This window comes from Scomber japonicus, chromosome 22 (genome assembly GCF_027409825.1).
Source record: "Scomber japonicus isolate fScoJap1 chromosome 22, fScoJap1.pri, whole genome shotgun sequence".
NCBI classification, from domain to species: Eukaryota; Metazoa; Chordata; class Actinopteri; order Scombriformes; family Scombridae; genus Scomber; species Scomber japonicus.
Genome location: NC_070599.1, coordinates 14,148,936 through 14,432,306, shown reverse-complemented (window position 1 = coordinate 14,432,306; position 283,371 = coordinate 14,148,936). Strand labels below are relative to the sequence as shown.

General features: G+C 40.4%; 21 protein-coding genes and 1 long non-coding RNA gene across 28 annotated transcripts in view; 10 read left to right on the top strand and 12 right to left on the bottom strand.

Moving 5' to 3' along the window:
• Positions 1 to 6,866, bottom strand: part of arhgef15b (Rho guanine nucleotide exchange factor 15b) — an 11,535-nt gene extending 4,669 nt beyond the window's left edge. Inside the window, exons 1-9 of the mRNA XM_053343906.1 lie at positions 6,410 to 6,866; positions 3,988 to 4,229; positions 3,207 to 3,945; positions 3,033 to 3,087; positions 2,726 to 2,793; positions 2,313 to 2,599; positions 1,318 to 1,478; positions 900 to 1,052; positions 427 to 556 (exon numbers count right to left, since the gene is read on the bottom strand). Of these exons, the coding sequence (XP_053199881.1) occupies positions 427 to 556; positions 900 to 1,052; positions 1,318 to 1,478; positions 2,313 to 2,599; positions 2,726 to 2,793; positions 3,033 to 3,087; positions 3,207 to 3,945; positions 3,988 to 4,229; positions 6,410 to 6,842 (2,268 nt within the window). The 5' untranslated portion in view covers positions 6,843 to 6,866. The remainder of the gene's footprint in view (positions 1 to 426; positions 557 to 899; positions 1,053 to 1,317; positions 1,479 to 2,312; positions 2,600 to 2,725; positions 2,794 to 3,032; positions 3,088 to 3,206; positions 3,946 to 3,987; positions 4,230 to 6,409) is intronic.
• Positions 6,867 to 14,824: 7,958 nt separating this feature from the next.
• hdlbpb (high density lipoprotein binding protein b) lies at positions 14,825 to 32,035 on the top strand. The gene is made up of 28 exons (XM_053343901.1): positions 14,825 to 14,863; positions 17,923 to 18,002; positions 19,095 to 19,196; positions 19,667 to 19,818; positions 20,065 to 20,280; positions 21,683 to 21,889; positions 21,978 to 22,193; positions 24,128 to 24,334; positions 24,439 to 24,546; positions 24,844 to 24,948; positions 25,141 to 25,219; positions 25,648 to 25,787; positions 25,877 to 25,981; positions 26,102 to 26,215; positions 26,304 to 26,390; positions 26,566 to 26,697; positions 26,986 to 27,204; positions 27,377 to 27,598; positions 27,681 to 27,899; positions 28,016 to 28,157; positions 28,417 to 28,544; positions 28,666 to 28,770; positions 29,317 to 29,451; positions 29,794 to 29,937; positions 30,105 to 30,284; positions 30,367 to 30,483; positions 31,228 to 31,389; positions 31,505 to 32,035. The coding sequence occupies exons 3-28, from the start codon at positions 19,121 to 19,123 to the stop codon at positions 31,595 to 31,597; spliced, it is 3,810 nt and encodes a 1,269-aa protein (XP_053199876.1). The 5' UTR covers positions 14,825 to 14,863; positions 17,923 to 18,002; positions 19,095 to 19,120; the 3' UTR covers positions 31,598 to 32,035.
• Positions 32,036 to 34,894: 2,859 nt separating this feature from the next.
• On the bottom strand, positions 34,895 to 55,342 carry neurl4 (neuralized E3 ubiquitin protein ligase 4). Its single transcript, XM_053343900.1, has 29 exons — positions 55,166 to 55,342; positions 49,414 to 49,933; positions 49,258 to 49,323; positions 48,685 to 49,166; positions 47,366 to 47,477; positions 47,173 to 47,261; positions 46,990 to 47,062; positions 46,483 to 46,756; positions 45,461 to 45,642; positions 45,207 to 45,292; positions 44,953 to 45,115; positions 44,640 to 44,850; positions 44,120 to 44,196; positions 43,894 to 43,972; positions 43,388 to 43,557; positions 43,160 to 43,288; positions 41,751 to 41,896; positions 41,404 to 41,622; positions 40,684 to 40,782; positions 40,413 to 40,565; positions 40,113 to 40,280; positions 39,764 to 39,922; positions 39,457 to 39,636; positions 39,092 to 39,185; positions 38,877 to 38,984; positions 38,643 to 38,787; positions 38,425 to 38,537; positions 37,891 to 38,050; positions 34,895 to 37,217 (listed from the first exon to the last, which is right to left on the bottom strand). The coding sequence occupies exons 1-29, from the start codon at positions 55,328 to 55,330 to the stop codon at positions 37,013 to 37,015; spliced, it is 4,827 nt and encodes a 1,608-aa protein (XP_053199875.1). The 5' UTR covers positions 55,331 to 55,342; the 3' UTR covers positions 34,895 to 37,012.
• Positions 55,343 to 57,393: 2,051 nt separating this feature from the next.
• shbg (sex hormone-binding globulin) lies at positions 57,394 to 62,266 on the bottom strand. Its single transcript, XM_053343014.1, has 8 exons — positions 62,009 to 62,266; positions 61,056 to 61,153; positions 60,454 to 60,643; positions 60,020 to 60,181; positions 58,744 to 58,900; positions 58,412 to 58,548; positions 58,008 to 58,209; positions 57,394 to 57,839 (listed from the first exon to the last, which is right to left on the bottom strand). Exons 1-8 carry the CDS (start codon positions 62,108 to 62,110, stop codon positions 57,706 to 57,708), a joined length of 1,182 nt encoding a protein of 393 aa, XP_053198989.1. The 5' UTR covers positions 62,111 to 62,266; the 3' UTR covers positions 57,394 to 57,705.
• Positions 62,267 to 62,446: 180 nt separating this feature from the next.
• Positions 62,447 to 80,614, top strand: LOC128383755 (uncharacterized). The gene is made up of 3 exons (XR_008323963.1): positions 62,447 to 62,598; positions 62,795 to 62,846; positions 80,584 to 80,614. It is a non-coding gene; the product is annotated as an uncharacterized LOC128383755 (long non-coding RNA).
• zbtb4 (zinc finger and BTB domain containing 4) lies at positions 63,875 to 78,858 on the bottom strand. Its single transcript, XM_053343344.1, has 2 exons — positions 78,746 to 78,858; positions 63,875 to 72,612 (listed from the first exon to the last, which is right to left on the bottom strand). Exon 2 carries the CDS (start codon positions 72,594 to 72,596, stop codon positions 67,065 to 67,067), a length of 5,532 nt encoding a protein of 1,843 aa, XP_053199319.1. The 5' UTR covers positions 72,597 to 72,612; positions 78,746 to 78,858; the 3' UTR covers positions 63,875 to 67,064.
• Positions 80,615 to 92,184: 11,570 nt separating the features above from the next.
• polr2a (RNA polymerase II subunit A) lies at positions 92,185 to 105,254 on the top strand. Its single transcript, XM_053342978.1, has 28 exons — positions 92,185 to 92,502; positions 93,289 to 93,421; positions 93,528 to 93,664; positions 93,788 to 93,961; positions 94,114 to 94,395; positions 94,499 to 94,660; positions 94,807 to 95,027; positions 95,141 to 95,273; positions 95,388 to 95,512; positions 95,667 to 95,877; positions 95,966 to 96,175; positions 96,263 to 96,431; positions 96,536 to 96,630; positions 96,760 to 96,963; positions 97,068 to 97,474; positions 97,693 to 97,864; positions 97,974 to 98,079; positions 98,531 to 98,736; positions 98,833 to 99,096; positions 99,186 to 99,393; positions 99,481 to 99,581; positions 99,671 to 99,775; positions 99,871 to 100,053; positions 100,162 to 100,365; positions 100,480 to 100,666; positions 100,775 to 100,888; positions 100,987 to 101,136; positions 101,400 to 105,254. The coding sequence occupies exons 1-28, from the start codon at positions 92,416 to 92,418 to the stop codon at positions 102,548 to 102,550; spliced, it is 5,901 nt and encodes a 1,966-aa protein (XP_053198953.1). The 5' UTR covers positions 92,185 to 92,415; the 3' UTR covers positions 102,551 to 105,254.
• Positions 105,255 to 109,307: 4,053 nt separating this feature from the next.
• Positions 109,308 to 121,251, top strand: capgb (capping protein (actin filament), gelsolin-like b). The gene is made up of 9 exons (XM_053343306.1): positions 109,308 to 109,400; positions 114,950 to 115,143; positions 116,972 to 117,126; positions 117,439 to 117,597; positions 117,779 to 117,928; positions 118,755 to 118,841; positions 118,930 to 119,062; positions 120,523 to 120,614; positions 120,852 to 121,251. Exons 2-9 carry the CDS (start codon positions 114,951 to 114,953, stop codon positions 120,915 to 120,917), a joined length of 1,035 nt encoding a protein of 344 aa, XP_053199281.1. The 5' UTR covers positions 109,308 to 109,400; position 114,950; the 3' UTR covers positions 120,918 to 121,251.
• Positions 121,252 to 122,090: 839 nt separating this feature from the next.
• Positions 122,091 to 126,860, top strand: si:dkey-219e21.2 (E3 ubiquitin-protein ligase TRIM39). Its single transcript, XM_053343087.1, has 10 exons — positions 122,091 to 122,104; positions 122,282 to 122,355; positions 122,777 to 122,910; positions 123,042 to 123,153; positions 124,363 to 124,490; positions 124,576 to 124,701; positions 124,826 to 124,960; positions 125,805 to 125,877; positions 126,195 to 126,221; positions 126,328 to 126,860. Exons 1-10 carry the CDS (start codon positions 122,091 to 122,093, stop codon positions 126,858 to 126,860), a joined length of 1,356 nt encoding a protein of 451 aa, XP_053199062.1.
• On the bottom strand, positions 123,037 to 131,904 carry LOC128383874 (CD209 antigen-like protein C). The gene is made up of 7 exons (XM_053343465.1): positions 131,827 to 131,904; positions 130,725 to 130,835; positions 129,658 to 129,786; positions 129,346 to 129,506; positions 128,419 to 128,543; positions 127,265 to 127,426; positions 123,037 to 123,112 (listed from the first exon to the last, which is right to left on the bottom strand). Exons 1-6 carry the CDS (start codon positions 131,879 to 131,881, stop codon positions 127,309 to 127,311), a joined length of 699 nt encoding a protein of 232 aa, XP_053199440.1. The 5' UTR covers positions 131,882 to 131,904; the 3' UTR covers positions 123,037 to 123,112; positions 127,265 to 127,308.
• Positions 131,905 to 141,123: 9,219 nt separating this feature from the next.
• On the bottom strand, positions 141,124 to 147,685 carry tp53 (tumor protein p53). Its single transcript, XM_053343464.1, has 11 exons — positions 147,572 to 147,685; positions 146,167 to 146,320; positions 146,008 to 146,074; positions 145,712 to 145,897; positions 144,399 to 144,573; positions 144,181 to 144,293; positions 143,669 to 143,778; positions 143,369 to 143,493; positions 143,185 to 143,282; positions 143,026 to 143,096; positions 141,124 to 142,075 (listed from the first exon to the last, which is right to left on the bottom strand). The coding sequence occupies exons 2-11, from the start codon at positions 146,256 to 146,258 to the stop codon at positions 141,979 to 141,981; spliced, it is 1,134 nt and encodes a 377-aa protein (XP_053199439.1). The 5' UTR covers positions 146,259 to 146,320; positions 147,572 to 147,685; the 3' UTR covers positions 141,124 to 141,978.
• A 5,825-nt stretch (positions 147,686 to 153,510) lies between these two features.
• On the top strand, positions 153,511 to 164,546 carry LOC128383862 (solute carrier family 2, facilitated glucose transporter member 4-like). The gene is made up of 11 exons (XM_053343450.1): positions 153,511 to 153,605; positions 155,923 to 156,018; positions 158,145 to 158,305; positions 160,253 to 160,377; positions 160,495 to 160,610; positions 160,969 to 161,131; positions 162,151 to 162,338; positions 162,488 to 162,592; positions 163,053 to 163,154; positions 163,254 to 163,457; positions 164,068 to 164,546. The coding sequence occupies exons 1-11, from the start codon at positions 153,573 to 153,575 to the stop codon at positions 164,290 to 164,292; spliced, it is 1,518 nt and encodes a 505-aa protein (XP_053199425.1). The 5' UTR covers positions 153,511 to 153,572; the 3' UTR covers positions 164,293 to 164,546.
• Positions 164,547 to 165,695: 1,149 nt separating this feature from the next.
• On the bottom strand, positions 165,696 to 170,052 carry LOC128383864 (Y-box-binding protein 2-A-like). 2 transcript variants are annotated; one of them, XM_053343453.1, is made up of 10 exons: positions 169,881 to 170,052; positions 168,865 to 168,928; positions 168,707 to 168,740; positions 168,542 to 168,631; positions 168,193 to 168,435; positions 167,867 to 167,955; positions 167,575 to 167,776; positions 166,951 to 167,082; positions 166,771 to 166,850; positions 165,696 to 166,324 (listed from the first exon to the last, which is right to left on the bottom strand). In XM_053343453.1, exons 1-9 carry the CDS (start codon positions 169,957 to 169,959, stop codon positions 166,809 to 166,811), a joined length of 975 nt encoding a protein of 324 aa, XP_053199428.1. In that variant the 5' UTR covers positions 169,960 to 170,052; the 3' UTR covers positions 165,696 to 166,324; positions 166,771 to 166,808. The 2 variants fall into 2 exon arrangements, with proteins under 2 accessions (XP_053199428.1, XP_053199429.1); XM_053343454.1 differs by having other exon boundaries at positions 166,771 to 166,847.
• A 5,252-nt stretch (positions 170,053 to 175,304) lies between these two features.
• Positions 175,305 to 181,583, top strand: LOC128383871 (eukaryotic translation initiation factor 5A-1). Of its 2 annotated transcripts, none has more exons than XM_053343462.1 (6): positions 175,305 to 175,720; positions 177,579 to 177,747; positions 177,918 to 178,022; positions 179,656 to 179,787; positions 180,086 to 180,157; positions 181,210 to 181,583. In XM_053343462.1, the coding sequence occupies exons 2-5, from the start codon at positions 177,580 to 177,582 to the stop codon at positions 180,146 to 180,148; spliced, it is 468 nt and encodes a 155-aa protein (XP_053199437.1). In that variant the 5' UTR covers positions 175,305 to 175,720; position 177,579; the 3' UTR covers positions 180,149 to 180,157; positions 181,210 to 181,583. The 2 variants fall into 2 exon arrangements, with proteins under 2 accessions (XP_053199437.1, XP_053199436.1); XM_053343461.1 differs by having other exon boundaries at positions 175,309 to 175,720; positions 177,576 to 177,747.
• Positions 181,584 to 182,256: 673 nt separating this feature from the next.
• Positions 182,257 to 186,989, bottom strand: gps2 (G protein pathway suppressor 2). 2 transcript variants are annotated; one of them, XM_053343451.1, is made up of 11 exons: positions 186,848 to 186,989; positions 186,342 to 186,459; positions 185,016 to 185,125; positions 184,804 to 184,919; positions 184,626 to 184,705; positions 184,423 to 184,502; positions 184,126 to 184,297; positions 183,814 to 183,897; positions 183,647 to 183,723; positions 183,414 to 183,509; positions 182,257 to 183,083 (listed from the first exon to the last, which is right to left on the bottom strand). In XM_053343451.1, exons 2-11 carry the CDS (start codon positions 186,433 to 186,435, stop codon positions 182,991 to 182,993), a joined length of 1,002 nt encoding a protein of 333 aa, XP_053199426.1. In that variant the 5' UTR covers positions 186,436 to 186,459; positions 186,848 to 186,989; the 3' UTR covers positions 182,257 to 182,990. The 2 variants fall into 2 exon arrangements, with proteins under 2 accessions (XP_053199426.1, XP_053199427.1); XM_053343452.1 differs by having other exon boundaries at positions 184,807 to 184,919.
• Positions 186,990 to 188,040: 1,051 nt separating this feature from the next.
• gabarapa (GABA(A) receptor-associated protein a) lies at positions 188,041 to 191,114 on the bottom strand. Its single transcript, XM_053343463.1, has 4 exons — positions 190,867 to 191,114; positions 189,382 to 189,460; positions 189,168 to 189,286; positions 188,041 to 189,042 (listed from the first exon to the last, which is right to left on the bottom strand). Exons 1-4 carry the CDS (start codon positions 190,954 to 190,956, stop codon positions 188,962 to 188,964), a joined length of 369 nt encoding a protein of 122 aa, XP_053199438.1. The 5' UTR covers positions 190,957 to 191,114; the 3' UTR covers positions 188,041 to 188,961.
• Positions 191,115 to 194,579: 3,465 nt separating this feature from the next.
• LOC128383869 (CTD nuclear envelope phosphatase 1A) lies at positions 194,580 to 205,650 on the bottom strand. The gene is made up of 8 exons (XM_053343460.1): positions 204,963 to 205,650; positions 201,931 to 201,997; positions 200,063 to 200,181; positions 199,893 to 199,964; positions 199,199 to 199,315; positions 198,921 to 199,032; positions 197,595 to 197,679; positions 194,580 to 195,931 (listed from the first exon to the last, which is right to left on the bottom strand). Exons 1-8 carry the CDS (start codon positions 205,065 to 205,067, stop codon positions 195,871 to 195,873), a joined length of 738 nt encoding a protein of 245 aa, XP_053199435.1. The 5' UTR covers positions 205,068 to 205,650; the 3' UTR covers positions 194,580 to 195,870.
• Positions 205,651 to 206,611: 961 nt separating this feature from the next.
• Positions 206,612 to 209,210, bottom strand: elp5 (elongator acetyltransferase complex subunit 5). Its single transcript, XM_053343459.1, has 8 exons — positions 208,943 to 209,210; positions 208,700 to 208,760; positions 208,525 to 208,605; positions 207,927 to 208,138; positions 207,522 to 207,697; positions 207,341 to 207,436; positions 207,131 to 207,231; positions 206,612 to 207,035 (listed from the first exon to the last, which is right to left on the bottom strand). Exons 1-8 carry the CDS (start codon positions 208,995 to 208,997, stop codon positions 206,927 to 206,929), a joined length of 891 nt encoding a protein of 296 aa, XP_053199434.1. The 5' UTR covers positions 208,998 to 209,210; the 3' UTR covers positions 206,612 to 206,926.
• A 220-nt stretch (positions 209,211 to 209,430) lies between these two features.
• phf23b (PHD finger protein 23b) lies at positions 209,431 to 213,606 on the top strand. Its single transcript, XM_053343455.1, has 5 exons — positions 209,431 to 209,951; positions 211,050 to 211,081; positions 211,196 to 211,288; positions 211,384 to 211,999; positions 212,168 to 213,606. The coding sequence occupies exons 1-5, from the start codon at positions 209,924 to 209,926 to the stop codon at positions 212,359 to 212,361; spliced, it is 963 nt and encodes a 320-aa protein (XP_053199430.1). The 5' UTR covers positions 209,431 to 209,923; the 3' UTR covers positions 212,362 to 213,606.
• A 7,394-nt stretch (positions 213,607 to 221,000) lies between these two features.
• On the top strand, positions 221,001 to 230,832 carry LOC128383867 (phospholipid scramblase 2-like). Of its 3 annotated transcripts, XM_053343458.1 has the most exons (10): positions 221,001 to 221,046; positions 222,336 to 222,352; positions 222,633 to 222,826; positions 223,441 to 223,537; positions 225,757 to 226,034; positions 226,903 to 226,945; positions 227,145 to 227,365; positions 228,925 to 229,086; positions 229,953 to 230,111; positions 230,219 to 230,832. In XM_053343458.1, exons 4-10 carry the CDS (start codon positions 223,525 to 223,527, stop codon positions 230,276 to 230,278), a joined length of 936 nt encoding a protein of 311 aa, XP_053199433.1. In that variant the 5' UTR covers positions 221,001 to 221,046; positions 222,336 to 222,352; positions 222,633 to 222,826; positions 223,441 to 223,524; the 3' UTR covers positions 230,279 to 230,832. The 3 variants fall into 3 exon arrangements, with proteins under 3 accessions (XP_053199433.1, XP_053199432.1, XP_053199431.1); XM_053343457.1 differs by lacking the exon at positions 221,001 to 221,046 and having other exon boundaries at positions 222,155 to 222,352; XM_053343456.1 differs by lacking the exon at positions 221,001 to 221,046 and having other exon boundaries at positions 222,155 to 222,826.
• A 2,015-nt stretch (positions 230,833 to 232,847) lies between these two features.
• Positions 232,848 to 243,237, bottom strand: tnk1 (tyrosine kinase, non-receptor, 1). Of its 2 annotated transcripts, none has more exons than XM_053343504.1 (14): positions 242,985 to 243,237; positions 240,232 to 240,413; positions 239,757 to 239,827; positions 239,453 to 239,644; positions 238,897 to 239,049; positions 238,508 to 238,785; positions 238,286 to 238,412; positions 237,964 to 238,110; positions 237,760 to 237,854; positions 236,456 to 236,710; positions 235,529 to 235,593; positions 234,466 to 234,977; positions 234,266 to 234,361; positions 232,848 to 233,271 (listed from the first exon to the last, which is right to left on the bottom strand). In XM_053343504.1, exons 2-14 carry the CDS (start codon positions 240,392 to 240,394, stop codon positions 233,098 to 233,100), a joined length of 2,328 nt encoding a protein of 775 aa, XP_053199479.1. In that variant the 5' UTR covers positions 240,395 to 240,413; positions 242,985 to 243,237; the 3' UTR covers positions 232,848 to 233,097. The 2 variants fall into 2 exon arrangements, with proteins under 2 accessions (XP_053199479.1, XP_053199478.1); XM_053343503.1 differs by having other exon boundaries at positions 240,232 to 240,409.
• A 3,503-nt stretch (positions 243,238 to 246,740) lies between these two features.
• On the top strand, positions 246,741 to 260,563 carry trmt44 (tRNA methyltransferase 44 homolog). Its single transcript, XM_053343505.1, has 11 exons — positions 246,741 to 247,311; positions 247,388 to 247,505; positions 248,712 to 248,931; positions 249,013 to 249,081; positions 249,417 to 249,524; positions 250,420 to 250,491; positions 251,608 to 251,714; positions 252,209 to 252,392; positions 253,709 to 254,054; positions 259,175 to 259,291; positions 260,318 to 260,563. Exons 1-11 carry the CDS (start codon positions 246,966 to 246,968, stop codon positions 260,548 to 260,550), a joined length of 1,920 nt encoding a protein of 639 aa, XP_053199480.1. The 5' UTR covers positions 246,741 to 246,965; the 3' UTR covers positions 260,551 to 260,563.
• The last annotated feature ends 22,808 nt before the right edge of the window (positions 260,564 to 283,371 follow it).

The window sequence follows — 283,371 nt, the reverse complement described above, 5'->3', positions numbered from 1 at the left end:
GCGTGATGAGCTCAGAGTATTGCCTTTCAGTAGCTGCTCGCATGACAACAAATAGGTTTGTCAGTTACTCTGAGTGTACGCTGGAATTTTGTTTAGACACTCGAGAAAAATATTTAAAGGTTGCAGAGGCTAACTGCATTGTGGTCATGCTCCAGTAACACTGCTGTGACTGTGACCTCTGCTCACAGGAGAGGAAAAACCAACAACAGGCACAGTTCTAGTCAAATGAAAGATAACACCTACACACTGACCACAACCACACATTCATATAAATACACAATAGTCAGATCAAAAATGTTTAAAACATTGTCTGTAACTTGTTTGTAGTCAGTATGCAGGTGTTATTTTTTTCTGAAGCCATTAAACATTGTATTTATTCTTTATTTTTATGGATTATTTCACTACTACTCCCATGATGCCGCTCACCTCGATGAGCATTTTAATGCGTGTAATTCGCTGGAAGGGCAGCAGCAAGAAGGACATGAAGGGCAGCCGTTGGCACTGAGGAGACTCTTGGAGACGAGTGATGACCGTCGCAAACTGCACGTTGTTCTTCCTGCAGACACATGCACATATAAACACACAGTAAATTATACACATATGTATAATTCAATAGCTGTGATGTTCCTGTGGTGGTGGAAGAGCAACAAAAGAGGGGACGTTTTGCTGCTGTATTTCAAAAGATGAGGATGAGGACAACATGTATGTGAGTGAAAGGTTTTTCCAAACTCTCAAGTTGTGACTCAATGCTGGAAAATCTTTTAATCTGAAACTGGGGGAAAAATTTGCACTTTCTAGAAAACACAGTTGAGGTCCAGGCAGCCTGCTTTGCTTACAGTCAAATCTCACCAACTTCCTGAACTAAAATATAATTAAAAAAACTGACTAGTGTTGCTTACATGAGCGTGGTGTAGATTTTCTCCTGATAGATCTGGTTGCGGACGTAGTCGATGTAGGCAGGGAAGTTGTGCTGGGCGTGGTAATGGATAATGTCGCAGATGTCTGAGAAGAGATGTTTCACAAATATGCGGTCCTCCAGATCCTTTAAGAACCTGCAGGGTCAGACAGCAAAGGTTTCATTATAAAAAAAAACCTGTGTAAAACTGAATGTTAACTTTGTGTCGACCTGTTTTGAGCACATTAATTGACCGTCTCATGGCCTCAATTCAGGAAAAGACTCATTAAATGTGTGTTGCTCCATTTATCTCTTATCTTTGTCTTTAACCAAGTGACCTCCTGGCACTTAACACCATAAACCGTCTTCCTATTTCCCTTTTACTTCATCTCCCTTCGTCCTTCCTTCCTGCCATTTCTCACCTCTCGCTGACCTCGCGGACCCTCAGGATGTTGGAGAAGAGGGTCTTCTTGTCCATAATGACCAGCGTCTCATCCAGGTCCCGGTTCTCCAGGAAATGCTCGGTCAGAACGCGCAGGGATCGAAGGTAAGAGGCCTCCGATGTCAGAACCTCGAACATACTCTGTAAGACAAAATTCAGCCTTGAAATGAAACTGTCACGAGTCACAATATGCGTTGATATCCTGTATTTTACATTTTTCCACCTGCTGGATGAAATGCTTTTATATAGGGAGACCCTTGTCCCAAGTTTTTTAGGATTGGTATGAAGTTTTTTTTTTTTTAGTTCAGGTGATTAACAATAAGGATAATTGTTATATTTACAGAATCACTTTTAAACTATTGTGCTGCACTTGGTTTAGATGTTATTTAACACCTTTGTAATGATGTTTTGTTAGAAAATGCAATCCATGTAATGTTGTCATTCATATTACACATAGCAATCCCTTTTTAATGATGTCTTACTGATACAATTATTTAAAATCTTTAAACATACATCACCTCTTTCATTCTTAATTAAACATCAGATAACAACTTGGTTTACAACCCTTTTCAAAGTGATGTGTTTTTTTTTATCTTGGTCTGACATTGGCTGCATGCACCAGCTACGATTCACTCCAAACAATGTGCTGATGCTGGAAATGGAAACTAGAATGCATCACGTCCTGTATTAAAAGGATTTTTGTCTTTGGAAAGTTCTGCCTGATGTTGGAAAGTTAGAACTGTGACTGTAAAAGCTTTCACGAGGCGAGGATCGGATGAATCAATATAATTATACAGCACTGAGTGATACATTGATGCAGGATGGACTTTCATTCACATAAAAACATCACATTATTACTTTAAGGTGTTATTAAAAATGTGATAGAGCCTATCCCATTTCTCTTCTCCTCGCCTCATTGATTTCTCTAGATGGGATCTCTCCTCCCTACTTTAGCCTTCCACATTAACCCCTCACCTCCTGGTACTTGCACTCTTCAGGAGTGAGCTCCTCCAGCACGCCACTCTCCCGTACGGCTGGGAGGTCCTGCCACAAGGTGCTCTGGCCTGGTGTGGGCACCGGGCTGCTTCTGGGTGCTCCGTTACCAGTCGCAGTTCCAGTTCCGGTTGCAGTCCCAGTCCCGGGCTTGCGGGCGGTCCAGTCCATGGCATAGTCTGCGCTAGTCTTACTGATATTACGACAAACCGTCTGACGTCGGATCTCCTTGGTGATGACAGTGGCTCGGTATGTCTGGTACAGAGGCTCTGAGGGGAAACACGTCACAAGTAAGAATAATAAGAAGGTGTGTATGAAGATATAGAATAAACTATTTTTATCACTGTGATACTTTCAGTGGTCTGAGAGATCTTTTTCTGTTTTCTGTGTCATACCATCCTGCAGCCGCGACTTCCAGCTGAATGGAGTCTCCCCCCTGAAGGAGCCGCTCCTGACTGGAGGTCTGAAACAAGAAGAGGCGAGAGGGAACAAAAGGGTCAAGTAACCTGATGTGGAACAAAGCTGTTCAACAAGAGTCTGAGTTTCACGGTTAATGTTAGCTCCAATTTTATATTTCTAATATTGTCAACAAAAAACAGAACCACCCAAGAACATTTCTTAGAATTGAAGATGTAAATCACAAAGGAAACACGAGGAAATTTAATGCACTATTTTCAAATAGGTCAGAAAGAAATAACTTACATTTCTTCTTCTGTGTCCTCGTTCTCGCCTTCATTCCCTCCATTCTCCTCTCCTTCTAAAAAGACAAATAAATAGTGTCATAGTCATCACATTCAATTATGCCAAAAATGAACAGTCTGTGAATCATTCATAGGTCATTTCAGGTGTTGATAACGGTGTTTGTTCAGTCCAAACCTTTTTTCTGTGTGAGGGACTGCAGTGAGGCACTGCTGAGCCTCCTGGGATCTGTTTTTGGCGGTGGAGGTGGCGCTCTTTGAGGCTGGAGGGAGCTGGTTGGGGGTGGAGTGACGGCTCGTTGGGGGCTCAGGCCACCGGTGGAGGAGCTGCTGGGAGAGGAAGGCCTCAACATGCGCCACTCCTCCCGCGAGGGCTGCGGGAGAGGAATGCCGCCCCGGTGCACCGCCGTGAGGACGCGGTTATCCTGAGACACCGGCATGCGGGGCGGGATGGCAGGTGGCATGTTGTCTGGGCTCGATACTGAACCTGCGTCCACCTCAAACTCTGACGTTGGGTCTGAAGAGCTGCTGGACAGCTTAGACCGGCGGGCCGGTTTGCGCACCTTGATCAGAGGAATATCGAGCTCCTTACACACAGACGAGCTCTTTTTGGGAGTATGGTCAATCACTGGAAGTGTGGCCTCGTAAATGTTTTCTTCTTCATCGATGGGTTTGTGGTGGAACTGAGTCTGTTTGGGGGGAACGGGCGGAGACTGAGAGCGAGTGACAGCGAGGGAGGTGAGGATGGCGTGAGGACCAGGGTCCGACCGCCTCCTGTTACCCTCGCTGATTAAAACCCCCAGAGAGTGGTGGAACTTTGCTTTATCTAGTTTTGACAACACACCCTCATCAACCGCCAAAGTCCTGTCCACCTCCTCTTCAGCCTCGCTGTCCCCTTCCCCTCCCCTCTCCACCTCCTTGTCCTCCCCCTCCCAGCTCTCCCCTTCCCCATCAGTCACATCCTCCTCCTCCTCCTGCATCTCCTCCTCCACTTCCTCCTCCTCCTCCACTTCCTCCTCCTCCTCTTCACTATCTTCCACGTCGACAGGCACCCATATCAGTTTCATGCCCGGCCGCTGGAAGTGGCACACGCAACTGCAGCTCGGCTCGCAGCAGGGACTGAGTGGTGTGCCTGGTCTGTGCTCCACCTCTGCTTCCCCTCCTCCGTTCAGCTGAACCTCCACCTCTTTTCCATCAGGCGCTGCATCAAAAAGAAACAACGCAGATTAACTGATTTGTACTGTTCACACAAAGGGAAGAAAGTATATCACAGCAAACCTCTTTGACATTTTTTTAAGTTTTTCCAAATGCCGATACAGAAAAAAAGAAAAGCTTAAATGCTCATTTTTCCTCTACGTCATTACGTCACTGTTTCCTGTCTTTCCTGCATGTGCATCCCCAGATAGGACAGCTCACTTTCATTAAAAGCTTTCCCACCCCTCCCCACCCCCGCCCCAATCTGCTCTCCTCATAACAGCTCCACATGGCAGACACTGGACGAGTTGAGTCAGCGGTTCATTACCATGCAAAATACAGCGCGTCTGCAGTGTGAGAGTGGTGTCTTCAAATATTCATGGAAAGTTTGGAGCGCCGTGAGGGAAAATAAAAATCCAATATTGACAAAAGGAAGTAGAGAATAAAGATGAAGGTATAAATGATAAAATACTTTCTGCATCGGCTGATACAGGCGCTGATTTTTAAAACCTTAGAGTGAGTAAAAATGCAAACCCGATTAAGCTTTAGACATGATTTTTATTAAAAGGCCTTGATTATTTTATTATGTTGCTTATTTAATACTCAAGTTTAGTATCTTTTTGTATTCACTGTTAGTCAGATAATAAATGCAATTTGTAGTCACTTTAATCTCTGGGTCGGTTTTTTTTGGGGGGGGGGGGTATTTATCACAACTTTATGACATTTTATAGTTTAAATAACTCCTTAACAGATAATGAGAAATTAAAAATATTCATCGGTTGCTGCCTTTAACTGTACTTCCTTTTATAAGGCTGATATTGATCGATACGGATAGTGTGCTGATGTATTGATGTCCTGAATTAAATTCTTCCTTTTGCTGACGAGGAACCAAAATAAGGAAGTGATAATAAAGAATGAGTAACTTCGGGAGGAACAAAACAATTTCCTATTTGAGCCGAACAATGGAGGGTCCCTCTGTTGAGTTCTACTTTTTGTCGAGTCAGGCCGAAATCTGATCATCATGACACAGCAGAGGACGCCTGATGTCAATAATCCAGATGTTCGTTGTGCTTTAAGTTACAGCTGCAGAGCAAAAAACAACTGGAAGATACAGTGAGATGATATCAGATGATGCATTTATCTTTTCTTATTGGGAATAATCAGAGTGAGCGTCACTTCCTGTTGTCATATTTCTGTCTGCAGCATGCACACACACGTATTTTCTCTCTTGTGTGCCCACACAGGCCATCGACCGACTGACAGAACCTGTTTATACCAGCGGCACCACCACACCTGTCTGTGCTGTGTGACTTACATTTTACTTTCAAACCAATCTGTGCTCTCTTTCTCTATGTGAAAGTCTGTACGTGTGTTCACTAACAAATGTCCACTAATATAATCAGTACTCGACTCTAATCATAAACTACAGTCATTAGAGCGTTACTGTATTTACACTGTAGGTTTGGTGTGTGTTTTTGTTCTAGTCTAATCTCGATTTTGTTGGCTAAAAGCTGCAATAAGTCACATTGAATGTTGTCTCTTCTCTGAATGACGGCCAACAGGAAAACTTTTGAACTTCATTTTTAAGAAGTCACGTGACACAGCTCCCTAATGTTTGCCAAATCGAGCTGGTAGAACAACTAGAAAATAGAAATATCTGATGTTTTTGTAGCACTTGCCAAGCTTTTACTTGTCTCTTTCAGTCTTGTTTTATTGTTCTTATCTTCTTCTAAAGCACTTTGAATTTCCTCGTGTATGTAATAAGCATGAATAAACTTGGTGTGCCTTTAACTTTATTATTATTATAAGAAGTTTAGTTTGCAGGAAAACAGATCAAGCTGAAGATAAAGACCTTTCAGAAATATCCAGTGTTTTTGTAGGACTTACTTCTCTTTATTCAGTGATCCTCTTATAATTAAAATACTGTAAATGCTTCTTTACTTTTCAAATTCAATTTAACTATAGTTTTAATTTACTCGTCTTTTTCAGTCTTGTTTTTACTGTTCTTATCTTCCTCTAAAGCACTTTGAATTTAAGCTGCATAAATAAACATGTCTTGTCTTTAGTTGTATTATTAATAGAAGACGTGTAGTTTGCAGTAAAGCAGATTAAACTGAAGATAAAGATACTTCTACCTTTCAGAATGAAAGTGAAAGTTTAAGACCCACATCCTGAGACCCGCAGTACCTGATCGACGTCCTTCCACGCTGATGCTATCCCCCTCTTCTCCCCCCACGCTCTCTTTCTTCTTCTGCGGGTTGCGGCTCCTCTTCGCTGGCAACGGAGGCGCCTGCTCTCTGCTCAACTGAAGTGGTAGACTGGCGCGGCTCGGCTTGGGCTTTATAGTCGGGGCTCTTTTGAACGGCTTGCTTGGCTTGAATTTGGTGCTACCGTTGGCAGGGAGTTCATTCGCTTCATTTAATGCGACCTCCTTTTTGCTGAACTTGTTCACAATCCTCTTCACCTTCCCAGCAGCGAGGCTCTCTTCTCCATTTTCATCCCCGAGAGGAGGGGAGCTGCTTTGTGTTGAAGGTTTTGGAGGGATCTCAGGTCTCGTTTTGGCCTCAGGTTTGGGGGGTAACGGCGCAGTTGGCGGTAGAGATGCTTCATGGACAGACATGGTCGCTGGATGGGGGGTTGGGGGGGGGGGATTGCTGTCTTATGATGTGTTTCACTCCCAAACCTGACCAATCAGAGGCCAGGCTACGAGGACAAAGGTAAATGAGAGCATGCCATCCTCACCTGATGAGAAGAGAGGAAAGAATATGAATTATAAAAGGTCACTAAAGGTCATCGATTTCTAATTAAGATAGACTTTTTTCAAGGTCTAATTCTTAAAAATTACTCAAATTTTTGCTTTTATTGTGAAATTCTGGACACCTCTGGCCTCTTCAAAAGACATTAAAATCACTATTTAGCTGAGCCGCTCATGACTCATATCAACCTTAAAGTCATAACCTGTACATTTTTATCACGAGCAAACATGCGATCACACACCTCTGGCTTTATTCAGTGACCTTTGCTGCATGTCAATCTCTTTCTTTCGTTTCCCTCCTGTCAGATCTCTACTTTCCATTATCTAATAAAAGTGTACAATTATAAAACAATATAGCTATTTGGCACTGTCTGCAGCTGTCGTTCATAACAAGGCAATAAAACACCACATAATCATGCCTTGTTTCCTTTGCACTATAATCCTTAAAATAAGACTTTGAGCTCTGTGCTACAATACAACCCTTGCAGAAGAAAAATGAACTTTGTACTGTCTGTTAGGAGTTTGCTAACTGACTTATGGCAAATAAAACACACAGCGGCTAAAAAAACAAGATATTATAAAGCTAGCACAGTAGCTGAAATGCACAAATCACATTAACTGCACTTCATGGTTACACGGTGAAGGGAAAAACCAGAGATTCTGCTCCCTTTAAATTGTGAGAGAGCATTGATTATTCTGTGCTAATGTTCACTGAACTCTTTACTCTTTATTATTATTTATTGATGACTTTAATGGCTGCTAACATCTGCAGTATCAAAGGGATCTGACATGAGGTTTCCATTTCAACGAGGATATTAAACAACAATCTACATATTATTAAATGATCATTTCAATTTTGTATCTGATGTTCTTGATGATGATCTTCTTGTAATTTCTTTTTAAAAACACAATGGATATAATGGATACATAATATCTGCTCAGCCTGCTTTCACATTGGTTAGTATTATATGAGTCATGACACAGAAACCTAATTAATAGTTAACCACAGTTTCAATACACACAAGCTTTTAAAATAGCTCCACCTTAGCCTCAAGCCTTCTTTTTGTCACCTTTCAGCTCGACTACCTGAAAAAGTTTTAAAAATGAAACTGTTTTACTTTATTGTTCACATCAGCACTGATTCGGCCTTTTCAAATTCAAACATTAAACACGTTTCAAAGTTCTGTAGTTATTCAAATGAAGTCCATTTAAAGTGCAGTTTTGTCTTGTGAGCATCTATAAAAAGCACCGATGATGATAAATGAAATCCAGCCTCCGTCCAGGGAAACCAAAACGGCCACGCTGCACATTCTTCTCACCATGTGTTTTCTTTTTTTTTTTTTTTAGATGAGAGAGCAACAGCTGATGCAATACTAAACCAAACAAGGGTTAGTCATCCTCTGACTCAAGCAGAAAATAGAGGAGATGACATTCGATTACACATTTCACTGAAGTGGTGCAACAAATGTCTCTATATATATAATCATTTAGTTTATATATGATCACTGTAGATTAGCCAGAAAATGTGTTTTTTAAAAAAAAATAGCTTTTCATAATAAATGTCCAAATATGATTTATTGCTTAATCCATTTTTAATCTATTAAATTGAGAATTTGCTGCTATTTCAGACATTTTATGGACTAAACCGGTCATTACCAACCTGGAAGTCATCATGTGATCCTTTTCATCTTTTGTTAATTGTGGATTAATTGATAATTTACCAATTTCAAACTGTTTTTAAAACCCATCTCTTCTCCTCGGCCTTTGACTCCCAGTAAGACGTTGACTTTATTTATTTGATTTCATTGTTTTTATTGTGTGGCTATTATTTTTATTCATGTTTTATGTCTTTTAATTTATTTTATTTGTATTTTAAATATAATTATATGCTTCATGTGAGCTGTTATGTCTTTTATTTATTCTTGTACATTCTGTACAGCACTTTGGTCCACTGTGGTTGTTTTAAAGTGCTTAACAAATAAAGTTGGATTGGACTGGAAGAACAGTATCTGTATCCTTCTGTATATGACAGTGAAAAAATGTAAAAATTAATCAATTAATTGAAGAAATGTATTTAAAAGATTAAAGATAATGAAATAATTATTAGTGATCACTTTCGATATGAAGCATGTTTTTTTCTGTATTGTGTTTGAGTGTTGGACACACATGAAGTGATCTGTGAGGAATTAAATGTTGTGACCGCAGCAGGTAACCTTTATTTATTTTTATTGTTTTAGCGTCTGCAGCGGCAGGTAGACAAAGACATCAAAGGTAGAAACCCACAACAATGTGTTGTTGAGTTTTTTTCCACACAGCTGCTCTCAAAAGTCAATAATGCAACCAGTTTGTTATTCAGTGAGTGAACCAGCAAGTCAGACCAGTTTGAACACAGGCTGCACAGCCAGCTCACAAGGAGGACCCATTTCTTACATTTGAGAGCTGTAAAAACACCCTATACTCTTCTACTATTCTTTAAGCCAGACTTTTCCTAATGTGACCCACAGTTTACAAAAAATAGAAATAAAATGCATCTTTTTAAAAATCAGCATTAAAACATGTTGTATTCTTCATATTCAATAAAACCCTTCTCCTGGGATAAAATAGTGACTGTGAATGTCTTTTTTTCTCTCTCACAGCTTCATTAAGGATTAATCAAACACTTAATAATGACTGATGTTGAGTTTATGAATGTGAATTAGTATAGAGTGTAATTATGAGTCAGAATATGAACAGTAAAGGTTAAGTAGTTATTAAGATGTTTTTAGCAAATTAACAACTATGTATGAACCTAAATATAATGAGTGCAGTGTTTCCCATTAATTATATAGACTGTGGCGGCCCGTGAGAGTCTAATTTGTGCCGCCACAGTTTCACAGTGAGCTGAACACGTCTGTACACTCTGCAAAATGTTACGTTGTTTTAGGGCTGAGCGATAGAGATAAATCAAGGTATTTTCAAACGAGATGTACGAGGAGAAGATCATAATAGTGTAATTACATAATCACTTCTGCTTTCTTTGTTTCACAACTGAAATATGGACACACATGGACAATTTCTTTCCTGTGTTTTGTGGGTGTGACCTTTTTGCCAAAATTTCTACAGCACTAAAAACAATTCTAGACATTTTACTTAAAAATGTACAAGATGCATGCACCCGGATCCCCCCCTAAAGGGTCAGACTGAGACCCTACCAAAATAGTCTCTCAAAATTCTGTGGGAAACACTGGAGTGTACTAAGTGAAATGTTAACAACTCAACCCCCCGTCCCTTCCTTCCCATTTTGCTACAAATTTGCACCACAATTGCCAAAAAAACTTTCCTATCTAGAGAATGGAGACATTTTTCTGACTTGTTTTATAACCACAGACATCAGAAACCAAAGACGTCACCGTAGAAATGTTTGTGGGGGTGTAATGTTGGGTCTTTCCAGGTTTCAGTTTTGGCCCTCTGGTTATTATCATTGTACACAGAAGTGACATCCAAACCGCTAATACGAGGGTGTGTTCGCTCACAAAGCTCTCATCTAGACAGCGGGGGATAAAACATTGTGAGAGTGTGTGTGTGTGTGTGTAAATGCACTTATAGATCCAATGAGACGGACTACACTCTCACTTTCTTTCACCATTCACCTCTTTTGTCTCCCTTTTGCTGTATTGACCTGGTTAGTTCAATAGCTACGTCTTCCAGTGTCTGCCGAACCCCCGAACACATGCACAGGCTGGGTCAGTGGGCCACTCATTCATCCCAGTAATGGTATTTGTCCTGGTGGAACCAATCTATGTCAGATATGGTGTTATCCCTCACATCAGACCAGCTTGAGAACAATCCTTAAGTGCTTAAAGAAGACCCCCATTAACACAATGCTCCCCAGTGTGTGTGTGTGTGTGTGTGTGTACAGTACGCCATCTGCTCTGCTCTGGACTGGAGCAGACTAATGGGGGCTATAGTGTGTATAAAAATGAGTAGGGGGGACTTTAAGAGTGGGCTAGCATCACACAGTATAATACATGTGATGAGTGTGTGAGCTCCACGCTGGCCAGGAAGAGAAGACGGAAAAGGTGTGTCGGTGAGGAAAACACACACACACACACACACAAACACACACACAGAAAAAAGGGGTGGGAATGCAGGAATGCTAAGGATATATGGTTGGTTTGTTAAAGGGGATGTTTATGTAAATATGTGTAGCAATGTGTGTCATGCTTTGGTTGTGATAATGAAATATCACAACTTGAGCTGCCATTAAACCTACTATATATATATCTATTATAATACATTAAATGTTAGTAGCTGTTGTGTAAAGCCCATTCATGAAATGCCTCTAATGTGTGTCACCATTTCAAGTAATAGACAGTCCAGGTACTGATAAATGGTGTTTAGGTGTATATATATATAATAATGTCCAACTATTCTACCACATATCAACACCACTGGGGTTGAAGTATTTGCTTTTACATTAAGAGCAGAGTCACTGTAATCTAATACAACCATGTAAAAGTATTAAAGCGATTTCACAATATCGAGAACAGGTGCTTCCAGTCTTGACGGTCCACTTCAACCCAAAACCGCTGCCACAAAACTACAAATACTGAATAAATCTGTAAGGAATTATAAAATATAGTAAAGGAAACTCACCATAAATTATTCCGACATGTCTTGAGTCATTGGGCTCTCTGGTGTTGGCAGTCCAACATAGTTAGCTTTGAAAAGAGAAAGCCTTTTACTGTAGGTTAAAATAGGTCCCGCAGCTATATGTTGAGTCAGTGCACTAAAAACTTCACTCGTCCAACAGGCAACTGAGAAAAAACGAGGTTAAAACTACAGAGTACACGTAAAAAACGACTCAAGTCTCGTACTGTTTATCATAAGTAGCTGGTTGTCTTCGCCCCCATCCTCGCTCTGTTGTTGTCTCTTCTTTGTTACCGGCGGCTTCTGTGAGAGGAGAGGACGGGAGGCAGAAGAGCCCCGACCGTCCGACAAGTTACCATGGAAACACGGCCACAGGTTCCGGTAAGGGCTTTCAAAAATAAAACCCGAGTGGCGCGAATGACTAAATGAATGAATGAATGGCTAAATGAGTGAGTGAGTGAGCGAGCGACTGTATGAGTGAATGTGGGAAATACAGCTAAAAACGAACAAACTAAAGGCTATATACAGTCACTGCAAAACAATAAGAAACAAAACAGATAAAAGACAGTGTAGAACAGACAAAATAGAGTAAGGTGAGGTAGTGCAGTTCATGTTAAGTGGGGGCTGCAAGTCTGAATAGGTGAGTTTTTAGCCTGTGCAATTTAATTCAGTCCAATACAACAGCTCTGATATAAATTCTACATTTATGACATTTATATGTTTTCAGTTTTTGTTAGCATTGTTAAAAAGGTGATAATTCTACTTTATGTTTATTATTGAGGTCACACTAGGTGATGGTGACGTACTGGGGTGCATTATATTTAATGGTGTTCCTAATATTTTGCCCGTCTCATGTATTTTAAGTTGGTACAATTAAGTAACTAATCACCAAACATGCCATGTGGGAGGTATAAAAATGCTGAGCAGGCCCATTTGTTTCTGATTTTGTATCAAGTTGGCAAGAGGAAAAGATCTTAGCAACTTTGAAGGAGTCACAAAGACTGTTCAACTGGATGGTGTTTCATTAGGAGCAGTGACTAAAGTGACATCTGCATTTAGACCTAAGGAAAGACATAAGATCAGAAAGTGTAGTCTCTGGTGTTGCTCGTGCATTAGGATTAGGAAACACTGAAATGCAACTCCTCCTCAGGTGACTGAGAAGGTCAATGCAGGACATGATCAGGCTGTCAGCAAGAACAGTCTGGTCACATATAGGCCTACATATTGAGTGATATTAAAGTAGGTTGGAGTGCATAAACCACTCATTACAAAAATGAATCCTTCAACATCAATAACTGGGCAAATACATGTGTGGCGTGCATGCCTGAATACTTGACCCCTACAGTAGGGGTAATTTTGCTGGCATGGTTTGGACCCACTTGTCCCCTTAGAGGGAAGGGTCACAACAAATAGAGCTTCAATCAGAGTACAGAGACTTAATGCTAAGGAGCAAGCTGATCTTGCAGCATGTGGTGGCCAAACATCTTACTAAGACACTTCATGTTGGTTTGTATACAGTCTGTCTGTATATCTCTGCAATTATTTCAGTAATACTCTAATACATGCTATGATCTTGACTCATTTTTAATGTCATGTTACACATCATGTCTGTTTTAACTTGTCTATTTTACTCTTGTAAAATATTGTATCTGTAACCTATTTTACATTTCAACCAAAAATCTTACTTTGACGATTTTGCTTTGTACGTTAGGCCAAGGACTCTTATTTTGAAGGCCAAAATGTCGCAATTCCGTCACTTCCGGTGAGGGTAATCTGCACTTGACGCATGTTTCTAATAAATTGACGCCACAGAAACCTGTAAATAATCTATGTATTTTGAGTATTTATTTATGTACTGTTATATAAAATACTATACCAATTTACTTTAAAGTGTATAAATTTAAAACGCGCCCAGTCTGAATTGTTGCACTTAGGACAGAGTCTCACTATTTCTACTGAAGCAGTTAAATGATCACATTCAGTACATGAATCCACCTGAGTGTTTGAGGATTACTACATGCCACAACAGGTGCACAGAGGGAGGTGATTGGCTCTGCATGTGTCCCTCCCCTCACCTCTGTATTTTACCTTCATGTCCGACTACCTCCACCTTGTGCCCTCATGTGGAACAAACATCATGTGTCCATTAAATTGTAGAAACTATATTATTATTCACTTATAAGTGAATAATAATATAGTAAGTTTAGTTAAGTAAGTTTCAATTGCCATACGAATGGTGGAAAACGATATATAGGAATGTAAATGGTGGTATAAAACTCAATTATCACTAGAAAATGAAAAGTTAAACATCATAAACATAGAAAAACGGACTATTTTCAAATTTATACCTTTACTATTTCACAATTATGACAGGATCTCACAAAATGGACTAACAATCTCATAATTGTAATTTACTATCATCATTTTTAATTACCATTTCATGACTCTGAGCTAATAATTCAAAATTCAACCCATCTATTTCATAATGTTGGTGTACTTTAATAATTTTGAGTTATAAAATCAAAATTATAACATATCACTATATAATTTTAAGCAACAAAATTTTGACATACTATTATACAATTTTGACCCATCATGAGTAATTATAACTTTATTAGTAAATATAACTATTAAGCATAACTGTTTTAAAATCTATTTTTTAGCTACTTTTGCTATGTACTGTTTTTGTTATGTATATTCTTATATTCCATCTTCTATACAAACATAATTTATACAATAAAGTTATTATTATTATTGTTGTGATTATTATATTACTATTGTTATATTATTATATTACTATTGTTATATTATATGTTATATTATATTTTTATCTTAAAATAAGCTTTTATAATATCTAGGCTGTTAAGTGTGATGTGTGCAGATGACTGTGGAGCATAAAACAGGCCCTTATGAATGAGAAGTAGACCCGGTCAGTTTGGTGTGAGACTTTACAGGAGCTGACCCTTTGACATATTTAGTCACCTACCGATTATGATTCAAGGACACCGCATGTGAAACTATAACAGCAGAATTTAATCTCAAAGCGAGGAGAGAGGTATCAACATGACGCAGATCTATTTAACTTGGATGCTCCTGCTGCGCAAAGATACTGCGGCAATCGGCGTTTATGCTCAGTGAGTCTCAGCGCATTCACGTATCGCTCCGCCGGCAGAGGAAATGCTCCTAGACCAATCACATCTGTGTTTACACCATCACCTGTCAAACACACACCCTCTGCTACACTTTCTCTCTATAAGGTAGGATTTCTGGATTTATTTGAATCTTATTTTTTTTATTTAAATGTGAAGACGGCGGGTGAAAGTCAGAGTCCTTGTACGGTAGCGATAAAAAGCCGGTGCGCCTCTGTACCGGGAGGCAGCCGGTGGGTTAGCAAGGTTAGCGTCCCACAGCTAGCGCGCTGGAGCTGGTTATCTGTCCGCCTGGCTTGTTTTTTTTAGCCGATTATCAGAAAGTCCTTGCGCCTAATCATCCCCGGCTGAGGTCGGTGCACGACGCTAGCAGAGGTTACCTAGCCGTGTAGCCGTATCGGTAACACGGCCGCTTAGAGAGCCACAGTCGCTTGCAGGTTAGCATCTTTAACTGCGTTGCTAAATGAGCCAAGTGCTCTTTGTGTCTTTCCTCCTTGCTTTCCTTCTCGCTTTCCAACCCTATCTGTCCATGTGCTTGTCTAACATTAAGTTAGCTGGTGATGCTCCACAATAGGACAAAAATAATAATAACGGCATTTATTTATTTAACCCCTTAACCAGCGACCAGATTAAAGCTCCATGTTATAACATGTGTATATAAAATACTATAAAATAATAACTTCTATCTGATCTGATTCTATCCGTTATTTCTACAGAAGAAAGTTAAATCATCTTGCTAAACTCCTCAAAATTACATCCACTGTATCAGATTACTATACACAGCCTTAGTTTCTTCACTTTGCAATAATAATACCTTTTCTAAGCAGCTTCAAATAAGTATAAAGACAAGGCAGCCCACTCTACAGTCCCTCTTATTATCCCTTTGGTACACAGATAAGAGGCCTTGCAAGAGAGGTACAAGAACATTAGATGATTCTTTATATACACTCATTGGACTCTTTATTAGTTACACCTGTGCAATCTAATGCAATCCAATACAACACATCTGCTATAAATTCTACATTTATAAAGTTTATATATTTTCAGTTTTTGTAAATATTGTCAGAAAAGTGCTAATTTTTCTTTAAGTTTATTATTGAGGTCATAGTGGATGAAGGTACATTGGTGCATTATACTGAATGGTGTTCCTAATATTTTGTCCACTTTCACATGCACGAGGGGGGCAAAATATTAGGAACACCGGTCAATATAATACACCCCAGTGCACCACCACCGCTTAGTACCACCTCAGTAATAAACATAAAGCAGAATTATCACCTTTTTGTCAATGTTAACAAAAACTGAAACTATATAAACATCATAAAAGTAGAATTTAAAGCAGAGTTGTTGTATTGGATTGAATTAAATTGCACAGGTGTACCTAATGAAGTTATTGGTGACTGTATATATGACCCCTCTACCCCTTTATTTTACATTTTCCACATCCTGAATATGTTTGAAAAACTCTATTATGCAAATATGTTTAATTAAATAAAGTTTACTTGCAGGACACAAGCTGTCTACTAAGTTACTTTGAAGTCAGTTTTCAGTGTGAATGTACACAGGAGGCTTCAAGTTTCCATATCAGACTTGTGTAAGTCGGGCTGTCACAATGAAGGAATTTCCTCTATTGTGACTTGGTGGCAGTGGCTCAATAGTGTGGCATGCAGCTTTAGTTTTTTTGTGAAAAGCAAGTTTGGCTGGATATGCCTTTTAGATTGAATGATTGCTGCTTTAAGTCACAGGTTAAATGGCAGCCTGCTTGGCAGCACGGTGACTTGGGAGAGTTTAAACATAATGGAGAGAAAATATTCATTCAGACGCTATTTTTAAGCATCAGCACCGACCCCAGGTCAGCTCACTCCGAGCCCGGCACCGATATGAGGGCTTAGCTCTAGGTGTGGACCGGGGGAACAACCAAACATTCAATACATTGCACAGTTGTGCCTGTTGCTTGTCATCCATAGTAGTATTACAATATCGCAGTTATTGCATCAGCACTATGTGTAAGCTGAATTTGGACCACGATTAGTTCCACACTGGTTGTGATGTCACAAATCTTGCTCGTACGTACGCCCCTTAAAATTATTTTCATGACCACAGAGGAACTTCTCACTTTGAACAGATCAATGTAAAAACAACTACTAAGTGTCAAACTCTGCACATGTGACATCCTGCACAGTGAAGCTCAATCTGTCTACTGAAGGAACAAGAAGACAAACACATTTTTGACTGGAGAAAGACTTTAACTACAACAGTACAGATTAAAATACTTTATTTAAACTAAAAGCCCTGCATTTAAAATGGTACCTAAGTATGATCAGAAAAATGTACTTCAAAGTATTCAAACTAGAAGGAGAACCCAATCAGTGTTACATTATATTATAATTTCAGTCTGATGTATTAATGTGTAATTGGTTGAGTTGAAGCAAATGTGAGCTTCTTAACTGGTGTGCTACTGTAATCTTTAAAAGTATATTTGCCTCTGAAATGTAGTGAATTTAAAGTTTAACACGCAGTAGCACAAAACGGTAAAACATGTGCTTATATTTAGTATTTAAAGTAGATTTGAAGTAAATGTACGTTCACCATTACCTCATTTGTTTCCTCTTAAGTATCTTTCAAGGTTGTTTAAATAATATACAGTACATTCTGGATGTCTTGTGCATCATTTAAGACATTTCCTGAAACATCAGCCTGGCATGTTCAGTATCCGTGTTTGGATGTTTGCTTGAATTTAAAACAAAGCGAACAATCTTTAGCTGTACAACAAACCGACTAACTGCTCGAGGTTTGTAATTTTCCCCTCCGTGATCTCAGTAGAAGACATCAGGGGCTGAACTGGCACTTTAGGGAGAGAGAGAAAAAAAGGCAGGTGCGTTATGTCTTATGATCACCATGTACAAGTTATCATCGCTCACAGTTTATCCTGCGCTGTTGAATATGTGTGATCGTGAAGGAGGGACGATGTGCAGAGGAGATGTGGAGAGGGGAGGGGGGGGGGGGGGGAAGAGAAGAGAGTGAATCAGATCCAGGCAGTATAAGGTGCAGTGCAGCTCGGGTGTTTACAGTATTAACCCGGCCTCTGTGCTGTGCAGCTTTCTGTTTGATTGACAGTGTTCACTTTCAGTCTGTTTGGTTTTTAATTGATCCTTCTTTTAATCCAGGAGCTGAAAAACACACTCACACTGAAGCGCTTACGGTAGCCGCTAACTGGACGGACTCTCTGGCAATTGACCTTTTGCAGGTAAGCCTGTTCTCACTTTACACAACGTTGTTAGACTAATCTACTTCTGCTCGACCTGATCCTACACAGCTTAAACTCAGCATCAATGCATACTTCTATATTTCCCACATGGCTCACGTCTTATTCATTGAGATGCATCTTGTGCCTTTCTTTTTTTCTTGACTTTTAAAGAAGGAGGGGGGGGGGGGGGTTAGGCAGTGTTTTCACATTCACATGCAGATTTCACATTGCACTTATGATGTGTGTGAATACGCACTGAGAGCAGGGAAGTGATCCCACTGGAACATTTCACAGATATTAGATAATAACAGAAAGTCACTGTTGTGCTCAGCCAGAAGCACAGTCGCACAGTGAGGGGATGTACTCGCGAGCCTGTTTTTCCCCCCAGAGTGAAAAAGAAAGCCATCTTGACTGTCAAAAGATCGACCGAAGTAAAAGATGTAATAGACTAAAACTTGCTTTATTTTATTAATAGGTCATTTGAGGACACATTTTTATAAGCCTCTTGAACATTCTTACAGTTTAATTGCAGCCAAAAAACTATAATATCTTCCTTAAACCCCAAGACTGTCTTCATGTTGACAAAGTTGAAGTAACACACAGAGTCAGAGGACAAGTACAAGGATTTGTAGGTTTTGTTTTTCCTTTGGATTTCCATTTTAAACACGCTCAGGGGAGTCCCGCCGTTACAATGTAAGCAAGGAATGTCAGCTGCGGTTGTTTTTAGTCCAGCGCTGCTCCGTCTAGTGTATGACTTGCGATAACCCTGTCCCTGAGGCTTCCTGGCACCTTGTGTTTGTCTGAGACTTGTGAAGTGTTAATTGGAACAGCTCAGGTGTAGCGCAGCGGCGTCGGTGCATTGTAGCAATGCCACAGAGGCAAAGCCTGGTCCTTCCGGGAAAGAAGGTCCTGGAGAGTATACAACGGTGCAGTCGAGGGAGTGAAGTGGAACAATGGTAGAGACACACAGGTTTATCACCAAGTTGTATGTGTTGTATTTTAAGCAGGTACAAAAGCTCATTTCTTCCTCTAATGTTCCATTTATTGCTCATTTATTCACACACCATCCTTCCCCATCTCCCCTTGTCTTAGCGGAATAGCGGAATAAGTCTTGAACTATGAGCTCAGTGGCAGTGTTGACACCGGAGAGCTTTGCAGAGCATCGCAGTGGCCTCAAGGACCAGGAGATTACAGGTAATGGCTGTTTTTAACCTGCTACTCCAAGCAAATACTATGCATATTAACCAAAGAGATCAGGTGAAGAACTTTCCCTGTGTGCCTTTTTGTTCAGTACAGTTATGATTTCTAAGTTATTTCCTTCAATTCAATAAATTTATTGTCAGTGCACAATGAACAACGAAATTAAGTGTCTCCATTGGTGCACAGAGTAACATAAAACTACATACAAATGGACACATTACAGTCTGAATGATGAATAAAACAATAAACAGAGATATAAAATTAGAATTAGTACATGCACTCAGCACACAGTTATATTCCACATGTACAGGTCAGGGTTGTACTTGCATTAGTCTGATATTCAGCAGTTTAGTTCCTTGATGGTACTCTGATAAAATCTTGCTAGTAATCTTAATATTGTTACTGGCTGCTCTATACTTCATATTTACCTCTGGTCGTCTCTCTCGTCTCTCTCTCCTGTGCAGGCTGTGTCCCGGAGGATGAGGCCTACATCCCCACCTACCTGGAGGCCTTCCCTCCGCTGCCGGAGAAGGGGGCACCAGGGGAGAAGGCCGGGGAGCCGGCTCCAGCATGGGGGAGCAGGATCAGGCCCATCAAAGCTTCTGTCATCACCCAGGTACATCAGCCATGGACTACACACACATTGACATTGACAACAACTAGGATGGTTAAAAATGTAAACACACGTATACTGTTCAGACTCTTGAGACGAAGTGTCGGGGACTGTAACTGAATTTTGCCGCAAGCTATTTTTGCTGCAGCAGTAGCGGTCAATAACATGCACCTGTTCTGGGAAGATAAGCAAAGGAGACACAATGGCCGAAATTTGAACCCCCCCCCCTCTAACCTCTTCTGTCTCCAGGTGTTCCACGTGCCCCTGGAGGAGCGTCGCTACAAGGATAACAGCCAGTTCGGGGAGGGCGAGGAGGCCAAGGTGTGCTTGGACATCATGCAGCGGACCGGAGCCCACATTGAGCTGTCTCTAGCCAAAGACCAGGGCCTGTCCATCATGGTCACCGGCAAACTGGACTCTGTCATGAAGGCTCGCAAGGAAATCGTAGCTCGACTGCAGACACAGGTACGTTCACCGCGGCTGTTGGTGCTTATAGTTAATTTAACGTTGAAACTGTGGAGATGAGGGATAACGAACGCCCAGCAGGGGTGTTTTCTTGACTAAAGCTAAAGAAAGGTTAAACAGGCAAAATTAAGTGTAGTACATCTCATTATACTCTTAAATCTAGAAGATAAAAACAGAACCTTGAAGCAGTCAGACGTGAGTGATCGTCAGCAAGAGCAAAATGACGAGTTTTGCCCTTTTTGTTTCTTTATCGAACACAATGTATGAGGTTATATTGCTTCAAGTGCAGCATGTGCTGATGTTGAATAATTTATATTTTGAAGGGTTATGAATTCTTTGTATTTTGTAACCTCACCAGATATATATATATGTTTTTAAATGTGTCCAAAATTGAAGCAGCAGAGGGTAAGACATGCTGAATTTTAATCCATGGTATGGATTAAGCTCCAAAAACACTGGATAGTACCCATAGCACAACTCAGTATGGTCTTTAAGCAGACCCCTGCTGCCCCCTATTTTGGCACCTTTTTCAAACCTCAGATCTTCCGTTTGTAATGCAGGCTCTCTGTTAAAACCCCAAGCAGAAATAACCCTCATGACATCATCAGGGTTAATGTTTCTATTTTTAGAGCTCCTTCTAGAGCCACATTACTCATCTTTTCACAGGCTTTGAAAGTTTGTGCCCCTTTAAATGACTGAAATGAACTTAACAGAACTTAAGATTTTTAACTTGAATGGGAGTGACATTAAAAACATCACTGACCCAAAGTTTTTTTTCTTACTAGGTAGTAGTAAAGAACATCACTTCAGCTTTTTAGACAAACTATTTTTATTGTGACAGTCTGTCACTTTTTCTCTGTGTTTGCTGTTTTTCCATCCCAGGGCAAAATTAAATTACAGTGGTTAAAAGTTAGGAGATACACAAATATTGTTAGATAGAAAAATCTTATCTGTGCAGGCAGACCGCTTTTGGATAAAAAAAGTTAAGTTGGAAAGTGACCGTCAGCTCCCAAGGGTTTTTTTTTCTGGGCCTCAGCAGCAAACATGCTGATTTCCACTGCAATTGGTGCATAAAGGTCCACCTGTTTAGCTGAGCTGCAGTTATTGATACAACAGTGCAGCGAAACTCTTTGTCCTCCTCACAAGGTCGAACACCTTTGTTTTGTTTTGTGTTTGTTTTCTTACTGAGTAGGAATAGAAGTAAAACCTCACATATTTCTTTGTTACTCTTGAGTTCAATCCAATTATTGTCCTCAGCAAACTAGAAATGTGAGAAACTAGATAACTAATAAGAGTAGAAACTGAAGCTTCACCACCAATCACTTACTGCTAGTTTTCAGTTTGTAACAATGCTAATTTAACTCTTTATAAACGTCCAAAACATCCTCCTGCCCCCACCCAGGCTTCTGCTACAGTCGCCATCCCCAAGGAGCACCATCGCTTTGTCATCGGTAAGAACGGTGAGAAGATGCAGGAGCTGGAGCTGAAGACCGCCACCAAGATCGCTATTCCACGTCCTGACGACCCCAGCGCCAACATCCGCATCACCGGCACCAAGGAGGGTATTGAGAAGGCTCGCCATGAAATCCTGCTGATCTCTGCTGAACAGGTCAGCTGCAGGGGGTGTTAAATATTTGGTGTAAAACCGCTATTTACACATCCTATTGTTTAATTAACTTCCTTCTCACATTTACCAGGACAAGCGTGCGGTGGAGCGTCTGTCCCTGGAGAAGGTCTTCCACCCCTTCATCGCCGGCGCCCACAACCGGCTGGTGCAGGAGCTGAGCCAGGAGACGGGCGCCCGCATCAGCATCCCTCCACCCAGCCTGCCCAAGGATGAGATCGTCATCACTGGGGAGAAAGAGGCTGTGGCCCTGGCGCTCAACCGTATCCGAGCCATCTACGACGACAAGGTGAGTTCACTCAAGAACAATTTCTATATTCTCAATTAGAGAAAAAACAAAGGCAGGACGAGATCATATAACCCCGTTATGAAAACCCCATAAAGTGTAGAAATCATTTATAATATTAAATTGACACATTTTACAGTGATTAATGGTTCGGCCTCTGCTTTAGAAACAGAGCTTTTATCTTCACATGCACAACAGGAGTCTTAAATCCAGATACAGCTTATTTCTGTGACCTGAGTCAAAAAACGAAGAACAGAGAATGATCAAACGTTTGCAGTCAGGGCCCCGAAGCTTTGCTGCAGCTTATCTGATGACTTCTGTTTGGTATAATTATCAGGGTTTCTCTCTCATCCACTCGGGTTAATGATCCATTTGCTGTCATGTATTATTTCAGTTGTTTTGCATTAATCACAATCCTTTCCTATTGATTTGTTTAAATGGGGACATTTTTATGATATATTGATTTTTAAAAAAATACTGTTAATGGATATCAGTGTTAAACATTGACAAACTTCTAAAAATTGAGGTGAAAATCTGTAAAAGTGGTACCTGCAAGTCAAAATTGAGGGCGTCAACCTGCTGTGAACACTACTTCCTCCTCTTGATGATGTCCAACTGTTTGCACTTGCCCACAAACAGCCATCATTAGTATTTGGTGCAAAGGTTTTTCAACGCCATTTTCACCTTGTCCATTCACATGTTTGAGTACGGAACGAGAAAAAGTTTATGAAGCTGTTATAATGAATGAAGCTTCTGGGAGTTAACCAATCAGAACAGAGAGGCAGGGCTTAAAGAGACAGATTTCAGACTGAGGCTGAACCAGTATATATATATAAGAGCCAGTATAGATAATAAGGAGTTTTGAACTGTAAGTCATTCAAATATATTCCAGTTGAGCCGCAGAATAGAAAAATAGAAAAAAAAGTGCATGATTTATCCCCTTTAACAAGTCCTGAAAATGTGTTTGATCACTATTATTACAGTAATGATGCTGATTATAACAATACATTTTTGCCCATTTCATCAAAAATTCAAAGCAAAAAAAAAAAAGAGTATGAAAAGCAGGGCAAGAACCACATAGACAGAGGCTGATTTGTTTGTTAAGATCCCTACCCACCATTCTTCTTTTTGTTTACTCAGGACTTGTGTCTCTTATCCCGTAATTTACTATAGCAGTTTGTCTGTGCCAGATTTGGATTGCATTTTAGACATTGAGGAAACGTGGGGCGCCCACAACGTCTCCAGCTGCAGATATTGAATTTGTGGTTCTCTGGTTTTTACCACAATCTCTCTTTGATCACTCGTTTACTCTACTTTCAGGATTCAAAGCTTCGTCTTTGATAAAATATGTTTAAAGTTACTGTTTTACACATAAATAATATGTGATGACATATTTTTGGGAGGAGAAGCCTTTATATTCACTATATTCTTAAACACACACCAATGTCTTCTCACACAAGTGTACAACAAACTATAAAAGATGGATGGATGTAACCTGGAGAGGAAGTGTGTGTGTTTCTTTTTGTGTGTACCAGATGATAGCTGGTGATAGGCAAGCCGGAGATAATGTGGAGAGAAAATTGGATTTCACCAGAGAACAACAGGATGAGAATGCTAATGTCATTTAGTGCATATGCATGAGAGGCAAAAACAAATGTATTATTTTCCTCTCTATTCTTTTTCTTCTCAGTCTCTTTTCTTCTCTCTCACTGCTCGCCTCTTTCCAATTATTTCCTCTTGTCTTTCTGTCACTCAGTCCTCCGTTTCCGTTCTATTCATGCCAACTGTTCTATCCATCCCGTTTTCTGTCTGTCATCCCTCTTTCTGTCTCCTTTCGTGTTCCTGCCCATCCCTCACTACGCTTCCTCCCTCTTAACCGCGGACATCCTTTCCGTGCCGCTCATCACTTCTAATCTTTTTTTTTTTCTACCCCGCAGAAGAGGAAGACCACCACCATTTCTGTGGAGGTGAAGAAGTCGCAGCACAAGTACATCATAGGCCCAAAGGGAAACACCCTGCAGGAGATCCTGGAGACCACAGGGGTGTCCGTAGAGATGCCTCCTTTGGACTCGGGCTCAGAGACCATCATCCTCAGAGGGGAGCCTGACAAGCTGGGACCGGCGCTTACGCAGGTCTACGCTAAGGTGAGGAAGAGGAAGAGGAGGAGGAGGAAGAGAATAATGTCATAATGTCAAACAATTGCCCTAATGTTTTCAAACCACAATTAAAACATTTTGTCGCTGCGCAGGCTAAGAGTGTGATGGTGGTGGAGGTGACAGCGCCGGCCTGGCTGCATCGCTTCATCATCGGCAAGAAAGGACAGAACATCGGGCGGATCACACAGCAGCTGCCACGAGTAAGAGGAGGGGATGATGAGAGGGATGGAGGAATACCAGCACTGATGGGCTGAGTTAGAAACCAGATATACACAAATCCCACATTCTTGCTCCTGCAATATGACAGGAAATACTTTGAGCATGCAGTATAAAGAATATATTACAGTAGTGTGTTGGATCTTGTGTCTTGTATAATAGGACCATGAATACACATGTAAGAGGACTTACATATGCTCACAACAAGGTGGGACAGGAGAGGTGGGTCTTTGATTGGTTCTGATTCATTTGTGTGTGTGTTTGTGCGTGTTTGTGTGTAGGTTCACATAGAGTTTACAGACGGCGAGGAGCGCATCAGTCTTGAAGGGCCGACAGAGGAGGTGGAGCAGGCTCAGGCGCAGATACAAGAGATCATCAAGGACCTGGTCAGTACACACACACACACACACACACACACACACACACACAGCTGCTCTTACATCTGACACAGTAAAGATTTGACCGGATTCAAGTGTTGTAATATGCAGGATTGTTTTTTTCCCTCTAGGCTCCATGTTTAAAATCACACTGACAAACATATCAGTCTAACGTCTCTCTCTGTCCCTCTGTGTGTCCAGCTGGTGAGGATGGATTACACTGAAGTCATCATAGACCAACGTTTCCACAGACACCTCATCGGAAAGAACGGAGCCAACAGTGAGTACACTTCAGTTTTGCTGATCTCAACAGAAAAAAAAAAACTCTGCTGTGGTTTAACATCTGAATGCAGTTACAAGTGCTTTAGAGGAAATCATCTACTGAACACATTGTTGTAGATCAGACAGAACAGATTGTGGTAGAGTGGCAGACAATCACTTCAGAGATGCTGCATCAAATTCTGTGCTCCAAAAATGCTTAAAGCAGTTAAACTTGTAAGTGTAGAAAAATTCAAAGAAATTGATTCGATCCAGAGGCAAATTTCTTTATTTTGATACTATTTATTTTCAGCTGTCTGAATGCAGCCAGTGTGCTCCACGAAAGTAAAACCTACTTAACTTTTTAGAGCCGACAGATGGTTAATATTTGATTCTCAAAAACAGCAACATATCTTTGAAAATGTGACCCTCCATTCACCCTCCGAACAGTCAATCGGATCAAGGAGCAGTACAAAGTATCGGTAAGAATCCCCCAGGACTCGGAGCGAAGTGGCCTCGTCCGGATCGAGGGGGACCCAAAGGGCGTCCAGCTGGCTCGCAGAGAGCTCATCGAGATGGTTCAGAGAATGGTGAGAATCAGGTCAAAATGTAGCCAAAAAAAAAGAGCTCTGTACACAGTAGCAGGAAGGCTAATAAAAATAAATTCACTCACTTCCAGGAAAACGAGCGCACCAAAGACCTGATTGTAGAGCAGAAGTTCCACCGGACAATCATCGGCCAGAAGGGAGAAAAGATCAAAGAAGTTCGAGACAAGTTCCCCGAGGTGAATACATGTTTTCGCTGATGCTTACTGTAACATATCACACCTCTTCATTATTGTAAAATAATTACTTATGGTTCAGTTCTAATCTAATATGACGAGTATTATCTAATCAACCTCCAGGTTATTATCAATTTCCCCGACCCGGCGCAGAAGAGTGACATCGTCCAGCTGAGAGGGCCGAAGAACGAGGTGGAGAAATGTGCCAAGTTCCTCCAGAAAATCATTGCCGACCTGGTATGATCCACCGCAGAGTTTCATCATCTCCCTTACACAGTATTACTGTCCACTTCACAGCGTCCCTTTCCCTCTGTTTTTCCTGCAGATTGAGAATAGCTTCTCAATTTCCGTTCCCATCTTCAAGCAGTTTCACAAAAACATCATTGGTAAGGGCGGCGCCAACATCAAAAAGGTGAGACCTTAAAGACTTCTTTGAAAATGTGACACTTGTTGTGACTAGCTTTCTTAAGCTTATAACTTAATATCAAATCCTCAACGTTACTGTGGCAGCTCTAAGATATTGTCTCCAGAACAAATGTGACTATATGTCAAAGATGGATAATAAGAGATTTTGTTCGTGCTGCCAGATCCGTGAAGAGACCAACACTAAGATAGACCTGCCAACAGAGAACAGTAACTCCGAAATGATCGTCATCACAGGCAAGAAGAGCAACTGTGAGGCAGCCAGAGATCGAATCCTCGCCATCCAGAGAGAACTGGTGAGAAATCTGGGTTAGGGTTAGGAAGATAAAAAAATGAACTATTTTTTTCACTTCACCTTATTTGCCCCCCTGAAAATTGAATTATTCAACAAGATGTGATCGAAAAATATTGAGACATTTAGCAATAAAATACAACTTGATATTTTTATGCTTAATTTACTTGCTTAATTTAAAGCCTAAAACCTAATCGGTGGAACTAATTTCCCTAAATGTCAGATTTTGTTTGTGATTAACCTTCTTGGTTTGATTTTGATATAACCAATAATTATAAACTCATCCCTACAGGCCAACATTAAGGAGACGGAGGTCACTATACCAGCCAAGCTGCACAACTCTCTGATCGGCTCCAAGGGCTGCCTGGTGCGCTCCGTCATGGAAGACTGTGGCGGCGTCCACATCCATTTCCCTTCCGAGGGCTCCGGCTCAGACAAGGTTACCATCAGAGGGCCCGCCGGCGAGGTGGAGAAGGCCAAAAAACAGCTGCTGCAGCTGGCTGAAGAAAAGGTTGGTGGGAGGGGAGAGAAAAAGGTTTGAAGATTGGCAACTATGGATGGATTTAATAGTGAATTAAGACAAAGATGAGAATAAGGAAGTTACTTGGAAGAAAAAAGGGAAGCCAAGAGCAATTACTTACACCCCTTTCCTGTCCTACTTCCTCCTCCTTGTCCTTTTATAGCAAGTCAACAATTTCACAGCTGAGCTGCAGGCCAAGCCAGAGTACCATAAATTCCTGATAGGTCGTGGTGGGGCCAATATTCGCCGTGTACGGGACAAGACGGGGGCCCGCATCATCTTCCCGTCACCGGATGACACAGAGCAAGAACTGATCACCATCGTAGGGAAAGAAGAAGCTGTTCGTCTGGCCCAGAAGGAGCTGGAGAGCCTGGTCAAAAACTTGGTAATAAAGTGGTAACATTCTTATATTCTTTCTCAGTTCAAATGTTCCCTTCTTACTACTTTTCTGTCGTTTCCCTCTCCAGGACGACGTGGTGGAGGACAGCATGGTAGTGGACGTCCGCCACCACCGCCACTTCGTGTGCCGGAGAGGTCAGGTGCTCCGCGAGCTGGCTGAGGAGTACGGTGGTGTGGCGGTGAGCTTCCCTCGTACGGGAGCCAACAGTCAGCGGGTCACACTGAAGGGAGCCAAAGACTGCGTGGACGCCGCAAAGAAACGCATCCAGGAGATCATCGAAGACCTGGTAAAAAACATATAATGTCATAATAACATGTGTCATAAGAAAATGTGTTTTTGTTTGGACACTTAGTGTTGTGTTGTTGAGTGTGTTACCCAGCTGCCTCCTCTTCTCTTGTACAGGAGTCCCAGGTGAGCGTGGAGGTAGTGATCCCTCAGCGTCACCACCGTGCCATCATGGGGCCTAAAGGTTGCCGCATCCAGTACATCACCAGGGAGCACGAAGTCCAAATCAAGTTTCCTGAGAGAGACGACAGCTCCGCAGGTCAGAAACACAACACACAAGAGAAATGTGGTTGCATCTATTTACGACAAGAAGAACACAAAACAAATTCTTCTAAAAGTAGCGTTAAGTAGAAATTAGCACTCAGGTTTATCTTTTCTATCAGCTTGTTTAGCAGCTTTATGTCAACTGCTAACAGGTTAATATTTTGGGTACAAATTGCATCCAAAATGATGTTTTTGTGTAGAAAAGACACAAGAGAAAGTAGATGTTTTAATACATTTTTGTGGTATTATTACAGGCCAGGAAGCTTCACCACATGAGAATGGAGAAGTTAGTCCAGAGGCAGAGTTCGTCCCCCGCAAGTGTGACACCATCGTCATCTCTGGGCGAGCAGAGAAGTGTGAACCGGCTAAAGCTGCGCTGCTGGTAAGCGCCATTCAACTTCTGTGTATTCTTTATTTAGAACATTTAATTTTGAATACACTTTTTTTCTGTCTCCTGTCATCTGTGTCACATTTCATCGTGTCACCACCTCCTCCTCCTCTAGGCACTGGTGCCCATAACTGAGGATGTGGAGGTGTCTTATGAGCTACATCGCTACATCATTGGTCAGAAGGGCAGTGGAATCAGGAAGATGATGGAGGAGTATGAGGTTAGTTATGCTTCTCTCTCCTATTCTTCCTCTCTCTCCTAGCTACCCAGGCAGAGGCAGATGGCCGCCCACTTTGACCCTGGTCCAGTCTGAGGTTTCTTCCTGTTAAAAGGTTTTATCTTGCCACTGTCGCCAAGTGCACTCATGTGGGAATGTTGGGTCTCTTTAAAATTCAAACCTGAAGAGTACAGTTTAACCTGCTCTATGTGTAAAGTGCCTTGAGATGACATTGTTGTGATTTGGGGCTATACAAATAAAGATTGATTGATTGATTAGCTGATGCTTTGTGGCTCTCTGGTGCCATCTGCTGGCTAAAGAATAGAATAGAATAGTCTTTATTGTCATTGTCAGGACAATGAAATGTTGTTGGAGCAGTCCTCCAGCTGCCTTGTACATATAAATAAATATAAAATATGAAAGAAAACAATTTAACAATATATGCAAAAATTGTTTTCTTTTATATTTATATTTATTTTTCATAGTTTTGAGTGAAAAGATATACTCAAAATGGCAACGTTTGATTGTTTCACGGTTTTGCACATGCAGGTGAACATCTGGGTGCCACAGCCAGAGAAACAGCTGGATGTGATCAAGGTGACGGGCCTGGTTGCCAACGTAGAGCGAGCCAAGCAGGGTCTCCTGGAGAGGGTCAAAGAACTGCAAGCCGAACAGGAGGACAGGGTACAAACATGCATGTTTAGTTATCAAACTGAATTTCTTGTCTTCTTATCATTACAACTGTTTTGTTGGACATTAACCTCCTCTTGCTTCTTAGTAGTTGCTACGTGGCTTTCTAAATATAGACATGAAGCTTTTTCTGTTGTTGTGCTTGTTGTTTGTCGCTGTGCAGATCTAAACTAAAGATCTGAACAACCAGCTACAAAGTTCACAGCTACACTGACACTTCCTCTTTCTCGTGTAACACCTAAAAATCGTGAATATACAGATCATATGCAAAGTGATATTTGATAGTGTGAAGATATTTGAGATGATGCCGAACCTTGCTGCTCCGTCTCCTCTCAGGCCCTGCGGAGCTTCAAGGTAACCATGTCCGTAGATCCAAAGTTTCATCCCAAGATCATCGGCCGCAAGGGAGCTGTCATCTCTCAGATCAGGAAAGACCACGACGTCAGCATCCAGTTCCCCGACAAAGGAGACGAGCAGCAGGTGTGTGGGTTGACTTTTAAATTGTAAGCAGCTGGTGTGGCTTCAAACTGCTGGGATCTATTTTATCTTCAGTAACGGATTTCATCATGAGAATTTGATATAAAATCCTCTGATTGTTTCCTGCTTTCTAACCTTAACCCTAACCCATCCTCACCCCTTCTTCCCAGGATCTGATCGTGATCTCGGGGTACGAGCGTAACGTGGAGGAGGCGCGTCAGGCCATCCAACAGCTGGTGGCCGAGTTGCAGGAGATGGTAAGCCAGGACGTTCACCTGGACCCGAGGACCCACGCCCGCATCATCGGCGCCCGTGGCAAAGCCATCCGCAAGCTGATGGAGGAGTTCAAGGTTAGATGCGACACCAGTGAAGACGAGGAATTTGTTTTCACCTGTTTCCACTCTTATTTTAACCTGTGTACGTCTTGTTCAGGTGGATATCCGGTTCCCTCAGCCGGGCTCCGATGAGCCTGACAAAGTGACGGTGATGGGCCTTCCTGAAACCGTAGACAACGCCATCGACCACCTGCTCAACCTGGAGGAAGAATATGTGAGTTCACAGTGACGTAGATCTGTTCACGGTGCATTCACAGGCAAACCATGAGTGCAGTAACACAAAATCCTCAGCGTTTATCAATTGCTTTGACAGAGTCAATTACACATTACATTCTAATTTACATGTTCATGTTTTTTTCATTCCCCTGTGCAAAATTAAACGGAAATGTTCAGATCCTGGCCAAAAAAAATAAATCTGACAATTATACAATTAACACATAAAATTGGAAATATGGATAAAACACTTATTTCCTGGTTACTTGGGAAGATATATTCTTGATTGTATTTCTATAACATTTATATCTAGGCTTTTGCTATATATCAGTCAGGAGGGCCTTATTAAAGGGTAGGTAGTTGAAGAGATCTCCTCCCTCCTCTGGTGTTATTCGTTCTGAAACCTCCGGCTCTGCTCGCGGCACTCAGCAGCCGTCTGTCCCTCGGGTCCTTCCGGTGCATTTATAAACATCTCACACACTCAGACTCGGCACTGTGACAAAGCCAGAAAAAGGATGCAGGTTAAGTCTTCCTTTTTAAAAGAAAAATTGGTGCAGTTTCTAGAATTAAGAGTCACAAACCCCTCACTTAAGTCAAAAAGCTACATTCATTATAACTCAGTTCAAAATGAAAACGGACTCATTAACGATCACAGTTAACACTCGTGTTGGTAACAGCAGAGCAAAAGGAAGCGTGAAATAAAAACCTGTTTCAAGATCAGTTTTCTTCTCTCCACCTCTCCCAGATGCTCAGTGTGACAGAGACCGAGACCCTGGCGGCATACATGAAGCCTCCGTCACGTTATGGAGGAGGGGGAGGAGGAGCAGGAGGATTGGATGATGGTAGCGGGGGTCCAGCTAAGGGCTTCGTGGTGCGGGACGCCCCCTGGAACGCATCAGGGAACAAGGTGGGACAGACAACTCTCAGAAAGGCACACATGATATTTTTATTTATTCGGTATTCATCATTTAACTCTTTCCTTTCTGTGTCATTATCAACCTCTTTGCGTCTGCTCGTTCCAGGCTCCTGACATGAGCAGTGCGGAGGATTTCCCCACATTCGGGACAGGCGTGGCCCCGAAGCAAACATCCGCCTGGGGCCCCAAGAAGTTCTGAAGCCGCTCACCTGGACGAAATTTAGAAAAAAAACTTAAAAAAAAATAAAAACTTGTGTAAAGTAGATGATGAGAGACAAAACAGATCTCTAATCAAATTGCTGCTCACCCTCCCCTCCCCATTTAGTGACTTCCCTTTGACTCTCTTTTTTCTGTGAACTCCTTCTTAGCGTCCTCCCACAACCAGCCACAACGAATTTTCGGGAGAACTATTCCTTCTTTTTTTCCTCGTCCGTCTCCTCCCTTCTACACGTGAGAGAAAAGGTTAACAAACAAACAAACAAAAAAAGAACATTGAGTGCTCTCTCGTCGTAGTATCGCTGTCCCGCTCGGCCTCTCGATTACACCACCCCTGCCGGTCTCGCTGAAACATTTCAAAAACTGCCCCCTCCTCCAACATCCCCCCCTTTTTTTTTTCCTCCTCTGACTGCCAAACCCCCCCCCCCCACAACCTCCTCCTCCTCCCCCTCACAAAATCAAACGAGCACCCCACTGCAGTACATTAGAAATGTTTCAACTCTTCAGAGTCTGCTGAGTCAGGGGAAGAGAAGTCAGAGAGTGGAAGCCAGTGGAAAAAATCTTAGGACAACTGAAGTAAGACGCTTTCAGGGAGGTGGGGGTCGTGTATCCAAGTCAAAATCTTGGATTTTTAAACTTTAAAAAAAAAAAAAAGTGGGGTGGGGTGGGAGGGGAGGGGATCTGTGTTTTACTGTGTAAGAAGAGTTTGTAAACTATGACATCTTTTAAGGTTCTTTTCCTGTGGTTTTTACAAAGAAGTTACTTGTTGGCTCACCTTTCACGCTAATGTCACTAATGTGGTGCAGCAGGTGAGGAAATGGGCTGCGTGAATGTTTCTGTGTGTGTGTGAGTGTGTGTGTGTGTGCGCGTGCGTGGATTCAGGAAAAGTTTTGTAAATCCCGATTTTATTTATTTCAGAGCTGGGAGCTGCTGTAGTCAACTTTCTGGTTTGTTTGTCGTTTGTTTCTTTTTAAAATGATGAATTTAAAAAGAAATGGAAGTCCTGCACTGATTTTTTTGTTTGTTTGTTACGAAGGTCGTTTTTTTTTGTGTGTGTCACAATTGTTTTATTTATTCAAAGAAAGGAGCCATTTTATTTGAACTACTGTGATCATGCGTTTTTTTTTTATAAAAGCACTCACTGTAGCTTGATGCTTACAACCTTATGTCTGGGAGTGAATGTTGTACGTCAGGGTTCGGGAACATGTTACCAGTAGTTATGTGTAAGTGTACAAAGAATTTTTCGCTATTTTTTTAAAATTGTGTGGGATTTTTTGTTGTTGTCGTTGGTTTCTGGCACATTTGGAAGACTGTATGTATGTATGTATGTATGTATGTGTGTGTGTGGGTGGAAGTTAAGATGTATATTTGAATGAAGCTGAACCAAACTTTTACATCCATTGTCTTTTGTCTGTTTGTCTCTCTTCTCAGAGCTGTTTCCAGAGCTAGCTCTTCTGGAGGGTTTTTAACCTTGCAGCTCCTTTATGAACACTGGATCATTTCTGTCAATATACACACAACGCTGTTTAAAATCTGACCTCCACTCCCAAAAAAAAAAAATCAAACTCACACAAACAGCTGCACTTATTTGTTTTTTTTTTCTTTTGCAAGTGTTTCACATGTTTTTTTAGTAGTAAAAACCTTTGTCTCCCCCTTTTGTTTTTCCAGTTCTGAGACTTAAAATGACACAAGTCCTGTTTGCTAAACCGTACTCTTGGCCCAGATTTCGATCAGTTTAGTCAAAGCTTCCTCACGCCTGTCTTGTATCTTAAAAAACACAGTACATTTTGGGAAATATAGATATTTCTTAACAGATTTAGATGAGAAAATTGACTTAGCATAATGCAGGGGAAAAGGCTAGCCTGGTTATCTCTCAAAGACTTTCTAAATGACTAATGAACATGCTGTACCATATTTATACAAAAGAAAGGAAGTAGAGGAAACATAAAAAATACAATTTAAAGTTTTACAGCACAAACCCGATGTACTCCATTCTAGCTTGGCGCTGTGTGTTGCTAGGCAACCAGAGGAGATGCTATGTAGAAAACATTGGGCCGATGGATAAACTGTTGTTAGTGGAGAAATAGTACCATTAATAGTTAATAACTCTAATAGTTAATAACTCCAACTAAATAACACCAAACTGTTGTTCTGACATTTGTTTGTGTATGGTTTAAATTATCAAGATAATTCTGTGGTTATTTTTCCCACTTTAGACAACCAGGCTAGCTAGTCCCTGCTGTGACCTCAGCACTCTTTATTTACTCCGGCGTTCAGTTACATAGTGTTCCTTACTCAAAGGAATGTCAAAATTTACACACATAAAAAGTATATGTAAGTTGTATCTTCAAGGCAATTTTGAGATTGAACATTTTTTCTGTGCATAATGTACAATACTTGTTCGGAGCAAAACAAACATTTCCGATATACTTAGCTAGCCACTCAGAGGAAGAGTAGGGCGCCTGGCAACAACTCATGTTTCTAACAGACTGATGGCATCTGTTGTTGTGCTGAGGCCATTATTAATGATACCTGTCTTCTCATCTATCTCTAAGCAAGAAATTACAAAAAGGAATATTTCCCAAAATGTCAAACTATTTTTCAAAATGAAGCTAAAGGGCCACGAATAGCTCAGGACCAGAGTAAACAGCTATTAAGTCAGTGGACATTAGAACAAAAATAGAAAGTCAATAAAAAAAAAAAAAACTCAGGGTCCAATTTAAAATTTCAAGCTGGTGCAGAAATGAGTCTTTACAGCTGATTAGTGAACAAAAAACCGACTATGCAACCCAACAGGATCATACAGCAGATGTATGTCAGTGCTACCTTACTGTACTTCACTACAATTATGGCATCGTTATTTGTTTGTGGGACAGCATACCCAGTCATTTGTCTATTTTTTAGTTATGGAAATCTTGGCTGAGTTGAGTCACTGCATTTTTGAAGTTACTTCATGTTTGTTGTTTGATCTTAAAATGGCAGGACAGAGCTGCCCCAGAAGCAGCCGCTATTTCTGTAAAAGCTATGAAAATACCCACTATTGGCCTTAATGAGTAATAAGTCTACAGCATTTTGAAAAAGGTGTGATTGAGTAAGTATGCAACACTGCAATAACATGTCAGTGACCGGACTTTTTTTTCCTATTCTAAATAAAATTTGACAAAAAAAAGGAACCAGAAGTACCACTAGGTTTTGTCTTTTCTTCATGGCATTTTATTGTTGTTTGCCCCCCCATCCCCACCCCCAAACCCCCAAACCCAAACCCAAAAAACACAGTTTAACCATCCTTCTGTGCATACTGTCTCTCAGTTTATTTTTATTTTTTATAAATCAGGAAGATATGATTTGTTATGTAACAGCCTGTACAATGCAACATACAGAAAACAAAAAAAAAAAGAGAAAACAATACAAATTAAATTGTACAAAGCAGCACTGGGCCGTAAATAACCCATATAATAATATTTTTCACATTTTTGATTGGAAGTTTTTCCTTTGCCAAACCCCGCAGATCTTTCTTCAGTCAGATCACAGCTGCTCGTAGAAGGTGACTGAGCTTTTTTTTTTTTTTTCTTTTTAAAAATTGTAATCTTGAGTTTGACTCATCAAAACTGTGCCTTGAAAAAAAAAATGTTGGGGTTTCATGATTTTTAGCAGGTTTATCAAATTGGCAACAGGATTGAGAACGATCACCAAAAAAAATAAAAAATAAAACTTTGGAAAGCTGTTCACATACAATCAATCATTATGGTGGATGTTTTTGGATGAAATAAAACCCTTGTATAAACTTCTTTTTTTTTTTTTTGACAAATGAAAATCAATAATGTTTAAATTAGAAAACTGCAGAGCCCTAATTAATAACATTCACATGTAAACACCAGCGTGGTGACGCAGATGACTCCTCAGTGTTGGCTCTGGAGGCCCTGCCAGGTAAACACAGTCAGACGTGACAAATGGATGGATCGGAGAGCGGAGGTGTGTGCAAGTGTAAACGATGTGGGGGGAAAGCGAGACAGCGGGAGTGATGTGGAAAACCACTTGAAACTTTTGGCTTCAGTCCATGTAAAACACTTCAAAGTAAAACGTCAGACATTTTGGAGATATACGCTTAATCCTTTTACTGGCGGAGAGTTACGTTAAGTGTGTGAAAACGACGATTCATCGTTTTTCTGAGGTTATGTGCCGGACTAGCTTATGTCTTGGCTGCAACTTCATATTTAGGTTACCAAAGAGCTGTGTTAATCTTATTATCTCCCAGCAAAAAAAAAAGCGAACAAGCTTATCCCCAAAAATGTCAAAGTACTCTTCTAAATCTTTGTGCTCGAACCAGCAACAGTTGGTGTATCACAACGCGCCGAGTCTAGAAGTAACTATACATATTTTTAAATATCTCGTTTCGGTTGTAACGCACACAAGCTGTCGGCTGGATCATCGTTTGTCTTTCAGTATCTTAATTTTTAGCTTTCCAAAAAGGTGCAGGAGGTTTTGTTGTAAGTCCCATTTTCTCACGACACTTTTAAACTTTCTGTGAATGTTTCTCGTTGATAAGAGGAGTCAGAAATGAGCCGGGCCGAAACAGACACCACAAACAGGACTGATAAAGAAGCCAGACTGATAACGTGGAGACGCTGAGAGGACAGCAACATACAATGGTACACGTGTAAACATTTCTCTTCCTCCAGTTTTAAAATGTCCCCCTCCCCCCTCCCCCTTTAAAGAAGTCACAATCACAAGACACTCTTGGATTCATTTGAAGATTCAAGTGTCTTTTCTGTCTTTTGTATTTTCGTGAAAACATTGTCACCCGATTTCTCTTTTTTTTTTCTTTTTTTTTTGACCCCACAGTTCAGTCTTTTTTAAATGACAGTTCATTAACGTGCAGATTGGCAGGGGACAGCTCCTCCCAAAATAAAAAGCTGAGGTGCTTAGTGTTAAAACAAGTGCCAAAAGATTCAGAAAAAAAAAAGCGGTTTGTGAGTGTGGAAGAAAATGAGATGTTGGGAAGAAGGAAAAAAAAAAAGAAAAAAAAAAAGGGTGGCAAAAAATTGAATTGCAGCAAATGAACAAACGTGTCGTGTCGATGAGAAGTTAGTTTAAAAATCGCCCACGAGTGTCCGAAACATAAAGTGCAGGCAGTGTCTGTTCTTCTTTGAAACCGCCGTAGCCCCCGCCCATTAAAAGAGTCCAAGAGCACACAACCAAAACCAACAAAATAAAGAAAATCTGAAATGCTGAATTGTCAACAATCCACAGTAGGAACAGCTGGATTCCAGAGGAGTCTCTTGCTCAAGGCAGGGGTTGGATTTGGTTGTCAGTTTAGTAAAAGTACGAGGAGTGCCACAGGGTGCGCGTACCCGGGACCCTCCTCGCTTCCACCCGAATGCCTCTTTTGTCGCTCCTTTCACTCGACCCGGATGAGCAGTCCGTAGAGGAGCGTGCCGCCCTGCTCCTTCGTGATCCACTCGATCTCTGAGTTGCTGAAGCGCGGGTCGAGGGGCTCACTGTTGCCAAGCGTCTGCGGTCCCACTTTGTAGGAGCCTGGACGCACGCACACCTGGAATCCCACCTGGGCCTGGTGGCATCGGTGAGAGCGGGGGTCCTGAAATCTGCATGAAGACCGGGAGACTTATCAGTAAGTGCTGTCAATTATGAGGCATCCATCTATAAACTACTAATATGATTTGGAAAATTTTTGGCAGCGATATTAAAAATAACTTATTTTAATAATTAGTCTTTTTTTTTTTAAATGACCAATTATTTGTCTATTAAATGGCAAAAAATGGTGAAAAACATCTTAAAATTTAAATGATCCAAATTGTTATTAATTATTTCTGTCAGGTGTCTTTTCAATTAACATTTTTTTTTTTTTGTATTTGTTTACATAACTTCTTGTCCAGCATTCAAAACTGCTTTTATTGTCTTTTCTCCACAGGTAGGTGAGGCATTACTTAGTAATAGGGCTGGGAAATATATCAATATTTTATCAATGTTGTGATTTGAGACTAGATCTCATCTTAGATTTTGGATTGATCAAAATGACAAGAAAACAGAAGCAGAAACTCTAACACATTGTTGATTTTCATTGCAGCTTCTCAGCTCAGAAGGAACCTGTGTGTTTAATAAATGAGCCCTTGACCTCCAGGGTCAAGGTGTGTTTTTAAAAAAAAAATTAGTTTCCATCAGCCGCCTCTTTTTCACAACTTTTTACACCCTAATTAATCCCTTTCATATGCAAATGTTCCTCATGCCTCAGTGACTTTGTGAGTCAGCTGGACTTACTGCACTTTGGGGGCAAAGATCTCCAAGCCGGAGTAGCGCATGGTGGGGGAGAGCCGCACTCTGGGAACCTCCCTGCCGGGGGCGCTGTTCTCCTCTGGCTCACTGTAACCGTTAGGCCCCTCTGCCTTCACCGGAGACACGGAGAAGATAGACGACGTCCCTGCAAAGACAAATTGTAAAGATAATTACAGTTTCATGTATTTAACAGATGCTCTTATCTTACAGCAGAATGAGCTTCAGTGTGTTCAAGAGTCTCACACTGTAGCCTCCTGCTAGTTTAAAGCATAACTTCTGTTTTTTTGTTTGTTTTAATTAGGATAGAAATATTGCTCAGATCTGTCTTAAACTACGTCAAATTTTAGGTTTCAAAACAGCTTCAGGATGTCGAAGGTTTCTGAGAGACAAAATTAAAAACATCCCTGCACCTCAGCGGTTGACAGTCTGCACAGTTTTGCTGTTACATCATCAGCCGTCTCATGTTTCCAGAGAGACACAGTGAACATGTTTATAAAAAGGAATGGGTAATCTTCCTACCAGGCAGCAGCTGGCTGTGATCCAGGGCACGTCGCAGGGCTCCTACACTAGTGCCGTGGTACGCAATGTGCCACTTCTTCAGTGCATTAGAAACCTCACAGTGGGACTTGATCCTGCACAGACATGCACACATAAACGCGTGTAAATGAACGTAGGCTGTTCGGATGTTGATCACAGATTAAAAAAAAAGAGATGGAGAAATTATGTCCTCCTCTCACCTGAGGGCGAAGCGGCACCATCCGAAGGGCAGGGCGTAGTCACGAGGCGGCTCTCCTCTCTTGTAATAAGCCTCGTCACCCCGCAGTTTGTGGCAGGACTCGCAGTAACACAGGTTGTACTTCGCGTCTTCATTGAAGTAACCATCTGAGGGACAACGACGGAGATCAGTGTTTGCTGCATGATTTTTAAATCAGAGCGAGATATAGTGTCTGACAGGCTGGAGTCTAACTCACCAGGTAACGTGAGCAGGTCCTTGAAACGTGAGCACAGTGCCTGGTACTCGCAGGTCTTGTTGGGGTTGACCTCTGGAGGCGGCGTCCAGCACACACTCTCTTTGATTCCTGCAAGTTAAAAGAGCAACGACGTCAGACCAAATTTTTAAAAAACTAGCACAGACTATAAATAAAAAGATGAAAATAAACACAAAGATAAACAGTCAGCTTCTTACCATCAACCATGTCTGCCTTTTCCATGTCGCCCTGACAGCGGGTCTCACCACTCTCTCCACCCACAGCTGGTACATTATTGGTTACTATAGTAACCTGCCATGATGACACAACATTTATTAGTGTATCATCCTGGGTTTTAGATTTGGTTTAATTAGTTTAGGCTTAAAGGTCATTTCTATTTAATGATTATTTTAAGGTAAAAAATTTCAGTTGAAACAAAACAAGCAATAGTACCTCCACAGTACTAATTAAGAATTGAATTACAAAGAATAATAAGAGTTTAACATCTGTATTCTTAAATTTTGCGTGTTGATATGAAAATGCTGCTTCGACAATAATCTTGTGTTGGAGTGTGTGTGCTGACCTGTTCACACTGGCCGTAGAGGTCAATGAAGGGGTAACAGGGTGAAGGGATGTCCTGCGCCGCCACCCCCTGGTCCATTCCGTTGACGTAGAGATGGAGACAACTGTTGGCGTCCACCAGCAGACCCAATACCGTCCCCTCGGGACAAGTGTCCAGGTTAGGACCATAGTTCTCACATATCTGAGGAGGAAAGGAAAGGAGAAAGAAAACAGTTGATTGAACAGGAATTAAAAAAAAGAGCCAAGAAGTGGATTTAGGTGGAACAACTAAAAATGATTGAAAGGAGAACAAAAAAAGAGTTACATACCTTTAAGGAGTTGTGGAAGACGGAGTCCCTCTGCAGCAGCCAGGCGGAGCGTTTCAGACAGCACGCTGTGGAGGGGAAGTTGAGGCGGTCGGGGGAATGACCGATCACCCCTAACGAGAGTGACGACGTCCAAGACGGGTTCAGACGGTCGATCTGAAACTGGTGACCAAAGACAGGTTGTTAAAATATCCTAAAGTTGTTTTATTTTCTTGGTTAAAAGTTAATTTACATTAAGAAGATGAAAAGAAAACAAACTTCTACATACTTTATTATTATTTTAATTTTAAAAAATGCAGTCAAAATGCAGCTAACGTAGCCAGCTGTAGTACCAAACCATGCAGTGAATTACCTGGAACAGCTGCTGGCGAGCGAGCGGCAGGGCGGTGACCAGCAGACCCTGGTTGTAGCTCGACACTCTGGCTGCTGTCAGGTTCTGGTTGGACAGCTGGATGTTCTTGCCGTGGTTTTCCAGGAATGCCATAACGGTTGGCACCAGCGCACACGGCTCGCTCTCCACCTGGAAGCAGCAAGAGGCGACATGAATGTGAAGAGTTTCTCGGAAAAATTCAAAGAAAAAAAACTCCCTGTTGATTAAAAGATTCTTTAGATTTAAGAGAGAAAGGCTTTTTAAAACATCCTTTGCTCCTACCTCTCTGACAGGAGTGCTGTCCTCCTCTCCTTCGCTGCAGCTGTCTGAGGAGAGAGAGGGCGCCTTGACGCTCTCCATGTCCTCCATCAGGGAGGAGCTGACGATGGACACCGCTGTTATCCGCCCGTACAGGTCCAAAACTGCATACACATTCTGTAAGGAGGAGCGAGAGAGAGAGAGGTGTTAATTATAAGTATGAAGGTATGTTTTTGTGTATTATGTGTGTGTGTGTGTGTGTGTGTGAGACAGTCAGACAGGTAGGAGTGTGTACCTTAGCGACTGCAGTAGCAGCAGGTCCCATATCTTCTCCATCAATGAAAATATGCATGGTGTCGTCGCTGAGCCTCTTCACACCTACACGGTTCCCAACCTAATAAATAAGCACAGTCTTAACATTTGTGTGGTGTTCAGAGATTAGAAAGAGCAAATATCCATGTTGACGATTTGTCACATTATTTAAAATTCAAAAACATTTCTGCCTTAAAAGGAGAACACAACACTTATTTAATACTCAGACTGTAAAAAAGGTGAGTACTACAACTCTGTGTATTGATTTTCTGCTATATCATTTTCTGCCTATAATTATACTTGTATGCTGTGTAATCAACTACAATAAACTATATAAAAGAAGTGGCGTTGTTCAGTTGATTGAGAATCTTTCATGTGTATCGCATAAAATTAATGACATTTAAAGTTGTTCATTTAAATGTGTAATCTATTTCATTTTGGCAAAAAGGAAGATTGAGTTCACAGATACTGACATTAAAATGTTTACTATGCAGGGTTTTCCTTAAAAATACAAAGTATAGACTCGTACAAAATAGAAGTGTGTGTATTCATCTACAGAGACTCACACCTGTGTTTAAACCACTCTATAACATCTTTAATTAAGTATCCATGAAAAGCTGCCGGAATTCGGGTGATGTGTTTTTTTTTTGTCTCTTTCAAAGCTCGGTCTGCAGCTCTGAGAGCAGGGAATGCAGCAGCTCACCGTCAGCCGGTCCAGTGAGCAGCCGTAGTTCTGGCGCTGCAGCACACCGTTGCGACGGACCTCAGAGCCGCAGAGCAGCCAGGTGACCTTGGTGCGAAGCTGCGGGAGGGAGGGGGAGAGGCCTGACAGTGGGCAGGACGGCAGCTCAGGAGGTGCAAGTGTGGTTAGACCGATATGCAGCGAACCGCACCACTGCTCATCCACTTCATCAATCCTCACCTGCAGGGAGGCACATGGAGGAAAAATAATCAGTGGAGAGAAACAAGAAAATACTAGTGGGTAGAAGCATAAACAAAAAAAAAAAGAGTTAAAGAGTTTATTGAGCCAAAAAAACAGTCATCTCTCACCTCAAACATCTCGTCCACTTTCAGCTCTTTAGCACTGAACATGATGCCGTGAGCATAACCTCCAACTCTGACAGCCTGGCAGCCCTCACCCAGCAGCACCACGTTCTTACCATGTTTACTGTGGAGTCGATGGGCAACCCCTGCTACTGCACACATGAAGAAAAAGAAGACATATAGAGAGGAGAATTTAAAGGCATTCTATTTGTGACATTCTATGTTTTTTACTTGCTTTCTTCTCCTCTTTACCTTTAAGACACATTTATACTGATCAACTTGTATACATTTTCTATGTCAGAAACTACATTAAAAGGTAGGCTCAGTCATTCTGGAGTAAGAATGTTGATATTTCAACTAAACACCCAAAAAAATACACTCCTCCCTTCATGTTCCTTATGAAGCTCTGTCTCGCAAATTCATGGCCAATTGCTGTCAAAACATTTCCAAGACAACGACCAAACAAGAAACACAGCAGAATTCAGAGTGATGTGTCAGCTGTATGGAGGACTGTAACTGCCAAAATAAAAAATGACTAAAGACATTAACGATAAACTACTTTGTATAAATGATCGTATTAATTTACTCATTCTGAGTCATTCAGACGCTCTCATAGTCAATCTATGTACTCAGATGTTGTTCAGCTGATAGGAAAAAAGTTGAGCCCATGACACACTTTGAATGACAGTCCCCTCATTTGCATAACAAAGCAGAAGTGTATAGCAAGAAATGGAAAAAGGAATAAATAAGTTTGAGGAAACAATAATATATTACAATATAATTTTATGTCACATTTTATCAGCTCCACAGGAAGAGATCAACAGTGTTTGTATATACTGATTCATTAATGCGGTTAATACGTTCATAACACATTAACAGTGTGATATTTGTGTCATTTAAACGACTGCCTGTTATAATTATGCTTCGATTAGTGTGAAAGAAACAGACTCGGAGCATAAAAATCACGGGCGGTCTTAGTGAGATTGTCTCTGATTTAGTGTGGATTGATAAAATTAATAAAAACTATCAGTGTGAATTGGCCTCTCTCCTTCTCTCCTTCACCAGCCCTGTGCTCGAGCATGAATGCTCCCTGCTGCTGATTGGCTGGAGTAGTGTTGTGTGTCTCACTCTGAGCCTCTGTGTTTACATGTACATTTATAGAGCTGGCGCTGTGTATGAACACCTGATTATTTTACAGCGCACACAGAATAGACAGCTGTCAGGACGGGAGGAAATTTTCAATGAATTTGACAAAAAATATCTTGAACAGTCTTTCTCCAGAATTACAGACTCTACCTTTAAGTTATTTTAAAGACTTTTCATGCAATCTTTAAACTTCTGGATGTGAAAATGATTTGACTGTAAGGTTTTCTGCGCTTTCTAGAGCTGACCTGTGTATGGACCATGATGTGTACCTGGTGAGTGGATGGGGAAGCTCTTCTCTGTGATATTGCTGGTACACAGGCTGTTGTCCAGCGGGCCTGAGGAGCTGGTGATGGACACCTGAACGCACTGACCATACAGATCTATCACAGCAAACACTTCTGACAGAGACACAAAAGACAAATTAACTCAAAATAGTCGTATTTCAACAGCTGTGTGGTTACAGTCAAACCTTCTGACTAGAAGTTACTTTACAATACCTGGTGGCAGACCGGAACAGGCGACACCTTGATCCACGCCATTGATGTAATAGTGGAGGTCGCCACTAGCTGAGCGCATCATGCCAATTCGTGAGCCCGTGGTCAGAGAGTCCAGGTCACAGCCGTAGTTATTGCGCATTGTGTTGCCATCCTGCATGATGGCTGTCCCACTGAGAAAAAAAAAAAGACTATTAAAAAAAAAAGATTTGAACTCTTCTCAAAAAAGGTGCAATCTTTGATCCTGCCCCTCCAAAATCAATTAACAGATACAGGGACAAAACAATTATCTACACTTAAAGATTTTGTCTGTAACAGATTTAGAGTTTTTAATACCTCCCTTAATTGGTTCCAGATTAGGAAAGAGGTGATTAAACGATCAAATATTGAAATAGTTGTAGACTCTAACATCAAAGTAACATCACGTGTAAGTCACAGAAGTGAGAGCTAGGTGGGAGATTTAAAAAATAAAACTATACAAACAGCTTTGTCTTCAAATAGTTCACTACCTGAGCATCCAAGTATCGTAGTCAATATCAGTCATCGTGTTGGGAAACTCGAGCTCCTCTGGCCTGATGGCCGTCACTCCTGAACACAAAGAGAGGGGATGAGTACATCAGTAGTGATAACACATACAATACAAATAGATAAATGTTGGGTAACAAAGCGTGTTAACAAAACCTCATCATCTGGATAATGTTTTTATTCCAAGTGGACACAATAGAGACGTCTCACCTGCTTCTATTGAACCCGACCAGCGGTCCACCATCTTCTGAATAATGATTTCAAACAGCTCTCCATCTCGAAGGCACCTGCAACAAGGAGGTTACAGTTCAATATCCATGTCTAACTAAGCATGACCTTCCTGTATCTGATGACCACAATACTGATAAAAATAAAAATATGTCCTATTTGTATCCTCATTACTCACTCTAAACATGTCTCAAGTCACTTTGGATGACTAAAATCTTGAAACACTTTGCATTCTGCTGGATTTTTGTTAAGTTGTCCCACAAATGAGATCAGATTAAATCAGAAAACTGAATCTGGACTCGCTGTCATCTTCAGGTTTCCGTTGTTGATCAAAGTCATTTCAAAACCTGAACACTGATCTTGACTTTGATGGATGACATTCTACACGTTGTTAAATGTGTTGCTTTCAGTGTGCTGTCTATCGTCAACAAGCTTTACTAGCAACACAACTCATGACAAGTGTGCCCCAACAGATATACTGTCTCCATCTCATTTAATTCACCTGTTGGAAATGACAATAGCGTCGTTGAACTCGCTTCGACAGTTCTGACGCAGAGCGGTGCGCCCCCCGTTGGTAATGACAGCATTGGTGCCGTGAAGCTGGTGAAAACGCAGGTCGGTGGTCGTGCTGATGCCGGCTATGGAGCAGGGGCTGCCGGGAGACATGGCTGTGGGGCCCTCTGAGCTGTCCTCTGGGAGAGGGGGGAGGTCAACTAAGTGGAGGAGAGGCAGAAGAGGGGAAATACTTAGTGTCACATCTTTTACTCTAAAGTAAAAACTAAAAATAGAACCTTTATTTTGCCTCTCTCTCTCACCCATGTCATCCATGATGGTGGCCTGAGCAGCCTGACCATAGAGGTCGACCACGGCGTAGACGCTGGGGGGGACGTTCCAGGCCGCTGGGCCCTGAGCCACACCGTTTACAAAGAAGTGGAGACTGCCATCTTCTTTCCGCACTACTCCCACTGTGTCACCTGCCTGCAGGACGGAAAGAGACCATCGAAGGTAAGAGTATGATGGGTAGAAGCCACAAAGCTATAACAGAGCAATAAAAACTCATTTCACTCACTTTGAGTCGGTCCAAGTTGTGTCCGTACTCATCCAGTATCGTTGTTCCATTGTGCATCACACCGTTCCCCGTCATCATCCACGTCCCTGTCAAACATAACACAGAAAACATTACTTTTCTTTTTCTTGGTTGTGAGGGATATCACAACTGAAGTAAAGCTTAGTAGGTCTGACTGTACCTACATTTACCATCATTTTTTTCACCACAATTATAGTTGAAGTTTTATTGAAGTTTATGAAGTTCTTTTTTTTTACCTGAGCGCAAGTTAGTCATGGTGGAGGGCAGCTGTAGGTAGGCGGGGTTGTGCGTCGTGACACCGATTTCGATGGAACCTGCCCATTTGTCCACCATCTTGTCAATACGAACCTGGAAAACCTCGTTGGAGCGCAGTGGCCTGCTGCTCAGGACCACACCGTGGTTGAAGTCATCGGTCGCACTGTGGGAGCAACGTTGAGTACATCAGTGTGGTGTGAATAAAATGCTGCCTCATCACTAGGCTTTACACGATCAGGATTTTTGGGGCCGATCACCGATCAGTGAGTTTAAATAAACCAATCACCGATCCGATCACGTCTTCTTTGTCCACGCTCTGTTTCTTAAACTCGGCATGCTCCTCCTCATGTTCCCTATCCAGGTACATTTGTGGTGTTGAAACATTTTGCAGATGCTTCCCCACGACGCACTTTAGTGTTGCACAGATTGCAAATAGCTTGTGTTTTATCTGTCTGCCCACAACACCGACAGCTAATGATTCAAGATTCAAAACTAAATGTCGGATTCAAACAAACATGTCGGTGGTGTGGAACTTCTTCGGAGTAAATGAGACAGATAAAACACAAGCCATCTGCAAAAAGTTTCAACATGACGTCATTGATAGGATCGGCGAATTAAGACATTACAGCCGATCTCACAAATTGCATGAAATGCAAAATATCAGCCGATCCGATATAGCCGATCAGATCGGTGTAAAGCCTTTTCATCACTGTTATTTTTTAAAGCTGAGTATTAATTTTCATTGCAACAAATAGTGTTTATTAGCTATGCCAGAGGGTAACTGTTTTCAAATTACATACCTTTTGTTTTTATTTTATATTTAATAAAACTTAAGTTGAATATAATTACTTTGGTGATCCCCTGACTTTTCATCCAGTGTCAACATCAGGTCAAACAGTCCAATACTTTTGCCCCTGGCTGAGTACCAGCAGAAGGAGCACATTTAATGAATTCAGGGCAAAGACTAGCACAATGTCACCCAGCACAGAGCATCTGGACTCACTGTGGCCGCAGCGCCGTCCTGCCGTCACTGATTATGGCGGCCTTCTGGCCACAATTGTGGTGGAAGAGCAGTCTATCAGGCCCCTCTGAGTCTGGGGTGAGGGAGAGAGACGGCCTGGGCCGACCAACGTCAGGCGACAGAGCCCTCATGATGGCGTTGTTGCGTCTGAGGCGGTCACTGTGGTTGTGGTTGTGGACTATAGTGACTTTGACGGCCATACCATAGAGGTCGACCACACCGTAGACAACGGCAGGGGTCTGGGCTGCTGCAACACCTGGAGAAGACACAAAGAGGTTAACAGCTGGAAACAGAAATACTTGAATCACACATCCTCTATAGTCTTAATTACCAGACTTCCTGTGTCCTTTTATGTGTTTCAAAGTATTGATGATATGTATGAAATAGTATAAAAACAAATATGTGCAAAGAATTATGATATTAAGAGCAAAGGAGGTTACTAGCAGTTACTACATCCTCCCACTGATGTCGGCCTTCGATGTGTCTCACCTTGGTCGATGCCATTGATGTAGAAATGCAGAGCTCCGCTGGCTTTGCGCATCAACCCTATGTGATCTCCTTCCTATTAAAAAAAAAAAAAAAGGATGATTGTAGATGATGGAGAACATGATGACACATTTACGGGCACAGTAGGTGACAGAATGATTCATGTTTATGAGTGTAGTCATGGACCTGGAGTTCATCAAGGCTAAATTCGCAGTATTCCCTTCGGGTTCCTTTCCCATTGGTTAATATCCCACAGCCACTCATCATGATTGTACCTAATAAAACAAAACATATTAATTTCACTATGAGCACATTTTCTTTTGTTTAATACAGTTTTTAAGCATATATGTATGTGTGTGTGTGTGTGTGTGTGTGTTACCTGAGCGCAGATTAGTCATAGTTGCAGGATAGTCCAGGTTGTTGGGGTTATGTGTGGTCACACCGATCTCTATGGAGCCTGACCACTTGTCCACCAGCTTATCAATACGGATCTAAAAACACAGAAGAAGCTAATTTAAATCATGTTTTTCTATTTTTTTACCTTCAATTCAATTCTTGTAAATAAGTGTGCACATTTGAAGCTTTGTTGGATATAACAGCTGGGCAACAAGATAGCAATATAATACTATCTAGTTATTTTTTGGTATTTTATTATGATCCTAAAGCTTAAATATCATCTTTTACATGCTGTAATACAGTTAATACAGACATACAGTACAAGTCAAAAGTTTAGACACGCCTTCTCATTTGCTTTAATGAGAAAGTGTATCCAAACTTTTGACTGGTACTGTATTTGATTTCATAAAACATTTTAACTCTCAAAGCCTTTACCTACTTGGCCATGTGGACATTACTAATCATTTTTCTCATTTATTTAAAAGTTGATTAATCAATTAGATGGTTCACAGAAAAGGATTCGACAACAATTATATAAACTTATTATTCAGTAAGTAATTTATCATTGGGAAAAAAAGCTAAAAATGTGAGAATTTGCATGCACAACATAAAAAAATCTTTTGGCAGTGCCAGGGATCCATTAAAGATATGTTGTTATTGAAATGAAGGTATCATAGTTAGTTGGAAATGTTGTCATATTTACTTCTGTCGAGTAGGCTGAACCATCAACGACAGTGCAGATGAGTAGGCCTGTCACAATAATTACGTTATCGACTTATCGTACAATAACATAATTATCAACATCATCGTGTCTATATATGGATTTATCGTATGATACACAGACTTGACCTTGATCTTTTTCTTTTACCTCAATATTGCCACACTTCACATTAGCAGCTAAGAGGCTATTCATGTCACATTGGCTAAGTGAGTAGTTGCCTCTATTTCTCACTATGCACGTCCTGAGTGGAGACTATGGAATATGGAATTAAAGGTAAATAATTCAGTGCTGACCTATAACGGCAGTCTGTGTTTTTACAGAGGCATAGTGCCCTCTCTCCAATCCCACCCCCTGCCCTCTCTTTGTATTACTGTGGTATTATATTATCATTATATCAGTGGCATAAAATGATCTTCAAATGACAATAATATCGTTTATCGCGATTATTTCTGAGACAATATAGCCTCCAACAAAAGTAGTTATCTTGACAGACCTACAGATTAGTCATCACATGTCGTCAGCTGTCACATTATTTACATGCGAGCAAACGTCCCAGGCTTGATTTGTGTATTTTTAATCACCTCGAACATCTCGTTGTGTCGGAGTGGCCGGTTGGTCATCACCACGCCGTTGTTGAACTCGTCCAGCGGTCTCCTCCGCTCCGCCGTCTTGTTATTGTTGCTCAGTTTGATCAGCGTGCCGCACTTCTCATGGAACAGCAGCGCGTCGTTGGTGGTCATGCCCCCTGTCACCACGCTAAGCCCCCCGCCTCCGTTACCAGCGGGACTGTTGTTAGTATTCCCGCTTTCTCCACCACCGCTACTAGCTCCTCCTCCACCTCCTCCTCCTGTCGTCCCTGTCCCGCTGTCGGTGCTGATTGTGCCTCCTCCACTGCTGCTGCTCCCTCTGTCATTTCTAGAAGAGGAGTCATTTCCTGCACTTCCTCCTCCTCCTCCTGTACCTCCTCCACCTCCACCATCCTCCCCTCCGCCCTCGTCCTCTGAGCGGTAAAAAGATACTATTGCGTTGTTGAACACGTCAAAGAGCTGGTGCTCCGTTAGAACTGAGGAGAGACAGGAAGAGGAGAAGGTTTATCAATACTGGTCATGTTGCACAAAGTCCATCATCTTACAGGCTGAGGTGGATTCTCTTACCCGCGTCAGGCTCCAGGTTGTTGGGGAACTTGTCTGGTCTGCTGTGACTGCAGCTGAGCTCAGGCACTGATGGAGAGACGAGTGAAAACAGATGAAAACAGCTTCCGAAACCAAAAATATAGACAGAAACACAGAACTTATAAAAATGTTCCCTACCTTCATCTCCATTCATCATTCCATTCATTGCTGCCACATTCATCAGTGCCGTGATCCCTGCGTCCTCCCGAACCCCACACACCACCACCTCTTCTTCCTCTTCCTCTTCCTCCTCTTCCTCTTCATCTACCTCCTCATCCTGCTCTATTGTCTCTTTCTCTGCGGAGGCCGGTGGCGGCTCGCAGCTCACCACCGTCACCTGAGTGCACTTGCCATACAGGTCCACCACCGCCCAGAGCTTGGGTGGAAGGCCGCTGGCGGCTGCGCCGCAGTCCTGGCCGTTAACCCAGAGGTGGAGCTCCCCGCGGGAGCTGCGCTGAATGCCTACGCGGTCGCCCTCGGCTAGCTGGTCGAGGTCGCGGCCGTACTCCTCCAGGACCGAGCGACCGTCACGTAGCACCGAGCAGCCCGACACAATCCAGGAGCCGCCCTTGAGGCCTGTGGCACTGCTGGGGAAGTCCAGCGCTGCGGGGTCCAGTGCCGTCACGCCAATCTCGATGGAGCCGCTCCACGAGTTCACCTGAGAGGAAACAGGGGATAAAGTCATGTGAAATATACATAATCAATAGTTTAAGCATGTATACTTTGAGTAAAAATTCAGCACTGAGTCTGAAATGACACATCATGGATTTCACAAGTTATCAGAATCTGAATTTATGTCCTGCATTTGTCAATTAAAAGAGTTTTTTTTAGGACCACTTAAAATTCAGAGACTCTAACAACAACTCCCAAGAGAGGAATAGTAACAAACAGTTGTTAGCAGCTGTTCCTCTGATCAAAAAGAGTCTGTGTGAGAGCATCTAAAAACTGTGACGTGGGCGCTTCTGTTCTCTAGACGAAGCGCTGTGCTAAAACCGGCCCGTAGATTTCGATGGAAAACAAAGCTGTGCCTTGTTGTGTGATCCATCATGTTATTTTTAGTCTTTCTGTCAGTGAAGAACGCAGCTCAGGGAGCACGTCTTTGACAATAAAAGCAGGACAGAGTGAACACACACAGGAGCAGGAAAGAAATAAAGAAAGAGTTGACAGTAGCTGCGTCTCGAGCAGCATGAAAGAAGATTATGAAGTTAATATCATGAAGAAGAACAGAAACAAAGAAACACATAAAGAAAAAGTAGTTGTGTGCAAATCCTGTTCCATATTTAGGTCAGGTACAGGATAACAGATTAATTTAAGAACAAATGCAAATGATTATATATTACATATTATTGCTACACTTTATATTATATATTTTGATCAGGTTGCCATGACATCAGCAGGATATTATCCCATTTTTGTCTTTTAGCTGCCTGTGTGTCACCCAGCTGTGATGATTAAAGCCTCCGTCACACAACTGTCCTGCTGCAAAACCTCCAACTTTTTCATGACATTGGAGGCAGATCACATAACGAGCAGCCCCGACTTCTCCATTTCCTCCCAGAAACACTAAACTCAACACACGCTCACACTAATGTGATACTTTATTGATCCCTGGCGGTACATTGTTTTCTCTCTCTCTCTCTCATCCGAGTTTCACCTCCCCGTGTGGATGACAAACTGCAGCGTCAGCCACAGAGCAGAGTCGCCGCAGCTGGGGAGGACTACTCGTCATCTTTCTCAGGGACGCTTCAGCCGTGCGGACGGTCGCCGACGCGGGCCTTGCACCCCAGCAGTAGTCGTCGTCCCCATGCTGGGGAATGATCTCCCGGCTCGCCGCGCTCCGCTTGCCGCCCCCGGAGAACGCCATCCAGCAGAAAGCAATGCAGTTCATCCCTCGAGGAGGAGGTGGAGGAGAAAAGTGACGTGGCTAAAAAGCTATCCCAAAGCTTTTGAGCTCAATCTTCCATCTCTCTCCCTTTTTCTTTTTTCTACCGCTCTCCATGGGACTTCAGCTCAAGTTGGCACACGTCCACACAGATGAAGTGACCTTGAGCATAACATTCAAGCCCTACCAACTCCTGGGATGTGTTGTTTTTGTCTGCAGCTCCTCTCCGTGCTGACAGGGAAAGAAAATCCTCTCAGATCCTAATAATTATTATTTTAAAACAAATTGTCCCGTTAGCCTCCTCTCCTCCTCTCTCCTCTCTGCTACTCTGGTGTCCTCCTCAGCTCTGAGGCAGGTGCTATGTAAGGCAGTGTGCTACGGCAGCCGGAGTATCTGGGTTAACAGATTTAGTAGTAACTCAGCCTGACCGGGTCGCTGCGTGGAAGAGACAGACATCTCCTTCTCTCCCTCGCTCCTTCTCTTATGTAACAGCCGCTTGTGGGTGTCTCACTCGCTCTCTCTCTCTCTTCAGAAGACCAAAAAACTGCAGGATACAATCACACAACTGGACATCTTTTAAAAGCAACGAAAAATGAACTACATGTTGTTTAAACTATTAAAAAAAGGAGGGTCTAAAGTGCACAAATCATAACACACAAAGACTTGGGGGGGGGGTTTAGTATCATGTTATCATAAATTCACCGGTTCAATCCTAGTTGGTATCTTCCTGTCTGCCCCAGCTGGTGTCTGCTATCTTATTAAAAAGGGAAACTGAGCTTTGTTTGTCTGACTCGCCAGGAGAGGACGGAGCAACAAACTCTCCAATAATAAGCAAAACATAAATATTTTAAAAAACAGAAGGAAAAAAACACACTAAGTTTGAGCTGCACTTTTCATTCGCAGGGAATCTCAAAGTGCTAAAAAACCCCACATACAACATAAAGAAAAAACAAGAGTTCAAATGAATATTTTAAAACAATTTAAGTGCGTGCCTTTGACAGAACTGCTACATAATTAACTATAAATACTCATATATTCAGTTCATTTAAATAAGATATTAGTGTAAAAAGGCTCATACAGATATCTACTAATACAGATATTAATGAGCTACACATGTCAATCATAATGTTTTTTACTAGGGCTGGGCGATAAGGGCAGAATCAAATATCACAATATTTTTGATCAAACACATCGATATCGATATTTTGACAATATATTCATGCAATGAGATTTTTGATAAATAATCATCAGTAATTTGGATATAATGACAAAGTGGATAAAGGCAGAAAATTACATTTTGACTCTAATTAAGCCTAAGTGAGGAAAAAGAACAACACTTATTCCATATCACGATATTATGATAGTCAAAATCAAAGATGATATCTATAAAATATCACAATATCAATATATATTACCCAGCCCTAGTATTTACTTTAGTTTATTTATGTTGATAATTTGACTGCAGTGTTTGATTATTATTGAGAAATATTGAAAAAATGAAACAATCAAAACTAATAATGTAACAAAATTGATGTTTTGGTTCAAGGCTGTGTGACTAATATTATCCAAATGTAGCCTGCAGTGCATCTCCAGCTTAAAGTTAAATCATTGTTCTGACTAATGTAGACAATATGTGACGAATAGAACTGCAGTGATTATAGTTGTGTGATCAATTAGGCAGATTTTGATGGTTGAGTAATCTTTTCAAGTCATTTTGTAGTGAAAAAAAAGATCTGGTTCCAAGTGCTTAAATGTCAATATTTTCTGGTTTCTTCAGGCTTTTGTGAATGAACTGAATATCTTTGAGTTGTGGACTGTTGGTTGGGACTAAGACAAACAAACATTTTCGATATTTTAAACCATTTTCTAGACCAAACAACAAATTCAGATTATAATTGATAATGAAAATGATGCATGTTCTCTTCAGACCTTTAAGTCAAGCTAACTTTTAAATAACAAACCCTAAACCTCTGACAGTGTCTTTCTCTAGTTAAACTGGTTTCCAATAAATCAGTTTGTTCTCTCGCTCCCATTATCCACTTCCACTCGGTAGCTTATAGGATGCTAGTATAGACAGGATGGGCAGTCATGCCAATCTGGGTGCTCTGTGATGGAAAAGTATTGATTTTCAGACAGGCGATGCATGTCACGACGGAGCGTGGAGTCTGTTTATGAAGAGCCCTTATCTGGCTGAGAGTGCCGTAAGAGACAGATAATCATTTACATACAGAAGGTGCATTTAAAGCACATGTTGTTTTAAGCTTTACTGGCACACACAGCAGATTATCTGAATAACCTGGCTCTGCGTCTTGGCCTGGACACACTGTCATTTAGAGGGTGTGTGTGTATGTGTGTGTATGTGTGTGTGTGTGTGTGTGGCCCAGTTGGCGTTGGCACAGGCTCCAGAGCTGCCATGTTGACGAACCCGGTCGGGCGGCAGACTGCAGAGGCCATTACAACAGACAAGCTCTCCAAACGCTGATAACAGCCACTGAGCAAACACCGTGCACGATATTGATATGATACTTAGAGGCAAGTGTCACATGACCACAAACTGACACAGAAAAACAAAAGGGAGAAATTTACATGAAAATAACAAATTCTCAAACCTCCAACATTTTAAGATTTAAAGCTACAAGATCCTGAAGGACAGCAACAGTCTAATAACAGAAGTAGTAGTATTAAGAGATTGTATAGTTTGAAAAAAGTAAAAAAAAAAAAAAAAGTGATGCAAAAAAACAGTATATAAAAACTGGTGAGGAAGGCTAGCTGGATGATCTGAAGGTGGTTGCAGAGGGGAGGATGAGGAGGAAACTGGAGCTGGTCTACCCTGGACAACCCCTCCCAACCCCTCTATGATGACCTAACGAAGACGAGGAGCACATTCAAGCCACAGACTCATCCTTCCTCAGCACACCAAGAAGCGCTCTGACCAGTCCTTTGTGTTCTGGTAGCCATCAGGCTCCACAACAGAGGCTTTGACCCCCCATATGAGACCTTTAAGACCTGCACTGTGACTTTTAATTGCTGAATCCCGCATGGACTCATTCACTCATATTTGTATATGTACATTTATATACACTTGTAGACTGAGACTATGCATTAACAGACTGTACATATGTTAATTTGAGCAGAAATCCAGGGCAGCACAGATGTATATTTTATGTATACTTTCATTTATATTCTTATTTTCACTATCTTGGCTCAGTTTCTGTACTCTTACCTACACTCCTCCTGTGTTTCTTCCCCTGGATTTCCCTCCGGGGATCACTAAAGGTTAATCTTTTATCCCTGCAATGAGTGACTTCATATTAGCATAGTGTAAACCAGTAATAACTGAGTTATTCTTCATATTCACCCTCATGTATTACAATAGCAGGGCAGTGTAATATAATTTAGGGTTGGATCTAAGATTTATGTGGATGGTTAAATGGATCAGTCTTTATCGCAAAGACAGATATCGTGAATGACACTCATGAAAGAAAGCACTGTGTGGCTTTAAATGCTTGCACAGAGCTTTTGAGTGTTTAATGTGTGTCAGTGTGATGTTTGATAGCCCAGTCTGCTGAGTGCACTGCAGTATTATTAACCAGCCCTGACAGACGGCCACAAAGCGTCACACACTCCTTTAAAACTACACAAAACAGCCCGTATGTATAAACTCAGTGTAACATCTTCTGTAACCGTGCATAAAAACACAAACGGCTGCAGCACCAGAGAAGCTAACCCAGCTAGCTAGCAGAGGCTAACCGGCGGTACCAAGGCAACACGGGCGGGTTGCCGTCACTGGTCGTTAAACACCGGAGCAGCCCCCGTTATTTACCCGTCTCTCTGATAAATATATGACCGTGTGTCTGTGCAGGTCTCTCTGGAAACACTATGGTGACTGTCAAGTCGTGAGAGCCGCCCTGAGAGGCAGAGAGCAGCTCCCTGACTGCGGGCAGAGAGGAGACCCCCGGCCCGTCCCTCCGGTCCCGCTGCTCTCACCCCGGGCCCGCTGCTGTTTACCTTCTTGTCGATACGGACGGTGAAGACATCCCGGTCCCTCAGCGGCTCCTTGCTAAGCACCAGGCCATGGTTGAACTCCTGGACTGGCTGGTTGCGCCGGGCGGTTCGGTTGGAGTTGGACAGGCCGATCAGCTTTCCGCTCCGCGGATGCAGCTCCGCCGCCATCTTCAGTGGGCGGCCAGTTCTTCACGACACTCGGAACTTTGCGACAGTAACGTCATGGCAACCTGTAGTTTTCTGTCACCGAGCAAGTAATCATAATCTTTTTTGTTTGTTTGTTTTTGTCACTGTTTCTTTATTCTCTTGTGTTGTTTTACTTTATTTTATGGTTAAAGCATTTTTAAAAAAATGGGTTGAACTAGAAAAGTTCCTTTCTTCATTTTACACCCTTTCAAACATTTAGTGGTTATTATTTTGTTATTCATCTAAAAAAAATGGTTTCTGTCATTTCTATGTTGTTATATTTCACTCTATATATATTATTGTGTGATTTTAACATGTTTTATTAAATAAACAAATGAAATAAACAAATAATAATCAAGTGTATCGACACAATTGAACAAATCAGCGCCACTGTTGTTTTCATGGTGTTTTTGATGAAAAGGAAAATAAACATACGCTACTTATTAGAATAGATCTTATTTTCTTTTTTGTGTGTGCTAATTTCACATTCATAGAACAATTAGTCTAAGGCCCCTCCTGCTTGCGTGTAAAGATCCCCTCCGGACATGTTTTAACTTCATGACATGCTTTTTTTTGGTATGCATTTATAATTTCTCCTAGGTATTTGGGATGAGTAGAACCTGGTCAGCACAAAAACTGTACTGCCTTTGAGCAAGTAGTTTTTGGAGAGAGAAAAAAGTCCTCATATGGCGAGAATGAGTTTATTTTACTGTATAATACAATACATTCACCATAAAATGAATTTCATTACATTTATATCTTCCCTTTGCACAAACGATAATAAAGCCCCAATGTCCTCAAACTAGCACTTCCTGATAAGCAGTGTAGCAGCTTGTTACTATTGCTTGAATTACTCAAATGTTTATAGCATATCAAACTACAAATGTTACTGAACATAAATAAACAAGTTTCAAAACCATAACATTTGATTAGGTTTTGTACCTTGTCCACTTCTGTCTGATGCTGTTGATTGACTCAGCCAAGATGCCTGCCATCTCCTTTTTTACACTAATAATGCATTGTGGTTTTGTGACCACTGGGTGGCACAAAAAGTGTGCACGAACGAGGTCAATGGGTCAAAGTTAAGCAGAATGAAGTATAAAGCCCAGAAAAGTATATAAATAATCTACTTTAAATAATAATTTGTTTCTATTATGTTTTTTCCACAAACAAGTTCAGTTATCTTTGTTAAAATCCTTAAAGTTACACTCTTCTCTCTCATTGAAAATTCCAGTCTATGAATATGCAAAAATGTTCATTTCATGGATACCTTTAACAGGATTGGCTTTTCAGACTATTTGTGGAAAACATAGTTTAATTTGTGCTGCTCCCTTTGAACTTTTATGTTCTTCTGTGTGTTATTGATTGGTTGTTCATATTGTGTCTGTGCTCCCTGGTTTGAAGTTGTTTTGTAATATGTGATATGTTTAATACATTTTTTGAGAAAAAACAAAAAAATGGTTATGGTTGTATAATAAGATGTTATCATACATCCATGCCCTACACTTGTATTTTTAACACAGAAAATGAGTCAATACAAGAATAAATTTAAGCTGTACAATTGTTAAATGTCTTTCCATCCACAAGGTTGTATCTAAAACCATGCATAATCTTACTAATTTTTGAAACAAAAAAAAAAATCACAAAAAACAGTAAAATGTAGTGATGTTCGGCCATCTATTCTTTTCTATCCTTTCTCAGCTCAGGGAATGACACATGTAGGCTACATGCAATTGATTTTGACTTAATGAATATTAAATGAAGAGAAAAAAGTAGATCAGATTTTCCTGCAATGTGGCGGTTTTGCTTGCTCCTGCTCATGTTTTATTGATTTGATGGCATCATACGCATATGACTCTAACATTACCTTCAAAAATCCACTAGATGGAGCAAAAACCATGTCTTAAATCTCTCTCTTTCAGTCTATGCCCTGTCTGGTGTTTATCATTAGTGTTCAGACAGGTTATTTGAATCTCGTCAAAAAGCTATTACCCTTTATATTGCATTAAACACAGCAATAAAATTCATAATGACGGAAAGACATATTAAAGGCAATCCTATTCTATTCATAAAACATATTGTTGCACGCACCAAAGTCAGAAAATCACTCAGCTATTCTGTTGTATAGTGGGAGAGACATTTATTAAACATTAATATTTTATTGTAAATTCTTCACATTTTAGAGGGTAACTGATACAAATACCACATTAGCAACATAATGTGTTTTAGAAGCCTGCACAATTCAGTCTCTATTCTTTACATACTTTGCATTTTTATGTCATTTTGACCTAGAAGCAAAATAATAAATGTACCGACTGCCAAATAGTTCACATATAGTATATGCAGACTTCACTCGTTTATGCTGGACAGCTGTGAGAGGAGATTGACATGCGTTTGAGAGCTAAATCCAGGTCCAAATCCTTCCGTTGGACCTGGATCTTCTCCAGACAGCCTGTCAAGAACTGGGAGCCGATGTTGTCCTCGCCTTCACCTGCAAAATGAACCAGAGGAAGAAGAAAACACAAGTGACCTCAACTGGTGATGTGTCCTTGTTCTATGTGACTGTAATGTTGGAACTTAAACTTAAAGATGTCCCACAATTTTTCAAGACTGTATAAATCATTTTTAAGCACTGTAGATCACTGCTGTTTAATCTCACCTAGGAGACCACCAAAGGCAATATGACCCTCTCTCCATGTGGCCAAATAACCAGGGTGGCTCTCTTGATTGACAGGCATTATCTGAGTGGTCTTTGATTCATCTTGAATCAAGTGTATAAAATCTTTCTGCCAGCTTAGCACCAGTCTCTTGAAAGTGTTTGTGATACTGACTTCACCATCTCTGTAGTTGAATGTAACCTCCTGAAAATTCAAGAAAGAAACAGAAGAGACCTGAATCTGTTGATAAAGTTTGATAAATGTGTGTATTTATGATGGGCATAACATGAAGCAAATGTTCATGTTAGCCATGTAGTGCACTCTTGCGGTGCCATAAGCAGTTTTAAACAGATGCTAAGTATTATTTTCAAATTCAGTTTGACTCATATCTGATTTATGTGCATACCTTTGTGTTATTATTGGCCACTAAAGTGAACAGCAACCCTTGCCCAGGAGCCCTGATGCTCAAAATGGTCCCATCCAGCTGACTGAAATCTCCCCACAATTCAATATACATCCCATTCAATTCCTCCATGGGGAAAACTGCAAAGGGATAAAAGCATAATTAATTAACAAGTTAACATGTTAACAATCAAGTAAAAAGCACTCTTACTACTCCTACTCCACGTACTTGTCCATGAGCGTATAGGGGCATAATATTATTATCCAAGATGTATTAAATAACGGCATGTCTGCCCTTACCCATCACTCGTATAATCAGGTGCTCCATATTCCTACCTGAGGTGTTGAAAATGGCCAATCCAGTGCCAGGGAAGAAGCTGCCAGGTTGGATGTTTTGAAAGCAGGGCCAGAATTCGTCCACGTCTGCCTCCCAGGGGAGGCTGACGTTCAGCCAGCTGCCTCCCCGTACACAGCCGTCCATGTGTGGCACAAACTGCAGCGAAGAAGGGAACAATGCATTTAGTGGAGTGAACTGCAAACAGGAAGAGCTCGCACCTGTGATTGGTTCAGAAATGTTCGAGATGTTGTTTATGCTTCTGTGAACTTGTGCAAAATGGTATTTACTTTGGCACCAAGTTGTAGGCAACATGATACCATCTGAAAATGAGTGCAATAAACAAGGAAAACATGACAGAAACATGTACATATACATGAAAAGACAGACAAAGAGATTTTTTTAAAAACATATATACATATTGTTACAGTTCCATTATCATCTGCTTAAAGGGAAAATGCACCCACAAGCTCCTTCAACATACCAGAACACCTGACTGGTAGAAAACTAACAAACTAGTAATCTTTGGGACCATTTTATGGTTTTATGTCTAACTTATTAACAAGAATAATGACCAAATACAAGCAGATATGTTTTATACCAGTCCCTCAAGATGAATAACCTGCTTTTCAGACTCATAATTCAGAGTTGATATTTAATAATCATGCAGGGAAAAGTCCAAAACAGAAGACGCAAAGATACTGACCTCTCCACTGACAGTACAGCCTCGATTAACCATAATGCAATGCACCAGATTCGTGCTGATGTAATTTTAGCCTTTCATCAAAATGAACATTACCATTACTGCTGCTCTCTCCACCTCTCTACTTGTACTGGCCAACAAGCTCATGTTTGTGGTGGTTTCAGTCATTCTGGGAAATGTAGGAAATAATTGTTTAAAAGGGCTCTCCAGCAATTTAGCAGTGCGCCTCCATAAAGCGAGGCACTCAAAAGAGATTAGACAGCAGAAACAAAATATCCTGACTGTAAGTCTTTAGTATGAGTCATTTTCCAAAACCACTACATTTCCCATAATGCACCAGGATCATTTACTAGATCCTCGATGCTCACCTTCCAAACCCCCAATTTGAAATGACATCGCCAGGCTTAAAAATGTAAAACGCTCCCTCCAGAGCGGCAGAGATGATGACTCAATGGCTAAACTGAACTTCACATTTTGGTGGAGTGCCCCTTTAAATCTGAGGCAACCGTAGAGGAAGCAGGCTGATGAAATGTGGAGCCAATCATCACAAGATGCATTGAACACACAAGCTGTACCTGAACAACCATCTTCTCCTTGTCGATCAGGAGCCCGCCGAGGGCCAGTCGGAGTTCACCTGCAATGACCTCCTCCATGTCTTTGGACATCAGGCTCACCACTAGCCCATTGGAGCCGTCCACCTCTAAAATTACAAAATTCCCATCGTTGCTCACCTCCAGCTTGGTGGCATCAGAAGCACAAGAAACACAAGATGAATTCAGACCTAATGTTCCTGCTTTGTGATACAATTTAATCAATTTGCAATATTATGAAGTACATTTAGTGTATTTAATGTAAGAAAATGATCCATCCACAACTGTAAGGCTACTTGTTTCCAGTACAAAAAAATCTTGTTTCAACACCCTATTCCAATGATGTAGTCTATTTCAAGATGTTGTCACCTGATTTACTTTAAATATGTGACAGGGGATCAACTGCACTGGAAACTCACTGTGTGCCATTTCCCGTCATTGAGCTTGGGGCCACCTGCTGCACTGACAAGCATGTCTTGTCTGCTGATCTGCATCTGAGGTCTTCCGTCTTTTAGTGACAAAACAAACCAGTCCTTCCCTTTTTTGGTGTCCCCATAGAACACTACACCTTCTGGGTCATACGTCCGCAGCTGAAATGACGACTTAATGCTGCAAATAGAATAGTTCTGAATTAAAATGGGAAAGAAGACAATTAATTTTGTTCACTTTTTCTAGGGTTTCTTTTTAAATACTAATGCAAGCCAACAGTGTATCAAGCCTAGGTTAACTGACAGTGAAGGGAAGGGTAGTGATTGTTCTCCGGGCCTGCAGTTGGAGAAAACCCATCAAATTGAGCCTTAATATTTATGTTATTAAAAATTAAAAGTCCTAATTATGTCCCTCACTAAGAGTTACCAGCTTCCTCATATTCTCCTGTAGTGTACCTGTACTGAAAGTTTTTGTGTCTTGTTTAAGGTTTCATCCAGGAGCCTATTTTGCCTCTATGACGGGAGATTTTCAGTGACCATTTGATCTGAAACCTTCACAACGCAGTGGTTTTGCTACTGCTGACTGAGCCTACCTCCTGACCTCAGTGAGGTTAACTGTTATGTCGATCAGCGGCCTCCAGATGTCTCTGTCCTGTCCGAGGTTGAAGATGGCCCCGCCTGATATTTCTTTCTGGGAGACATAGGGTTCATCATTATTTCAGCGGTTAATTTGGCACTTGTCACATCCATCAAACTCTTCTTTTTTGTTTGTTTTTAGTGGTATTTTTCTTATAAAATATCTTGATTGATGAAAGACTCAAATCCCATTAAACTCTGTGATAAATATTGTTAAATTGCTAATTAATTATACCATTGATAGTGTGGTTTACTTACATTCTTAAGATTGAATTAAGACCTAAATCAATTACACATCATTAAAAAAGAGAGTCATGCTGCATCCAGCTACAGTATATCCATTAATATTGACTGAATAATGTCAATATCAAACCTAATACAAACATCAATCTTGATAGGAAAAAAATATTAAGTGAAGTGAAAACAGATGTTGACACTGACTTCCACAAAAAGACAAATTCCCAAGTCAAAATATTTATTTATTTATTAGGGAATGCTGGGATATCCCTTTTTAACCGGCACCTGAATTGCATACAGTATGAGTTGATCCAGTCATATTTATATATAAAACACAGAATAAACATTACACTTTTTAAAGTACTGCAGAAGCTCCGAGTCAGATATTTCCTACTACTTATGAACTGTGTGACCTTTTCCTAATTTTACCATATCACATAGTCACAGGAACCATTTATACTTGTAACTCAATTAAAGCTACAAAATGTCCAGAGATAATTTATAAGCCATGTTTATCTTAGAGTTTCCACTCTTTTTAGGTCTTTTTTAAAATTTGGCTCATAGTTTCTCTTTCTGCTATCAGATAGAGCTTAATAAGAGCATTTTAAGACACTTTTGTCCCCTATTCACTCCAGGCATTATGATCCTTAAGTTACATGCCATGTGAACATACCTTATCCCGTCTGTTCTCCTGCCCCTCGGCTCCCCACCCCAGCAGAATGAGGCTCGAAGTGAGCAGCAGTCCACCTGACATTGCTTTCCAAAACATGGCCATCCTTCAAGTGCATTCACCCACTCAGGCCTCCCAGTGTGAAGTCTCCTGAGCCCTTGGGTGGTCTGCTGACTCCAAGCTACCCTGAGGTGTTGGGACAAGGAGTGGAGAAGCTCTTTAGACAGTAGGTGAAGAAACTATGTGTGCTGGCACACTGTCCTGGGTTCCACACAGGGCAAATATGCCCTGGTCAGCGCAGGTTATCGATCACCAGGAGAGAGCACTTGATGGCTGGGTGTTTGTGACTAACAGTATGTTTGCGAAAATGTAGGTGGATGAAAAAACACAAGAGTGGGCAGCAGCTAAACAGCATGGGGGAAGAGTGAAGGGCAGAAAAAAGTTGTCGCTGTTGTTGTTGAGCGACTGTCATAATAGTAATAATAATTTGGATTTTAACACAGAAATGGAAAGAAGTGTACATTTCCATTTTCAATCTGTCAATCCCTTGAGTTTGGGGTGATTCATGTAGCATGGACACAGCTGCAGGCTGGGTGAGTGACCTTAGCCAGACCACTGGTGTGTGTTTACCTATTACACAGGAACCTTGATTCACCACTGCTGACCATGACTCAGTGTGTGTTTGTGTGTTGGAGTGTAGAGTGAAAGGGAGAGAGATGAGAAGGCAACTGTGGTTCAAGTAACAAAACTCTTCTTTTCTTTTCTGCTGGCTGCATTCCTGTGTTACAGCCTCCTTCCTGGAAGGCTGTGATAACTGGGAAGTACTGGGAAAAGCATGCACGTAGGCACGCACGCACGCAGACACACCACACGCACGCACACACACACACACACACACACACACACACAGTATAAGTATTATTCATCTGGTGAGGGTTTAGAAGTTAATCTATAAATGTCAAATTACATTAAAACATAAAACCATAATGACTCTCCTCATGTGTACACTCACAGTTTGATGTACGTCTATTTACTGTCATTGAGTATATGCATTTGCAGCAGTCATATCAATATGTCACATTTTCAACACTGTCATTGTTAATGTTAATCCTGAGACCCCCCCACCCCCCACCCCTCACCCCCATTACAATAAGTCAAAATGTCTGCTGTAAAAAAGACTTATTAACTGATTTGGTGCTTTGTTATCCTGGAAAACTATCAATTATTTGCAGGAGAGCACAGTGACTTTAAGTCACAACCATCCCCAAGGCCATGAATGCACATTTTTTAAAATTAGCGCTTACTTTTTTTTTGTAAATCTAATAAATTTCTAAGATCTTGTCGCTCATATCCATAAATTCATCTGTGACATCATAAGTTGAGAGTAAAAATATGAGCAAGTCACCAAACTGACTTTTCCTGTTTAAGCCACCGGGTGTCACTAGTGGGAAAGTGCTTATTAAAGCTTCTGGTTCACATGTCAACAACAAACTTTAAGTACTTTCATTGTGTTTTTATGGTTTGATTGAGAAAAAGCATGTGTGTGCTGTGGATAAAAGTACTTCACAAAGAAACACAATGGAGCTAAAACATCAAAGATACCTAAAAACTTTTAGAAGGGGACACAGAGAAGATTTTGAAAGAATGCACAATATAAGTCAATTGCATCAGTATCATACACAATGAAAAAAAGTCCAAAGGATCTAAGAAATGTGTCCGCTTTTACTGATTCACATAATGTTAGATGCACATGAAACACAACCAATGTGACATCAGGCATCCGCCAACTTTAACCACATGGTTCATATTAAGATCTCTGGATCGAAGATTAATAGGGACATCATTAAAAAAAAAAACATGAGACCAGACTAGAGCTTATTTCATTGGGTCATCAGGTTAATACTTTATTTTGTTTGATTGCAGCAAAGAGAAAGAAAGGGAGACAGAAACAAGGGGAGAGAGAGACAGAGAGAGAGAGAGCGAGAGGGAGGGAGAGAGAGAGAACAAGAAGAATGTTGGAAAAGGAGACTACAGACTTTGGGAGAGCTGTGGCTACAAGCCTTTGTATCAAATCTAAAGACAAAGTCATCAGGCAACATTAAAACATCTTTTAAAAATAACATTAACATATTTTGTGGGCTCTATATGGCACAGTATTATCCTAGACATGTACACGATACCAAAACAGTTTAGCCACACCTCTACATCTATGAACAGCTTCATAGCAAACAAAGCCATGAGATCTATCTCCAAATCATATTGTCATTTCTCAAGAAAACGTTTGTTTACTAATCAAATTTCTTATGCCATAACAAGGCACCTTAACAGTTGAAATCTGGCAGATCCACATCTTACTATAGATAATTGTTTTAAATATCAAAGCAGAGGCACATTCATTTAAACTAAAACATACAGTAAATAGTTGTATATTACCACCAGATTCCAGTCCAGTCACTACAATACGTCGATTTGCATGCTTTTGGTCTGTATGATAACCGTGATGGCAAACTATGGCATAAGAAATGGTCCAAAAACACAAACATGTCCATCTACAGGAATGGCTTGACATAGTGTATTGGAGACAGCAAGGCTTTTTTACACTGAAACTAACCCACAGAAAAGTGTCAAAGAACAAAAATAATAACAGGTGGCCCGTATACTGCCAAGGGATATGCTGCTTAGGCAGATTTATTTTGGTTTTCTTATTCACACAGTCACTCGCTCTCATACACACAGCACGTACGCACACACGCCAAAGGCTTGTAACCACACCCAAGGGGATGCCTGTGCACCCCTGCAGTCAGTCACGCTGTGTTTTTACACTTCTGCTCGGACCAAAAGGCGCCTCAGTACCATCACAAAAACACACACACATACGCACACACACAGACACACACATGTGCACACAGACTGACACATATGTACTTCATTCGTAGGAGATGCAGTGCGCGAGTGTATGCTTGAGGGAGGGAGGGAGAACTGAGCAGCTCCCAAGTAGTGACTGTGAGGCTTAAAATGTGGCGGCAAGTTCTGTGGATTTTTTCCAAACTGTGGTCTATGATTAATAAAAAAAATATTAACAGAGATATGGAAGATTAAGAGGCCAGAAAATATAGAAGGAAACAGAAACAAAAGCTGTGCGCACAATGCCAGATTTGCTGAGGATATAAACGGTTAGGAAGCAAGTGTTGCTCATGCTTTGTGGATACAGAACCCAAGTTTACTGACATGTTCCTAGGACTACTGTATATATGCATACCAGACGTTATACGGTTCTTTAACAGGTTATTTGTGTCAAAACAGAAACAAAAAGGAACTGAAACCAACTCTACCATTAATGCAGCTGTACTTCATTAACCTCATGACTAAATTTACATTCATGTTTTTAAGTTTACTCCCCCTTTTTTCACTGAAGCCACTTCCATCTGGTAAGAGGGCTAAACAACATAAACAACAACATAGTTGAACAAAACAAACATATAGAGATAACACATAACAACAAAGCCCGAGGAGGGCATCCGGGGATTTCTGGCCACCTCTCTGGCTGCTAAACACAGCCTTTTTCTACCTCTTTGCAAATGACACAGGGAAGGAATGGAAATAGTTCGGGCCATTTCCAATCTTCTCTCAGCTGTTGAGAGGGATGTTTTTGTCCCCAAAGTCCTTTCTGTAGAGGGTTCTGACTCAGAGACCTACAGTTTTGTGCCCATATATTTCTTTCCCTATCCAGAATTAACTCAATTCCCTGAATCCATTTTTATTTTTCCTTCCTTGCTGTCACTTTCTTCTTCCTGGCTTAGGAAACTGAAGCCTTTTCCTCCTCTAATCAAAGAGGAAAAAGCTACTTAAAATGAAGGCTGACTGGTTTTTATTCTTTTTCCTTTCTCATGTGAAGGAAATGAGATGAAGAACGGAAGTGCAATGGTCTACCAGCCTGCAATCCTTACCCAGTGGCCAGCTACATATCCAAAGCAGCTACAAGTGTCCCCTTTAAGTGACCACTACTTCTCTATTTTGTGCACATAAGGTATAAACTATAGTGAATGCTATACAGATCCTACAGTGTCATCTGGCCACAAAGTCGCCAGGTTAGTCGAGACATTAGAAGCTCAGATGATCTGTCATTGTCATAGACTTGTGTCTAGCTATAGCTTTGACTTCTTAATGATTTGGATATGAGGAATCGCTTCTAAATGCACTTCTACACACTGACCTACAGTAGGTATTCCAACTAGAGCAGGAATGCTGTGTGCGTCTCACACGGAATGATCTTAGCCATTCATGCACATACCTCACCATTCAAAGCACACACACACACTCACATATACACACACAGTATAACACACATACACACACACACACACACACTCACTTTCACCCATATGCAGTAACACCTGCATATGCCCACCTCTGCATGCACAAATCCTTACATACTGTGCATATACATGCTCATATATAACCTTCATGGACAGCTTGACAACAGGATATGCCTGTATTCTCATTCGCTCATACAAACACACACACACAGGTTTTGAGTTGCTTAATGCTCCACCTCCAACTGTGTCGAGTAAGGACTCTCATCCCTTATCCTTGCCCACACAAACCTTCCCAGAAGAGCGTTTATCCTCATTATGGGGCGACTATAAAGGGAAGCAGACTGAACTAATTTTTCACACAACACACACCCTGTTAGCAGTTCTTATTCTTATATTATAGATAATATAATGGGTCAGAGAGGACGATTAATCAAGCTCTAGATCTACGACACACTACAGCAAAACAGGAGACATGGAGAAAGGTGAGCGGAGAGTAAAGAGAGGGGAGTAATGATACGTCACTATAATATCAGCCTTTCCTCCCCGTTTCTTTGCTCCTTCTCCTCCCTTCACACCCTCTCCTGATTAAATGCCTAGCTCTGATCTCTACTGAATAAAAGAGAGGCAGGGGTACTGTGCAAGTGTACTCAGTGACCCAGTGATCACACACCCCTCCCGCTCCCATCCTAAACAGGCCAGGCCGTCCCCTTTAAAATATATATTCCTTGTAGTGCTTCTGGGTCCTATGGTTTGCCGCTGCTGCTGTCTCGCTTCTTGCCGCTGCTGCTGCTGCTGCTGTAGAGGCTGGGATTGGCCACGAGGGGATGAGGCGCTGCGCCCATGTAGGGCCCAGCAGCGGCTGCGTAGTTGAAGATGGCGGGGAGGAAGGGCAAAGGCTCCACTTTGTCCCCTCCAGGTGCCATCATATTCAGAGCCACAGGAAGAGCCGCCAGGTTATAGGGGTAGGCCAAAAGCTGGGGTCCATAGAGCAGCTGGTAAGGGTCTGGATAGAATGGCAGCTTGGCCAAGTCCCCGCCATTAGGGACCATCACCTTTCCCAGCGGGCTGAAGGGATGAGCTCCAGCAGGATAGGAGGACATGAGCAGGTTTTCCTCCTGCTTCTTACCAGAGTGATAACTGTCCGGCACAAGAAGGGGTAGGGGATAGTCCTGGGCAGGGAAACCCACTGGTGTGGCCTCCCCCTGCTGAGGATCTCTGGAAGAAACAATGTCCTGGTGCTCTGGCTCAGGTGGTTGTGGGGCTCGGGGGAGAAGCAGAGCGTGGGCAGAGGGGCGGTCACCGACACCAGCTGCTCCAGTGGGCAGTGTGAGTCTGTCAAGTCCTTGTGAACTGGAGTGAACCTGGCGGTTGGCTTGAGCTAAGAGTCCAATAGTTGTGGGGGACCGGCAGGGGGACTTAGGAGTGTGCCTGTGTGAGGAAGGACCATTCATAGTGGTTTGAGTGGGGATATGCTGGGGGGACGGCACAGGGCTCAAGGGCTCCTCTTTGGGGACCAACAGAGCAATCTGGTCCTCAGGGGCATGTGCAACTCTACTCATTTGTTGAGCCCTCTCAATCTCTTTTTCTCTCTCTTTTGCCATTTCTTTGTCCCTCTCCCTTTCTCTCTGTCTCTCGAGCTCCCTCTCCTTCTCTCTTTGCCTCTCTATCTCCCTCTCTCTCGCCAGTATAGAGGACATGGTCAGGTCTTGTGCTTCGTTGGGAGAGGGGCTCCTGGACAGGGATGGAACTCTGAGATCTTGGACCAGAGGTGGTTCCTCATAACCTGCATGTAGAAATACACCACTCCCACCCTGCCTCTCCCTGTCCATAATGACCCCATCCCGTTTCATGAATCCCCCCTCAGAGCTGGGAACTGTTGTCATGGAAACAGGAGGAGCAGAAGTGGTTATTCTGGTCTGTGATGTCATGGGCATATTTGGAGAGGTGTTGGTGGATGCCAGTATGTGCACAGGGCTGGGTATTCTGTGGATCTGGCTGTCTAAGTTCTTTTTGCTGGGGGTGCGGTAGTCCAGACATTCAGGTCCATTCATGACTAACACACTCTGGAGAGTAGAGGGTGCGGCAGGCGTGAATTCGGGTTTAGTGGGTGTAAGGTTAACTGGGGTTTCTGATGGAGGGTCTGCAATTTTTTGGCTCGGCTCTCTCTCAGGAGCTGGATGTGTGAGCTCTGTCAGTTCAGGTTTGTCACTGGATTCTGACATCTGATGTTCATCTGTCGGTTCACTGAGATGGTCCTCATGCTGCTGTGATGCCAAACAGTCGCTGGGCGGGTCTGGTGTTGAATAACTAATAACCGAAACAGACAGAGCACTGGGAACCTGTCCATTTTCAGTCTGTAGGTCTCTGCTAACAGTCTTAACAACTGTCTCTGCTGTTTTTTGCTCTGAGTCTTTATCTTCTTTTTCTCTCTCTGGGGAACTGCTTAACTCATGGCGTCGGATATGGCGGGTTAGTGCTGAAGACGTCTTGCACACCTTATGACACTGTGGACAGGTGTGCCGTGATAATGCTCTCCTGCTCAGGCGACTTGGACTAGAATTTCTCCCTAGTAGGCCCACTTTTTCTTCATCATACTTTGCTATCTCTGGCACAGATTTGACCCCGACCCCTTCCACTTGTTCACCATGGGCCACTTTAGGGGGCACAGAGGGTGCCTCAGTAGGCTTGGGATGCTGGGCTCTCTGGTGATCTTCCAATTTATCCCTTGAAGGGAAAGTGGCTCGGCAGAAGAGGCATACAAACTCCAGCAGATGGCTTAGCTCGTGTTTGTCTCGCTTCCTGGGGCTTGAGAACCAGCGGCCACATGTACCACACTCTGCTGCATTCCCATTAGTCCACGGCCGCCTCTTTATTCCCGTAGGAGCCACTGAGGTAGACAGAGGAGGCTTTGGAGAGTGCAGAGGAGGGGTGGAAACCTCATGACAGGCCTCCTTAACATGTTTTTCTGCTTCTTTGTTTTTGTCCTTTAAAGGGGCACAGAGATATTTTTTCTTTTTCCCCTCCCCCTTTTCAGTGTTGGCTTTAGACAGTCGTCCAGCCTCCTCAATCTTCCCATCTTCTTCCTCATCTTGTGATTTCTCTGTCTCTTTATTCACACGGTTTTTAAGCCTCTCTGCTCTCCTCTTCAGTCGGATGGAGCGCTTGTACTTCAGTTTTCTCTGCCAGCTCTTGACCCTCTGCAGATGTGCTTGGGCCTTTCTCTTAGGCTTGTACGAATAGTAAGGCCGCCATAAATTGTCCTCTGTGTCATGGTCACTTTCTTGTTCACGCACCTGTCGTCGGAAGTAGTACTCCCTCACTTCATCAGGAGATTTGGAGCTCTTTTTCCCAACCTCGTCCTCCTCCTCCTCCTCCTCTTCTTCCTCCTCCTCCTCCTCATCCTCCTCCTCCTCACAATCTACTTCTTTGTCATCAGTCTCTGCTTCCATGCTGGCTCTGTGGTGAACGCGGTGTTTATGGTGATGGTGGTGGGAGTGAGAGTGGCGGAGTTCCTTGGCTTCCCGCACAGACGATGCTTCGCTTCTCTTGTTTTTTGGGGGGGAAAGGCCTTTGTCTCTCCTAAGGTCTGTCTCGGAGATGCTACGTTTTACTATGGCTTCCTCACCAATACGTACAGTAATCTGGCACAGTGGCCCTGCCTCTTTGACCTGTGACCCTACAGATGTTGAGAGCTGCTTTGAGTTGGAGATGTCACTCTTGCCATGGGACCTGCGTGATTTGTGAAATGATCTGCTTGTCTCTGCATCTTGTCTACCTCTTGAGCCCTCCTCTGTTGTATCTGAACTGTCTCTGGATCTCTTTTTGTGGTTGTCTGAACTGTCTCTTTGTTTTTTGATTGACCTGGGAATGCCCTTATGTGAAGTCTGACTGCTGCTGGTTTCAGAGGACAAGCTGTTCATTGGGCTTTTCTCACTTCCGGAGGAGACCTGGTTGCTATGCACAATGACGGAGGATGACACTGCTGTTCCATGAACTATGACAGAGGGTTTTGTATGGCCATATGTTATCACAGACGGCATGCTTGTGTCTGTGCCACTCCCAGTCTTGGGAGTTTTGGTTTTGCTGCTACTAGACATTTTGAAGCTGCCACTGCTTCTACCCTGCTCTAACTCATTGGCCTCACTTTCATGTTTTCGAACTTGGGGCACGTCTGTTTGGGGGAGGGGTAGTGGGGAATGGTCCCTGTGCTCAGAAGCCCCAGAAACAGGGAAGCCATCAGGGAAGGCATCTGGGTCAGGCTTTACACTCTGAGGGTGGGACCCACTGATGAGGCTTTGTAGGTCTTCAGGTCCCAGACCACAGCCCAGGCCAGGCAGTGAAACGGAAGGTGTTTCATTCGGCGGCATAAGCAGGCAATTATGCAAACTGTCACTGTATGTCTTGTAGGGTCTCTTCTGGGAGCGCATGGGGAGAAGACGGTAAAGCTTGAGGGCATTAGCCTTCTGCTTATAACCCCCATTAGCTGTCTTTTCACTGGAGATGAGGCTGGGGTTAATGCCGTGAATGGCCTTCTGGTGTGTTTTGAGATTGTAGTAGGTAGCGAAGGCATCCCAGCAGAAGATACACTGGTAGCGCCGTTCTCCCGTGTGCCACACCTCGTGCTTTGTGCGGTACTCAGCCAGGGCAAAGACCTTGTCGCAAAAATGGCATGGATATTTGCGGCGCCACGAGTGCACATTTGAGTGACGCTTGAGGCTGGATAGGGTCATGTAGGAACGCTCACACACAGAGCAGAAGTAAATGACATTGCCATCTACCACCTTCACAAAATGGTTCTCATCACTTGCCAGTAGCTCTGTGGCTGCTGCATCATCACCTTGGATACGTGCCAGTAGGCTCCGTGCTTTCTTCCCTGGCCGCGCCTTACTGATGTCTGTTTCTCCCACAATCATCCCCCCCTCCACTCTCACCTCACCCTCCTCCAGCGGCTCCTCCTTTGGCTGCACACTGAGAGAAGGAGGGCTGTTGGAGGGCAGGCCTGGCACCCTGCAGGAGGCCTCGTGGGATTGCAGTCTCTTGCTGTGGATGAAGACTTTGCCACAGAAACGGCAGCTGAGGGCGCGGCTGCCACGATGCAGCCGCATGTGGACCGTTAGCGAGGAGGCTGAGCTGAAGAGTCGATGGCACACCCCGCAAATCAGCTCGGGCTTTAGGCTGTCAGTAGGGGAGTAAGAGGACGAATGAGGGGGGGCAGTGAGACCCTCAGATGGGGGAGGAGGAGGTGGTGGTAGCGGGGGAGGGAGGTGGAGGGTGGGTGGGTGGAGACTTGGTCCATGTGGGCTTCCCACCTTCCCAGCTGGTCTTCCTGTTATTTTCTCTCTCCTCTCTGCATCCCCGCCTCTCTGATAGGCCGATGTGCCCAGACTGAAGAGGATCTGGGCAGTTTGAGAGGGCGAGGCTGTACCGTTGGTCACCCTGTGCCTTTCTTCCCATCCATCACCACCATAACAGCCCCCTAAAGACCCACTGGAGGATCTTGGGGGCGACTTGTGAAACTGAGTCTCTGGATTGAGTTTGGAGCACTTGAGAGGAGGCGGGGATTTAATATCCTTCCTGATAAGTGCATGAACAGTCATGGGAGATGAGGAGGAGGAGGGTGAAGAGGACGGAGAGCTGTCGTGCCTCTGGGCCTTAAAAGGTCTGTGCTTTACGTCCATGGTAGCATCCAGTTTCCACAGTGACCCCTCATCTGAGCTCTTAGAGGATGGTCGTCGCCGGTGGGGGGAAGGGGAGGACGAAGAGGAGCTACGACAGTGGTTTGGAGATGTCAGAGAGGCTGGCAGGGGTCCAGCACTAAGTGGGAAGCTTAGGGTGATTTTTGCATTTTTAGGTCCATCAGCCATGTCCTCCAGCCTGTCCTCCATTATGGCCTCTCCCCGGCCTCCATGCCTTTTACCCTTCATCTCAAGCTGCTCAGCTTCCCCTTCCTCCTCCTCTTCCTCAGGCTGAGAGGCCACTCCAAGACAGCGGACTGGTTTACGTAGCCCTTTGATCTTGTTTGAGCTGCAGAAATTGACAGGAGTTTGTAATGGTGAGAAGGCCCTGAATGGCTGAAGAGTGTCTCGAGCCACTAATGACAGCAGCGGGGAAGACAAAGTTGACAACTGCTGACTCTGGTGGCACGTGGTGTCCTTAGTTGCAGTATGTGTGAGGTTGCAGAGTGTAGTTATCCCAGCAGCCAGGTGTTGTTCACTCAGACGTGGCTGAATAAGGCCCGCATGGAGGGGGTCCCACACCTTCTCACCGGACACCATGACCAGCCCCCGAAATCTGAAAGAGAAATCAGAAAGGACGAATCAGCATTATGAATAACAAAAGATAAAAGTACGACACGCACATTTACATCAACACAAAAGTAAAAAATTAACATTACACTCAGAGCTTTTGCAGTAGCAGTCCATGACGCTCATGGAACACTTTAGAGAAACTGAGGAGAAAACTAAATGCCCCAGCAATGCTGAACTCTAACAGCTCAGCCAGGAATGGTGAGTGAACGGAGGGAGAGGGTAGGGGGAAGGAATGAATCTGCGGCAGTGCTGGTTTAGATTTCAGCGTGCCACAGCCAAGCCTTCAGAAAGGCATTCCAGAGATCCATCTCTCTCTCGGCTGTGACACAACGTTCCCTATGCCTAATTGGAAGGCGTTCAGATTTAATCAAGATTTCCTCAGAATAGTGTGTTGACTTAGATCCATGGCCCTAATGCACGTAAAAATAGTCCCACTCTCTTGCTATTTGAGCAAGAGCCTTGTTAGCCATTCCTGGCAGTGGCTAGTGTTTGCTGGGCATGACTCTAACCATTTATTTGTGAAGGCAAAGGCAGGAGGCAAGGAAAGAGGGGAAGAGGAGAAGGGAGGGAGATTGCATGCATGTGCACAGAGAAGGGGTGTTTTTCCGCCCTCTGCATCCGGTACAATCTCAGCTAAGCTGTAGGAGATGAGCGACAGGCTATTCTCATTTCCATTCTAATTCAACTGCCATGGTAGCGGATGCAGTCGTCCTGCAATTTCTCCGTACATATTACAGCTGCAGTATCACATGCGATAGGCAATTTTCTGTTATTACTTATTTAAAATGGGGCTATTTATTTGGGTCTGCAGATTGGTGGGGAGAATGGAGACAGTATAAGGCCATAATGATGTGACGAGAAGAAAAATCCTCAGTCATGCTTTTCTGCCTGCGTTTTCAAGCAGCAAGGCAGCCAGGAAGGCAGGCCGCTGTAAAATTCCACAGGCAGCCCTGAACAGGCAGAAACTAGGTCAGCACTGTTATTGCAGAGGGAAGAGGAGGGAGAGAGAGAAAGAGAGAGAGAGAGAGAGGGTGAGGATGAGGGAGGCTGAAAGGGTGATAGAATAAGGGAGAGAGAGAAAGAGAGTGAGGGTTAGTGAGAGAGCAAGAGACAGAAAAGAGAGAGGAAGAGGAGGGAGGGGGGAGGAGGGGGGGATTTGAAACAGGAACAGTCAGACACACTGCACCGTCAGACAGACAGGAGCCCAGGCAAACACTAACACACATAAGAACAACCAGCACACATGCAAACACACAACCACGGACGTACACTCAGACAAACAAACATGCATGTGTACACAGTACTGTACATACACGCATACATGCCCGCAGGCAAGAAACACAGGCATAAACAAAGTAGTTCGACATGGATGGGCCCACCTGCAAATGACATCAAAACCAACATATAAAAAGCTGAGATTGAGGGTACAGGTGAAATTAAGTGTAGTGAAAAGAAAGAAAAAGGAGGCCAGAAGTGTCTGTTGATGACGTACTTAGTGCAGGCAGTGACACATACTGTTGGGTGCACTGGGACAACCAGTTCATGACAACCTGTGGCTAAAAACAAAGATGCAGAATCCTGTCTCGCCAGGCTTGCAATATTTTGCCGCTCTGTATTGAAAGAGGCCTTCATTGTCACTCACATTTGCTGAGCGATAGATGTTGTGCAGGAAATCCCTTATGGCAAGCGCCAGCCTGCTACAAGTGGGCGGACACACTGAGAGACAGTGCTAAGGCTAAAAATTTCACCATCTCATCTGATGCTTGCGCCGCGGACAGGAAAATGCGTATGACACCCCCTCGCTATTTTTCTTTATCTCCCTGTGACGCACACAGCTGCTGCAAAAGCAGAGACTGCACGACACGCTGGCTGACTGTGACAGGCAGCTTTAAACACGCTTTTAATGCGCTGGATTTAATCATATACAAACAGAAGTGTGCGCACTAACACATAGGACATGCAGAAATAAAAACACTTGTACCTCTTTCTTATTTGCTTAGATGTGTGGATGCACACATACGTCCTTTCCTATAACTCATAGACAAATAAATGTGACCATGAATGTGGCAAGGACCCTAAAGCAAAATCTAAATAAACAACAACCCTGTTCCCACACCTCTCTGCAACAGGATGTTCTGCGCAAACAAACATGTTGGTTGGCCTAAGAAGTGTTCATCTACTTACGCTTGTGGCACTAGAAAACCGCACAGCGTGAACAGGTGCTCAGCTGGTGCAGGACAAATTACTAACTAGACTCAAGTAAACACAAAACATACTATACCAAACGCATTGGCTTTCATATAACGACTCCTCAGTGACAAGCAAGGGGAACAGAGGCATACTTTTAGCCATGCACTGATTCAATTTGTATTCCATATCGAATGACAAATGTGAGACAAAAGTAAACACTGTCTGCTTTTGATTCTGGGAATTTTGCTCTTTTGAAAGTTAAATCTTTAGAAATTGTACTAACTTGCATATTAGTTTCCCTTTCTCTGCACGGTTTCCCTTTTGAAACTAATCAACAGTGGATAATCTTCAGATTTGATCATCTTAACATAGTGACTGCTTGAATTTTTGGGATCCGTTCAAAACAGCAGAAGTTTTACTATTTAACTTTGAGACACTTTTTCCATTTCCATCTGAAAAACAGGGATGACTTTTACGGCCTTAGAAACCATTAGTTCGTAATCCACTGAATTTAAATGGACAATCAGCCACTAGGAGCATCACTGCTAATGTGGCCTTGCATAACATAAGGCAGGACGGCAGAGGAGTTTGGCTGATATGCCAGCTCAAGGCCATGAACCAGCCGTTGAGCAATCTGTTTATTCCACATTGAAACTGGTACTTGTGCTGGCAAACAAATAACCATTAAGATTAAACAGCAAAGCTTTTCCCCCCCCCCAATCTTCCATATCAAAGAAAAACCCTGAAAAATCTATCCCTAAATTTGTCGATATGATGCAGTTGTTTTAAAAACAAATGCATGCAACCAACTCTTTATTTGGCTCTGAAGTAAACAATTTGCTCCTATCCTAATTGAGGATTAAAGTTCTGATCATGGCAAATTACATTTTTAATACTCTTTTAGTGCCACTTAATTTGCTTTCACATTTTGATATGATTGTAAACAGCTGACATTTGTACTGATGCTTGAGTCCAGCTAAGTTAATTCTGCTTTGCCTGTACTCTTGGCATCAATGGATAAATCCAGTTGATTACAACTTGCGTCTAATTTTCATAATTTTGTCCCTCGTTTCTATCAGTTATAATATAATTGTCCTCACTAAAGTAATTGCTGACATCTGGGAACACGGGGATGTCGCCACAGAAAAAATCAGATGGAAGCAAAAAAAAGCACGAGTGGTCAGACGGCAGGTTGTAAACGAGCAACAGTTTAGCTACATTATCTAAATCACTTGATTTTGGCAGCAAACACAACAGCGAGCACACCTGAAATGTGCAGGATTGCAGGAGTTGCACAGGAAACCAGGGTGTGTGTGTGTGTTTGCCCACAGCTACGAGAAGCAGTGCAAATCAAAAACTGAGCCAGGAAGTTGTTCTGTACACTGTGGGGATAGGACAGGTTGGGTAATTATTTTATTGTTGGCCTTTGTTTTTTTTCTCTTCTAAATAAGTTTGACCCGTCTGACCACCTGACTGCTTGGGTTTCCTCTTATTGCACTTATTTTTAGTGATGTCATCGTGTTTCCAGATCTCAGTAATTTACATGGTGAGTGCAAAATTATTAGAACAGCGGAATGATGGCCAAAAAAATATGAAATTAAAGTTGTGATGAATCAGAATTAACTGTTGACTGTATGTTTTACAGTGATATGCCATCACTGTGTGCGAGGGGTTATGGAGAGTGCCTGTGGGGCGGAATGTGGGGGGCCTCGGTGTTCCAGCCGGTGAGCCAGCGGCGAGGAGCATGTGGGAAGAGGAAGGTGTCGGTTGAGCTTTCTCCCCAGCGAGGGGCAGCCAGAGGGGCCCAACTATCAGAGCAGCAGTTGGTCTGTGAGGAGGAGGGTGTGTGTGTGTGTGTGTGTGTGTGTGGGTAGGTGGGTGGGTGGGATGGGGGGCATCGTTAGCAAGAACCGCTACTGAACTCTCCACAACCCCCCGGCCAAGAGAGCGTGTAGGAGCCAGCCAGATGGGATAGAGGGAAGGAGGGAGGAGGTGAGGGGAAGGGAGGTTGGTATGGGTCGGGGAGTGGTTGAGCGGAGGTGGTAGCGGTGGCTGTGGTGGTGTGTGCGGGGGAGGTAGGGGTAACTTCAAACACATCTCTCCCATGTTCACATTTCATGGTTTCCTTGTCTTTCAGATCCCCCTCAGCGTGACTGACTGCATGCCCCTCGTCCCCTGCCCCCCCCCTCCCTCCCCACGTGTAAACTGTCGTATCGTGGTGTTTTCGCATGCCGCTCCACGCACCAGCGAACCTGCCCATGTCTAAAACGCCATACTCTCCACGGTCTGTTAGCTCTCAGCCCAGCACGTAATTCCCATAATTCTGCTCGCTGCAACAGAATCACGGGAGGCATTAGGAAACAGTAAGGCCAAAAAAAGTAACCCAAGAGAGCAGTAACACTACACCAGTGACCTTTTTGAGGTAATTTCCCCCAAAATCATTTTCAATTTCACGCGCAACCCTTATTGAAGTTGGTGTGAAAGCCCCATTGGAGTTCTCAGCCTGAAACAACTGAGAAACATTTGAGTATTAGCACAGAGCCAGAGTGGTACGCTACAGCGGTCACCACATACTGCAAGGTGACAAAATGAAGCGCTGCACCAGTTTCCTGAACACACAGCAACATCCTTTGAGTTCGAGGCTTATAGAGAAACTGCTGAATGTAAACAAGGCCGAGAGCCAAGATGACTTGGTGAGAGTTGCACGATAGCAGAAAAAAAAAGGCCCAAACGCAAACATAAGCGGACGTGATTTATCTTATGTGTGGCCTAAACGCAGAGGAGCAACTATAAGAGCTTCAAGAGACCGGGTCTGCTATGACAACATCATCTGTGTGACACCACGGAGCAACAAGAAAGTACACTTCCTACTGTCTGACCTATGACCCCTACCCCCGTGGCACTGTGGATCATATTTTCCATACATTGAGCACAGGGGCTTGGCTTGGCATCCATGGAAACCAGGAATGTGGAGTAGTTGGCAGCAGATGCTCTGCTGTTTTGGAAAAAAAAAAAAAAAAGTACAGCTTAGGGCAGCAACAACAGGGTTGGTGACATCAATGTGCCCTCTGCAGCTCTATGAGAGGCAACCTCCAGCAAAACAACAGGCTGGTAAAATGGAGGACAAACTGGGCGGCCCAAAACCGAAATAAGAGACAGAACCGGTCGGTGGAACTAGAGGTGTTTTCCATCACCTACATTCAAGTTTCCCCCCCCCCTCCCCTTCAAAATCACTTCTTCTAATGTTGTTAATAAGTTGATGGACAGGGGTCGTGGACTGGCCCACCATGTTAAGACCCCAACAACAAAGCACACATCATGTTTAACGCCTGTTCTGACGTGTGCTGGCCACCCCTCCACCTCCTCCTCAACCCCCCCCCCCCCCCCCCCAAACCCCCCGCCGTCCCCTTCTCCGCGTCTGCGATGAATCACAGACACCACGAGAGGCTTTGATAAATTAAAAGTTTCATCACAATCTCAAAACGAGTCATCGCTCTTGAAAAAGAACTGCGTGGTGCGCCAGCGACAGAGGGGAGGATGAGGGAGACGAGGCCTGTTATTGGCACACGCACACACACACACACGCACACACACACATATACACACACACACACACACACGCACACAGACAGACCCAGCTCAGGCACACACACACACATACACACACACACATAAATATGCTTCCACAAACACACACCAGACTGCATAAACACACTAACACGCACGCACACACACTAACACTCACGCCCCAAACACACGCACGGTTAAAATAAAAACCTTTTCCTCCTCTTCAAGCGCGGAGCAACCACCGCTACAGCAGCGGAGTGAAGCAGAAAAACAAGCAGGAAAACAACAAAATTTCAGTCTCTCTTCCCCTCTTATTCTCTGTCTGTCTCTCAGGAAGGCAAGCATACAAGAGAACGTACCTCGGAAAACCTCCTGCTGCATCTCTGCTGCGATGTGTTCTCTCCCCTCACACTCCCTCTCTCCCTCTCTCTCTCTCTCTCTCTCTCTCTCTCCCTCTCCCCCTTGGTCTGTGTATGCGCACGTCTGAGTGTGTGTGTGTGAGAGGCAGAGCAAGAGAGAGAGAGAGGCAGAGAGAGAGAGAGAGGCAGGGAGAGGCGGCGCACACACATACACACACACACACATACAGGCAGCAGTGTGTGAAGACAGAGGGCAGGAGCGATTCTCACACTCGAACTTGCTCGCTCTCCCCCTTTTTCTTGCTCTCTCTCTCTCTCTCTCACTCCAGTTTTTGCCTCTGACACACGATTCTTAGTGTTTTTGCTCTTTTTTTTTCCAGCAAGTGAATCTCCCCCCCCCCCTCCTCACCACCTCCCCACCACCACCTCTGCACCCCCCTCAGCCAACTCTCCCCCCCCCCCCCCCCCCACCCCCCACCCCACTGAATCCAATCTTCTTTTTATTTGGAAGTGTTGTTCCCTCTCTCCTCTCTCCCTCTCTCTCTCTCTCTACACACACACACACACACATACACACATACGCACGCACACACACACACACACACTACTTTATATACACAAAGCCCAGTGATAGGGAGAGGGAGGGAGAGGCAGAGGGAGACAGAGTGGGAGAGCAAGCAAGCAAGAGGACGCCATTTAAGCAGTTTGTTACGAGCACTGCAAGTCCCCAAAATGGCTGAAAACAAACAGGAACCACGCCAACTCAAAAAACCTGGGCACAAGGACGGACGGACAGGCAGACAGTGAGGGGAGCGAGAGGAGCGTGAGCGAGGAGAGACAGCGGGAAAGTGAGACAGAGTGAGAGGACAAAACTGGCGGCATAGTCAAATGGCGGATGGGAGCACTCAGTGAAACAAGTGAAGTTGAGGGAAAAATGGAGGCATTAAAGGGGTACTCCGGCGGCTGAGTGCTGTACTTTGATAAAGTCGGAGTAGCAGAGGCGAGAGACGGGTGGAAAAAAAGAATGGTGCAAATCGATACAGCGCAGGCAGAGATATCCAGACTAGGCCGTGTTCAGGCCCACTTTTTCAACTTGAATGAGGCCGGTTTGCAGACACAGTTGGATGCCAATGTCCAGTCTACTTGGGAAAAAAAAAAAGTTAAACCCCGGCTTTACTTTTGCAAATGCAGGGTCTTCTGGCAAGGCAATGCATTAGCCGATCGCATAAGTTCAAAAGCACTCTCCTGATATATGAGTTGAAAATGTGAGCGCTGGTTTTCTACCGTTTAGTCGACGCAATGAAATATAAGTAAAATCCTGCCTTACAGTACTATAACTTTGCAGTGGTTTGGCATCTGTTAACCTTCACTTAGCCCTGGAAGGTTATCACGATAACAATCATCTTATCCTCCATTGCGACGCTCGGTGGATAAACAGTAGAATTGCCCCCCCCCACGCCCCCTTTTGTATTACATAGTAATCAAACTGAAACGCTCGCTTGCTCGTATTTGATCTTGTATTGGCTTACATAGCGCTTTGCCACATGGCGTCTGCAAAACATGACACCGGAAAAGGTTGGGCCAGGTTCAACTTTTTATGTCAAACATAAACAACTTCTTTTATTTTTTTTCCTCTTTCTTCCCTAAAGCACTCTGCATTGGCCTGGTGCGGTTGCCGCTCACATTGAAATGAATGAGTAGTTTTCATGCGGAGCTGTTGTCGTCCTGAGCGTTGTCTTTGTTTCTTCGCTTTGCAACGTGATATCTGCAAGTAAAATCTGATCCAGGTTCAATTTTTATGCCAAACAACCCTGTGTTTTTCTTCTTTTTTTTTCCAGGCGAGAGAGGGAGTTGGCTGAAGCACTCTGCGTTGGCACGGACATGTTCACTAAAATGCCATCATGCAACGCTGGTGTCTGTCTGAACATGGCCTTTTCTCCTCAGACCTCTGACAGCTTCCTCTGAAGCAACAGAAGACATTCTTCATCTGTTTTCACAGTCTCCCTATGGAAGAGTAAACTGATCTTTATGTGTAAAATCAGTGGAGTGGCCCTTTAAAAAGGGAAAAAAAAAGGGGGGGAAAGGTGGACAGACGGCGACAGAAACTAGGGCAGGGACACTCTTTGATTGTTCATGCCCTCGACTAAAAGGGTTCAAGTGCTATCAGCGACAATGCCAGCCATGTCAATTAACTGCTTTTAGGTCGCTGGGCGTATCTTGTGTCTGACACTGCGGCCAAACTAAAACTACTAGTGACAATATTCCTGCTTTGTTTTGCAGCACGGCTAAAGCACCCCCCAACCCCCCCCCCCACCCCACACACACACCACCTCCTCCTTTTCCCACTCACCAAAACAACACAATGTCACCACGCTACCATCACGGCCTTCAGCTGGATATCACTTCTGATTCACGTAAAATGTCTCAACAACACAAACTCTCTAAAGCTCTTTCAGCAACGTACGTCATGGTCAGTGGAATTTCCCTATACCTCTGTTCTCCGTCCATCGACCGTGAGCCACTCAGCGGCCTTACATCAGGAGGTATTCTCTCAGCTGGAACAAGATGGATAAGAAATGAGAGGTGGGGTGGAAGAATGTCCTGGTACTGTTATTCTACAACACCATCATACTTCCCACTGTCCTTTTGAGTGGAGCTGCTACCCCCCCCCTTCGCCCCCACTCCCCTCGTATCCACCAACTGAACCTTGACGCCAGCAACCCGCCCTCCTCCTACTCTTCCCCTGCCCTTTCCCTCTCTCCCTCTCTTTCATCACTCTCTCTCACCCTCATTGTACGCTGCCACACTTGTCTCCATGGGAACAGCTCTGGGATTGGGTGTTGTTCCTGTGACCTCTCTGGCTCTTGGAGTTGGATGAACTTTTTTTCTCTCTCTCTCTCTCTCTCTCTCTCTCTTCCCTCTCCCCCTGCGTCCTCTCTCATGCACTCCTGCACGTTTTCAAAGCATGCTGGTGTGTGTGGACGGGACACATGACGACAGCAGTGAGCAGGCTTGAGGACAGGAAAGTTAAACTGAAACTAGAAGAAAATTATATGTGTGTGAAAAGACGGCGCAAAACTAACAGAGGCTGAGTGTGTGGAGCAGGTTGCCCGTTGGCAAAGACAATAGTGTGTGTGCGTGTGTGTGTGTGTGTGTTCTGGGAGTGTGGCCGCTCAATCCTCACATGTGTGTTAGCATTGTCCCGTTGGCCGCAGCCAGTCACCAACTCTGTATTCAGAGGCACCGCCGTTGTCCAGCCATCCCTATTCATGGATGTTTGGCTAAACGTGATCATAGCTTTTCACGCTGTGCTACCAAGCGACACACACGTCTGAATACACAAAGATTGAGGAACTAAGGAAGCCATCTTGGTGGAAAATTCAAACCATTAGCTCACCAATATTAAACTATTGTCCAAAGAAAGAAAGAAAAAAGTCCATGATTCAGTCTAAGAGGCTTCTTTATAAGGTGTTAAAAAGTTTTTGGAATAAATAAATTTCTTTGGAAAACTGTATTATATGTTATAAATTGTGGACGAAAGATTTTTTTTTAGTTTGGCAACACAATTGACAGTTTAGAGGACAATAAATAACAGTCTCAACAGCTTTTCAAATCAGGATCATTTGTAAATGTATAACATTCGTGCTTTTAAAGGTGACATGTGGAGTTTTTTGACCACCTGGGGCACTGTAGAGTTCATGTTTTCTTATTGTATATTTTTAGTGCTCTACTAGCATGTGCATGAGATTACATATGAATGCACACAGGAGGCGATGGGATACACATTCCTGTCTTCTGCAGAGGACAATAACAGTTGACGGCAGTAATGTGGTGTTGCAATGCGCCAATAAAAGAGGTTTCAAAACACAAAACCAAATGTTTTGAGAGAGTTAATGCATTCATCATGGCCTTAAGGAGACACACAATGGATTTTAGTGAGAAGCTTTAAATATAAAACGCAAAAAAACTTGTTTGCAAACAGCGCAAAAACTTCACAGGGTACCTTTAATCAGTTCACAATTTAGATTTGAATGCTCCCACTTTCACCTACTAAATGTGCTTTGTGGTTCAAGTGAAAAACTGAATGAGTCAGTCATTTTATATCTGATAAAGGGAAAGTTCACCATCCTTGTCAGTTCCCAGAATAAAGTGTCACGCCTGCTTTGAGCTGTTTTAGCAGCTGTTTCAACATGGGAAAAGCATTTCCTTCAGCTCACGTCTTTCAGTTTTTCCAATTGACAGATCCTTCATCATCTTCTTCATCAAAAAATACAATATTTCTGCAATAGTCTGCATAATGTCCTTTTCTTTTTAAAATGCAGGCTGCATTGTTACGAATTCTGATACGTGTGTGTGTGTGTATATATCCTGAGGTATGCTCCAGTGTCGGTAAACATCCTCAATGATCTCAAAGAAGGGATGACTAACCTGCTCTCCAGCTGACTTGGACTGAGATCAAAGTGTGAAGTCAAACGGCTTTCGAGGGGTTCAAATGTCAGTGGTTTCTTAAAGAGGAAGCAGTGGGTTCACAAGGACGACGCAGCAATTCCTGTTCCTGCGACATGTTTGCAGAAATATTTGGACGGGGAGGCAGGAGGAAATGACAGCACATGCGTTTTCTGCAAGCACACATACAGATAAGCATGACAAATGTTTACATTTGTAGTCGCGCAGACATACACACACACACACACATGAGCTGGGTTTTTAAGCCCTCAGCACCGTCTCACAGACACAGGGGCGGTACAGTGAGTAATTGGATGAAACCTCTCCAGAAATACTGAAAGATGAGCGTGCTGGAGCATGTCCTTAGCTAACACTTCTCCACTGTTTATAAAAACAAATGTCAGGCAGCGGCCCAACAATATGGAACAGAAAATCAGCTCCCTATGAAGGACTTGTGCTGCAAAAGCGATGTTTCAAGCAAATCTCACTTTCTCAGACTTCTCAGGAAACTAAGTATATAATGAGACACAAATGTTGTAAATTGATACCACTCAAAATGTAGGCTATATACACACATCTGTGCCCATTCACAAAAAAGTCTAATGTCAATCATTTCTCTCATTTGTCTTGATATTTAACAGCTTCTTAAAGGTGGAGGTGTTCCATTTTCACAACCTCGGTGAAAACTAAATGTTTAATCTATATCTGTCTTGTCTAAACTGTTAACCAGGTCATCACAATACAAACGCAGTCCAGGACTCTCACAAGGTTTCCTGCTGCAGCTGTTGAGTAATGTCAAATTCTTATTACAACCACCACTAGAAATGTTTTTAATCTTTCACATCCGTGTGTCTTCCAGGACTCCCACTATGAACAGCAATAATCAATTTTCATCTACTCCAGATGAGTCATGAAGTGAATTTATTAGCTAAACTGCAGCCTTTAAAGATCGGATGACATGCTTTTCTGAGTTGTTATCTTCTGTCCTGCCGCGTATCGCTGTATTTATCCACAGACTTTTCTTATATGTGAGATATAAGTCAAAAGCGCATTTTCATATATTTTCTAATAAAATATCCAACCTTAAACCTTCAAAAATCTTTTCCTGATGCATCATATAGTATTAGAAAAACCCCCATCCAATAAAATGTGTCAATAAAAATTTAAATAGAGTGGAACCGCAACATCCTTTCTCATGTGGACACAAGACAGATCACAAGGTCAAAAACTGCAGAAGAGTTTAAACTTTCATTCCAGAGGTCAGCACAACAATGCTTTACTGTCATGAAAGATTTAAATGTAGATGAGATTATGGTTACTTTGAGCTAAATAACAAAGCAAAATGTTTTTAACCCCCCCCCCCCTCAGTGTTATGATTTGAACTCCTGCCAAACTTTTGTTGGTGTCAAAAATATATTTGTGACCTCAAGAAAACAAGTGCCCTTTGTCACGATTTCCTGTAATCACATGAAAATGGGACAGAAAAAATCTTAACACATGCAGTCTTTGACCCCTTTGTGTAAAACACTGCAGCTTAACAAGAAGCCGCTGAGAAAAAATGTTCAGGTGTTCTCACCTTTTTAAAGTTTCAGTGGAACCTGTTCGACGCTGCACCTTCCCCTGGCCTGCAAGACAACACCAAAGGACTACACAACACAGATGCACGCGCACATACACACACACAAACACACACGCACACACACTATCCTGAACAGATGTCCACAACCTGCATGCTGCAAACTTCAGGGTATGTCTCAAACACAAGATGATAGCACAAGAAGGCCCAAATAGTATTATGTTGACTATTTTAGACTAGACAATTTTACAGTAGTGCTAGACTTGTTTAATATAAACTCAATGGGCGGATCCATTAGAGTATCAAATGACAGAAGTGGAGTTTCATTATGCAAAGTCTTACAGGACTGTCTGAAGCGAGACACATCGAGCTATAACAAGCATGTTAGTGTGAGCTGTGAAACGCTGCTGTGTCACACAAACTGCCCCGAGGCACGCTTTAGAGATAAAACGCTAAAAAAAAGGAATTAGGAGGGCACACAAGAGAGTAACAGTTGGCATGAAATATTCAATCAGTTTGATACGCAATAAACCACTGGCAAAAGATAGTTGTGTAACAGGAGAAGAGAGGAGGGGTGGGGGTGGTGGTGTCGGGGGGGAGGTGAAGCAAAGGAGAGGAGGAAGAGAGGGTTCGGAGAGTTGGACGTTGCCAAAGGAGACTGGAAAGGATAGGTGGAAAATCATCCGGGAGGGGTGCCTGATACGGTGTGGATGGGGGGGACGGAAGGCTGGTTTTTCCACTGCCAGGGAGAGAGAACGGCTAAATCAAATTAATTAGCTCCTTCATCTCCAGGCAGCTACTCAGGCATGCTGTACTGGCGAAAAGAGACAGTCGGGGAAGGGTGGGAGGGGAATGGGTTTTGGGGAGGGGGGGGTACTGTAGACATAAGAGAATGGGGGAAAGCGAGATAGGACATGGTGGAGGGGGTGAAAAGCATGCTGTGTATGTGCGCCATTCAGGAGGACAGGCAGCGGAGGGGAGGGGTGCATAATTCTCTGATAAGCGTGAGGCTTGTTTTGCTGGAGCTGCTGCTCGGCCGTGAGGAGGAGGAGGAGGAGGAGGAGGAGGAGGAGGAAGTGGCTGCATGTTGGCTGACGCTGTGTGCTGCTGCGCTTCGGGGCGATGGTACTTCCTGTTTCTAGACAGCCTGTATTTTGAGGGCACTGTAAACAACCCTGCTTTTCCTGCACGTCTCTTTAAATAGCACGCAGACACTTCAATCAGAGCCTCCCGGAAAGACAAGGGAACTGAGGCAAGTTTTTTTTTTCCAAAAAGAAAGCACACACACACACACAAAATCATAAAAGGGGTTTTGAGCGAGGGCAGCATGAGGTAAACTTACCCTGTGATCAAAAAAATAAAAGAATAAATCTCTAATAATTGCACTGACATCAAAGGAGAGCAGAAAGGAAAGTGGTGAAAAGGGAACAAGGGGGAGAAAAAAAAGAAAGAAAATGAGGCAGATGGTCAGAGGCAATGGCATAATGCCAGGGGAAAACACAACAGCAGCACAGCACAGAAACTAAACACACACAAAAAAAAAAGTGAGAAAAGAGGAAAAGAGGCAGGGCGAGCGGTAGGGCCGAAGTAGAGCCACTGCAGGCAGCGTATAGCCGTCTCTGTGGCTTAGTGTGCCAGAGAGGGGGATGAAGGGAGCAGAGCAGGGGAGGGAGGAAGAGACAGCTAAAGAGAGAGAGAGGGAGAGAGAGAGAGAGAGAGAGAGAGGGCCTGGTGGTGGAAATACGAAGAAGAAAGCTCAAGTGTTATAAGAGGGAAGTTCAGACAATCAGGGAGACGGCTCTGTGAGGGAAGACAAGCAACCATGTGAATACAAAAAGAGGTAGGCAGAGTTCATTCACGGTGAACAAAATAAACTGAACAATGAGCGAGAGGAGACTGATAGTTGAGGAAGGGGGTGGGGGGGGGGGGGGTAGGTTGTACGGCAAAAGGAGAGCATGAACGACAGCGCCAGAGGTCAAAACCTCGGGAGAAGAGCAGCGGACAGCTCGGTGCCGCGGCGTTGCCCGGACCAGACTTGGCTGCACTGCGAGAACCCCAGATTAGCACTAAGCCGATTGCAACGCGAGGTGGGATCAAGAGCAATTAATTTAGCACCCAGATAGTTCCAGGAAGAGGCTGAAAGAACCTTTAACAAAACGTAGATCTCTTTCAAAAAAAAAAAAAAAAAAACTCCAGTAGTATCCTCTGAGTGTAATACTCCAGCTGACACAACATTCCTACTTATGTCTACTATTTTCTGCAAATGAGCCGGCCTGGAAAAAATTCAGTGTAAAACACAATAGATGAGAATTTTTGGAAGGTCTGAAAGGGTGTGTGGATGATAAAAGGAAGGATAAAAGAAAGATGAAGACGCTTGGCAGGGGCTGACATTAGCCAAAACAAACACCCAAAGAACAGGACATTCTCTTGTGGACAGAAATGGGCTGGCCTGTTCCAATGGGCTCTCGGAGAGCATGCCTCCGACCCTGCGTCACCCATTTTTATTACAAAACAACATCCTGATGCATAACTTAAGGGGAAACACAGCTTAAAACGATTTTTTTTCTCTCTCCTTCTTTATGTAATAATTAACCATTCACTCCTATTTTGGCATAAGAGCTTCAAATCCGCCATGACTTAGAAACATGTACTTCAAAAGTTTCTTGTGATTTTTTTTGGGATGCAGAACTTCAAACTGTTACTGTACACACAGATTGTTGTTTTTTTTACAGCAGTAAGTGATTTGAATCTGATTCACAAACTTTTATAAGACCCACAAAATCTCCATTTTATGGTCAGCAGGTTTGTTTTATTCAAATAACCGCATCACAGCCCTCGGGACATGTTTCGTCTTTGGCTTTTTTTTTTTTTTTTTTTAAGAAAGCTCTCCATTCTTACAAACAGTGACTTAATTGTTTGAGTTAAAGCTGGCGTATTCTAGTTTTTTGGCGTATTGATTCAGGTGCAAAGACTCACTGACTGAATAAAGACGATGCAGATTTTTTTCTTCAACAATTACACTCCTGTTATAGTTTCATGTTATTTAATTTCATTTTAATCACATTGAAGAAATAGTCTGCTCCATCTGCCCCGGCTGTCTCTCCCTCCCACCTTGATTTTCTACTTCATTGTGTTACGGTACCCCCCCCCTCTCCTCTTCTCCCCTCCACTCCACTCCACTCACTCCTAATTCCCCCAACAACCCCTGAAAACATACTGACATCATCAGGCAAGAGCTCCCCCTAGATACACGAATCCTCACCCCTTCTAGGAATTAATGCCTCTAGTCGACAAATGCAAACTGCTAGACTGCCAAAGGCCGAGTGAAACATTTTAGTCCTAATAAGTGAATATGAACCGCCACAGTAGAAATGATATGACTAATAAGTATTTATTCTCAGTTTAAACTTGTACTTTTTTTTTTTTTTACACATACTAAATCACTGTGATGCTTGCAGGCTGGCTGGTCCCATCATGTCGTAAATATCCAACTGTCAAACCACCATTGTGTTAACAAGGTTCCTCCAAGGTTCATGAATTTGGATTCAACTATTTTAAGTGCTAATGAGAATGGAAAGAATGACCTAAAGAGCTGAAAATGTAAGCAAATTAAATTCATCAGAAGGTAAGAAAATACAAGTCAATTGTACAAAATGACACTTCTGAAGCTGCTTGAATAAATTAAATTATTAAACTGTATTAAACCTTGAAATTAAGAGGTCATACTGTAACACTTATTGTAATACTGTGGTCATATTCTATAGTAAATATACAATAGTGGAAGAAGGAATCAGTAAAAGTAGCAAAACCAAAATGTAAAAAGACTGTATGTTACAAGTAAAAGTCCTGCATTCACAATTTTACACGAGTTCAAGTGTCATAAAGTGGCAAAATATACTTCTAAATATTTGTTATACATCATGGATCTTAGTGTTATGGTATTATTATTAATATATTAACCCTTAAACAGACAGGAGCGGAAAATGAGATGTGAATATTATTCCTTTTTACTTTGACATTACCTCATTAGTTATCTCATTTGCACCCAAGTAAACATTTCCACAAATAATTGTACAAATATTTTGTATATTTTAAATGTTATGAGTTGTATCTCAACCAGTATATGTTGTCCCCATTAAGGTATAAAAACATTATATATATATATACGTATCTCCTGGTGCACACTGCCTGTTTAAGGGTAAGCATATTACAGTTGTAGCTGGTCAAGGAGAAAACTTAATTAATTTAATGTAGAGTATGTTCATCTGTTACAAGTTATATTTTAAATGTTCAAAATAATGAGTGTTAATTGCAGGTGTTGTAGTGTTTCTGCCATCACATCAATAGTTGTGGCAATGCCTGGACAGTGCTGTAACAATCACATTTAACAATCATTACAGCCATTTAGTTGAATTACTACCAGTCAACATACCTGACACCATCAGGCCTCAATGCACTGAGCTCCTCGGAGCAGTAGAGGGAGCGCGTTTGCCATCCCGGTGGAATCTGCTTCCGCATTGAAAATGTGGTTGTGCAATGTCTTTGCAATGCTGATCATTCTCAATATGAGCCAGAGGAGGGAGCCAACCGGTCTATAATGAATCCTTTGTATAGTCATGGTATTACATGGCACATGGTGAACAAAGTGATTTACTGTCTCATTCTTCTACGAGTTTAAAAACCTGGCATGCATGTAGCTTTTCCCCCTCAAACTTCAGAACATAGTTTTGCCTCCGTAAGGATACTGCGGATGTGGCATCTATCCTGGCTTCTGAGCTTGACTGATGCTTTCCTCTGCTGGACCTGGCAACAAGAAACGTTGGCAAAGAAGCATGTTCATGCTGGTAAAAGGCACAAAAACTCATCAGCTGTGCATATGAACTGTCTTAACATGATTGATATGTGTTGGCATTAAATTAATCATGGGTAAAAATGAAACATGGTTTAAATTCCAGTAAAGAAAACAACCCCACAGTACATCATATTCAGTCCAGTGTCTTTATTTAATTTAAAAAGGCAGTAAAAAAAATATAACAAAGTGACAATTGTTGTTATTGAGTCATTACATGGCATAAACACAACAGATTGACATTATGCAATCACAGCAATTATAGCACAGAGGTAGAGGTGGGTGAACCACTACAACATTTACTTCCACTTTCTTTTTTTTTTTTTACAGCACAGAAACAAAACATTAAAAAAAGGGGGTCATGAGCACCCTGTACAAATGCCACAGCACTGCTTGAATGAGACAATGGGAATGTTTACCTCTCAAAAGGATCCTACATTGCCAAAAGTGAACTATTTAGCTAATGTTACACTTTAACCATCAACAAACCTTACTTTGGGTACAACTAACAGGAGCTAACCGGATAAACCTATTGTGTAACAAAAGCTAATGACATCCCCCTAGTCTCTGAAAACAAGATTAATACTAACATCACCTCAACTTCAACTAAACAAATAAGAAAATCAAGACGTGTGGCATAAAACCGCTTATATGATCATAATCACTAGAGATCCACCTGTTTGTGTGATATAACAGAATAAATAGCGAGTGTATCCCATCAAAAAAGACACTAATATGCACGTAGTTAGATAGCAAAATGGCTTCAACTCTCGACAGCGACGAGGAGTCAAGACGACTAAAACACAGGCCAGCAAACTTCCCAGCAGCGTCCGTACTTTATATCCTAACACCCTCAAAATGTAACACATTAAAAAATAAATAGTTTTAAGATATCATAATGCCAGTATGAGTCAGTATTTCTAAATCACCGGCTCGACATTAATGGAAATGCGTAGCTAGTTGGCTGGTTAAGTTATCCACCAAGAATATAGCAGCCTCCATCTTTCTTCACAACAAGAAGCAGCAAAGACCGCCATGTTGAGCGCTAACACCGTCCAACTACGCTGCTTATTACAGTCTTTATTATAGTCACCAGTGTGAGATTATAACACTGTAAAGCCTTAACATTGATATTAGTCTATTCGCAACATTAGGAGAGTTAAAAAGATAATAATTACCTTCTTTGGCAGCTAAGTTGGACGTTTTGTCCTCCCGAGGCTAAATCACTATGCTGCTAGCCTTAGCATTAAACAGGCAATAACACTTTAACTCATTAAATATTGCTCTAAAGGCTACAATTATTATACGTAACAATTATATAGCTATGTGTTATAATAATAGGTAATAATACATGGTCGTTTTGGTCCTATCTTGTGCTAAAGTCAACCAAAATCACTTAGCTTTACTGCTAAGAAAGCGAAATGTTAATGATAGTATTAATAATGTAGCTAGCCGGCGTGTTTTACTTGTTAATATTTACATTTTTTGAGTGATTCAAGTAAAAAGCTGATGGTATAAATAGCGGATTAATGCTAAGTTAACGTTAAACCGCCAAAAACGAGTCATTTCGGGCTGCTTTCGAAACGTGGCCTACGATATAAAATTAAATTTTCGCTTAAATATTAAACACATAACAAAGATCAAGCAATACAATCCGATAGAAAATTACACACAGGACATGCAGATGTAAAAAATATCAAAATCAGATGAAAAATAACCATTAAAAAAACACCCTAGGCTTTCCCCGGACTTTCCTATACAGCGTGCGGAGACTCCAGTCCACAGGTCCGGCCACCACTCGCAGGCTAGTCCGAGGCTTGCGTCAAAGTCCCGTGGATCCAAAAAAATCAGCGGACGGGGACCCCGAAAGTCGACGTCTAACTATTAGAACTCGGAAAATAATCCTTTATAAAATGTTTCGATGTGGAAAAACTCGTGTATTTCGACAGTTTTCATCTGTTTCATCGAGGATCTGAACAGGCCTCAAGCCCTGAGCCTCTTTTCTTAGAGCCCAGGTTGATCCACAGCGAGACGAACGGGAGGACAGAGATTTTTTTTATTTTTGCTCTGAGGGAAGAAACTCACATCGGCCACCATCGGCAAATGTCGGGAAAAAGGGCGGGTTTTGTTGAAATTATTCTAATAAGGTGTATATCTTCGTAACCATTGGTCAACGTCGTTATACTACTTAATATTAATGATGAAGCGGACCAATCGAGAGCAGCCTGATTGGATATTTAAACATTACATGCAAAATATACGTGGCAACGCCCACTCTGTTTTAATAAAGCCAATAGGAACGAGTTCTGATTAAATCAGCGCCCGCCTTTACTTTTGATTCGTCTAAAAGATAAACGTGCTCTCTCATTGGCTGTACGTGAGACATAATTATTTATTCATAAGAGCGCCTTGAATGGCCAATGAGCGTTTTACTACAGAGATCCATGTCCCACCTTCCGCACAGTCAGTCCCTGCCTTTTTGTGTTAGCGACCCCGTAGCAGGCACTCAGTCTATATAAGCAAGCGTTGGCTGGTTACACGCTCAGAAGCGCTCAGAGCGCTCCGGAGTGTAGATCAGGAAAAGGGAAGGGAACAGTTGGTGGCCAGCTTATTTAGGACCAAAACATAAATAAACTGGTTTTAAAGGCAACCGACATCAGAGGTCCCCTGGGATATCGCCTTCGGAGACTTTCCGGTCACCGTTGGCGGCCTGACCAGAGTCGTGGTGACTATTTTAAAGGCTGTTCCTGCTCACAAAGCGGCGTGCCGAGGAAGGACGCGTCTCTTTGAATAGACAGGATGCACGGACCGCCCTCCGGCGACAGCGCATGCCCATTGCGCACGATCAAGAGAGTTCAGTTCGGCATCATCAGCCCAGATGAGCTTGTAGGTTTTCTTTTGGGGGGGAAATGGGGATTTTTAAAAAATTAATTCACACATACACAACTCTTATAGCTTTTCGACTAATCTTGTAGTTTTACATATGTGGCAAAGACACGGTTCTGTTTACAAAGACAAATGCTCGCTGTTAGCCTAGCCTAGCCTAGCCTAGCTATGTCAGGCTGGTGGCGCTTGAGCTAACTAGCATGTTACAGGAAGTTTGAAAAACTTAAAGCACAACATTATCAACAGGCTATCACATGAATTAAACCCCCTTTTTATTGATGCAATGTACCTTGTAAGGCCATCAGTAAGTAGACATCTTGGTTAAGTTACTTTATGGCTAATCGTTACAGACACAGCTTGTTTGATTTTTACCACTATTGTAAGCTTTGGTGTGTTTTCTGATACAATAAATGAAATAAAAGGTAATTTCAATAAAGTCAGAAATGCATGTTTTCTTTACCCCGGGATTGATAATGTAATTACTGACGCTAGAGCCTAAACATTTCTGGTCAGACGTTAAATTAGATCCATAGCAGCATACTGTTACTTTTGGACACTTTAATTGTCTACATTTATTTAAAATTCCGTTTTCATATTTTCTAGCCTTGATTTATGGTTTTTGCAAATTTAGATGAAGTCACTTATGTGGATGATGGATGTAGTTATGGAAATGCAGCACTGACATTTCAAACCATTTATGGAAATTTATGCTCTAGCACTGATAGTAGATGATCACATGCTGGTTATTGTAGCATCAACTTACATATATTATTGTTGTTTCCTTAGAAACGGATGTCAGTTACTGAAGGGGGGATCAAATACCCCGAAACAACAGAGGGTGGGCGTCCTAAACTTGGTGGCCTTATGGACCCAAGACAAGGGGTCATAGAACGAAGTGGAAGATGTCAGACATGTGCAGGTATGATGTTATGTCAACATTTCATATTATGAAAAATATTATTGATTAGTTGACTGCTATCTCATGTCATAACTTAATATTATTTATATGGCTGTTCTTCCCTTAGGCAACATGACAGAGTGTCCAGGGCACTTTGGGCACATAGAACTGGCAAAGCCAGTTTTCCATGTCGGCTTTGTAACAAAGATAATGAAGGTTCTACGATGTGTGTGCTTCTTTTGCTCCAAGCTATTAGTGGATTCGGTAAGTATATTCAGCACACTACTTTTACACAAAAATTACATGAGGATGTAACAGTGTGATATATCAACCGAGGCACTTTTGTGATTTTGGTGCTTAATTTGCTTCTGTTACGCTTACCTCCAGAATAATCCAAAGATCAAAGACATCCTGATAAAATCTAAAGGGCAGCCAAGGAAACGTTTGACACACGTGTACGAGCTGTGCAAAGGAAAAAATATCTGTGAAGGGGGAGAGGAGATGGACAACAAATTCGGCATGGAACAGCAGGAGACCGAGGAGGACATTACCAAGGAGAAGGTATTTGGAGAAGTTTTGTTCAAATTATTGAGTATTTCACCTTTCAACATTCATCACTGCTCAGTTCTCATTCAACACCAAGTGTGAGATAACTCTTCTGTTTTACACTTTTCACACTGTTCCTTTCGTGTTCTACTTTGTCACTTGTGCAGGGCCATGGTGGTTGTGGGCGCTACCAGCCACGTATCAGACGCTCTGGCCTGGAGCTGTATGCCGAGTGGAAGCACGTCAATGAGGATTCTCAGGAGAAGAAAATCCTGCTGAGCCCTGAACGTGTGCATGAGATCTTCAAGCGCATCTCAGATGAAGAGGACGTCATCTTGGGCATGGACCCCAAGTTCGCCCGACCAGAATGGATGATCGTAACAGTGTTGCCTGTGCCTCCGCTGGCTGTCAGGCCTGCTGTAGTCATGCAGGGCTCTGCTCGCAACCAGGTAAGACGATATGACCCCAGACTGAATATTTAGTTGCGTTCAAACTGTTTAAAAATGAGATCTGTACTTGATGACAAATTCATATTTTTTTTTGTTTTAAAAGGATGACTTGACACACAAACTGGCTGACATTGTCAAGATCAACAACCAACTGAGAAGAAACGAGCAGAGTGGTGCAGCAGCTCACGTCATAGCAGAGGATGTTAAACTGCTTCAGTTTCATGTTGCCACCATGGTGGACAATGAATTGCCAGGCCTGCCAAGGGTGTGTTTATGATTATATTATAATCATAACTATACTTATGTATGATTGATAAGAAAATGTATTTGTAACACTCATATATACATTCATATCAATTATGTCATTATGTTTCATTTTACTTAAATTGTGGTAATGTTTCCTTTTTCCAGGCAATGCAAAAGTCTGGCCGCCCTCTCAAATCCATAAAACAGCGTCTAAAGGGGAAGGAAGGCCGAGTCAGAGGTAACTTGATGGGAAAGCGTGTGGACTTCTCTGCCCGAACTGTCATCACCCCAGACCCCAACCTACAAATCGACCAAGTCGGCGTACCACGATCCATCGCAGCCAATATGACCTTCCCAGAAATCGTCACACCCTTTAACATTGACAGGTACAACAAGAGAAATTATACGATTTAAACTTTATGTGAAGTGTAAAAAGCTGTATACTAAAACCTTTTGCATCAAATTTGACGTCACCTTATTTTTTCTCATGATTTATTAGATTGCAAGAGCTCGTACGAAGAGGCAACAGCCAGTACCCTGGAGCCAAATACATCATTCGTGACAACGGAGACAGAATTGATCTGCGATTTCACCCCAAACCAAGTGACCTTCATTTGCAGATTGGCTACAAGGCAAGATATTAAAAAAAAAACAACACAAGTAGCTATAGAACAATATGCTTTGAACATATCATGATTATAATGTTGTTTTAGTCATGACTAAAACTAATGGTTTTGTTCTTTTAGGTGGAAAGGCATATGTGTGATGGGGACATCGTCATCTTCAACCGACAGCCCACACTACATAAAATGTCCATGATGGGGCACAGAGTTCGAATTCTGCCCTGGTCTACATTTCGACTCAACCTCAGGTATCAAATAGAGACCCGACCATGCTTGCTTGTATACATGTGTTTCCTGTAACTAATATCATAGTTATGTTTCTGACTGAGATTCTTGTCAGTGTCAAATGAAACAGATTGTAATAGTGTAGCAGCTCTAACATTTCATCTTATCTCCCTACAGTGTCACCACCCCATACAATGCTGACTTTGACGGGGATGAGATGAACCTCCACCTGCCTCAGTCCCTTGAGACGAGGGCAGAGATTCAGGAGTTAGCCATGGTGCCGCGTATGATTGTCACACCCCAGTCCAACAGGCCCGTTATGGGTATTGTGCAGGACACCCTCACAGCTGTGCGTAAATTCACCAAAAGAGACGTCTTCTTAGAGAGGGTAAGATGTTTTAAATACTAAACATATAAATGTAGAGCGTTATTTTTGGTTATTCTGTGCTAAACTTTCATCACATTCTCCACCACAGGGTGAAGTGATGAACCTCCTCATGTTCCTCTCCACCTGGGATGGGAAAATGCCGCAGCCGGCCATCCTGAAACCCCGTCCCCTGTGGACAGGCAAGCAGATCTTCAGCCTCATCATTCCTGGACACATCAACGTCATCAGAACGCACAGCACCCACCCTGACGATGAAGACAGCGGCCCTTACAAACACATCTCACCCGGAGACACAAAGGTACTAAGCCTAGTGTAATTCTTTTTAGAATAAAAAATGAAACTTGAATACATTGCAGGTGATCTTACATTCAACTCTTTCACACAGGTCATAGTGGAAAACGGTGAGTTGATCATGGGCATCTTGTGTAAGAAGTCTCTGGGAACCTCAGCTGGCTCTCTTGTCCACATTTCCTACCTGGAGATGGGTCATGACATCACCAGGCTCTTCTACTCCAACATTCAGACTGTGGTCAACAACTGGCTGCTCATTGAGGGTAAGAAATGTTATATATTCTGGTAGTATTGAATGACAGACATCAGGAAACAGAATTTCATTTATAACATTGTTTAATATTTACTATTTTTATATTTTCTTTAGGTCATTCCATTGGTATTGGTGACTCCATTGCTGATGCAAAGACTTACCTTGACATCCAGAACACCATCAAGAAAGCCAAACAGGATGTGATAGAAGTAAGTATAAAAAAGTCGCAAACATCTCACAAGCTCTCAGGCTAACAGGCTATTTCCAAGTTTGACTCATTTTTCATTGGAAGTATAACATAGAAAATGTTTAAATCTCCTTTACCCTCTTTTCACCAGGTTATCGAGAAAGCCCACAACAACGAGCTGGAGCCAACCCCTGGTAACACCCTGAGGCAGACCTTTGAGAACCAGGTGAATCGTATCCTGAACGATGCCCGTGACAAAACGGGATCCTCTGCCCAGAAGTCTCTGTCAGAGTACAACAACTTCAAGTCCATGGTGGTGGCCGGTTCTAAGGGCTCAAAGATTAACATCTCACAGGTACCAAGGGTCCACCTAGCTATCATTACATCACAGTAGATGAATGAAGAATGGTTATCTTGACCCTGACATCCGTTTACCTCCGATCTCCACCCCTCGTTCAGGTTATTGCCGTGGTGGGGCAGCAGAACGTGGAGGGTAAACGAATCCCCTTTGGCTTCAAACACCGCACACTGCCTCACTTCATCAAGGATGATTACGGCCCTGAGAGCAGAGGCTTTGTAGAGAACTCCTACCTGGCCGGTCTGACACCAACAGAGTTCTTCTTCCACGCCATGGGAGGAAGAGAGGGTCTTATCGACACAGCTGTCAAGACTGCCGAGACGGGTTACATCCAGCGTCGTCTGATCAAGTCTATGGAGTCTGTGATGGTGAAGTATGACGGCACGGTGCGTAACTCCATCAACCAGGTGGTCCAGCTGCGCTACGGGGAGGACGGCCTGGCAGGAGAGAACGTCGAGTTCCAAAACCTGGCGACAGTCAAACCCTCACACAAGGCTTTTGAAAAGAAGTAAGAGACACACCCGCATTTTTATTTACTTAAAGTGTTTTAATGACCACGATTAGTTGTAGTAGTAGTTTATTGAGATAATTTGCATTGATGTCCTGCAGATTTGTGATCATTGCAGCAGAATTCAAGCACCAAACATTGTGGTTAAACAACTGTCATTCATTAATTTACTAGAATCAGTGACTTAAATGTCTCATCCTCTCCAATAACCTATCCAGGTTCAAGTTCGACTGCACCAATGAGCGAGCGTTGAGGCGAACACTGCAGGAAGACGTGGTAAAAGACGTGCTGACCAACGCCCACGTGCAGGGTTCTTTGGAGAAGGAGTTTGAGAAGATGAGAGAGGACAGAGAGATCCTCCGAGCCATCTTCCCCACCGGGGACAGTAAGGTGTGTGTGGTCACATCTGCAAGACACATTCAAAAAAGTGTCTTCGTCTGCCTCTCACAATCCTTAATTACTCATGTATTACAATCATCATCATCCTCCTCGCTTGCAGGTGGTGCTGCCGTGCAACTTGGCCAGAATGATCTGGAACGCTCAGAAGATCTTCCGCATCAACACTCGCACCCCGACAGACCTCAATCCTCTAAGGGTGGTTGAAGGTAAGCTAAGAAATAAACACACCTCAGTGCTGTGAACTTGGCTTGTACAGCGAAGTTTGCCGCTCAACGAGTTTCCTCCAGTCATATTCTTAGTCAAAGGATTTCGTAGAAGCATGCGGACAAAGTGTACTGTAGAATTATAGCCAAGAGGTCACGACCTGGCCTCTGCGCTCTCTAAAGCTCTCTAAAGCCGCCTGACGAAGGTGAATCCACACCTGTTATATAACAAGTAGAACAGTCAAAGTCCCAGTGAAAATCTTTTTTAGAGAGCAGAAATGATCACATTATGCAGTGTAATGAGTACAGCAATTATAAAGTGTCATCTGGACTGACATTAAGAGACTTAATTTTCATAAAACAACATTAAATTCTATTTTATTTAGACGCAATATATTCTGTACATTCATGAAACCTCATTAATCTCTGATCAATTCTCGGTGTGTCTCCTCAGGTGTTCACGAGCTGAGTAAGAAGCTGGTGATCGTGAACGGTGACGATCCCCTGAGCAGGCAGGCCCAGCAGAACGCCACTTTGCTCTTCAACATCCACCTCCGCTCCACGCTCTGCTCCAAACGCATGACGGAGGAGTTCCGCCTTTCCACAGAGGCTTTCGACTGGCTGCTGGGAGAGATTGAGACCAAGTTCAACCAGTCCATTGTAAGTTGTCAAATCTCAACTTGACATTAAATGTCCAGGATAAGATCTGTGGGGGGGTTTTTTCTGTTAATTTCACACTTCCTGCTCTTTTCTCAGGCCCACCCAGGTGAAATGGTTGGCGCTTTGGCTGCTCAGTCACTGGGAGAGCCCGCCACCCAGATGACCCTGAACACTTTCCACTACGCTGGTGTGTCAGCCAAGAACGTAACACTCGGTGTGCCCCGTCTCAAAGAGTTGATCAACATCTCCAAGAGGCCCAAGACCCCCTCGCTGACTGTTTTCCTGCTGGGTCAGGCGGCACGTGACGCTGAGAGGGCCAAGGACATCCTCTGTCGACTGGAGCACACCACACTGCGAAAGGTGTCAAAATCGATACAATACCTCACAGAAACAACAGAATTGTATCCGACTTTGAGACAAGTGACTAAAAACAAACCTTTTTCTCTCAGGTGACGGCCAACACCGCCATCTACTACGACCCCAACCCCCAGAACACAGTGGTGGCCGAGGATCAGGAGTGGGTTAACGTCTACTATGAGATGCCAGATTTCGACGTGACTCGCATTTCCCCGTGGCTGCTGCGTATCGAGCTCGATCGCAAACACATGACTGATCGCAAGCTGACTATGGAGCAGATTGCGGAGAAGATCAACGCAGGTCGGCCGAGCACACATATTCTCTATTAGTGCTTTTGACAGACACAATGCGCTTTTTCTTAATGTCTACTATTGTTCTCTCTACAAGGTTTTGGAGATGACTTGAACTGTATCTTCAATGACGACAACGCTGAGAAGCTTGTTCTGCGAATCAGAATCATGAACAGCGATGAGAACAAGTTCCAAGAGGTGAATAGTAATGTTACGATCAATACCATAAATTACTTTAGTCAATTTTCACATTAATAATTGAATAACTGTGGATTTTTCTTGGCTAGGATGAGGAAGTGGTGGATAAAATGGACGATGATGTTTTCCTGAGGTGCATTGAGTCGAACATGCTGACAGACATGACCCTGCAAGGCATAGAGCAGATCAGCAAGGTACATTTTCCCCCTACAGGACCATTATTGATCTCATACCATCTCAATCGTCAGGAACAAATAGAGAACTTAAAGGTCAATCTCCTCTCCTCCAGGTGTACATGCACTTGCCCCAGACGGACAATAAGAAGAAGATCATCATCACAGAGGACGGTGAGTTCAAGGCCCTGCAAGAGTGGATCCTTGAGACAGACGGAGTGAGCCTCATGAGGGTCCTCAGCGAGAAGGACGTTGACCCCGTCAGGACCACTTCCAACGACATCGTGGAGATCTTCACGGTATGAACTAATTCAGATGGCTTGTGATGAATCGGATATAAAATTATTTATTTTTAATAGCATGAATGAGGGTATTTCTTCTCACCTCTTACTTCTCACCTCCTCTAGGTGCTGGGAATTGAGGCTGTGCGAAAGGCTCTGGAGAGGGAGTTGTACCACGTCATCTCCTTTGACGGTTCCTACGTCAACTACCGTCACTTGGCTTTGCTCTGCGACACCATGACTTGCCGCGGTCACTTGATGGCCATCACGCGTCACGGCATCAACCGTCAAGATACCGGACCGCTCATGAAGTGTTCCTTTGAGGAGACGGTGAGAAGATAATCACTTAACAGAATACTTGTAGTCAAAACTTTTATATACCCCCTTTAAGGCCATAGTTATGTTTTTGCACAATAATGGACGTTTTCCCATTTCCTTCTCCAGGTGGATGTGTTGATGGAGGCCTCATCGCACGGTGAAAGTGACCCCATGAAGGGTGTGTCTGAGAACATCATGCTCGGCCAGCTCGCCCCAGCTGGAACAGGTTGCTTTGACCTTCTGCTGGATGCGGAGAAGTGCAAATACGGCATGGAGATCCCGACGAACATACCTGGAATCAGCGTGGCTGGACGTAAGTGGAGAAATATTTTAGTGATTTGTTTATATTAGGTATAATGTGTCGTCATGCAAATTCAGTAAGAGATATGATGTTTAAAATCTCTCTCTGTCCTTTTTCCAGCCACTGGAATGTTCTTTGGCACTGTACCAAGTCCCATGAGCGGTATGTCCCCTGCCATGACCCCCTGGAACACAGGAGCGACCCCGGCCTACGGCGCATGGTCCCCCAGTGTCGGTGAGTTGTACGCTAAGATTGCGCAAGTCTTCTCCTTTTTTGCTATTATTTAATTTTATTCGCTGACTTTTTGCCCTTTCTTTCTTTTCGTCCTCTAGGAAGCGGCATGACCCCTGGAGCAGCGGGTTTCTCCCCGAGTGCTGCTTCAGACGCGAGTGGCTTCTCTCCGGGCTACTCCCCTGCCTGGTCTCCTACTCCTGGGTCTCCAGGATCTCCGGGACCGGCAAGCCCCTACATCCCATCTCCAGGTTAGACGCTGCCGAAATCTATCTTTTAGGTTACAACTGAGTAGCAAAAATCCTTATAATTATTATAATGTGGACTTTATTTATTTGCATGTTGAAATCAAACTAAGTACAAAAATAACTTTATAATAACTTTAAATAACATTAAAATGCTCAAAAGTGATATTTAATAGATTTTTACAGTATGTCTTTATGCCAATGAAAATAAAGTTGAATTGTTACATAATTTCTTCATTATCGATGAATTTGTCTGTTCTCCTCTTCAGGTGGAGCCATGTCACCCAACTACTCGCCCACCTCTCCCGCCTACGAGCCTCGCTCCCCCGGTGGCTACACCCCTCAGAGCCCCGGCTACTCCCCAACATCTCCCTCCTACTCCCCCACTTCCCCCTCCTACTCCCCCACCAGCCCCAACTACAGCCCGACGTCTCCCTCTTACTCTCCCACCTCTCCCAGCTACTCCCCAACCTCCCCCTCCTACTCCCCGACGTCTCCGTCTTACTCCCCGACGTCTCCATCCTACTCCCCCACCTCCCCATCGTACTCCCCCACCTCCCCTTCCTATTCCCCCACCTCGCCGAGCTACAGCCCCACATCGCCCAGCTACAGCCCGACTTCACCCAGCTACTCGCCCACTTCTCCTTCTTACTCCCCAACCTCCCCCTCTTACTCTCCAACGTCTCCATCCTACTCCCCCACCTCCCCCTCCTATTCCCCCACCTCTCCTTCTTACTCGCCGACAAGCCCGAGCTACAGCCCGACATCGCCGAACTACACCCCCACCTCGCCCAGTTACTCCCCCACCTCCCCTTCCTACTCTCCCACATCGCCCTCTTACTCCCCAACCTCCCCCAACTACACCCCGACCAGCCCCAACTACTCCCCCACCTCTCCATCATACTCCCCAACCTCGCCATCCTACTCGCCCTCCAGCCCGCGTTACACCCCGCAGTCGCCCACCTACACACCCAGCTCCCCTTCGTACAGCCCCAGCTCCCCCTCCTACTCCCCCACCTCACCCAAATACACCCCGACTTCACCCTCGTACAGCCCAAGCTCCCCAGAGTACACCCCCACCTCTCCCAAATACTCACCCACCTCGCCAAAGTACTCCCCGACATCGCCGAAGTACTCTCCCACCTCCCCCACCTACTCCCCAACCACCCCCAAATACAGCCCCACCTCTCCTACCTACTCCCCCACCTCCCCCACCTACACCCCAACCAGCCCCAAATACTCCCCCACCTCCCCCACTTACTCCCCGACCTCACCCAAGTACTCACCCACATCCCCTACATACTCGCCAACTAGTCCTAAAGGTTCCACGTACAGCCCCACCTCCCCCGGGTACAGCCCCACCTCGCCCACCTACAGCCCGACCATCAGTCCCGACGACAGCGACGAGGAGAACAACTGATGAGCTACGGAGGAGAAGAAGGGGAGGAAGCTGAGGGAGGCGCCCGCAGAAACCCCGTCACCTCACAGGGGCCGACTGAAGGACAGCTGGAGGTGGCGGAGCTTTGCCGCAGGGGTCCCATTTGTGATCATTTTCCTTGTTTCTTTGGGGAAATCTCCACTTTGGGACTTCTGTAACCACCCTCCACCTCCCAGTCTTGACCATCTGAGGGAGTTGCCCCCCTTTGACCCTGAGAAATAGTTAAAACTATTATGTGAAAGACTTGAACTGCTTTGCCTGAAGGAGGAAAAAAAAAAAAGGCTGCCTTTTGAAATAGTTTTTTAATTTCCACACGGGGTGTTGAAGTAAAACTGAAAAATCCCAAGAGGGAATGAAAAGGAGAGGAAGATGTGGTGAACACATAAGGGGAGGGGGGAGGGTGTGGGGGGGTTCCCTTTTTAACTTTATAGTTTACTGCATCCAGTCTCTCTCTTGTTCTCAATCTAAACGTTGGGTGTATAGCTGTTTTTGGAAAGCGTACATATTGCCAAAAGCCTTTTTTTTGAGAAGTGGATTGTAAATCACTAAAGCATAAACTGTAAAGAAAACGGAGGCGTTAAAAGGTTTAGACTTTGTTTACTGCATATTTCACCAAGGTGTATCTTGTTAGCCCCTCTCGCTGCTTTTGTAAAAGTACAGTTGCTGATTCTTTCTTTTTTTTTTTTTTTTTGTCGTGGATGAGGCAAGCGTTTGTCCTATTTAAAAAGATTGGCTCGGACTATGCGGACGAAGAAAAAGCTGGATGACGAGCAGAAATACTCACACACGATAGAAAAGAGAGAGAAACTGGCTTGCAGGGAAGACAAATTTCACTCCGAACATCATTTAACTACATAAGTGTTACATACCCATCGCCCCCCGCCCCCCCCTCCCCTCTTCCTCCTTCACACCCCAAAGACAAACCTGAAAGATGTCATGAAAAACACCCACCAGCACCCTCTTGTCCTCTTTACCATTTTGGAGACTTGTGCATCAAAAGCAAAAAAAAAAAAAGAAAGAAAAAAAAAACACTTTTCCAGATAATAATCTTCCCTTAACACTGGGAATTTAAAGATTTATATTATAAAAAAAAACAAAAAACAAAACTGTCAGAATGGTTATTCTGTCTTTAATTTTGATTCTAGGAGGAAATGGGGCACACGTGGACGAGGGATACTAGTTTGGCGTTGCTGCTTTTGTCATTGTTTGCATGAGTAGCACATGTTAATACATTTTAATCAAGCTTTAGGTTGACATTTTTTTTTCCCCAATCCCTCCCACTTCTCGTTAATATTCGTCCCATTTCTGATAGCTGACATGTATGCAGGTTTTTACTTTATTTGGACTATTCGATTTATTTAAGAAAACTACTATTCTGTGTGAATATGAATAGAGAAAAAAAATTAAGATTCTTTTTTTTTTTTTTTTTGCTTTTCTCTTGTTTTGCTTTTGGTGACTTTGTAAACCTGTTTGCAGGACGCTCATGTTCAGATACTGTGGATGGAAGGGGTGGAGGATGAAGTCTGTCTGAGTTGAGTTGCCGTGGCGACGCCTCGTTGCTCTTTTTTTACTAACATTTGTAGAAAATGTTGCACGCTGTCACCAGGGTTGTGGCGTCGCTTCAGTTCAAGGGCAAAAAAAAAAAAAAAAAATTGAATTGCTCAGTTTTAAGGCTTTCACTTTTTCGGGACACCAGAGGGCAACATTTGTCCTCCTGTGAACCTTTTTCATTTTATTTTAAACAGAGATTGTCCAAAGAAACAGCACTTTTGGCCTCTGAATTAAAAACAAAAAGACAATAATAATAATAATAATAGTTTTACCCACTACATTAGTGTGAACTTTGCGTTGAGTATGGGTGCTTTCTCACATGACTCTACCTAGTGGGACTGTTTGAGGGAACCGTCTGTCCGCCTGATGACAATGGAAAAAAAAAAATGTTTTATCCCCTTCACCTCCTCATTCCATTTGATCAGTTTTTTGAAATTCGTGGACTAGCTGGGTCTCCTTCCTCTTCCCCTCTTCATCCACAAGTGATCCTCATTTCTAAAATCAGTGTTTCTTTTTTTTTTCTTTTCTACCAGTGTATGTACCTGTGACTATGGGAATCATGGGGAGGGGGGGAGGGAAGGCGTGTTGGATCTGACTGGGAGTCCTGAGGAGGTTAAAAAAAAAATGCCACCAGGAATCTTTTTGGTTTATGTTCTGAAAATGTTCAAATGATTCGTCAGATTTTTGTGGAACAAATGTTGCTTCCAAAATGATCTTGAATTGAAAGGACTGCCATCTGCTGGCCTTTTGAGATGAAGCAGGTTTGGTAATTGCACTTAGTAAATATTGTGGTGGACTGAAGCCCCCCCCCCTCTCCCCCCCAAGACATTGTGATATTTTGTCCACTTTGGTTGCATCCCAATCCTGTTGTCTTAACTGTGTGCTGTCCAGTCAATTCAGGACATCAGGACTCCCAGGTGGTATGAATGTCTTGAGTGTGTGTACGCGTGTGCAGTCAGTGTGCGTCCGAGGGCGAGACAGGGTTTTCAAACTGAGGAAAGACTTCACGTGTCTGGGCAAAGGAAGGTTTAACTTAAAATTGCCACTGTATAGAAATCAATTCATTATCTCATTCTCTGTATCTTTGTTCTGTTTGTTTTTTGACTTGGAAAAAATGAATAAAAGTTTTACTACATGTTGGTCTTGTTTGTTTTTTGTCACAGATGTAAGGATGTGTTCTTGTCAGTTTTGGCCTTTGTGCAACAAAATTATTTTTATTAAAAAATTAAATTTTTACACTAATCCCAAACTTCCTGTCATGTTTAAGATATTACAATTACTTGCAGTTCCACCATTTTGTCTCATGATTTCAGATAAGTGTTTGAGGTCAAACTCTCCGATACGTCACAAAAAAGTAAATATCAAAGGCACTATACTATACTATGAAAAATGAATCCTAATTTATGAAGCAGAATTATATTTTTTTTCTTTCCTATACAGTCTATTATCTCGAGATCCCTCTGCAGTGGTAGAAGTATTCAGATCCTTCACAATAAAAGTACCAATACAGCAATTCAAGAATATTTCATTACAAGTAAAAGTCCTTCATGAAAAATCCTACTTAGGTAAAAGTACTTACTGGTAAATACATAAGTGTTTGATGTAGTTAAAGTATTACAGTAAAAGTAGTGGTTTGGTCCCTCTGACTCATTATTATACAGTATATGACATCAGGTGGAGCTAGTTTACACTACTTTATATACAGTTAGCTAGTTTAGTCCAGTGGTTCCCAAACTAGGGGTGGGACCCTTCCAAAGGGTCACCAGAAAAATTTGAGGGGTCATGAGATGAATAATGTGAGAGAAAAAAAGAAGAAAGCACAAAGTTCTTTTCACTTTTTCTCTAATCTTTGGAAATATTGGATCATTTGAACCTTTAGTGAAATGAAACCATGTGAGAAGTTTAGAGGGAAAAATCACTATTTGGAGGAGCTGTTAACAAAACATAGACATCTGACATGTGAACCAGACTACACACTGCTTTTTGAAAGATGTCAAAAGACAAAAAGGTTGGAAATGTGTTGTATTTTAAAAGTTTGTTATATTATCCATTGTGTCAAATCTTTACCTACAAAGTAAGTAAAGCTGTCATAAATGTAGTGAAGTGGAAGTGTAAAGTAGTATCCAATAGAACTACTCAAGTTAAGTACACATACTTCAAAATTGTACTTAAGTAAATATACCTGGTAACTTTTCACCATCGTCCTCTAAGATTTATCTTGTAACCTAAATAAACTGGTTCCACCTTAACCCGCTACAGTAATACAATGCTGTTTATGTATTGGTAGTATCAGTCACAAGCTGATGAACTACTTTTATACTTTTAATTAAATACAGGCTTTTACTTGTAGGTAAGTATTTTTTTACATTGTGGTATTAATACTCACCTTTAGGTAAAAGATCTGAGTACTCTGAAGAACACGTGTGTAGACCACAGTTTGAGAGCTACAGGTGAACACACTTCTTCCTCTTGGGGGCGCTCTCACCTAAAGCTGAACTGTCCATCAAGCATAAACCGGAACATGAAGTCTCACTTAACTTGGTTGGGAACAGATAAGTTTTCATATTGAGAGGTGAGTGTAACTGTGAATCACCTGTTTTGAGAATTAACTGAATTTAAAGGTCAAACTTGAAGGTGTTTTATTTTTTATTTTTAAAATTTTTTTTAATTGTCTGTATGTATTTTGTACTTTGTACTCCACTACACTTAAGAGAAAAATAGGCACTTTCTTACTCAACTAGGCACTTTTTAAATCACAGTTATAGCAACTTTTCATATTTATGTTTTATAATTAAAACATATGTGTTTATATGCAATTTAGCCAACCAATAATATAAATTGTTGAAGTAGCTCTACCATGACAACTTTAAAATCACATAATTTAATCAGCTTTAGTATTACCATAATATAATATACAGCCTACAAAAGTCTAAATGGTGCCATTTTGTATAAAGTAAATTTACTTTTGATAGTATGCTGCTAAATGCACCTCTACTTAATTTTGAATCTCAATACTTTTTCCATCACTGTTCACTTAAGCTTATCCTTTTAATATAATATTTGTTTATACCAGTCTGGTTACTTACAATGAACCCTGAAAAGTTGTGGTTCTTGTGCTGTATAATGAGGAATCTGAAACATGGGGCAGGTTGTGCAAAGACAATGTGGAAAAACATACTAATTCTGCATATATTTGAAATATAGGTGGCCCGAAATGTTTTTTTTTGTTGTTGTTTTTTTAATATTCAAGGAGAGGTGTTTAATTGTTCATCACTCTTCTCCAGCAGGTAGTGAATCATCTTTACATTGTGTTACGAACCGGCTGAAAGTCCATAATACAAATGGGAATCACACATGACAGCACATATCTAAAATTATATTTATTACAAACTTAAGTTAAATAACAATGTTAATCAGTTATATCAGTCATGAATGAAATGTGTGGTGCGATATGTGCCAACAAAACCAAAACCAAAAGTCTAACCCATCTGGTTGGTGGAGGCCTGGAAGGAAGAGAAGAGAACAAGTAATTAAAAAGCAGCCAGCTAAATAGGCTGAAGCCTAAACTACACGGGTGTAGGTAGTTTCCCTGACGTCCTCTACTCCCACCCACTGGCTCCTGAGCCAAGAAGCCCAAGGAAAAAGGGAGAGAGGGACATCACAATTGTCCTGTGTGTCTGTTTCTTCACAAGAGGCCTTTCAGAGCCTCTTCAGAGCTAGAAAAGGTAAAGCTGCTGTTCCATCAAATAACACATCTACAAGTTTCTTCTTGTTGCATCCTTTCATTTCATGTAATAAGAAGATCGAGTATATAGTGAAAAAACAAATATGACATGTTTTTTAAGACTGCACTGCTCCTTTAAATCGAAAATATTCCAGATGTGTTGTTTGTCTTTGATGCACATTTCCCTAATATTCAGGCTGATATATTCAGTATCTTTAAAAAGTTTTGGGTTTCCATCAGAATTATAAACACAGATTTGTAAGGTTGATAAATATTTATATTCACAACATGATGACTCAATGACTGACTCACTGCCACTTCAGTGAGGTGGAGAGTGAACTCTCTGTCTGCCATAACAACAACACAGAATACACTCAAAACACTCTATACACTATAACTACAGATATTTAACTTAAATGATTTACTTCTCATGTATTCATTTTTTCATTTTAAAGATTGTTCTTGTTTTAAGGACTTTGTAAATTTAAGTTGCATTCATGTCATTTTAAACATTTTAAATACTCAAAAACAGAAACCTACACAAAACCGTTGCACCCAATAATCCCCAAATCAATAAGATTTGATGATATGATATGATTACTACTCAATGTATTATTTAGAATGCAATCAAACTGCATGACTTTACCCATTTTAAAGGTAAGAATGACTGTTTTAAGGCATAAAAATCACATTTCACCACCTTTAGACTAATTAATTCATGTAAACTGGGTAAAAGTTCACTCCTGGTCCTTCCACACCCTTATAAAGGTCTTTCCCATTTTGTAAGTGGACTTACAATATACAATAAACTTGTATAAATGCTGAATCACAGGTTTCACTATAGCTTCACGTTCACAGGAAGAAAGGTGCAGGAGGGCAGCACGTCATACATTGATGGTACGGGCGTGTTTGTCTGGGAGAGTCCATGTATGACTAAAAAGTGTGTTTGGGTTAGTAACCGTGGCGATATCTGCGGACTGTGGAGACCTCATAGTTCAGTTATTATTGAGAGGGTGGTTGTTAAAAGGAGAAGTAATATATTTAAATGGCACAATAGCGGTTTATGTGTTGGCTTATATGATGGTAGAGATATTAGCTTGGAACTTAAAGCAGAAATATGCAAGTTAGAAAACTCAAAGAAGAAACAATCTGATTCTTTAAGACACCATTTTTATATTTCTGGCCAAAAACAATCTGATGAAAGTTTAAATATTAACAAATTAAGTTTAAAGATGAGCTGTTGTATCAGTTTCATGTGATGGACTTTGATTTTTGTAAAGCAATCATTCAAATCACATGCGTTCAACTTCATCACTCAATTCTTGGTTGACTCATGTTTCTGTACTTTAGCTTCTGTTGTAGTTGAGTCAGAGGGCTGGGCTAAGTCTGCCTCAGACAGAGACAGGAAATGTGTTGTGTGTGTGTGTGTAAGAGAGTGAGAGAGCGAAAGAGAGAGAGAGACAGAAAAAAATTGTATGTTTAGGAGTGTTTCTCTCTCCACTTCTCTCTCCACTCTGCTCCAACGTGTCGTCTCCCAGTGCTACTCTACTCTCCAAGGTAAGCCTTAACAACTTGAATGATCTCCTTTTTTTTGAGTTTTCCTTCTTATGCTCCTTTGTCAGACTATTACCCAGAATACTTTCCTCCGTTTTTCCTCCCCTTACACTATTTTCCCAGTTGCCTCATCACATTCCTTCTCCTGAAATCAGCTGAGCAAGACAATGAGTTCACTCTCTCTCTTCAATCTTTGCTCTCTGTTTCTCTGCTCCACGTTTCTCTTATCAGTAGGGAAAAACCCAACCTTTAATTTCCTCTCCTACTCTTTTCCTTGTCTCACCTCCTACACCTCACCCTGGTCTTATTTGCTGCTGTTTCACAACTTCCTTTAAAGTAAGGGTGGGGTATTGAAACAGTGCCAACATCAGAGCGGCCTCAGAAGAATATTGGCTTTTATTGTTTGAAACACATTTTTGAGTGTGATTTAACATTTACTGACATCATGCACTGAACTTCCATTTTTCACTCATCTTTGTTCTCTGGTCCTCTCAGTTTCTTCCTGTTGGCATCAGGCTGTCGTGATTCCATTGTCCTAATCTCATAACCATACAGTGCAGGCAGCCATACAAAAACACACACACACACAAAAACACACACACACTTTATACACTCACTCTCAATTGGAAAGATTGCTCTCAAATCTCTCTGCGCCTGCTGCTTTGTCCATCCGGATATTGTCTCATCTCATATTTCTGTCTGCTTAACAGCGCATAAATGACTGATTGAGTCAGTGAACCCTGCAGCCTATCTGTGACCCCTGTCTCCATCTAAAGCCTGCTGTCCAAACTCTGTCTCCATCTAACCAGGCACTGATTTCCGCTTCAGTAGCCAAGGCCAAAAGGACAACTTTTCTAACCTCTCAGGCTGTCTTGTTTTCTTTTTAGGTGACATTATCAAGACTCTCATTTGACTTTATTCATCACTTCTGTTCTTTGTTAACCCAGCTAAAGTCACTAGATTGTATTGTAGAAATGAATTAAATTAACTGCAATTTAACATTAAGTGATAAATCTAAAGTATTTTCAGCACACATGAATGCTTATAAGTGAAGTTTGCTTCAATATGGCAAACCAGTATTTATGAGACTGATGTAATAATAATATTAACTTTATTTGTATAGCACCTTTCATAGAAGAAATGCAGCTAAAAAGTGCTTTACAAAAGAAATTACATGCACCAAAGATAGAAAATAAAACTCACTTGATAATATGAATATAAATAAGATAAAATAAAGTGAGTGTGCAATACATAGTGTGTGCTTCAGTGGTGGTAGTTGGAGATTTAGTGAGTGAAGACTCCTCGAAAACTCTTCAACGCCTCAATGAACCGAAATAAACCTCATTCAGCTGAACCCAGAAAATCTTTATCACAGTTTTCAGTACTATCCGTGTCTGGTGTTGGTGAAGCCGCCGTGGAAATAAGCACCACAGTCATGCTGTGGGTGTTAACAAAAGTACATCTACACAGTCTTTTTGCTGAAACCTGCCAACCACAGACTTCAGTGGTGGGGTTGGGGAAGGGGGGGGGGGGGGTGTATTTCACCAGAAAGTATTTCACCCTCATGCCTCGGTCTCTGTAGCTATAAGTAAACAGAACCTCCATTTCTCAACTGTAAAATCAATAACCAGGCATATACATATTTATGCATTTCAGCATTGTTGATGTAAAGTTGCTGTGATTCATTACATGACTCAGTCTCACCAGAAACCCAAAATATGGAACTAACTAATATGGACCATAAAACCTCCAGACAGTCTGTCGAGGCGAAGCAAACAAAATAATTCATGAAACTAACATAAATGGCAAAAGATTAGATGCAGCAACAATTTAACCTAATTTACAATTACATCATTTACATAATTTACACACCTGTACCATGAGTCATGGCCCAAATACTGTCCCTACTCAGAGTCTATATTGAAGTCACATATGTCTCCATATTGTGTCAAGAGGGCGTTTTGTGCATATTTCTAGGTCTGTTTTTTCCTGTAACATCTTTGCATCATTTACAGCTAAAGCCCCTCCTTATTGATCTTATACTGGCTCTTTATGCAATCCCTCGGTTAAGTTCAGCCTCTGTCTAAAACAGGCCGTTTTAGTTCCTGTCTCTTTAAGGCCGCCCCTCAGCAAGCTACATACGCAAACTCTAATAGTAGGGTTTTCTTATTCTTTACTCAAAATATAAACTTCTCAAATACATCCATACATGTTTCAACTTGAATCTGATCTGTAATATGCAAGAGTACTTTGTGAATAACCTTGACAACAAAGGCTACGGGATGGACAGTCATCTGTGGGCATAGTGGGATTTTATAATCTGACGTCAGTTTGAGGAGCAGAGCATTCAGAGCAGGTTGAAGCTGTGTTTTTCTACTTATAGTGAGCATAATAGTTGACTGCATCACAGTCGATGTGGTTGAAATGTAATCCTCAGAGCCTGGCTAAACTGGTGATGTCAGAGAAAACAAAGTTGTTATGATCTCAAACTTCCAAGGATGTAAGCTTGAAGAGAAATCATGAAGGGCCTTACACCTCTGTATGTTGCCCTTTGTGTAGCAGGAAATACCGTCAAGAGTGGCAAGGGTAAAGGAGAGGAAGGAAGAAGGGGAAAGATGAAGAAGCTATAGAAGCTTGCTTTTCCAGTAATTATCCACTCAGTTTTTTTATCTTTAACCAGGAACCAGGAATCTGACTCTACTCCCACCCCCCCTACACACACATACACACACAGTGCCCTATCCACAGGCCCCAGGTAGGCTTTCATCACACCGGCTCCAGTTACCTCTCACATATAAGCTAACCAGGCCAGGTGAGCGCAAACACTCCTCCTCGCCAGTCTTCTTGATCCCTTACAACCACACACGCACAAACAAAGGTTCACACACACACTTCAGTGGACACGCAGAATGGAGCCGGAGTCAGACAGCATGCCGGCGGTACCAGGGGAGATCATACAGTTAAGTGGACCGGGGCTTTTTCTCTGCCTCCTTACTTACTCTTGGAACGGCCGTCCAAGCATTGTAACCCTAACCTGGGGCAGCTGCATGTGCTGCCTCGAGCCCTTTCTCCCCTTCCTTGTGCCCTCACCTCCTCTCCTCCTCTACTCTTACTATTTCATGCGCTCAAATATTCACTCCTCTGCGCAGTCACCCTCTCTATATGACATGTTTTGGTCAGTAAACACCACTTGTTTATTGATCTCAGGGTAAAGTACTGGTTGATGTTAGATATGAGGGGAGGGAGTCGTAAAGATATCTCTAAACTGAAAGCTTGAAAAACGGAAAGGGGCGGAGATGGTGTTGACATCCTGTTTGGTAGACCACACGCTTCCAATTTGCAATAATAGTTTCAGATGGAGGGAGTGTTTCTGTGGCCTATTTGTAACACACAGTATAGGACAGTTACCAGCAGTCTCTGACATGTTGGATCCTCCGTTGAATCACAATAATCACTATAATTATGTTAATCGTTTGTTTTCCAGTCATCCTTTATCAGTGGTAGTCACTGCTTGGCGCCTGCAGGAGTTAAAATGGAACATAAACTGCTGACTTATCACTTTCTCACGATGTGTTAACGCTCCACCCGTATGTTTATTTCAAGACTATGATACTTATATGTATATATTACCCTGCCTGAGTTTATATCCTCATACAGATCAAAGCTTTTCTTATCGAATCTCAGCAGATATTATATGATGTAGCTACAACAAGGGTTATGATAGGGAGTTAAATGTTTTAATTATCTAGTAAAACCATGTAAGCTAAACTTGGTTTTCAGAGCAGACATTATTAGGAGAATTTTGAGTGAGAAACGTCTAAACACAGAGTTAAAAATATGATTTTTTACTTTTACATTTTTATGTACCACATGTGTTACTAATCATCATTAAGAATGGCTCAGTTTTAATTAATTGTCCCAGTAAGTCTTGAAAGTGTGACAATAAGTCCACCTGCAAAGCTGATGCAGCAAAATGGCATTCAGCCTTCATTTAATCTGATCATCTACAGCTGTGCTTTTCCTGTTGCAACATGTCGAAAGAGGCCCGCGTCAAATATTCTAGTATGAAACTTTACTGGAGAAGAAGTTACAGTCAATGTTTTAGTAGTAGCACAACAAAACTAACCAAGATCTCGAAACTTAGTAGCTTTGACCACATTTCATGCTCGCTCAGTTTGCTCAGGTCACTCAAGTCCCATGATAAATACTGAGATGTGTCTGGATGGTTTTTTTTTAGTATTCAGCAACAATTCTGATAGTTGATTAGCTGTTTATTTATCACTTTTGCTCATTGTATTTGTTTTATATCAGTGTAAAGTTTTATAATTTGGGGGTTTTGAACATAAGATATGGTACAAATCATTTGTAGCTGATAGCTCATAGTTTATTAGTTTATTAGGCGCAGCTAGCTAAACTTAATGCAGTCTAATACAACAGCCCTGCAGTAAACCCAACCTTCATGATCATAATCTAGATTGTAGAGAGATGTTTATTTAACTTTGTGGTTATTGTGCAGGATGTAGTTGCTGTTGATTTGTTTCGTGTCATACTGGAAAGTGTTTCTGTTTTTCGGTATCAGATTCAGTAGACTTTGGGGGTTGGGTTATGAAGTTTGTTCTTGTAGGTAGCTTGTCTTGTTTTATTGTATTTTTTTGACCATCTTCTCATTCCCTGTTTCCAGTTATTTGAGCCAAAAGTGCAATTATAGATCTCAAAAGTGTGATTTTGTAAGAAATGCAGATATTTCTCTCAATTCTAACACCTTAGGCTTCTCACGCCAAAGACAACAGAAAGAGAGATGTGTGGTTGGGTGACTCACTTTGTACATTAACGTACAAACCGCTGGGTTTTTAAAAATATCTTCTTCCTGTGTGATTGTGTGAGAGATGTACAAAAGAGAGGGTGTACACTAGTCACTCAACCGAGTCCATACCTGACCCGTCCTCGGCTGTGACATGATCCAGCCTGCATATAGCCACACCTTGTTTTGTGCAATGACACTAATGTTGTGTTGCTGAGCCCACTCGGTGTTGTGTTGCATTAAAGTAATGTAACAGAGCTTTAAGCGGCAAAGCAAGCCCTCATTTTGTGTCAAGTCTTGTGTAATAGCGCTCATCACATTGACCACATACTACTCTCTGTCTTTCTTAAAGCGATACTGGTCTTTGCACCTAAACCAATTTTTTCCGACCTCAGTAGCTCATCTGCTGATCATGATCATCACGTTGGACACTTCCTTCATTGGTCACAACTGTGTGGGTTTAACTTCTGCTTTTAATGCATCTTGCTCCAAAGCAAAAAGTAGGCATCATTCCCCAAATGGAAACAGTGAGGCAATGCTTAATATTCACACATCCTGTTTCAATCAACTTCTTCCTCTTTTCTAATTTGTGTAACCCACCAGACCGATAAACAAGCCATCATGTTCGGCAGGTTACGTGTGTCAAACAGTCTGTGGTGACCGTTGGAATCCACCCCACCCCTCCCCGCACGTAACATTTGTCACATTTCCATTTGTCTCATTGGTCTTTCTCTCTCTTCTCTTCATGCAGCATGCTCCCCTTCAAAGCAGCACCAGGTCAGTTCAAAGTAGAGGTCCGGGATCCGGGCCTATGGGTGTGGAGGGTGGAGAAGATGAAGGCTGTGCAGCTGGATTCCTCTGAGGTGGGAGCCTTTTTTAACGGGGACTCCTACCTGGTGCTGGAGAACCGCGGTGACCAAGGAGCCGACCTCCACATGTGGATAGGTGAGAGAGCACTGAGCAGAGGCACATCTGGATGATGATGAACTAAAGGAGAAATTATCCTACCCAGCGTGATTCATCTTTTTAGTTCAAACTGAGCCTGAATAAGACAGCAATCACAAAAAGATTATTATATTGCAACTATGCAGTGTGACTCAAGAAAAAAACTCTTTTTGCACTCAACAAGCCTTCAGTCTGCTTGAGTAGGTGGCACAGTTACAATGATGACGTTTCATCGCAGGCTTTTTTGAGTTTGTTGATTTTCACTGAAGAGAATCAGTAAAAATGAGAATAGATAATCCAAATAATGCAAATATATCAGAAGATATAATTGGAGATAGTCTGATTAACTGAAAAGAAATAATCAGATTCACTAAGACAAAAGTAAGGAAATCATCAGAATAGAGATGATCTGAGAATCAGAATTATAGATGAGAGATAATCTGAATCAGAGTCAAACAGGTGATTGGAATAACTGAATTGAGCAAAGGAGAGGTTTCCAAATAATTGAGAAGAGACTTCATTCCCCAAAGAAAGATTGAAATTTACATCAATCCCGACTCACAGGAGCTAATAAACTAATTAAATGGCTCAAGAACAACACACAGATGGACATACATGTGCACCAAAACATGCAATGTACATGAATCAGCATATGTGACATATTCTGTATTATATTCTTTGAATTTTGAGTCTTTGACAAGAGATGAGTGACAACTTTACTGCTCATTGGAGTAGGATGTCAGTCCAAGACCTTTATACTGAACCATATATTTATGATTTTACCTCGAGGGAAAGATAAGACACTATTATACTTCCTCTAACAAACAAGCTAATCAATGTCCACTGCTTACTACACACCTAATCCAGGCCCTGTGCTGCGGTTGAAAAGCTAATAACCCTGCCGCTAATGGTGATGACACACGAGACACAGCGCTGACCTGCTGCATCATTGTGCGAGCGGAGAGAGAGAGGTTGGATGAAGAGGAACGATGAGAGAGAGAGACAGAGAGAGAGAAAGAGGGGAACGAGCTCCCGAGGGAAACAGGGATGGTTTTTGAGCAGGGTCTATTAAAAATGCAGGAAGACTGTTACAGTACTCAAATGTGGCTGTTGTTTCCAGCATGTATCCGGTGCTTAGGTAACACTAAGCTGATTGTCACAGCTCGGAGAGCACTCTCTTTGCTCAAGCATGCATCCCTCCCTCTCCCACTTGTTTACAACTCGTGACCCCCGTGTTGTTTCTGCATATCTGCAAGACTACACGACACGCATGTCTTTGTCTCTGTGACTCATCACCTCCATCAGCAGCTTTTTGTCGCCTCCTTTTGACATTTTTAACTTCCTCATTCTGACTCTGTGTGGGCTTAAAAGTTGAGCATATAAATGTGTTCTTGATCTTGGAAGCACAAGTTTGACAAAACAAACATAATGCAAGGGCCACTCACTTGCTTCTTTCCAGAGTTTTTAAGCGTAACATACTTAAGCATGTTTGTTGCATTGAATACAAAAAGCACATTTAGGGTTTATAAAAAAATCAAATCAGTAGGTTAGGCATGATGAAATTTATTAAAAACCCACAGGGGTTTGGTCTTTGTAAGTCATGACTGGGTATCAAAGAAAGAGAAAATACCTTGGTTTGAACAGCATGGGAAACTTACAAAGGATTTGCTGAAAAGACAGAAATACAAAAGAACAAATCAGACAAAATGGATAAAAAGTCCAAATGATACCCTTAAGTAAAAATGTTATAAAATCATTTCTTCACTCTGATGTAATTTTGCATTTTGAAGTTATTTCAAAAGGTTTCTTGTTCCTCTCTATGCTGCAGGTGAGAAGTCATCTCGGGATGAGCAGGTGGCGTGCGCCATGCTGGCCACCCAGCTGGACAACTTTCTGGGTGGTGACCCCGTTCAGCACAGGCAGGTTCAGGGCTACGAGTCCCCTGAGTTCATGGCGCTCTTCCCCAGAGGAGTCAGCTACAAGGTAAGGACCAGGATAGACCTGATTGTAGAGACTACTTAAACCAGTGAGATGTTCAGATGCCTGAAAAGTAGAAACACCATGCCAAACCCTAATTTATGTGACTGCAAAGTTTTACAGTTCATCTGTTTAGATAAATCCCTGAAATCATTTTACAGCAACCAGGATTTTATGGTATCTGTGCCAAAGGGTATTCATGTTACAGGAAACCAGATAAAGCTGTAACCTCAGTGACGTTTCCCAGCAATTCAACTGATATGAAGCATTTTTTTAAAACCCAGTGCTTTTAAATGAATAGCTCTTTTACCTCCATAGGACGGTGGTGTGGAGTCAGGCTTCAGGAGACCTCAGGGTTCTGGGACGGTGCAACGGTTGTACCAGATCAAAGGGAAGCGCAACATCCGTGCCAAGGAAGTAGAGCTTTCCTGGAGCAGCTTTAACAAGGGAGACTGCTTCATCCTTGACTTAGGAGAGGTGAGGATAAACATGCTGCAGGATATTTAGTGCAGCTAAAAGTTATGTGATCTGTTTACAACAAAATAAAAAGTTTGTCGTGAAACTGAAGCACATTTAAAACTGCAAACTGCACAAAATAAAGTGTAGGCCTACATTTCTCATTGTTGTGCTGACCCGCTGCTGCCTCTCTACTCTCCAGGTCATCGTGTCATGGATCGGGTCACAGGCCAACATCTTTGAGAAGCAGAAAGTGCGTGAGATCGCCTCACTGATCCGCGACACGGACCGACATGGAAAAGCCCGAATTGTAGACGCCAATGAGGGGGAGGAGCCGGAAGAGATGCTCAAGGTAAATTCACACTTTTAAGGGTATAATATGCAGTAGGGCTGGGCCAAAAAATCATTATTTATATTCAATTTTTTTTTTCTTCTAAAGACCAGCTAAATGTAGCAGTTTAGTTTATTGTAAGATGTTGGCGGATGAGAATGTTTTTTGTGACGGCAGGTGCACAGTTTTAAAAATAAATCTCACAAACTGATGAGATGTGTGTATTGTTTTTTGTAAATATGACTTATGATGTATTATCAAGTAAGGAAAGAAAATCACAATAATTGAAATATCAAATCGCAATACTTGGTAAAATCGAATCGCAATAGTTGTTTAATCAGAATCACAATTTAAATCGAATTGGGACCCAAAAATTGTTAGAGAATCGAATTGGCTCAAAAGCAAATCGGCCCAGCCCTAATATGCAGGATATTCCTAAAAACAAAAACAAAACAATGTATAGACTTATACAAAAAGAATCCCTCTTACTCATAACTTAAAGTCTGTGGTGGTGCATGTAGCCTATCTACAGAGATCTGCAATTCCAATAACAGTAGCCTATGTAAGATGTCAGGTCAGGATTCATAGTGTAGAGGTTATAGCACTGTCACCATCTCTCTCCTCTGCTCCACTCTGCTCTCTGTCTTTGTGACAAGGATGTATAAAGAGCAGCAGGTCTGTGTGTCTGCTTGACCGAGAGCAGAGCAGGGCGGAGCTACACACACGCAGAGCAGAGAGGCCACATAATTTGTATTTAGCCTACTGAACTTTCTAGAGCATCGGATATTGCCAAAAAATGAACACTTTTTTTGTAGTCTTGAAGATTTCGTGCTTTGTTGATGAGCAGGTCTTGGGGCAGATGCCAGCGCTGGCAGAAAGCACGCCAGAGGAGGACACCAAAGCAGACGTCTCCAACTCTGCCTCCCTCTACAAGGTAATTTCAGCAATTTATCATATAATCAGTTGGGGTTTTTTTATAAAGTGAAATCCAAAATAAAAGCCTGTGTGACTTTACTCCACAGGTGTCTGATGCGACAGGTTCCATGACGATGACCAAAGTTTCGGAGAAGAGCCCGTTTGCCAAGGAGCTGCTGGTCCGCGACGACTGCTTCATTCTGGACAACGGCGCCAACGGAAAGATCTTCGTCTGGAAAGGTGAAATAATACTTGACCCCGAACCGACAGACTTCTGCTACCTGAAATGCATACCCAGGCGAAAGTGATAGTTGTTAGATGCCGGTGATATTCAGTATCTAATTGGATGCAATTTTAATGAGCGTTGTGAAAAATATTGATTGACAGTATCACAGGGGGGACAGGGGTACGTTTGAGGACACCGTTGGACAGGTGGAGTTTAAAGTGTCCACAAATGTTTTACTATTCATTGTGCAGTATGTGCAATATGTTTAGCTATGTGTAGGCTATATATTTAGTCATTTTCAAAATTCAAATGTACAGTCGTCACATATTACTTGACATTAACTGCTGTTTCTGAAAACTAAGACACATTAACTGACCTGAAAGACAGAAATGTTGATAAGGTAGCAAAAGTACCCCAGAGACCCTCTAAACCCAAAGAAGGGTAGAGACGTCCTGATCATGTTCTGGTGCTCCTGATCAATGGGGGTCTTTTAAATATTGAGTGTTGATGCAAAGTCTGATTAGATGTTTACGTTTATTATGTTTTTGCTTATTTCTCCCCCCCCACATAATACAGCTGTGCAGCACATATAATATTTTGTATAGTGTCCTGTAGTTATTTTCTAACTTTTTCTGTCATTAGATGCTGGTTTCTCAAAGAGCCTCCTGAGCGAATGCATAGATATTTTTAACAGCATATACATACAGTACAGTGTTGGATGTATGACATTCAGTTTGAGATTATGGACACAAAAGGCAGAAGAGTACTGGACTAAAAGGTTTTCATACCTGACTGATTTAGTCATCATGACAACTGCAAAACAGCAAAGTGAAACTGTGCCAATCTGTGAAGTGAATCATCCAATTTAACTGAGTGATGTCATGTTTATTGTACATTAAAATGGATGAAATGATCATTGAAAAAAGTCACCATGGAAACAGCCGTGCCTCCCTGCCCATAAATATTAAACATAACATAAACAGATATTATTTTTTATCAACCAATAGTAAATGAATGTGGGTGAAGAATGAAAGGACAATAGCAAACGACTGTCAGAGTTTTTAGATGCAAAAGGCATAAATCTGTAATTATATAATGATTATAAAGTTGTGATGTCGGTATAAATCTTGCAGCCCTGTATCACATCATCAGATATGTGTTTGGTTATTCTTCCTTCATGGCTTATTTATCTTTATATGCTCTCTAACTTCATCTCTTTGGTAATGTGCAATCGTAATATATTTTGGGAAATCAGAGTTAGACCCCCTCTCTTCCTCTGCAGCTCAAAAAAAAAAAAAGTTCATGTTCACTTTTCAACCAAGAGCAGCACTTTACAGCTGTGGTTCACCTGTAAAGTGTTGCTGAAAAGGACACAAAACATCTACTTGTGAAGGGAGGGAGACAGTCTCTGATATCTCCATCTTCATATAAGAGTGTGCATCTAGAACTAACACTGTTCATCGTTCTCTGTCAGGTAATGGAGCAAATGCAGAGGAGAAGCGGGTGGCCCTACAGATGGCGGATAACTTCATTGAGCAAATGAAATACCCCAAGATGAAAACACAGGTATTAACTCTTTCTAAAAATAAGCTTAAACTATGACATTTTCTTCTCATCCTCAGAAAGGAAACGCTGATTCTACACTTACTGTTTATAGCTGTTAAAGTACATAAACCCCAACAGCTTGTCATGATGTTAGATGATCATTTACTGGTCTGGATTGTCATCTTGTGAGCATTTACTGCATCCCTTTTGAATACAGTACACTTTAAATGTTAACGTGAGCTCTGAATTGTGCCTCAGGTGGAGATACTGCCGCAGGGGAAAGAAACCATCATCTTCAAGCAGTTTTTCAAGAACTGGAACTAAAACATTTCATGGAAACATTTGACACTTGAGAAGGGAAAACCTTCAACAGTCGGCTGTATATCTGAAAACAGACAGTATCTGATACAAATACATGACATTTTTTTATATGCATTTCCTGATATGTACATATTTGTAAGGTACCGTGCGGTCAGAGCACACTGCAGCATGTTTTAGTAGACTCAGATGTTATGCCACTTTTATAAATGATGAGAGTATAAATACATAAAGAGATTTTAAAAAAGAACCTGAAGTCAGTGATTTTTTTTTTTTTTTTTACATTTGTTCTAGTGTCACTGATTTGCCTGCATTTGAAAAATAAATCTGAATCTGACTTGTACAAGGAAGTGATTTGTGTTTACCTTCATAGGCACGTGTGACAGCTAAAGGGGGATTTTTGAGTGTGTGCAATAAGGATGTTCTTTATATTATGTACTTATTATTTATTAAACCAGGATGGTCTTGTTAAGTCTGAAGTCCATTTTTGGCCAAAATATCAAGAAGAAAGAAGGAGAAAGCCTTCAAGATAAAGAAGTAAAACACACAATTTCCAGGAAAAACCTGAATCACATTTAGCTTTATTTAGACATGATAAAAATATTTTGATCAAATCTTTATTATGGTTTATGATAATACAGTGCAATATAAATCTGAAAGTATACTTCAAAATATATTTAAACCAACTGAACTTTAAAGCAAAATGTCAAATGTGTTTTTCATTTATTTGAATTTAGTTTTACCCATATTGTTTTTCTAAAGACCTTCACATCGTTGCCCATATCTTAGATTACACTTTACAATTACAGTAAAGCATTTGCGTCACTCCCAGTGATATACAGTCACGTACCACTGTAATAAATAAAAAAAGGCTTCAAGCTACAGGAAGCTGTGGGGGAGCCCTGCACGCTATCTCACAATGAAAGTCCAAAGATCAAGAGGAGATACAACAAATACACTAGACGCAGCTGACACCTCCTCAGACTGAAGGTAGCCTACCACTTGATGAATGTCAGCTGTGTCTGTAAGTAACATACTATTGTGCATATTTTGATATTAATGATATTTTATTTATCTTTAATTTATTTCATAATTATTATACATTTAAAAAGAGTAAATTATAATAGTTTACAAACATATTTTGGTTTGATTGAACAACCCAACAGTAATATAAAAAGAATGTCGATGATTTTGTGAGAACAATCCTTTTCTTGGGTGTTTTCTACCTGTAGCTAATGTTAACCCGTTATAATGATATTAACACAAAATAACAAAAAAATCCCGTGATTTATAGTTTGTAGCTAATTGATATTTATAATCTGTTGAGTCGTCAAACATTTAATCTTTTTGATGTGCTCTCCTCACCACAGGAGTGACGACTCCATCATGGAAGTGAAAAATAAAATGGAAAAGAAAATTAGGGGTATCCTGAAAACTAACAAAAGTAAGTTTTTAAGTTTTTATTCAATCGCTTCCATCAACTCTTTTTTGCTTGTTTCATAACCTTTATCAAGTGAAAAATACCTCATTCGTAGACCAAGTCCAGGCTGATATCTCACCTTAATAATGGCTGATTGATTGTGGTATACAGGCAAATGAAAAATAAGATACCCTGTGCTCATCTTACAATAATGTCACAAAAACTGGGTGTTGGATCCTTGAAGTAATTAATGAAAAAGAAAGGCTAGTTTAAAAAGTCAATTTGGTGTGGAACCGTTCTCCTCATTGATTACAGGTTAAAGATCACATTTCAATTTACTTCCTCTGTTGAAAAAGTAAGTCTTTGTCTTTAGTCTCAATTGTGAGAAATTACTCATGAGAAGTGATTTCAACCGTGACTCAAAAGACGTCTGTTTCCCCTGCAGAGGTGAAAGTACAGCTGGAGGATGGCAGCTTCAATCAGAGCAGCTCCATCGGGGGAATACGCTGGAACCTGCCCGAGGAAGATGTCCAGGCCCACAGCTCTGTCCCCAGCAGATCTGCCGACAACCCCAACAGAGTCTCGCAAGTATGATGATTATGAATGATGTTTTTGTTTTGCATTAAGGCTCATGAATATGATTTATTTCACATTCTGGCGTTTTACTTTCACTAAAGTAAATATATCTTTACATTTAATACTTGTTCCAGACGCTACATCCTCGTCAGAACAGCCTCAAAGAACTGCGTAGCCTGCAGGAGTGTGTGAAGTTTATCCATCACTGGAAGGAGCAAGTCGACCAAGTTTGCAAGGTAGGACATGGTGGGAAGAAGAAAAAAACATAAGTCAGTGGCTCAGCAGACACATAATAATGTTATGTTACAAATTAAAAATAGTCTGACGGTGTAAATTCAGAAGGAAAAGGGCAAACAGGCTGTAGAAGTGCTTGTGCACTGATTTTTGAGGATTTTAAAGTCTTGATTTCCTTCACCAATATGGTTTTTTGCCGAGATGGTGCTCCCCAAAGTGCAAAGTTGTTCATTTGTTTGTTTGATGGAGACAAAAACTTGTTAGTCTTGCCTTCAACTCTAACAAGACCAAGGAGTTAATGGATTTCAAGAAAGAAAACACTTCCTCTGCTACTTCTGTGGATTAATGGTACTGAGGTGGAACGGGTCTACAGCGTCAAGTTTCTGGGCCTGCACGTTACCAACAACCTGAGCTGGACAGTAAATACCTTGGCCACTATCAAGAAGTCACAGCAGCACTGTGCGGCATGGAAGCACCACACTAAAGAAGAGGAAGTTGCCCTTTAGAGGACCATTAAACTGAGGACAGGATCATGGGAACACAGCTCCAAATAAACAGCCATACACAGAGAGCCACAACATCCTGGACACACTCTGTTTAAGTGGGAGAAGCTACAAACACCAGCAATGATACCACCAACCAGAGAGCACCAGAACAAACACCAGAACAAACAGGAAGTGTCTCTTATCAACAACCTTCAGACTACTTGTAAAAGACATTCAAACTGGTGTGAAAACCCCTGAACTGACAGCCCTGCCTACCTGATTCTGACAGAAAAATGACAAAAGAAGACATCACAGTCCAAAATGGTCAAACATGCCAACTTGGTTCAAGTTCATAGCTGTAGATGAATTGTGTAAAAGTGCAAAGTTTCACTGTAACACCCACAGTTTCAGTTCATTGCTTTCCCTCACAGATATGAAACCTTATTTGGCGTTCAAGTTCCGTTGAAGCAGACTTTATGATGGCAGTGATTATATAAACATCACTATAGGGGAGTCATACAGAGTAATGACTACTGGTTGGGGAGGTGCTGATAGTGTGTGTTTAATGACTCTTTTACAGTCCTGCTACAGTGACCCTCTGTGTGACATGTAGAGTGGGCATTGACTTTACCCCGGTCCTTTTGACTTATGTCATTGGAAAACTTTGGCCTTACAACTCAATACTGTCATAGTAAAACACCATTATGTTGTGTTTATTGTGTTTTGTAGATGGGAGAAAGTAATCCAGAAGAGGATGACAGTAAGAAGCATACAGGGACTTCAGACCGGCGTGTTCAGCTCAGTCTGGAAGAGAGCAGGAAACTGATCCAGGAGTGGGCCAGTGAGCTCCAAGATCTTGACCAGGTCAGTGCTCACACAGACGGATGCATCATCAAGGAGTAATGTCCTTAAATATATCATATCTTACTTATAGATTTTGTTTCTTTAGCTCACGAAAGACACCCCGTGGAAGTTAGACACTGAAAACCAAGAAAATAAAAAAGATGAAAATACCAATGAGGAAACACAGATGAGGATCATGGAGTGGGCAAAGGAACTGCAAACAGCCTCTGAGGTGAGGAGTCCTGAACCTAAAAATGAAAGTCCAAAGCTTGTATAAAGATTTGAGTGTTAACTGTACACCAACATGTGAATAGGAAATCACAGGTATTTAATTATCGGTGCGTTTGTTTGTGCAGACGTGTGGCGTGCAGCGCGATGAGCTAGGGAGACTGTTGCGTCTGTTGGGCCTGAAGAAGAAACGCCTCGTCAACCTGATGCCTCTGCTGGAGCTCATCACCTGGTCTCTTCTTAATGAAGACAGCACAGTGAGTGCTAGAGACTAACATTTTTACAATTTCTTTAAAACAGCAACAGAAAAGAAGAAAAGTTCAGGGGATTCTTATCCTTAGAAAAAGAAAAAGAAAAAACAAGTTTCTCTTGTAAAAGTGTGAAAAAATGAGTCCTCAGTAAGTCAGGATGACACAGAAACTGCAATGTCAAGGAAGAGTCTTGAATTTGAAGATAACATCATTTCTCAGAAAGCCATAAAAAACTGAAATTGCTTGAACTCAATAAACAAAAACAGTTGTTAATGTTTGATGCCATGCAGCGCAGGCATGACCAGGTTATGAGATGCCTTTATGTAATCTGTGATATGAGTGAACCCTGCACCTTGAATGCATGCAAAGAATCCATAAATGATATGATAATGATAAATATAACCATGACCTGCCAGTGCACTGATAACCTACAACATTCATCGTCCTTGCTAACTGATAGTCAAGACTCTGTAGATAAATTATCATCACTTCCTGAAATAAATTTGAAGTAATATTTTGTGGTTTGAGGCTCATTTTAATTGATTTCAGTTTGAGTTTGGGCATTAGTACTTCACTTGACTCCCTGGAACTCATACAGTAACAATAACCTGCTCCTTTTTGGCTTTCAAGATGCAATTAGTCTTTTAGTTCTGAATTATTGCCCTAATAAAAAAATAAGCCACGTGCTAACAGTGAGGGGAAAGTGTTTCCTGGTTCACACAGTTCAAGAATTTTCCGACTCATGGTTGTATTTGCAAACAACTCGGTCATAAAAAAAGGGAAAATGAGGGGGGGTCATGAAAGTGCTCCACCTGTGAAACACATCTGTTAATTTTATCTTTCTTTTGTTGCGAAGATTCCACAGCTGTGGTTACTGGTAAAGCAACGCACCTGGACAGCAGGAACTCCAAGATACATCCCCAACTCAGGTGTGCATTTTTAAAAATCTGTTTATGATTTGAATTTGACCTCTGAATCTAAGCTTTCAAAATGACACTGAATAGCCAGAGGAGGAAGTACAATTACAGCTCTTACAGGGTGACATGGCTAGTGATGCCTACTTGTGAGCCCTTTTCACAGATAGCATATGTATTTTATGGTCCTCAGGAGGTAAAACTCTCCAGGATTTAAGAAAAATCAGAAAAAGTGTTAACTTGTTAATAATCTTATGAACACTTACGATTTCTGATGTTTCCCTCATTTAACATTTTTAACTATAACAAATTGTCTGTTTCTCTGTTTTCAGTTTGGAGCTGGATTTGCAGCGCAGAAAGTAAGATCAACCAACACTTAATCTTGTCTCACACAGCAGCAGAAAAACAGCAAAAATCACAATCGCAGTATGACATGCTAACAACTGTCTCTCTTTTTCCTGATAGCTGATGTGATTCTCGACTCCCAGACTAACCACCCCTGGCTGCAGCTGTCAGAAGACGAGCGTAAAGTCCAGGAGGCCCAGTCAGAGGCTGACGTGCCTAAGAGTTCACAACGCTTTGACAACTGGCCCTGTGTGCTGGGCTGGAAGGGCTACAACAGTGGCCGCCACTACTGGGAGGTGAACATTGCCCGCGGTAGCTTCTGGCGTGTGGGAGTGACCACCGCCGAATCCAAGCGGCACGGCCGGTTCCCCATGACCCCAAAGGCAGGTTACTGGGCCCTGTGGCGCGGCCCACACCACTTCTACGCCTGCACCAAGCCCGAGACACAGCTGCCCGACAGCATGGTACCAAAACGAGTGGGGATCTACATAGACTACGAAGAGGGCCAGATCTCTTTCTACAACGCCGAAACAAAGACCCACATTTACACCTTCAGTGGAACCTTCAAAGCGAAGCTGTACCCTCTGTTCGCCCTTTTGGATGGACGCACTATCATGACAATCATCCCACCACAGAATCTCTCTGTACTCTGAGAGTGGTGGACACTCATATTTGGAGGCTTGATTGAACAATATTAACAAACTTTGAAGTGTCTGTAAATCTGAAAGTATTTATTTTAAAAGTAGATTTAAAAGAATGAGCTCGCCTTTAAGTTTCTTCAACGGCTCACCAAAAATGAAGTGAACATACTGAATATGTCGAGTAGATTTCTACGATATTTTAACTTTCAGATATGCACATAATACATATTTTATACATGTATTATATTGACTTTGATACCTTTTCTGACTTCTCACACTAAAGCTCTTCAAAAACACTCTTTGCAAGAAAATAGATAATTGTAGCTGGAGGCCAAAACAATGTAACAGATTTTTTTGTGGGTTGAAAAATATCAATCTTTCAGCTCTTTGTGATAATATACTCTATAATATTGTACCTTGTTAAGCATGAGCATGAGTAGGACGATGAGTTTAGTGTACATCAGGACTCTCTCTTACAAGCCCAGGGTCCGTACTCTTCACAGTCTGCAGCAAAGAGACTCCCACCTCCCCTCAGGTCTGCACAATCCCTGTGATCAGCGTCCCACTCCACGGTCACCCTTCAAAACACACACACACACACACACACACACACACACACACACACACACACACACACACAGAGTTCAGCATCTAAATTCAAATAAAACAGATCTGCATTGACATATTTACAGTAAATAGTGATTGGTGGATAAAATATTAATACTTTATGAGAAACAGTAAAGTTGCATGTATGTATGTGTATGTCTCTGTATTTATGTATATGTGTGTATATATGAACGCTATAACTGTATGAAAAGCAAATTAAACCCAATTTTATGAGGGTTGTGTGTTCATTTAATCTTGAAGATTAAAGTGTGAACGTGTTAACTGTGATTATGTATTTGACTCACTTTAAATGTACAGTATATTACTGGGAACTACGTATATATACAATATATAACCTCTATGTACGAATTATTTTTAGATTATATGACTTTTAATTGTATTTTGTTTCTTACCTTTGTCATTTGGTGTTTTTTTTGGTGTTTTTGTGATGGATGCTTTAACACTGCTTATGTACTCTATCAACAAATAAAATCACTTTAAAAAAACTGGGTTTCATGAATATTTTTTTATATTATTATATATTTAGGTATGCATTTATGTTATATTATAATTGTAATTGTAATTGGTTGTATTTATTTTAACATGGACCCCAGGAAGAGTAGCTGTTGCCTGGGTAACAGCTAATGGGGATCCAAATAAACTAAACTAAACTAAACAGAATATAATATATCCATGAATATGTTTTTGCATTTATTGATCATTTGTTGAATAAAATGCTGTGTAGTAACGTATGGTCATGTGCATGTTACCAGAATGATGTCTGAAAAGAAAAGATCCAAATAAATCACAAGCATCACAGCATATTAAATTATTTATTTTATGAGCCTTTCTGTATTTGTTGATCTGCACAATATTCTCCTTGGATTTTCTCCTTTGGTGCAGTTTTCACCTCATACTCAAGTGTGCCACACTTCTAATCTTGCACCACTGGATGTGAACTTACGGCATGTAGTGATGGACGTCGGCCCCGTCTGACCACAACCACTGACCCTCCTGCTTGGAGTCGGTCAGTCCCACCCACAGGAAGGGGAGCCGAGAGAGGTTCTGCAGCACTCCTGCAATAAATTCCTGAGGCAAAAGTGACATTAAAGGCCATTAATTCAATATTTATTATATCTGTCTGCTCTTTACATACAACTTCTACTGCATGTCTTTCCATCCTGAAAGTTTCTATTCCTCAGATTTATTCCTTTTTTGTTAAAGGGTCATTTGTGGAGTTTTTCTTTTATCAAAATAAAAGGTTTAAGGATACTGGATGTCGTATGTCGTACAGATTGTAAGGCAGGTTCGTGATTTTGGGTCACACAAATAACCTTATGATTAGCTTGTATGCAAAGTTACATTCAAGCTCAAACCAAGAAAGATTTGAATTGAGGAGCACAGACGGCTTATAGAGAGCTGTGACTATCTGACTATAAGTGTGAGTCCTTCAGATCATTTTTAAGATGCCTTGGACTTGGACTTACAGGGAGAAATCTACAGAGCATAATGATCTTTAAACTTGCAGGTATTGATTTGTAAAGAGTAGGATTTTCTTCGTTGTCTGTTGTTTTTCAAATGTAAGAAAACATTGAAAAATGACCATTACAATGTACCAGAATCAAAGATGATGTGTCTTATTTTTTTTTTAAATATCACTTTAATAGCATATATGACAATAGAAAACATTGAGAAGTTAAAAAAATGACTGAAATGATTATTTGATCATCAAAATAGTTGCTAATTAATTTTACTGTCAATCTATTAATCGATTCTTGATCTTGACTTGAGCTACTCTTGGACTAGTGGTATTTACAAGTGGCCCTACTGCCTCCCACAGGGCGTCACCATTAAAGAAAAGAACATCTTCTCCCACTGTGCACTATGTTACCATCTCTGCAGAGTCTTTGATCACAGCCAGGCTGCTGTTGTGTTGCTGGCAAAACTCGCCACTCTCATTCCACTGACGATTATCCTGACTTCCCACTGAAAAGAAGTAGCAGTGATGTCTCCACCACAGCCAGCCGTCGGGACACAAATTACATCTGGGGTCTACACACAGATGGAGGGTTATAGAGATTGGAGACAATAATAAATGGTGAGGCATTTTTATGGTGAGGAATCTCTTTATGACAAATTTACTGGGTTTGAGATGGTAAGATATTAAGCAAATGTGTGTGAGGGAGAAGAACGTGTAGGTCACCTCGAGTAACAGTGTGGAGCATCAGGTTCAAATCACTTTGCTCTTTCTGGCACTGTTGTAGTCGCTCCGTCAGCCTCCCATGTGCAGTTTTGGAGGTCTGATCCACTTCTGATGATGATGCCCACCGGCCTGGTATGGTATAAATTTTATAACAAAGGTTTTTACAAAGTTAGAGATTTCAAAAGGTCTGACTCTGACAGAAAATTATGTTTGATGGTACTGCAGACAAAGTTGAGCCTGCACATACAGCCAGGTAATTTGACTTTTGATCAGTTAGTGGTTGGACTTATACTGTAGCTCCTCTGAAGTAATGCGAAATCACCAGACTACATGAACCAATAGTGGTGCAGTCAGACTTAAATTTAAAATCAGACTGACCTCTCACTGAGGAAATATTGTTTATATTCTTGTTTTATGACTGCATGGCAACATAATACAGAAGCAAAGATGATGTTGTAATGCTGTATAATTCACAGCTTTGTGGACTATTGTTATTATTATCTTGCAAGCACTCCTGACCTGCTAGAGTTTATATTTAACCACCCATACCACACTATTTCCTGTCGCCGTTCCTCTTGGCCGTGCTGTGCGAGTAAGTTTGTGTCTACTTCAGAATAATAAACACACAACTTCTTCCGCCCACTGAGGTGCAACAAAACTAATAAGATGGTCAGACAGATGTTAATCAATTCACCGTCCTCAGAAGAAAAAGTGAAGAAAGACTGTTATAAGATGAACATAGAACAACGTGCAGTGTGTAGGTATAGTGTTGAGGTAACAGATTGGAGAACCTATGTCGGTGAAACACGTCAAAACAGATGAAAGTCTCATTTTCGAGCTACTGTAGAAACATGGCAGTGCAACATGGCGGCCTTTGTGGAAGAGGACCTGCTCCGTATGTAGATATAAAAGACTCATTCTAAGGTAATGAAAAAAATGAAATCTATCTATCTATCTATCTATCTATCTATCTATCTATCTATCTATCTATCTATCTATCTATCTATCTATCTATCTATCTATCTATCTATCTATCTATCAAGTAATATGTATAAGGTTATACTCACCGAATAGCATCAAAGACAAAATAAGTGCCATGACCAGGATTACTGTTGCCATGACAACAGCCACCACAGTTGTCTGACGACAGGTGCGACAGGGTCCTGCATCTACAATGACTTAAAAAAAGAAGGAGGATGCACACACTTCAACTTGATGTCTCTTTTATCATTGTCATGTACACCATCATCACTGAGACATTTTTGGACGTTCAATTTAGAGAAATAATAATATATCATATGACATCATATCCTATAAATATTGGCTTTTAAATAAGATTTGATTCTGCCTCTGAAATAAATTGATATTCCACAATAATTTACAGATACATTGAAGAAAGCTTAATGTCTTACTTCAGGTTTGTTATTGACTCTGAGAATGTGAGAATTGGTGGTTTCATATGTTTGCATTCATATAGTAAATACATTAACATCAACTTTTAAACTCTGATGACTCCTGAAAATGAAACTAACACCTTTTCAGAGCAGGATAAACGTTATCGTTGTGTGGTCAGATAGTGAATCTAAGCTGGTGAAGACAGTACTGACACATTTGACTGAACATTTTAAGATTATGAACTACAGAATTACAGTCCTACTTCCTTAAAAAAAAAAAATACCACTGCGTCTTATTTTTTGAAAGCTTCATCTTTAAATTTTTGGACAATTTTTAGACTTCCTGCCTCACATATGATAATAAATAATTGGAGCTGCTGAGAACTGCTCATTTTAAAAGATACAGCAGATGGTTTAAGGTTGGTGAAGATGGGCATTTTCATGTAGAAATTGTTCTTTTTAGCTTGTTAGGTCATTTTATCAGATTTATGTTACTGTTGCTATTCTTGCTGATACTGCTGTTGCTGTTAATCTAGACTACAGCTGGACACAACATGAATTTTTGCAAGTAAATTATTTCCTTTGTCAATTAATCTACAGATTTTTTTCTTGATTATGTGATGTGGAATCAAAATTTCTTGTTTTGGTCCACTAAACAGCCAAAACCCCAAAGTGAAGCAACATATTACCACAGTGTTAAAACCCTCAAAATATTCACACGAAAGCGCAGCTATTTTTGAAGTAGCTGTTTAATGACATGCTGTTTAAAACTAACCTCCAGGTGTTTCCTTCTCGGTATCATCTTCATTACTTCTTACTGATGAATCCATCTTGTTGCTTAACACTATCTGCTTTTTACTTCAATTGTTTCTCAATGTTTCTGAATCATGATTATGACATTACCACACATCTAGTTGATCAAAATATGACCAATCCACCCCTTCCTTATATTGCAGCCACACTATTCGAAACAAGTGCCTAAAAATAAACGCTAATGTATAAGCACCTAAAAGAGGAAGCTGACCATGTATGCAGAGTACTGACAGCTTACACGTGTGGTAATATTGTACTTCCTCTTATCATCACCCTTGAGTGGTTACACGTGACATGTGTGCATCTGGGCATGCAAATGTTAAAGCAGAAATGCAGTGGTGGTAACTGTATTTACTTCTGTTTTGCTGTACTTAACAGTTTTACTTGAGTATTTCCATTTGATGCTATGTTATACTTTCTGTTTCACTACATTTATTGGCAGCTTTAGTTACTTTTCAGATAAAGATTTGACAAAATAGATAATATCACAAGCTTTTAAAACATATTTTTAAAATACATTGTTAAAGATGAAACCATGATTAAACAAAAAGCAGTGTGTAGTCAGGGTCATATTTCAGATGCCTGTTAATTGTTAATAGCTCCAGCAAATGGTGATTTATCCCTCTAGATGTTCTTTCCTTTATACTTCTCACATGGTTTAATTTCAATAAATGTTCAAATGATCAAATATTCCACCAAAATCTACATTTATTGATACCTGCAACTGTTAAAAGTTTATTTAAATATAGGTGATGAGTATTTTCTCATTTACATAAACTACCTGGAAAAGGCAGGAGAGTCTGTGTAAAGCATACATTAACAAAGATTTGAGTATATTAGTATTGTATATTATATAAAATGAATGTTCAACCACTTTTATAAAAAGGTCAACGTGATGTAAACTCACCTGGAAAAATAAATATCAAGCAAAGAAACAATCCATTAAAAAATACTTTACTTTTTAAATAGTTTTATTTCTTTAGTCAGATCAGATGCATATACAGAAGTCCACTTCTGACAGGAAATTAAAAAACAAACAAACCATAAAGCCAGACATGATGGCAATACAAACACTGATGATTCATTATCTTATGAATTTAGTTGAATAATTTGGATTTAAGGAGTCAAAATGTCTATTGTAATATTCATGTTTCTACTTTTGTCATTAATTGTAATTTGCTTTCTCTCCAATATGGGCTTCCATACCAAAAAAACAACAAGGGGAAAAAAGAAATAAAGTAAAGTAAACAAGCAAAAGTGTTAAACTACTGTGTTCAGTACTTAAGAACAATGATTATAAATATACTTTTGATTATGAAACAGTAATCAATGCATATTTTATTAATTATAACTCAATTTAAAACCACACTAAACAAAATAACAACTATTATTCCCATTGACTAAATATCACAAACTCAGCAGCTCAGTATTCTACTTTCTAAGCAGCAGTACAGTGCAAAACGCTTTCAGCATCAACATGTTGACATTATGTTTCTTATGACTCCGTATTTCCAGTTATCTTCGTCAGGTTCCAGACAACGTAATCCTTTAACACCTCATAGAAATGTGAGTTCAGCTGCAACAAAATACACACAAACACAAAAATGAAGGAATGTGTTAATGGCCAATGGAGGATATCTGTTCAAATGCAGTTCTCTACATGGTGACTGACATACCTGTTTAAATACGTCTTCCCTTGTGCTATCCTCATCGCACAAAAGAGGTGTTTGTGAAGAGCACATCATCGACAGGGTTATGACACGCAAGTCAGCCTCTGGGGAACAAACAGAGTGTTAGATGTGTGAAGAGGAAGAGGAAGAACGAGCTATATACATGCTGTAAAATTTGCAAATGGAAAAATGAAAAACAGTTATTAGTTATATAAACATGTAAATATAGTGCAAACAGTATATAAACTTCTAAAGAATGCCGTATATAGAGACTACAGTTTGACACTTTCCAAAACACACCATATGATGATGATGACCATGACTTTTAGCATCAAGGCAGCCATTGATCCCAGTTAATATCAGTGAGGTATAAAAGCAATTTAGATATCAGACACCTGCTTAAGATACCAGATTGATCCCTGGAGCCAGTTTCGTCCTGGACCAGTGTGGTTCAACAGGTATTTTCATCTTTTTGTCAGATTGGTGTACGTGTTGGCTGACAAGTAATAGGAAATCACAGTACAATAATGCCAAAGATATGCTTTTTGTAATAATTCAATTTAAAGGATAGGTTCACAAATGTAAAGTTGCTTTCACTGCAAAAACACTGTCCATGAAGACACAAATATGTCTTTTTTTTTTGGGGGGGGGGGGGTTGCTATACAGACTGTAAATGTGGCAGGTATCCACTTTATTTTACTAACTCAGACTGCTGAAGCCTGTAAATCCATATTTACATACATTTACATATATCTGTCATTTGTCATTCATCACTTATATTGAGAGCACATTTGAAGAAGATCTTATAATATCCAGTATGAGCAGGAGGAGTGATTACAGCGAGGAAACCCTCGTTCAGTGTTCGTGTGGGAACCTGACTGCTTTTTTAGCACAGATCTCAAAAAAATGTGAGCCTGTCCTTGAAGAGATCTGTGTCAGAGTCAGACTCAAAACTTTAGCTCCATTTAAAATATTTTTGCCAATAGGTGCTCTTTTGAAAATTGAAAACTTCCAACACCCAAGATTTCAGAGTCGGTGCCAGACTGCAACCTTTTCAACAATTATTTCTCATGTTTGCCTTTTGTTCATCCTGGTTGATTTCCAAGCAATACAGAGTGTGAATTTAACACTTTTGAACAGAACTCGAACCTTAGATGTTAAAGCTTTCCAAGAACAGCCAGTTTGTTTTTACGGTTTTAAACTGAAACTAAATCAGTCTGGAAACTTAAGACAAGTTATTAGCGTGTTATTAAAGTGTCTCACCTGTAGTAAATTTGGTAGTCAGAGGAGCGCTTAGATCTCCTGCCATTGTTTGTACTTGGAAAGTGAAGTCGCTCCCTGATTTTAAAGGACCAATTTCACAGCTGGTTGTGTTACTGTTAACAGTGGTATTGAACTGCCAGTTCCAGAAGCTGGAGCTGGCACTGACAAAGTAATGGGCAGCTGCTGAGTTGTCAGGGGAGTCCCACTTGAAGATCACATAGGTTTTATTTTTGGCCTGAACAATGGGATTTGTAGGCGGCAACGGCACTAAACAAAGGCAAGAGAGAGAAAATGAGTGATTTATAATATTATCATGCAGTGTAAAGGATTTTCATTGTACACATGTTTTCAATGAGGGAAATTAATGACAAAAAGTGATGTTAAAGTTATAGTCTGTACTATTTTCATGAAATCAATCCCTGTTATTGGCACTATTCACGTGTGACATCTTTTCTGTAATTAGACAAAATGGTTTTTTATTGTATTTCTGACAAAGTAGCTTGTCAAGGAGCACTTACTGTACTATTAAACTGCACTTGATAATAACACAGTACCTATAGGTGCCACCAATCAATCAAGATGGAAATATTAAGAATGATCACAATAAACATACAAGTGAGGGAAATACAACGAAAGTGACTCACGGGTGAATTGAGATTCTTGCTTTGTTTTGCTTGTGAGATGTCCGCTAATGCTCTCAACGATCACTGTGTAATTGGCTCCAGACTTCAGATTGTCAAATTTCTTTTCAAGTGTTGTTGTTATGTTGGTTTCGATTATTATTTCAGAAAGCTTGAGCACAACTCTGAAAGCTGTATAGTTGCCCACAGGAGGGTCCCACCTGGCACTGATGCTGCCAGCTGTCGCATTCAAAACCAGGTTTGAAATCGGTTCAGGTACTATAAGGGAGTCACAACGTCAGATTTTGATATTAGGCACAGCAAGAAAAAGTGTTTGTAAATCATTCTGTTAAACCTTGATTTTTCATCTCAACCAGCATAAGCAGTAAAAATCCAGAGCATTAGCCTAGACTTACTAGTGTAGCTGACCAGCGACACTTCCTCTCCCTTCAGAATGGATCCCCCTAAATTGATCAGTGCCGTCACGCTGAGTTTTATCTTGGTGCCTTCTGGCAGCTTGTCTACTGGTGTACTGGTATTTGGTACAGTCTTATTGAACAAGCTGTTAAGAAGGGAAACAGTTAGTGACTCAAACTGCTGCTGAGAAAGCCAACTATGCATGTCCAGAGTGATATGTTTACAGAAATTAAAAGATTAATCACAACATTTATTAGCCTACAACTTGGGTCATCATTTCATATCAGTCATAACAGCATTGTACTCATAGGGCCTGATTTACTAAGATCCCAAATAGTAGGTACTAAATTGCCTGCACGGTGCACGGTGCATTTTGTTTTCGTGCATTTCGCAGGTGATCTACTTAAGGCCCATTTATGCTCAACATACGTACAAATGACAAATTTGCATTTTCAAGTTTGCATACATTTTTACACACGCAAACCTTTAGTAAATCAGGCCCATAAAGTTCATGAGATGTCAAAATGCAGCATTGCTCAAGTTAAGTCTGAGTAGAAAATACCAATTTTAAATGAACTCCAAGTTAGATAGACTAATTCAAATGATAAAATAAAGGTGAAATAATAACTGAATCCCTGCGCTGTATACATTCATCTGACCTCTGATTTAGTTTTGACCCAGCGTGGTTATACACATCATTGGTTCTTTCATTGTATCTCCAAGTAAAGTGGATACTCATGTTAAACAACCAGCATGATTGTCTGAGTGCTCATGATTCTTCCTACTGTATTTTGTTACTTTAGAGTTACTTTATTATAATCACTGATAGAAATGATAAAATAGGACTGAAATCGGAATGGCCTCTGAAGTCAGGAAGGAAAGAAAAAGGCTTCTACAAGGGAAGGAAAGGGTATTTTGTGAGTCTATCAATGACCACATCACCCCAGTCCTTATCATTGAGATACTCAGGTAAAAACAAACATCACTATAAATATACTAGAATTTCACCACATATAAATACATACTTAAAATTCGAGTCATTTGCAGCCGTCACCATGAAATTGTTGTAATTTCCTGTAGGTTGCGTCCAGTTGAGCTTCAGTGAGGTTTCAGAGTTGTCAAATGCCTGCAGGTTGGTCACTTTCCCAGGCTCTGACAGAAGAGAACAAACAGATAAATGTGAAACAGGCATTTCAAATTTCACCAAAGAAAATGTAAAAAACAAACAAATTAGGTAAAAAAGTGCACGAGGTGTAACATGCAGCTTACTTATCTGCATCTACCATTTTATTTGTGTAAAGTTTCATATGATAAAACTCACTGGTATAAACGGTGATGAAAGTTTTTTCACTCAGTGTAGCTGCATCTGGTCCAACTCCTGAGCGGACGGAGAATATGTAAGTGTCTCCAGGTAGCAACTTATCGATCTGTATGCCCACAGTTTTAGTGTCCTCCTCTTTATCCAGGTAATTAATACGATAGAAGTCAACCTTTCCATTTGGTTTGCTCCAGTTCAGGTAGACAGAGGTGTCTGTCACATTGATGGCGGTAAGATTTGTGACTTCGAAAGTCTCTGAAAAAAAAAGATGAAATCAGGGTTATGAGTGCATTATATTAGGCTATGTATTTTTAAAAAGTATCAGAGAATTTATTAGTACATGTTTTGATTCTTAAACAAGGGGCTAACATCTGTTCGATAAAACAGAAAACATATCTCTTTGTTTTGGGGTGCTTTTGCCTTTATTGTACGGATAATTGTGCAGAGGCTGACAGGAAGCAAGGGAGGAGAGAAATGGACATGACATACAACAAAAGGTCCAGATTTGAACCAGGGATGTTTCAGATATGATGCATCTGCAGTACCACTCAACTTCCAGGGCACACAAACAAAATTTCTCCTCACCTGCTATTATTGAAAGCATTTTCTGAACTTGCTTGTTTCTAGAAATCGATCATGTTCTCTCACAGCACGAAAAAAAACGTTAGATGAGTGAAAATCTGGATGTTTGAACTCATCTACGACTTTGAAAATATATATTTGATCATATACAATCATTGTATGACCACCAGTAATATCACCTCTACTTAAAGGCAACTTCATGTTTGCAAACCCACTACAGCTGTATTACATATTCAGTGTAATGAGTCTAATGAATGTTACATTTAAATTATTAATAAATTGTATCGCTTGAGCCAAAAACATTTACTCAAGTGTGTAACAAAAATGAAATGTAACACTTGTCGGCTGCTGAACTTACTGGTGTAGAAGATGGCTTCCTGTGATTTGAGGTCTCTATTACACCTTATTGGGAACACCCGGACTGTGTAGCGAGTGCCATCTGTCAAGTTGTCAAAGCCAAACATCAATTCATCCAAATCAGTGTAGTTTTCTGTCCGTTCCGGCTGGTCACTTAGGAGCTGGACACGGTAATTACTGATGTCACCAGGCGGGCGGGTCCATGTGAACTTGACGCTGTCTGAGGTCACATTGGTCACGTTGACATGGCCAATGTAAATATCTGTGTTTAGAAATTAGATACCCACAGAAGTAGAAAGACACATAAAAATACTAATTAAAAAAAATTAAAAAATCTGCAAAACTTGACTATACAACAACAGACTCTATATTTAAACTGATTTCACTGAATTCAAAAGTGCGGCCCTAAAAAAAATCCTGTAAATATAAATCTAAGTGATGATATCTGTAGAGATGGAAAAATACAAACATGCATATACACATCATTTATAATATTCATAAATCTAAGATAAATAGATGTACCATGGGATTTATATTTAATGAGCACCATTTTTAGAATACTGTTTACACATTCAAGTGGGGAATATTAATAGGCTATAAATACAAGTAGATTTAACTTTAAAGATACTGTTTGGGTGCAGTGCTGAGACTAGTACAAAAACATGAAATATTTTAGTTGGGTCCTACCTTCATAGCAAATAAAACGCAGCTGATCTGAGCAGCGCTTTTCAATCCAAGCCCCGAAGCTGAGCATGGCCACACATTCTTTTTCCACAGAGACAGTAACGGGGTTGGTGGCATAGGTAGAATAGGTGTTGGTGGTAAAGGTAGAATTGGTATCGGTGTTGGTGGCATAGATAGAACTGGTAACATTGGTGTTGGTGGGATAGATAGAACTGGTAACATTGGTGTTGGTGGGATAGGTAGGGCTGGTGTTGTTGTATGTCATCACGGGTGTAGTTGTGGTCATTTTTAGGCAGGGGCAAGTGGGGCTGCAGCAGTCTTTTTCTGACTTGGAGGGTCCGAGGTTTGGATAACCAGGGTACCAGTTCTGGAAGATGAGGGGATCCCCGTTGGCCCACTGGGACCAGGCCATACTACTAGAGGAGTTGATGTTGATGTTCTTGCGCAGACCAATCCAGCTTTCAGAGGAGACTATCTGGATGATGTCCCTGATGTTTGTATGGGTCATCGTCACCAGATCTGTGAAACATTCCTGAAAGGACGTGAAAGGTTTAACAGTTAATCTCTTACTTTTATTACGCTCAAAGAATTTGAATCTTTTGAAAGAAGTCTCGGCTTAGTGTATTCAAACATTGTGGCCTCAAGTTTCAACCTCTTCCTGCACATGAACCTGACATCCATGTTTTACCTGGCAGTGGTTTCTGGCTTCATTCCAGGTGCTCGTTTGGTTTGGGGTGAAGTACTGTTGCTCTGCAGTGCTGTACATCAACATCAGAGCTGAAGGGAAATATACAGACAGGAGAAAACAGTTATCATCTCTGAAAATGGCAAAATTAGAAAATGATGTGTCAGTATCTCAACAAATTTCTATCATGAACTAACAGAATATTTGCTATTTTCAACAGTGCTCATTTGACTTTTTTCAAAAAAATGGCGGTAAAATCTTGTACCATAATTTAAATAAATCCCAATGAAAATTTTAATTTGATTTTTGAAAGATCTGTAATAAAACCCCACATGCTCAGACTACACCTGTGTGGACATTTCTTAGTCTGCATTGAAGAGGACAGCCCCAGTGTTAAAATTACTAGAATAATTTTGTGCAAATATGTATATAATTAAATAATATACTTGACTGCCAGCCTTTGATTTTTTAGTAAGGGCCTTTGAATTCTGAAATCTTGCAAAAAAAATCATAATATATATACAATAATAACAGATCGCAGTCTCAGCTTCTCAAATTCCAAGATTTGCTGCTTTGATCAGTTTTACCACATTTGAAAATTAAATATTTTTGTGTTTCTGATTATTGGTCAGACAAAACAATTGACCTAACCTCTGTATAATTATATATGTGACTGATCAGAGGAAAACTGGATGATAAAAACAAAATGTAAAAACTTCATCAAGTAGACTGAAGATGTCACCTGGAGACATTTTCCTGCATTAAATGACTATGGCAGATGTATTATTCATAAAACCAAAAAATATTTACAGCCCATAAAAAGTGCAGCATACTGAATAACGACAAACACCATGATTAAAACTCACCCAAACACACTATAAGACAGACTTTATCCTGGACAGATAACTTCTCCATGCTGGTTTCCAGTGGATCCTATACTCTGAGCAACTACATGCAATTTCAACAATGCACAGCTTCTATATTAATAAGAAATATATATATTTAAAATTAAAACATATCTTGACACTTGTACTGTAGATGGAGGTAAAATTGTGTTCACTACTCACCTTGGCTACAGAAGCATCCTCTGACCAGTTTCCCTTAACAGAGGGAAATTATATCCCAGTATGAGATAACAAACAAAACACACCTGTTCCAATTACAGGTACTAAACAGCACATTTGACTGGCAACACAAGGTCCCATTCAACTCAGGTCAGGTGACCAGCTGATACTCATGGTTTTGCATCCTTCTTCGAAACGTAAACACAGAAAACAAGGGGACTGTTGTAATAACAGGTGGTGCCATATGTACATTAAAAAAAACAAAAAAACATTTGCAGCACACGAGGAACAGTTTCACTTTAAGGTTTTATTTTTTTATTCTTACATCTTTAGGTAACAAAAAACAAGTATTAAAAAAGTACATGGAAAAAAAAGACAATGAAAAATATATGAAATACCTCTTTTATAAAACTAACGTCCCAAAATAAACTATCTACGTACAGAAATAAAAGGGAAGGAATGCCAGTGGAAAAAGGTGTTTATATAAAACAACTGGTCAAATCAAACTGAAGTGCTGGATGGCAAAAAAAAAATCTTATCATAGCAAAACAAGGGCAAACTGATTAAAAACACTGTAAACTACTTTAAAGTCCAGATAAAATCAATATATTGTGTCCCTCTCTGTAAAGAAGCATAGGGAGAAAACCTCTGGGGTGATCCAGCCAGGCCCCTCGGCTACCAAATCCAGTTTTTATTTGAGCAAAAATACTGACAGTAGATGTTCACTGTGAGACGCATCACTACCATCCAGGAGGTGATGCTAATGACTTATGGTTCCCTTAAAATGAAAAAAAGGGCAAAACTTTACAGCTGTTCATGATATATATTTTTAAAAAGTATAAAAAAAACAGCCCCCACTTACATGTGATTTTCTATACTACCACATATTCAAACCTGCAATGAATGGCAGTGACTGTGACAGGTGCGGTCCTTGTTTTAACCCAATTCATAATTAGCATTTAGAACACTGGCAGTATATGTGACATATATATTTTTTATAATACATTATGAGCACTGAGGAGGAAGCAGAACTGGTCACAGTGAGGTGAGGTTGTAGACTACAAACCAACACCTCCCCTCTCTCTCTCCTCTCTTCCAAGCGAGCAGAAGAAACATTCAAATAACTCTCAAAACAGATGCGAAATGGACCTTTTCAAAGCCATCGTTTGATATGTCCGTCCTGAGCTACTGCAGAAACATGGCGGACTCAGTGAAGGAGGACCCTCACGTAGATATAAAGGGCTCATTGTAAAGTAACGAAAGGACAGCCAATCTTAGTTTCAGGTGATTACACACAAACGAAAAAATACTTATGAGTCTTATAATCCATTTCTGCCAATAGATCCCCCTTAAATCGTACACACTGGCCCTTTAAAAAAACCAGGCTGGCAGTGGAGTAAGAGAAATATTTTTGGATTTTTTTTTTGTCTCTCGTGATAGAGAAAGCAAGTTTTTCAGTCGCTGTCACTCTTCTCTCCTCTTTGCAAGAGTCTCTTTCCGCTGGAAGGCAGAGGGACATCTTGCTTCGTGGATGCGCTGCTCTTGTTTTTGCTGTGGAGACATTAAAAAAAAAAAGTAGATGTGACTCATTTGTTTCACGCTTTTAAATTAAAGCAGCATTTATATTAAGAAACAGTGCTCACATGAACCTTTATTGTCCTGTAAGAGACTGAGAGGAGGGATTTGTGTTTTTAACCTTCCTGTCGTCCTCCCGGGTCAAATTGACCCCGTCTGTTTTGACTGTCCCTTCTTTCCTTCCTTCCTCCATCCCCTTTTCTTCCTTCCTTCTGTCCTTCCTTCCTCCCTCCATCCTTCTTTCTTTCCATCCTTCCTTTCCTTCCTTCATTCATCTGTCCTTCCTTCCTCCCTTCCTTCATTCATCTGTCCTTTCTTCCTCCCTTCCTTCATTCATCTGTCCTTCCTTCCTCCCTCCCTCCTACCTTCCTTACTTCCTCTGTCCTTCCTTCTTTCCGTTCCTTCTCTCCTCCCCCCTTCCTTCTTTCCTCCCTCCCTCCTACCTTCCTTCTTTCCTCTGTCCTTCCTTCCTCTGTCCTTCCTTCCTCTCCTCTCCTTTCCTTTCCTTTCCTTCCTCCTATCTTCCATCTTCCTTCTGTCCTTCCTCCCTCCCTCCTTTCCTTCCTTCCTCCCTTGACTTGAGGACAACAGGAGGGTTAAGGCAACTTTTTCTCTATATGACATCAGCAACAGTCCATGAGAAACTAAACTGGATTAACAATCATTTATCCTCTCAGTAATGTTAAAATAGTCCCTGTTGATCTGTGTGTGTGCAGCAGGTTTAACATTTAAACACACACAGTGACCTCTAGTGGCAGATGATTTCTACAAGACAAAGCAGTGAAATTCAGACTAACATGCTGCTGCAGCCTCTGACGTCATGGTGAGCTAAAGACTATAATGTGGACCGTATTAAAATGTTCTTGAATATTTTGTGAAGTTAAAAGCTGTTCAGGTTGTCTTAACGGACAGTTCCTGATTCTTACTTTTCTTTGTCGTGCAGCTCCAGACCTTCGTTGACTTTCTTCAACCATTCGTAACGCTCGCGTCCACGAACCTGCAGGTGAGATCAAAAGCAAGAATTTTAGCTCAGTAAATCTTTGAGAGTGTCCTGCTTTATAATAAAAAGGTGTGTTTTTACTTACATGCAGAACGAACACCTCCTTGTCCTTGTCCTCCTCCTCTGCACTGGAGGTAGATTTAGACTTCTTTGCAGTAGTGTTGTCAGGAGCAGGAGCGCTCTCTGTAGGAACAAGAATGAGGTTAACTGGGAACAGAATGCGGAGACAGAAAAAGAAAATCTACTCAATACAAGCATTGAAAACATACTTCGTTTTTTGGTTTGCTTGGTGCCGTTCTGCATCTTGGTGCTGTTCTCCTCCTCAGTTTTGCGGTCCCTGCCTGGACATGCGCAGACACGCACCTCGAAACACCTCCGCCCCAAAACCAGTCCCCTAGAGAGAAAGTGAAAATTAGTGAGAGCTTTCCTGGGCAGCACAAATATACGAGCTGCGAGTCTTATCTGAATCATCTTTAGCCATTAAGTAAACCTAAGACCACTTTTAGAAGTTAAATCAAGTGTCCCCTGTCCTCCACCACCCCTGTTAAAAGGAAAAACACAGCACATACTCTGGAGTCTCGAGGGTCAGGATGGTGAGGATGGGCCGGCGGTTCATGCCTCCCATGCATGAGCTGTTGCACATAAAGCTCAGCAGGATTGTGGTCATCTCTGAGCCCAACTGAAAAAAGAAAAAAGGGGCGATTATTTTAAATTCACAGCAAACTGGACTGAGAAATAGTCTAACCAACTCGAAAAAATTAAATTTGCTTTGTGTTATGTTACAGAAAATCATAAACAGTCCTTTTTGTTTCATTTTTTGTCTCCTAATTGACTCTTCTGGATATCCAATATGAAGCTCATTATTTAAGAGCTTCTCAGTTGTTGGAGTGGATGTGCACTTTATGTTTATGGTATGAATTTTTACGCTAAAACATGATGTCATTGATACTTACATACAAAATGCTGTAAGATCTCACACCACAGGACATGTGGATAATAGGTAAAAACAACAGTGCTGTAAAAAGTAGAAACGTGAGTAGAAATCTTCGCCTCTTCAGATCGAGACAGATCGAGTGTGTACCTGTGGAGGCTCATAGGGGACGGTCACACTCTGCCTCTTAGTGTGAGGATCTTCGAAATACAGAGCCCTCTGGCTGCCCTCCACCCTGATCAGATGGCTGCGGTACTCCGTGACTAGATGGGTAAGACAAAGAAAAATCACGTAATACTACCAATCAGTTTCTTCTCAAACAATCACATTCTTCCACTGTGCACACAAAGTGACTTAAACTTTCTTACCGTCTTCATTCTGGTGGTGGGGACATCTGCGGACCACATCAGCCACATGCTCGTTCTTCTTGTAAACCGCCGTGGCCCTGAGGATAGCACCCTGAGGAGGCTGCTTTCCTACCAGCACTTCAATAAGGCTGGTTTTTGCCAGCTGGCAGTACAATTTATTCAGAAGCTCAGAGTACTGAAAGGAAGCACAGGCAGAAATCTGACAGTTAGTATCTGATTATTTGAGGGGCGACAGAGCTGCGAGTACAAAAGTGAAGAAGTGGTCTGAAGTGTCAGGAAAATCGTTGTAAAACTCAAAACCGTCTTTAAGTCTCTTTCTTCTCCAGAAAAAACAAAAAAAACTGCAAGTGATATAAACTAAATCTTCAAAATCCTCAGTAGGACCAGATTTATCACATTAAATTATGATTTTTACCTCGTTTCCACCTGGTTTTTTTTAACCCTTTTGGTGCTGCCAGGAAGACCGGGCAGGAACATGTCCCGTCATGTCAGAGCTGAGCTTTACAACCAGGCTGCAACTCTCTCACAGACTGGAGCTCACGTCGCAGAGGGCGGGAGTTTCACACCAGACCACCCTAACCACAGCTAAACTGACCAACCGCAGCACGCTGCTGGGTGAGTCACCGTGGATACATGAATGCGATTGGTCCTTGAAATGCAGTGACTGACTCGGGACTTTAAAATTTAGCAAATCGTCACAATGAATAAGATTCCACTTGAATGCCACCATGAGAGATACGAAAGAATGGATGGACTAAACGCGTAGCATGGTAAGATGTTTTATTTGGCTTTATTTAAAACGTTTTCAATGATTAACACACTTTTGTGGGCGATAAAACCTATAACGTAGTAAAAAAATGTAAATTTACAAACCTCCAATTTGAATATTCTGTGTATTTCTGTTGCATTTAACTTCATGAATTACAACAATCCGGTCCATTTCTGCATATAAAATGTACTCTACAGTGGAGGAGCTGAACAGTGAATGGCATCTGGACACTGAGCAGCTGTTGAAATACCCTTTTGTCTCACTCGAGCGGGCTCAGAGAGATTTCTGTATTTTGCCATGTTAGGTTGCAGGACAGTCTGCTGCAAACCCCGCTGATCTTTTAACATTTGTGTTGTAGCATATAGATTCTGTGTTAAAATGATCAGCATAAGTACAAGATTTATTTTCCTGTTGATCTGAACTGATCAGAACAGATAAGTTATGTGGTAAATAGATGACAACACTTTTTTTTTTTTTTTAAATCAGTGCAAAACAAATAAGTACAATTTCTACATTTTGAGAGGTTAAATCTGGGATTGCTTACTGTTGAAGTCACTGATTTGGCAGTGCCAGACTTCTGAAATCGAAGTTCGAACCCGAACTCCCCTGGGTAGTCTACTGTGACTGGGACGGTGGGAGCTGGGGGAGTGACTCCGTCCTTGGAAGACATATCTCCGGGCAGCTCAAACAATTGGTCTTCGTCAAACCTATTTGTAAGTTCATCAAGGAGCTGAAAAAAGAGAGCAAAGAGAGTCAGTCTACCTACACATGTTAACTATCATCAAAGAGAAAAACCTTTGAACGCAGCAAATTAGACAAACACACAGTATATGAAGTCACGCTTACCATGTCCGTTGATGCGTAATTCACACTTTCCGTGGGTATGGTGGAGATGGAGGGAGTGCATCTGCAAAAACAACATACAAAGACACGTTAACTTGTTCTTCTTACACAAACTAAAATTATTAAAAGTTATCTCCTGTTAAAAGCACAACTTACACACTCTCCCACAGCTGCTGAAACGAGTCCTGGCTCAGTGGTGGTATGGTCTGGCTCAGCGTCATATTTTCTACGCTGTGTTCCTCCATCATTGATTTCCCTCCGGAAAAATAAGGAGGAAGAGCTGAGACGCTGGAATGCTCCGGGGATTATACTGGAAACGAAAACTCTAGTTAGACCGACGGGATGTGTTAACCATCTTAACCAAACTGCATCTTAACACACAAGCATTAATGAGTGCAGTTTAACTTCAGAGCTGCAAGTAATGCTTCTTTTAAACATCTTTACGTACTTGTATATAACATGTAAAAAAAAAATGCAATGACAGCACATTTGCCCAGAGTGCTGACATCTTGAAATAGCTCATATTGTCCTATGAAAATTATAACATGCAACTATAATAATTATTATAATTATATTGCATAAGTGAAAGATTGAAATCCTGATAAATAATTTGTGTGGTAGTTGTTCAGCTGATAAAATGTGGGCAAATGCCTTCAAGTGATTAACATGTGGAGTTGTTTAAAGTGTTTAACCATCAGTCCCCACCAAAGACACTAAATCACAATCAAATAAAATACAGAAAAGCAGCAAAACCTCTCATTTCAGAGGCAAAAGCATTTGTTCCATGACAGTGAACACACCCCCCCCCTCCCCCCCTCCCTTGCAGAGCCAGTGTTTTCAGTCAGGTGCTCGTTGATCAGGAACATTTTGAAAAATAAATGGCTTAAAAACGATAAACCGACAATGAGAAGTTTTGACGATTAATTTGATCTCTCAAAAAAAGTTTCAGCAACACTAAAATAGTAATATACGCCACACTAAAATAAAAAAGACAATATTAAATTGAGAATAATGTGATAAATAACATGAAACAAAACGTTTTGACTTAAAAATGAAACTTCAGTCCTACAAGCTGCCGCGTAGCTACCACTACTTTAAAACACCAGTATTATTATTATTATGTATTATTGATATAAAACAGATAACCAAAATCCTCAAACACACTGCTTGAAAAGGAAATCTGAGCTGCACACACACACAAACAAACACGACATTCAACATGCTAGCTGTGCCTCCATTTTCTCTCTCTCGACTAGGCCCAAATCAAATTGAATGAAGTTAGCTTTTAACTACACATAACTCGATAGACAAACACACACCTGTTGTGATAGATACGACATGCGTACGAAAAAGTCTATATCTACTCCGCTGCAAGGTTTTGGTTAGCATTTTAAGGGGGAAAAAAACGGTTTAGTTGTCAGACTCCTGCGTTAGCTTCTCTGGCTAATTTAGTTAGCTGCTTAAACTGCGGTAAAACTTTGTTTATCGGACATATTAAGTTGCTCTAGGGGTTTACTTTGATTAAAACGAGTCGTGTGTGTGTTCATATAGCTAACTTTACCTTGTTGTGACGCTATGACTTCTGATACACAGATGACGAGCGATGAGTGAAACCAGCTGAAAAGCAGAAAAGCCAAAATATTTTGAGGGGAAGCATTAGCACGCTGGTGTTTGGGGATTCCCACAAAAGGAAGAGGAGGAGCTTCTGATCTCCTGATGTGCTTTAACGCAACAGCGCTGCTTTCAAAACTATTGGAATTTTTGTAACTCAAGAACGACTGTCCTTCTAACTAGCTAATTACAAGATGGATGGAACTTTGATTGTACTGATTATACTTCAGATTTTCTAACAAATGTTTTCAGCTGTTGGGTTAAGTGTACCCATTAAGCCCACCAACATCTAAGTTCAGGTGTTTTTCATGGATGCTGACATGATTGAATTTCCTATAAAGCAATATTTATGCCTAATTTGAAAATGTATTCATTAGTTCATGTAGATTTTGGAATATAAAATTAAGGTATTTTATGGAAAAAGTCTAAGGTCTGACATGGGCTTAATTGGTACTATGACACTGTGTGCTCCAAATAAGCCCATGTCATGATTTATTTACAAAATATAAAAATATATTGTTTTCAAAGAATTGAAAACAGCAATATATTTATTCAGTAACTTATTAAAAAATGAGGTGGGAAAAACCCTCCTCCTGAGCAAAATCTATAGCAGTCTGACTTTAGATGTAACCCCTTTGTAATCATCAACATTTTCATACGTAACTGTTATTAAATTACACATTTTTTCTCACAAATTGTAACAGATTACAGCCACTTTTATTTTGTAATTAAATTACGACATAAAACAAAGGGTTTGAAACAGTTAAAGCATAATACAAAGCTATTCAAAGCCAGGATAAAACAATAACAACAGTCTGAAAGACAGAACCAGAAGTGATGTGTATGACAAAACACAAGACAATAAAAACGTCACAGAGATTTTTATTTCACTTCTAGTGTCTAACTCTGCAAATATATCATTCTGCACAGTGAAGCTTTTGAGTGGAGAGATAATAAAAATGCTATTTTCTTTTATTATATACTATATGATGCACTAAAGAAAACCACACCCTTCTGATGGGCACCTGAATGCAACATGATAACATGGCAATCAACCACCACCCAACTTATTGTGAACATAGTTCACACAAGTTTGTGAGTAATATCTCCAGTTTTCAAGTAATCAGTGGATCAAAATTGCCATTTTAATGTATCAGCTACATACCATACATTCAACATACAGGGTAACATACTGTAATGCGATTAATGACGAAGCTTTGAGGGAAATATTACTATATTTACATCAAATGTCCAAGTGTTAGACCATCCAAGATCATAATAATTGTATTGATTTTTATGCACTCACAGGACACAATTACATATATGTATTTTGGAATATTAGTATGCTTACTTATATATACAGTGGTACCACCCCAGTGGCAAACAATTTTATACCTTAAAGTGACAAAAGCACAAACAAACACAAAAACTGGAAACAAACATGTATATTTTGCCTTGAAATGCCACAATTTCAAGGCAAGGTATGTTGCATGTTGTATCACCAATTTCAGGGTTTTCTTCAGGATGTCAATTGTGAAACATGTATGACTCTTGGACTTAACTAGTTACATAATCAAAAAATGAATAGTAGTCCAGAGCAACACCAAGTAGATTGAGTTAGCTCCTAACCAATAGCGTAGCGAGCAGGGTCTTACTCAAGGATTGTCAAGGGTGGTTTCCCTTCTTTAAAACCGTGTGTGTTTGAATTAGTTGATTTCACACTTTAGCACATGAAACAACTTCATAATCTGCTCTAACAGGCCGGATGACGTCGCCTCTCATCATCCTTCAAATGCCCCTTTGCTGATAAGATAAACTTCTGCACCGGTGAGGCCTGGAGCTGCAGAGAAACTCCGGGCAAGACCTCAATGTTGGAGCCAAGGCGGGCTACTTTGTGCTTGGCCACTGGTGACTTGTCGTCAACTGACAACTGGCTTCACATCAAAAGCCCTGAAGGTTGGTTCTCGTCCATCTCTCTGAGTGCCACTTTGGGGCAATGTAGCTGTTTGACCTTTGAATGAATGTGCTGATGGAGCCAGCGAGACGACTGTGAATTCGATCCCTGTGTCACTGCATATAGATACAATAGTGAGGTTTAACAGAACAGGACCAGTGCAGAGAGGGAAAGAGGTTTTGAGTTATTGGGTTGAAATTCATAACGTTATGGCAGAACGTTGAACTAACCTGATGCTATGCGTAATCATATCATCATAGTGTGCATTGCATGAGGAAGGAGAAGAGGGCTACATGAATGTGTGTGTTTTGAATCTCGTCCAGTTGTTACCTAAGGCTGCATGGATACAGTTCAGGATGACTACAGGAATACAGCCAAGAGCTTCATATAAGATTTCACATTTCATATGTAAATATCATTTTCACCACTGGAAACAGACACTCTTACTATAATGCAGTGGTCCGCAAAAGACCAACCATTCTGCCCTCTGGTGTAGGCCCAAATACAGCTTGAGCTATATGCAGGATTTGGTGCCAGTCTGCTGTTCTGTCATAGCGCATTTATAGGCTACAGCATGTGTATTTTATTATTAATTGCATATTGTGTCTGGTCAGGCCAGTCTACAGTGGCTGATATTTATTAGTAGGGTTTCTTGTGTCTTGCAGTGTATAAGTGTTTTAGAATATACATGTTATAATAAACAGAAAAGTCTTAACTGTTATTAAGGATAACAAATATTAAAATGTTCCTTTTATTGCAGCTTCCCACACTTTGAGCAGGGAGAAACATTGCAGGGAGTAGGCTCGGGCCTTATAGTCCCACTTCACTAAATGTGGGATTCTAAGCACTAAAAAGTTTCGTAGCTTTGCAGAATTAGTAGAAAAGTACAGTATGACATTTTGCAAACTGTCTCTAGTCATTTTCTTGCAAAGAGCTGGGTGAGAAAATTGATGACACTTTCATATGGTTAATATGAAGCTAGCTAATACTTCTGCAAAATCAGTGACGCATGTTTACAGCGAAAAGAAAAGGGTGGCTCGAAATGACAATAGTGTCCTTTTGCCAATTCTGGTACAATAAAATTTAAAGTAAATGGTTAAAATGATATACAGTTAGAAAGGTGAGTTAGTTATACTTTACAGTTACACCATTGAATATGTTAGAAACATTACACAGCTGTTTATAACAGTATAACTTTTTGGACACAGTGATGTTACCACTGCCAGTAGCTCGTTAGCTTAGCATAGCTAGCTTGGCTCTGATTGAATGCAAGAAAAATCCACCTGCCAGAAGTTGTAGTGTATAAATAACAAGTTGACATTTCAGTGGAGGTTATGTGCCTGATAATTAATTTATGTATGTATTTATTTGTTTTACCTTCAGGCAGAGCCAAGTTAGCTGTTTCAGCCTGTTTCCAGTCTCTATGCTAAGCTAACTGCCTGCAGGCGATTGCTCCAGTGATATTAATATTTTCATCTAATCCTTTGCAATAAGAATATTTATCAAAATATCAATCTATTCCTTTAAGTTAGGGTTAGAAAATCGCTTTAATAATTATTGAAATAAAGATACTTACTGAGATTTAATGCTTTGCCCGCATTTTTATTTGGTCTCTGTAGGATCTTTTAAAAAGTGAATGCATGTTAAATTTGTGAAATCATGCCCAATTATATAAAATTAAACACATTTTTTTAAATAGTTTTTCCCAATTATCTTCTGTATCAGGTCCCATATCATTTTTGGAGAAGCTTGATGATTTGCTGAGAGATTTGACATTTTTCTCACATTTTTCAACACATGACTTAATATTCCTACATGTTAATATATCACTGATGTTTGTTTCTGAGTTTTCTGAACATACAAAGTCATAATTTTTATCCCAGCAGACCACTGGATAAAGAAATGTGGTGTGGATGTCATTGCCTGTCACACACTGAGAGTGACCATTCAGTACAACACCTGCCAACCATCACACGACTCAGTTTACTGGGGCATGATTTTGAACCAGCTGACCCCCTTCTCCCCCAAAACCACACATGAACACACACACACACACGCACACGCACACACACACACACACACACACACACACATACACACACGGTCATGAGAAGGAGGAACAGTATTTACACTGGTTGTGTCTCATCATGAGATGGGGCAGTCACACGGTGTGCGTCAGTGTGGTGGTGTGACTTTTTGTTCCAGATAACAGTAAAGCACGCACCTGCTGGCATCATCAGTTCGGCTTTTGACAACACAGGTGACATTTTGCACTGTGAAATAATGCTGGTTTAAAAAGCTATGAGTGCAAGCTTATTTATATCTTTATGTAAGTCTGTACGTGTAGTTCTAACATTGTTCTTGGCTCTCTCTGTATGAATTCATGTGATACTTTTTGGAAATGTAATACTATCATCTCTGTCTACCCCTTGGTTACGTACATGAACCCCCCAACTATGTTGGTTGGGGCTCTACGCCACTGTTCTGATGGTGTAAAGTTTCTCTGCATTTAGTCAGAGTCACATACTCACACACATATGCTTGGGGCCCCTAGCTTTGGTTGAGAGGTGTCAGGTTGTCCTCTTCTTTCTCAATGTGCGCATGAGGGAATGAAAAGGCAAAGGTGGCCAGCTCCCAGGGGAGAGTGGCGTGAGGTGGGGGTGTGTCTGCAAGGGGTGGGCTCGAATGATTTTATTGAGAGATCTAGAGCAGATATTTTTCCACTGAGGTTCTTGGCTGACCTGTAAATTTCCCGCCTGCAGTGACCCTCCCACAGCACACCCCCTAATCTCCGCCTTGGTCTCACCATCACACTCGTTTCCAAACTTCCCCAGGCCACACCTACACCGCTAACTCAGGTGGCACAGTCTAAATTTAGGGTCCACCTGTTGCCTGGTGGAGGAGGATTAGGCTTTGTTGTGTGCAACAGGAGGGGGAGGGTTTGTGTGGAACGGGGTGAGCTCTTGTGGATGACCCCTTTGGCATGCGCTCTGAAATAGAAAGGGATTTATGGATGTTGGGAAGACAGACAATGGCAACCAGAGTGACAGAGACGAGCCCCTCTTTGCTGCCCATGAGAAATGTTGAGTCATAGCTCGAGGTGCTGGTGGTGATGGCAGACTCTGACTCTTGGGTTCGTCTGAGGTCCAGCACCTGTGAAACTATGTAGCCTTCATTATTTTACCTTTTATAGCTGGTGCAACAGAGAAGTTGTTGCTGCAAGTCGTGCACCCCACTGAGCGAGGAAAAGGGTGAGACTCTTGTTGTGGGGTTGTTCAAATTTGCCTCTTTTTTGTATCCACACAAAAGGGTTTATTATTATTGAAAAGGGCAGCACACATAATGTAACAGAACACATACAACTGGAACCAAATTTGGCTTTCAGCAAATCTCCTGCTCATTAGCCCAAGATAAGTTCTTGCTCATTTAAAAAAGAATCATCAACTCTAATCACCTATAGCACTCATGTGCCTCATCTCTCTGCCCCAAAATAAAAGCCAGACCACCTTGTCTCAAAGACCCCCACCCCCCAGGCCTTGTGATGCATGCTCTTTTTCCTGCACACATGCTCTCTCCTGCCACCAACCAATGGTAGTTAAGGTCAAAGGAGCTTCCTGCTTGCTTCTCGACCTCTGTTGCGAGACCTCAAGATCATCCTACAGGGCCTCTCTTGAGTTGCAGCCTCACACCCCTCCTCCCCCTCTCTCCTCCCTTCCCCTCCCCTCTGGATACGGAGAGGGGCGTGCGCGTGGGTGTGCGGGTGTCGCTCTATCCCAGCTGAACGGACACAACACAAACTTCAAAGAAGGGAGGACACCCTGCTGCACTGGACTCCAGTTTAATTACGTCGAGCCTCTCTTTTGGATTCTACTTCTTCTAAAGTGCTAAAGAAGTGCTAAAGGTTTAAGTCGGGGCTTGTTGCCCTTTTGGGGGTGTTCCACGTGTCTCCTTTGGGCGCATCTGTCACCAACTGCTACTGGGTACAGCTGCCAAAATCATGCCGGCCGGGTTTCAGCAACTCGGTGGGGAGGTAATTTATTTTTTCTTTACATTTCTTATAAATGTGGCTGTGGTTGCTTTTTTATTCCCAAATGTGCTGTGACCCATTGTGTAGTGTAAGAGTAGCTTTTATGTTTCTCCGTGCGCATTTCTTTTCTTGGTGCGTATTTTTATTTGGAGCGATTTTACGCACGAGGGTATCTGCGTCTTTCACTAAAAACTCTGAGAGAAACAGCAAAAAAAAGTTAAAATATATTCAACAATTGCCTGTATCACACTTTATCCAGAGTTTAATATAATGAACAATAGATAATAACAGTATTCTAGTAATGTCCTTTGCAGCAACCAGTAAACTCAGTAGATGCGTCAGTTTCAGCAAGGAGATACATTAACATCAGCCCTGGTCTAAAAGGGCCTTGGCCCTTATTTCGTTCCTGAGCATTGACCTTGACCATGCAAATATTTGAGTTTACAGGTCATAGCTTTGTGTTGTGGGTTTGTTAGGCCACCTAGTTTGACTGGTTCCTTTTCAGTGCACTTATAAACAATGACTGTCTTGTGATCCCTCCAGATAAAAATAATAATAAAGAAATCTAGGCCAGATGGATGTGGGTGTCTGTTTTAAGTCTTATTCTTCTGATTGTGGACAGCTTATTCTCAACATTTGTTTGAAACTAGAGAAACTTGAACATTAATGTGATGCCACCAACAAAAAAAGTTAATGAAGCTGCTTTCATTGCCAATAAACAGGAGACTGACTGCGTGGACTCTCTGTATCAGGGCAGGTTTCAGGGATGTGGGAGAAGCTGAGACATTTTGGCTTCATTGTAAAATAAATCCAGTAAGCATGAAAACTCAAACAAAGCAAAAAGCAAACACATTCAACAAGCTTTCCCTTTTAGTGCCAACTTTTAAAAAAAGACCATATACCACAAAAAGACTTGAATATGATATTAACAAAACTGTAAATATGAAAATATGCTGATAAAATGCTGCTTGTGTTGTACTGACTGAATGTGTACCTGCTTCTGAAAGCTGCAACATATGACAGAAGGCCATATTTCTATTGTATCTTACAGTTTGTTAACAGCAGGTACAGATATAACTTCACATTTAGCCACAAGGAAGTGTTCATGAAATGCAGTTAACGTGGAGTGCAACAGAGCGTAACTTAACAGGCTGATTCTGATGTTTTACCTTTTCTGCAAGGACACGTGCACGGATGCGTGCGCATTCACAAACACACAGCCTTTTGTTTTGCTGCATGAATACTAAACAGCCCTTATTGTGAGACTCAACACAGCAAGGTCGGGTCAAAGTGTTACAGACTGAAACAAACTTTGTTAAATGATCCCTTTGAGTAGAATAGAAAAGAATACAATGGGAAGATAAATGTATACAAAATACTTTCTTGTAGATTTTTTGTCTTCATATAATGTACATTATCCAAATAGTAAGCATAAGCCAAGTGTGTAGTGACTATTTTATCCTTTATAAACATCTCTCCACTCATATTTAGTGTCAACCATCACTTAAAAATGTGAAAATTGCTTCATATTTCTGCTGTCAGGTGAAAGACACACTTCATTACTCATCATCAGGAAGCCTTGTTATCACCACAGTGGTGCTGTCTTTTTCTTTTCATACAGCAGGTCTTGAAAGAGTTCATAGGTCACAAGCTTGTAGACTGAAGTCCTCCAAAAGCATAAAAAATACTACCACTAAATAACCATGAAATCACTGTAAGAATCAGTTCTCAGTTTGCATGTCTTTATTATCTTAATGCTAGGTGACTTATCTGCCAGTTATGAAATGGCTTTAACACACTATGCTGGAGGGGAAGTGCTGGACTGCAGCTCCCCAAGGTCGTCCTGTCTGTCACCGTGGAGACAGGTGCCTGTGAGGTCTGATGGGAAACTGGAGGGAAATAAAAGTTCAGACGAGCGTCAGCAGTAAAGTAGCCAGTGAAGTCACTGACAATACTAAACAGATTGTATCTCATCAGGATCAGAGTTATATATAGTTGATATTAACGGGCTATGTTTGTGTGTGTGTGTGTGTGTGTGTGTGTGTGTATGTATGTGCCTGCGTGTGCATGTGTGTGTGTGTTTGTGTCTCAGTTGTCCACCTAAGCTCTCTAATAATTTGCCACTATTACCTTTATACAAACTACTCTCAGATTACTCACTGTCCTGAAAATGGTGTTGTTTTTAATGCCTTGTTCACTTCTCTTTGCTAACTGTGTGTGTGTGTGTGTGTGTGTGTGTGTGTGTGTGTGTGTGTGTGTGTGTGTGTGTGTATGTGTGTGTGTGTGTGTGTTCGTGTGCGTGTGTGTGTTTCTACTCCAGACAGTGACAGGAACCCTTGCTCTCTCAGTCTTCACTGCTGTACTGGGATCTCTGGAGTTTGGGTACAACATCGGTGTCATCAATGCACCTCAGAAGGTAAGACTGATCACTAAAAGATAATCTTCAAAACCAGCCAATAATATCACAAAGTGCCAATCTCCAATAAAAACAGAGGCGATTGCAAAAATAAAATGCAGAAGCCTTACACCAACGTACGTAAGCAAACGTAAACAAAAGTCTGTTATTTCACAATTTTAGAAGGGGGCATGTTTAATGACAACATTTTGCCATACTGCCTCAAATAATGTAAACTTGGAGGAGGGGAACAACTACAGGCGTGGGAAATAGAAGCTCTGCCTGATGGGTAGGGTCAGTGACAAATATGGGTTGGCAAAGGTGAGCAATTCAAAAGTATCTTAAAAAATTGTCTTGAAAGCAGCACCAGGATTGTTAAAATAAACATTTTGGAATTACATTTGCACCATATGTTACCAAAAGTAAGATTGAATGCTCCTGAAAATGTCAAATGGTGTAACCACAAAAGAATGATGAATATTAAATGTTTTATCCACCTACAATGTATTTAAGTGTACTTATACAAATAATTACTTCATTAAAAAGGAAACTGGAGGCAGAGAGGGGGGAATGACATGCAGGATAGGACCGTTTGATGCGGGATTCAAACCGGGGTCGCCAGCAGTGAGGACTGTAGCCTCAACACATGGGACGGGTGCTCTACCCACTGAGCTAACACCGCCACCCCATTATCTTTAGTTAATATTAAAAAAGTTATAATCTAAGATCATGCCAAACTCGTTGATATGGTGTTTTATTGAGAATTTAGCATTTTTAAGTAAGTTTAATTATTTGGTTCAAAGTTTTTATGGTTACACCACATAGACATTTTTGCCATAATCCTCTAATATATTCTTTCAAAATGAATTAAAAGCAGAAATTGTATGCTGGGCCCATAAAAAAGAATGTGTGCAAGTTATTCATGCATTTATTTTCAAATTTTAACCCCTTTAAATTTGACTAAACCACATGGGCACAAAAAAACGTCATTGACCCATAGACAAAAAAATGCTTGTCATTGAAGGGGGCATGTCTGGATAGAGAGGGTATGTCTCACTGGTTTATGAGGAAGCAGGAGGTTATATGACTTTCAACATGCTCCTGCACATGTATAAGAAGTCATTAAACACTGTATATACTGTACGTGTATATACACTCACTGTGTGTATATGTAAATTTATATATAGACGAAGACACATGATTCTGAAAACCTGACTTGCTCTGACCATAAAACGTTGCTCCTCATATTGCAACCACATCTGGTCTTCCCGTATGGAGGCATGCTTGAGTACCGCATGTGAGAAATGTATCAAGGTGATTTATGACTATAGGCCAACAGTATGTAGTGCATGTGTCATACTCTTTTATCAGGTCTGAAAAATGTATGTCAATGCAGAAGTGCAAGGCAAAACAGCTAAACACAAGCTTAGTACTGTTGCTTGGCGTGTCGTAAAGTGTTTACAGTCAAGTACAGCCAGGTGAGATGTTTCTGACTCAGCTGCTGGTATTTTGGCATCATCTTGACGCTCAACGCCAAACATGACTCAGCTGACATAGTTTCACAGTGACACTAAAACCAGAAGCTGAACTCTGCTGTACGCTGAACTGTCTGCATGACATTTGAAGATTTTTTGTTGGCTTTTTTGTTGTTACTATAGAAAAACGACGATATTCATTTATCTTAATTAATGCACTGTGCACAATACGCATATTCAGTCGTTTTATACATTAAATATTATCATCAATATTAGAGCCGATATGATAGAGGATGATTGAGATTTTCCTATGAAACCATCTGTTAAGGGAACCATACACATTGGATCAGACATTAAATGCCAGCTTTCAGTGCCTGACAGCTTTAAATACTCTACTTCGACATATTTTACTTACATGTTTTGTTATGTACATAAAAAGTACTGAGTAAAAATAAGTAGAAAAGTAAAGTTCAATACTCGTCAATAGGATGTGTTAAATTTAGAGATTTTGCTGAAAATGAGTGCGTGCAGAAAGTAACCCCTTCTCTGATTTGAAAAGATAAATGAGTTTTTTGAGTTCTTTAAGGGTTTTATTTTTTCATGTGGTGGGTTTTTAAAATAGCTCTTTTTAAACATGTTTAAAAGTAACCTCAACATATCTTTTTTGTGCAGATCATTGAGGCGGACTATAATGCAACATGGGTGCACCGGTATGGAGTGCCCATCCCCACAGGGACCCTCACCTCCCTCTGGTCCCTGTCTGTGGCCATCTTTTCCATTGGAGGCATGCTCTCCTCTTTCTGTGTGGGGTTCGTTTCGGAGTGGCTGGGAAGGTAGGATGTCACACACCCTGGTTTAAGTATTTTCCACTGGAACTTATCTGGTGCATGAACACAAGCTTTGAAACGCTCTGATATGAGATGCACCAGGCGTCAGCTGATTAATAATATTAGGTTCAGGTGTGGATGTTTGAACACTTTACTGTTGCAATCAATCAACAATCTGAAATCTATTCTATTCTCTATGTTTTTGCATAGTCAGAATCAGAAATGTACTCATTCATCTTGTTTCCAGTTGAACAAAACATTTCAACCAAACAACAGAACATTTTAGTCTTATGTGGTTCAGTACAGGGGGAGTCAGGATCCCCCAAGGGGTTAATTAATCCAGTACTGTGAGACAATTTACAGGATGGAAAAGTCAAAAAATTTGCTACACAAAATATGTTTTTTTTTTTTTTTTCAAATTAAAGTTCATCTAAGCTTTTTTTCTTTTTAACTGTTAACAATCTTTTAAACTGAAAATATTTTGTCTTTTGGCCACCAGATAATTACTTTTTGGTCAATTTGGTCATATCCCATAACACATATGCAGCTACAGACAAAAATAAATAATCTGGGGCACCACTGGTTTTATGTAAGGGATTATATACATACATCTCTATTTTGTTTCAACATAATGTAAGTCTTTGAGGAGGCAGTTATGAGAATCCAGCCCTTATAAACTGTACATGCATTATGTCACAGTCTGATTCACATGTGCAGAAACACAAAACGAGGTCAAAGCAGACATCTTACTGTTTGAAAAAAAGGTAAATGGACTGTAACATGGGAATGACCACAGTAACTGGCAAATAAAATGATTCCTGTCGTCTAGTCTCAGTCATTCAGGGGGAAACTCTATCCAGGATGTTACACCAACCCAATTTCCCGCTGTAACCTGAGCTGGGATGCAAACTGGACTATGGCCCACATCTACTGACTAAAAGGGGATCTTGGCTATGGAGGGGTGGGGGCTGGATTGGGCATTCATCTTGGGTACACTCAGGACAAGGTCCTCTGAAAAAAAGCAGCATTAAAGACAGAGGGAGCTGCTACGACCTCTGAGGTCAAAGCGATTTAGATGCAACTCGAGTCTCCTGTGCATAAAGACTTGCTCTTTAACAGTAGCTCTGACAGTTAGGGTGACACTCCAGTTTAAAATAACAGATGTGAGCATAGGAGGAAAAGGTATTACTGCCATAAAAACATATTCTGGCAGTAATTACAAATATCTCCATGTTGATGGTTTAAGCTTAACTTAACTAACATAAAATGGAATGATGCCAAACTGCAAGGTTGAATCTATTAACATCCATAGTTTTACAATGTGAATCGTAATAAGGTTTCCCTCAATGGTTAGTCACTAGAAAATATTTGCTGACCTAGTATTCCTGCATCCACTTTTCTACTCTATTTGTGCCTTCTGCAACATTTTATAAAGAGAGAAATGCTTCTGTTTTCAGTCACTGAGTAACCATCTTCAGTGTTACAGTATGACACTGCCCCCTGGAGGCTGAAATGTCACAGATTTATGATGTGTAACCCACAGTGTGCACATCAAAAGGATCTTTGTGTAGACTGTTCTGTACATCTAACTACAGGAAAACATTTTAGTCAAACCTGTTAATAATGTTCATTCTTTCAAATACTAAAATGTGTCTTTTTAGTGTTCTGTATATCAATTTTACACAAACATCTTTCATCTGTCTGTAAAAGCTTCGTGTTGTTCTAACACTTACATTACGGGCAGTAATTTGTATGTTGACCATGATTAAATGCTGCAGTGATTTTATAAAAGTGGCTGTTTTTCTATTAATGAAAACATAATAGTAGATATATAGACTAGAGTGTTTGTCAATGCCAGATTTTAAATAAATCAAATGTAACTTTCATGAAAAAAGGGAGGATATGTAACATCTGAGAAGTGAATGACTCAATACCTTGTTTGTGTTTTTCCAGGAGGAAAGCCATGCTCATTAATAACTTGTTCGCCTTCATTGGAGGAAGTCTGATGGGGCTGGCCAAGCTCTGCAGGTCCTTTGAGATGATGATCCTCGGTCGTTTCATCATTGGTGCCTTCTGCGGTAAGATCTGCACTTTTCGGTTATCGTGATTTATTTGACAAATTTTAAATTAGGCATTGCAGCTACTTTTTGCTATCCCACAGTCAATCATTTCATACAGTTTTTCTCTCTCTGCAGGGTTAGCATCAGGCTTGACACCGATGTATGTGGGTGAGATTTCTCCTACCAGTCTGCGAGGGGCACTGGGCACACTGCATCAACTGGCTATAGTCACTGGTATTCTCATAGCACAGGTACAATAGCACAGTGTGATGTTGCTGCTAAACCTTTTGTCACATGTCAAGATGGGTCAGAACTTTCTTCTTCTTCTTCTCCTCCTTATCCTTTCATCGCCTGTCATCCTGTCCTTAACCCATGAAACCCTGTATTAAAAAATACAGCAAAAAACAACTCCACCTAGATTTATCAAACCTATTCACAAGAACTTCCTGAAGCTTTGCAACCAATTTATTTTTCTCCATGTTATATTATAGCAACAAGTGTTTCATGTTTTATATTATTAATTTGTATTTGAAGTTTTTTCTTCATGTGTTTTATATTAACTTTTTAATTATTTTCCTTCTGTTGTACCTGTCTCCTCTTCCCGGGTAGGTCCTCGGTTTGGAGTCTTTATTGGGCGGTGAGGAGTTGTGGCCCGTCCTGATGGGTTTAACTGTTGTCCCGACTGTACTTCAGATGGCTCTTCTGCCTTTCTGCCCTGAGAGCCCCCGATTCCTCTACATCGTTCGCTGCCAGGAGCACCACGCCAAGAGTGGTGAGTGCAGCCAAAGTACTCCAGATTGGTCTTTAAAGCCGAACTGAGTTTTTTTTTGTATTACAACATCCTGTGATCTCCAGGCTGAGGTAAAAAGGAACATTTTTGATATTTCCCCGAAGACCTTCTTTTCAAATTCTCATAACTATTAACAGTCTGTCTAAAAACATGTTGACAAAGAGATATGATTGAATGAGGTGTCTTGTCTTTGAATTAGCTTTTACTTTTACTCAACCTCATATGGCAAACACAGAATCTCTGAAATAAAAAGGGAGCTATTGATGTAATCTCCTGAAACATGTTATTTTGTTGTTTATTTAGTAAGGTTAAAGCTAACTAATCTAATCTATGTGACTGGAATCTAAGGGATGGTTAAACATTTCACCAAACAGCTCATACAGAAGGTCCACAAGTCCAATGTCCATGTCATTATGTCTACTTATTTCCATTTATTTCCCACTGCTTGCTTCCATAGAATTAGTTACGATAGTTGAACCATGTTACAAATGGAGACATTCTTTTAACACTTTCACAATCTTTTTTTAGCTGTAAAATATAACTGAGGCTGAGATTTTTGGTTCTACAAACCAGTATGGACCCATTTCTATTTTGGGTTGGACTAACCCCTTAGACGTTACAATGGCTGTAATAAATAAGAAGAAAATCCCCCTACTCACACACCAACTTACCTGCAACAGTCACATTTACAACACTGTCTAATCGCTACAGTACCTACTACCTACTACAGTATCTTTCTATTTGTACTTATGCACTCTTGGGTCACCTTATGTAACATTTATAGAGCTGAAAGTACTAGAACACGTATCTTGTAAGATCTTAAGATACCCCTCTTAACAAATCATAGAGATTAGTCTTCACTTCATGAGTGTAAAACTCAAAGAGGTTCTCAAACAGTAAGAATACAATAACATACCTGCAGTATATCATTCAGCTACACACTTTACTACTACAGTATGTCTTGATTCTGGCTCCTCACATCCCATCCCTCCCATTTGCAGGCCTCAGGAGGCTGACTGGTCGGCTGGAGGTGGGGGACATGCTGGCAGAGATGAAAGAAGAGAAGAGGAGGATGGACATGGAGAGGAAGGTCTCCATCCCAGAACTCTTCCGTTCTCCTCTGTACCGCCAGCCAATCATCATTTCAATCCTGCTGCAGCTCTCCCAGCAGCTGTCTGGGGTCAATGCAGTGAGTTGGAGCTATTTCTGCATCATTGTATGAACATCTAATGACATCAGTACACCTTACATTAACCCCAAAAAAGGAAATCTTAAAAAAAGGGGAAATCAGTGCAGTATAATATTGACATAACTAACCCTGGTTTCTCTTCTGGCCAGATTTTCTACTACTCCACCAGTATCTTCATGAAGGCAGGAGTCCAGAGTCCAATCTATGCCACCATAGGAGCTGGCGTAGTGAACTGTGCCTTCACTGTGGTCTCGGTCAGTAATCAAACCAACATGCTGTCCACTTGGCTATTTGATGTGCTTGTCCTTTCATGTCAAATGTTTTAATTACTGAGGCAGTGTTCAATCTTTTTTACACAATTTTTTTTAATAAAGATTACAGTTCTGTTATGTACCAAAGTGTGTCTATCACTGTTTAACCTTGTTATCAAATTGCAAATAAGATAACAGAGGAGGTTGGTCACCCAACATTACTGCATCACAAATAGGCCAAGACTGATTTGGCAGGTCAAGATGTTTCAATGTCACTAAATGTGTCAAGAAACATTACATTTTACTACTCAGTTATTTTGCTGCTCATTGAGGAATTATACTTTTAGAATCAATATTTCGATACATCCTCAGTGAAGTTGTATGATAACGTATCTCTGAATCATTTGTTAAATTAAAACAGCATAACTCCACTTTGCTAAACCTGTTGCGCTCCGATCAACAGCTCTTTCTGATAGAGAGGATGGGACGGCGGACGCTCCACATGCTAGGGCTGGGTGGGATGTGCATCTGTGCCATCATCATGACCACGGCTCTTGCTTTACTGGTCAGTCTCCTAAAAAAGATGCAAATGTTTTGTACTATTATTATAGATGATTCCCAGTTTCTATAAACTTCTGAATGTGTGTTCCCTTCTGCCTGACAGGACAGTATTCCTTGGATGAGCTACATCAGTATGCTGGCCATCTTTGGTTTTGTGGCCTTCTTTGAAGTCGGCCCAGGCCCCATCCCTTGGTTTTTTGTTGCTGAGCTGTTCTCTCAGGGTCCAAGGCCGGCTGCCATGGCTGTGGCCGGCTGCTCCAACTGGACCGCCAACTTCATCATTGGCATGTGCTTCCAGTATGTTGCTGTGAGTACTTTTCTTTACTTTTCTGAAGTGATGTCCTACATGATCATGAAAGTACTCCACCAATTATTTAATTATCTTGTTGCTGGCTCTAATTTTTACTGAAGTAAAAAAAACACATACATATAAATTATCCAACAGACAAATATCTCAGCTTTAATCAAGTGTAGTTCTAACAATTTCTGCAATATGTCCCAATAAGTCATGTCAATACGGCATTTTTAAGCTAGTGTGGATCTAGGGATGGCAATGTCAGTCTGACCACTACTTTTGACAGAAATGTTTCAATTACTTGATGCATTGCTGTGACATTTTATAAATACATTCAGGGTGCCCAAAGGATGAATCCCAATGACTTTGGTAATCCCCTGACAATACCTGTAGCACCATCATGAGGTTGACATTTATGGCTTTCAGTAAAGTGTCTAAACAACTATTGGATGGGTTCTCATGATATTTGGTACAGACATTCATACTCCCCTTAGGATTAATTGTAAGAACTGGTGATCCTGACTTCTTATCCACCATTATCATTAGGTCTGTTTGTATTTGTGTTATTGCTTTTTTTTTTTTTTTTTTTTTTAAATTGGAACCTCTTCCCATCCTTCCCCAGGACCTTTGTGGGCCATATGTCTTCCTGATCTTCGCAGCACTCCTCCTCTTCTTCCTTATCTTCACATTCTTCAGGGTGCCAGAGACACGGGGCAAGACATTCGACCAGATTGCAGCAAACTTTCACCAGCGTTCACCAGCAGGAATGATGGATATGGATATGGACATGGACCTAGACAAACCCAGCACTGAGCTTGACTACTTGGGGGAGGAAAACATTAACTGAGGGTCCCAGCCTGAAGGAGGGAAGACAGGCTGGCAGACATAAATGGGACTGAGCACGACTTGGGGTGAACTGGGTATAAGGGCTTAACTCCAAAGTTTTATTTTCTGACATGTATATTGAGGTCTATTGTTGTATTCTTCTAGATTGCGGTGCCAAAGCAGTGTTAAAGGTGTGTGACAATTTAGGTGGAGGATCATTTTTCAACTGTCCTTTGCTGGTGCCACTGCAATACAAAGTTAATAATTATGAATTAAGCCTCGACAAAGGGAAGCATGTGGATTACAACTGTAATTTTAAAGAATAAGATGCACATAAGTGTTTTGACTGTTGAGGCATTAACTGCCAGTGTGGTAGGATTTTATTCCATGGTGATGCACTCAGTTGCAATACTGACAGACGTAGGTGGTGAGACTTTGGAATTCCTGCACTTTATCTACAAATCTACAAGTTTTCAGAGCTTGAAGGTTTTTTAAAAAAAAAGTATAGAATAAACAGCCATGGAGTTGAGCAAGCTTGACTTTTTTTCACTAAAGCTGGGAACACCAGAAGTAAGCAAGAGACCGTTCAAATTTGAAAATGCCTAACCTGATCATGAATTGTACAGTAACAAAACGGAACATTTTTATGTAATCTTAATGGCTCTAAATGGTCTAAGGCTTAACTGGAAGGTGAATCCTAACTCTTTATATTAATAACTAGTGGATACTTTTTTCTCTTTTTTTCCAGAAGCTGCTATTGCATCTTAAAATTTTGCCAGTTTTAGGCAAAGTTCAGTTGTGTGTGTTCCCAGCTTCAGTAAAGACAAGCACCATTACTAAGTATTTTTCTGATCATGAAAAACTCATTGCACAGCCTGCAGAAATGCTATTTTAAAAGAAACAAATCTATTTTACTACATCATGTGTACATAGTGTGTGTTGGTTCTTCATATACAGTTTTTAAAATGGTATGAGGGTCTTCTTTATGCACTCCAGTAGGCGTTTGATTTTATGAACAGAGGCCCAATATACTAGAATAGTCTTGGGCAAGATGTGCAATCACAAGGGCTGCTTGTAAAGAGGAGATCTTGTAGATTAATTTTGTATCACACAGGCATTGAGATTGTGTATTTTTCCTGACAACATCTGTTGTGTGCTGTTTGCCATCTGTTCTTTAATTGGTGTGTATCACCACCTTCTAAAATATTTGTATGGAGATTGTTCAGAGAGGATCTATGATTTGTATAAAAGTGTGAATATTGATGATGTGGTCATGAATTATGTGAATATGTTAATATACCAAATACTGGACAAAAAAGTCCAACAGCACATTGTTAACATATATTCAATGTAATCTAGTGTAAAACAATGAAGAGTCAAAATGCAGTATCAAATCATTACACATGAGGAAATATGGACTGAATCCTGAGATTTGCAAACATGATTTATTAATTAGTTTTGTTTTTTTAAGTATTGACATTGCACATAATCCCCTCCAAAGAAAAGCACACACACAAATAAGTAAAACAAAGAAATAATGTTTCTTTTCATCAATCCATCTTGAACTGAGGAAAATGAGTAGGTTTTTAGAATTGATCAAGGTGGTAACAGAACTAAACTGACTCCCATAATGCACCAACCTCATACCTGCTTGGTTTTCCCCTCTTCAACCAAATTAAAAAGTTAAATAAAAATCAAGGCTGGTTCCTCTAGTTAACTACTTGATGTGGCCCATCTTGTCAATTAAAGAAAATGTTTTTAAAGGGGGACTGGAATAACTGGGCTTCCAAGCAGATCCATAATTTCCCATTTTTCCCTTTTAAAAAGATGTACTTTTAAATTTCTAAATATACACCCACAACCCACCTGTATCCCCTTATTCCCTACCCCTTCCCTCTCCAAACGTCAGTGTCTAAACACAAGACAAGATGGGAGGGGTGAAAGGGGCCTGAGGGATGACAGTGAGACAGGGTGGGTTGGAGGATGGGGGAGTGCAGGGAGGGTAGAGCAGTGCATGTGTTCTGAAATAGGTCCAGTCCTTCAACCCCTTGGACCTACAAAACAAAAAAATAACAAAAAAGGGAAATAATAAAAAACGCAAGGGAGACAAAAGGGATTGAGAGAGACAGACAGTTAAGAAACAGACAAACACAAAAGAGACTTTAACTCTGAAAACAAGGATAATTTCAGTCTGAATTCCAGGTTCCCGGAGTCTGAGCTTTCACTCAGAAATGTTCCCTGCATTAAACAAAAGACTCAGTCCAAACATAAGCGGAGAAGTCCTGAAAGACAGCATAAAACTCCTCTCTATCCCTTTAATACTATCACTCCACCTTAAATCCATTCACAAGAAAACTTAACCAAACTGCCCGTTTATGTCCGTCACTTTGCCCTCTAAGATAGCCAGCGAGGCACCTTTAACACAAGTCATGTCACCCTACACCCTCCTGTCGCCCACCCCCCCGACCCAGGGTTGCACCACTTGAATGTGGGATCCCACCTCTTGCCAAGGGTAACATGACTGTTTTCTTGCAAGCGTCACTCTGTTGGTGCTGGGACTGTTGTGGCAGCTTCCTGCTGCTGGGAAGAAAACAAACAGTCACTTGTGATTGTATAAACACAACCAGTCAAAACACAGCAATCATGCAAAGGTTAGAAAAATGCTGGTTCAGCAACTTACCTCGGTGGATTTTGGCATTTTAGGAGAAGTTTTGGGGGACGACTTCGGTGATTTGGATGTGGATTTCAGGTCAGCTGGCTTTGAGGTCGGAGGAGGGGTACCAGGCTCTGAGGCAGACTTCTCTGTATCGTTCTAAAATATACAGAAGCAGGAAAGTAGTTCAGTGTTTGGCATGAAAGTGTTGTGAGATCTTTCTAGTAAAAACATGTCAGTGTTTGTGTTTTGTTCAACTTTTGGACCTGCAAATTTGCCCAAAGGAAACAATGTTTTAAAAAAAACAAACATGTCTATAATTATAATTTGAACAGTCTAGCTGTGATCCAGTACAATACCACACTACTGACTACACACTGCTTAAAGTCAGTCTGTTCAGTGTCTTGATTAGCTACATCAGACCCATGATGTAACAATCTCAGTGCTGAATGACAATTGTGTTACGCAGGTTTTATAATATCTTAAAATAATGCCAGAGGAAAAGCTCACTGACACCAAACGTTTTCAATTGTTCAAAACATCAACTTATATGCAGATGAACATAGAAAGTGTCCACTGTAGTTTCTGTGTCACTCATGAATACCAAACTGATGTAGTTTAATGCTGTCCACACAGAATAACCATACTCACTTTAGAGGTAGAGGACTCTGAAGTCCTTTGCCTACGTCGTCTTGACTGGCGTCGCTGTTTTTTCTGGTCTTGGCCCTCGGCTGCATCCCCGTTGGTCTGGGGGGCTTCAGAGGCCTCTGTCTGCTGCTGGGGCGGCTCCTCTGGAGCAGCTACCTGCTGGCCCTCTGTTGACTCTTCAGCACCTGGACGAGGGCGGAACGGCCTGTGGATGCATAGACAGTAGATTAAATAAGCTTTGCATTTGTGGAACTGCAAATGCAAACACAAAATATAGGCAATGATGTCAAGTCACCTGCGGTAAGGACGCCAGAATCTACGCCGTGGCGGTCGCTGCGTTTGATTGCCTTCTGCTACTCCATTCTGTTGCTCTGCAGGTTCCCCCTAACACAAAACAAGCAGACACATTTTGAAAGTGATAATTCACAGTGTTTAACTCTCCCAAAGTCTCCTGCTTTACACTCACTTAACTCTAGATTGTGGTTGAATCTTATTTTTGCCTTTCAAAACTTCCTCACTCTGTCTCAGGTGAATAAAGCTATAATACCCTCACTTTTCAGCTTCATTCTAGGCTCCACATGATTGTTTCTTCCTTATACTCAACCATCTGCTTCAGCTTACATCTTGTGCCTCCTGCGGTGGCCTGCGGGGTCTTCGACGGCGCTGCTGAGGTCTTGTGCCATCGCTCTCTCCTTCACCCTCGCCCTCAACAGAGGGCTCTTGGCCGTCAGCTGGCTTGCCCTGGTCACCAGGCCGGGAGTTGCGGGGGAAGAACCGTCGACGGAAACGGCGTTTGTTCGGTGCGTAACGGCTACCTTTGACTGGAATACCACCAGGGCCAGTCACATTTGCTGCTTCTGAGCCCTGTGGGACATTTATTAAAAAATAAAATGAAGACAAATTCAAGATCAGCAGACATTTACATGTCTTGTGTTAATCACATTAGTCTAATTGACTTCATGACTCTCACCTTGGCTGCTTCAATCACATCAAACTCTACAACCTCCCCATCTCCCACGCTGCGGAGGAATTTCCTAGGATTGTTTTTCTTGATGGCAGTCTGAGGAGAGATTAGGCATCAAAAGATAGTACTATTCCATAACACAATAAGTCAAGAAAATGTCCCTTGACTTACCTGATGAACAAACACATCCTCTTTGGTATCATTCCTGTGAGAAAAAACACCTGATTACTAACAGTCTTGACTGACAACTTTAAAACAATTTTCTGCTAAAAGCCTGATTTTGTACTAAAGTTGTAGTGATGTAGGTCATTCAGAAGGGAAAACTGTACCTGTTTATGAAGCCATATCCATTACGTACATTGAACCATTTCACTGTGCCTTGCACTAAGGTGGCTGCAACAACAGGTGGCACACAATTAAATTATTATATAGAGAATGAAAGAACATAATATACTCTTATCTTGGTTGTATCAATGGCAGAAGTGCTAACAACAAGAAATGGGAGCACTGAGGGTCAATCATTAACAGTAAGACTTTGAAACTAGGTCTACACTAGGTCATGAAGGAGGGGCTGCTAAACAAGGCGACGTGTTTTTCACCTCAAATTAAGGTCGAAAACAAGTTAGAAAAAACTCTTACCCTTCTCATGAGGCAGAAAAGGGGTGAGAGGTTGCCTTTGAGAAACTAAGAAAACACCTTAACGCATTTAATTGGTTGGTGTGCCCCTCACAGAAATGATTTGCACCTGTGTGAGCGCGCGTGAACATGAACTGCTTGGAGCGCGTGGCAGCAGAAACTGAGGTCATATATTCATACTGTTGACACATAAAAATACAAATAGAGATTCATTCCAGTATGTTTTAAAGATTACAGGCTGAACTCAAAGCTGTTTAAACTCCAGGTGAGGGCAAACACTTAGAAAGAAACACATTCATGTCATTTTTGAATTATTAATAAAAAATTAAGCCAATTTTTCAACTGTTGCTTTGAGACTAATGTTTGGTTTGCACGAGCATTGGCGTCATTGGTATAAATAGGCTAGTTGCTTTCCACAAAACCCATGCGTAAAAACACCTGACACGTGTTGTTTGCTGCCAGAAACGAAACTCACCGCGGTGCCAAACAAGTGATTTACTATCATTTATGGATATAAAAATAAATGACAACTTATAGGCCTACTTTGAGCAACAGATAACCTACATAGTTAACACATGACAAAAGCTTTATGTTCCTGGGACAATGTCAGTCAACTTTTTATGCTGCCACAATGCACTCATCCATAAGACGCACAGGAACGCGCACTAGTACAATTCAATAGACCATGGTGACTTCTTTCTACACCCACCTATGACTTTCCTCTCCGGCTGAGGCTTGTCTTCCACCGGTACCGACGGTGGAGCGCTCTGCGCCTCGGCGTCGGTCATGCTCGCTGTCCGTTTAATACACTTCCACTCCTGTATCCCCTCCCTCCTGCTCTTCCCGAAAGTTTATATCCGACACGGCTAAGTTTTTATCCCGACATCCCCTCGGGTTGCCGGACGAAAGCCGCGCCCTCATTGGTTTCAGGGGAGCCCAAGGCGGACCGTGATTGGATGAGCGCGACCGGCAATTGGGAGGGAAAAATTGACAGGTGGAGGACAGGTAGGACTAAGAGGAGCCTGATTTTATAACTTTAAATGGTTTAAAGATAACGGTGCATGTTACATAGGTGCACAATTACAAGCTTTTACAGCTCATTTTATGCAGTTGTAAAAGACAAGATAGCCTAATTAATGCCTCTCAAGAAAAGTCTCACATTCCCTGCTTGATTTAACATAACATATAACAACTGAAGCTTTCTTTAAATTAAATGATCATGCCCTTAGTGCAAATTTGACTCTAAACTTCTCAAATATGTCTGATCACCCAGTAGCTCATGCAGTAATAGCCTACCACAATCACATTACAATATGATCACATAACAGCATCTGTACGTTATTCACTCATGACACCAGTGAGTGAGGAAAACAGTGTTCAATGAAAATGAAGGGGGGAAAAACAATGAAGAAAAAGAAACTTAAATCATTTGACACAGTAACTGTTTTACTGATGATTATGATGTTTAATTTAATTTAATTCTAGTTCATGATAAATCTATAAATGACTGTTCTCTGCAGGATGCTGGTTGAGGTCCAAGCAAAAATTGGACATTTATTTAACCAGGTTTATTACAATAAATCAGACTGTTGTGCTAAAGCTATGATATGGGCTTACAGCTCCCCTCCTTCTTCTTTCACCCTGACCACCACCTCCGTCCAGGTTGCCTATGGATTGGAGGTCGAGCTAGACAATGGCCCACAGCAGGGTGTCTGACATGTTCTTTATACCTAGGAGTCCATCTACCGCAGACAGCCTCTGGGTTTCTTTCTTGAAGTTAGTAACCTCTTTGCCAGTGCGTGAAAGCAGCAGTCTGTACAGGGCATGTTGATGGCAAACTAGCTTCAGTGCTAAAAACAAACCCATGCCAGTCTCCAGAACTAAGGCCTCATGACTTAGGGTCCACTGTCCGCTGACTAAAATCCTCTAACCATGTCAAAACAAGTGGGAATCATAAACAGTAGATAAGAATGTTGCTTAAAAGTGGACAAAATAAAGAAATATAAAAGCATAAATTTGTGACAGAGCTCAAGCACTAAGCCAACCTAGTACCCATGGCACTGCCAAGATGGTGATGAGTGGAGCCAAAACTGCTCATTAGAAACCAATGGGTGACATACAATTTACAATGCATTGCTAGAAGCTGAATTGTATTAAACTGTATTACTGGCACATAAGTAATCAGATTATCTGTAATCTAATTATGTACTCAAAAGTAATCAGATTACCTGTAAGAGTACTTTTGGGAAAGTAATCAGATTACCTGTAAACTACTTACGTTCTCAAAAGTAATCAGATTACATGTACAAGTACTTTTGATTACTTACTAATCATAACAACACAAGAACAGAGGACTATGAGGACTGTGATGTCCACCACCTTTTGTTTTAGCTAAAATAAAGATTGACCTGTTACACATTGAAGTAATTGATGAAGTATTGTTTACATGTAAAGAAGTCTTTGAAGGAGGTGACCTAATATACATTTACATATTTGTCTGTGTAAAGTTTTGCTCTAGGACCTAGATCCAGGTGATCCAGACATGCTGGACCAGTGGACCAGTTCAAATTTCAGTACATTTAATGCAAAGACCCTGTATCAGTGTCAATTACAACACTTTCCCCCACATACAGTCTGTGAAAAAGTTATGGGAACATTATTCTGAAAGTGAGACAGCCAAACATAGCATGATGCTTTAATGGCAGTGGGCTTTGAGAACAGTTTCAGAAGCTTTTAATAGCAACAATCATTTTAATGTGGATGAACTGCATACTGTACATTCATACTACAGTTGTCTTAGCAGCACACTGTTACATTTAAAACCACATTCAAATACAAAGTTGAATATCAACAATCTACAAACCTCTTTTATGAATAAAAGCCTCTTACTCAATAATGCAATAATCATATTTTCATGTCTCCTGTAGTTTTTATTTACAATATATAACTTTTAATATAGATATTTTCATGAATGCAAGATTTAATTTGTTTGACTGTTGCTTGTGTGGCAGTTTATTTTATTTTTGTGATATAAAATAGATCAGACTACTGTAGGATTAAATCATGTCATCATCATTTGTTAATTGGAAATATAGTGTTGATATAAACTTTGAACAAAATGTAATAGTTAATAGTTATAAATGAAAATATTAAAATAGTATTCATATGTTAAAGTTTACCAAATGTTGTATTTTTTGCCTTTTTTTAAAACATTTCTTTAAACCAAATACAGACCATCCCTGAGAAACTAAGCTGCTATTGTACAAAATAAAGAATTAGCTGCACACTGAATAGTTTTAAGGCCACTAGGAGGCGTCATTTATTTGCCATTGATGCAAGAAAGCTTTGTGGGTATTGTGAGGCTTATATAGTGAGGACTAGAAAAACAAAAAAAACATACACACTTGCCAGAGGTGCATTTAACAAGCTGATCGCTACATAATGCTCTTTTATCCTGCACCTGACCCTCTGGTTTATTTTGGATGCATCACACTGAGTTCTATTGCAGCAGTAAACAAAATGCACTCTCCAAAACCATCTCAGGTTCTGCTGGGTGTAAGGCTCCTTAGTTACCTTCAAGTAGTAGGTGAAATACTCCCCCACACACAGAAATGGACTCTGCATAATTATTCGTCCACGTTTAAGACTTCTGACTTTTCTGAAGACATTGTTTTGAAATGTCTTGAGAAAAATCTGAAGTCAGTCTTAAATGTTGTGTGGGAGTATTTACACTTTTAATTTAAACTAGACTTCTATCCTTCAGCAAAAGAGTTAAACTAATAATCCATGTTTTATCTGTATTGTATAATTTTTTGTCCTTTCAATAGATTCAGAGTCAGATTTGAATCTGAAACATTCATTTCCAGTCAGTATTAAAGACAAAAAGAGTGCAAATATAATTAATTCAAATGTGAACTAGACGTTATTTTTGATTACCTCTTAAATATAAATGACAGTCTTTAAATACATTTTTTGTCCTTTGAAGACCAGCCAGTAGAGGTAAAATATGTATGACCTGATGATGACTTTTATTTTGATGAAAATATGAGGTTGGGATAAAATATGATGTCCTAAGTAAGAATAAAAGTCTCTCACCAAGCAATCACATCATTGTTTTAATACAGTATTATATTAATTGAAAGACTGATAAGGAATTCATTTGCTTGCCTCAGCCCTGTCATGGCTTTCTGCTGCTGTGCTGAGGAACCACAGGATTAAGTTTCCAGCTGTTAAATGAGCTTTTTTCTGTTGATTTTGATTTTTAAATAAACATCTTTTAAATGCCTGAAAGAGGGTTTTATGTGCTACAATAATAAAGTTTTATGATTAAGAAGGTAATTTCTGAATTTTCATTATGGGGTTAACCGTGCACCACAAACCTGAGCATATAGATCATAAGCCTCTAGTTTCATGGCACTAAATTTAACCCAGCAGCTTTCAGAACTGCCAAGTTCATTGAAATCATTTGCTGAGCAGAGAAGCCACCCTTAGTCTCTGAGCAGAAAAAAAAGACTCTCATTAGAAGTGTAATTATAAGTAACAGAGGAAATTACATCCAGTGGAAAGGAACACTGTCAGGATGGTAATACTGACACTGTGGAAATATTCAAATATGCAGGGCACATTTTAGATACCATTTCTCTAAGTTCACTGAATGGAAAGTCCTGTACACACCCTGATCTGCACTCTGCATGTGGAAGAAGAAGAAATGCACGTTTTTTCCTTAATATGCAATCAAAGACAGTTTCTTCCAGACATGATGAACTATAATTATGGTCTCGGGAATATGGCAGATAACTTTGTGGAGCAAACTGAAGTAGATGACACGAAGATATAAGTATAGCCCAAGTGTCTAAGTGAGAATAGCGTTCATTAAATAACACCATTGTTATCCATTACAGTCGTCTGTGAATATAACTCAAGATGTGTGCATTAATCAACATGCGTTTTTGGTGGCGCTTACATACAGTGTGCAATCCTCCGGGCAAAGGAAATAAGTTCAGGGCAAAAGATGATCAGTCCACACGCATGCGCAGAGTGTGCCAAATTGCCGAGGTTTGCGATTGGATGAAAGCAGCATCAAGCAACACAGTTTAACCACGATTAGACAGGAAAAGTCGCAGCTTCATCTTCAATGTAAAACTGTGCTTGTGTCGATTAAGCGGGAAACTTTGCAATTGTAACTTTATATTTTTGTAGACATTTAAGTCTTCAAGAATAAGACAGGTGATATATTCTGAGCCATCAATTCAGTCATAATAACAATGGGAAAAGACGTTCAATAATTAAACAAGAAAACTCTGAAAATATGATTATAGATCTGCATTACACCACTATAGTCATACAAATCTAAATAGTTATATCACATTCAAATGTTTAGTCAATTTACTCACTGTGCTTACAGCAAAGTGGACCATAGCTACAGCTCAGTTTGTGCTTCTGACCAGCATAAAATATGAGAATGTGAGGAGAAATCTAGGTGGTATTTATCGGAGTGGCTTGAGGCGGGGCAGTTGTGGTGGTCCTGCTCCAGAAACTAAACAGGATATTAATACAACTTCCACACTGTTAATGCACAGGGCTACCATCTTGGATTTTGAGGTTGGTGCTGGTATGGTTCGTCTGACTTCAGGGGGTGTTCTAGTTGAAATTTCTGACCGGGAACTCAGAATTCTGACTTCTGAGTGCAACTGGAACGAACCAGTATACCTGCTTGTGGCAGAGGGGGTACACAGTCGATTGCAATATGTAACCTCACCACTAGATGTCGCTAAATCCTACGCACTGCACCTTTAAGCTAACATCAACATCAGTGGTGACTGTCATCTCCATGACGACTGTGCAAACTCCATCCTCTGATGAATGAAATGAGATTCTGTGGAAACCCCCAGAAAAGCTAGTAAGTGGTAATTGAGTTAGGCTGTATATTGAGACATATATTTTATGTAAAAGGATTTTACAGCTCTAAAAAATAAAATAAAATAAAAATAAAAGTAAAAAAGTGGGAGAACATAAAGAAAATAAGGATGAGAAAGTCTTCCTTGATCAAAAGCTTTACGGGGGTTTTACTGTGACAGCTCCAACAGGAAGAGGAGTGTGGTGGTGCTTCATGTTGTGACGGTGGTTAGGAGCTGGATGAGGGAGAGCCACAGAAGGTGGAGTGCAGGCTGCAGACATACAGACATACATACAGACACACAGACACACAGTACAGACACACACAGTGGGGTCCAGGTCTCTGCTTGACTGCTCACGGCTGTGCGCCTCCGAGGTGATCTGCGCTGTGGATTACCAAACAGGAGGAGACGAGTGGAGAGTGGGGACGACTGCAATGAAAGAGGAATAGAGAGGGATAGCTTTAAAAAAAAAAAAAAAAAAAAAAAAGATAGAGAGAGAGGGGGGGAGCAACATTGCAAACGAGCCAGCGAGCAGGAGACAGACCCCGGCTAGACGCACCAACACAGGGCGGTAAAAGAAAGAGGCGGAGGAGGAATTAAAGGGGAGAAAGGCTGATCAGTACCACCAGAGAGGAGAGCCATTATCAGCAGGGTAAGTCCCCTATCATAACATCTAATAGACGGGGCGTGTTTGCGCCTGAGCAGACGAGTTACCCTATGCACATGTCTGCCTCAGCTGTATTATGGTATATTCCCTTTAAACGCCCCCGATGAAGTAAAAACATCCGCCTGCTTGACAAGAGGAGCCGTTGGTTCACTTAACCAGCGCGTCTTTACGACCTCACCTCAAATAAATGGAAAACACCCCAAAACTCGCTCCATTGTTATAAGCTTGTGAATGTTTCTAGACTTGATTTGGCCGTCATGGAGACTTTTTTTTTCATGCTGTCACACATGTCACTCAGGCCACAACCTAACCAAACTTCACTATTTGGTCTCCTCAGTGCGCTACTGTGCGCCCTAGCCATTGCGAGTATTATTAGCTTAGTCATTACTGTAGAGCAGCGGGCCAAAAAATGCGATCAATCCAACACATATCTGCTCAACAGGGAGTTAATACAACCAGAGGCATTTAAAGCACAGCCTGCCTCAACACTGCAACGAGCTTTAACGCACTGGAGGTTGTCATTTCGCCTTCAATGTCTTCGTCAGGAGGGCTTGGGCCTGAGTGCAGTCAGTCAGTGCGCATGGACGAGCCGGGACAGCGTCCCGTCTTTTATGCGTTACCCGACGACGGGCCGTGGCACGTCCTGTGCGCACTAGGCCGCAGCCAACACTGCGGACATACTGTACAACACACTGTCCCTCAGCTGCGACTTTTCACCCCGACATTCAACATTTCATACCCAGGTGACACAGCGCGGTTAAATATAAGTCACGCCTGCTGGACGTTTGATTTATGGGTCATTAGCGCGGATTAGAGGCCTCGGTTTAACCCGGTGACCAGACTACATCCTAACAAAGCAGTAAAAGTCACAACTTATTTGTCAGGGATCTGTCTATCTTTTAAAACAATGTCAGATAGTTGTTAAAGTTTTTTGCAGCGAAGTGTCAGTTATATTGTACTCGTGGCAGACTGATCCACCAGCTCATCACTGATATATATTGGATGGTCAGGATTAAATCTCACTGTGCAGTTTTAAATGAGCATGTTTTAGGCACAGCATGTTCAAAAACAGCAGGTACATATTCAGTTCGATGTATAATATTAAATGTATGATAATATCATATTGGACTGAATTTATTTGGCTAGAAATAATCTGCAAGTTTTAATTGGTGCCATTAGACAACTCTCAGATTTCTCTCTCTTATCTTCCTCCGCTGATAGTTGCCAAATAATTACCAGTCTTCTCATTAAACATTGTGAAGTCTGATCTGACCTGAAAATTTAACTTTTTTGTGTGTGCGTGGGTGTTGGTGGTTTCATTGAAATATTTAAAGAATAAGCTCTCAGTGGGGAAAAAGTCATTAATGATGTGGATATTATAGATAAGCAGGTAGAGACTGATTGGGTATAAAATCTCAGTACTTTGTTTTGGCACAGAGTATGGAAAACTACAGAAAAGTACTGAGCTGTCATTAAATGCTGGCAGGTTTTCAGTCCTGTCATCTTGTTTACTTATTCTTTAATCAGATATTTCAAATTGTAATTTTTTCCATCTGAGACAAGTTTCTAAAAGGTTGAAGCAAGCCTCTTATTTCAGTTTGTGGATAGAAAACTTAATATTTGAGAAGATTGGTTTATTTTGTTTAATGGAGAAAACATTTTTTATGTTCTCCAATTGACACTAACAATGAAAAATGTAGAATGTCATACAAAACTATAATGAAGTTCAGAAGTCATTGAATAACATTAAAGACACATTCACTGTATATCATGATACTATAATAATGAGGTGTGTATTAATGTGTGTGTGTGTGTGTGCTGTGTGTGTGGACCTCCGCAGCAGCATGGCAGATGCAGAGCTGGACTTCCAGACGGGTGATGCAGGGGCATCCGCCACCTTCCCCATGCAGTGCTCGGCCCTGCGCAAGAACGGCTTCGTCGTGCTGAAAGGTCGACCCTGCAAGATAGTGGAGATGTCCACCTCCAAGACTGGCAAGCACGGTCACGCTAAGGTCAGTAATGGAGGGAAAAAGAAAAGAAAAAAAACACTAAATGGTGCACTGCCAGATGATGATGACTCTACAGCTGCATTGATTTAAATCAGTCAATTTAGTATTAGGATTCCAGAAAGCTCCATTAGAAGCCTGATTGTTCGTCCGCTGTGTGTTTTGTGCTTGTGCAGGTCCACTTGGTTGGTATTGACATCTTCTCTGGTAAGAAGTATGAGGATATCTGTCCCTCCACCCACAACATGGACGTCCCCAACATCAAGAGAATGGATTACCAGGTGAGACAGCCGCAGGACAGGAAAGGCCTCGACTGATGTTATCTTATTGAAATATCACTCGAGTGTTAAGTCATATTATGTGATATTATTCTGGTGATCCACACAGAAAACTGGGGCTCCATCCTGGATTGATCAGTGAATTTGTTCTCATGGTCTCCCTGCAGGGAATGAGTTATAACATTACAGTCGACTTTGATATGGCAGTAATATTCACAAATACGCTTTGGTCTTTGATAAATGCTAGATTTGGCTGCTGAGGGATAATTAGCAGCTGGATGGTAATTAGAAGAAGCCTTATGATTATTAGTCAGCTAAGAATCTCTTTAGTGAAAAAAGGCCCCAAGGAAACTGAGCTTTGCAGACATCAAGAAAGAAAAGAGAAGCAAAAAAAAGTATACAGTAAATCTGGTGCTTCTAGTCAGGGGAGGGGGAAAGGCTGGTTCATCGAGAAGTATAACTGTTGGCATTACTCAGCTTTAGTCGGAGCTTGATTTACTGTGAAGCAGGGTGGTGGGGCACATGAAGAAACCATATTTAATAAAAAATTAAATTTTTGTCAAAGTGATCATTGTGCAGTCACGCAGCTCGCAGCGCTAATCAATTCGAAACGTTTCTTCATATGGTGCATTCACGTGCTCGTTAAAAGGCAGTAAGAACATGGATATATTAAGAGCTAGGACAAGCACGTCTTCAGCCCTAGCAACCAGGAAAGCCAATATTTGAAATATCAAAAGAAGACAGACACTCATACAGTTAACATACTTTTAATTACTTACAGCTGATAAGATCTGTTTGTGATGGTGAAATTAAAGTGGAGAATTGACAGCTGAAAGTCAAAAATGACAAAGCCTATGATATAAACACTTTTAAAAAAATGTGAAGATGATGACATATATTATAATTGAATATTTTTTCTATTAAAAAGTAGTTAGTTGTTAATTTTGAGGTATGATGAGCCAGCCTTTAAATCTACATTGATGTGAGTTCAATTTATGTCACTTTTCCTTTCATCACCTTTGAATGAACATACTGTATCTCCAATATGCTCATCTCAACTCATCATGTAATCTATATCTAGATACTTCAGAGGAAATACACTGCTTTCTCTCCTTTTGACTCTTATTCACAGAGTGGCTTGAAAAATCTGCTACTTTTCCAAAGAGGCTACAGAGCTCTAACACTACTTATCACACTAGTGGGATTAAAACAGTGCCAACAAACCGCAAAGTGTTGTTTATCACACACACAACATAATATGCATCCATGGGTGTCTGCTCATGGGTGATAAAAATGTTGTTTAAAAATGTTATTCCTGCAGTGTAATATCATGCAACATTGATTTTTTTAAGTATATCAGTGGGAATAGTTCTTAATGAAACTAGAGGGAAATAACTTCAGTGGTGTTTGCAATGGAGGTCATTGAAGCTGAAATGTTTGTCCATGAAATTAAGTTTATGCAAGTATGAATTTCACATAAACACTATATATGCTTAGTTATATATATGAATGAGGAAATGAAGAGGACAAAAAGGAAAAAGCTATATTTGATTAATCCCCTTATTTCCTTTTTCCCTTTCCCCCTTCATCACCTCTCCTCCCTCCTCCCTCCTCCCTCCTCTTTATGCTCTCCCAGCTGATTGGGATCACGGATGGCTACCTGTCCCTGCTTCAGGACAGCGGGGAGGTGAGAGAGGATCTGAAGATCCCAGAGGGAGACCTGGGCAAAGAGATAGAGAGCAAGCATGACGCCGGAGAGGAAATCCTGGTCAGTATTCAGTACTGCACTATATATTTTTTTTTGTTAATGCTCTGAAACACAAGCATCAGTCATCGACCTCTCCTGAAACTCAGCGCGGTGACGTTAAACATAGTTGGAGTATTTATGCTGACATGTTTTACAAGTGTATTTGTATCTAATTGGGAAGAAAGTACATTAATCTGGTAGCTTGAGACCCTTGAAACCAAATCCAGCTTTGAATAGAAAATATATTATCTAAATCAAACACACACACACACACACACACACACATACTAATAAATCTGCCTCGTTTTCAACTCCTCAGATCACTGTTCTAAATGCAATGGAGGAAGAAGCTGCGATCGGCATCAAAGCCTTGGGTAAATAAGCCACCGCAGGTAAATAAAGAGCCACAGCTGTATCGACACACAGCTGTCCTCTCACTCACCCCACCCATCCCCTCTCTCTCTCTAACCACCGCCTGACCCAAGCCTGCCTGAGGAGGAGCGTGTGTGCGTGTCCTGTAAAAAAAAAAAAATATATATATATATGTGTGTGTGTGTGTTTGGGTGATACACCACAGCCACCAGCATGTGCCACACCAGTGCAGCGTGAGTGAGTAAGTGTGTGTGTGTGTGCGTGAGATGTCATGTACAGTTCATCTGTGGAGCAAAGGGGGAGGCAACTCCAGTCAAGAAACTTTAAAGCCACTTTAAAAAGTATATTTCCAATTATGCATTTCCACTATACTGGAAATAGTTCCTCCATATTATTGCGTTGCATAATTAATTTTTTTGTATATATTTGTTTGAACTGGACATATGGATAACGAGCGGGATGTTTTATAATTGAGGAAATGTTTCAAAATTGGAAGCTTGTATGAAGTGAAGGTTACTGGTTACTTGCCTGCCCCTTAATTTGGATTCATGTTAACACTATAATGAGCATGTGTATCATTCTTTTTTTTTAAATGTAGCAATATTAATGAGAGCTGTTGTATTTTGGAGCAATGTTGTATTTTGGAGCAATGTTGTATTTTATTTTATTATTTTTTTTGTTGTTGTTGTTTCCTGTGGGCAGCACTTCATTTTACAGCCTGATCTGATAATGTAATGCTTGAACGAGTGAGCTAATCGCTTCCTGTATTTCCTGCTACTGCTCGTAGCGTCATTGTAACTGTTTATAACTGTCACGTGTCACTTTCTCACCTGCGGACTGTGAGGCTGTAGAATAAAGGGTCCACTAAAAAGAAAAAAAAAAAAGATGTTCAAAGCTGTCAGTTGTGCAACGTTTCCTCCGCAGAGGCCAATTAAACACTAATTGTAACATTAAAATATTCCTTTATTTTTTTTTTTCCTTCATTTTCCTTTCTCTGGTTTCTGACTCTTCTTCCCTTCTTCTTCCTCCTCCTCCTCCTCCTCTTTTTCCTTCCCCTTGCAATTCTGTTTCAGGGGCAAAACGAGATGCACTGGACCTGGGGGGAAAAGGAGGGGATGTTGCCTCGTCAATGCTATCCTCCCTCTTTTTTTCTTTCTTTATTGTCTTTTCTTCGTCATACTCGCTCTCCCTCACTCTGTTTTCTAACCCTGTTTCGGGTTTAATTAGAGAAGAACTTCAATAATTGGAAAAGTCAAACTATAAAAAAAAAACTGTACATGCACACTTACTGTAATAATAACAACACATCTAAGTCCAGGTGTAAAAAAAAAGAAGAAAAATAGGTCAGACGATTAAGAGGAAGGTCTGTCACTAATGATTGAGTAGGTTTAACCACCTGCCATTAGGGGAAAGTTGGCGATTATGTCACAAAAGTTATTTTTTTTGTTGTTGTTTTTTTTAAAAAATACGTTCCCGTTTTACGAAGGGCTTCAACTCTAGATCTGCATTGTTCTGTTGAGGCTTGTTCAGTGTGTGTGTGTGCCATCCAGGATCGGTACTGAATACAAGACTAGATTTTGTCTCTTCTGTATGGCACTTTTTCTCTCTCTTGGTGATTCAAATCTGAACGAGCCTCCTCTGTTGTCATTTTATTTACTGGAACATTTATCACCTGAAACTTGTCTATTAAACTAAAAAGGTTACGGACATGGTGCACCAAGGTTTGGTTTCTTTTTGTCTCGAGGCTTTAAAAAGTATATATATATACCTTTTTTCTTTTTTTTTCTTTTTTTTTAACTGTGTCAAAGAGAAACAAAACCCTGCTTCAAGAACATACAAATTCTCATTCAACCAAACCTCCATTATTTAACTTCATTCACTGCTTTTGAAAGTCCTTGGCAGAGACCTTCAGCCCGGGCTTTCACACTGAGCTGTTTGGAGAAAAAAAAAACCCCCACTGGATTACTGGAGTATTATTTGGAAGTACTCTTAGCAGACAAGTTGTGGCAGTTTGGTATCCTTACTTTGTGTTCATACAGCAAGTCCAAACTGTGCAGAATGTCTCCATGGCCAAAAATAATAAAGATGACAAAAAACAAACAAACAAACTCTTGGATGTGGCGTTTGCTTATCGTTTTTTTTTTTTATTACGCAACACAAAAGCTTTAAAAACAGCAGAGACTTGTACTGCTTTTTTTTTTTTGCTGCAGAGGATATAATGAAGAACATTGAAACTCCTCCATAGCTCCGTCAGAAAAAAAAAATGGTCATGTTAATTTAATTTGTGGTAATGTGATTCACCAGAAGTCAGCAACACATTGAAAATCGGGTCTTACAGTTAAGCCACAGTGTTTCAGCTGTAGTAGTGTTCATTTACTCCACATATACTAACCAAGTGTTGCTGTTCTTTTTGCTACTTTTTATCCCTCTTGGACAAAAAAAAAGCAACTTACACTGAACCCTAGACTGATGTGATTATGAATGCTGGTATACAAACAGTAGTCTCTGGTTCATGCTGTCTTTGCTTTATACAACATATTAACATTTCAAGTGCACATGAGCACCTCCAGAATGGCTTTACAGTGTAAGTAAAATAAGCTATTTTACAAATTCACATTGTTTGAAGTCACGTAGAAAAAAAGCTGGATGCTTACAGAATCGCACAAGTTTTAAAAAGACTGTTGATCACTTGAGAACAAAGTTAAAACAAAGCTTAAACGAGATACTGTACAAGAAATAAAAACACAAATCTTATTATGGCAGAACCCACCCTAATGAATTTTTTATCAGGGTTGAAGTTGTCGATCCATCTGCCGTCCGACTTGACGATGACGAAGGTGACTGGCCGAGAGTTACTTGCCGTGGTGGTAGAACCTCTGCCCGCTCTGAGAGTGAGGGAGGAAGCCGTGGCGTGGAGCACCCTGCGGAGAGCTCTGGAACGGGGCCTGGTGACAGAAACAGACGACAAACATGACACACGAGGCGGCAGATCTTTGAAGCATTTTTAACAGTTTCCCTGGTAAACAGTGTACATCAAGAACATGAACACATGGTGGCAGTATGGGACATATGAGTGAGTGGAGGTATAAGGATTGGGAGCGTAATTTTTAAGCAATAATTGAGGTCACAACATTAGCCACCATAAACGCTGCACTCACTGCTATCACTGAGTCAGGCTTTAGAGAATTTATTCTTCAATTAAACCAACTGAGCTGAGTTCAATGTCCCAGAATCAGAGAAGTGATGAAGAGCTCTGTGTATTTTAGAGGGTTCACCTTTGCTGTGGGGATCTGGACCGCCATCGATGGTGTTGGCAGCAGGCCTGTAGCAGAAGGGTGCATGGCTGAAGGGTGCATGGGTCTCAAAGCTCCCTGGGAGAACAACGAGATACAGCACAACATATTGGTTATTGCATATGCTGGGAATGACAGGGAAGGTGAATTAAACTTTTACTGTTGTCATGTTAGGTTTACTATTTTAAATTAGTGCATCTAAAGTTTGTTCTTACTGCATCAGTAAAGCCTGACTGTTGGTTGGCGTGTTCCAGCTGCTTCTGGAGGGGTATACCAGCTCCAGCCATGTATCCTGCATGAGATATAAAACTTACATCAACTACAGAGCCTACGTTAAGTTATTTTAAAATGACTGTGTAATATAAAAAAGGGGAGAACTGACCAGGCTGAGAGGTGAAGTGACTGTGCACAGAGTAGCCAGCCTGCTGGTGGGGAAGATACTGCATGGCCTGAAACGCAGACGCACCTGAGAGGGGAGAGAGGTGCAGAGTAGGTAAGTGTAGAAGTAGCTTTATTGTAATTATATTGAGGGTCAGACAACAATATAACAAAATTTAGATAGCACTCACTAAGGCATAAAAACATTTGAGACAATTAAAAACCATTTAAATACATAAATAAAATTATACGGGCAATTCCTGAGCTTGGTGATCCATAAAATTATACTGCAGATGTTGAACCAGATGTGCTGTACCTCTGATCTGGGAGCTGCTTGCAAAACTGACTGGTACAGATGGTCCAGGAGCGTAGGTGGAGGGATGCTGAGCTTGGGCCACTCCATATGGCTCATGGACCCCCTGACTCCCACTGAACTGCCCGTGCTCTGCTGAGCCTGAGCTGAATCCCGGCGTCTGATAGTGACGTCCCTAAAAGTGGAGGAAGGGGTGTGAACGTTACTGGCTCTTAAACATCTCTGTTTCCAGAAAATATGTACTCATGTGCTTCTTCTTCTGCAGACAGATGAGAAAGAATTCAACACCCATATACTCACTGGAATCACATTAGGTGGGAACAGCTGTTTGGTTCGTTCTCCTAGCAGCGGACCGGGTCGATTGTGACCGACTGGACTCCCTGAGAGAGACAGAGACGATAAAAAAGGATCAGCTGACTGATAATAATGAGGTCAAAAGTAGACTGGTGATTTCTCTGCATGAGATATAACCTGAGAAATGATTGCAGGCACCCGAAACTGACCTTGAATGCTGAGGAGGTGCTGTCCTGTGTGCATCTGCAGACCGGGCTGGTAGCTGGCTGACGTCAGTGTTGTGATGTCACTAGAGGACAGCAGGTAGAGGAGGTGATTAACGCAGACATCCTTACACAAAGTTAACTTTTAACTTCATTTAAAAAAAAAAAGCCCTGTTGTCCTTACTACCTCTGCTCCTTTCTCCGTCTCTTTTCCTCTTCGTGCAGTACTTTTTTAAGTTGTAAAAACAGCTGGTGTTTCTCTTCTTGGAGTCCCTGAAGCTTCTCCCCCATCTTCATTACCTGAAGTTTAGATTTGGGTTGAGACAGTAAGAAAACTTTGCTGCAAACATCAGACTCTTGGGCAGTTTGTGTCTGTTTTTTAAATAATTTTCGAACCTGTTCTTTGGTTTCTTCCAATGACATCCTCTCCTCTATTTCTTTTGTCCTCTTCCTCTCTTCCTCCTCCTTCATCTTCTGCTCCATCATTTTGTCCACCTCTTCCTCCTCTGAAAAATGATTTTAATGTTGTTTAATGACGGAAAACATTTTTAAAAAGAGACAACACAATATATAAATACTCCCTTTAAAGTCCTACCACTAAAGTAAAATAAATAATAGTAAAAGTGAACATACTCGTTCTTCAGAGCATTATTTTTCACTGAGTAAACGGTTCATCTACAAACATGTTAGCACAGTTCAGTTAATAAAGTATTGAACCAATCTAATTCTAATGTAATCCAGTAGAAACTCTGCTATGAAGCAGTATTCAGTTTTTAGTACATTATACTAATAGAGTTTATAATATTTGCCTCCATGTAGAAACAAATAAAAACACCTTTAAATATGTCATTACACTATACTGAAATCATTGTTTATGTTTTGTCCACCAATTCTAATTACCTGGCTGTCTGCATCATTGCACATCAATACAGCGTACAATACAACACATTATAATCATAGTATTTCTGTGGGGACAGAAGGAACTGCATATTTAGGAGAGTGATGCATAGAGTTTGGGGTATATGCTAGAGTTGGGAGGCAGATTACAGAGATTATATACTGTAGAGGGGAAAACATCAGTTCACAGTTTTACAAGTGTGTCCTACAACAGCAGTCAGGTGTCCATATGAACACTAAAAGAGGTTTACATTGCTGTAATCATTCCTCCTGTTTATACTAGCTATTAAAAGATCCCTTTCAAATGTGCTTTCAATGTAAGTGATAGGGGACAAAATGCACAGTGTGTCCACACAATCATTTTGAACAAAAAGGTATTTAAAAGTTGATGTGAAGCTTACATGAGGCGTCAGCAGTCTGCCTTAGTCAAATGGAGCAGATATCTGTCTAATTAAATCTATCTATAGGAATCCCTTTTTGTGTCTACTCAGATTGTGTGAACTGTTGTGGAAGTTTAGTAACAGAAAGAGAAACTTTGGTACTAAAACGACTGTAACACTGAAATATATCTAGTTAATTTGACTTATTAAGATGGCTGAAGTGTCACATTAGCTTCGGATGACGCTTTCATCCCATCATTTACAGTATATTGATAGTGAATTATGAATATGAACAGGAAGAATGATTATGGCAAGAAAAACGTGGCAATGTTAATTCTGGGCACCTGGCCGTTGCTTTAAGACAGACTTGTGCACTTCCAGCGTTTTTAATATACACACACACACACACACACACACACACACACACACACACACACACACACACCTTGTCTCTTGCGCTCCCTCTCCCTCATGATGTGCTTGTGGAGGGCTCTGGCCATCGCGTTGGACAGCTTGGGTCTCTCCAGCAGGGCGGGCATGGTGACAGGCAGTGGAGGGGCCAGCTGGTGTGGTTGGGTCGAAATGTCAAGTTTACAGTTGTGAGAGTTTGAACATCTGAGTTACATTTAACGGAGTCAAGAGAGGTCTCGGCGGTGAGTGTAGTCAGTAGAAATGCAGCTATCTGTTAGATAAAGGCCTAAGGTAACATTAGCTGCTACTCGGCTAAGTTATCATTGCTAACTCTTGCTGTCCTTAACTGATTGTGTATTGTAGTGTCACCTGTTAAATAGACACTAACTATTATAACATGGAGCTTAAACATGCAGAATGAGGAGTAATAATCTTGTTTACAGGGCAAACCGACTGTAGTTAGCTTGTCGCTTTAGCATCAACGTTACGCAGTTCATAGCATCTGTTTCTTTGATTTGATGAAATGCAATAAAAACTTACTTTTGTTGCTTTGTGGGTCGTTTAGTAAGAATTCAACCAACACGCGGCTTCTATTTGAGACGACTCAGCTTCGTCTGGAGCAGTTAAACAATTCAAAATCAAAACTTCTTCCTGCAGACATAAACAGACGGGAGACGTTTTTCTGCCCGGGTGATAATGTTGAACTTCCGGTGCCATGTGTTCATTCGAATTGCATTCTGGGTCTTGTAGTTTAACAATAAGCAGCAAAGTGGACAGTAAAAATAGAAGACCATCAATAGTAGTAATAAATAAATAAATAAATAAATAAATATAAATATATGTAGTAAAATAAAAATAACATTACGTACAAGAGTAATGGTAGGATAATAATAATAATATTGCACAGTCATGTACATTACAAAGTGCAGTATGTCACACTGTCCAGTTTGGGGTGTGGGTGACGTCTAGTGGGAGCAGTGCTGATTATACATATTATGACAGCTGCAGTAATGGAAGGACCTGCAATAACAGAGTTGTTCTCAGACTCTCCAAAGGTGGCCTCAATGCATATTGATATATAATTGCATAATACATACATAATCTGATCATTTTACTGGCTAAACATAACAGTCACATGGTAAAGGTGTAACAGACATCACTCTTTAAATTAATTCAAATTTAAAGCAAAGATGAGTAGGAAAAAAACTAAAATTCTTCACTAAATTGTCTCTTGAAAACACATTTACTGTTTATATTGCTTTTGATAATTTTTTATTCTTCAAGATTTATTTCTATCTTGCTGATTTTTTTCTATCTTTTGCCTAATTTCTTCATTTCAGTTATTGTTCCTTTGTTTTGTAAATTATTGTAGTAATTTAATATTGCTTAATAAAAGCTCTCATGTTTAGTCAAACCAGTTTCTCGGAAGAGATAAAAGATAAAAACAAGTGGCCTTGTTTGGACAAGTACATATGTAGGACAAGTACATATTATTTGAGCAGCCACAGTAGTTGATATGATAATGACAATAATGACATGTTATTCAAATACTGGATAGAAACTCACTATAAACACAAATGACTGGGACTTTGTAGCACTGATATGATATGTATCAGGTTGCAGTCCATACTAAAAATATACATTCAGGGTGAGGGGCCTTTCACAAGCACAATAATAAGGCATTCATTTCAGAAATGTACCTTAAGATATTCAATAAAGACAAAGAACAAATATAGCTTTTCATCACATTTTATCATGTATGGTCATGAGTAGAGAGAAAGAGCCAGTAATGCAGCTGTATACAGAGTTCAAATCTTTTTTTTCTTTAAAAAAAAAGGAGACAAAACTTAAAAAAAGAGAAAATTGCACTCAGCTTTACAATACCTTTAGAAATTAAGCCATCTAAAATTAACAATAATAACAACAATAATCATAGTAGCAGTCAACATAATAAGTCTTACCACTGAAAGCAGAGGATGATTGATTTAGTCTGAATTCTATGATACTCCTTTGTAAAAAGGTCAGATATGGGGCAGCACGCTTAATTCTCAGTCACTAACTTTAATGGCTGATGACTTTAATTTTTTTTAGGGAAAAAAACTGCTGCAAAACAGTTATCCTTTACTCTGCTAGAGACAAAGTAACCCGCCTTCAACTGGTGGATGTCATAAATGTCCTACACTAGAACTCAAAAACACACTTGTATCTTCTTGCAAGCCTTCAAAACTGAACAACCAATATTTTAACTTTTTTCTTCTTTTATCTTCATTATCAACGAAAGCCGGTTTGAATTCACATACAATGCTTCTTTTCCCCTTAACCCTGGAGTAACTATAATCACGGCCTAGTTCTAACATTGTTTAATCATTCTTTTTCAGTAAAGTATGATCAATGATGAAACTAGAAAAATAACTGGCCATGAGACCACTTAACCAAAGTCGCTATTGAAAAGAAAAGTGGAGGCAAATACAATTCAGACTGAAGAATAATAAAGACGTAAATGGACATGTTTACTCTGGGAACTCTAGGCTGCTGAGCTGGATTTTAATATTTAAATGAATGGTTGAGGTCTCAGAAAGGTGGGTAGTGGTTGGGGAGGGAGGGGGGGGGGAGAGGGAGGGAAGGAGGGAGGGAGAGAGGGGGTGGTTCTGGGATCAGATTTCCCTTTGGCTGTTCCCATACACACTCTCATCACTGTAGGCAATGTAGAGGAAAAAGTCCTCTTCATGATGCTCCTGAGAGAGAGAGTAAGACAAAAAAAAGATGTTAAAAGTGTAGAAGGAGGCTCATTTTGATCAAAACACAACAGGCTGATAGAGATTTAGTCTGAGGGCAATTAAGAGAGGTAGAAGAGTCTCACCTGGTACAACAGTCCCATGGTAGCTGAGGTGGGTGGAATGACGTTGTTTACAAAGAAGAAGAGCGCATCCTCGGCTCGCAAGTGGATTCTTTTCCGGATGAGGAAGTAAAACTGTCCCACTGAAAAAAAAGATTGAGGAAAATTCATATTTTTTTTTAGAGATTAGAGAATAAAATGTTTTTTCTGTTAAAAAAGTGTGTCTGTCTGTGTTTACCTGTCAGGTCAGAGGGGACAAGGTATTTCTTCTTGTCCAGATCTCCTATTCTGGCTTTGGGGGCTTTCTCCACAATTACCTGAACAAAAGAAGAACACAATCAGATGCAAAAACGTGTCCTGAGCAAATCTCGTACATTTTCCACTAAACAAAAGGCTGACTGTACTGAGTGAGTAATACTTGTAATAATGTTTCACCTTCCTCAGAAAAGGGATCTGAGAATGTGGTACATTTTCAGTCAAGCGAGGACAGACATACATTTAAATCCAGATGTTTTGGGTTTTTTTTTTTAAATCCCCGAGAATGTTGTTGTTAGTTAGTTAGAAAGAAACCAGCTATAATTATATTTTTACAATTTCTACATATGATTTCATACTGAAGATTGTAGGAAGGGCAAAAATGAGGATTTCTAAAATCCTACCTGCCCACAAATGAGCAGTGACACACTGTAGATCTTAAAAGATGAGCTGATGTTCAGAAAATCAGTCAGTAACCTTTTTTTTTTTGGTTGTTTTTGATATTTGAATAAATGTTTAATTAATTTTCTCAAGCAAAAAAAGTCCAAATCTGATGCAACTTCTCAAATATGTCTACTGGTTGTATTAGTCATTTATCTTTGTGTTTTAGGCTATCGGCTACACAAAACAACACACTTTAAAATGCTATATTGAGCTCTGTGAACCTGTGGATAAAACAACCTATAAATTAATGATTGATCAAATCATCTATAATTAATTTAAGTTAAACTGACAATGAAAAATGAGTATTTAAGTGTAGCCACGCGTGATATGAAGCTCAGTCTAATCATTAGATTATTAGACTGAGCTTCATATCACTGTGACTGATAACAGCTGTACAAAATGAAACAATGAAACTAAAGCGATATACAGACACGTCTAACTCGTTATACAGCCTAAAAAAACCTGAGCACGTTAATCTGCTGACAGTTACTGGTTTTTTGGGACTCTAAACAGTATACTTTGGTCAGTTTAAGAGGGTAAAACACCAAAGATCAAAATCCACCTAGAAGAGGCCGAGCGACGTAAACAAGCGTCCAGACTGTTTTGTTGACAACAACTATTTTAAGGTGCGCTGCTGTTAGCACATCGTTACACCCAGACACCTCTCCTTAATATTCACAGTGTCTGCCACAATAGTGTCCTTATAACCGACGCGGTGTTAAATTATTTAAGATCAAGGTCATTTTTCTACAGTAATGCGGTGTATATTACGGTAAAAGCTGAAATACGGAAGGATTACACGAAGCTAAATGAGGCTATCACTAGCTGGCCTGTTCAATGCGGCCGTCATTACCAATGATTAACCTTTAGCTCCGTTTGTTTAACAACGTGGCAGCCACGTAGAAACAAACATAAGCTTATTATTAGTATGTATAATTCAACAACGACATGGTATTTCGAAATTAAATGCGAACACCATCTGTCAAAAACAGCTAGCTACACTCCCAGAAGCTAAGCTACTTACTGGAACCCTGTCCGGATACTTCTTCCTTATTTTCTCGCCCTCGGACCGCCTTTTCTCAAAGGGATGCTCCTCTTTGTACTGAAACTTCATCGTAACAAAGAGATGACAGACAACAAGTCGTCGGTCACTCCAGGAGGGGGGTATAAGACAGCGGTAGGTTTGCTTCAGGAGGGACGTCTGACAACACACTAACACGACAGAAACAAAACGATGCTAGCTCGAGTTAGCTCACAGCTGTTTTCCTAGTGCGACGGCGGCGGAGGGATACAATAACAATATGACGTAGAGGGGAGAGTCTAGTCCGCAGGCTGTGCTTAAACACTATTAAAAACAATAAAAATTATCGTCTTTTATGAAGCCATAGTCACTTTATATTTAAGAGGTTTTTATTGGTTAATTTGTGGGATTATTTAAACGCGATGCTGGCGTGTTTTTGGGGACTATTTTATTTTGATCAACCTGCGCGCTTAGAGACGCAGGAGCAGGGCGGTGAGGAGGCATCTGTCCTTGTCATATGACCGAGGCCCAGCTCGATAGTTAGCAGCAAACAGGGAGGCAACTCAAAAGACATACGCTATGAAACTGTGTGAGGCTTAAATCTGTTCCTAAAGACATCCAGCAGAAGTGGGTGTTTTTAATATAGATGTATATTTACGATGTATCTATTCATTACCCGAGCACAGTGCTGAAGACTTAGCTTAAAGACTCAGTTAATGGGTTCAAGTTTCGTAATATCTTCGTGTTGCCACAACAGCACACAAATAATAACAACTGAAATCATTCTTCAACATTTTAGCCAGAATTAGGGATTTTCAAAAATCCCCAATGCTGTGTCATTGTTCAAGAACATCTTCAAGCTTCAATGCTGCTCTGTATCTGGAGCTGAAATATGCAAAATAATGTTATTTTCAGAATTATAGTAAATCCCTACTTTAATACTTCACCTTTTCACATAGTTAAATGAACCTGATAGAGGGCCTTATAGCATAAATTAGCAATTGGACCTTTTTTAATCCCTGTTTCTTCCACTCTCTTAACAGTTAGTAGTACTGCCTTTTGATAAAAACACTTAATTATGTAATATGTAGGCACAAGACTTAAATAATCAGTACAAACCAGTTGACAAGCAGTAACATTGGAGTTTTTAGGCCCCAATGATCCTGTCCAGTAGACAAGCCTTGTCCGTTTTTGGATTGTGACCCCAAAACAAAACAAAGCAAAATGTTTACGGACTAAATTAGATTCATTTTAAGAATAAATTCCATTTTCTAGACAAAAAAGCACCTTATTTATTTAGATCCATTATGAACCTCATAGTCCAACACAATGACGTAAAAAATATTTACAAATATGTTTCAAATGGAGTCTCAGTGCCAATATACTGAACTGAAAGGGGAATTGTTCTGTGCCATATGCATCATTCAAGAGTGATTTTTCTCATGTGAGTATTTTTGAAGTCCTGAAGACGTTAAATGATTCAGTATCTCACAAGACAAAAGATTAAAGGCTGAATTTGTGAAGCAGAAATACATTTTTCTGTAGTTTTGTCAATTTACAATTTAGTCACTATTCCCTAGCAACATACAATCAAGATTTTATTTCATAATAGTGACATGTTTTCTTACAAACTAAGCCTGAAGATGTATATTTAACTGGATTCCATTGATGTTTTTTCCTGGAGCACTCCAGGGAAAAGTTGATATCCTGCGTGTTGCGCAACGTGCCCGCAGTTCCATATCCGCTCATATGACAGCTCCACCTAAACTCCCCTCTATGCCTCATACTCACATGACTGTTTATTATGTCTAAGGTAACAATCAGATAGACTACGTAACAGCAAAATTCCATCCTTTGTTCACACATCGTTCTCTCACAAAACAGAAAGTGAAAGAAAATTAACCATTAATTATTTTAGATGATAAAATGTGGGTGTTTTCTTCCGTTTTAATTCACAAGGCCATTAAATGAAATATACATTCCTTTCATCATATCACAATTGTTCTTACTTCTTCCCTCAAGATTTCTGATTGTGTTACTCTGCTGTCAGTCATATTGTGGATTTTACTTAAATACTTAGAGAGAACTACATGCAGAAACATGCATTTCTGATGATGGGAGTTAGAAATAAACTGTCCCAAAAAGGCTGATTTGCTTTCTCCTCGCTTCCTTCCCATTCCCCTCTCCATATTTCACTGGTGGTTCATATCTAATTCAGAATACCTCTGATGATGCAACCAGCAGCACACAGGACAACCTGTCCTACTCTTCCTATCTCAGTCTCTTCTAACGTTACCTTCCCCCCCTTCAGCAGTCCAAACCTGAATTCATACTGGTGGATATTCTTACTTGACGTGTCTTGATTGATGTTGCAGCTTGTTTTCATACCGCTCTAAATTTCTTTTTATTGCTGCAGTCATTCTATCGTAAGTAACTGGAGCATTTGTTAAAGCGCCAAATAGGGACGAGTGAAAATGCTGCATGATTCACGTTAGATTGCATCCCCCACATTGTTACGTTTCCACAGTCATGGACTTCAGCTGCAGTGAAAATTTAGGAAGAAGAGTCTTCCAACCCAGAAGTCTCTTCTCACAGGAACTGATGACACACAGAGCAGGTGAGGTTTAAAAAGGTAAAACTGGACTAAAAATTAAGCTAATCCAGACAATGACAGCCTGTTTACCATTTCAAGCTTTTGGTTTTACTATAAAACTACTGTCAGGAGATTAGACACTATGTATTCCTGCTCCATGGTGCCTAAAATTTTAAGAGCATACACTCACTGGCCTCTTTAGTTGGTACCCCTGTGCAATCTAATGTAATCCAATACAACAGCTCTGCTATAAATCCTACATTTATGAAGTTTATATATTTTCAGTTTTTGTTAATATTGTCAGAAAGGTGATAGTTCTGCTTTATGTTCATTACTGAGGTCGTAGTGGGTGGTGATACTGTGCTGAGGTGCATTATATTCATCGGTGCTATCCATGACATTAACATACAGGGGGGGGGGGTAAAATATTATGAACACCAGTCAATATAATTCACCCCAGTACGCCGCAACACCACTTACTATGACCTCAGTAATAAACACAAAGTAGAATTATCCATTTTTTGACAATGTTGATAAAAACTGAAACTGTATAAACTTAGCATTTAAAGCAGAGCTGCTGTATTGGATTGAATTAGATTGCACAGGTGTACATAATGAAGTGGCTAGTGACTGTATATGCTGCTTGAGCAGTATGTATGCTAAAACTGATACTGGGTGTTCAGAAACTTACCTGTATTCTATGTCATATAAGGATTGGAAAAAAAAAAACAATAAATGGCATCACTATAGTTCCTGATTCTCTTAAAACGGTGATATTAACCTATTGTGGCAGCTATTTAAAAACACAAAAATCACAAGTTACCAACATGTGAGATATTGTAGAGATACACGTCAGCTTTTAAGGCTATACATGTATTCAGTTGTCTTAAACTGGGGAGGTATGAGGGTGTCCAGAACAAAAAAACACCAATTTCAAAAATGAGTGAATCTCTTGAGCAGAGGAGAAAGACTGAACGGAACGATGCAGTTTTCTGTTACGCCACATGGAGGCAGCAGATTATCAACAGATTATCAACCCAGCAAAGTAAATCAGAAGCTGCAAGAATGAGTGAGGTGAAAAAAACTGAGCTGGGTAGTAACTGGTCGATACTGACAAGTGTTTTTTATTAGTAACACAGACCTGGAGACAGAGCCAATAAGAAGCCGCTGTGAGCCTTGACGAGACTGACATTGTTCAGAAGGCATTTTAAAGACGGAGGGTCTAACATTTGACCCATACAGTTAAGGGGGAGCAGGTAAAACTGAATGGGGGAAGGCTGCGAGTTTGAATCAAATACAAAAACCAACTGCAACAAAAACAGAAGGGGGGGGGGGGTAATTAAGTGCAATTCCTATCAGATGAAATCAGGATGGCATCGGATGGCGAACGGGGGAGAGCAAAATGTCATGGTATGCAGAAGTCATATTATCATATATTATGGAGAGAAACAATCAGATATGGAAACATGACACGGCAGTCCACAGAGCATTACAAGCCATTCTTCTATTCTTTTTTTTTTTCCTTGTAACTTTTCAGTCAAGTCTTTATCACTGAGAAAGAGTGACGGGTTATGGCTGAAAAGAGAGAGAGAAAAAAAAAAAAAAAAATTCTCAGGCTGCTTGGCTGTTTGTCCCGAAAATGTCTATGGAGGGTATGTTGCAAGCAAAACTCCATCAAATTACATCGTTTATGTTGATCCATTGTCGTTGGGGGAGGGAAAAAAAATAAAAGAAGAAACGTACCTCAGGAAATCAATCAATCATCGTTGAGGTATGAGGTTGATCTTAAAAAGGGGCGTTTTTTTTTTTTTCCTATTGTCCCCTACTCAGTTGCTCCGAGAGGTTAAGACAGTAAATTGAAGAGTTGTCTGCTGAAGTGCAATGTCTGGTGATGTTGGAGAAGAAGAAGAAGAAGAAGAAGTAGTAGTAGAAGAAGAAGAAGAAGAAATAATAACGTAGAATTGTCATTGTTGCTTTGCTGATCCTTCCCCCCCGATCTCCCAATCGTCAAAAAAGTTTAAAAAGGACTAACGAACTCAGCAAGCATACTTCGACTCACGTACACAAGCTCACCTCCATACGCACAGTCAGTATCAGGAGCGATAAGGCAGAGAGGCTCCGTTTTTGTTTTGGAAAAAAAAAAAAAAAAAAAATTACAAATAAAGAACCAAGAGGAAAAAAGAAAACAAAAAAAAAAACAAGCTGGCCCCCCCTCCCTCCCCAGTAGTTTCTGGGCTCTGATGATCCCGTACTGTTCATCCCGTGTTAGGCGGTCACCCCAACCCTCCTCTCCTCACGTAAGAGAGGCTCAGAGGGGGCTGGTGGGTCGTCTGAGTGGGACCGGAGGGTAGGGTGGAAGCCAGCAGAGAGGAAGAGGCTGGTCAACAAGCCCGCCTCTCTCTCCATTCAGCCAATCACCAGAGCCGGTGCTGGTGGAGGTTTCGACTGAGGACGGATCGAACATCAGCAGTGAACCTGGGAGAAAGAGAGTCGGTTTAAACTCTTTGAAAAAAGAAAAAGGAATAGTTCATCATTTTGACAAGTGGTTAGCCTAGCTTAGCATAAAGACTGGAGCATAGCCTTGTTGTTTAAAGTGAAAAAATGTGCCTGCCAACACCTCTAAAGCTCACTTACTAACATTTTGTATCTCGTTGAGTGTTTTCTTGAGTCCTCCAACTACTAAAAGTACAAATTCAAAATTTCTACTCCGTTTATGTGTAGCTTAAACAAATGAAATACATTAATAATTACTCAGCTTTGGTTGACTTACTGTTGAACTTTATAGAGAGCCAGATAAATGCTTTCCCCCTACCTCTGTCTTTTGCTTATTTTAGCCAGGATTGTATAATCACAGTGTGTGTAGTAAACGCAATTGAATTATATTTATCTTCAGTCCATGTTGCCTCTAAGTCCGCTGGGTGACACAAAACATTTGGAGATCTGCCTACAAGCTATGTTTCTGTATTTTCTGTAGCGGTGTCTTCAAGGATGGTAAAATGTGGGTCTCCCAAAACACTCCTGCCTCCATTTAACAAAAATGATAGGGAAAAGCAGACCCTAAAATATCACAGTATTATATACTTTAAAATATCAGTATATTTGGAAGAAAACTAGTTTCATGATATGAGGCTGAACACTGTGCTGTCTGGAAGAGGAATCTACCATCAGAATAATGTTAAAGCTGCGGCCTGACTTCAGCTGCTTAGTTTCTCTGTGATTCACTGTCACACACAACTAGTTATTGTCTGTACAACTTATGAGGCCGAATATGGCACTGTGTAATCAGAAAACAGAGAATCGAGGAGAAAGTGCAGCTGGAGTGGCTTTTCAGCATCGGCTGGTGCCAAGTGATGATTGTGAGAGACATCTTGAACAGGACAGAAAACCTGACTTTGTTTTCTGACAGAATATTATATCAGACTTTGCCAACTCTGAAAACAGAACAGAATAACAGCGACTCTCTGGTACCTGTAACTTGCAGGGAGCTGCCTTCAGATTTGGCCACAAGCTGCTCTGGCTTGTTGTCATCCAAAATAGGTAAAACAGTGTTTGTTTGCACCCCATTTTGACAAATATATATTGGATATATCCAAATTTGAGGAAAAATGTTGTTAATGAAAATAAGCTTCAATCAAGAAAAATGAACTGAATTTGTTTTTGTTCAGTCAGTAAAGTAAATCTGATTGGACAAGATCTGCACAGTGCATTGTGATTGTTGTGGGATTCCCCCTTAAGAGCGGTATGGGGAATTTACAGCCTCCTTCTTTTTTCTTTTTTTAAATTGCACTATTCTACTACACATGACCTAATTTTAAGAAATCACCTTTAATCTGGCTATGCACCATATCATGTAAATAGAAATATGTTATAACTAACCAATATCAGTTACTCAGAATAAGGTCATTAAGGTGTTTCCCTGCAGTCAGTGTAAGTGTAGCCACAATCTGACAGGTGTTCGCATTTACCAACCACTAAACTCATGTGAGCCTGTTGCAGACATTTGCTTGCACCTCTTAAAATACCACAGACCATTAAGAAAAGCAATACACTCAAGACATGAAATGGTGGTTAAAGTGCACAGTGGGAAAAAAGTGTTTTCATCTATTTGCTTTCATGACAACTTTTTGATGCCGTTTACCTTAGTGCGTCCAGCATAGGCAGCAAGTTAAGAAGTGCTGTATCACTAGGGTCGCTGAACCAGGACTTGATGGGTATTGCATTGTCTGGAGGGCAAAAAGGGAAAAAAAACAAAAAACAAGCAGTCAGTCGTGTCAGAGAAATGGACATGGTTGTGATTTTATGCTGCTCTCTTAACGAGGCCACTGAATGTTAGAGGAGCTGCGGATTTAATGTGCTGTTTCAGCATTTACAATACGTGCCTTGTACTGAGAATAAACTGCTCAATTATTGGTCTTGTTACTGGTTTATCACATGATGAGAGTAGGACGGAGCCCTGTTTAATTTTTGCAAACAGAATATACACAGCTGAATATAAACTTATAGATATTTAGAGAGAAGCAGCCAAGATTTACTAATAACATCAACAATGGATTTGTTCTATTCAATTGTTCCAGTAAACCTTGACAACGACTGTTAGTGTCTTTTATGTTGTTTCAATTTGTGCATAAAAATACCCGAGTTGAAACCCTGTATATTAAACACAAAACAAACAAACCCACAACCAATTTATTACAAAAAAAGTTGGTGTATAAATAAAATCCAAATGCAACCAAGTATAAAGACAACAAACTTGTCAATAAATAAATAAATCTAAATTAAATGAGTAAATGCCACCAGTTGATGATGTAATATTCACATTCCCGTAGTGCAGATTTTTGGGGAGTTCGGTTTAAATTTAAGCTAAATTATGATTCTTAATGTGATCTGAAACTGAAGCTGCTTTAATTCATTTTATTATTTACACCTGTTTTTCGTGATGTGACATGTCAAAACGTTTTAGCTTCTATATTTTGGTCCTCAATCTGTGACTAAACAAAAGTTATTCAAATTATAAAAACATAATTCAAATTTAAATGCATATGATTTTGTTTACTGTTAATTTAGAGACTGAGTGAGGTTTTGTGATGCCCCTCCTCTCTGTAGCTCCAAAATGAATCAGTTTTATTTACCTTTTCACCGGTACATTTTAACATGTAATAGAAAAGGCACAGGTGGAACTAATAACATCAGTAATGGCTCTGCTCCAGCAGATTCTGTATGCAGAGATGCATTAATCAGTTGATCAGAAACACCTGTGTCTGACATAATCAAAACGTCTTCTGTGAAAAAGGTTCATTCTGGTTTTAGTTTGATTCTTCATTTAACCTCAACAGGCATTACTGCAGCTGTTGTATGAATTAGACAACAAGAGCATTTCAGATTTTTAAAATGTATCCACATCTTCCCCAGAGAGACTGAGACTGATCTACAGTGATTAAAAGTGACTGTGAGCTTTACATCTTACCTGGATGGCTACGATAAGCACCAGGCGAGTTGTCCAGGATGACGATACTGGACAGGTCATCGTGTACTACAGACAGGTCTTTAATATAACTACCTAGATCCAATGTACAATGCTGAGAAACAAACAGAAACAGGTAAATGAAACCATCAGAAAGGTGATTTGTAGATTAAAAAGAGACTAGTCTGAAACAGCAGTGACATTTAAAAAGACTCAGGGGGACCAAAGAGCCTTATCACTATAATTCAACCTGTTTAAATACATGTTCATACTGCAAGTACCTGTCTGTAGTATCTGCGTTTCAGGATGTTCCTGTTATTGTCCAGCTTGTCTGCCACCGCTGAGCCGTAGATCTCCATACTGGCTGTGAAAACCACCAGTTCATACCACTGGCTCACCTGGGTACACACACACAAAGCACAGTACACACAACTGTATTAGTACACAAGTTATAGTTGGTGCTAAGTAAGTCACGGAGGATTATCATCTAAAGCAAACTATTTTATTTATTCATTCATTTATAGTGATATGAGACTAGATCTCTTAGATTTGGGATATCACAATATCATCATATGGCATATGTGTTGTCTTTTCCTGGTTTTAAAGACTGCATTACAGTAACATTATGTTATTTTCTGAACATACCAGACTGCTTGAACTGTTCCATTATTTGGCTTTACCCTCTTTTATAGCCACATTACTGATGATTATTTATCAAAACTCTTACTGTGTAACTATTTTATCATGATGATAATATCATGATATTTGGTTTTGTCCATGTTGCCTAGCTCTAATGTTCTGACATCACATGTGTGAGAGAGCAGAAGACTGGAGAGTGACGGGAAAGATGACAGACGGGATAAAAGGTGTGAAAGACTTGACCAATGTGTGCTTTAATGTTTTCAACCATGTTAATCTACTGTTCAAACACAGGCAGTGACACTGATCGCAGCAAGCTGTTTGAGCGACACTCACCACTTCTAAAAAGAAGTCAACATGCGGCCTTTTATGTACGAAGAATCTGACTGGGTGCTTATCAATGACGACCTGTGAGGAAAAGCAAAGAGAGGAACGTGGTTCATTTAGACTGAAACAGTGCTGAGGCAGCTTTGTGCTCCAACATGCGTGTGTACAGGTACCCGTACTTTGAGGATGAAGTCTGGCGGCGTGCCAGGTCTCACTGTAGGTCTGAGGACCCCGTCATGGTGAGAGTGGATCAGCGTCTCGTCCAGGTCCAGCACCAGAATCTTCCTCTTTACTGCATCTGGAGTTTATTAAGAGATGGTACAGACACATGTGATACATTATTTAGTGTATTGCAACCCACACAAGAGGCCAGTTTACTGCTTACACAAGAAAATGTTTACATGTACTGTAGTGACCTATCTGCATATACAGTACATGAAGTAGGTCAAAAATCTGCTTTCTGCTCCGCCTCTGACCCTGTTTTTGGAACGACGGCTAACTTAATTGCTGCTTTCTAATTTTTTTCCCCTCAAGCGCTTGGACAAACAGAACAGAGAGACAAAAGGCTCTTTAACTTTAGTAGGACGTTTACAGTGTACCTCACAGCTCAATCATCTGTGAAAACGTTTTAAAATGTATAGCGGTTCATTTGTGGCCAAGTAATGAAACTAAATGAATAATTCTTCTCTTTATTGTCCATTTTTATTTTCAGCTGCTGCTTGACCACAGCTAATTAATTCAGTTTACTTTATTTCATGGCCACAGCGCTGTCAACAGCAGCCACTTTAAACTGAAGGGATCAGTCTCTCACTGGAGTCTGGCTCTCCAGTCGAGGTCACTGTAAAGAGTTTAGGGAGGCGAGTAAAGTAGAACTGAAATGCAATCCTTCCTTCGAGTCATGAAGAGTGTGCCTTTGAATGAGTTCCCTGCAGACAGAAGGGAAGCTCATTCAGACCGCACACACACACACACACACCAGTCCATGTTAGTGTGAGGTTGCCTGTAACATTTGTATTTCCTCTGCACTTCCACACTGCAAACATGTCAAGACAGAAAGGAAACCAAATTTCTTTTACTTCTTTTGCCCAACATGTCAGGAAGTGACTTTTTTGGAGCAATTGCTGGTTAACATCCACACAGCCAGTCTTTTAATAGAATTAAACATTATAGTTACAAGTCTTGAGTAAAAGCTGCATTTTTATAAAGAAAGGCTTGATGAGGAGTAACTCATAATGTCAAATGTTATTTACATTATACAGTAATCTTTTGGTATTTTACACTAAATACAAAGTGTGAATGTCACTGATGATCTCTAATTTTGCTGACTGGCATTCATCTCATTTCACACTGCACATGAACAGCTGTCCAACAGACCGACATTTCCTTTTCATTGCTAATGTTATCTTGTGGGAAAATTTGTTATTGTCATAAACTGGTTTGACTGTCAATTGCAATGATGTGAGAATTTAAACTCACTCTGCTGTATAAAAAACACACCTTCAGCCAAATGGCCTCAAATACAAAGCCACTCCTTTAATTAAAAAGTCTCAAGAGAAGAAAATAACGGACTGATGTGCAGTAACATAACAGGGCTAACTGTGGTTTGGATCTTGCCATCTGATCCACCTATATAAATACACAACTGTAACCCACACATTAAACACAAAATATAGCTGACTGCTTGTCTGACTGTCCACACACAGAAAGGAAATATTATATCTTGTCATCTGTGTCTGAATTTAATTTATGGTGATGTTCATTTACTGAGGTAAGGAGGGTCCTGAGAAAGGGGTCAAAGCATAGTGTGTGTGTGTGTGTGCCCGAGTCTGTGGAGTATTTTTATACTGCTGACAATGTTTCTTCTTCCTCTACAGACTTCACTTCAACTCCAACTTCCACATTACAAATATGGTATGATAGTGTCTCTGCTCTCTTTTGATCTAGTATCACAAAAAAATTGAAAACAAAGGGGGTCCAGAACCAACACAGATGGGGACCCCGACAACTTAGCAAGCAAATCATATCATGAAAACAATCATATACTCACTGAGTCTGTTTCTGGAGATAGGCGACAGAGGCAAAGTGTCATATCGCACCGTCTGATACTGGATTATCTGGAAATGAACGAGGAAGATCAAACAGTCAAGACAACGCTTTGTTACAGAAAAATCAGGCCGCTGCACAAACAACAAACCACACACTAAGCCACATTTTATTTATTATATCGAGGACAGAGCCCTTATGTTTTTTGTATGTCTTTGAGAAAATATAAAGGAAGAATGAAAGAGGTACACTAAAGCCTCCAATCATCTGATTTCCTACTATTAGACACTTCATAAGTATCCGTCTTCATTTCCAAAGCAAGATAATTTGGTGTAATTTCTCACAGATGGGCAGTCTTAGTCATTGGAGAATTTTTGGGGGGTATGAGGAAGTGGTTTAAGTCACTTTAATCACTAAGATCCAAACTTAATTGAGCTAAAGATGAATTAGACCAAAAGTGATTTAATATTAGAACAAATATCTCCATTTTTAAAGACTTATTTTGAGCCTGTAGTCAAAACATTTTGGGCAAACTACTTCTCTTCTTTTCGCTGTACGTCAGAGTTTTAAGCACAAGAGCAACAGACAGCACTCTTGAAATCCTGAAATGAACTCGGCTGTGTCCACTCCAACCTCCTTGCTCCGCTCTGGTCAAAGTGACTACAGAGACGATTCCTTTCCACTGCCGCTCTCGTCCAGCGGCTGTGCACTTTTCTTCACGGGGCTATTTTTATCCCCCCCAGCTGTCAGTGGGTGTCAGCGGAACATAGGGCACACGTTAAAAAAAAAAGAAGGGAGACTTGCAGGGTGACTTTGACTGAGCCTCGGCTGCGTGGTACCTAAGCATTGGACAGGGCCACCCTCCATGTCCCCTCCCTCTGCTGCCTGGCAGAGTGATGACGGGGGAAGCCTATTGGTGGTGGCAGCAGCTGCTGGGCACCGTGGGGGGACCTCAGCCTCAACTCAGCTCAAGAGTGTCCATCTGGACCCCAGGCCTGCAAACTCCTCTGCCTCCTGACATTTCAATTAGTTTGGCTTTAACCCAAAAACCCAAAGAGAGATAATGAGTGGAGATGTAACTAGGGGCTGCAACTGACAAAATACTATTAACACAGTGAAAAATGCCCATTAGGACTTCCCTAAAACTTTAGAAGACACTTTGAATTTAATTGTTTTGCCAGATCCAACTGTCTAAATCCCAAAGTTAGTTTATATGACATAAAACTGAGAAATGCAACAAATCCTCACAACTGAGAAGCTGGTTAAGGGGAAGTTTTGCTTGAAAAGTTCTTCAAACAATTCATCAATAATCAAAAGAGCTGCCAATTAATTTTCTGACGACCAACTAATCCACACATTGTTTCAGCTCAAGCTGTAACCAAGATAAAACTATTTGTACTACAAAAAAGAACAATTATTAAAGTTGGTTTTGGAGTTTTGTGTTGATCCATTAATTGTTTTTCGGTACCAACTCTACACACTCAGCTACACATCTGTCGTCTCCGTTACCGCACCATGCAGGAGATAATGTGCAGGACCATTACACAACATTGTTGCAGTAATCTCATGGTCTGTTTACAGAGAGTAGCGTGCAAGCTATTATGACCTGGCTCTAATATTCATAATCCAATAGAGCTTTTAACGATCCAAATGCTGGATCTGGTCAGCATATGCATTTGGGTCTAGTTAAAGGGAAAAGACTTTAAGCTTACCCTGATTGACAGACAACAGAAGAGAGAGTTCAAAGGGGATTATTAGATTTATAAAAGGGGTTATTATAGTTATAATGAAGTAAACCCAGGCAGCTACAGACTTAAGATTCATATAAATATTCATGTTTTAGAGGTGCTGAAGGAGCAAAGTCCTAGAATCGTCTCTTTACGACACTTTTCAACACATGCACCTGTGCCGGTTTACCTGACCGCTCTCTATAGGATCACCTACACTGCATTGCTCAGTACATAAGCGCCTGCTGGATGGTGACATTGTTCCAGTGCATCACACACTGTAAACAACAGAGCTAAACTGTGAGTGAGAACGAGAGAAACAGAGGGAGAGAGAGGGAACAGTGTGCTCTCTGTGCTGACATAATCCCTCTCACTTCAGCCATAACATGGACTGGACTACTCACTCTCAGGGCCTTGTTGACAACCCGCAAGTGTTACTGCCACACAATAAACTGCAGACAAACCTCGAACAACGAGATGATTACACCACACCAGGGCACTCCTCCAGGCTTTGTTGGCTTGATACAGAGCGAGAGTCGAAGTCCACTCGTATATTACACCACATATGCAGATCTATTAACGACCCAGCGACACCTGTGCGTGTGTCTAAGTTACAGGCAGGCGACTTGTGTCACCCTTAAATGCCATGTTTATTGTGGAGGCATTTTGCGAGCAATTGAAGGTGACCTGCTGGATTGTGCTGCTGGCTGCTCAGCAGACATTCGCAGGAGGCTGGATGTGGGAGATTTTCCATTTTTGCACTGTAGTTGGATTTAGCTGTCACACCAAAAACACCCAGACATGTTATTTCAGTGGTGAAACAGCTGATTGATTGATTAGTTGATCAGCGGAAAACTTTTTGTGATGATCAATGAACTGTTTGCCATTTATAAAAGGAAAAAAAAGAAAAACATTATCTGATTTCAGCTCTTACAATGTGAGTTTTTCTCTGCTTTACATCTTTTTGGGTTTTAAACTGTTAGTAAGAGCTAACTAAACTTTTTGAAGAACAAGAAAAGGTGATACTTAACACTGTTTTCTGTCAGTATATAGTTATAAGTGAATGATTGAATTGCAATAGCTCTATATGACACACATACATGATGGTACACTTATTTAGACAGTGGGGATCGTCCATGCCTGCACATGTTACACATCATTTTGCATTTCATGAGAAAACACAGGTAATCTAGCTCAAAGTTAGGTGAGCATCCTTCATGTGTAGGAACATGGGAGTCATGGCAACCTGAAGACTTTTCTCATTTGTACCAAAAGCAACAAGCCAAATATCTTTTAACCCCATTCTCACCGTCCGTAGGTGCTTCCTGAGGATGTACATGATGAAGCCCCATATCCTCGACGTTACGCCGAGAAAAGTGCGGATGCCAAGTAAACACTGCCGGGTCTTCAGCATGTTGACGAGCACGCAAAGACCCCCAAAGGCAACTCAACTTCAATTCTCACTTGATGGCACGGGGTTTGCTCGGTGTTGCTGAGATTATCAAGAGTCAAAATCCGATTTTTCCTTTTTTTTTTTTTTTTTTTGGCTACAGCCGCCAAACTAGCAGTTGTCCAAATTAAGAGGCCAAGCAAACGTGTGAGTACCTCGCTCTGCACACTTGTGGCACAATTAACATTTAAGTAGCATCTTAACTGTGAAAAGACAGACGTGGAGGAAGGAAAAAGCCGCTGTACGACGACTGGCTGCTGCTGCTGCTGCTGCTGTGTGGGTCTTTAGCACGCAGCTAGTTGACAAGCTAGCTCCGGAGCTAGCGCTAGCTCGACGGGGTGACCACCTTGAACCTCGGACAAAAATACCCCAAAAGAGCTGCGGGGCCTCTCGCTGTCAAGCACCGGTTCAACGCGCCTTCACTCTGTGCGGCTCCCGAAGAGAGGCCGTTTATAAAAAAGTTCCCCAAAGTGTAGCCGGCCCGGGCAAAATCAGCTTGTAGTCCAGTGGAAATCCGGAATGAAACTGCGAGCCGCCATCGCCGCCTTTGCCGTCACTTCCGCGAGGGAGTCCTGAGGTGGCGCGCAGCACGTCCACGTGGAGAGAAAACAAACAGACGTGGACGCGCAGGACTACAAACCTGAACCTGTTTATTAATGTTTTTCTGACACTTTAGCGGTGCAATTTACCACAAACATAGTTTCTGGTTTTACATGTGTGTACATATATTATATTTTGCTCTCATTTTGACAGTTACTGTGATTTAAGACATGTTTTAAGATGACACTGAACTTTAAATGATAATTTGTGTCTGATATGATTTTTCCACAAGAAAAGTATAATTACTTATAATAACTAATATAATTTCTGAAGATTATCGTGTTTCTATTCTTGGGGGGCTTTTTCATACCATCAGCCATCAGACTGTACACCACCACAGCTCCCAGTACCTCCAACTAAAAAGACTGATGCTGTGTAAATCCCAGCAACATTGCACACATATAGAATCTCAGGAACTTCTGCATATTGCACATTTATGTATTGCAGATGTATTTACACGGAGATTGTTTACTGTATATAGCATTATTATTATTTTATTTTATCACTTTCACCCTTATGCTGTTCTTTTCCCACTATACTGCTGTCAATTTGAATTTCTCCCAATGGGGGATCAAAGATCTTGACAACTTTAACATTGTAAAACAATATAAGAAATCCCCAGGGAATCATTACAGATTTTGTTATATTTAAAATTGAACATAGAATCATTGGAAACGTATAATCATTTAGAGCAAGTGGACTTGGACCATTGCTTAAGCAACGTAAGCAAAAAAATGTGCTTACGTTGGGTATTTTGACATTTTAAACACACTTCTAAATAAAACAGCTGCAAAAACTGCAATCTGAGTAATTAGTCCTACTTCCTTTCTTGGGGGGATCATGACCCCACTGCTGTGTAAAGTGTTAATGCAATGTACATTAAATATCCAACATACTCATTCATTTTATTTTTTTATGGGGTCACTGAACATGTAGCATGTATATAAACACAATAAACAGGCTGTTAGTCACGTCAAGTGATACCAGCACAATTTTATTCAATGAGAAGAAACTACATGTAAAAAAAAATGAATGGGATCAATATTATTAGTTAAAGCTTTTGAATAAAATCCTTTTATAAACAGAATACAGATTTCCAACAGAAATATTAAGCATTATTTTATATCTGACTTCAAAGCTTCTTAAGACGTTGTTAAGGCGATCATTCTGTTCAATATGAATGGCAAAGAGGACACATACTGCATAATATTTATGCCCTGAGCCTACACATCAAGATCATCATCAGGATCCTCCTGGTCATAGTCGTCGTTGGCATCAGGCTCGTACAGAATTCGTCCTGAACCCGGGCCTGAGTGAAGCAGAGCTGATTTCCTGTTAGAGGAAAAAGGGGGCAGTTTTTATATTGTGTAAAAATATTATAATATATCACTGAAAAAACACCCCTGACCAAATGAAACGTTTCTCACTTCTCTTTACTAAAGACAAAGGGAAGTGCAAGTTTTCCCTTGGCCTCGCGCTCTGTGTCCGATAAGCGAAGGTTGAAGGTTAAGTTGGCTGTTGGGTCCGTCTACAGAAACACAAAAAGGAAACTGTTCAGTCCTGCCATGCTTGAGCCTTTTCTTTATTTCTACTAATCTAAAAGTATGATGTGTAGATAAACATGTGTTCTGTGGTACCTCTTGTTCCTCGGGGTCTGTCTGTCTGGATCCAAGATGACTGGGCTTACTCTGTATAACGACTGTAAGATCTTCTTTGATACAGAAAATCGCCTCCTGGGGACAAAGGAACACACTCTTATGAATAACTTCTGACAGTGTAGGAAAATAAACGAGTCATCCCGATGGAAAGGCTGCTTACCTCTTGCATAACCTTCCCTGATTTTGAGCGCTTTGTTGTCTTTGCCACCGCTTCATCTCCCTTCATTCCAGGTGCCACAGTGATGACTGAAGAAGCCAAGTGGCATACACTTCCCACAATACCCCGCTGATGCATATCTGTGTGCAGCAGACCGACGATCACTCTAACAGCTCCCCCTAATGAAAACAGAGAAACAGAGCCTTAAATAGTAGAGTCTACAGCATGGTCTCTCAGTTCCACTTTATTCAAAATAAATCAACCATTGTAGTTCGACAATCGGATGGTGCACTTTGCAGTTTACTAATAATGTCTTTGAGGTCAAATCATAATTGCAGAAGCATTGTCTTCATGCCTTTTCAGCCGGTAAAAGTAAATAAAACATGAACACAGAAGATAACTAGTCACCTTTTTTTAGTTGTTGGAGAGTCTTGCAGACATCAGGAGGGCTGCGATGTCTCAGAATCCACGAAAGAGAGTCGATCACTAAAGTAGCAGGTTTGTGCTGTGATGTCTGCTTGATGAGATGCGTAAGTTTCTCCAAACAGAACTGTTGAACTGTGAAAGCTGGTTGATCAGTCCAGCCAAGGGGGTCGGTGTATGCATCGTGAAAGTGTAGCCTGAAATGACAGAAACAATGATTATTAATGAGTTTGGTTGTGGGTTAAATAAACTGACTTCACGCAGGGAATTTTAATCTTATGGCATAATATATTAAATGACAGTATTTATAGTAATCATTTTTAATTTTAAGAAGGTAATTGAACATGTTTTGTGAATTAAAGCTGAATATTTGTATTTCTTAAAACATGTCAAGAGGGAATCTTTAATTTACAAATATACAAAAGAGAAATGCAGGAAATGCTAAAACCAAACAGGTTCACACTAATGAATCTTTGGCATTTTGCAAAAATAATGACTTGCATGATTATTCCACATCTCAACTGCTGGCTATCAATTTTCTTTTAACTAATCAATGAATTGTTGCAGTACTAATATTGGTTACCTTTGAATGTGTGATCCTTTCAGACCATCTTTGAGCTCTTCCTCACTGACCTCAAAGCCAAGCACGTGGACAGCCTCCTCCCTAAAAGGTTCAGGCAGGTATTTACAGTTATTATTCAGCAAATAAACACAGTACATATTGTATATAACCACACAGCTGTTGTAGGGATGACTACCTGTTCAGTGCAGCATTGATGAAGCTCCATAGGAGGTGTCGACCAGAGTAATTAACAGAATCTATGAATACAAGTAAAAAGCACATAGTTCAGGTTGTTACTGTGAGATATTTTAAATGTGATCGACAGTAAACAATGCACTGGACTGCTGCTACACTGGGCTCATAAACTAACACATTAGTGGCGACACTCCTTTAAAATGACAGCAGTCCAGCAGATAGTTTCACAGTTCAATTAATTTACCTTGTATTATAAGAAACCCTCCGGCATCAGTTCCTTGCAATAATTCAGGCAACATGGTATTTTAGCAGCTTCAGCTACTTAGCTTGCTTCTGATTCACCATCTATTTAAACGTCAATATCATGATGAACACCGGTGAATTCACAACGACAAGAAAGCCCAGTGTCTCTCAAGAGCGGTAGTGGTGAAGAAGTAGTGATATTTCACGAAAAAAGACAGCTTTATTGCTTTTTTTCAAACTCAACATGCTTCACGATGTAGCATGTCAAACCTAAAATGTATCGAGTGGAAGACTTCATATCCCAATACTCACATGAACCACAATATCGACCCTCACATGGGAAAAGTAGTTCGGCAACATTCAGAATCATTTAGAACGACCACTCTATAAACTACATTACCCAGCATTCCACACAGGAAACCACTGCTCTGGCACACTCAAGAGGCTTCTGCCGCGCACAGAGAAGACAGAGGAATTACACCAGTATAGTGTTGTATGCCTTCAGCGAACGAATCGGGGGGAGAAAAAAAACTTAATCTTAGAAGTTCCCATCATGGACCTACATTAACTAGTATTAAATCTAAAGAGGTTTAACAGTGGTGCAGTATCTTAACACTCCGCGGTACGTGGATGCAGTGACGAAGAAGCAGCTTGTTAAGCAACAGGGGAATTAGTATTTTGTCGGGCTAATATCGTTAAGTGTGGCGACACTTTAGAGACGGTGGGGGGGGGCATTAGCGGACTTTGACGGATCCCCAGCGAGGGAATATAACAACTTCACCCATCACAGTGTGGGACTGTTGTTTTTTTCTTCACAAAGGAGAGTTTCTTTTGGTTTTCTGGTGCCGGCGTTGCTGCTGCCAAAGTTACCCGGCGGTGAGGTGCAGCCACGCCGGGAGAAGGCTCCGCTCGACGGCCGCCTCTCCGGCTATAGCTCGCCTGCTGCTGCTTCTTGGATCGCGGCCTTGTCGATGAGGCGACAATGCTTGACATAATGTCCGAGCACCAAGGTATGTTTTATGCCATTATTAATAACAACAACCCCCCCTGTTTAAACAAAGTGCTCCTGTGCGAGGCTGAAATGTGTCTGTCGTGTTATGCGGACATTACGATAGCTAACTTATCTCAAGTTAAGGCTAACGTCAATGCTACGTTATGGTTGCGTATCCCTCAACTATTAACCCACTTGCTCTTTAACTAGCAACAACTGTCATTAAAATACCGCGAAACTAACTAAACTAAGTAAGCTTTGTGATGTTTATTGCAGCTAACTTGATGCTAATCTTGTATTTATTGCAGAGTTGAGTTAACGCGCCGACACTATCTCATCAAATAGCTGCGAGCTAGCTAACGTTAGACAGCTACACCTCGATGAAAACACACTAACATCGCAGTTTGCAAGTAAATACAGCTCATGAAATAACATGTTTTCATAACTAACACATGTCTTTGATGTTAAATGTAACGCCTTGCTTGCTAACGCCGAGCTAATGTTGAGCCACAGCGTGATTAGCCGCTAGGTGCTGATTGTTAGCACTACTCAACTCTGCTTCATTTCTAAAATAGATGTTACCAATGCACCACTATCCTCCTGGCGTTTGAACCACACTGCATAAGCTCACACTAGTCCAAACTATATTGTGTTACCGTAGCTCCTGTCGATATAGCGTGTTAGCTTCCCCTCTAAATGTCAGCTAGCGTTAGCATCAAGGTAGCATCAAAGACAATACAGACTGACAAGTTTAAAACCAGACTTTGTGCAAAGGTTCAATATATGTGATGAGATGACACCGACTGCGGTTGTTGGGAAACGTAATTAGCCATTTAACCAAGTGATGACCGAGCTGCTCATTTTCTGCTTTAATGGTTATGAGTAAACTCTTAAAAAAAAAAAAAAGCTCAACAGGCACACCACTAATAACCCTGATTAAGTTATTGAGCCGTGTTAGCAGGCTAATGCTAGCGATGCTTCACTCGTGTCTCATCATACCCAAAAGAGACAACCCTGTGCTTGCTCTTCCTCATGTGTCTAAGCTGTTTCTGTGAAAATAATATGAGTGATATACTTGTGACTTACAGATATTTTGTTTGTTTTTCTCCCTCACCAGATTCACTGTTGACGTGCAAAACTGAACCTTTGGTGAGTACTTTGTAAAGTATGAGTTGTTCATTCAGTAGGTTTTCTGTTGTTGGGGCTTGTTTGGATTAGTTGAACGTCTTTTAACAAAGGTGTGTGTGTGTGTGCTTCATGCAGCCCCCAGAGAGGAAAAAGAGGACAGTTGAGGACTTCAATAAGTTCTGCAGCTTTGTCCTGGCCTACGCTGGTTACATCCCCAGTCCAAAAGAGGTAAGTTGCTTAGAATATCACTGTTGATTTTTTTAGAAATTATTTTATCTTCTTTTGAGTTTTGAAGAAAGACCAAAATGTTTCTTTTATTGCAGGAAAGCTCATGGTCACCGACATCATCCAGCTCTGCACACAGTTCAGGGCTGTCGGCAGATGGGGGTGGCGGAGGCAGCAGCTCCATGGGTAATACTTGGGCAGATGGAAGCTCCGACATCCACACCATTCATACATTCGTCCGCAAAGCTCGAGCAAACAAGGGCAAAAATATTCGCCGCATGCACTCTGATAGCACTCTGCTGGACAAGATGCGCCTTAAAGACTCCCTATACGAGAGCCAGGCCAGCACTAAGGCGGAGCGCAAAAAGGACAAAAAACTTAAAAAGTTGTCACTGGGTTCTGCCATGACGGCGGCAGATAGTGGCAGTAGTGAAGGCGAGAAGAGAGCCCGCATCAAGCGCAGCAAAAACTCAAAACAGCCAAAAGCTAAGAAGCTTAAGAGTTCAGCCACTCAAAGTGAGACAGACTCTGAGGCACGGCACACACACACAGAGGTACGACCCGGGGCAGAGGAGCTAACAGCGCATGGTGACTCCACCCCGACTGAGCAGGGCCTGGGGAAGATGCAGCCTGAGGAGTCCATAAGGGAAGCAGAGATGAGCTCCAGTGAGGGTGAGACCTGGATCGCAGATGAAGACATTATGGTGGAGTCAGGTACGCCATTGTCTTTGAAAATAGACTACTGGTAATTTCTTTAAATGCCAAACTCTGTCTTATATCTGGTAACTTCTTTGTTATTTAATCTGTGCTCAATATGTACAATATGCTCTAACTGATGAGTCTTTACCTGCTCTCTTAACGCTGCTCTCTTTACCGACGCAGGTGATGACTCGTGGGACTTGATCACCTGTTACTGTGGGAAGCCATTCGCGGGACGGCCAATGATCGAGTGCAACCAGTGCGGCATATGGGTGCACTTGTCATGTGCGAAGATCAAGAAGTCCAACGTTCCCGACATCTTTTACTGCCACAAGTGCAGGGACATGAGGCGATCAGGACACAAAAAAGACACCTAGAGATGAAGCGGATGGAAGGGACAAGGAGCACCCACCCTGTTTTTTTGTTGTTGTTTTTTTCGCTGTCCTCCGACACTTGTTTTCTTTGATGCCTACAGCCAAAACAGCCTAAATTATCACCTGGATGGCAACTGTATTGTCAGGTTGTAGGATTTATTTTGACAATCACAACCATTATTTATCCCTCTCTGTATTTCCCCCCTTTTTGGCTACTGTGAAGAACTGGATAGACGGCTACAGTGACAGTGGAGAATCATTTATTTGTTACTAATTAATTCCTGCATTAATTGGCTTCATTGTGCACTGTGCTCGTGACGTGAACATAGGTTTTCATACTTGGGTTCTCATATTCACTGAAGGCGCAATTTTATTTTTTATTTTTGACTTATAAATTATTTCTCGAGGATATCGACAAATCAGTGAGAATTTCATTTAGTCTCAAGGAGCCGTGTTTTTTCTGCTCGATAGCCATTTCCGCTCATCTTTAAATCAATGCAAGTTTCACACATTGACTCATTGTATAAGCTTAAGAGATGGAAAATGTCACTCCTGTTATTTGTTTAGAAGTACGTCATGATGGTAGATGGGCAGCTCATTTTATTTTTGGATTATATTTTGGCGATTTATTCCTGAGTTTGCTTCAGTCGTCAGTGGTGCTCACTGAACCTTACAATGTAGAGACCTCACTACTCTAGAGTAAGTGAACCTTGAATTAATAGAATCAGCTAACAAATATTATTTTGCAACTGCATCTAAATTTTCAATTGCACACAGACAATTCTTTTAGCAGTGCACTTTTTTTAACGTAAACCCAAATACCATTTCCGCTGCATATATGGGTGGTAATTGGGACTTATGATGAATTACCGCTGATTAAATCTGTACTTGGCGTGTGGCTGTGTACATTCACAAATGAGCGCTTAATGTTTCTCCCTGTCTGGCTTGTTAATCAATCACTAATAGCCATTTACCATGAACAACATTTACATTGAAAGCTGTTAAATTTTGATGTTTGTTTTCATGTTGGTTTTTTTTGTTATTCATGTTTTTAAAAAACAACTCATCCGATACGATGGAGGGTAACGTTGCTGTAAGACAAATGGTTTGGCAGTGCTTTACGATGTCAAAAAGTGGCTCAGAGGTTTGTTTAAGAAATGTTGTAAAATATTTTGTTTTTTTTTCTATTTCACGTAATTGTTTATTTCTTAGCTTTCTGAAAAGCAGGATTAGATAAGCGCCCCCCCCCCCCCCCCCCCCCCCCCCCGCATCAGAGAACGGACATAAGATTGTCTCATATCGAGAACAAAGTTGTAGTGTACAGAAAATAAGTTGACGCCACGTAGGTTTGTGGCATTTGTTTATGTTGTTTGGTTTTACCATGTGCTTTTTCTTTTTGTTGGCAGGGAGAGTCTTGGTAAGTCCAGTAGCAGTTGCACTCTCTCTACAACTTCAACTCTGTGTACATATCCTTTCTTTTGACAACTGTACATATGTGAAAGTGAAGAGAGAAAATACCCAAGCAAAATCTATATTTTCTGCAGTCTGATATTGTTTTCTTTAATTGTAGCTTGAAAAATAAAAAGTCTTTGGGATCATACAGATGGCGTTCGGTGTCATTGACACAAAAGGGACAGAGAGAGAAGTTCATTTTTTAAATGTAACTTTTTATTAGATGGAGGCACACAGCAAAATGTTTGTCATGTTTGTCTTTTGCCACTAGATGGCGACAGTCAACAGGCACTTGTTAGTATGACAGTGAGTTAAATAAGTATTGAATAAATATAGAAGATACACAAGGTTCCCACATAGATTAGCAGATGAACTGATTGAACATATGGGCAGATGAGACACTCTTTATTCCATGTAGTCTTTCAGGTCGGCATCAGGTTCATCCTGTTATACAAATAAATACATGTGTAAAGAGTCAGTTCTTCATATTTCACAAAACAAGGTCATTATGTATTATTAATGCTAAACCATTGTTATACTCTATTTGAGTGACTCAAAGGAGCAATTAATTACATGGAAAACTTGTAAGACATGCAAGTTTAAAATGGTTATATACATTAAATATTTAAACATCGATGGTGCCCATTAAAATTGTACCATTGCTTTACTAACTGTTGAGACCTAAATGTCGTGACGAAGGTTGTATTTCTTCAACAGACTAAATAGGCTACAATATTGTCCAGGTGTCAGTTTGTCTAAGTATTGCCTCTGATATTGTGGCTTTATCAAGATATTTCTAATAATTTTATCTCGTCACTCACATTTCGATTTCGGAAGTTGGACATCTGAAAGCCGCCGATGGAGTCCATGGGAGCGACCTTCCTCCTGTAGACACAAGCAAAGGCACAAAGGCTAGTTCAGTCAAAGACACTTAAAATTCTGTCATACACAGTAACCAAAAATGTCATAATGCATTTCATTTTACATCAACACGCTCAAATATCCTATGTTCATTTGACCATTCCTATCAATGAATGTGACAAATAATGAACTTTATTACACCTTTATATTATACTTTAAATATTGAAATCCACAAATGCAGTTACAATTAAAAATTTTCGTAGTTACTAATTGTCAAAAGAGTAAAGCAAACATGATTTCTAATAGCAGTAAACAGAATTTAGAAATGTCTACACATTGTTGTTGAAAATAGTAGATACTGTGTGTATTAGATATATTTGGTTAAGTTACTCCAAAAACTCCTTGACTTTTCCTCACCTCTTTTCGTTGGCTTTACGGTTGTACTGATACTGGTTCTGGCCTTGACGCGGGAGAGAAAGGTGTTCTGTTGGGGTGAGGAGAGCATCTGACTGAGCGGGTTGACCATTCACATCCCTGCCCATCTCCCCTGCGTCACCCACAGAGAGGTCTCCCTGGTCTGAGCGGTCAGGCAGGTGAGGAAACAGCTCTTGGTCCAGCCAGCTGACTTCCTAAGAACAGGAGCAGTAATAAAATATAGGATAAATGAAACAGCCATTTGGGTTGTTTGTACAAAGCGTGCCAGATTTAGTGTGGTATGGCCTTACCCTTTTATTTCTGAATCCACTTGGCAAAACAGCTGCAGATATCATCTCCAGCAGCAGGTAAAAAGCCAACAAAGGTAGCACACATCTGGCGCAACGCATCTGAAAAGAGGAAGAGTCAGTTTTAAAGTCTAATCCAATAAAGTGGCATAGTAACACACAAGCACGTTAACTATAAAAGCAACCACATGCTTACCTTGATTCTCTTGTTTCTCTCTGTGAAGTTCTGTCCTGAAAGATGCTGGTTGCAGTTCTGCGTCTCTATGCTGTTGACCAGTTTGGACTGGAGGGTATTTGTAGTCATCCATGTAGGGTGGGTTTATATTATGGGACTGCCATCATAGGCTGTTTAGGCTAACTGTGTGCCAATTACATGTGCCGCCTTGCTGCCTGGTATTGTCATCATTAGTGACAAACCTCTAAAGCCATCATTCAGAGATTACGTGTGCTGACAACATGCCTTGACACACACACACACACACATACATATACACATACACACCATACGACCTCCTCGCCCAAGATGGGAGCATGATATGGTCATTGTTAAGGATGTTGCAGCTGCACAGGCTTGCTTTTAGGGCAGGTTTCAGCTGGTTTGCACTCATCTGCATTTAAACATTGTTGGTTTATATATAACAGTGTATATATAACATCCTCTCATAGTAATAAAGGCAGTTGGTCTGTAATTAAATCTGGATAATCAGGCTGAAATCAGTATCATGATATTAAATTATGTGCTCTATTATCGTTGTTGTATGACAAAACTTTTCACACACGTAAAACAAAACGTTAAAGGACAGGCTCAAAGTTTTCAAGGTCTGTCTTACAACAACAGTCAGGTGTCCATATGAACACTAGAAGAGGTTTTCCTCACTGTAATCATTACTCAAACATTACTCCTGTCCATACTGGCTATTAAAAGATCCTTCAAATGAACTTTCAATGTAAGGTATGGGGGCCAAAATATACACTGTGTCCAGTTGATCTGATGCTTATATGAGGCTTTAACAGTCATTAGTCATAGTTAGTCATAACAGCCAGATTTACAGTGTTTTTAGTATCAAATTCCCTCTTTGTGTTTCCCTGTTGAGCTGTGGTGGAAGTATAGTGACAAAAAAGAGACTTTGGCACTAGAAAGACTGTAATGTTGAAAGATATCTACTTGATTTGACTCATCTGGACAGCTGAAGCTTCACATAAACTTTTAAGTGCATTTTTGTACAAAAGAAGGACTGTGGATTTTGTACCCAATCATTTACATTGTAAGTTCATTATAAAGGGATCTTCTTATGGTCAGTTTTAACAGAAGAAATGGTTACAGCAAGAAAAACATGTTTCAATATTCATTTGGGCACCTGACTGTTGTTTTAAAACAGAACTGAAAACTGTTTAGGGATCAATAATAATCTATAAAAGTCCATTGAGAGTAGTTTATTATTGCCCAAACTTGTCCTTTATTTGGATTTGGAAATGTTTTGTTCTTAAATGGGCGTCCTGCTGTCTAAGTTAGTTCGTTAGTGTTTTTTAAAATTAATTAATTAATCTATAACATGTCTAAAATAATGAACTATGCCATGAAAAGGTATCAGAGCCCAAAGTCGCACATTTAAACTGTTTAACCATTTATCATAACAACCATAAAAACCATTAAACTTATTAAATTTTACACAAAACCAGATTATATTTGATTTTTTTTTTTACTCATCAATGAATGACAGTTGTTTATCTGCATTATTTCTACGTGTTTGGGTCTGAAAAGCACAGAGACAGACAGATCACAGATAGTATCAGGATCCCAGTGTGTGTGGTCATCAGGACTTGATCACTCTGTTTCGCCCGACTTCACCGGCGGATTGCCACCCAATCCAGACCACACACGACCACTCCTCCTCCTCATCCTCCAGCCGCCTGCCTGCCTGCTGCTCCTGTCTCCAGAAAACAAAACAGAAAGGCGACAGTGAAGCAAGGATGGATGGAGAGATTGTCCAAGGATGGGTGGGGGGGTCAGCTCGGAGCATATGTGCTTTTAGACACGTTTTCACTTTTCCTCTTTTCCCGCCCTGTCCTAATTATTTCTATTTTGGGGCACTAAGGCTCACCAAACATAGAGCTATTGCTGATAGATCAGGCGTGTATAAATAAACCAAGGCAAGTCTGGCAGCATGTCGGCAGGGGCAGAGGCCAGATAGGCTGCACTGATTACCTCCATTATCAGGGACAGGGCTCATTAGGGGCCTCTGTGTGGGTGTGTGACTGTGTGTCTGTTATTTTATTACAACACAACAAATTACAGAAGGATCCTTCATAGTGGAGACATATTGTTGTCCCACAGGTCTTTCAAGGGTCAATTCAGGGATCAGGATCAGGTTTAAGAGGCTGCCACATATGATTTATTGGCACAGGCTTTCTCAAATCACATTTTCAGGTGTTTCGTAAAAGTACATATTTGATTATATTCAGAAGTATGCTGTGATTGCTGTAGTTGAACAGCGAAATTTTACAGCTGTTCTTCACTTTCAGACATTAAAATTAGTTATGTGTCATAATATAAAATTAAGTATACTCAAATTACTATTTCAAATAAATTGTCATTGATGGTCCTCAAGAGCATTGTAATACAAAAGTGACAAAATCTGAGGCCTAACCCTATCATAGGCTACTTTTGGGGACAAATTTCAGACTTAAGATCGGTTAATTGGCGCCGACTTGTCCAATTAGGGACAAAAACTGTGTCCTAAATTGGGAAAAGGCTTATTTTTGGGTGTCAGTGAGTAAGGTTAGGGTTAGCGCAAGTTTCCAGGAAATTAATGTAAGCCTATGTAATGTCTCCAAAAATTACCATGGTCTGATGTACGTGTGTGTTTATGTGTGCGTGTGCGTGTGTGCGTGTGTGTGTGAGAGAGAGTGTGTTTGTGTGTTTGTGTGTGTGTGGTGACTGACTTCCCTCACACCCCGCCCAGGTCCAGTGCCCTATAAGTATCAGGCATTGCAGCATGTGCCAAATATAGACTCAGCTGAGACCCTTCCCCCCCAAGAAAAGTTAGCAGACTTAGAAAAGATTAACAGGACAAAATGTATAAACGACAAGACATTTACAAGAAATGTAATCTCAACTCACTCACAGACACCCTGACCGGTCCTTGTCAGTGGGGTTTAAAAAGATGACATTTTTACATAGTAGGAAGAGCACAGGTGTAACTAACAGAGTGTGTTTTATTTAACTGTTCTAGTAAAGCTTCACACAGAGGCAGCATAATGCAACATGACCACCATTATTGTCATTCATTATTACTTTTTTGTTATTGAGAGAAGTTTTTATGCCAACACCAAAGGACTCGTAGAAAGGTAAGATTTAACGTTTACTTTGAGCACATATGACTTTATAAAAGAGGAAGAAGGTAGGGTTGTAATTCGCAATCATCTCCCTTAACCAAAACATCCAATCCTGCAGTTAATCAGTCTTCAATCAGTCATTCAATCAGTTAATTATTGGCATACTCCATTCGGTGACTGATTTAGAGGTCAATCTGATATTTTACTTTGACGGAGTAGAAAGGAAATCATTAATCATGTCCCAATCTTGGATCCTGTTTTTTAAACCAGTAGCTTCATGTTCACTAGGTCTATTTACATCATAATACTACCTAACTTTATTTTATTTTAATACTTTATTCTTCAATTTCAGAGGAAAACATTGTAATTAAAAATTACTGGGTTTTTTTTTTACATTCAGGATTTGCCTATGGTTTACCACCATGACAGGTTACTGATGTTATAAATCTTTGCGTTGGTTGTTTAAAAAATCATGTTTGTCCATTTGTATTTGGGATATTGATATTTAGATCAATTCAGAATGACGGTGCCGGTTTTATGTCTAAAAGTGGTCCAAGTTGGGGAAAAAGTGTTTTAAAGGAATGGGTCTCTTTTTGGAATTGCTCTTTAATATCCTATCCTATTTGGTGATCACTCCCATATAGTCTGGGAATGTCCTACATTGGTTCCCTTCTGGTGGGGGGTAAAGGGGGAGATAGATACATTTTTGGGAATCGCTACCGCTCAACCCGAGACACTTTATACTAGATCTGGTTGCAGAGGAGGTATGTACTAGAAACCTTTCTACCACATATGCAAGGTCCAATATATTTTGTGTAATGTTATATCTACATGTAAATTCTGATGAGCTGCCAAGTGATAAATGTTTGTGTTTGTTTGTGCTTAATAAAAAATAAAGTACAAGTATATATATATATATATATATATATATATATATATATATATATATATATATATCCTATCATATTTACCTCTTTTCGATTCAGAGGGAATATTGTACTTTCTACTCCACTACATTCATTTGACAGATTTAGTTACTTTCAGATGAAGAATTGACACACACAATAGATAATATAACAAACTTTTAAAAATAACACATTGTTAAAGATGAAACCACTGGTTTCCAACCTTTTAGTCTTTTGACATCTTACAAAAAGCAGTGTGTAGTCGGCTCACATTTCAGATGTCTATGACAGCTCCACCAGATAGTGATTTTTAAGTCTCTACACTTCTCACATAGTTTCATTTCAATCAATTTTCATATGATCCAATATTTAAGCAAAAATCAAAGATGAGAGAAAGAGTAAAAAAACTAAGAACTAAATCACTTAATTAGGATATTAGGAACAATTTTTACAGGAAAAGGAAAATCACGCCTAGAGGAAAATTTGTATGGACCTCTTCTTTCTCTGATATTAATTGGAAAACAACATGGCTCCTTCCACATAAATGTGGTATTTCCAATAAAACAAAGAGGTTCAATATAAAATTATTCATAACATTTACCCAACTAACATATATCTGTCAAGATTCATTGATGTTGATGTTAAATGTGTATTCTGTAACACTGAAGAAGAAACAATTATACATATCTTTTTTTTAATGTAAATTTTCCCAAAAATTATATCACTTTACAATCCAACCTTCAAATTAAATTGGAAGGCAAGGATATGTTATTATACTATGATAATAAGGAACGGAAAATTCAACACTTAATTAACCTGATTATTCTAATAGCAACATTTCATATCCACAAAGCTAAATTCTCCAAAGGTCAACCTTTCTTTCCTGTATTTGAAATTGATTTCAAAACCTACCTTGAATTGTTATAAATGGTTGTTATAAAAATGGTTTATTTGTTTTTTCTGTTTGTTTGTTTTTTTATGTTAAACTTTGTATGTATTCTGTACATGTTAATTTATTTGACTTATAAATCTGTGTTTTAAAAAAATATATATTTTAATGTGAGATCCCCATAGACTGTATATAAGAAAGATCCCAGACTTTGGTACTGTAATGAAACTTTTTCAATAAAGTTCTGGGGGGAAAAAAGAAAAGAAAAACAATCACTTAACTAGGTTTGTTCATGTCAGATTTTTACTTGTAATTGAGTATTTTTTATGGTGCTGTATTTATACTTTTACTTAAGTAAAGGCTCTGAATACTTCTTCCAATTTCATTTAAACACACCACACCAATGTCCCACACTGTGCCAAGTACCACAGTCAAAGTTTTTCTCCAAGGCCAAAGTCCAATTTCCATTGAAACAGAAGGTAGCAAGTGAGCCTGGATGAAGCTAAAGCTCAAGAAAAACAAGGTAAAGCTAATCTTTTCTTCCTAAGTTTGTGTCCTTAACATACAGCTTAGTAATTGTGTATTTTGAACAACATTTTAAAAATAAATTAATATTAGTGTTGAATTCCTGTATATTAGATGCTAAGCTAGTCAAAGCTAACATAGCATATCATGCTAGCTGCCATTTATCTGCAACATTACTGCAGCAGCTTTTGCAACTTCTTTCTTTTTTTTTTTTTTACAATATCATGAGTCATGTTCATCACCTTTTAAAAGTGCTAATACATATTTTTGTATGTCAAGGCTTGCACGTTTGTTTCCATACAATAGTGATGTCCAAAATTAAGGGCAAGTGTGGGGACATTTCAACCAGGCAGAGACACACCTGAGTCCAGTGTGCTAATTAGCCGTGAAGTCATGTGTCACTGCCTGGTTTGGAAAACAAATCAGCATCCACAGCAGCCCTCAGTGGGTAAGACTAGACACCTCTGAGGTTATGGTTCAATCTCATTTTTCAATATCATAATGATGTATGAGGTAGGATGTAAAACCTAAAAGACTATCGGCTTATGCAATTATGTGCAGCTGGGTATATGTATCACAGACAGGTTCATAGAGGTTGATTGTCTTTAGTGCGGGAGAGTCAAAAGTGACCCTGAATAAAACCCAAAAAACAAACAATAGAACCAGTAGAGATAAGATAAGATGTGATGTATCTTTATTGATCCCATTTGGGAGAAATTCAAATTGACACAAGCAGTACAGTAGAAAAAAAAGTAGCAGTGTAAGAGTGAAAGTGTACTAAAAATAAACTCAACAATAAATAGGCAAAACATAGGATAGAATAAAATAAAAAAATCTATATAGGGCCTACAGTAAACTTGATGTTTGTGTAAATAAATCTGCAATATATAAATGTGCAATGTGGAGAAAATCTGAGACATATGCAATGTTCCTGGGATACACATAGTAATAATTAAAACATGTGCAGCATCAGTCTGTTTTAACTGTGAGTGACTGGTGGTCCCAGTCAGTGGAGTGGGAGGTACTGGGAGATGTGGTGTTGTGCAGTCTGATGGCTGATTTAACATGAAATCATCAGGAACCAATTCATTGACAAATTCATGACAAATTACAATGATATAATATAAATGATATGAGATATGATAATAAAGAATAGCCTACCTCACGGGTCTTACAGGGACTCTATATTATATTATATTATATTATAGCTATTATATTATATTCATGTGGTTGTCATTTCTGGGGGATTGGCGCCATCTGGTGGTCGTCGCTATTATAACAACCAAGACTGCCCCTCCCTGCTGGTAAGTACACTGATAATTCATGTTGCAATGTCCTTAATGCAAATCCTCGTGTGTAGCCTTTGTAAAAAGAGCGAATAGAAACTATAAATTATCATAATAAATCGCTGTAATGTCTGTATCAGTTGGTGTGGGCTGAACAGGTCACACAATATATCTGCAGCCTGTTGATTTGAATGCACGCCCTGTAGCGTTTTGTTTCCAGATTAAAACATGTGAAATAGTTGTTTTATTTACATGAGTAATCCTCATGTTTTGGTTTGGCTCATGCTCATGGAAACAGCGCCGAACTGCAACAAGGGGAGGAGAATAGAGAGGAGGAGGGACCACAGCAAAAGAGAAACAGGTTTATGAGGGAGGAAAGACGCCTTCAACTGGCTCTGGATTCGTGAAATCAACCTTTTTTTCTTCACTGTTTTCTTAAATATCACTTTTCTAACTGGAGTAGAGAAGAAATCAACTGTCAGAGAAACAGAGGTGAGATTTCTCTGCATTTCTCTGCTTGTTTTCTGTTGTTTAAATAATACCGAGGATGAGAGCCTCTCCTTTTTTTTTTAATCAAGCTCCAACCAGCCGCATGGACTGTTTATGTGCCGGAGAGATAGCGCAAGACAGATATGAAAAGTGAAAGGAACGATAAAAGCACTAATGACCTCTGGGTGATTTGGTTACGCTTCAAACCTGGAACCGGAAATTCAGTTTTATGTAATTTCAAATAATTTCTAATAAAAAAAGTGGCGCTTAATGACATGCAGACCTCCACCCTCCTCCTCCTCCTTCCTCCTTCCTCTTCTTCCTTCTATATGCTACACCTACTTTTATTTCATGCATCTTTTAGTTTCCACTTTCATGCCACAGGATTTTCTTTTTCTGTGATTAGACTGACAAAACTTGAACTGGTTCTGATGGTTGTAAAGTAGGTCAGGACCAACAAGGTCTTTTGTTTATTACAAGTCACAGCAGCATGATTGTTGGATTAAATGAGGCTGTTGGTCTTTTGTTTCTGTTCTGTGCAGCCCCCCTCCACTCACTCTTTTTCTTCCACTCCACCCTCACCCCCCGCCCCCCTTCTTTGCTTCTCATATCTCCAGTTTCCCATAGAGATCCCAGGGAGTGGACCAGGAAGTCTGACCTCCTTTTCACTGCCCAAGTTGTGGCCAACTCCTCACTAAACCATGTCTGCCCCTGGTAAGTCCCTTTATGCAGCAGTAAGAAACCAGGAAAACACTAACTGTGATGTGAGTTTTTGTGTGTATAACGGCCTTGCCTTCCACATTTGTGTCTCATGTTATGTCCTGATGTGCTGCTATTGTGAAATCTGAATGTTTCCAGTTCAGTCACAAACTTAGCGTCATGGTGCAGTGAATCAGATTCTCTTCGTGCCCTTTTGAGCAATTTCATCCTCCCTCCAAGTTGGTGAAAGACATTCCTTGGGTGTATGTAATTGCACGTAAACTGAGGGGCCTGATTTTACCCGTTGGTGGAGGTGAAAGGTGCCTTTGTGTGATTCGTCCGCCTGCATATGTTGTGTATGCATGTCTCGCTCTGCTAGTGAGGGTGGCCTGATGATTTCCTGTAAAGTAGAGAGGGGAATGTGCGAGGTGGAGCAACAACAAGCTTCGGCCAAACTTACATCCTCTTTTTGATTTCAGGCTTTTTGTTTTAAAGGTAGAGGCCTGACGGATTGTTTGCTTTCTGGCTTTAATCCACAGTTGTTTAGAGACTTCATTCCATCAATTGGAAACTTTTCCATGGGAGTGTTTTGCAATAACACAATCACATGACCTTTCAGACAGTTTTACTCATGTGATGCAAACCAGAAACCAGTTTGGTCAGTCGTTAGCCAAGTTTGATGCCCACACACAGCACCCAATTCCTCAACAGCACCACTGATAACATTGCGATTAATGACACTTACAGGCGAGGTCAGGAAATGCTGGTTATGTGATTCATGAAAAGTGAAGTCTATGAGCATGACATTAAAATACACATACAGCAACAATTATTATAATGATGAATATACTGTACAATAAAAATAAAACACCCACACATAGGAAGGAAGCCCATACTTATCTCACAGATATGTGCCGACTCAAGCATAACTCAGCCAATCACAAGTCAGAGAAAATAAGTTTTTAAAAAAAGTTTTCAGCTTGATCTTGAATGTTATTAGAATCAAAAGTGTTGCTGATTAATTTTCTGTCTTCTGATCTTCTGAATCTGGAGAATAGAAATGAAAACTGGTGTGTCGCCTCTTTCCTGAATCTGTTTGGAGACAACAAATATGAAAGCACTTTTTTATTGTTTTATAACTAAGCACAGGTGTTAAAACATCCATTAAAGATCCAAAGTACACACAATAAACGAGCGGTTGGTTGATGCCTCTGCAGGAACACTTTCACAGGGAAAACATGTGTTCTGATTTTAGACGGGGGGTTGACCTAGGGTAAAACATAATCAGTACCTCTAAGAAAGAAAAAAAAAGTTTTGTTAAAATGAACTTCATGGTAACTTTAGGCAGCAGGAACATCTAAATCAGTGTTTTCGGGCATGCAGGGGGTCGAGTGGTTAGAGCGCATGCCACGTACGAATTAAAAACAGACTTCCGGTCACCATGTAAGGTCTTTACCAGATAGTATTTGTGTCTCTTTTAATACACTGAGACAATAATTTGGCGTCCATGCTGAAGAAATCCAGCACCACTGCTTTAAACCACCAGCTGAAAACCTTACTGATTATTATAGTTGAATTCATTCATTCATATAAAGACTATTGTCAGGTCATTTGTTTTAAAGCTTTTTTTAACAAAGCCAGTTTCTCAAGATAATATTTAACCAGGAAGATGTGACGAAACAGGTTGAAACAGTCAGGTGAGTCCGCTGTTACGTACTCGCCTAATAAGAAGCTTATTGGCTCTGCTGGGAAAAGTAGGATGATCCACAGTAAACACTCACGAACAAACACAGCAGCTGCTATCAGCCACACACACACATGTCATGACTTCCTCCGTCGCTGGAGTGCGGTCTGACTAAAGGCTTGTTCCTGCATTATTTTATTGGAAGGTAAGACATTAGAGCCGAGACATTTGATTGCAGTTTTGTGTGTAATTCTTTTGATATCATGTTTTTATTTATGTTTTTCACTTAGTTTGTTTAAAAATCTAATTTTATTTATATTTATATTTTTAAATTATTTATGTTTCATGGTTTAAATGAACATCTATTGCCTCCAGTTTTAGTTTCATCTCATTTAATACTGTAAAGAAACACTGTGTGGAGCTTCAGCTTTATGAGAAACAGTGCATGCATTGTACGTGTGGAATCTTATCAGTTTATTCAAATTCGGTCAATATAATAATAAACCTGCTGAGGACAATGTTTGAAGTCATATCGTTGTCTTTTTGCCAGGTTACCAGCCACCCTATCCTATGGCCCCTTATCCAAGTCCTGGGGGGTATGGAGACCCCAGTCAAGCCCCTCCACCAGGCTTCAACATGGGCTATAATCAAAACGTGCCTCCTGTCATGTATCAGCCAGGGCCAGTGGGGCCTGGTCCGGTTCCAGGGCAGGAGTATGGTGCGCCTCCTGCCCAAGCTCCAGGGCAGGAGTATGGTGGGGCTGCACCAACGATGGCCCCAGCCATGGCTGCTGTCGGAGTCCCACCAGGGCTTGAATACCTCACACAGGTAGGCCAGAGGCAGACTAAGAGAGAGAGATACCGTATCTGAAAAACGTAACTAAAATTCCTGAGAGATTTCTGGGTGATTCATTACAAATGCAGTTCCACCTGTTTTGATGTTTATGTAAGAAAATCTTTATGTGAAAAGATTCATGTGCCGCTTGTTCATGCTTGCCAAGTTACACATGAGATCGCTTGAGCACCTGCAAGACTCAAAGAAAGAGCTGTGAGCAGGTGCGAAACAGGCGACGAAATAGATGTGTTCTTTACATCAAATAAAGTAACACACTGTGGATGCACTTTAAATCCAGTACACAGTACACAAGTTGTAAAAAGAAAAAAAGTACTAATTTGTTTTAATTTGTCATTTTTTTCCATTTAAAACATTGTAGCGTGACTTCAGTCCTCTCAGCCTTTTAAACATGTTCAGATCACGTACAATATTCTTTTTAAAAACAAGAACTCCCTTGTGTACATATGAAAAGAGCGACTTTCAACAAAAGAGTTTAAACAGACGGAGTTTAAACAAAGGCTTGGCTCTCTAGCAATGACAATTTCATGTAGATACCTGTAAACAGAGTGAAGTCTACTGGTAACAAAGCTTCACGCCCACAGACGTGACTGTGGTTGACCCTCCTTCACTGTAGCTGGTTTTGATGGGATCAGGGAAAATTCTTATGAAAATGTATTAATCAGGTTACTTTGCATTGCAAACACGTGAACTTCCCCCCTTATGATTGCAGTTTTTCACTTGTTTAAAGAAAAATAATCTCACACTTACAGCTTGAAGATAGATACATTTTGCAATTACGTTGTAGTACTTATTGTGTTTTAAAAGGATAACAAATGTATGCCTCTTTCTATTTGTGTTTTAGATTGACCAAATTCTGATCCACCAAAAAGTTGAACTTCTAGAAGGTAAAGTTTGTCATTTGTTTGCACAGTTGTTTTTCTTTTGACAAAAGTTTTTGTTACACTGCTGCGTTTTAAACCTCTCAGTAATAAATCATAATGATAGATTTCATGTCCTGCCCTTGAAATTCCACATGTATCTTTATGTGCCTAATCGCCCTTTGAACCTCTTTTCCTTTTCCCCTCTCTTTTCAACCCCACCCAGCATTCATCGGGTTCGAGACCAACAACCAGTACGAGATAAAGAACAGCCTTGGCCAGAAGATCTACAAGGCCAAAGAAAAGAACGACTGCTGCACCAGGAACTGCTGCGGCTCGCTGCGCAGCTTCGACATGAAGATCAAGGACAACATGGACAGAGAGGTCATCCGCCTCGTACGGCCTTTCCGCTGTGTCTCCTGCTGGTGTCCCTGCTGCCTGCAAGAGGTCTGTGTCCAAGTGTCAAGAAGCAGTTCTTAATTACCTCAAATCATATTGATTTAACACACCAAGACCAATACTATGCCAAAGTCAATAGTTATTTCAGTCTCATATCACCCTGAGTACCCGTGCTAGTTATGAATATATGCTCCGATATCTGTCTTATAATATTTGACTTAAGTGTGTCCAAATATTGTGCCGTTGATAATCCTGTTAATATTCAGCCGTATTGATCCTCTGAAGAGCTCCTAATAAAGAACTTTTACTGTTACTTTACAGGTGAAGCCACAGTAACAATAATCATGTTTAAGAGGTACTTGCTTTTACTGGAGTGAATTGGACACTGTTTTTAAAAAACAAATAGCTTCACAAGGACAAAGAAATGCATTGTGTCAAAAAGTTAAAAGAACTATGATTCAAATAAAATGCAGTTTGACGAATGAAATCAAATGAACAAATGCTGTAGAGCAAGAAATGTTCTGTTAATTCATCATCTTACGGAACAGAGTTGACAAACTCTTCTAAGAAACAAGGGAGTTGTTTTCTTAGTCACCGCTGATGTTATTGAGCAATGCAAATAATTTTGGTTTTATTTTGCCTGTTTTTGAGATGTCTGTAAGATATCTGTCGCTACCTCGATAAAATAGAGATGAGGTTGTTTGTGGTGCTCACAGTGAAATTAGAAAAACTCAAGAGGAACTCTCGTCTTTTCTGAAACAGTGTCCTGTTTACTGTGGATAATACAAATATACATAATACTTTCTACAAAAACATGAAGTCTCTATGAAAACTGCTGAGTAATGTTGTCGCTCAGATAGATATCTCTTAATCTAGTTTTCTCTAAGAAAACAAAACATATTTGCATATTTAGATGTTGTTTCAAGATCGATATCAGTAATAGTACCTTGCCTTGAAGTCTGTTTTTTGTACAGGTTTTCTCTCCAACAAAACCATTAAAACAGATTATTTCACTCATTAACCCTCTTTCATCCAAAGAGAAGAAACATATTGTCTCTTACAGCATAAAAATCTGCAGCCTCACAGCTCTCAGTGGCTCATATTCAGAGGCCTTTTGTTACTGGTGAGTTGCTGAGCAGCGTTTCAATGTCTTTGCGCGCCAGTCTGCTCAGGCAGGGGTTTGTTAGGACTATGAATAGTCCTTTGTCTATCCAAACTATCTCCTGGACTCCTCCAATCCCCTGCCATCCCTCCACCTCTGGGACCTTTCTTTCTCCGTCTCCATCTAATCACATTACTGGCAGTCCTGTTATGGTACATTCCCTTGGCTGCTACACCCTCATATACTGCAGTCCTCTGTTTTCTGGCCAGACAGGAGCCATGTGAGATGTATTACCTTTGTTATGTGGTGCTACAGCGGAGGAGTCAGAGGTTCACTTATCATTCCTGCTGTCTTGTATGGCACACTGTGTAACCTAATGATGTTTATTTATAGCTGTGTCATAGGAATCCAGATTTGAAACCCCTGTAGGACAACTTTCTATTTTTACACCATGTTAATATGTGTAGGTGTAGTATGTCTAATTATGTATGTGTGTCACCCACAGTTGGAGGTCCAGGCACCGCCAGGCACCACCGTTGGTTATGTCAAACAGGACTGGCACCCTTGCCTGCCAAAATTCTCCATCCAGGGAGCCAACAAAGAGACCCTGATGAAACTGGAGGGTCCCTGCTTCGCCTGCAACTGCTGCGGGGACGTGAACTTTGAGGTGAGCTCACAGGATTGTGTTTGCTAGAACTGAAAACAAAATAGGAAGATATTAGAAACTGCTAACTGGCTTAAAGTTACAGTTCAGTACTAGCGTGTAACTCTTGAGTCTGAAAAGTGAAACCAATGAGGAAGAGACTTAAACCTGCATTCTTCCTAATGGCCAGCGGGGGGGGGGGGGCGACTCCACTGGTCGGAAAAATAAGTCAGATTGTAAGTATATGATAAAATGACCCCAACTCCTCACTTCATTTATTACCTCAGTAAACGTTCAACAATGACAATTGTGGTTACGTACGTTTCATATCGTTAACCCAGATTAGAAAAGGACTATGTGTTTTCAGTTCATTAAAGTTAACTGGAACGTTGTGACTCCCTAAAAAAAGTCTTCATTGTTCAGATGTATTAAAAGACCCTCTAAGTAGTCGGCTGTTCAGTTTGTCCAGTATTTCTATTTTGTTTTAAGCCCGTTTTTCACTGGCCAAAATTAGCATTAGTATTAGCATTATCGCAGTTGTGTGTTAAGCACCTAGCAGCTAGTTAGGGTTAGCTTCACCCTCTCGTCCAAGTATGCTCACTTCTGGCTCCAAAAATCCAAGATGGCGTTGGTCAAATGTTTGTTAGGCCTCAAGGATTCACTCGATGGGTTTTGGTGAGAAACACTTTGCAAGGTACCTTTTTTTTTTTTTTTTTTTTTTTTTTTTTTTTTTTTTTTTTAAGGACTGTGCGTCCATGTTGGCCTAAAAGTTTAGATTGAAACTTCTTTAGATTTAATCAATTGACTCATCAGAAAAAGAACTATAGTCCCTCTCACTCACCTCTCTATTATGTTAACATTGTGACAGTGTAGTTACTTTTGCTCTGCAGCTGAAGTCTAAAGCTGACAAAACCATCGGTCGCATCAGCAAGCAGTGGAGTGGCCTTTTGAAGGAGGTCTTCACAGACACGGACAACTTCGGCATCCAGTTCCCCATGGACTTGGACGTGAAGATGAAAGCTGTGCTCATGGGAGCCTGCTTCCTCATTGTAAGTCCAGATTATTTTTTTTTAATAACACTGGTTTGGATTTTGAGGATCTTGCTGTAAAAAGTGGAGATATTGGTCAACATTTCCTTCTTTGTTATTCTTTGCAGGATTTCATGTTCTTCGAGAAGGTCGGGGAGGCAAACCAGCGCAGCACTGTGTTTTCATAACAGAGGAAAAGCAGGAGAAAACAACAGCAAGCACTTTCTCCAGTTATGCATTGTTTGTTCAAGTACTTTTCTTATTCTTTTTTTCATCAAATTCCAGCCAACATGGAGCCATGGATGCCCTATAGAGTTTATAGACTTTTGTTTTTGCTGACATATACTACTTACCAAAGAGACAGCCTTGCTCTCAGTGTCTTTTTCAAATTGAAGTAAAAATGGACATCATCTTAGAAGTTTGTATCTAGGTTTTGAATGTGCTTTATGCTACACTGGCATCGACATTTCATATTTATGTCGCATATTGATATGTTATCATTAGTCTACACTCTAACTTGCGCTTGCAATAATTTTGTGGGCATAGAAGCTGTATTTGTTGCCTTGTTTTTTTATAAAGGAACACCCGGCACTATACAGAATATCTGTAGTTAAAAAAAAAAGATGCTACCGTTATGCAGTGGAGTGGTGATTATTTTTAGTAAGAGGAATGGGAGGTTTAGTGTAATTTCATAGAAGTCAAGAACACAAGTGCAGATGCACACTGTGACAATATTAACCTCTCAGCTCAGCCATTTGTCCTAAATCTACCAGGCCACTGTGTAAACTCTCTAATGGTCCCACTGTGCTTTATCTGTTGCCGTGGAGACCCACGATGCATGCTGAACCTCGCCCTCCAGTTTCTCCAAATACCACTGTGTCAAACTAGTGAGAGTGTAATGAGATATCAGAGAGAGAATGTGGATAGAAAGCAAGTAAAAAGAAGAAGTTGCAGTGAGTGTTAATCTGACCTCAGTGTTGGAAAGCCCCTTCAGTGAGGGGCGTTAAAGGAAATACAGGAAATTTTCATAAATTCTTGTAACAGATTGATACCCGAATGTGAAGTTGTTGTGAATTTTGTTCTGTTTTCAGGTAATTGGACCACTGTGCTTTAGAATAAATTAAGTAAAAAGCTGGTAAATGTTTGCAAATGTTCCCTATTACTCTTGAACATGGCTCTTTAGCTCTGTATTCACGTCTGATCATAAGATCACATGGGTGTGTCTCCCGTGTGGCTTGTTACCACTAATCCTCATAGCTCAGGCCCACAGCTTTCTATTATACGCTGTTAAAATGTGTGTTGTTGCCTGTATGTACATGCCACCACCAGCCTGTATGCAAAATAGCCAAAGAATGAACACTTTGTGCAATTATACTTTTACTGAGTTAATCTGCAGCTTCTTTTTTTAATCGAACTATTTTATATGCAGTGTTTGTTTGCTGTATTTCTATCAAAAAAAAATTGTACCATTTTTCTGTGACTCTCATAACTTGTGACTATAAATTACTTTTTTTTTACAGACACAAAAATCACCCTGTAGTTCAGAAATAAAATATTAAGCTATTATTAAAGTGGTGTCCTTGTGTGTTGCTCTGCTTCAGTCGGTGTCCAGGATATTTCGGGTAATTGCCCTCGGAAACCAGTCTAACAGTGGAACATCTGGTCGCACTGGAAAAAATGATCATTGCATTGTCAAAGTCCAGCTCCACTAAAACTGCTCCACTTCAATGGCTAGATAACTTTACCCTATACAAAATGCGCTTCATTTACGCCATATCAGCTCTCTTATCTGTCTGCATCGAGGTTAAAAGAAAGATTATATCCATGTCCTAGTTCAGGTGCAACAAAGGGAGACAAAGTTCTCTTCCCAGATCAGATACTAAACCACTTACTGCTCCACCTACTGGGAGCATGTGAGAAATACAAGCAAAGTATTTATGGGAGCATGTCCGCACATGTCCGTCCATTCCTTAGAGTTTCTGGAAAATAACTGAATTAGATTATCTTCCCATAATATTTAATCCTCTTGTGCTTATTATACAGGAATCAACAATTCAGTGACTCAACAACTGCTTGTAATTCACGTGAACTTGTACCTGATATTGCTGTATATACAGTATATGTACACAGGGCTTGTCTGTCTTTAGTTTCAACCACAAGATACATTTCATGTGAAGTAAACATGCCAATAAGCCAACAGAATACATCGACATATCAGCATCGACAGCTTTGACGTTTAAGGTATTTAAGTCTTTCAATCAAGTTACTATAAAACACTGAGAGATTTACCTTTCTGAAGCGCGGTTAAGTTTGTTTTTAATTAACTTTCGGGGTCTTTTATTCAGTCATGAACAAGCTCATTGTTGTGAGCAGTGTGAAATCTAAACGAGGTTGATAATGATTTCACCTATTCAACTTTTTCTCCCCTGATACTTCCTCTGATACCTCAACTCAGGCCAAGACTGAGCATTTTAAATCTCAGTTGTCTTCAGTTGGATGGTGTCTATTTAAGATAACAGGAGGCCAGGGATTACTGTGGAAACACTGAATTTTGTAATAATAATAATAATAATAATACTGATGAATAAACTCAATTTAATGTGGATGAGTCACCTCATGGTTGATGCCAAGATTATTAAGGTTGGTATGAGTGCATCCCTAGTATGAAGTTTTTAATCTCCTGCATAAAAGCATTTAAAATTGCCACAACGTATGACCAGATAATCAATTTATTCAATATAATAATCATTACTTATATGTACAAAGTCATTAAGATACAAAAAAGTATTTGCAAAAAAACCCACATATGTGTAATGAGTAATGTATCATAAAAAATACAAAAACAGGAGTCACAAACAGTCTTTTATCCGAATTCCTTCGTTTTCGAAATATGTGACTTTTTTCATCTTCATTTTCCTGTTTTAATATTCCACACGAAGGACGCAGTGGGGAGATTTCAGTGTGTTTCAGAGTGTGTCAATGTGAAGCAAGTCTCAAGCAGTCCTTTTCACACTCGTCTCTCATTGACGATCTGAGGTCGATCCCTCTCAGATCCGGTTCTGTCGTCCCGAGACCATCGGAACAGGTAGCGGCTGGCCGACTGCAGGTTCCACTGGTACCTGGAGAGGACTCTCAAGCAGTCATCTCTGGAGCAGAGGCTTAGCGAGTACAGCTGCTCCAACTAAAAAACAAGAAGAGGGACAGAGCTCAGAAGCAGCCATGGAAGACAATGCAAACAAAACTTGAGGTCAGAAAACTGCTGCTTATTTTCTTTCTGAGGGTTGAAATTTCGATTAAGTTGAACCTCCGGCCACAAAACAAAGCAGGTTGTTTTCCAGTAGCACTCAAATGAAAAACACCTGCTGTTACATCATACAGTAGAGTGGAGTATGCCCTGGACTACAACATGCTTCAATGTTTATTGCAGAATCATATACTGCAGTTTTATTTTACAATAATAAAATTCACAGTTGTATTACCTTGAAAGGAGAATTATAACATTTTATGGTAGCTGATAACTCAGCATTATATAAAAATATCTTGACACATTGTACAGTTCTTATTTTTGTCTGGGTGTTGCAGAAAACTGCCTTTACAGCACAGGCGGATATATCTGTCAGGGGGCCCTGTGGCTAACACAATAATGTATGTGCTTAGTGGCTTTCAGGTTCCTATTATATAGTTTCATTATACACCCAAACATCTGCTAAACTAGATTCATTTTGACTGGCCCCAGGTTTCCAGTATGTCATTTATTTAGTGGAAATTTCATTTGACACACCTTTTTTTATGTATTATGTGAAAACTAATAAACACAAATAATAATGCAGGACCCATCATAGATGATAATTTACTGTGCAAATGGTGAAACACAAACAAACCTGCAAGTAATCAATCTTTCTCCAACTGCACTAACTTTAATTTACTTTAAAATCCTATTCCTTGCCCTGCATTTCTTTTATACCGTGTCATATTCTTGTTTTATCTCAAATAAAATAATGAAGTCTCTTTGAATTGCCTCCTTGTTGACAGCTACTATACATATCTTACCTCTGCTTTATTGCATCTTTTAAGTGACATTTTGTCCAGTTTTACAAATCTAAATTGACCTCATGCAACAACAGATACAGGTATTGATGGTGTTTTTTGCCCTTTTTTGAGTTTTATGGTCTGACCTTGAGTTGTTGCTCGGCTCGCAGAGGGTTCCAGTCATTACGTTGAAGCGCAGTTTGAACCTCTTCAATAGTCACTCCATGTACCGCCTCCATTACCTGAGCAGAGCAGAGCAGAGCATCAAAGCTTGTGTTTCAATCCACTGGACAGTGTTTTGTGCAGAAAGAAAAGCATGTGAAGCAGTCAAGAATGTGCATCATACCTGTGAGATGAGATTGCCTCTCATGTGCTGCAGATGAGGCGACTTTTCCCGTTCACGATCTCTGATTCGTTCCCTCTCTTTGCTGTCTGTGTAGTCGTCCAGCTGTGGGGTCGACCGCGCCACGTGGGCCATTTTAGTTAGGTTAGAGCCTCCCACACCCTGTGGAGGCTGGTGTGGAGGTTGAGGTTGAAACTGAGGAGGGGAGAGGACCACCTGAGGAGGCCAGGAGGAGCCTGCGACTGGGACTGGGACTGGGATTGGGACTGGGACTGAGACCAGGCAGTTCGTGGGCTTCCTCTGAGGTTTCAATCGTTTCAAGTTGGGGGGAGGCGGTCTGGGAGGGGGGTTGATGCTAGCCTCACTGAAGCGACGTGGATCCTGCTGCATCACCACACTGCGAGCTACCATCCCTGGCGGCATGAGTCTGCCCTGCTGATCCACTCTGACCGCCCCAACTGTATTAGACTGGGACCGCTGTCCACTCAAGACCGACTCCAGACTTCGAGACATACCTGAAGACAAAGGGGGACGCAAAAAGTACGATTAAATGTTAGAAAAAGATTAGCGAACACATCTTTATAGACTTGACTGCACAGTTTAGTAGTCTTGCACAGATAGTGGCAAGTGAATAGTCTTATTATAGAGTGTGCACTGCTGGGATACACTAATAAAGCCACTAGGGGGCAGACTTTGAGTAAATCAGTGATACAATGAGTGGATGAATTAATACAGGAGTTAACTTGGATGGATAATGTGCCTCACATTTTAAAACAGTGCAACAAACTAGCAGATTTTAAACAGAATTCAAATGAACAGACATTAAAACAGAACAGGTGAAAAAAAATAAAACATAAAAAGGACAAATAGCCTTTTAAAGCTGTGACAAACACTGCAAATAAACAGTGATTTTAAGATTGCATGATAAATCTAGGAGGAATGAGGCTAATTTAAGATATTTAAACTAAACTCTATACTTTTTACAATCATTGAAAGTCATATATCCTGTTGTATTATCCTGCAGCTCTCACTACGTTCTACAACTGCTTTTATATTTAGCTCCTACCCGCCATTTTCTGCAGATTGGAGACTTCCTTCTCCCTGGTGGGGCCAGTCCTCCAGCTGCTATTGCTGCACAGGTCAACACAGTAAACAACACATTAGGTCAAAGTTCAACACTACACTGCAATTGGCTTTCTGCAATAAAACTCAGTGACTCAGGAACCTGAGCCAAGTTAAGGTTTGTAGCTGCATGGATAAGAAATAACATGTTTTACACATTTTTAGGTAATTGAAGTCATTGTCTGCTCAAATGAAAACAATCTGTTGTGAGACGCAGCCTAACTGCTGTATAATTACCAGTTTATCTCAGATGGTAAACTGTAATTCTTGAGTCATTTTACTGACATGCAGGTTTTAGCTCAGAAGTTATGTTAGGTTTATTTTTATCTCTTTACATATCTGGTCACACAGTAAACAACTTTGTTTCAGGATATATTTAGTTCAGCTAGAGTTTAGAGCTACAAAAGATGAGTCAGAATGTATTTTGACAATTCATTTATCATTTCAGTCTTTTTTTAAGCAAATATGCCAAATATTTTCTGTTTTCAGCTTCTCAAATTCCAGAACACAAAACATTTTGAATATGTCACCTTAGATTGTGGGAAATTATAATACGCATTCTTCACAATTATATCTGACATTTTATAAGCCAAATGATTAATCGGTAATGAAAATAATCATTAGTTGCAATGCTGTCTGACAATAGACAATTTTTGTGCTCATAAAACAACAATATGAGGCTTTGTTTTACTTCAAAAGCAAAGAGCAAAAGCTTCTTTTCAGATTTATCATTTTGTGAAATATTAAAGCAAATATACCAATGTCTGCATCTGCCTAAGCTGCCTTTACTCTGAACAACTTTCTATCATTAACCTACACTAACAGTATAAAAAAACTACTGCACAAAACATGAATGAGAAGTATCACTGACTCTTCCAGGTTCTCAGGTGTTCCCCAACTGCGATCAGGGTGGATGTCTCCATGCCCGGTGTGATGCAGACTGCCTTTCACGGGCGTGGAGATGTGAGCAGAGCTGGAAGCGGAGTTTGGCCCAGAGTTACTGGAAGTGGCGACAGCAGCAGCAGCAACAGCAGCAGCGGGGATTGCAGGTGCTGTGAGGCTCGCAGGAAACAAGCCGACTGACAGTGTCCGCTGGTTCTGGCCCCTCCACTCACACAGCTCCAGGCTATACATAGAGATGCAGAACACTTCAGTCACTTGGAAACTGAGACGAAGTAACATTTGCTGAACATCGACAACTGTGCTAAACATAACAATAAAACAGACAGATGAGTCATAAAGTCAGAGTATTGACTCTGATGTCTGTTTTATAGTAATAACTACCTTTTAAATAAATAACAATAACTACCAGTAAGATACTGATCATACCAGACAAAGTAAGGCTAGATGAGCAAAACCCAAGTGTGTCAGAAGTAGATAAGGGAACCCGTTTTTTGCTTGTAAACTCGGCTTTTGTTAGAATAGTTTTTTTTAAATCAAAAGTTACATAAAGTCCATAAACCAATTGATGATGCCACATTGTTGTCCATTTATTTTACAGCACCTCAGTCTCAGTCTTTAAACTTTGATTATTTTGTTACAAGGTCAAGAAAGAACTACAATGTTAAAAAATAATAATAATACTAATATTGCAATTTTCTCACACTATCACACTAGGACATTGTATGTATTTTACTTTATTTTGTTTCTAATCATATGGTTAACCCTCAATAATAATGCCAAAATACTTGAGTCTAAATTAATTATGCCTAACTCTATGTTAAGTATTTTAAATTGTGTTAAACTTTAGAACTTTCATTCTTCTTATAACTTTTTATGGCCTTTAAATAATTCACAGTATGTATTTTATACTGATTTTTATGGATTTAGGTGATGAAATGTTTTCTGTTGCTTGATGCAAATTTTTGGATTTGCATAACTAAATTACAAACAGATCATGGGCAATAAAAAAAACTGCAAATGATTGACAAAATAATCATAACTTTGATCACATATTTGTGGTGTGAAAAAACACTGAGAGGACAGTGTCACAGCTGCTTGACTTGTCAAAAAAACAAAAGGAAAATATGATCAAGGACTGCATGAGACCAAGCCTGGAATGCACTTTTGAGAATGCGCTGGTCTAAATCCCTGTTTCATCTCAACAAAGGCCTATTGTGTGAGTCAAAGTTTTTCCTTTATGCGTTTTCTTCCACCCGTCTTTCTCTCACCCACCCGTGGTCGATGACAGTCACAAGGTCGTTGGCCACCAGTGCAAGTTTTCTGGGTTCAGCAAAGTCTCTTGTTGCTTGCACCTCCCTTGGTTTAGCCTGTGGAGGCAGACAGAGAAGTGAACACAAGGAAATGCACTTAGAAAACATGCATTTTTGCAGATTTTTGCTCATTTTGCTAATGACAAATGTTATGTATGTTTCAGACCTCTGCCACCATTGCGGTGAGCTGGGCAAAGCTGGGTCTGTCACTGGGGTTGCAGGCCCAGCACTTCCTCATGACAGTGTACAGCTCTTGCGGGCAATCTGGCGGCTTTTCTAAGCGCTCACCCTCCCTTTCCACGCGCCACAGAATCTGGATGGGAGAGAGTAAATGTCAGAGACACTGAAATGTTGAGTCACGGATCGTATCATTAGAGTAAACTGCAATAGGGTGTGGACGCACATTCCAAACATGAACATGAATTTGGCATGGATACAATCACCAACAACACAGCGTGAATGATCACATATAGCTGATAAGCGTATACCTGTCTGCCTGACAGACCGAACCAGGGCTCCTCGCAGTAGGTGAACATCTCCCACAGGGTGACACCAAACATCCACACGTCTGAGGAATGGGAGAAAGAGCCGACACGTAGACTCTCTGGAGCACACCTGGTAGATGGACCAGAAGGAAAAAGAGACTTTAAGGGATTATTTGGTTTCTTCCTCTACCTCTTGAATTTCATCCTTGTCCTAACTGGCCTCACCATGCAAACGGGATCCTCCTGTGTGCCGACATGACATAGTGATCGACCTCTTGGCTCAGGCCCCTCATGAGGCCAAAGTCCCCGATCTTGACCATCTCTCTAGAAGCCAGTAGTACATTTCTTGCAGCCAGGTCCCTGTGGATGAATCGCCTGGTTTCCAGGTACTCCATACCTGCTATGATCTGAGTGGCAAAGAGCCAGAGGCGCACTAGAGGGTACTCATATTGACGTGAGCGCAGGGTGTCATATAGTGAGCCCAAGGGGGCCAGCTCTGTTACCTAGAAGAAGGAAAAAGATGTGTATTTAGGCTACTGAGAAGATTAAATCAACAAATATATAATCCTTAATTAATCCATGTTCAAACATCAAAGGACAATAAAACACCTTACCATCTTGAGGGGCTGTGTGAGCACAACACCATAAAGGCGTATGATGTTTGGGTGGTCTAAAGACTGCATGGTGGTCACTTCTTGGAGAAAGTCTGTCAGTGTGTCTGTCTGTCTGGACATGCTGCTCCTTAGTGATTTGATTGCTACAGGAAGCTGAGAGAAAATATAAACAGTTTCAATCCCAAATCAACCCCTAAAAGCTCTGTCTGCCATTTGAATGTTCACATGTAGGGTTTGCCATGTTAAAGTTAATCTCAAACCAGTGTAGTGTAACTGGACAATAAAACCATTCTAAAAACAGAAAGGGAGGTGGAGGGGTATTCAGGGGGCTGCAATCTGCAAACTCACCACTAGATGTCACTAAATCCAACAAACTGCACCTTTAAGATCCATTGTGCTACCATTATTGGTCACATACAGCTACAGCTACACTTTTTTTTTTTTTTAACACAAACTGATCATTGTGGGTTTTAAATGAGGAGATGAAGTTGAGTGAAATAAATGCTGCCATCACTTAAAAGTAGCTTCTGATCAGATATTGTAAACTGTCTCTTACCACTCTTCCGGTGGGCGTGTGCCACTCTCCTCTCCTCACCACCCCAAAGGAACCAGAGCCAAGTTTCTCTCCCAGAGCCAGTTCATTATCCTGAATCAGACTAGGGAGAGCCCGGCTGTTGCCATCCTTGCTCTGAGGCGGATTGCTTCCACTCCACTGCTCACCCCCATCTGGACCTCTTCCACTTAACACCTGCATGCATACATAAATTAATAAAAAACTTCCTGCAAGTCTGATTACATGTGGTTGACACATATAGGATATGACGTCTACAACAAAGTTGATGTAACGAGATGTTTCAGACCTTGGGAATCCATGACCGTGAGCGTGAAGTTGTCTTGTAGCGTTTCAGAGCGTCCCATAATCTTCTTTGTGCTGGAAGATGAAAATGGATGTTAATATACACAACATGACATATCTGTTTGAATTTAACATCCCTGTTTTAAAACGTCACATTATTTTTATACACATATTTACTGCACACAATTTCTACTGTGGCAATTTCACCAAATTGTATTAAAAAGACCTGGATGATGTAAACAACTAACAAAATGAATATAATCTAATTCGAGCCTATGGGTGTATTGTTTGTGTAGGTTAATTACTGAAAAATTACAGATAAACACACCACTGAGAGTAAACAGAGAAGCACTCTTTTCACCAGACGCTATTTAAACAAAACATCCATTATTGAGCCACGTGGGACATCCTTCCAGTCTGCAGGAGAAGGATGTTTTGATGTTTACTCAGCGTCTTTAAAAAGAGATGATCAGGCTCACCGGGTTTACTGATTCCTATCTGCTCCAGGTCGGTGTCCTTGACGTAAGAGAAGTGCTCAATGCGGGTGATGTTGAGGCCATCTCTGATGCGCAGGTAGAACTTCTCCAACTGGACCTCGGCCAGGAGTTGGTACAGCCACTGAGTGTCCTGGTCCATCACCATGACCCGATAACGGACCTGCCTTTCAGGGAAAAAAGGTCAAAGGTTATATGACAAATTTTTTCTATGTGTCTGAAAATGCAAAAATCTGTAAATAAGATCTCTAATCTTTTTTAAATGTAATAAACTGTCTGATAAAAGCAGAAATTCTGCTCTCAACCATGTTTTCCAGTCTTGGGATGCAAAATCAAGGCACAATTACCAAACAGTGCTCTATCTGAATCTCATTAAGGAGCCTGTGTAACGGTTACTTTGCTCCCACTTGGGCCTTGTTAGGTTACCATGGAGACCCAACAAAGAGCCCTTGGTGTTGATGCCAGAGGGAGACTGTTAAGCTTTTAGCTGGGGGCCAACTTTTAACAAGTTGTTTGTTGGCTTCCAGTAAGGAGGAATCTTAAACCGGCAGCTAATTATACCGTCTGATGATGATGTTTATTCTATCAAAGTATCACCAGTGACAAATTGATACAGCTTTAAAAAAATCAGACTAGGAAAATAGAGAAAGAGGCAGATCATAGAGAGAGGAACAGGTGGATAAGGGGACAGGAAGCAAAGCCAGACATGAAAGATTTTCTTTTCCTCGTGAGCAGAAACAAGTAAGTCCAGTATCAGGGCTGCGGAGGGTGCTGACACTCAATTTGAACCTCAGGGATGACGATACTGCGGGATATCCTGGAGCAATGTGGAAATCCAAGAGTTTTTTACATTGCAACATGCAGCTTGTCATTTTCTTAGGGGCACCGGTTCAACCAGCTTTTGTTCTCACACAGTGCTTACGTACCTACTGAAAGTGTTGGAATTATTGTCAATCAGCAGAATAACTTTGCATAATTTGATATAGCTGATTGTGCCGTCATTTACACTTTCAAGTGAATCTGCATTTCTGTGATAAGTTTATTGCTAACACTCGATTACACTGTCCAGACTCATAAGAGTAACAACAAGCACGATTTAATTAAATTGCTTTGCTACATATTTAAATATATAAAACATTAAAATGCATCAAATTATTCTTCTGATTGATATAATTTCTGGCTTCAAGCTTTGTGCAGCCATAAATCACCTTCTTATCACCAAACTGAGTCCAGCAGCTGTGAGTCAGAGGCAACATTCCTGTGTCAGCTACTCTGGGAAAAAATTAACATCCACACTCAACACCCAGCGCACCTACATTGTCCTCAGCAATAAGCCCGCTCAATCTTACAATCTTTTTAAATAGAAGGAGCGCAGGAGGGTACTTGCCTAGGCTTGCATTCATTTCTAGGGACAACTCCCAATTAATTTGCACCTTACTTGGGGGAGCAAGAGGCATCAGCTCTTTGCAAATTCAGGGATTGTAAACACAATGAGCTCTGTGATCATTCGGTTTATGTACAGAAGGATGAATCGTTAACCTGCCCAGCTACTGAGAAAATCCTCTCAGTCTAATGTCATGTGTGACCAAGTGTGCAACTATTCACTTAACAGTATAGTGACTGACTTTCATCATACAGGCCATTATCTGTACCTTCAAATGACCAACAGCACTGTTTACCCAACTCAGCAGCATTTCTGTTTGAGAGCCTTTGTTTGCACTCGTGAGCCCTGCTTCCTTTGACTAAGCACAAGAACAAATCAAGATCAACTCAACCGTGGGATATTCATCACAGAGCAGTTCTTCTCACGTGTAAGATAAAGATACAATCACATACTGAAACTTATAATCCTCCTTGCCTGATGACCCCTTAGACAGAAGCAATGTCCATTAATGAACAATCACAGGATGCTTATGTCTATAAGGTCATTCTAACTTTTTAAAATAATTTGCAAGGTTTTAAGAGGTAAAATGATGCACAAATAAAAAAGAAATTGCAAAGATTAAAAAAGCCTGGAAGTGTAGCAGGTTGGGAGTGTTTGACCATAACAAGGGCACTGATTGGCTGATCCTATGACCCAACTGAGTGATAAAGTCTACAGTAATACACACAAGTCCTCCATCACACTAGGATTTTTTTAAATTATTGATTAATGTGTTTTTGTGTGTATTTTTTCCGTTGGGTCTATAAAATGTCTAAAAGTACAACCAAATAAACCAGAAAACATGCACATTAATATTCACTAATAATAATATTAACATTAATTTAATGATAATGATTCATAATATTCACTTCTCAAATTTAGAGAGCTGGAATCTTGTTTATGGTGTCATGACCGCTTTGGTTGATCTTGCGACCCTTGGTGGGGTCCCGACCTCCATGTTGGAAACCACTGTAGGCTATACACATACATAAGACCCTTATGTAACCAAGATGCTGTGTAGTTTTTGAGGTGTGGACACTGTAGACATGACTCCAGAGACATAATCTGGTGGTAACTATGGAAACTAAGGATATTTACCACTAAACTGTTAGAAGTTATATGATCTCTTTAGTTGCGTCAAAAACAGGTTTCAGGTGCGTTTTGGTAAAGTTCAAGATATGACTTACAATATAAACATATGCAATGTACTGTTAAGAACTTTCTGAGATCTTATAAACATCTCAATATATCTTTTTGGAGAGTGAAGTTTCCCTCACAGTGACTGAAACGTCCCATTAAACCCGGTCTCACCTACCGTTAATCAGAAAGCGTCTCCGGTTGCTGACAGCTCTTTCTCAACCACACACACCCTGTCTCAAATGATCCATGTTGGAACTGAAACCTCCAGCGACGTCGACGGAGAGCTTTCCCCACAAATCACAACTCTGCTCTGATTCCTTAATTCCTTCTAAATAGAAACAACGCAGGTTATATCTCGGTTTTTTAGTTCATATATTAACTTCTCGTCGAGCCCTCAACAAGTGTATTTTAGTGATATACCTGTCTGTTTTCGGCTAGTTTCTCCTCCCATTTTCAGTTCCTCCACTAACCACACCCCTTCCTGGCTTTTCACACCTGAGCTTACACAGTGGGGACCGGGGACCATTAAAGGGTCACTGAGAAGGTCCTGGCTGTCCCCAGCAAAAATGGCAATCATTTATTCTCACTATAATTTCTTCCATAAGTAACAAAATGACACTCTATTAGGATATTGGTCCTGGATTTCATACGCTTGTAATATGCTCTGTCACTTTAGGGGTTCTTGATGGGACACTGCTTTAGGTAGTAGCCTATGTGTACCTGTACACTGCACAGGTATGGCTAAGCTAAGGATATAGCCTAAATTTACTGGCACAAGACAGTAATGTTGGACTAAAGTCAGCAGTAATTAAACAGCAATGTGGTGTAACTGGGTGTGTGGGTCTATAACAGTTCACTCCTGACTAGACTGTTTAAGTTTTGTCTTTAGTTTAATATTTAGTCTACCTCATTATGGTTGGGTAGACATCAGAGACACCTCACTTAGTATAATGTACAACAGTTTAAAACACCAACTGCAACACCAGACAAATATCCATATTCAGTGCTTTGTAAACCCATATAGACTGGGCAGTAGAAACTTTAATAAGCTGTTAATCCAAATCAATAAATTTGAATCCGCACCTTTCTAAGTCATTATAATGTTCAGGAAGGACGCAGCCATTACACCATGACTCATGTGTTATTTAGTAAAATTTTTATATAGGTCATATTTGAGAAAAGGTCTTTATTTCTATTATGTTTGGCCTAAGACGAAACTTTCCATGAGCTATGAGTCAAATAAAAGAAACTTAAATGGTTTTCTTAGTCTGTGTCTCTGCTCTTCATACCTGCTACTACTGCAGAGCAGGTTTAACAGGATTTTTGTTGCCTTTCTCTCATGTGGCTGCTAATATGAATGCAAACCCAGCACCACAGTGGGGACTGCACTTTGCACTTCCTGGTACAGTATCTCTCTCCCAGTTGCTCCTCCCTGCCTCCCTGAATTACTCAACACACACACACAATAGATTACAGAGGAGTCAAAGGACCCTGCAAACAGGAGTGGCCGTGCATATATGATTTCACTACTTTCATGCACCTCTGACAAAGTTCTAAGAGATTAACAGGGACATATCAGCTCCTAATGAGGCCAATTTTTGTCCTATTTTTTTGACTATGCCCCACCCAAAAACAAAACAACAGTGACGAACACAGGTGATGACTAAATTAGAACTGACTAATAAGTTGAATAAATCATCCTCCACCCACTTGACAGGCATCTAGACAACAACCTGTCATTTCCTGGGTTTGACGTGTAGTTGAGTCTCCAGGGCTAATGAGGATGTTTACACACTCCCTCTGCTGCCTTAAATCTCATAACAGCTCTACCTTGTCACTCTGAGGCTGAACTTTCTAAGTGTCGTCTTACAGTGTGGGAGGCTTTCAGCTGTGTGAGACACAGGCCCGGCTTGAGGTGAGGGGACGAGGCATATGTGGCATTCACTCAACAGTTTACATCATTTGCCTGAAAAAGGTCACACGCCCACAGACTCAAAAGATAAGATTATAATCAGCTTTAATTGTCTATTAAATAAAAGAAAAGGCTTGATAAACACCAACATATCCCTGATCATGTTGCAACATATTGGTATTTATTTAAACATTTCCTGAAGGTGGATGACTGAGGTGCACAGTTTCTGTGAGGAGCACAGTTTCTGTGAGCTTCATCACGTACACAATTAGGATAAAAAGTGTGATATAAAAAGACAAAGGATGTAGATGTCCACCTCTTTTTACTTATTTTTCATTTTACTTTATTTTTTATTTAGTATTATTATTAAAAACCTTTTACTCCTTCAACTCATTGTTGTTGGCTTAAAATCTCTGTATTGCATATAATTATTGTATGGCATGTAAGTGTATCACTTTGAATGCTATATGTTGCGTGGCCTGCCGTGCAGACAGTTGCATTTTCCAAGTTTTAATTGTTAAAAGCACAGTAACAACAGTATTTAATCAAACACGTGTGATATAAAAGGTTCACATCGCTTTCATTTTTAATTATGGGAAAAGCGCAGGTGTAACCAACAAAGTTAACAATGACTTTGCTATGACTCAGTTCCGATGAACTATTACATGCCCGATTTTCTTGCTATGTCATGTTAAAATGCCTTTTATGAAAAAGGTCTGCTGTGTAATGTGAAAGAGTTAGTCACACTGGATTACATTAATAATAGGTTTTCTTCTATTAGGATTTTTGCTCTCTCGTGCTGTTCAGAAGGTCTTTATGTTCATTATGATCACAGCTAAGAGACTCCTTTTGAAAGACCAGACAGTGAAGGAGTTCTCAATTTTGAGAAATTAAATGATTTCTTTCATGCAGCTGGAGAGAATATGTTAAATATGTTAAATACTTATAGTGAATAATTTACCACAATCTGGCAATCTGGGGACCTTTTTGTAGGACAAAAAGAAAGGACTTACATCCCCCCAGAGTTACATTAACATCATTTTGTTGTTGTTGTACAATATCATCGAATGAATGAATTGTCTCCTGTCTCATAATGATTTAAAAGATCTGTTTTCTTATTGAGGTTTTTGTTGTTCACTATGCATCAAATATTCCAGTTTTTACTGAAACTTCCAATAAACAATTGGAGATTCAAAATAAATCATTTAATCTTTTTGTTTTATCTATTTGTTAATATCAAATATAACAGCTGAACACATTTAGGACATTCTTTCTACAATGTAAATCAAATATTGCTGTGAAAGTTCTTCCCTAACATGTTGCAGAACTCCAGTTTATTCAAAACCAACACCTATCGTGTCATGTTGGTCGTTCCACGATTTGAATCCTACTGTCTTGTCCGTATTAACTGTAGGTATGTTTTGGATCATTAACTTACCACAGGATGGACCCCTCATCAACTAGACCAGAGGATGCAGCTTGGCTCTGCAGGATGCTGTGGTCGCCCTTTTAGTCCAGGCTGCAATAGAAGTCACCAATTGTGGATCCAACAAAAGATCTCCCAACCGTGACCCTTCCTCCTCTGTGCTTTTACACAGAAGGTTTGCAAGTAATAATCTAAAGTTGGGACACCTATTTAAATCAATTTGCAAGGCTTCATTTACTTCCATTGCTGCAGGAAAAACTGTGATTGATGCCTATTACTATCTGGAAAATGCCCTTTCATAACTTTTGTTTAACCTCTGGTAGTTTACTGTGGACCTTTGTAGCATTTAAAATTATTCACTGGTCTTGTCCTGCTTAAATTGAACTAAAAACTAATTAATTTTATGTGGATCCTCATAAATCCTAAAAAAAAACTGAATGAAGTAACAGAGAATCAGGTTAATGTGTAATAATGAAGAGTAGTAATAGAAATATCATGTTTTCACTAAATTTAATCAAATTTACACAAAGAGCAACAGCGCCCTCTACTGTGTGAACGTCACATGAAACGTCATCACGCTTCAACTACGTCATCAGATACAGACAACATGTTTTTACTCTTTTATACAGTAATATTTGACTACAAAGCTAAACACTTGTTTGTTATTGCTAGGTTATGAATTGTTTAAATGATTAGAGCTAATTTTATAAACAAGTTTCCTATAAAGTACCAGTTTTCTGACATTTACGCTGAAAAATAAGCCCGGAAGTCAGTTAACAGACTGTAAACACATGGCTCCTGTTCGTTTCTGAGGTTTAATGATGCCAAAAGTCTTCGATATAACGTGTCCGGGAGGATGTACGACTCTTCCCGAAGGCTTCTGGTCAGCCGTGGACGTGTGGGTAAAGAAACCTCACGTTGTAAACAAGCGTCTGTGCGGAGTGAAAGAAACAGAGAGTGAAGATGTGGACTCACAGGCTCTAAGGTTCCTGCTGCATGATCCTGTTTCTGAACTCTCACATGATGTGCTGACCTTCCTGACCTGCAGGGTTTCACCTGAGGAGACACACTGCAGGGAAAAACCTTGGTCCTTTAGTGTCAGGACATTTATTCCCAAAGTAAACTGCTATGGGACTATCATGCATAAAGAGGTTGTACTTAAAGGTGAGAAATGGACATGAATGAAAGGTTATACTGTCTTTTAAGAGCTGTTTTTTTTAAATGTAATCGTCTTCTCCAGACTTTGGCAGACAACAAGTGACCTTTCTTCCATTTGAAGAGGATGGAGAAGGGCAGGTGTCTCTTAAGAAGGGCAACATTTATCAGATCCAACTACTCCATCATGACTGTGAGGAATGGTGAGTCACTTCATGTCCATATTTTGTCCAGCAAAGCCTGAATATTAAGTGTCTGGAGGTTAATATGACTGCATACAAATACTGAATATTATTTGGATGTTTAAAATGTTAATGAGAAGCTTTGAGATGCTTTCAGACATATTGGCACAGACACAAATATGACGTAGGATTATCAGCTTTAGTCAGGTGTCCGAATGAACACTGAAAGAGGTTTTCCTCACTGTAATCATTCCTTCTGTTCATACTGGCTTTTAAAACATTCCCTTCAAATGTGCTTTCAATGTAAGTGATGGGGATCAAAACCTACAGTGTATCCTCAAAAATGCATTTAAGGGTTTATATGAGGTTTCAGCAGTCTGAGTTAGTCATATCAAGCTGATATCTGCCACATTTACATTTTTTTTTAGCATCGAAATCTTCTTTTGTGTTTCCCTATTGAGCTGTGGTGGAAGTATAGTAATAAAGAGAGGGACTAGAAAGACTGTAATGTTAAAATATTTATTCACTTGATGTGACTCATTTGGACGGCTGAAGCTTCATATTAGCTTCACATCAACTTTTAAATACATTTTTGCATGGATGGAGGTTGGTGGATTTCGGCCTCCACCACTTACATTGTAAGTGCATTATGAAGGGATCTTCTAATTGTTAGTATGAACAGTAGAGATGATTACAGCAAGAACATGTTGGGGGCCTATATATTGTTTTAAGACACTTGGAATATCATGAACTTGTCTTTTTCAAACAACATTATAAAATACTGCATATCAGGCTTTTTCAGGGACAAAATGGTAAAGACCTGGACTTATTTCTATTATTGGATCCATTGTTATTTCCTTGAAAATATGAATCTGTATTATTCGCACACAAAGAAAAGAAAAGACAAGAAAATATTGTAAAGTAGCATTCAGAACCAGGAAAAAACACGATTTCTACTATATTATTATACTGCAGTGACCAAAATAAAATATGATGTCTAGTCTGATCATACACGATTAAAGTGTTTCCCTACTCTGCCAAATACAAGTACCCACTGGGATCCTCCCACACAGCCCCTTAAGGACAAGCTAATATAGCAAATGGATGGACGGATGAAAAAAAACACATTTTCTTAGTGACTTTAAATAGTAGTCTGTACACTACACCTAAAAATAAACATATAAGTACTAAAAACATTAAAGGTGACTTTTCCATTCTTCTCTGCAGGTCCTTGGAGCTACACGTCCTGACTCCAGATGTGTGGTTCTCTGATGGTGTAGCTTACCCGAAGCTGCCATGGCTGTCCACAGATCTTCTGCCTAAACTGGTGCGCTGGTCCACCGATTGCAAGACCAGCGAGTTCAAGAGCACTTTGTCTCTGCTGCCGGTGGAGAAGTACAGTCTCATGTACCAGCAGCTGAAGGAGAAGTACAAGGCGATGGTCAAGGTGGAGCGAGAGGACACTCTGAAGCTTGTGCTTTTATATTCTGGGTGTATTTATGTTTTAAAAAAAATATCTGCTCTCTAGGTTTGGCCTGAGGTGACGGATCCTGAGAAGTTTGTCTATGAGGATGTTGCCATTGCCACATATCTCTTGGTGGGTTCACATTTGGATAGTATGTTATCTTAAGTTGTTTTATGATTGACGTTTGCATTGAAGAATAGTTTTTGTGCACTTGCCAAATATACACATATCTATAGGTGCATGTGGAGCTCATTTTTTATCTGTCATGTTATCAGGTCATACAACCAAAGCTGGGTCAATCAATTTCAGTGTGAAAAATGGCTTTAATGAATGCCAGAGGTGGGTGAAAGGGTTTGAGTAGCAGTAGCAGGTGTCACAGTGTTTCAATGACCTGAATTTGATTAAAATGAATGAAAGCTCTACAGCAGTATTTACAACCGTGTTTACTCTGTCACTGTGTGGTGCAGGTGCTGTGGTCCGAGGAGCGAGCAGAGAAAGGTCTGACAGACAGACAGTCCTTTGTGGACCTGGGCTGTGGAAACGGCCTCCTGGTTCACATTCTGACCAACGAAGGGGTGAGTTCCAGAGGTGTTCACTTCAGGTGTTACAATTAACAGAGTTTTAGATTTGAACAGTTGACAAAAGAGTGACATAACGCTACACTTATCAATAATTTTTACATGAACAATGAATCAAGTGACTTAATGAGTGTAAAAAGATGAACCCACAGAGAATTATCACCCTCAGCTATAGTGAGCATTTTAGAGTCTTTCAGATCATTGTTTTGGATTTGCAGTTCTATTACTTTGGTTCATTTTCATCACTGTTATTGTTTTTGCTTCCACCAGCAGCAGGCAGCAGTTTTCCGCTAAACAGCTCTGGTAAAGCCATTTAACACCACCTGCTCAGCACCAAACAGCAGATAGACAAAGTTAGTGACTAGTTAGTGAACATAGTGGTACATTTTTGTTGAAGAACCAGATATATTTCTATGAGGAGTTGGTGAAGACCAAAACTAGAATAACGGTGTTTGAGCTACACAACTTGAAATAAATAGTAATGTTGGTCATTATCTGCTGGAAGTATAAATAGGAGACAGGTTTGCTAACATTTTATAAGATCATATTATATGATGATAAACCTGCAATCACCAGATCTTTTAAGAATGAAGTAGAAATAATCCACTAAATTGCCCAAATTTACACCCAGATAAATTGCTTCTGTCAAAGCCAGAAGTCTTTCAATAAGCCAGATCCTCTCATGCTGCTTAATCAATGACACGGAGCTGATCGGAGCTCAGGTGAAGGTGATTCATGTCTCTTAATGTATTAAACCTACGGCACCGTGTCACCTTGTTAACCAATCACAAACTGGGTCAGGTGTAAACTGAAATTACACACACGGACAGAGTGTGTTAGAGTGTGAATGTGGCAATTAGCCTGCTGACCGTCACGCTATCTTGTGTTGCAGCACCCTGGAAAGGGCATCGACGTTCGGAAAAGGAAGATCTGGGATATGTACGGCCCCCAGACTCTACTGGAGGTGAGTGTGACGAAGGCGTCTCTGCCACATTTAGGTCTTTAATTATTGTTATTATCTCTTCACATGAAACTAGGAATTCATATCAAAAGCTGTAGGTGTCATTTCAGCTCCCATTCTCTGCTTCTGCTGCTGCTTTGTGCTCTGATTAAATGAGAGATATTCTTCACTTTAAAACTGAGGTCAACAAGGTCAAACTATTATCAGTATTCTTCTGTTAGTATATGAGAGATGCACTTTTTTGTATTAAAGCACAAACTGAAAATAGGTTTCAAACACTGAAGATTAAATTAAAGTTGCAGCAGTTGCAATCAGTACATGCTTATTTTCCTGTCGCTTGCCTTTTTAAAAATCAATCATTTAAACACTTAAATTAAAGAAAGGAATAAAGCACTGACATTATTACCCAGTTAGTACATGAAACAGGCATTACGATACTAAAGGGGGAAAAAGAAAACACCACCCAAAAACATACAGAGGACTACCACACAAGGGGCTTAAGATGAATTCATGTTAAACACACACACACACACACACACACACACACACACACACACACACACACACACACACACACACACACACACACACACACACACACACACACACACACACACACACACACACACACACATTTGCAAAGAAAGCTACCCTAAAAACTCTTCACTTTCCTGTCTGCCTCCTGGCCTCAGTCCTTCATTTGACAAGCTGCTGACAGCCTCCATCTCAGCTCATCTATTATTGACTGATTTTGGCGGAGTGGACGAGGCAGATTGATGTTTCTGGGGTGCAGAACTTCATCCTAATCCTTTATTTCTGAGCCTCACAAGCTTTAATATGAAATGATGAGTAAGGATTGTGTTGTCTTGATCATTTAAAAGTCATCATTAAGCTGTATCTGACAACAAAAACTAATGATCACCAAGCCCGTAAGACGATATGACATTGACAGGTGTTCTGCGACATATTAAAAGTATTAAAAGAGATATATATTTTCTTTTAAGCACGTCTCTGGTGTGTCAGACAACTTCTAATAAGTGATTCAGAATCAAATCATGCTGCTGTGCATCCTTCTTGCTCTAAGGAGCTCTTGTGCTTTTCGGGTCTTTTCTATTTCAGGAAAAGGCAATTACTCCCAGTGAGAGCTTCTTATTCCCGGGTACGGACTGGCTGATTGGGAACCACTCGGACGAGCTCACACCGTGGATCCCCGTTATAGCAGCCAGGCGAGTCATCAGCAGACACAATCTCACTCAGCAGCTCAAGTGCCAGCTGATCTCTCCAATTTAGAATAACATTATGGGCTGGGGAGGGGGTGAGATGTGTCAATGGATGTGTGTGTGTTTGTCTCTGTGGACGTCAGTGCAGAAGGATGTATTTTCTAAGGCGACCACCTGATGGCGATGTGGAGCCTCTGTCTTTTCCTCAGATTAGGAACTGGTGTAATGATTTGTTTCTTCCTGTCTGCTGACATTAACAATTCTCAAACTTCACCAAACTATTTAAAGAACAATACAAGTGACCAATATTAAAACAAGCAACATATGACAGAGCACAAAACAACATGGAAAACTACACTCAAACAAAATGAGACAAGACTGTTGAAAGAGAAAACTTCTGCCAACCTAAAATGTCAAGTTATTAAAACCAGAGGAAGTCCATGAACATATTATAACGATTATTTTCCCTGGAAAGAATTAGTCTTTTGCTCTCACTGCAGGTCATCTTACTCCTGTCGATACTTCGTCCTACCCTGCTGTTTCTTCGACTTCTATGGAAAATACCAGAGACGGCAGTGTAAGAAGTCTCAGTATAAGGAATACATCGACTTCATCGCTGAGGTCAGCCAAGTCAGCGGCTTCAACACAGAAGAGGACTGCCTGAGAATACCGTCCACCAAACGGGTAGGCTTATAAAATTACAGAGCAACATGTCAGCTCGATAGCGTATGTGCTTGATTTCAGGTTTGTCTCAACCTTAACTATTTGTCATATTATGTGGCACAATGTGCTTTTACAGAGACTGAGTGGATCTCATTTTAATTTATACTCTGAAACATGTAACTGAGTGCTAGTTATTTCCAGCTACTTACTTCTTAAGTCTCTTTTAACCAGGTGTCCACATGGTGTAGTGATCTGAAGCACATACTATGTAATGTAATGTGTCTTCCTCTATGATTATTCCTTTCTTTCTTTAATATGACTTTATAACAAAACAACAAGACACTAGTTTAATATATAAAGGTGCAACATACAACATTCAGCCCCACTAAAAGTCATCAAACAACTATTTTCTATGTAAGCATATAGCGGAGTAATGGCATACTGAGCAGAGAATGCAGTCAGACTCCCTCTGTGTGTCCTTGTTTTGATAGTCAGTTGAACTTGGCGGCCGGGTCACAAAGTTTCTGAGATTACAGATAAGCAGTACATTAAAATATGTTTCTGAAAACATTTGAAGCCAAAAATAGGCAATGCAGAAACAGAATCTTGATCCATATTTGATCAACACTGCTTAGTTTTACAGTTTGATGTTAGTTGTGTGAGCTGTCAGTTCAGGGGCAGCTTTTAATTTTCCAACTTTATTGAGTAAAGAACATATACACTTGGTCTGAGATATTATACTGTGACATCTAGTAGAGCAGAATATCATATATTGCACCTTTTAAAATAAGAAAGACTTGCTATATTATTCTGCAAAATGATCATAAATTGGATTCTTGTTCATCAAACAAGTACAACTGTTTATCCCTGTCTTTTCTCCACATGAACCTTGTTAAGGAATAGATGGATAGTAAAGTAAATCAGGTCTTTATTGTCCCCAAAGGAACACAATGACTGTTAGCCATTAATGGCTTCAATACACATGTGCACATATAAAGAACAAGCAAATATTTACTGGGCTTTAATGTACAGGGATCAGCCATAATCAGTTAATATATAAAAGCAAAAGCTGCTGGAAAATACATTTCTTCTTTTGGTTCCACTCTTGGGAACAGCATTGGAAGATAAACAGAGATATGTCGATGTTATTTATAAAAAAAGAAATGGGTCATCAGGTCACTGAATGCTTTTTTAAAAACTGAACAAAGTCTCTTCCCTGATAATCAGTAGATATATCCAGAAATATATCCAAACAGTTGTCATAAGTGTTTCTGGTTACACTGTAAGGTCGCAGCACACTCGAGAGATATCTTGACATTCATCTCTTCCCGCTGCAGGTGTGTCTAGTAGGAAAGTCGAGAAGCTACCAGGTGTTTGACGAGGCCCAGGCAGAGCACAGAAGAGGTTGTTACATTCAGAGCCGCCAGACCACCTCAGGGTTAACAGTTCAAAGGTCAGACATCAGAAATGGCAGAGACTGTTGTCATGGGACTGCAGAAGCTGAAAAGACCCCCGGGACCTGCTGGGGAGCCGGGTTCCAGCCCCGAGACAGGGTTGAAGTGGTTCGAAACTGCGCTTCTCTCCCCCGGGACTTTGTTGACGGCGTCGTCCTACAGGTTGCTAATGTCCTCCTGAGAATGACTGTGGATGACGGCAGGGACCCCACCGTCTGGAACCAAGGAGGTAACAGCCACATAACATCCTAGATAAACAAACAAATCACACAAGTCTCCCAGGACATGAGCTGCTACTGAAGTGACGAACAGGTTCAAATTAAATCCAGGGTAGGACACATCATCTGTGATTTTTAGTGACCCATTCTTATTATGGTGCTCACTACGGGTTTCTGAATTCATTACTTTTTAATATTATCTGTTGCAGTGCAGCCACACTGGTTTAAAGCTTTCAAGCTGTTTGGCAAACTGGAAACAGATAGAAATGTTTTAATTCTCGTATTGTCTACTTAAAAATACATTCTTTCAACTTTTATTTGAACTTAAACAGATCAGTTATTCTGATTACTTACAGGCTATGTCAGATAGGAATTAAATGTATCTTTGGTTTGCTAGGTGTCTGTCTTTCCCTTATCAATATTAATATAGAAATGTATATATACATACAAACAAAATACATACAAAGGCTTAGCTATTTCTTTTTTCTCCATCACCTGCCTCACTTATTTATGTAGAATAACTAACTCAACTAATATATCAATTACAGTAAGGGATAGTGCACAACTGATACTTTTTGGGACTGACCCAATATTGGACAACATATACACCGATACTGGTAAATCTGTGGAAGGCCAATATTGACTGACGGTATCATTATCAATATATCGATCGGGCTCTAGGTTATTCATTTCATTTCACAGAGTTTGACATATTTTGACATATTTGTCAAAAATAATAGTTTGACATATTTGGGGTAAGAGGTTTATTCGCTCTAGGGATACCACTCTCACGTCTGTGTAGTTAAATATAATGCTGCAGAGCAGAAGCAGCACAAGTTAGTTTAGCTTAAAGCTTAGAGTGGAAACAGTGGGACACAACTAGCCTGGCCATGATGTTGTTTTTACACTTCAGTTTCTCTGCAGCTTGAACAAATGATACAGTAACATGTTGATTAGTGAGCTTTAGACTTTCTTGTAGTTGGATTTTGTTACTTTCAGACAGAGCCAGATATGATCATGTTCTCGTCTTTTTCTCTGCCAGAAAGCAAATAAGTGTATTCCTCAAAATGTCAAACTATCCCATTAAGTCAGTTTGACGAATATGTAGTCTGACTTTGTAGGCCTGTATAAATGTAGCCCCAACATCTCTAAAACAACACGGATGAATCACATTTCTCACATTTTCTCGTCACCTTAAAATACATTTCGCCGCTCTTTGTGGCGCGTTGGCAACTTCTGCAGCCTCAACCTCTCATCTGATCCCCACCCCTTCCCACCCTGCTTCCATCACAGCATTCAACCCCCCACCTCTCCCGTCACCACCCTGTCCCCTCTCGGCTCCAGCGTCAGGCACAAACACACACTGTTTCCCTCGCACACCGCCCACGCGTCACCTTTGTCGACTCCTCTGCACCCCCGCTGCCACACAGACACACACACACACACACACACACACACACACAGGATATCAATGAGATAAGGAGATGAGGACTATTGTGATTAAAACAGAACATTTTCTGTCAGGATGTCAGTGCTGAAATTAGAAGTAGAAAATATGAGGGAGAGGCAATAAAGAGAGACTGTAACTCAGTATAGAGATGACTGGATGAATAATGCACTACCAGCTATGATTTATGCATGAGTATGCGTTTGTATTGAGGTATTCCTACCAGTTATCTGCTGTGTAAGAACAAAGCGTAAAGTCAGGGTGAGACAGCATATACTGAATATATCCAGGAGGCCTCAGAGTCATCAAAAGAGCTTTCTTTTCATTTTAAACACATTTTGTGAGAGTGAAAGAGTGAAAGTATTATTGATGTTTTAATCTGTTCATTTTTTTTTAGATTTAGTGATACTCTGCTTCCTGGTTAAGGTGTAAATCCAAATTCCTGAGCTCATAGTCCTCAATTTTCATCTCTAATTGCATTTTAAAAACATTTCTCATGAACAGGAACAAACAAGCTCCTGAAATGTAATAGTTTTTTCAAGTGACAAATTGAAGCTTTAAGAAAACACCAACTGCCTATCCCAAAAAGGTTGATTTCTTTTAGTGTGTGTGAACCCGTCTTGTCTCCGGCTGAGTATATTTATAGCAGTTTATGGCGTATTTTTACTGAGCTGCCACATTGTTTGATACCTGAGAGCTGAAGTTAAAATATACTTTATCTCACTGACGTTTTGAAAAAAAGTAAGGTGTGAACAAGTGAAGCTGGCTTCTGTCGGTTTGAGTCAAGTTTATTAATTCATGCTCGCTGTACTGCTGACTGGGCTCACACTCTTACATAATCATGCTGAAAGAAAAAAGTCTGGATGCATCTGTACATCACACACGCGTCATGTTCTGCAAGACTAACCTCAAATCGCTGTCTTTAATCAGTAATCAGTGTTTTTGAGAAACATAGAGGCAAAGTAGGTCTAAAATCCATGCAGTATTAATAAAATAAAATGTTCCTTGTACTGTTTTCGGTGTGCAGCTATGTGCTGTAGAAACAGGCAGTACTGTAGGTGAGATTCAGCATGTTATTAACTGCTTGGTGCCCACATCGCACCTTTCCTCAATTTAATAGGCTCACAATCCTCCAGAAGGTCCAGCAGTAAATTGTGCTTCCCATAATCCACCTTCATCATCTTCATCATTATCCACACCACCACTTCTCACTATACCTTGCTCTCTACAGAGCTGCAGCAGTTAGCCAATTAATCAATAAGTTGATAGACAGATAATTAGTCGACAGCTAATCTCTTTAGCTTAAAAAGTTAAATGTTCACTAGTTGCAGCTTCTTATGTGTGCTTTTCTTTGTTCTATATGATAGTAAAGGACATATTTGGGGGTTTTGGACTGTGGGTTGAACAGAACAAGACATTTGAAGATGTCACCTTCGTCTGTGGGAAATTATAAACAATATTTATAAGCAAACTAATCGATTAATCGAGAAAATAATCTGCTGATGAAAATAATGGTCAGCTGCAGCCCTACTCTGATATTATGCTCTTTAATACAGATTTTGTTTATTTAATCTTTTATTATTCAGCCTCTGGTTACGAGCTGTGATACAGATTCTTAGTATCTAAGTGCCATCTGAGTATTATTATTATTATTATTGTTATTATTATTGTTAGAACCACAATTCTTTTCATTACTGATTAATAGATTCATTGAGTCTATAACATGTCAGAAAAAAGGTGAAATATGTGCGTCACAATATCTCCAAGTTGACATATTCAAACTGTTTGTGTCATCTAACCAACCGAAGATTTTCTGCAAATATGAACATTTGAAAAGCTGGTACTAGTAGAATTTTTACTTCATTATTTTTTATCATTATTGTTATTCAGTTGAATACTGCACTGATTGTCTTCATCATAGTCAATCAAAGCATTCTGATCACAGGTTGCATTAATCAAAGAGCTCAGATTAGTTTCATTTGAATAGGCCTGAATAGACCAAACTTTACAATCATGTCATTAATCATCTCGTGACCTCTCGGGAAGGTTCTGAGCTCCAGCGTGTACTTATTACAAGTTGTATTTGACAATAAAATAGGAACATGAATAATCCTGTAATACAGCTCCTCTCTTGTCTTTTCAAAAAAAAAAAGCTTTATCCACCACTCATCAGCTTTCAGAGCTAATTATTCATCCTCTCCACCTGATTCTGAATTGGCTTGAGCTGCAAAAACAATCAACTGCAACAAGCAATCAATTTCTGGCCGTCTTTTGCACAGGGGGACATCCAACCTTACAAGTTCAACTGTACGTCAAGCTGATCCATTAATAACAGTCTACGCTCTGGTCTTAGTCCAAGCAGAATCTGGCTACCCCGTCAATACTGACTTTCTTCCATTAATCCTCATTAACATTGTAGGCAGTAAAGGGCAGCTTTAAATGTTGTATTGATATTATATTAAGGCCTGGAGCTCCCTGGCGTCTGGGTTTTAGGACGGCAGTCTGCCCAGTTTCACACTCTGCCATGCAGGACTGTGTTTGGCTGTGTGAGTGTCTGTGAATGTGGGAGTGTGTTGCATATTTTACGGATTAACTCAGCGATTGACCGTCTAAATTTAGGGAGTATTTGGGTGGACAATATGTTGCTGAAGGATTTCAGTGGCAGAAAAACGACACTTAGAGAAAAGAAAACCATCATGGCTGTAAATGGATGCTGTGGTATTTGGTTTAGAGTTATAACAAACTCAAATATTGGCTCCATAATAGTAAATCTGTGGCCAGCTGACCTCAGATGAGAGGCATGAGACAATATATTTTCAATAATTCCTGCAGGGAGTGCCTGGACTGCCATCACAGATATGGTGTCAAATTATGCCGAAGGTGCCGCAGAGCAGTCATATTTCAACATCTAAATGAAGACAAAAAGCTCCTTGAAATGAATTATTTAGTAATTTTACATTATCATCTAGAATGTCACATTAAGATGTTTGCAGATTTGGGTCAAATATTGTTATGAAACAGCATGAGGAACTTGGAAATCCTTTTTCCAATATGTCAGAGAAAAGAGGAGGAAGATTGTCATTTGTATAAACTAAATGTCAGCTCTGATTGAATTCTCTTCTGGGAGAAAAAGGGTGAGCCAGAAATACTGAAATTCTTATAAAAAGGAGCCCAAATGAGGGGTGCTTTGAACATGAAGGGGCTCGTCATTTATTTGCTTACAGTTTCTTTTCATGTACTTGTTTAGTTTGAGAACTCATAGAAGGGACTGTCTTTCAGCTTTTCCCCTTTCTCCTTTTTTTACTTTGGTATCTAAAATTACTGTCCCAGTGGGGGAGTGACAACAATGACTCACGCTCTCAAATGGCCGGTGGGAGATGCAGCGGTGAAATGCATGCTGGTCGCTCTGACAGCTCGTCGGAGCAGCTCTAATTGAACACACTTCACAGCCCTGACTAACACTGAAAGACAGTGATAGAGGTGTTGTTCCTCTCTGTAAAATCTCTCCAAGCAACTAGCCACTCGAGTCAATCAGCTGCATCGGACGTTTCTTTCTCGGAAGAAGTCTTGAATAAAAAATGATTTTATCTAAATGTTTAATTTAATATATTGATGAATGCCACATCGATCAACCTCCTTCTGCTCCTTTTGTCACTTCCCCTCCCCTCCTCCCTCCCTCTTCAGGCAGCCTTTCTGTGGGTGAGGTCGCCGTGCTATTGGAGCACGAGACCCTGCAGCTCCTGAAGAAGGAGTGCGGAGGCCTTCAGACACTTCTCAAAAACAACCATCAAGTGTTTAGAGGTACCTGAACTACACATGACTCTACATCTTCACAGCTAGTATACATGATATTGATTCTTTCAGTGTCACATGCAACTATTTCTACTAGTAGTAGACCAATTTAATGAAATCCTCAATGTTCACAAAAACACAGAAGTCTACTTGATATTTTAATAATTCATTAGCTTTATGTTATTGTTGTCAGTTTTAATGAGGGTTAGGGTTCAGCTTTATTTCTGAGAAGTCCCGTTACTAAAAACCACAATACCCATCAGCCACTACTGCAGGAATCCAGCTGCATACTGAATGAGCTGAGCAATTTGAAAATACTTAGTCATTTTAGAATTAACACGATACCAAAGTTAGTATGTTGGTGGTGTGTTTGCTCTTGAAATGCTCTTGGAGAGTCACAGTTAACTTCTTTTCCTTAAAGGGCACATATCATGTACCTTTCCTGGCAGTTTTAGCTCCTGTCTCTTTAAAAGACCCCCTTCCGAGGCCACTCATTTTTGATTGGTCAGCTAATTGGAGCTGCTTCATGAGAGTCTACCAGCTGCTGGAAAGATTATTGAAATTTAAACTTTTCAAATACAGCTGTGTATGTTTGAGCCAAAATCAAATCTGAAATATGAGAGCGGACAACACAAACACCTTAGCAACAAATGCTACTTGCTGGCAGCATTTCTACACACGTAAACCTTTTGGAGCTTCTTTAACATAAACATCTGGCATCATGCTAGTATACAAGACACAATCTCCTTTAAGTGTTTATGTACGCATGCTGTTTATCTTTGGCTTTCTATCAAAGAAACGGATATTTCTACAACGGTTTCTCATATGTTGCACGAATAAATCACACCCACCCAAGCTTTAGAAAAGCTCCATCTGTCAGTTTGTTTACTGGTTTGATTGCGCTGATATGAATCTAATCCATAACTTTTACCTCTGGAAGTCTGGATTTCTGAAATAAGTCGTGCCAGCTGGCGACGATATAGGAACACTTTGACTCTGACTAATGAGGTCTCCCTGTTGTTTCTTGTCTCTAAGTGGAAGGAGGGAGGGTGTATATAAGAGACTGGCGGGACAGGAAGTCCTCCAGAGCAGATGCCAAAAGGAAGCCTGTTTCCCCTGGTGCGCTAAAAACCCGACCCTGCTGGTTTCATGACCACCACCCTCAGGGCTGCCCGCTGCAGGCCGAACACTGCGCCTTCGCTCACGGACCTGAAGACCTCCGACCCTCAACCAGACCTCTGAAGAAGATCAAGAACGATGCGATTTGATTTGGACTTCTCACTTGAATGTACAGTATTTGGTTGATTTTTTTAAAAAGTGGCTAAACATCAATCATCAACTAGTTTTCTATCGATAATGATCAGTATTCATTCTGCGTCAATGGATAAACCTGCTGTGAAAAGAGGGAGAAGTTCAACAGTTGATGCAACATTACATCATTTCTGGGAACTGAGGTTTTCAAAATTCACAGTGTCCTCTTTATTCTGGTGCGTGGCTGCCAAAATGTGAAGCTTCCTGCAGCTTTAGGTTTCCCAGGTGGCGCTCACTGACGCCTGTGGGTTTGTTATCTGCTGAAATCTAATTTCAAGGGATACTTTGGTCTTTCTTTTTATTTATTTAAGAAGTGGACTTTTGTATAGCCCAGTTCTTTGTTAAGACAATTGTTACATACTGTATATTAAAGATCATTTTAAGCCAGAGCATGTGTATATGATTTTAAGATTCTCAAGTTAAAGCTCTCAAGGTATTTTTTGTACAGTTTGAAAAGCTTCTGTACTCATGCAGTATTTTACCTCTTCATTAAGTTAGTTCATTCACCACAGAGAGGTACTTTGAGGTTCAGAGACAGGGTGATGGATAAAAACCGGACAGCATTTGAACAAAGTAAATGTTAGCAGTATGAATTATTTGTTGGCAGGAGTTGAGGGGTGAGCTGCATGCCGTCCCCTCTGGACTGGTGCTCACTGCTGTGTGTCTCTAACAGTTTGCCATCACCCTGTGGCTCAAATGTCAAAGACAGTAGGGCTCACTCAGGGACTGTGGTGGGGCGAGAGAAGAGCCTCTTGGGGGGGTTTGTTTGCTTATGTGGCCGACAATAATCACACAAGTGATGCAATAAAGCACAGAGACAACTTCATACCTTGGAAATTTGCTGTCACATCAAGCTAGAAAAGGTCAGGAGACAGTATAAACTAATTTATCATTTTGCTCTGAACTTTTACCTCTCTCTTCCCTCCTGTATACAGTTTTCAGTTTGTTTAATTATGCTGAGTGAGATTGACTGAAGATAAATTATAGGAATTCTTGAATTTAACTAATTCAAAACCTTTTTGTCTCTGCCATTTGGAGACACTAATATGCAAACAAATAATTTTATCTCATAATTTGTCAAAGAAACATGAACATGCTAACATAATGATGTCAACTGTAGCAGGCAATTTTGCAATTTTCATCTTAGTTCAGTGCATTACACAACATTTGCTAATTAGCACTAAACACAAATGATGATGTGCTTAGTTCAGTTTTGTGGGTACAATATGTGGTCATAAACCAAAATATTAGACAGACTGACATTTTCACCTGATGATTGTGCTTGATAAAAAGTGAGAATATCACTAAAGTTAGCACTGTTCATTTTCAACAATAATTTCATTTGCACATTTAATTGGTCATCCATCCAATAATTGTTCAGATTTCAGTTAGGAAACAAATAGTGAATCAACTGATTGACATTTGTTATCCATAAAGCCATGCTGCTGCTGAAACATTTTATCAGCTCTGACAGTATCTCATGGAAACTCCCTTTCTACAAAAAAAGAAAGAAAAAAAAGGAAATGTAAGGAATGACAACTATGTTAAGTCAACATTGTGAAATAAGAATTATACAGATAAGGTTTCAAGTTTTTCACTGTTCACTTTGAGAACAGCTGTTGACGAAATGATCACCACAAGATCCACTTTCTAGCTGTTCAGTGGTATCTCACACCCTCAAACATCAGATGACAGTTGCCATTATATTGTAGTTTGCGGATGTTACATTTTACACTCATATTGGTACTTTAAAGATAAGACAATACAGTCCTGTTATCAGGCTACTGCTGTTCATATTAGCTTGAAAGTTGAGATTGAAAATTAAATCAACATTTTTCCTTATTTTTAAAAATGTGGCCATAATATCAGTTTAAAAAGCTGATTGCAGACACATCAAAAGACCTGTTCTGTGTGCTGCATCCTTCCCTTGTTTTTTCCTGTTCAGAGGATGAAAAAAAATCCATACTGTGATTGAAAAGGACATGCTAAGGTTAGTTACATATTAGCAGACTGGATGCCCCCATTTCCCCTGACGCTCAATAGCTGTGTCACCAAATATAAATGAAGACACACACGTATTTACTCAACAAGGAGAAAAAGCCAGCACTGAAGAAACAGTTTCCTGGATAATCTTGAGTGCTAAAAGCTAATTTACCAACGATGAAAGGCTATTTACACATAATTGATGCTGCGGCAGTGATGGACATAAACTACTGTGGAGCTGAAAGTGAGTGCGGTTGTGTTTTGACAGGCAGTACTCCATCATAATGTGCACAGCTATGTGTGGGTTTTAATGACCTGTTTAAATCATTTCTCTCCCTCTCTTGCCCTTCCCCCTCGTGTCATTATGCTTCCAGGAAGAAATCAATTGATGAAAATACTCCTGCTTCAGGTCCGCAAAGATCATCCGAACCAATCGACCTGCTGCCCTACATTTAACTGCTGAGGAGTGTGACGTGGCTGTAGGAGCAGGAGCGGTCACTCGCCTCGCTCCCCCCACTGCACACACTCTCATTATGACCTTTTGACCCCGGCCCTTTCTGACCACCATCCAATAAGCTATCATTACAGCTCTGTTTGTGTCTGCCTCACATTGCTGCCCTGGAGGCCGCTGAGGAGATGCTCAGAAGCAAAATTACCCACCCCCCACCCCCCACCCCACACAACCCTCCATCTCACCCACCCCACCCACACTGAGCGAGTCTCTCTTCACTCTCCCTTCATGTGAAAACAAATCATAGGAGGTCTGTTGCTCACCAATCTCAAAAAATGCATCATCTCGCCAAACAAAACAACTCATACAAAAACAAGAAAACTGTTTTCTTGCACAATAGATTGTAATAATAGGTTAAACAAGGAATGCTGTAAGCACAGTTACGGTAATTTGAGATCAATAGACGTAGGCGTCCAAGTATCATGTGGTTGAAAAGCGAGAATTTGTCAGAAAAAGCCATTATTGTAATGATTATTTCAACATTTAGTAATACCTTGTGACACATTTAAGTACAGTCATTAAAATGCTGTTGAAACAATGATTATGTGTAATATGTAATATACAACGCCCACAAAATATCATGTTTCAACCAAATGTCTAAACATCTAAATGTCTTTTGAGCTTATACATGCACTTTTCACTAGCTGAAGCATTAGAGCATCGTGTGAATGTTGCTACTTTTAACTGTAATAGATACAATACATATCCTGTAAAGCTGTTATTGTGATACTTGGAGGTGGATTTGTAAAAGTTTGTTAAGAATGCTTAACTCAAAGACCTAGCTTTACCTTGGGAAGGTGGAAAAAAAGTAAAAAAAGTAACATCTAAAAATCTTTAGGATAGTGGTTATCAATCAAGATAAATCAGGGGGATTGTAAGGTGAAGAAAAAACATCTCTGCTGCATAAATTGATGCTTATTTTTCTTGATTTCCTTTTTTTTCTTATGAAGTGCTTCAAAATTGTACTGCTTCATGACCATAAAAATAAAGAAGAAGGAAAGAGATGTTGGAAACTAGCATCACTTTTTCCTGTGAGACTTTTCACAGCTCATACATACTGTATGCAAAATGTAATGAGTTGTCACTAGAAGTAATGGCTTGGACATGAGACTCACAGTCCAATAAGGTAGCAGTTCAGTGTTAAACTAAAGGTTACCATTTAATGTACTGTACCAATATGTCAGAGTACTGTACTGTAAAAAAACAACACACAGGACACATGTAGAGTGAGTGGCTACAGTAGATACAGAACCCTCCTACGTGTCCAGTTTAATTAGTTTCCAGATAGCAGGATCCTGTTGCTGCTCCAGTTGAAAACTATGTGAACTATGTGAACTGTGTAAACAAAATGTCTTGCTCAGAGTTTGATTGTGAAAAGTTGCTCCAGTTATTTAGTGCTGTACTGCTGCTGCTGCTTCACATGTTCACCATTCCTGCACAAGAACTGAAGGTGAAGACTTCTAATAAAGCCCGTGACAGCGTTTGAATGATGTCCGTCAGCTCTGGAGGACTTGAGCCTCAGTCCAGATGACAGAATTTGAGATGCTGAAAGCAAAAGAAAAGACGGAGAAAGACATTAGCAGACAGACAAAATGACTCCTCATGCCTAAAATCTAGGTCAGGGAAGAAGTGGCTGCATCTCTCGACTAAGCCAACATCTTTCTCTGTGTTTCCTTCATGCTTTATTCATTGTGGCACCACGGGGCTCGAAGTGATGCAGCATCTCTCAGACATTATTTTGGACGTGCAGAAGTCTCTCTCAGCAGAGCGAGCCATGTAGGACTCAGACAGTGACAGCTGTTACTGCGATGAATTCTTTTGTTTGACTGCTGCTGCCTTAGAAAGCCTTTTCTCCTCACTTTTTATTTTATCTGTGAGTTTTTTCGGGAGTGAGGGGTTGTTTCAGAGCATTGTTTTGTGTCAATATACATATTTCTGAATCTCTGGGGTTGTGAGATTAAGATTACTATACCTTCTAATGTTATTTGTTGCTCCATTAGTATTCAGCACAGCCCCGTATAACCTGAATGGCTTGTGTGAATAAAGTTGCTTCAGTTTAGAGCTTAGAGAACAGCTTACTCACCCTGGATGACTCTGACCAGTGATTATAAATTAACAAGATATCAGTGAGTCACTAGGTAATTTGTTGTTGTGATGTCGGGTGCTAATGTGATGAAAGAGGCGAGGGCCAGAAGACTTTCTTTTCTGTTTGGTTCTTTGCTGTGAAGAGTCTCATTGTTCAAAAAGTGACTTCATTGGTTTAAATAGGCAGCTTCACCCAAATGACGAAAACAACATCCCACACTTTTTTCCACTTAGTTTTATTGGAATCCACCCATGCCAATAGTTCTGACTTAATTGCTCAGGTTTTGATGTCTCTAATAAAAAGGTAAATAGATTTTACACACTGTAAGTCCACGGAAGTGATAAACAAGCTGCATTTGAAGATGAAAAATATGATTATAGAAAAAAAAAGTTCCTCAGTCACTCCCTAGCAGTTAAACCCTTTATATAGTCAGACTTGCAGACAAGATATTACACACAACACACAGTAGATATATTTTATAGGGGCTATTTCTTTTGGTAGGTAGACTTTCCAAAGAAAACTGTTTTGACGTTGAGGTCTGTGGTTCATCCAAAAAAACAGAATAATTGTTTCTGGAGAAATATGTCATTGTTAATGCTGTGGCCATCACAAACACAGTTCCTGTCAGAAGTAAGACACATATCTTAAAACCAGAACAATTTACAAGGCTAGATACCACTAGATATACTGCTGCAGTGTTCTTTATGTCTTTTATAATCTAAACTAATGACCGGCTAATATATCATATGTCATATCATATCATATGTAGGGCAAAATGTGGATGAATTGGTTCATTATATTAAATCATGATGTATAAAGAATCTCATGTATGTATATGCATATATACACTAAATGTATTTCTTTTCATCTGAAGGATTACACACAATAGTGATATTAAGTATTTTCAAAATTTGTTTAACCCTCCTGTTGTCCTCGAGTCAAGGAAGGAAGGATGGAAGGGAGGAAGGGAGGGAGGAAGAAGGAAGGAAAGGAGGGAGAAAGGGAGGAAGGAAGAGAGGAAGAAAGAAGGAAGGAAAGGAGGGAGGAAGGAAGGAAGAAGGAAGGAAATGATGGAGGAAAGAAGAAAGGAAGGAAGGAAGAAGGAAGGAAATGATGGAGGAAAGAAGAAAGGAAGGAAGGTGGAGGGAGGGAGGGAGGGAGGGAGGGAGAAAGAGAAAGAAGGACAGAGGAAAGAAGGAAGGGAGGAAGGAAGGAAAGAAGGACAGGAAAGAAGGGAGGGAGGAAGGGAGAAAGGAAAAGAGGAAGGGAGGAAGGAAGGAAAGAAGGACAGGAAAGAAGGGAAGGAGGAAGGAAGGACAGAGGAAAGAAGGGAGGAAGGAAGGAAGGAAGGAAAGAAGGAAGGACAGATGGAAGGAAGGGAGGAAAGAAGGAACAGTCAAAACAGACGGGGTCAACACAAAGGTTAAATAACTGAATTGAAGAACTTCATATGAACTTTTACTTTTTTCTTATGCTTACAGAAAAGGAAACTATTTTTATTGGGGGAACATCCCTTAAATCCTCTCACACTTGAGTTTTGATAAGTCGAAGATGATATTGTCATCCAGACACTCGATCAATACTGTATCTCAAAGCTGACAAACAGATGGCCAGAGCAGATATCACACTCCTGTTCTTTTTTTATACTTACTAATCATAGAGTGTCATAATGTACCTGTGGGCGACCCCTCCCCCCTCCCCCCTCCCCCTTCCATGCCTCAACCTCCCTCATCACCTGAGCTACTCAAACCTGTGTGACATTCAAAGATAAGGATGTTGGGCTCTCGAGCTGTCATATGGTACTTCTTCAGTGTGTCATAGCATGAACTGTCCTCCGCCCCTCAGAGAGACAGAAAGAGAGCTAAAGGGAGGACGGTTTGTTTAGATATCTCTCCGTTTGACTTTTCAACACACTCTTCATTTGAAATTCAAAAAAGTTTAGCATCGTGCCATCACCAGTGGAGAGCTGCCAAGCATGGATGGCGCTTCTTCTCGACACTGAGCTGGAAATACACAATACACACATGGGCTGTGCTGTGGCATCAACCCAGTTCACTCAGATTTCCATGCCGTTAAAATTAGAACACAGTTTATGTTCGCCTGAGAGCATAAAACTCTTTCCTATCATATATTCACATATTTATCTCATTTATTTAACCTGAATTTCTTTTGCAAAGCCATCACATTTACTCACAGATTGATCCACTGCATCAGAATATATTTTTTCACTTGGGAGCTTATCAACTGAATTAATGATGAGAAATTGATGAGATGCTAATCTAATACTGTGTTCTGCATAAAATGTGATGCCTTACTGAGTATGAATTCCCACTCTTCCAGATCTCATCTTTCCCACACTGCTTATCAGATCTAAACATAGTTTTTTCCTTTTTCTTTTTCACCTGTGAAAACTTTCAAATCCTATTTTTAAAAAGAGAATAACTTTTCCATTTTAGGAGATTACATTTAAAACATTTTTTAATTAAAACTGGGTTTCTATTGTAATCTATTGAGTAAAATGTTCCACACGAAAGAAGACTAATTGGTGAAAAATGTAAGCAATGATTTCTGATTCATAGCATAGATAATTATTTCCAACTTTCCATAAGTTGAGAAAGACTTTGTGACACTGGCTGCACGAGTTTTGCTGCTTTCACTCCGAATGACGTCTAATTGTGTCTCACCCCCATAGCTTCTGCTTTTCCAAGTATTCAGTAGAAACTGTTCATAGATTTACAGCGACAGTGGAGGCTGTAGATTCTCAGGACAATTGGTGCTAAATTAAATGAAATTGTTAAAAAAGTATTTTTGTGGCCAATATTTAGATATTATAATAGAAAAGCAACATCCAGAGACACATTACTTTCCAAAGATCCAGAAAGAGATTATTAATTTACTAGCAGTCCTGGCTCTGTCCCCTTTACTCATCAGTCTGGGCCTTGGACCAACAAGAGGCAAAGCATCTGATGATCTGAGGGAGTGGGACAGGACATACAGCAATAAAAGATCTGATAGATAGCTTAGGGCATGGCTCCTCTGTGCTCTGTGAGTAATCAATAAAATATTAAAATCAATTCTATGACCCACAGGTAGCCAGTGAAGGGAAGCCAGGGTCGGTGAAATGTGATCCTGTTTCTTAGTCCAAGTCAAGTCCTGGCAGCAGAGTTTTGGCTGAGCTGGGAGGCTGGAGAGCAGGGTATTCCAGTAGTCCAGATGACTGGTTATGACAGCTTGAGTTACAGTTTCCAGATTTTTGGCAGAAAGAAATAGTCTTATCCTTAAAATGTTTCTGAAATGATAAAAAGCAGGATTGAACCATTAAATTAACATGTTTATCTAGGCTAAAGTGACACCAATATTTCTGCAATGCTGAGATATTAAATGAAATAGTGAACCAAGGCTGTCTTTATCTTGGCTTATGACCAATATCTCTGCAGACAATTTAGCAGGTGGACGTTGTTCTGAAAGTTGGTTTCAGGGCCAGAGTTTAGATTAATTTGATTATTCTCTGCATAAAAATGAAAACTGATCTGTCTGTAGGCCTATATAAGGTGGCGTAGATGAGGGAGCATGTCAATAGAAAAGAGGATTGGAGCTAGTATGGAGCCTTGAAGCACCTCTTAGTGAACACCTGTCATAGCTGAGCATTTTTGCTTGAGTCAGAGAAATGAAGAAAGTTACATGCCATTCAATGACAGTCCATAGTGAGACTCAAACCAAGGATGCTGCAATAACATGATCAGTGCATGACTTAAACCACCAGGCTGCAGGACTCCCCATATGCTTGTTCTTTCAGTGCTATAATTGTATGAGAACTTTTTGAAGAGAGCCACAAATCATCAAAATTTAATGTATTTGCACATTTTGGTTGCTGCAGTTTTAGTCTGTCTTTGACAACAGTTGACAACAATGTGCCTGAATATTGGAAACTTCATATGAGTGTCTTGTAGCACAATCCTCCTAATCTGTAGCAATTTATCACATTTCCACTAAGTTGTTCAAGATACATGAAATGTTTGTGACCATTAGCAGCTCACAGGTCTTAACTATATTGTATAGTCCTCATGGGATACAGGCACATTCAATTTTGGTTTATGTTTCTAGCAAACATGATGCAATATTACATAAAAAGCTGCTCTTTTGGCTTTTAGTGTTCATCACACCATCAGGTGGTGATTCATGTGAGGGATGTTGGTGCTCTGAACCTCTGGTCCCCACGAGATAATCGACTCGCCTTCGCAAACGTGCTAAAGTGAAAAAAGAAAAATACGTCTGACTAACATAAGAGCAGCTCGGCAGCGCTAATGCGAAGTGAAAATGGGGGTTACTATAGAGGCAGACTGAGGAGGGGGTGTTGTTACCATGGGCGACAGGCCTGAGGTGACCCAGATGGCACAAAAGCAGCTGAGCCTATTGGACCACTGTGTTTTGACAACTACTGTACACCTATTCTGTCTGATATCATCCACAAAAAAACACTGATACTGCATTACCCAGAAGTCTGTTGTGAAATCACTGTCACGCTCTTGATTAAACACAACTGTACAATAGCACACTGAATGGCTAAAATCCTGTGTTTAAATTGAGCATGACAAATAAAAAAAACAGCAGTGTTTACCTTTCATCAAGCACAGCTTCTCCAAATACAGCCTGTGTGTTGCGTTAGCCAAGTGTGTGTTTGCTTGGAGGTAGGCACCGCTCACAGCCAATAAGGAAAAGTTAAACAGTTCAACAGATACATGCGGCCACACAGGAGAGGACACACAATGTCAAACACAGACATGACTGCTGCTGTGCTGTTTGCTTAATAAAAGCTGGCCACTGGAGCATATGTTTGGTATAGATTTGATACATCCAAAGGTTCTGGGCTTTATTTATTGTCCTACAATCAGAGGATAAAAACACAGCTGCCTTTAAAAGAATAGTTTGATACTTTGGGAAATATCTTCTATCTATCTGTTCATTTTCTTTCCCAGAATTAGAGAATATTAATGCCACTTTCATGTCTCTGTGTTCAGTACAGAGCTTGAGCCAGGAGGCAATTAGCTTAGCTTAGCTTAGCATAAAGACTAGAAGCAGTGGGGAACAGCTAGCCTATCTCTGTCCAAAGGTCAAAAGGCCAGCAGCACCTAAAAATCTCACTAATTAACACAATGTATCACATCTGTTCAAACAGTACACATGTGAATGTAAAAATGAAAATGTGTTGTTATTTTGAGGAGTTAAAGGCTCACTAACAACAGCGTAGTGACTTTCCTGACCTTCTAGCATCTAAAGACTCACTTTTATTCTCTGGCTTTTAATTGTGTTTAATTTGTCTTATTTATTATCTGATTTCTTTTGGTTTTAAATTTGTGCTTAAACTTTGTTCTATTTTAATTTTGATCCTTTCATGTTTGTATATGCGTCTGCCTTTGTGAATAACTTTGGTGCAAAGCCTGTTTGCTTTTTCAAGTGCTATATAAAAGAAATAAACTTGGAATTTTAAAAACTTGGGATAAACATTTTTCCATTGAGAAGTAGTTAGAACACATAACTTAACAATAACATTTCTGTTGATTATGGATTGAACAAACGAGATAAATATGTTTCACCATAGATGTAGGTTGGTGTATTTGTGAATTGCAGAAAGAGATATTGAACTCTCACTGAGTATATACAGGTAGGTGTATTGCTCAATACATCAAACCATTATTTTACATTTCAGTTTATGATGTTGCTTGACTTGCAACCTACTGGTAGATGTATAAGTGTAGCCTGAAGTATGTACCTTATATATATTTATATTGTACTGGCCTTAATTCGTTACTGCTGCTGTCATCGAGAGACTTATTTAACGTATCATCATCATGTTACTGTGAGTAATATGTATCAATGTAATTATATTAAATATATCTATAGGTGCAGGGTATTCTATTGCATAATATTTGCTTAGTGGCAGTGTCAGCATCAAAATAATCACAGATGGATAATGCACGAGGAGCTCCTGTTTTAGATGAACAGTATAGGTTTGATTTAATATTCACCTGCTTCATCTTTCATGAGATTTTCTAAGTCTTTCTCATGATATAAAGTACAGAAAGCCACAAATAGCACAGATTCATCTTCAACCTGCTGTCACACAATCAAAACCGGCATCCAGTTTGAAATGGCTTTCCTCAATGTAATCGCACTTTGACAGGAATGTTTGGTAAACTCTTTGCTTTTAAAGACTCCCTCTGCCTCCCTAGAGAGGGTAAGAGTGGGCGATGGCGGCTGAAAATAGCACTCGTTGAGAACGGATGAATCAACGCTGCACCTTATGCTTAATTAAAGATTAACGAGAAATTGCTTGGTGGTGTGGAGGTTTCTCAAAGCCTCACTTTACTTCTCTGATTAGGGTTATGTAACACTTGTTAATACTGCATGGGCCATGCATAAAAAAATAATGACATCTGCCAGTGTGGCAGAATCAATCCTTTCATGACAAGCTGCAAAATGTGAAGCTGGTGCGATGCCAACACATTGATAAATTGGCTGCTCTCAGCTGCTAAATCAGTTAAATCATTCTGATTTGTATGAAATGTATCTGAATTAATGATGAAACCCCACGGTAAGGTCCAAGCGGTGGACCTCCATTTCTCATCTTTTTGTTTGAAGCGGTGACAGATGGTTTTCTTGACTGATAATGTCATGCTGCCGCTGCTTCACTGAATGACCATGGCAGCCCATTGGTTCACATGTCAAAAAAGATAAATCATCCAACATATCTTTGTATCACACAGTTTTAACATTCATATAAAAGCAAGGGACCAATAGAGATATTTTTTCTTTACTTAGCCTCAAGCGCTAAATTTCATGGCAGGAATAATGATTTAATTTGTAGAGTTTGGTGTCATTTGAAATATCTGAAAACAGTGTGAATCTTTTGATGCCTCACAGATGTTTTTCTATAAATGTAGCTTATATCAAATACAGTATATCATTTATCTCTATCTGACTATTTGTCCAAGCACACAATGTCAGTTTTTAGTGCTTAAATAGTCTTCAATAAGGTGTTAACAGCAGATTTCAGTTTTGCCATGTTGCAAATGTGAGCACCTCTAGGACTTATAATCCATCTTGACTCAAAAGTTGAGGTTCAAAATTAATTCTTGACCTGGAAAACAGCAGTATATCAACCAGGGTCTTATTCCTATAAATTTAGTATCCATTCTTTCTATTGGTCATGACTCATGCTAACTTTGAATCTCTATAATGGAGAGATTTCAGACTTGCATGTCGGACAATTATGGGAATGTTATTTTGTAACAAACAAGCAGGAGGCTAATGGTGTGTTAAGGCCCTAATCTCCTTAATATATGATAAAGCAGTAAAACACCTTTTTGCACATTTATACTAAGGCCTTCCCAACTTGCATCAGGTGCCTTTGGTGTAGATTATCGGGGAAACGTCTCATAATTCTTTTATTTAATTACATATAAAAGGCTATAGTAAGAAGTTATTGGCCTGTATCGTCAAGTTTACTGAAAACACATTCTTATTTATGGACACAGCCTGTGGGAGTAGGGAAGATAACATAACCATACAGTGCACACACACACACCTGGGAACTGCCTAGTACATTTCAGTCTTGTATTTTTGGCAACTGAGCCAATAAGCTCACTCACCGGTCCTTGACGATGGTTTTCTGAGAAGGGGAGCACACTTCTTCTGTACAATACAAACCAGTGACTTCTATATCCTTCATGTTTCCACTGTCCAGTCCTGTTATACACCTAACTGTGCAGGCTTTATATCCTTATAAATATCAAATAACTATGTGGCTCTGCTGTTTTAGTAAGTGTAAGATGGCTGTCCTGACCCAGAGTGGGGTTGGTATAGACACTACTTGTCTCGTTGGCCCCTCGTGACTCATGCAACTTATTTAGCATGAGTCACTACACTGCAGTCCACACCTTTCAGAGCATCCGAGCTTGAAAAAGGCCTTGAAGGATTGTTGAAGCAGACATTTTTGGACATGGCCTGTTCTGGGGGTGTCTTGCCCTTCAGGCGGATGGGCCGGAGAAAAGGTTAGATGAGGATGAGTAAGAGTTGAAGTGCTGTGAGATGCACAGGCAGGACAAACTGCCACCACTTGGGGATTTATCTTTGGATAATGCATGTGTGTGTGCAAGGAGAGAGAAGAAAATAGGTAGAGAGAGGAGTGAGTCAATTCTTAGACTGTGGCAAAGGGCTAGGGCAAAGGGAGACAGCTGGTGAAATTACAGATCTCTTAATATATTCAGTGGCACTGCAGGCAGGTGAAATGAATCACCTATCACCTCACCAATTATTTTAACACAATGACCCTCTAAATGAGTCTTAAATATGAACTTGATGACACACCTGATATTGTGGTAAACGGTGGAGATGAAGCTCAGACTGCTATCTTACAATCTTGGACCAGCAAGACAGAATGAGAGAATGGGATCTATGTTTTAGGATTGGCTGGGATTTCTGGACTGTGTGAACTTCCCCTTATCCAAGAAAACAGAGCTGCTAACGTTAGCCAACAGTTTGATGGAGTAGCTTTCAGGACCAGCACCCACACAGCAGGGAAAATACTACACAGTGGATCTGCTTCTCATGAATGATTCTTCAAAAAAAAAAAGGGCAAACATTTGTAACAAATATTTGTATTATTGGTTTTGGTCTCTTTTTAGTACAATCCATGGATGTATTATAAAAGCTGGATACTTGAATTGAAAATGGTGCCTATTCAGTTGAATGAGAATTACTCACCTGGCGCATCTTCTGGATTTTGCTTCTGCAATGTGCGGCCCACTGAATTTGCAAAATAGTGTTTCTCCAGCTGGCCCCCATCTGCTTGTTCCCACTCCCCTCGACTTAACATTGGGATGATGTCACAAATTTAAAAAGCTTGCAGAAAGTTTTAGAAATATAAAACCTTCATGGATTAAAAATTCATAATACAAAGAGTCATATTTGACCTTAGTTTCAGTTTGAGCTCTTTTATAATGGTGATCCCATACATACAGTACAGCTTCAACATGCAAGAAACCCAAGGCTCGACAGGCCTGCTGTGCCTAGTTACAGTTGCTAAGGTAAGATTGGACAATTGCTATTAATTGGAGAGGTTTTGTGAATGATCACTTCTAATCTTGCACTTTGTGAAAATGTAGCTGAAGAAAATCTTAATTTGTACTTGGTCTGACATTGATTTACATGCTATTATTTGCTAAAACAGCTTCACAGCATCTTATGAAACCTTTCAAGGCCCCTTTTGTAGGTTTTGAAATTCACCAGGAAGCCATAGCCATTTCCTCACATACAAAAATGTGCTTGTTTGGAGATGTGCAGTTTTCATCCAACAGCAGCAATGAATAATAATGACGGTTTATCCATTTAGTAAAAGGGACACCATGAAATCCATCTGTGTCATCCTGCAGTGGTATAATGGTATTTGTGTAATTGCAGAGAACAATTAAAGTGTGGGGCTTTGTTATGGATGACAGTGATCGGCTCATTATTGGACAGTGATGGGTAATGTACAAAGCTGTATTGCTGTATACTACATAGTAGATGAGATGAAACACCACCCATACTATAGATGTTATACGTGCCCCCATATTTAAAAGAAAACCAAACTTCAATCATCAAGCTCTTTAAGTCTTGAATTGTTGACATGAAATTCTATGTACATTTTTTTCAGGGTTACTGAGTAAGTTCTATTTTTTAAAGGGGATATATGATGTTTTTTTTGTTATTAATACACTATTATGATGCTGGATATAGTGAATGCAATTACATCCAAAACCTCAAGTTAACGTTTGTAAAAAGGCTCCCTGCAGGCTTCAACTTGCTCCATTTCAGACAGATTGAACTGAGGCGCTGCGTGAAGGGTCAGTATGAGTTAAATAAGGAGCTTTTTGAACTGTAAATCATGCAAAGATATTCAAGAGCCCCCAGAGACTAAAGCTATAGATCTTTAAATGTGCATAATACCCCCCCCCCCCCCCCCTTAGGATCAAGAATAGTGAATGCAATTACATCAATCATTACCACTAAATGAACGTAAGTTTAACATGATCCAAAAGTAGCTTTACAAAAACATTTAAACTAATGGTCATTTTAACTTAAGGCCTTCTCATTTTACAAACTAAGCCAAATATTACATTTTTTTCTTGTGTACTCTGAAATTCATCTCATGGTCTTCATTAGTGGATGGAGTTTGCTCTGTTTTTGTGGTGATAACATTGCTGCCATCAAGACATCACAGTATGAAACTGAAATCATGACAGTGATAACAAATGAACAACTTATGTCTGAGTTATTAAAGTTGTTTTCTCACACTGTTGTTGCCAAAAATCAATGTTTTTTCATTTTTTCATCTTTAAATCTAAAAACTGTAACACATTTTTGGCTGAAATTATTTAAACGTTTTGCTATTTTCTTACTGTGCCAACTCTTTTACTTGAATAATATTCTTGGCAGCTACTGCAACTTGCACTCCAACTTAGAAACACAGTTGATTCGCTTACTTACTTCAGTGGCACAAACATTTCAGAAAGCTTTTGTGATCTCTCCACATGATTTCAGCAGGCTTAGCTGTTCATTACGCCCTCCCAGTAAAAGCCTTGTTAAGCAGTGTTTTCTTCATCAGTGTGCCTGCACATTTTATGAGGCTCTTTTCATAGTTTGCTGCAGAAGCTATAATGCTCCATCACGTGCCTACTGGCCGGCTCTGTCTGCCCACTGGAGCCCCGGCTGGCTTCAAAGCGCTCCTGTCGCCTAATGATAATGAATGCAGTGTGTCTGCTCAATGTGCTTAGTGGCTCACTGTCAATCTGTTCCACTCAGACTCAGGTTACAGTCTGCTCTTGTGCTGCTCTGTCCGCTGCCAGGAAAGACAGTTTTCCTGCTATGTTTGCCACTAGACACTGAGTCCATGGTCATGAACTATCTGTAATAACAAGGCATCTGCAAATCTTTGGTCCAAATCGAAGGAATGCTCTTTTAAGCCAATGCAAATACTGTAGTCAGCAGTTTGAAACAATGCTGAACTCCTGCACAGTTGTAAATATTGTTCCCCATCCAGGAAGTCTCTTCTTATTTTCAAAGCTTCATACAGAAAGCCTTTGACTGTATGACAGGATTGATGAAGAAATCAATAAACAGGGCAGGGTATAGCCTACTGGGTCATTAATAAAACACTAAAGGAGTCCTTTCAAATGTGGCTTTATGTGGTCTGTCCTCATTGGGTCAAAGCAATCTATTTATGCTTCTTCCTCACCCCTGCTATCTCTACGTCCACCCCTTTAGGTCTCCAGATAAAAGAGGGCTCATTGTGAACAAAGCAAAGGGTTTGACAGAGCTTTGGACACCTGTGGCGGATCAAACCATTCTATTTGGTTGATAAAAAACGGGGGCTACCCATGGGTGGGAGAGACCATTCGATTATGAGAGAGATGAGGAAAGACCATGAGGAATTTCACTGCAAGCTGCAAGACAGTGCACCCATGTGCTGACCAGCATTTAAGCCTCTAATTGCTGTCAAATATTCCTGCAGTTGCTTGGATACCATAAAAAGAATATAATCTTTTTTTGATATGTAATTCTTTAAAAAGCAGCAGATAACAGAGGCTTCATAATCTCCTCAGAGGACAATAAAAACACTCATGTAAATGATATTTACATCCACATGCAGTGCGTGCGCTGCCAGAGATGGTGCGATAACTTCCCTGGCTGGGGCGTTGCTATGGGAACATGACTCATCACAAGTCTTCTTGCTTTACCTGTGGCAGCTGCATTGTACTCATGAAAAGCTATTTCATGCTCATTTTGTTTGCCAACCAGCAGCACTGAGCCTCCATTTTCAATAACATATCATATCAGATTTCTGGGAAAATACAATGAAGCACAGGTGCTAAAAAGGCTTTTGTTGCAAGTTTTATTTTTGTTCCACAAGAGGTACAGTATATTTATGGGCACTTGAGTTTGAGCTTGAACAGAGTAACACTGTGATTGAATCAAAATCAGCCAGTTTGATTGCTGTATGCATTATAATAATATGAAAACTAATTGACCTTAATGTATTTGCTGAGTTATTGCAGTGGCAGTAAATGGGGGCTTTAAAGCATTTCTGCATATGGCCTTAATGCATTATGGCATTTCACTTATAAGCTACATACAGTGTGCCAGCACAATGAGTTTATGTGCAGATGATCAGTGTGCAATAATGAGCCTTTAGACATTTGAATGGAATTAAGAGTATGTTATAAGTATAATGGGACTGTACAGGCTTCTATAGTTAATATATTATACAAGTCATAATAACTCATTAACTGTAAACATTATCATAATGAGCTCATAAACAGTTTTCAAATGTGTTTGCACTGTATATAGTGTCTCTGATGGAAATACAATGGATTTCTATTTCTATGGGATTGCTAAAAAAAAATTACAATACTTTATAGACATACACAATTTGACATATGAATCACTTTTGTTGCATTAAACTGAAGAAGGAGATGTGAATCAAACGTTTTTCTTTTATATCATCAAATATGAGAATATGTGTAACATTTATGAACACAGGAAACTGTGTAAAACCAGCCATGTATTAATATACAATATGACTGTATAGTACTACGGATATAGTATGTTTGTTTCATAAATATATACATGTAACCCACACAGTGTAGATGCTATCAGTAGTCACCACAGGTCACACCTTCAAAAACAAACACATGCACAGCAGATGTTTGAGTTCAGTTTAGTGTCTGTGTGGCGCTGGAGGTATGTTGTCATACAGTGAGAAGTGTGGAGGAGGCCCATCTGTCACACCACTACTAACCCTGTAAACAAAATCCTGAGCTGTCATTCACGACAGGCTCACGTCTTTTTTATCTTCGCTGGCTACTTTCCAGCCGCTTGGGAAGCTGCAGTAAAGCCTCAGGAAAAGTCTGTTTTTAAGAAGTTATCTTGTAATATGATGCTGAGTTCGAAAATTGTGGTGGCTTGTTTATTAGATGGATTGGAGGCTGTTTCCCAAGATATAGCTAACCTTAAGATCAAGTATTGATTGTTACATGATGGATCATTGGAGTAAGAGTCTGAGAACAGCAGCCTTTAAAGGTTAATGACTCCTGACCTTGTATCTAACCCTGTTCAAATCTCCATCCTTACACCTGAACTCAATTTCAAATAAGTGCCTCTTCACATCAGCTACGTACAGTTAGTGCCTAAAAAATGAAACCACTAATTACATCATGCCATATTTACATATTTAGTTACTACAATAATGAATTCCCAATATAATATGTTGAATTGTATACTGAGAGTTGTTAATAGGCCTAATATTTAGTCTACCCTTCTAGAGTCAAGGAACAATATGTAACAGTTTTGAAGCCATCTACACTGAGTGTGAATATGAAGAGATCAAAGGTCAAATAACCACAGTGTATTGATCTCATGCTCACTGCAAACCTTCAGACTGACTAAGCTATTTATTAAATGCACACCATGGAGGCAACTGAGCATTAAAAAAGATTGTGCTGAATTGGGGACAAATGGGGGGGGGGGGGGGGGGGGTGTTGTATATTTTGCTGCAGTTTCATTTACTACAAATGTAATATATCTAAAATTACCACAATTTTCCAAATCAACACAATGGTTTTTAGATTGATTTCATACTTTATTTTAACTGTTGGCTAAATTAATTACAATATGGCATGAAAATGACCTTGCAGAGAAGTGAAACATGCTTCTAATCAAATCTAGTGAGATATTTTGTCCTCACACTGTAATGTAATTGGAAGCAGAAACAACTGTGGAAAATGTTAGTGGTTGAACTCAAGTAGACTACTTGTGGGAAACTGCAACAACCAAGTATAAAGCTACTGTTTTTTCATATATTTCTTATTGTCAGGAACTCCCTTAAAAAGGCCAAAACCAACACTTTCCCACCCTCCTCTATTGCTCCGTAAGCCCTTTGATTCCAAATGAAACATGCCAAAAATATATAGTACCACTTTGTTTAGTGCATCATTGTTTTTTTTGTTTTTTTTAACTTTATTGCCTTAAATGCACATTAACAGGCAATTAATATCACTAAGGAATACAAAAAAAAAGAAAACATCTTGAGATTGGGTCTCATCTGCCACACAGAGATAGCACTGTAAAGGGTATGGCACATATCTTATCTAGTTCTGTACTCCAAAAAAGGTATATTTTAGATAATTAAAAAATAATAATAATAGTAAATGAATAGAGTATAAGTGTATAAGAGTCCTAAGCCAGATAGTCAGTAACTGGGGTCCACCTTCTACTAAAAACAGGTACTTTTGCATCACTGTTTTTTAATGGTAATATTAGCTGCATTATCGTCCAAAAAAGAAAGAAAGAAAAAGATCACCCAATAATAACATAACTTTGCATGATAGCCAAGGAATAAGTCAAAGGTGGCTAAATCTCTAAATGTATAGGATGTTTTGGATCATGGTTTGCCAGTAATACAACACACAATGTGATAAAACATGTAAAGCCAACAGTTTAATCTATTGAAGAGCTCGCAGTAAAGAAGACTGAATATCTGTGCACTGCTTGAGTCTCTTTATTCCACAAAGCTGTCCAATAGCATCATGTTACCCACGATTGTATCTGGTGCTGTGACTATGAGACAAGACATACCAACTGCTGGGTTACCTAATGCATGACCTGAGATCCTCCCCTCTCTCTTCTTTCCTGGCCTCAGGCTGTACTCTGTGCTCTTGGGAAACTGTAAAAGGCAGTCAATCTAAAAAGGCGCAGCACTAGTACAAGCTCCAAGTGACTTTCCAGGTACCTTGTAGGGCCACAGAGGGATTTATTACCATGCTGAGATCACACTTTTTTCTGAACATCTATGGCACTTCTTCTGCTGCCTAAAGGTGATCAGATTGTGGGTTTGTGTGAAGGTCAGATGCTGTTATGTAAGATTACTGGTTTGAATGGAAAGTTGAAAGCGTTCAGAGTAGTCTTTGTGACATGTAGGTTGTGAGGTGCCCACAAATATTTGGTCTTGCTCTCCTATACAGCTGCACGACATCCACTTTGTTGCTATATTTGAACACTGAACACTCCTTATACTTCAGTTTAGGTTTGAAAATAACACACATGTACCAGACATCATAAACTGAGGTGTCTGAGTTATTTTGAGCAATAATTTCAGCACTTAACCATCTGCAAAAAATGTCAGAAAAAAATGTTTCCTTGGATACAAAACATCTTTAAATTGCTGCTTTTGCCATTTTTGCTCCACAAATGACTTAAAACATGAATCAATTCTCAATATATTTGCTGATAAATTCATATCTAATAAATGAGAAGTTGACCAAGAGCTGCTGTTCATTTAGTTCATTGGTGCTGAAATAACTAGTGGATTAATTGTTGTATATATCAAGTGCCATTATAGGATTTGCTGATTTTCTCTCTTTTATATAATTGGAAAAATGTTTATATATCTGTATCTTGGAGTGTTAGTCTGAATGTTGAATTGTGGGCCCTCTTTAAGTCATATCTTTAGTGTGCATGTTCAGCACATTTATCTCTAAAGGATATCCCTCACCTCTGTGCTTTAAACTGCCTCATAATCAATTGCAACTTGGTGTGTTTTGCATCAACTCAAAGCTAGAGGAGACCATCATCATGCCTGTTTTGCTGCCTTATAAACTTCAGTAGTTCGTGGCTGGATGACTAAATGTGAAAATACCAATGAGACATAAAAATTCAGCTTGCCAGTCGTTGTGACTCAAACATCTGCGATCAATAATGAATGGATATCTTGCAGAGTATGAATAGATTTGTTCAACTCGTATGGGTCCCTAAAGCATTTTCTGAAGATACCTAAAAACTGTGAGTGCTGATTTACTCATTTCACATAAAAGAATCCTGTAAAAGCAATCTCATTTGCGGTGCGAAAGCTGCGTCCTCTGCTTCGCTCTGATACCTGGTTAGGTAATACAGCGGTGCTGAGAGTTATATTGGAGGTGACACCCCATCAGGCCTATAAATAGCTTTGCACTTTTCCCCCAGGAGCCCAGCTGTAGCTTTCTCCCAGGCATTTGATCACTTGTTTGTAGGGGGACTGACATCATCCACTGCTGCTTTGTCTCACTGACTTTCTGACTTTCTGCTCACAAACACACACCTGAACACACGATAATCCAAATCCTCAGTTCTGTAGTATAGCTTCATTACTGCCGAAATACAGTATATGAGAAAGACTTTGATCAGCTGCTCTGATGGTGGTGCTTTTCACAGAAAGTTTGCTTCAGGGTTTCCCTAAACTGTATTTAATGATGACTCACCTAATCACTTTAAACACTCAGCTATAATTGCTACGAGCAAAGCAGACTCTGGATGAAGTGAATTCTCCGGTACAGTATCACTCTTAAATAAATACACCACTAATTGGTGGTGGGAGGGAGGGGTGGGTGTGGTGTGGTGTGGGGGGGTGGATTCAGGCACAAGCCCAAAACAAGCCACATAACAAGTGGGAGTATGAGGCGAATGAAAACGAAAAAAGATATACAAAATCCCTGCAGGCTGTGTCTGACCCCAGTGAGTCACTGTCTACACAAGCTTCTCCAGCGCTGGCCATGACTCAGTGACGAGTTAACATTGCTGAAGTGCACTTCTGGAGCTGGTTACAATGTGTGACTCTAATTTGTAAATGGTATCCTTTTAATGCTCAGTATTTTAATGGAGACATAATTAAAAACTAAACAGCATTGCTAATAAATTCCTGCTTTTTATGACCATTAGGGGAACATTCATTTTCAGAGACAGTAGTTCTCTACAACAACAGCTTCCAACAAAGCAAATGAGTTTTACTGTATGGGTGCTACTTATAAATAAGACATTGTGAATAAAGGTTTTATAAGTAGGGACTAGTGACTTTGAATATGGTTAATAATTCATTTACTTATGCTTGGGTTTGAAGCAAATCATAAGATCAAGTTTTGGGTTGACATGTTGTGCAGAATTCCTTTGTTTGATGTTTGGTACCACATTTACAAATGATAATGTCTTTATAGTTAATGGTTCATAAATAATTTACTAATGCTTTAAACATCAATTATAAACCATTAAGATAAACTACTTAGGGATTGCCAAGTTAGTGAGGCTCCAATGGATCATTAGACCAGTTTCCTTGGGGAAAGGTTTGCACAATATCTGGTCTATAATCCTTTTTTTTAATGGATTAGATAGATTTACATTAAAAACTGAAAAGATGATGGCTTATTAGGAAGCTACAGACTCATGAGTATTTACTAATGAATAACCAACATAACATTTACAACCGCATTTTTACCAAATACAAATGATATACAATGGCTAAAGGGATTGTTTACAACTCAGCAACCCAAAACAAAGCATGTGTAAATTATACTTAATACTAAATACATGAAAAAAAGGCTGCCTTCTTAAAAAATGCTGAATCTCTAATAATGGGGTGGCTCTTGTGTTGGTTGAAAATAAAAAGGAGCTCTGCAACCAACTCTGAAAAAAGCAACTAAAATATGCCTGCTATCTGTGTTATTAATAGATGACTACACAGTGCTGGTCTCTCTACTCTAAAATACTGACTTCAACTATTGGACTTCATATTTCCCAAACCAGCAGCAGCAGCAAGATAAATGCAGCTACATCTATTCCTGCTAGACTAGCCAGACTGGTATATTGGCCCATTTTAGCTTATTGGAGTGTATACTGGATACATACTGATTGTTATGTGATTATATAAAAATGAATTAAATTGGCTAATATATCTTGATTTTGTTTAACTCTTACTTACCAGCATGAGTGTATTGACCACAAAAATTCAGCAACATTTACCAAAGTTGATTCATGAAAATGAAGAGCCTTTTCTTTCTATTTGCACCTTTTAAAACTTTTTCTTGTACTCCATGTCTCATGCAGGGGACTGGGACACACTACTCACTACCAACAAATTATTAACCATTGAATTACACACACACACACACACACACACACACACACACACACAAAAGTGGATTTGGTTGGCAGAGCAGAACTGGTCAGTGTTCTCCCCAGTGTGGAAAAACTGGAAATATCTTTCTTCACTAGTATGTCTGCTGTCTGTAATAGGCTACATCTTCTCAATTACAAAAACACATCACTGATTTTAGGTCAAAGTGACAGTCCTGCTTT

Excerpts from the sequence above, each read along its gene's own strand:
- tp53 (XM_053343464.1), bottom strand. The coding sequence starts at position 146,258 with ATGATGGAGGAACACAGCGTAGAAAATATGACGCTGAGCCAGACCATA. Across the intron at positions 143,494-143,668 it reads CTGACCCTCGAGACTCCAGA|GGGACTGGTTTTGGGGCGGA; the intron begins GTATGTGCTGTG and ends CTTTCTCTCTAG. Across the intron at positions 142,076-143,025 it reads GAGCTGCACGACAAAGAAAA|CAAAAACAAGAGCAGCGCAT; the intron begins GTAAGAATCAGG and ends ATGTCTCCACAG.
- LOC128383864 (XM_053343453.1), bottom strand. The coding sequence starts at position 169,959 with ATGACCGACGCCGAGGCGCAGAGCGCTCCACCGTCGGTACCGGTGGAA. Across the intron at positions 168,741-168,864 it reads GGATATGGCTTCATAAACAG|GAATGATACCAAAGAGGATG; the intron begins GTACAGTTTTCC and ends TTTTTCTCACAG. Across the intron at positions 168,632-168,706 it reads AGGATGTGTTTGTTCATCAG|ACTGCCATCAAGAAAAACAA; the intron begins GTAAGTCAAGGG and ends ATCTCTCCTCAG.
- gps2 (XM_053343451.1), bottom strand. The coding sequence starts at position 186,435 with ATGCCCGCCCTGCTGGAGAGACCCAAGCTGTCCAACGCGATGGCCAGA. Across the intron at positions 184,706-184,803 it reads CGGAGAAAGGAGCAGAGGTA|TGACATCACAACACTGACGT; the intron begins GTAAGGACAACA and ends GCTGTCCTCTAG. Across the intron at positions 183,898-184,125 it reads AAGCAGCTCCCAGATCAGAG|GTGCGTCTGCGTTTCAGGCC; the intron begins GTACAGCACATC and ends CTCCCCTCTCAG.
- LOC128383874 (XM_053343465.1), bottom strand. The coding sequence starts at position 131,881 with ATGGATTCATCAGTAAGAAGTAATGAAGATGATACCGAGAAGGAAACA. Across the intron at positions 130,836-131,826 it reads CGAGAAGGAAACACCTGGAG|TCATTGTAGATGCAGGACCC; the intron begins GTTAGTTTTAAA and ends TCTTTTTTTAAG. Across the intron at positions 129,507-129,657 it reads GCTCCACACTGTTACTCGAG|ACCCCAGATGTAATTTGTGT; the intron begins GTGACCTACACG and ends ATCTGTGTGTAG.
- LOC128383871 (XM_053343462.1), top strand. The coding sequence starts at position 177,580 with ATGGCAGATGCAGAGCTGGACTTCCAGACGGGTGATGCAGGGGCATCC. Across the intron at positions 178,023-179,655 it reads TCAAGAGAATGGATTACCAG|CTGATTGGGATCACGGATGG; the intron begins GTGAGACAGCCG and ends ATGCTCTCCCAG. Across the intron at positions 179,788-180,085 it reads ACGCCGGAGAGGAAATCCTG|ATCACTGTTCTAAATGCAAT; the intron begins GTCAGTATTCAG and ends TCAACTCCTCAG.
- hdlbpb (XM_053343901.1), top strand. The coding sequence starts at position 19,121 with ATGAGCTCAGTGGCAGTGTTGACACCGGAGAGCTTTGCAGAGCATCGC. Across the intron at positions 25,982-26,101 it reads TTCGAGACAAGTTCCCCGAG|GTTATTATCAATTTCCCCGA; the intron begins GTGAATACATGT and ends ATCAACCTCCAG. Across the intron at positions 26,216-26,303 it reads AGAAAATCATTGCCGACCTG|ATTGAGAATAGCTTCTCAAT; the intron begins GTATGATCCACC and ends TTTTTCCTGCAG.
- LOC128383867 (XM_053343458.1), top strand. Across the intron at positions 226,035-226,902 it reads GGCTTGAATACCTCACACAG|ATTGACCAAATTCTGATCCA; the intron begins GTAGGCCAGAGG and ends TTTGTGTTTTAG. Across the intron at positions 227,366-228,924 it reads GTCCCTGCTGCCTGCAAGAG|TTGGAGGTCCAGGCACCGCC; the intron begins GTCTGTGTCCAA and ends TGTCACCCACAG.
- LOC128383862 (XM_053343450.1), top strand. The coding sequence starts at position 153,573 with ATGCCGGCCGGGTTTCAGCAACTCGGTGGGGAG. Across the intron at positions 153,606-155,922 it reads TTCAGCAACTCGGTGGGGAG|ACAGTGACAGGAACCCTTGC; the intron begins GTAATTTATTTT and ends TTTCTACTCCAG. Across the intron at positions 160,611-160,968 it reads CTGGTATTCTCATAGCACAG|GTCCTCGGTTTGGAGTCTTT; the intron begins GTACAATAGCAC and ends CTTCCCGGGTAG.
- trmt44 (XM_053343505.1), top strand. The coding sequence starts at position 246,966 with ATGATGCCAAAAGTCTTCGATATAACGTGTCCGGGAGGATGTACGACT. Across the intron at positions 252,393-253,708 it reads GAATACCGTCCACCAAACGG|GTGTGTCTAGTAGGAAAGTC; the intron begins GTAGGCTTATAA and ends TTCCCGCTGCAG. Across the intron at positions 259,292-260,317 it reads CAACCATCAAGTGTTTAGAG|TGGAAGGAGGGAGGGTGTAT; the intron begins GTACCTGAACTA and ends CTTGTCTCTAAG.
- polr2a (XM_053342978.1), top strand. The coding sequence starts at position 92,416 with ATGCACGGACCGCCCTCCGGCGACAGCGCATGCCCATTGCGCACGATC. Across the intron at positions 93,665-93,787 it reads CCAAGCTATTAGTGGATTCG|AATAATCCAAAGATCAAAGA; the intron begins GTAAGTATATTC and ends GCTTACCTCCAG. Across the intron at positions 95,028-95,140 it reads ACACCCTTTAACATTGACAG|ATTGCAAGAGCTCGTACGAA; the intron begins GTACAACAAGAG and ends ATGATTTATTAG.
- capgb (XM_053343306.1), top strand. The coding sequence starts at position 114,951 with ATGCTCCCCTTCAAAGCAGCACCAGGTCAGTTCAAAGTAGAGGTCCGG. Across the intron at positions 115,144-116,971 it reads CGACCTCCACATGTGGATAG|GTGAGAAGTCATCTCGGGAT; the intron begins GTGAGAGAGCAC and ends TCTATGCTGCAG. Across the intron at positions 117,929-118,754 it reads AGCCGGAAGAGATGCTCAAG|GTCTTGGGGCAGATGCCAGC; the intron begins GTAAATTCACAC and ends GTTGATGAGCAG.
- shbg (XM_053343014.1), bottom strand. The coding sequence starts at position 62,110 with ATGGCCATGTTTTGGAAAGCAATGTCAGGTGGACTGCTGCTCACTTCG. Across the intron at positions 61,154-62,008 it reads AGGAGAACAGACGGGATAAG|AAAGAAATATCAGGCGGGGC; the intron begins GTATGTTCACAT and ends TATGTCTCCCAG. Across the intron at positions 58,549-58,743 it reads GGCCATTTTCAACACCTCAG|TTTTCCCCATGGAGGAATTG; the intron begins GTAGGAATATGG and ends ATCCCTTTGCAG.
- tnk1 (XM_053343504.1), bottom strand. The coding sequence starts at position 240,394 with ATGGTGATGGACCAGGACACTCAGTGGCTGTACCAACTCCTGGCCGAG. Across the intron at positions 237,855-237,963 it reads TCACCGCAATGGTGGCAGAG|GCTAAACCAAGGGAGGTGCA; the intron begins GTCTGAAACATA and ends CTGCCTCCACAG. Across the intron at positions 233,272-234,265 it reads GAGCCGAGCAACAACTCAAG|TTGGAGCAGCTGTACTCGCT; the intron begins GTCAGACCATAA and ends CTTGTTTTTTAG.
- gabarapa (XM_053343463.1), bottom strand. The coding sequence starts at position 190,956 with ATGAAGTTTCAGTACAAAGAGGAGCATCCCTTTGAGAAAAGGCGGTCC. Across the intron at positions 189,287-189,381 it reads TGTCCCCTCTGACCTGACAG|TGGGACAGTTTTACTTCCTC; the intron begins GTAAACACAGAC and ends CTTTTTTTTCAG. Across the intron at positions 189,043-189,167 it reads CCATGGGACTGTTGTACCAG|GAGCATCATGAAGAGGACTT; the intron begins GTGAGACTCTTC and ends TCTCTCTCTCAG.
- LOC128383869 (XM_053343460.1), bottom strand. The coding sequence starts at position 205,067 with ATGCTGAAGACCCGGCAGTGTTTACTTGGCATCCGCACTTTTCTCGGC. Across the intron at positions 200,182-201,930 it reads TATCTCCAGAAACAGACTCA|ATGCAGTAAAGAGGAAGATT; the intron begins GTGAGTATATGA and ends AATAAACTCCAG. Across the intron at positions 197,680-198,920 it reads TGCTTATCGTAGCCATCCAG|ACAATGCAATACCCATCAAG; the intron begins GTAAGATGTAAA and ends TTTGCCCTCCAG.
- si:dkey-219e21.2 (XM_053343087.1), top strand. Across the intron at positions 124,491-124,575 it reads AGCTCCAAGATCTTGACCAG|CTCACGAAAGACACCCCGTG; the intron begins GTCAGTGCTCAC and ends TTGTTTCTTTAG. Across the intron at positions 125,878-126,194 it reads AAGATACATCCCCAACTCAG|TTTGGAGCTGGATTTGCAGC; the intron begins GTGTGCATTTTT and ends CTCTGTTTTCAG.
- zbtb4 (XM_053343344.1), bottom strand. The coding sequence starts at position 72,596 with ATGGTGTCCGGTGAGAAGGTGTGGGACCCCCTCCATGCGGGCCTTATT.
- phf23b (XM_053343455.1), top strand. The coding sequence starts at position 209,924 with ATGCTTGACATAATGTCCGAGCACCAAG. Across the intron at positions 211,082-211,195 it reads CGTGCAAAACTGAACCTTTG|CCCCCAGAGAGGAAAAAGAG; the intron begins GTGAGTACTTTG and ends TGCTTCATGCAG. Across the intron at positions 211,289-211,383 it reads ACATCCCCAGTCCAAAAGAG|GAAAGCTCATGGTCACCGAC; the intron begins GTAAGTTGCTTA and ends CTTTTATTGCAG.
- elp5 (XM_053343459.1), bottom strand. The coding sequence starts at position 208,997 with ATGTTGCCTGAATTATTGCAAGGAACTGATGCCGGAGGGTTTCTTATA. Across the intron at positions 207,698-207,926 it reads TCTCCAACAACTAAAAAAAG|GGGGAGCTGTTAGAGTGATC; the intron begins GTGACTAGTTAT and ends TGTTTTCATTAG. Across the intron at positions 207,232-207,340 it reads CAGACCCCGAGGAACAAGAG|ACGGACCCAACAGCCAACTT; the intron begins GTACCACAGAAC and ends GTGTTTCTGTAG.
- neurl4 (XM_053343900.1), bottom strand. The coding sequence starts at position 55,330 with ATGGCGGCGGAGCTGCATCCGCGGAGCGGAAAGCTGATCGGCCTGTCC. Across the intron at positions 46,757-46,989 it reads CATCAATGGCATCGACCAAG|GTGTTGCAGCAGCCCAGACC; the intron begins GTGAGACACATC and ends TGTCTTCTCCAG. Across the intron at positions 40,783-41,403 it reads GCTCACTGGACCGGCTGACG|GTTGGGAACCGTGTAGGTGT; the intron begins GTGAGCTGCTGC and ends CTTATTTATTAG.